General features: G+C 39.2%; 2 long non-coding RNA genes across 2 annotated transcripts; one reads left to right on the top strand and one right to left on the bottom strand.

Moving 5' to 3' along the window:
- Positions 1-89,765: 89,765 nt before the first annotated feature.
- LOC106887056 lies at positions 89,766-257,432 on the top strand. Its single transcript, XR_001411786.1, has 5 exons — positions 89,766-89,898; positions 114,423-114,509; positions 132,385-132,468; positions 253,884-254,106; positions 256,141-257,432. It is a non-coding gene; the product is annotated as an uncharacterized LOC106887056 (long non-coding RNA).
- Positions 244,499-259,717, bottom strand: LOC106887055. Its single transcript, XR_001411785.1, has 5 exons — positions 259,660-259,717; positions 252,397-252,507; positions 251,306-251,362; positions 247,047-247,199; positions 244,499-245,040 (listed from the first exon to the last, which is right to left on the bottom strand). It is a non-coding gene; the product is annotated as an uncharacterized LOC106887055 (long non-coding RNA).
- Positions 259,718-288,358: the final 28,641 nt, after the last annotated feature.

Here is a 288,358-nt window from a genome sequence, read left to right as displayed (position 1 = left end):
GTTGTCAAAATAGCTTGGTATCTACAAAACTTACTGTTGTTCCATGCTGTGATTTCAGTTTTCTGGAGCAGAAGTTCTAGGGAGAAAATGCCAAGATAGTAGAAGTTTCAACATATAAAGGATAGATGAGCAGATCAGGGGAGGAAAGGGGCAGAAATATGGGGTTATTTAACGTAGACTCACAGAACTAATATGGCATGTGAAATCCATATTTCAGTACCTGTCCTGAAGCCTCTAGTTGGCATCAAGAACATACTAAGACCCAACTTTTGTCTAGACAAGCAGTGAAGACCAGCAGCTGTGATTCCTCTAAGAGTTTGTGCTACCATAGTACCCCACCACATTATTCATACTGGGCAGGACTCCAAATCCCTAACCCATGTTTCCTGACACATGAAACATTTGGTGTTGAGTAAAGAACATCTTTCAATTAAAAAAAAATAATAATCTAATATTTAGAATAGGAGGGAGGGAGGATAAAGACAAGTAAAGGGTGCCAGATCTTGTGCAGTGCTTTCATTCATTTTATAGATACAACTAGCAGCATGACTAGGAATTTTTAAGTCCTTACAGAAATAAAACCAAAGCAGATAACTTTTTGTTTCCTTGTTTGCTTCCTCTGCCTTAAAGTTTGGCTTTTGAAGATGTCCTTGAACACCTGAAGATGTCCTTGAACATCTAAGGATGTCCTTGAATATCCATTCTTGACTATTAGGCTAAAACTCTTCCAGATGGGGATATTTTTAGTACTACTGCTAGAGCTAGGGTTAACATTGAAATATCTCTACAGAGCTCAACACATGGGAGATATCATTTGGTTTTGTAGTATCACATTAAAAGCACCCGGGCTCCTTAGAAAGTGACACTGTGTATTTGTCTCCCAGTACCATCCTGACAGCTCTTGTTTGAACCACATTTCAGATGTTCTCTAGCTTATTGCCTTCATGCAACACTCTGGCACATTCTTGATTTTCTTTTCCTCCTGATAAACCTTGACGCTCCCCTTTTTCTGGAGGCTTTCAAAATTTAAGGCTGCACATTGTAGTCTTTATGATACCTCTGCATGCACGCCCCAACAACTGTGCTCTTGAGTTATATTTATCATTAATTTGGCCATTTGGTTCTTCCCTACTGTTCAGCTATCAAATAAAAAATCCATTTTTACTGTGCGTGTCTTTGAGGTGAACACACTGAGCTGATGCAGGTATTTGAGCATTGTCATGAAATGCTTTAGTTGTCTTTTCAGAGAGGATTGATTTTATTGTACACTACTTTTTTTTTTTGCTCTTTCTCTATTTTTTTTTTTTTTTTGTGAAAAATGCCAGGCTTGGAGCAAGAGAGACTGAAATCTTCTAGCTCCCCACAGAACACCACATAAAACATTGTGTAGTGATAGTGAAAGTGTCCTCATATCAGTTCAGTGTTTCTGCTCATCCCGAATCTGAAGAGATCACTTTGAAAGACAGGAGATTAAACCGTTTCCTGTGCTTTCTCCTTCATTGTAAATCGAGGTGAGAATTTCTGTCAACTGTGATTGTGTTTCGGAAACTCAAGACGCTTCTTCTTTAAGAAATTCCATAATTTCTCTACAGTTTTCTTTTAGTAGCAGTGCTCTTTCTCCACTCCATCTTACTGGCTTGTGTGAAAACTAATTAATGGTACATTCTGCTTAATTAAAACCTTTTTCCTGACAAAAAAAAGAGAGACTTTTCAGTAATAGGAAGATCTTCAGAAAGCAAAAAAAATCATCAAATGTAAATTTTAGCTCTCTGAACTCTTCTGCTAAAAAGTCTGAATTGTCACCAGATAAAGTAAGAGGACTTTATCTGTGTTTCAGTAATGAAAATAGTTCTTTTTTTTGTGGTATAAAAACTGGACTGTGATTACTTATTTATTTATTTTTAATACAAACCTCCCCCAGCCCCTTCAGTATTCCCTGTCAATTTACTGTCAAAATACATGATGGTACTCCCGAGTATTTTGTGTGCTTGTTGCTAACAAGAAAAAGAGACAGAACATTCTGGCGACTCTTTCTTCCTCTCCTCCTCTCTCTTTTTCTCTTTTCTATTGTATCTGCTTTGAGTTTTCTTTATTTTCATTTTATTCCAAGGCCTAATTTTGCCCATAGGCCCCAGAAAAAGAAAGGACAAGACTCAGTCTGTGACCAATATTCTGAAGAGGGGTCTATGCTGTAGTAACAGTAAGGACTGTGTTCTTTGGTTATGTTAACTAGTTTGTAGTAGTTAAGTGTTTTTAAAATTGCAGGAAAGACAACGTAGCTTGCAACTTGAGAGTAGTGGTGTAAGAGTTTGGCCATTTTTGAATTCAAGGTATTAAATGAAGTAAATATCACAATTATCTGTTTTATCTACTATTTCATTTGAGTGAGCTAACCCAGGTTGTCACACCTGTTCTGTGCTGTGCAGATATACTTGAGCAGATCCTGTCTGTACAGACAGTGCTGTTATTAGGGTACTGGTTTGAGGAAATGATAACATTTAACACAGCACCACTTGGGAACCAGTGCTGGTACTCTGTCCAACTGGGGAGCATGGGCTGTATCTCACTCATCATTCAAACTTGCATTTAAAGGATTTTATCAAAAAAGATGAACTATTATTGATTATTTTTGCTCCTAGATATTAAGCTTTTTTTCCCCCAATGAAATTTCAATCTCAATTGCCAAGAGAAACCCTGGGTACACCTCAGTGTTGCTCAATTTCACAGGAGCAGAAGATGTAAGCCCTTGTAGTAAGAGACAGCTCCCTCATTTTTCACAGGCTACCAAAAAGCCAGCATGGTGAAAACAATTTGCATTCTCTTCCCATCTGGGCTGGTCCTAAAAGAGATCCCATTACTGTGCTGAGGCATTCTCCTTCAATCTGGTATCTCACACTCATTTTGGGTAACGGACTTTGGAGAAGAAAAAGCAAATGGCCTTGTGCATCCATTGCCAAGGAAAGAGAAGGAAAAAAAAGAAGATGCAAGGGATTTTTGTGTGTCTATTCTGTTGGGTTTATGGTTGGAAGTGTCTCTTAATATTCTTGGAAGAATAGAAAGCTTCCACCTCCAAAATTGAGGTTGCCTGGCACTTTGCACAAGCACTGTACTCTTTTTAAAGAGGAAAAACTCCGTAATCTAGAATTCAGAGTCAACAATATATTAACTAATTTAATGAACATACAATTTTGAAGAAATATAGAATGTGGTAGTGAAGGTACTTCTCTTCAGTTTATCATTTGATACAGGTCTGGGCAGTTGAGGCTTTCCTGGTCTCTTAGCTTTCCTTCTGTCTGCAGCTTCTCTGGTTCTCTTCTGGATGATAATTTTTCTTCTTGAACTAGTCTGTGTAGACTGCTTGTGAATTGAACAGTTTAGCAATCTAAGAACAGGTCCTCCAACATCTGCAATTGTAGCTGAAGGACAAATCAGCTCTTACTGGAGAACGGAGGGAGCAGGGACCACCATGCTGAGCGTTAACATGAAATGCAGGAACATCTTTAAAAAAGCAATTGACTTTGTGAGCAACTTCCTGAATTCCCATTTCTGCCTTTAAAGCTCTCTGTGTCACATTAAGAGCCTTTCTCCTTCATCAGTTCATCGCCATGAGAATAAATGAGCTGTCACACACTGAGTACTCTGGGCTAAATCCTGCCCTCAGATGTCTGAAATTTCATTTGCGTCAGTGGAAATTTCATACACATGCATATCTATGCATTTTTGTGCCTGTGAGGTGGCATTTGCTTAACATTATGCATTCAGTAGAGGGAGGATGGGAGGAGCTTTAGTTTTTAAGGGAAAGTCAATAGTTACCATTCTGCAAACTGGATAAAATTTCTACTTCTTACTTTTTAAGTCACCACATGAATTAATGAAAAAACCATCAAAATTAAATTTATGAAACTCTTTATACAAATGGATGGTCTTTACAGTGGTAAATTAGATCAGATTGATTTTATATTGCTTATGCTTTTTAAAAAATATATGATGGTGCAGCTTTTAAAAACAGAACAGGTAACTTGCAGCGAGACCAATGAAAGGCAGTGGTTAAGCACAGGAGGTGGCTGCGTGGTTAGAGTAGGATCTGAACCTTATTGAAGCCGATGCAAATGCTTTCATTGAGCTCATTAGAGATGAGTTTTCTAAGCGCTATCTGTGACAACCCCCCTCCTGGTTTTTTCAGTTAAAATGATTGACATAGCAATAAACAAGTCTTGCTATTTCACTATCACATTTTATGCTTCGTCGCTAACACTGAAAACAAAAGGATCTATACCCACTTTCTAGAGTTATTCTTTGAGAGAATATGGAATTCTTTACAAGCATTAATGCTATAAAATTTATTGTCTTTACAGCGAAGTAAAATCCTGTTATCTAGACCACAAGTTTAGAGTAAAAATCCACTATTATGGCACTGTAAAAAAAACATATCAACTTTTCTATGGCTAATGGAGTTCCTGATATGAAAGTAGTATAAGAAATGAGAAATAATACAGATCATGAAAAATAATTGCTGATAAAATGTTCTTAATAAGTTTTTTTGAAATGGAAGGATGTTCATAACAATAAAATGTATGTATAAGTGTACATAAAAGATTACTTGACACGTGTAACTATAACTGTAGGAAAAACTTGGTTTTTCTCCTTAATACAAATTAAAGAGAAAATAAATAACATTTGAAGCTAGAAGAGCAAACAAAAGCCTTCCTGCAATAGAATTTCCCATTATTATTTTTATTATTGTTAGTTACTATGGCTTGATGATAAAGTTTGCTTGGGTTTGGTTTTGTTTTGTTTTGTTTTGTTTTGTTTTTCCCTAGTAAATCAATTTTAGGAAAAGTAGCACTCAATGAAAGATAAAAGAGACTGGGGGAGATTTTGGTGACAAAGAGCTGTTGTGACAATGCTGTGATAAGATGTTTTCATTGGTAGTGAGATTCTTTCTCCCCCTTGCAGCCTAGAGCATGACGGTTTAGTCTCTTTGTTTGGAAATGAAAACAAAGCTTAACGTAATAAATGAAAACTTGGAGAGGATATTTCTATTTACTTTTGGGGCTTTTTTAGTTCATTTGGCTGAAAATGTCACCTATTCCACTCTGAGAAAGCTAACTCCTCTGCAACAAACCCTGGCAGCAGACTTATGACAAGGATGTTGAATGAGCTAAACCAACACTCAGATGATCTATAACACAAAGGTCAAAGTAAACCTTACAGGGCGAGTAGGAAAGATGACAAGTACAGCTATTTTAGAAACTTTTAGAGTGACTAGAAGCCTGCTGGCTAAAATCAGTGGGAGCAAAGATTGGGACATCAAAGAAATGAGAAAGAAAATTTTTTTTTTCTAAAGATATTCTCTTGCACATCATGCTATTTCTTTTATTTTTCTCCCTCCTTTGTTCTTTTAATGGTAGGACTTTGTTTTTTTGATAAGTTCTTTTGCCCTTAGTCCTCCTCTTAACAGTCAACAGTTTGAGAACTTAATTGCTTCCTTCCCGTTGGATAGGAAGAAAAAAGTATAGGATCTGATGATCCTATACTTTGAGTGAAAATATGTTAGTATAATACTAACATACTTACCATTTTAAACCTACAGATTTATGATAAGCTGTGTGCAGAAAGTTGTGAAAATATTAGCAAATCCTCCTGAATGACAAGCATATTCTTCAAAATGTGGGTTTTTTTCCTAAGAAATAGACTAAATTAATCCAACAAATTAATTGACAACTTTAGTTGCAGCAATAGATTAGGGATAAACTGCCAAGGAAAAGTTAAGTAAGAAACAAACATCCCAATTTTTCCACAACTATCTTTAGTATTAAAAACAAAAAGACAAAACCACAGAAAATGTGTGACAAATAATGAAGTTATTTCTAAATGGAATTAGTTGTCATTTTAAGTTCTCTATGTCACATTGAGATAGCTTTTTAAGATGTGAAGTGACAGGGAGGACTGGGAGGCCAGTGTTTCCTAGTGAGTGTCTGCCTGCTTCGTATGTGCTTTGTAGAGGTAGCAGTGGTTTCATCTGGGAAGCTCTTGCATAAATAGCCCTGGATTTTTTAGAGCTGGCTTTGCTTGAATCTATGGTTTTGAAATTTTGGAGAAAATAGAGGTTAGAGAGGGCAAGACATCCATCTGGAAGCTCAAAATAAAAAACAATGTGCCTGAAGTTAGTGAAAAGAAGAATTTTCCACCTCTCTTGGCCAATATTCCAAGTATATCTACTTGAAGGGCCTGCGGCAGTATTTTGGCTATACATTAGCACGCTCCCCTTTTAGAATTATCATCACTAAACGGGCTCAAACCAAGTGACCTTTAAAAATCAAGGAACATACTCAGCTTACAACTACAGAAGCTGACAGCAGGATCACAGTGTGAGCTCTTTTATCAGCGGCAGCATAGAGATGTGCCTGTCACTTGTCTCTGACGCTGGCCACCCATCTATAGTCTTCAAAAAGTACATTGTAGCTGAGCTGTGGAAGATGGCACAGGACAGTTAAACATACTTGTTTCTCCATGTAGTGATGCAGGTAGCTCTTTCCCTGTCTCCTTTTTCGCTTTCTACTTTCTTTCACTTAACAAATGAAGAAAGAGGAGAGACAAGAGCTCTGAATTATACATTGCTGGCCTGGAGACTGTCAGGTTTGCACACTGAACCCAATGTATCTAGTATGGAGTCCATACAACATTCTCTATCAGTATGGTTCTTAGCTTCAGGGCACAAACATCATTTATACTATGTAGGACACTGAGTCACAGGAGCCAGGCATATAATATTGCTGGGAATTAATGGTGACATTTTCTAAGGTAGCCATTGATAGTAGCCCTAGAATGGATGCTTATTCAGAGGAGAATCTATGGGATATTTTTTCTACTTCTGGAGAGTGAGATATGCAGTGAGTGCATGGATTTTTTTCCATCATTGTTATTTGTTCCTATCAATCTGTATTTTCTGAACCAACACTTACTTTTCAAGATCTTTTTGTTCCTTTGGCCGTACTTTTTATCAACTCAGTCCTCTGATATTCTAGTAATTGCTAAATACTTTATGATTCACTTGAATGGTGTCCAAAGATCTTTCTATGATCATTTCCAAAGCGCCTGGAAAAGTATCAGGTGATTTCCATTGCATGACCTACCCTGTTTTGCATGAGGAGAACAGGCATTGAATAATAGTTCGTAGAAGCTTAGAGGTCTCAAATTGCAGAAATAAGTTTCAGATTTTGGAGTTCCTGTTTGCTTCCTTTCTTGGAACTTTCTGATATCCACAGGTATTCCTTTGGAGTCTGCAAAATTTCATGAGCTGGAACATCTTTCTCACTTGTTTCCCATCTTTGCCTCTGAAATGAGGATGGGTATCTGGGACCGCACATGCACAGGATGCGTGTCCCACTCAGTATGTAGTCAAGGTTTTAGTTGTAGTTTTTCATCCATAGGTGAAAGTTAATGTAACTTTCCTTAAGAACTTGCAGCACATTTGAATGATGTGTGTAACTGGTATTTTTCTTCCATGTATTCAGGGTCTCTGAATTCCCATAGCTTGTTCTAACATCAACAACCATTCAAACTCCTTTCTCTGTAGCACAAGTTCTAACATCTTAATAACTCTTCTCTTAAAGTTATCCTAGGGAAAAATAACATGTTTTCGTTGTATTTGTTCTTTTTTTGATATACGTCAAAAGAGTACAATGGCTTGGGCTTGTGTTTATTTTTTTCAAGAAAAGAAGCTTTTTAGCTTTCTTTCTTTTCTCTCATAGAGCAATGTCAAGTAAGATCTTCCCTTTTTATGCTGATGTAGGTCCCTCATGATGAAAGCAAAATATGACTCATACGTATGTTACTGCAGAAACCACTCCTCTACACAAATGGGCTGAGGTAAAAGCACTGACTGGAAGCTTCATAGATATTTGTATGATCCAGTGTGTAGCCTCATTGAAAATCTGGCCAGGGGGAGGGGAAAGAGGCAGAGAAATGGAGAATTTTGTCAGACTGCTCTATAATGTCCATCAGACATTTTAGCAGATATAATTTAACAAAGCTAAAGTTGCCTTCTAAAGGTAAATGTTAGGAGACTGACAATAATATTCCTGCTCTATATCTCTTACTACTGCAGTTTTTTAGAACTGTTGCTGTATCACATATAAAAAGAAAGGCATAGGACTAGATGTATGAACTGTCATTACTTCTTAAACGTATTTGGATGAAAGGGCATTACAAAAGAGACTCAGACTTCCTCTGGGAAGCAACATCTTAATAAAAACATTGGAGCATGAGGCTGGGTTTGATTAATGGAGTTCAGTTCTCTTCCTCTTGTTGCAGCTGTGCTCCATGAGTGCCACCAGCATCAAGCCAAGCAGGATGCTAAAGGCTACAAGAGAGACTGAAGGGATTAGGGCCTCCAGCTTGTCCTGATGGCTGTGTGGTATCTGCACTGAAATGGGGCACAAAGGGAAACCCTGCTCACTCCTCTCTCACATCCTGATTGTCTTTACCCAGTGTGAAGGGAGAACAAAATAAGAGAGTGAACAATTTTTGCCTGCATTTCTTAATGCTGGTGCAAGTCCAAACCTGGCCACACAGATAACCACACTGAAAGCCTTACCACTGAGCGCCAGAGAGTAGAGTCAGTGGAGAGGCTGTGTACCTATTCTCACAGTCATTGAAATTGACAGAAACTTAATGTAATTTTCACGTGGACAGATTTATGGTGGCTATGTGTGTAGGAGAGTGTCATTTGGAACAGACTGTTGTATATGACAGAAATGTTGCACCAAGATAAACAGGTGAGATGGAGGCACTGAAGGAAGTGTTTCAGTCAAGTTCCAGTGCCTGGAAATCAGTTTTAAACATAATTTTGGTTGAGAGTGTTTCACAATGAAGTGCAGTGGCAGGGACAACACAAACAAAGAAGAAACTGTCCTACCAAAGCCAAAGGGTTCCAGAAATGCTGAAAACATCTTTTAATAAATAACATTTTTAATAAAATGGAGTGAATCCACACATATGATGTTGCATAGCATGAAAGGTAAGAGAGCCAGCTGTCCTCAGAGACAGCCATTTACGATTTGTTCAGATTTACTGCAGAAGGCTTTTAAATTGCAGTGTATCTGCACACAACAGGTGCCAGGAAGGAGAGCAGCAGTCAGGAGTTAAACTTCTTTCTGACAGAATAGCTAAAGCACATTTTCTGTTTCCAGCTGGAGAATGCTGTATTACAGTAATTTCTGGAGCATTGCTGATTATGTAAAAATGAAACATTTACGTAGTATGGCTTTAAAATAAAGTTTACAAAAGGAAGAACAGGAACATAGTGACTTCTTAAGACTGAAGAGAAAATCTAGGCTGAGGAGTAATTTTGAGGCTCGCCTGCGTCCCTGATAATTGACTGTATCAGAACTGAGGCCTGGAGTAAAAGAGTCCTCTCAGATGGCACTGAAAGGCCCAGGCTTAATATCTGATGACCCAATTTGAGGCCTGCCCACACAGCAAATGCAGTGGATTATAGTGGCCGAGTGCCAGGGTATGGCACAGCCCGAGCTGGTGACTTAGCACCAGATGATGACAGCGGAAACGATATTATCAGGAGGACAAAGACTGGGGGAAGGTTTGCCTTTCAGAGGGAGAGTCAGCTTGAGCCAGCTGTTATAGCACCAGGCAGAAGCTCTGGTTGCTCCATGCGTCTGTGTTAATTCTTGCAGTGAATGAGGCAGCCCTCAGTCAGACTCTTTGGCTTAGAGTTTTTCTGAATAGCAAAGGCTGGGTCCACCATGGAGATCTAAAATGTAACTTATGCTTGCTTTCAGCATTATCAGCATGGTTGTGTTTTTCCCTGCTGCTCTATGCCAAGCGCTAACCACAGTGTGCCATGTTAAACAAATAACTCTAGTCAGTGGCTCCCAACCTTTAGTGCCCTCACGTGATGGGGACAACGTTTGCAGTCAAAAGCTAGGGTTGAAGGTTTGGCACAGTAAGGGCTGTGCGAGGACAGAGGAAATTTGTGGAGTCATGAGAGACACAGTGGTTTGTATGCCAAGGTGTGAGTGGGGCGAGTGCAGGGCTTTAGCTAAGGACTGTTTCTTCTAGTGAAGCTCTTGCACTAATTGCAGCACAGTCCCACTCTGGGATCCACACTGTGTACACAACAATAGATGATCCCACCCTAAGTGGCTGTATCTGGCACATAGGGTCTCAGAGTGAGAGAGGCAGCGAAGATGTGACATAAATGTGCCCAAATGGAGGAGCTGGAGAGAGCTGGAAAGGGAGAGATTCAAGGTTGAGGAGCGCTGCAGTAGCTAGGCAACTCTGTACAGCCGTCTCAGACTGCTGACAAGAGGCAACCACGAGAGCTCAAAAAAAAAGTTGACTAATGCCAATTTGACAAGTAGCACATTCATTTTTGACAGACCATTTTGGTGTTTTTCCTCCTCCCGAGCCTCTTGCTCTTTTACTAGCATAAAATAATAGCTTAGTGCTGGTTTTACTTACCCCTGCAGCAAGCAAGGGACCAGGAAATCAATGCTGACTTCAGAATGGTAATTCAGCATCAGGAGCATCCCTGCCAAACCCTGTCTGTAGGTAGATGCTTAGCCCCAACTCTGGACTTTACCACAATACAGTGATCGGAAACGTATCATAAAATGCAATTCTCCAGGCTACTCATGCTAAAAACAGCTAAGCAGTAATCATATCATTTTCCTCTAAGAGCATACCTAATGTGAATAAAGTACAAGTAATTACTTTACAAGGGGAAAAACATCTGGTTTAAATATGGTATAGGAAAGATAAGTAGTTGTACTGTCTATTTGAGAGTGTTTCTAAGAACGATAAATGTACTATATGTATTCAAGCTTGAAATGTGTTGCTATGGTAGATACACTGATTACTAAAATAGCAGCACTAGTTAAAAAAAACCTTAAATTTTTTTTCTGATTTTGTAGGTGGAAGCAGTGGGGCAGGGGGGGGATCAGTCTTTTTAAAGTAAATATGTACCTGAATGCTTTTTGCTGGCACAAACCCATTTCCAGATTCTCTGGGTTATTTACAACTCTCTCCTCTTTATCTGCCTGATGCAACAGGGAGTAGGAAGCAGGAAAGCAGGGAGAACATCTTCATACATGCCCGTAGCCCAATGAGTCTGTTCCCTTTTGTTTTCCCACCTCCTGGTCAATAGGGTGTCTCACATACAGCAATGAGCAGAATCTAGTGTTTCCAAGAAAGCATCCATTCTCACGTTCAACAGCAAGTGGGGCTGTTCTCTGTCACTGACCTCTGCTAGATATGCATGTTGAAGAGAGTTTTGAGAAAATTTTTGAACCTTATGGTATTCATCTTTGAAAAAGAAATCTACCACCTCTCTGTAGAAGCAGACAGAGACCTTTGCAAACTATTACTCATTGTTTAATACACTGCTTTTAAAATAAATTAGTGGAAAAAAGCGATCTGTCAGCATCTAGTTCCCTGAAAACCTCATGGTCAGTTTGGGTGTTTAGAGAAAACAACTGCAACAGAAAGCTGTTAGACCCTTAAATGATTGTTAGAAATAACTCTGGTGCCCCTGCAGAGCTTGTAAGCCTTTGCACAGATGTTCTGAACTAAGGACTTGGTGCCAGAGGTACAGTTTTTCCCAAATTAAAATCAGTATCAGACCTCATCTTCAATGTCCATATTAGAAGAAAAGGTCGGTGAGGTCAAGCTCATCTGTTCTTTCAGAGTTAAAAGGCAGTTTGAGCTGGGCAGCAGAAACCTCTTTGGGGAAGCAGCAGAGCATTGCCTCAGTTGTTCATGTTTCCATTACATGCAGTTTAAATTTCTTCTTTTAAATCAAGCCAAGATATAAAAAGGCCCAAATGCCACACCAAATACTGTTTATATGTAACTCTGAGATCAGTGAAAGGAAAAAAATTCTCAGGGAAAATCCATGAGTAACGTGCATTTTGAGTCACAGAATTCAAACACTGGTCTTGAATAATATTCCAGAAACTGGAAGTTCATTAAAAATCTTTATATAGGAAGGTGCTTCTTTTATGTAAAAACATACATATATATATATATACACACACACACACAAACAGAGAGTATGTCTGATACTGAGTATGGTAGTGGTGCCCAGTTTTTATGGATGCAGAGATGGTCTCCAAAATGTGAAATGAACATTCAGTGAAATAAATTTTGGAAAGGCAGAAAGAACTGCTGCACTTCATCTCTGGATTTGAAACATAACGACTGTGTAATTGTCAATGAAAAATTTGTATTTTTATGTTTTTTCATCAGTGAATTCATATACAGATACAAGATGGCGTATAATGTGGGTTACTTTTACTGTTTCATTCCTTTCATTCGCCCAAAAGTCCACTTTGTAATAAGACTGTTACCCACAGTGGGAAGGAAAGCCTCAATGTGCTTCCTGCAATCCTGGACACTCACTCTACCTCTTTATCAATCACCATATAATATCAAATCCATCTGTGACTAAAATTCTTTTAATAATGGATGCAAATTTCCATAACATTTGAAAAATGGAAATTTATGTGTAAAATAAATTGAGGGAAAAAATCAACGTTTTTATGGAATCAGGTACCAGAATTAATCAAATATTGAAATAGAGAAGAAAAAAGAGAGAAAAGAGGAAACAGTAAAGCAAATAATTTTCTTCTGTCAATTTTTTTTGCACCATAGCTTTTTCATTTCAGCATATGATCGAATCCAAACCTTCTTAGCCACACGTCTCAGGCATTATGGCATGAAGTAGAGGTCTAGAAAAGATTATATAATGCTCAGTATCTCTTCAATGATTATTCCTTTTCTAAATTCTATTGTGGTTTTTTGCAAAATGGCCTTCTATCCCAGTGGTTTATGAATACAATACAATATTTTTATTAAAGGAAAGAGCTGCTAGCAGAACTCTGAAGAGACCTTATTCATGCACAGTGCAAGAGAGGGAACAGAAAGTCAATTAGTTAGCTGTAAAATTCTCAGGCAAAGCAATTTTAGGGGGATAAATCCAGAATGGAAAGACTGGAGAGGAAGTGCATGGGAATGAGTGATTAAATTTTCTCATGTAGCCCAGAGACTAGCACTAATGTTCCATGAACATACACCATCTTCTCAATAATCCACTCAGCACCAATAACTACATCTATAAAAGGACTGTTAATAAGGGACTGATCAAACTAGATTGGAGGAGCTTGGCCATACCCCAAACAGACTTGGTGCAACACCCTTTTGATCAAAGTTTCTGATAGCTTTCTAGGCAAGCAGATAGCACAGCTGAATGTTTTAGTAATTGTTTTTGGTGACTGTGTTACTATTAATGCTTCATTTGAAATGCAGCTTCATTGCTACAAAACCAGCAGTGATGGATGTTTAACTGGTGAAAGAGCGTTGATACTTCAAACTCTGCAGAAAGAATAAATAGCTGATTCTTTATTTCTTTTTTTTTTCCTTATGAAAGATAGTTCTGTATTGCTCCTCCCAGTAAAGGAGGTGAGGATATTGAACACATGCAGATAAAAAATGGCCTCTCTTAATTTGCTGTAATAGAATAGAGGAATGGGGAAGCTGATGAGGCCTTTTACAGACAGCTGAAAGTAGCCTTGCAATGGGGGACTTCAGTCACTGATATCTGCTGGGAAGGCTACACAGCCAAGCATGCACCTTCCAGAAGGTTCCTCTTGCTGGGAAGGCTACACAGCCAAGCATGTACCTTCCAGAAGGTTCCTCTAGTGTATTGATGATAACTTCTTGACTCAGGTGGTAGAGGAGCCAACAAGAAGAGGTGTACTACTAGACCTAGTTCTGACAAAGAGGGACTGGTGGAGGATATTAAGGTTGGGGGCAGCCTTGATTGCAGTGACCATGAAAAGATAGAGTTCAGGATCATGGGTAGTATGCACAAAACAAGAAGTAGGACTGAAACCTTGGATTTCAGGAGTGCTAACTTTGACCTCTTCAAGAAACTGCTTGGAGATATCCCATGGGTTAGGGCTCTGGAAAGTAGGGAGGCTCAAGGGAGCTGTTGATATTCAAATATTGCTTTCTCCAAGCTCAGGATCGGTGCATCTCTTACTGCTGTTAGGGCTCTGGAAAGTAGGGAGGCTCAAGGGAGCTGTTGATATTCAAATATTGCTTTCTCCAAGCTCAGGATCGGTGCATCTCTTACTGCTAGAAATCAAGCAAGGAAAGCAGGAGACCTGTGTGGTTAAGTAGGGAGTTTCTGAAAAAGCTCAAGTGGAAGAAGGAAGTTTACAGTGTGTGGAAAAGGGACTGACCACTTGGGAAGATTAGAAGAATGTGGTTAGAGTATGCAGGGGTGAAAGGAGGAAAACCAAGACCTCCGTGGAATGTTTTTTCTTTATGGTTTTCTTTGGGGAAAGGCATCTGATGTTTGCATTTTCACTTGTTCTGCTGTTGACCTCAGTCATAGTTACGCATTGGTTGGCTATTTTGTTAGCTTTAAGATACATTTCTTTTTCACTGTCTAGTGTCTCGATATATTTTTCCAAACAAGTGGCCATCTGAATGATCTAATATTGAGAGTCACAGATGGACAGGCTGCACTATAGACTTGGCAGACAGGGACCTGAGACAGGAAGATAAATCACTTTCAGACTGCTGGGCTACTGGGGAGAGTTGATTAGGGGGTCTCTGAAGTAAACACTCAGTGCCACATATCCGAGATACTAAGAGATCAAATGATACTTTTAGCTGAATTGAGAATTGTACTCAGCTGCCTGAGTCACTCCTGCAGACCAGTGGGCTGTGTGTGATGGCACAGTGAGTAGGTTGGCCCAAGGGAACAACGCTGCTAAGGTCACACTGCTGGAAAAGCAAGCCATAGACAGTGTTTGAAAGCAGCAGGGAAGAGAGTTAGGGACTTAAGGACTTAGGCATCCTGTTTTCAAACACACTCTGTCGATTCCTGCCTATCCACATTTATGTTTTCTTCCATCTTGTTTGGAAAGAACAGACAGAATGTCATTTAAATGTCACCACTTGCTGTCCTTTTGACTTCAAAGGAATATGAGAGAAAGGATTAGTTATACCAGTGCTAGAGGTGGAAGTCCTTTGCCTTTCCTTTACTCCCTAGTGTCAATGGCTGCAGCCCAGTAAGAACTGTGGCCTGGGGTGAGATATGTCTTTTCCACAAATACACTGACACATCTGTAGACATGGTCCTCGGTGAAACGAACCTCACAGGAAGGCGTGCAGGGAGGAAGGAGACCAATACACTTTATTACAAGTGAGGACAGCTCCAACGATTGCTTCTGTCGGGCAGAGCAGTCCTGCAAGCAGTGAAGAAACCTTCAGAGTCTGGTTCTTTTAATTCTGCTTCCCACCAAAGCCCAGTGGCAGGGCACAGGAGATGCTGTTTTATCAAAGCTGAGGATTTTGTACATACAACTGAACAGGCAGGAATTGACATAGGAAGAAAAAAAAATTATTTTGAGCACTATACTACCAAGCTTGGCAGAAGTGAGCCAACATGCAAAACATTGTATTTTCAGAGAATATGTCTCTGTTCTGTAATAGCAATTTATGTCTCTTGCAAATGGCCGCTTTCAGGAGTGTCTTGTACATTCCTCGGTACCTGTAGCAATTTTGTAACCTTCTTTTAGACAGAAAAGACAGTTGTACAAGTATTTAGTTTGTTTTTCTTTGAGGTGAATAAGTCATGGCAGTCTGGGTGGATAAGGTGGGAATGCTTTTAACAGAGCTGTGTCTCTCCTACAGCATTGTTACTGAATGAGGGAAGTCAGAAAATACCTATTTAGTATACACATTATTGTGCTAATCCTAGCCTTTTTCCCATAAGACATCCATGATGGTCTCTTGTGACATTTTAATTTGGAAAAATGTGAACCAGGAAGAATTTTTCTGATCTTTTAAAATATAATTTGCATAGTCTCAAGTCTTCCACTGGGATCTTATTTCATGGACTGAACTGGGCAAGTCCGTGTTTCCCTCCCTCCCTGTTTGGCTTTAATTTCCAGTCCTTAATGCTCTCTGCTTCCCCCAATAGCAGCAGGCTCTATGGCCATTCACAAGAACTGGACCTTTCACTTGTTTTCCTGTCTGCTTCAGTACTGGCAGGCAGGTGGCAGTAAAAAAGAGGCATCTTGGATTTCCTAAGCAATGTCAAATCCTGAGACACTAAGGAGGTATAGGAAAAGAAAAAAAGTGTAACTCGGTAAAATGGCCAGTCTTGTTTCTCAGTCTGCACAGTGGGTATCGTTGCTTTGTTTGCTTTCCATGGTAAGAGGCAGAAGTGTCTGGGCTTTTTTGAGATGTGCCCCTCCCATGGAATGAAACCCTTAATTTAATGAAAAGGAAGAATAGATAGAAACGGAACTGATAAACCAGATGGAGACATACATAAGGTTAAAATACAGTCTTCATTTTGTTGCCACTTTGGAGTCTGGTCAGCCCTTGTCTCAGACCTTGGCTTGAGCAGCAGCGCTGCCCAGGGAGTCTGAACAGGGGAGATAGCTATAAAACAGAGACACCTGGGACAGACACCGTGCAGTCTTCTTCCTCTTGTCTCTTGGTGGGTAGCCTTCTGGGCAAGCTGAGATCCAAATAACATATTTACTAAGTAGCACTTGTTGTTTCTAAAACACAAAACATGACAAGTCCTGCCAAGGATGCCTACAATCGAGGAGAAATTTCTTCTTTATTATTAGTCAAGCGTTAATTCAGTATCAGCTGGATGTGTACAGATACTGCAAAATCTTTGATGTCCTAAAAGTTGTTTGATTTTTTTCAGGATAAATGTTATTAAGGACTCTCATGTCTGTCAAACGTTACAAAGAGAGAATAGAACATATTGATTTGTTAACATCTGTTCACTGAAAAACACTGTTTTTGTGAGTAACAGTTGTCTCAGCCTCTTGCTGGTTGTTAGTATGTCACAAGTTCCTGCGAGTCCTGCTGAAAATACCAGTGTTGTCATCGTGCCCAAGGGGCAGGTGTGGAGCCCTGTGACGCCTGGAGAGCTCTGCCAGGTCCACTGCGGGACCAAGCATGTCCTTCATGGCTCAGGCCTCCTCTACCATGTTTGTGGAGGAGGAGAGAAAAAAGAAATAAAGATGGGAGGAAGAACAATATAAGGATCTTTTTTCTTCTCGAATACTCTATCTTTTTAATAGATTCCAAACTTAATTTGGTTTTGGCAAAAAAAAAATTAATATATTTTTATAAAACTTCCAGGAAAATAATGATTCAAAATCTCCTTTCTCCCTATGCGTGGACTTAAATTTGTCATTTTGATATAGGTCAGTTTTCAAGTTGCTGCAATCCTCAAACCTAAAACTTTTTAGGTTTTGTTCTTTATGGTTTCACAGCAGTAAGCTCTGTTATTTATACTTGGAAAATTTTGTTGGCAATAATAGAGGGTAAGCTGAAATTGAAGAAAAATCCAGAAGATCAGTACAGTCTTGAGAGAGAGGTGAAATGTAAAAGTGTGTGTTTGTGTGTGTTTATTCACATATCTTACAGAAGCTCATAAATAAGTATTACCATCATCACCCGCTTAACACAGCTATCTTCCAAAGACAGGGAAAAACTCTAGTAATCTCATAAGGTTTGTTTTCTAAAGCTGACCTCCCACAAGTGCACATCGGTGTATGAGCTTGGCTAGAAAGCAAGGATAGTTATCTAGAAGTGTCAAGTTATTGTGTATTTTCAATGTGTATATACCATACTTCTTAAAAAAGCAAGATCTTTGTGTTTCAATAATAATAGACTTTTCATTCTTGGTGATTAAAACATTTAATGTCCAATCAAGCTTTAACTATAGCTCCCTTTCTAATAGCATAAACTACATAACATGCATAGTATAAGGGGAAAGTATTTTTTTTTCCTGTGACAATTTTCAGAAACACACTTGAAAATGTCTTCAAGTACACTTTTCAGGGAAAAATGAATTTCACAGAGTATAAATTTTCTGATTGCTACTCAGAACTCAGCCAAACAGTTAAAGGGAGGGAAAGGTTTATAGAGAAAAAGCTGCAGTTTGCACTAAACCTTAAATCAGACATAAAGTGTTTGCACAGTAGTGTACTGGCTTTCATGAACCTCAGGCCCTATTTATAATTCCAGCTTTTTAGAATGGTCCTAATGCTAGATTGCACCATACTTAAAAGGAAAATAAATTTGTAACAGGCAGTCTCTGGACAGGCAGTGAGAGCAAAGCAGCTTCCTATTCCCTTAAATGAGGGCTGGGTCCCAGACCAGGGCTGGAAGGCAGGCTACGTGGGGTTTTCTGGCCATGGGAAATACCTTGAGCAGAGATATTTCACTGAATTTCACTGAATTTTTAGAGTTAGAAGGGACCATAGAGATCATCTAGTCCAACTCCCCTGCTGAAGTAGGATTGCCCAGAGCTTGTCAGAGCATGTTACTCAGGAGCATCCAGGCAGGTCTTGAAAATCTCCAAAGAAAGGGATCTTTCTTATCACTCTTACTTGAACTTAAAACAGCAAGGGGTTGTCATTTATTTTCATAAGCTTTGTGAACCGGTGACATGTGCCATGTTCGTCATCAGAAAACAACCATAAGTCACACAAATGGTTTGTTTGTTTGCTTCTGTTGTTATTTCAGACATTATTTATGTGATTTGTTGCATGTTATACAAACATTCTCTATTGCTTGAGCTACCACTGTATTGAGGGTAATATGCTAAGAAAAGTAGAAGACTTAAAAGTGCAGATTTTAGTTCCCAGTATTTTTTCTTAGGGGCAATGTCCATAAAAGGTTGCAAATGCAAAGAGTTGCACAAGGAATGTAACTTAAATTCTTTTCCCTTTTTGTATCTGTTCAGTATTTCCACAGATGCTAAGAAAGATTATACCTGTCCCATATCTAAAATAAAGAAGACTGCAAAGTCTAACAAATAGTCATACTTTTTCTAAAGGACAACAAACTTATGGAAAATCTGCTTTTTTCCCCCTTCCTATTTCCTTCAAAACCTTTTTGTAAAATGCACTTGATTTTTCACAGAAAAAAATTTCCTTTCTTCATTAATGCTCATGCTTGACTAGAAAAGCTGTCTCTGCCAGGTGTGCTGAGCCTGGGCTGATGATTAGCGCGATGGTAATGAATCAGCCTAGGCTACACGTCTGTGGGATAAATGATGGGCTCCAGTTAAATACAAATAGATAGCGTGTCATTCTTGTATTTTATAGTATTCTTCCAAACCCCTATGTTTAAGGCAGGAAGAGGTTACAAAACTAAAATCTCCAAAAAATCAGGGATCAGAAAACTTAATGTTATATTGCTTTCAACAAAATCTGAAAAATATTTTCACCGGATACAGTTTTGTAAAACCCTTTTTTGGTTTATTGTCTTTTTCACTTCTAAATATGAACACTATGTAAAGCTTCCTTAATAGGGTGAAAAAGCATTTACTTATTCTCCTAGGTTTCCTAAGGGAATAGTATAAACACAAACCCAAATCCAACCTTTATCATTTCATAAAAGCTAGATTGAATTAAAGCTTCAAAAGTTTCAAGTTCTGCTCAGAAATTCTGATTTTTATTTACGTTGTCTCTTTATCACCTTGGTAACTCTACTTTAATTATGCAAAATAACACAGGAGGAATGTGGATCCCAATTCCAGTTCTTAAACTCCTCCTTTGAAAAATTGCTCCTGGAACTTGCAAGGTTGGAGGAAAACTTTACCTATGAGCTCTTCAGCCTTCTCCTTCAACTTTAGTGTTTACTGCATTCATTGTTAACAAAAGGGGAAAATGACCTTGAAATGTACAGGTATACCTTATTCTACAGTAACCTCTTAAGTGGTGTGGATTTGTGGCACTGTAATGTAAGAAAAACCTTTCCCTATAATGCAACGAACTGACTATATGCACAATATGGGCAGTTGTTATTGATCCTGGAGTAACTGGAGTATTAGATCTTTCCTGAGACACTGATGTAAGAAAATATGGAGAGACACAAATTTCTGCAAAGCAATAGTTTAGCTCAGAATTTTAGTATAGGGAACACCGAGGCAGAATCCTGTTATCTGAATTTTAATGACTGCATCTTTTTTATCCTGGCAGTTGTAGGGAGGATGTGAGAGGTTTCATTAAACATTAATGGCTCTAACTGCAGTCCTCTCCTTTTCCTTTTTTCTTTCTTTTTTGTTCTCCTGATGTGATGTAAAATATATATTTGTGCGGTGGAACTGCTTTCTGCACAGTTGTGTATTGCTTGCTTGATCTTGCAATAGTGGCTGTGGTGCCTACTTGGGTCGAGATCTTCCACGCAGACTACCCAGGGAGAAGGAAGGGGGTGGAGGAGGGTGGAGAGGAAGCTCTTGCTGATGACAGATCATCAGTAATTTTAAACAAAGTATGTATTTCAGCGAGTTTTAAGTAAAAGGCCAGCTGGATGCTCTCCATTAGCCTCAGTCTCCTCCATAGATTCCCTCTAATTCCTCGCTTGTTAAAGGATAAATTGTTTAAAAGGCAGTACGCAGCAGGGGTGTAAGGTCCTCTCCTCTCCTCAACCCCCAAGAAACAAGCCTGAGAAAGGGATAGAGAGGGACTAAATTGGAGTCATTTTGAAGACTCATTGGGTGTAAGGGCACCCCAAAGGATGCAGAGGTTACCGTACAATAACAGGCACTTCAAGGGCAGTGCTGGGCACAGTCCTGAACGATAATGAATTCCTCCAACAGCCAGTCTCTCAAATCTAAAAGGAATGCAGGGATTTGTTGGCATTTGACTGAATGCTCTCACTTTATAACTTTCTAGAGGAGCTTTGTAGGGAAATGAATAGTTCCCAAGCCAAATGAAGGAATCTTAAGGCAGGTAAGCATAGTTTAACACAGACACAAAGGCCAAGCACATTGGGAATCCAGTATGTGAGGGACTGGAGAAAAAAAACCAACCAAATTCAGGATTCTTTGTTCCAAAAGATAGCTAATATTGGTTGTTTTGTAAAAGTTCCTATTTATTCAAGGGAAGCCTGCTACAAACTTAAACATGCATTGTATGATGCCGTAATATAGTGACTGTAGTGTAACAACACCAGATTCAAACATTGACATGTTTATCTTCATCCAAAAACAGTATGACACCTATATTTTCAACAAGAAGGCAGTAACCACATCACTGTGACACATACATGCCATCCTATCTGTGATTCATTGGAAACCCTTCTCACTAGGACTCAAATATTTCAGTAGCAAAAGTTCTGCCTTCCAAGAATGTCACCCTGTGAAAGAAACAGATGAGGCTTTGGGGAGCAGACTTGCAGACAGTGGCTGTCAGGCTCAGTGTGCTCCTGTCCTCTCGTTACCTCCCCATTCCTTAGAGGATTTTCCTGAAGTTTCCAATTTGTTGTCTTTGGAAAAGATATGTCTTATTCCACTAGAATGGCAAAAATGTGGTTCACTCTTCCAATAGCTGAAGAGCAGTTGTCTTCATTCAGTCTGTTGGAATTTGTGTCCTTCTGGAGGCTGTGGGTGATTTGGGGATAGATATGCTGCCTGAAGCTGAGGCCTGCTACCTAAAGTACATGTTACTTAAAGCAGAGGTTTATATGGAAAGGTAGATAGATAGATTGATGAAACTTCAGCCATTCTGTTTTGCTTTTGAGTAAGTATTCTTTCAGGTTTCTGTGATTTTTTTTTCTCTGGGAGCTGGGATGAAGGCTGGGAAGGTGCACTGGGTGTGTGATGGCTTGTGAGAAGGATCTTGGGATTTTGGGTCTGCATTGGTACAGTAACAATTAGTAACAGCACTGGTATTTCCAGTCTGAGTTCGGTAAGCATGGGTGTGCTGAACAGCTGGAGAAACAAATGGTCTGGCAATGCTTAGGTGAGCTGTTTAGCCATGGACAAATGAAGTCTGCTCCTGTCCATAGGGCCAAACTGATGAATGTATGTGCTAGCAGGTCTGATGCATATGTAGATTTCGTCCATTAGAATGATCTATTTTGGAATAAACTTGTAAATGAATAATCAAGTTGTTATGTTCTCTGTGCAATAGACTTGGCTGCTAGTATAGCTTGGATAAAAGGAACCACAGAATAAATAAGGCCCAAAGAAAATAAATGTGAAATAAAAGTTCTTTCAAGCTAACTGTGCTAATTAAGTGAGCTTACACATTTCACCATGATTAAGATGAGAAGCAGTGGTAGAGCTCGGTATATGTGGGAGTTCATTTAAATGTCTGTAGTTCTACCTTTTTATTTAACAACTGCTTCTTGATTTAAATGGAAATCTCTTAATTGTAAAATGATCTCTGATGCAGTATGTCACAACAAATACACACATTCTGATACAAAAGGAAAACATTGTCTGTTTATACTATTTTCACTATTATTTCAGGTTTTCTCAACTCTTTCCCTGTCCTTCACTCAGGGTAAAGCTTCCCAAATTTCTGCCTGAAACCAGAATAAGGCAAGGATGCCTATTATCGATGAATCAGCGGCATTTGCAACTGGCATTTAAACAAACCTGGTACAGTAATGGTGCATTGTTGGTTTGAAATCTGAGTTTTCTTACTACAGGGCATTTTTTGGTGGTAAACAAATACAAAGAGGGGTGACATCCTGTGATAGGCTACATGAATGTATTTATCTGGACTTTAGAAAGATTCTCCTTATTGCAGAACCAGGGGCAACATCAGTAGATTAAGGCTTTACATGACAGGTAGTTAACAGAAGGATGTTTGTGGGAAGAAAGGTAGGTTGTTCTAGGGTAAAAAATAGAGGGAGAATATAAAGTGAAGGAAAGGAAGGGTCAAACAGGAAAACCCAGAAAAAAGGAAGAGGAAAATACTTAGAAGTGGAGTGGGCAAGTCTGAGGGCTTCCATGCAGGAGACCAGATCTGCATGCAGAACAACGAACAGCAGAGACATCCTGTGCCTGACTTGGTCTGTCCCTTCAGTGCAGCAGGAGAAATGTTTGCTTTCAATATTAATCTGGGTGCACTGAAAGCAATACAGGCAGGGGAAATGCCTCTGTTGCTGTAATATTCTTTGGGAAAACAGGAAGCACTTGTAATGGAAAATGTGCAACACGAGTGATAAAAAGGGTCACCGGGATTCAGTCCTGCAGCAAATACAACCTTCATTTGTTTTCCAAGTATGAAACAGTTATAGAAGGAGATAATGTTTTCACTCTGCCAAAGCTGATTATTCTAGACCTAATGAGAAAACCCAAAGTTTAGAAAACAGATTAAAAGAAAGGGATGTGGAAAGAAAAGAGAATTAAGATGAGAAATTTAAAAAAAAAAAAAAAGAAGAAATTAAAAAGAGAATTAAAAGGATGTAGACTAGGGCAAAACTTCCTGTACCATTTATTTAATGCTATTTATTGTTTCAGCTAAGAATATGCATATAATTTCTGATCATATATAGAAAATCACAGTACAGTAACAAAATGGATTTCTGATTCTATTTAGACCTTTATTAATAACTGGCAGCTTTATCACAATAAACATTAATTCTGTGTAGAGCTACTTTTGCATAACACCACAGCTGCCATACAGCAAATACATACTCAGATGTTCGGAAGAGCTCAGCATTTTGGTTAGATTTCAGAAAATGTGGCTGCTAGAGGAGTTGTTAAGTAGAGCATGAAATAAGATAATCTCTCTGCTGCTTTTGTCTGTGTAATTCATTCAGCATAGGTGATGAGGAAATACCAAATGCTGAAGTAGGTATGTTCTTCTTGCCCGATGGTCACTGGGGAGCCTTTTCTCTGGTTTTGGCAGTAACTTAATTCCAAAAGTACCACTGGATGTGGTGTGTTTGGAATGTACAACACAAGCAGGGAATTTGCTGTGGAGGGTTTTGGTGGGTTTTTTTTTTGTTTTGTTTTTTGTTTTTTTCTTTCCCCAAATATCAAATTCTCAAACAGGAAAATAAGGAGCTAGTAAAATTATTCTTTTCCAGTGATGGTCTTTGTCTTACTACCAAAATCTGTCATTTATTGTCCTTCCTGATACTTAAATAACAACTGTCTATGAAGGCAAAGTTAAGACAACTGGGAAAGCCCTGTTGAAAGCAGTGACATTGGCCTAGCAATGTGATGAAGCATTTTAGCTTAAGAGGTATGATTAACGTGTTAGAAACTGGTCCAGACTTGATGGGAACCTTTTGTAGACTTATGTCTACATGGGGGCAGGACTGTGCTGCTGTACCCAGGGTACCATGGACATTCTCCCTGTGTGGCTGTGTTTGTATCAGGATGGTGTCTGTTCCAGAGAGGTGGTTTTTACTACCTTTATTTCCACCCCTGACATCCACGACTGACAGGTTGTCAGCTGCGAACAAAAGAACTGGATGTTTTGTTTCTACTGGTGTAGGCATGGCTAAGATCTAACTTTATTGCATGTACCTTTCTTTCAGTTGATGTGGAAGGGATAACTTAACTAAATTACACCATTTCAGTGCTGACTTGCTGGTTGCTAAGCATCCCACAAATACTTTTAAGAGGAAAAAAAATCCGAGCAAATGTTCAGTGAATAAATTGGGACTGGGACGTATCAGAGTGTAATGATTTATGGGACAGCTGCCTGATTACTGATGCCATGACCTTCAACTATGTAGTGACACAATCTTTTCTCATTGTATACGTAGTGCTTTTCACCGCAGGGAGAATTTGAATGCCTGGGGTTTTTGAACTGGTACATGGTTAAGAGAGTGGCTGGTCACACAGGACAACTACACATAAAATTTATATTTATGTTCATTTGCCAATACTATGTCAAGTGTGTTTTGCTTTTGCTGAAATATTTGAATTCTTGCTGTAGAAAAAGTATCATTCACTATGTTCTCATGTTAGAACTGCTGGCTTTGATTAATCATTGGATGAATTTGTGCTCTGTAAATAAGTATTGGGGTTGGTTTTTAAAATTTATTTTATTTATTTTTTTGTTTTAAAAAGTCCTGATTTCCCATCTCCATCAAAGCTTGAGTTTTCTGAGAAGCCAGAGTTGCTGTAGGGAGATCACTGAGCATCTGAGGGTTGCTGGGACAGAGGCAGCAGGTGCCATTTGCCTCAGGATGGACAGACGAGGAGAGTGCAGAGCTCCAAGTCTGCCATGCTGGTCAGCTTCATTTACAGCTGGGGCCGTAGCAGGCAGTCCTGAGTGAAACTTTCTAATGGCAGGTGTTTTAGCAATCCAGATGACAAGACACAAGACATGTTGTGTGTTGTGTCTGCAGACTAGTTGTATCTTGGATCAGGATTTAGCAGTAGCCTTTGCTGCTGCAGATCCAGATGAGAGTTCTTGTTAGTAGGGCACTTGTGACTCTTTGATTACCACCATAAAGGGCTCAGGTGTGAATGGAAACCACTATGAACCCTTTCTAAACTAATTTTCGATGCTGTGTGGTGGCACATCCTGCATCGGTTACAGTTCTTTGCAACACTGCCTATGAAGTCTGCACATGAGAAATGTCTTGCTTCCTGGATCATTGCCATTGCTTTATGTCTGTCTGGTGGAGCTCCTACTTCTGTCTGAATGAGAGTGCAGAAATGTTGCCTTTTCAGAAATTTCTGACGTGAGTAACGGCAGAAGTAGCAAAAAAACCAGAAAAGTGTTAAATACATTGATAACTTGCAACTCCATTGCTGAGTATGCAATGCTGTCCTTTCTGACATACTGCTGGCTTGCATAATACTTTTTTTTTTTTTCTCTCTGGGAATGAGTTATTGTGCTTGTGGGTCTGTGTGTAGTTGCAGCCTCATTCACCATTGCACGGAGCATGCTTCCCAGAGACACTGAGCTGTTAGAGTATTAGGTTTCAGACAGGTTTTGAGTATGTCCGGGGATCTATCATCTTCATGGAGCTACTGTTCTCTGTAACAAATTCTTGTTAAGTACTTGCCTTTAGGTGTTTTTGTTGCTGGAGATCCAATTTCCAGCAAGTCAGCTGTCCATTAAATGCTAGTTGCACAGGTTTTGAGCTAAATTTTGGTCGCGTATCCCTAGTTTAATTTCTGTTGACACAACTGACTTCAGCTGAGTTGCTCCAGGTAGAAACCAGTGTGATAAAAGGCAGAATTTGCCCCTTTCCTTTTCAACTGAAATTGTGTGCTTTCAGTGACTGGAAAAATATAATCTTCCCTCTTTCTGACCTGTTCAATGCTTACCAGAATCCCCTGAAATCTCTGACAGATGAAATCATCCACTTGCTGCCTCAGTGATGTAATCCCACATCCTTAAATATTTGCACTGATTTCCAGTCTGCTTTGTATTTCAACATTTTATTCTTTTTATACTCTTTCTGGAAGTGAAATACCTGTATGACTGATACTTAAAAAATGCACATAGGGATTGATGCTCACCTCAAAGACTGCACACAGCTTTGCTCCTGTTTTCTCTTGCCTTTCATTTTTGCTTTCCCAGCAGTGCACTTTTCTCTCCAACCTTTCCACATTACTCATCCACCTCTCTTATCTAATTTCCAAGGCCTTTTCCTGAGCTTGAAATTTTCCCTTGGACCAGAATGGTCTGCCCATGACTTTCCCCTTGAAGACCCTCAGATTCAGTATCTTTGATCATATTTCCACTGCTGACCAGTAATTCAAAGAATTGTAGACTCACAGAATACAAGGTTGGAAGGGATCTCAAGGATCATTTGGTCCAACCTTTCTTGGCAAAAGCACGGTCTAGCCAAGATGGCCCAGTACCCTGTCCAGCTGAATCTTAAAAGTGCCCAACGTTGGTGAATCCACCACTTCCCTGGGGGGATTATTCCAATGCCTAATTCTTCTCATTGTGATTTTTTTTTCTCTTGTATCCAGTTGGAATCTCCCCAGGAGTAACTTGTACCCATTACGCCTCGTCTTTTCCATGTGACTCCTTGTAAAAAGGTGATGTTGATGAAGATGACCCTAAACACTCAGTTTAATTAACATCGTCTTTGTAGTCACCCTTTAAATACTGGAACATGGTGATGTTGATGAACATGACCGTAAACACTCAGTTGCACATTAACGCCAAAAGTAGGTTAACTGGAAAGAGAGATGAGATCAGCCTCAGTTAATCCCTGTTCCTGAAACAGTAGCTTTTACTTTCTTGAAGCAAGAATTATCTGTGTGTAAGACATGATGTCTGTGTTAAGAATAGTACTTATGTTGAAGTAGCTTTTACTTTCTTGAAGCAAGAATTAGCTGTGTGTAAGATGACATGATGTCTGTGTTAAGAATAGTACTTTTATATATATATATATATAAACCATAATAAGCCTTGTGAATGTATGGCAGAGTATCAGGATGGCACAAACTTGTTCTTGCTCTAGGAATCATGAGATCTTGCATAGCTCAATGGGGTACAGATCTTTACTCATCATGTGCACAAGAGCCATCTGATCTTGTTCCAGGTACTCTCATTTGCTAAAGCCTACCCTAGCAATGAATGGAACTGACTTCCCCTTTATCACCAAGCAAAAAAGTATGCAAACGTGTCTCCAAACAAAGCAGGCAAACAAAAACCCTGAAGGAATCCAGATAATGATGCAACATGGTCTGTTTAATGAAACCACATGGATTTCTGTGTTTGCCTAATACTAATCCAATTTTCACAAACATTTAGAGCAGGAATATTTCCCTGATTTGGGTTGAGATCAGGGTTTAGGTTCCCCCACTCCATGAATTTCCTCATTTCATAGAGAACCAGTAACCTTTCCGTAGGAAAAGATCAGATGATTTCCAATTCCTTTATTAGTAAAGCTTTTGGGCTGCAGAAAAATAATCTTTAAGCACTTCTGTGTAGTTTTTTTATTATAACTGTCATTTAAGCTATTTAAGCTATTATTTAATTCAAGCAAACAAAGTTTACTGTTTTCCATAGTCACATAATTAATCTGTAAGAACTTTGACATTTCAAAGACTGTGGTATTCCTTGCCTTTGCTGGCATCTTCATATTTCTCTTTAGATTTCTGGCTTGATATTTACACTTAATGAATGAACATGAACCCAGACTCTTGAAGTTTGATCAGTTTTCTTGCGATTGACTAAGCCACAGAAGATAAACTTTAAAGTGTTTATTAAAATCTAGTCTGCTTCAAGCTGCAGTGGTGAAGAATTTGCTAGATCCGTTAGAAGTTCTGAGCAGTTCAGGATTTGGGTCTCTTGGGTCTAATAGTGAGCAGGAAAATTTGCCATGCTATTATTATCTGCCATTCCTCAAGGTTCTGTAAATCATTCTGGGGTAATTTTTTTACAGCATATAACAGTGTGGCTTTGTGAACAGCACAGGTGGAAGAACAGTGAGCCAAAGCTCAGGATTTCTAGGCCCACAAAATGAATGAAATCACAGTTAGGCCATTGGTTGTACATCTCACAACCTATAGCTTAGTTGATAGATGATTGAGAACTTGAGAGATTTAGTTTTGGTATCTCTTGCTTTATTATGGTAGTATGAAGATGTATCCTTCTATTGCAAGGCATGTAGTACAAAAATAAGTACATTCCCCCAATTTGTTGAAAATGCAAAGAAAAATCAGCTGCTTTTTTTTTTTTTTTTGAAATATCCTGGTATGCTGAAGAGAACAGCCAGTGTGTCCTTGAAAAGCAGTTACTCAAGAACAGTGTTTGGTACCTGGGGACCACTGGAAAATTGCAAGCGACTGCCCTTTGCACAGTGAATTTCAATCTCCAGGTACCTATTGGGAAAAAAGATACTGCATAAATTAGGGCAAGGATCCAATGAGATAGTACCCAGACTACAAAAGTCTGGGCAGCAGTTGTTTAATGTGAGATGTTGTTCAACCACTTCATGGTTAAACTTAGGTTCAACATGTGTAGCTGAAGGTAAATTACCTCAGAACTTATTGATCTATGTTTTTGGCAAGACTATTTCCCCTCTAGATCACTTCCTGTGGATCTCTGATATGGTATTGTTCCACTTGGAGTAAAAATTATAACCTCCTTGCAGTTGTACCCTGAACTATGGGTCTGATGCACGGTACAGAGGCAATTACCATTAACGTCAGTGGTCTTTGGATCTAGCACAGGAAGAGTTGTAGGAAATTGCTTTAAAATGCTGGATAGCATTGGCTGTTGATCAGCTACCATTGAAACAGGGGCTGTACTTGTTATTAGAAACGTTTTCTTCATGGCAAAAAAAGTTGTTTTTGAAGGACTTAGCATATCAGCCCTTAGGAGAGGAGACTTCATTGCAGCTACAAGCACTGTTTGCTTTCATCTCAGCTACCTGTAGGCTCTGCTCTGTCCTGCTGCATTTGAAACAGGTTCCTGTGGCACTGGCACCAGCTCAGCAGTTGGCATGAGCAGAAGGGAGCTGCTCAGCAGCAGCTGGGAAGGGCATTTCAGCAGCCCAGGTATAACCTGTTGTCAGATACAGAGCCCATTGATCCAGAAAGAGTTGTCATTTCAAGGTTAAGTGCACAGTCTGGAGATGTTACATGGGAGGACCATCCCTGTGTTCACATAGTGTGTAGCTAATGTGTATTTAGATTTACAGTTATATTTAAATGCATAGAACTTTTCCTCAGTAAATAATGCCGTATAGAATGGGTATTTAAAATGTTATTTATTGATAAGAAACAGCTGTTAAGTATTTAGTATAAGGCTTTTTGTGTGTGCAGATGCTGGTTTTAAAACAGTGAAAATAGTCCTTTAATAAATATCTCAGGATAGTTTACTGATATCACATATAATTTCATACTCTAGTGACCCCACAAAATGCAATGGAATGGTCTATAACATAGGGTAAAATCACAACATTAATCTTAATCTACCCATAAGATTAGGGAGAAAATGCTAATCTGTTCTCTTTGGTCTCTGTATGAGAAAATCTTCTGTCTATCCTGTAAAGATATACACATGTACTCTTCCATGACAGAGGAACTGGAATCAAAAGTGGGAAGAAACTATTGTTGAACAAAAAACTGCACGTTACATTTCTGAATGTACCGTAGTCTTTGATTATGGGGGAAACTATCAAGAGTGGTTTAATTTTGGACTTGTCAGTCTTCTGGGAAGAAACTATCATTATCTGCAAAAGCAGCAGAAAGTCTGATAGAATATATGAGTAGGTTTTTATTTTACTGCATAATTTTCATCAAATAATTTTCCTAACAGCATGGAGAAGAATTTATAGGCAGGAAGTTACATCACAAAATATTTTAGTGAGAATTTGGTGAAGTTATTTTGTAAAATCAGCAATTTATGCCTCAGTATAATAGAGAGTTGTTCACTTCTTACTGTTCAACCAATGATATGAATTATATTTGGGGGGGAAATGGATCTAATCTCACATCTGGATGTTTTCAAGACATCATTAGATTTCCTATCTTTTGATTTTTTCCTTGTATTGTCTTAGAATATGCTCTAGGACAGGTTTAGCACAGGCTAATAATGAACGTGATGTACATACAGGGATAAATTTCCTCAAAAAGGATTATCGGCTGGCAACTGTTAAATTCTGATTGTACTAAAATGGAAATTCTTCAAGCATATAATAATTTTGTTATTCTTCAAGAAGTGGTGAAGTAGCACAGTGTCCCATGCAAAAGCTTAGCTTTATCCCTCAGCTAAGACTTCTGAATGAAGGAAAACTCCTTTGCTGTGACAGTAACACCTTTTACACACACTGAGAAACAGCTCTGATGCAGTTGTTGTTAAATGTGTCATAATATTTGCCAGACAGAGGTTCATTTTTGTAGTCATTTGAAGAGGCTATAAGATATAAACTTGGAACCCTCATGATGGATATTATTTTCTACTTTCTGTCTTAATCTATTACATGTAATGGGTTTTTTCTCCCATCAATAGACTGTAATTTTGTTATGGATGAAGAAATTTCAGTGTGAATGTCTTAATGGGCATAATTCTCTAATAGCATAATAGATCTATAATAGATTTAGTTTATCTCGTGTTGTTACATTGTCTCTGAGCTGGTGCTCATTAATTATAGTGAAACGGCACAGGATTACATGTCTAGCATTAAACTACTGTTACTGAGGTCTGGCATCATATAGAAGCTGTCCCAGTGTCAGGTGAAGTCAACTCAAAGCTCACATTAACGTCACTGCATAAAATCGGTGCCAAAAAGATGCTGTTAACGTAGGAGCTTTAGAAGGTTTGGAAGGTTTGTGTACAGCCCTATGCAGATAAAGAATAACAATCAGTCTGGTCCCTGCCCCAAAGAATATACAACATAAAGAGTGAGAGAAAATGGGTAGAAGCAGGAGGGGAGGATCAGTGTTGTGAGGGCAATTAGATGCCTGCAAAAAATGCCAATATTTCAGACTGTCTTTCAATGCTTGAAATGAAATTACATTTGACTTAAAAGGAGCTAGTAAAATCATTAAGAGATATGGAAACATTTAATTTCTTAGCATTTCAGGTTTAAACAAATAATGAAAAAATCTCAGTATCATAAATTGGGAGGGGTGGGGATATAGTTTGTGGAAATATTTTTAGTCTGCTTTGTTCTTAATGCCCCGTAGCTTCTGCTCAGTCTCAGTATCAGCATTGCAGTGTTTTAATACCGTTTGCCTTTCTGGACAAGATTCTTCAGAAGAGTTGCACATATAAATTCCACTTGGCATTCTCTACAGGACTTTAAAAAAATACTACTGAGCTCGCTTTAAAATAACATTTTCAATGAAATTTTAGGCTACCTACAATTATTTTCAAAAATTATTTTTCATATACAATGAGGTTAGTAACTTATTACCCATATCATAGAATAGAAAAGAACAAAGTTGATATTATATAAAAAGCCCCACAATTTTGTACTCATTAAAGAGCAGGATTGTAAAAATGGGATCTTGATATGACACATCGCTGTTTTAATTTCTTCAAAAAAGAATCTACTGCACATTTTGGTTATCCCTGCTTTGTGTACTTGCTAAGCTTTGAAATTCTTCAGGCTGGCCTTGTCTTTAGAAATGCAGGAATTATGATCACTGAAATGCAAATGGGGAGAAGTGTGTGGGAAGGAAGTGGATGTAAAGAAAAGATACACTCTCTAACACCCCTCAACATAAATAGACCATTGGAAAGAGCAAGTTAGTTTGCTCTCTCTTAGTAGCTTCCTCTCCTTATTTTTTGCCTCTGCCACTCTCCCTCCATCCCTCCCAGTTGCAAGGCAGTTATATCCTACTCCTGAATAAAAGCTTTTACATTTCTCATACGACCTTCCCAAGCAGGGTCACAACAAACTTTTGGCTTTGATGCAAAGTTTGTGACAAACACTAGAATAATATGCCAGAGTTTAACTCATACTTTGGCTAAGTGGTGCTTCTGTAGTGATATTACCTTGCAGTAGATGAGGCTGGGGGTTTCTGAGAAGCTGATAGGAGCCTCCCAGAGGCAGAATATGATGCTAATGGGATTCTGGGGTCAATTAACCCCGGGTAATGAGGTTAATTAAGTGAGTAGCAGTTAAAAACAGAATATGACAGGTTACTGATGGCTTACCGTGTTCTTGTATTGTGTCAGAGATAACTTCATGTCAGGAGAAGAGATTCCAGATCAGTAACTTATTTGTGCTTCACTCTCATCAGTAGGAAGTAACTGTCTGATTAGTTTCAATGCTGAGAATTCCTTCGGGTAACAGTGATTACAAAATGACTTAGTGAGGAAGGAATGAGAATAGCAAACTAAATGTAAAGGTCCTCATAAATGAAAAAATGGTTAGTAAATTGGGTTTTCCAAGGTCGTTTTTGGGATTGAAGTATATAATAAGCCAAATCAAACCCAGCCAAAAAATCCCAGCAGTTACTGTGAGGGATTAGACTGGAAAAAAAACCAATAACTACTCTAATGCAAGAAAAGGAGAAACAGAACAGTAGTAGGAACTGGTATGGCTCCATTAGGAGTTTTGAAAGGACTGGAAGAACCAAGCAAAAGCATAAACAAGATAAAAAATTAATCAAGTATAAATAAGACTCGGGATAAAGGATGATTGGCACGGACATGCTGAAATGAAGCTGGAAAAGCTGAGGCCCAAAATTAATAGCTAGAATGTAAAAGCTGACAAGTGGGCTGGCATCCTCACAGAGTAGATTTCAGTGCAGAAACAGCAGCCAGCCCAGAGCAGGGAAGGGTTGAGATAGAGAATCGTGGGTTTGATGTGGCGGGGCATGAGGATTTTCACCAGACTGTGAGGAAAGACTTTGTCAAAGGAAATCTAGGTGTAATGATCTGGGAGACCTCTCTGGAAATTCATAGAGGATGTGTGTCTTCTGCTTGACTTCTTTCCCTTACTACGGTACCTCTGCTTCTTTATTGCCCTGTTACGTGCTCAAACATCTCCACTGGAAAGAGAACAAGCACGTGCTCCTGCTAGCCTGGAGATTTAATTTGGCTGACTGGTTACTACTGAGCAGGATGTGTGTAGCAGCTGAGTTCTCCCTGCCTTAGTCCCTCTCCTCCATCCAAACACCATTTTTCACAAAAACAGTGGCATGTTTGAGAGTTCTGCTTTTCTTTCAAACGTGATTTAAATTGTTTTCCAGGCTTGGGGTCTGGGTGTCTGCCAGCTGATTTGCACAAGCATTGTCTCTTTAGGAAGCCAGGATAAAAGAGAATTGGGAAAATTATAGATCTTAGTTGAAAAAAATACAAGAACAAATAATGTAGTGAATGTCTGCACACCAGAGGAATAACATGTTGAGAAGCCTGCACTAGGTTTTTTTTCATCAAAACAATATCTAGATCAGCTAGGCTCCATTTTGCAGATATCCTCAGTTGAACTGTGGGAAAATCTTCAATAACCCCTCTTTGTGATTTAAACTGACAGCCAGGAGACTTGCCCAGCAAAAAATGGGTTAAGAAAAAAGTGCAAATACGCAAACCAATTCTCTGGCTGAAAAGGTTGCAGCACTTCAGTCAGATCACCATGATTTCTAAAACATGCAGGGAAACTACAATTTCCTATTTGTGCCAAAAATGGGGCTTTTGCACAGTGTTAGATAAGTTGTTAGGAAATCTAAAGTAGCATTGTCCTACATGTCTGAGAACGTGAAGCCAGCACGTGTCTTCATGGAGAGGTTTCAGCTTGGGGCTCATGTTCTGGAAGGGGAGAATCGCCGCCTCCCAGCTGCTGCAGATAGCTGTGCCTGATCTGAAAAAGACCCAGAGCTCCTAATGATGACTGGGTCCAATATCAGGCTTTTTTCCTTGCTAGTAAAAACAGTTATTTTCACAATAAGATGCAGTGCTTGCCAAAGGAGAAAAAAATGACAATTTTTACCGTAACAGGAGTAATTTGGGAAACTGGAGTCATTTTAGGAACACACTCCAACTCAGCTGGAAATACATTAAAGGTGTTGGTGTTTGACTTTATTGAAAATGAGGAGACCTAGCAATAGCCAAGTTGAAAGCTAGCACTGCATTAAAGGGGCTCAAGCACACCAGCAAACGTTCAAAGGAGCCTGAGCAGTTGCTGCAGAGGTGGAAAGCTCAGCAGTAGGGTGTGCGGTTTGAGTAAGGAGACTTTAGCATAGCGTTGCATTTGTCTTCCCCAAACATTCATTTTTAATAAACATGACTTCAAAGATTCATTCTTGTCAACTCATATGTGTATTTTTTGCCATTTCCATCCAGCTCGACCATTCGATGTTTAAGCATATAATGATGGTAGTGGTGCTCCTGTGACAACTCTGGCGTTCAGTGGTGGCAAAGTGCTGAGAATGGGTTGATGTTATTCTGTGAAGTATTGGAGTCATATCTGGCAGAAAATCACACTTGAATGGTTGCAGTTTTGTTGCCTTCTTTATCGAAGGCACAGAGCCATTATCTCTCTGTTACGATGTGTTGGTTATAGGGGAATGATTTTAGCCTCATTATCTGTACAGATATGCCCGGCTATACTTTGCTATTACACTGTGATTATGAATAATTTAAATAACATATCATCTTTAAAGTACATAAACAGTACATTTTAGAATCCATTAGTCCTTTAAAAATAATTACGTATCTTTTCCTCTTTGTTAATTTGCAGCATTCAGTAATTCACACTGGGTGATCCAGTCATTAGTGAAAATTATGTTTAGGAACTAAAACTTAAATATATTCCATTCCACAAAACCCTTCCAAGGATGGTAGGAAAATGATTGTGCTGCCAGTTATTTGATTTGTGGGTTAGTATATTAAAGAAACCCTTGTAGACTTAAATTTAGTGCTCTGGGTTTATGATGTTTCCCAGGTTATGTTATGCTCATGGACGTAGAATTTTATAATAACTGAAACAGTAAAATAAGATTTTTAAAAATATTGTCAAATAAGAGGTTTGTTTTTTTTTTTTCCTCCAATAACTTGTTGGGAAGGGAAAATCATTTCTCACTGATTTTGTCAGAGTGGAATAATAAACACACAGATGGACTTACAACACTATTTTCAAAGACTGTAGAATTGTTGTCTTAAAGAACTCTGCAATGGCTACAGTAAAAATATTCTTGCAGGCCTACCACCAGTACCATTTCTTTTAGCATACAAATAAACAGGTTTTCAGCAAAAGGGTACATCTAATAAAGGTATTGTCAGATCAGAAAAGAGAGGTTCACATCTGAAAATACAAATTTGTATTTTTCAAATGGATATGATCAGAAGGAAAAATGCTTCTGTTGCTTTAACAGTAATGAGTGCTACTAGAAAGAAAAGAAACTGAAGGCACAAAATAAGTTGAAGGAAAATAAAATACCAGAATGTTCTTGTAGACATAGGGCTGAGGTAAGGACAAAAATATGTCTATAGCTCTTTACTTTCATGTGTGAACCGTTTAATTCAGGATCTCATACAAGATTAGTGATAGTGATAATAAAGGAAAAATTCATAACATAATTCTTTAAAGTAGCAGTCAGAAAGAGAGAAATAAAAAAAAAAAAGCAGCACTGCTATTTCAAAATTTGTTGTATGTTAGTCATTTGGTAGTTCCAGGTCTGAGTTGCAGTGCAGGAAGGGAAGCTACAAATTAAATCTGCAGGTCTTAGGGTGCAAATCTCTGTTCTTTGCTCTGAAGAGTAAAAGGATAATTTTCCTAAGTAATGGAACTGACACAGTGGGGCCAATTCCTTCTGTCTTCCCGAGTCCATATTTTTTTATCTGAGAAATTAACGGTGTTACAGCCTCTGAAATACTCAGCTAAGAAGGAGTCCTTGGAGAGTGTAGAGAGACTGCTGGAAGATGGTGTCTCACACACCACTCAACATTTAATTTGCAGGAAATAAGACATGAAATACGATAGAAAATGAGAGCGGATTATGGGCACAACATCAACATGGCAGCTTCTGCCGTGGTATCTGCTTCTGTCATTGGCACATTCAAACAGCTCTGGCACAGCAGGTGAATGCACCAATCCTCCCTTGTCACTGCAAGCAGCCTGAATTGTCACACTGCACTGTTCTGTAGGTTTCAGGCTCAAATTTTTTCACAGCCTTCTGCAAATGTAGGTATGTCTAGCTACAAAATGCAGTATGGGGAATCTAAGACGGGCAGTTTTATTGCTTTTATATAATGGGTAAATAATCATTAATATTGTTATGGTTGTGTTTAAGGAGCAACCAAAATGGACAATAAATTGTTCATATTGGAGCAGGGCTGTTATCTGAACGCAGTCTGGCCAGAGGGCTGCTACACAATGCAGTTCACAGCTGAAAGGGAGAAGACAGCCACAATAGAGCTAAGAGTAGATCACAGGGTTGACAAGGGGAGGGACAAAACTGGTGACAGCAAATGTCAGGTTATTTCCACATTATGGAGGTGAAGAGGTAGAAGAAATAAGCTGCCTTACTAGGACACCCATTACAAAAGGAGATATCAGCAGAAAAGCAGAGGAGATACATGCAAGAAATATGGAATGAAGTGAAGCTGTAGTTCGTGATTAACTGGTACTTGATTTGTGCTTTACTGGGTTTCTGGGGAGAACTTGAGCAGACATGGCACGTGATCATATGACCGCCAAAAGTCCTAGAGTACATGATACATGTTCATTTACCGGCCAGTAAAAGTCAACTGCAGGCTATACAGGGTTTTCTGAAGGTCCAGTAGTTCTCCTTTTGCTGCTCTTCCTCCTGCCTTGCATTCCCACCCATCTGGAGTCCCCCACACTTCTCTTCTGAAGCCAGGTGTGAGTGAAACAGTGGATAGACATGGTATCAGCTCCCTCGTTAGTCCCGAGTTGCTGTCTTTCTGGGAGAGCAATCTTTTCTCTCATTACTTCAACTGCTGCAATGTAGAGCCTGAGGCTGCCCTTTGTCAGTGTCCCAGCTAAGAATTCACACCAGCAGGTGCTTGCTTTTCCTTTAAAACTCAGTAAGAGGCAGGTATTGGGGCTTACCAGCTTGAATCTGTAAGACAAAGTGGCTTCCAGAATACTTCAAGGACTTTCACAAAGTCACCTGAATATTTTTTTGTCTTGATCAGAATCATCCATCAAAAGCCAGAGAAAGGATACTTGGGGACATGGCAGGTGCTTTTTGTCATTAGAGTCAATACAAACCTCAGGTTGAAGTGAGAATAGTGAGATTTCTTCTTTGCCATGAATCCTGCAAATAGCTCGGCACTGTATTCTCTCCTGCACTCTTTTGACCATTTTGATTGCTACATTATTGAGTTATCATAAAGATCCATCCATAAAAGAAGAATAAGGCAAACCCGTTTTTCAGTAGCAGGGGTCATTTGGCAGATAAAATCTATAGTAGCTATGGGAAGCTGGGCTTTAGAAGTGTTTATAGTCCCTTTTACCTGTTCCAGAGGAACCTCTATGCTCTCACAAGGGTAGTTGTTTAGAAGGTGTTACAAACAAGTGTCTCTATAAATTGGCCGGGAAGGTCAGTTAACAACTGGGAATTCTCAGAGGGATCATGTAAGTGTTGTACTAGCATCCCCTGAAGAGTGACCTTCAGGAAGAGGTTAAGGTTTGTCATATGTCCCAGTAAAAAAGATGTGCAAGACCAACTATTGCTGCTTTTACAGGAGAAAACCCCTGTTCTACTGGACAAAATAATACAGCTTTATTCATACAGACATGCGAGGTGGGGAGCAAACGCCAGCAGCTTATTTATCATCAACTAGTATTTGACTGTGTCTCTTAGAATAGTTTTATTAGAAGATTGTAGAGTTCAGTAGCTGCTTGTTTGTACTAAATCTGCTTTTGCTAGCTGTGATAGACCTGACATAATTATGTCTGACAGTAAGCTGCCATTTCATGAGCATATGGTTAAGCTGTTGCAATAAATTATGGCACAGCATATTCCCATTATTCCCAGTCTAACTGGTTGATGGAAAACAAAATAATAAAGTGTCTACTAAAAAGGTGATGGGGGTCAGACTCTGACCCATATTTAACATTGTTAAATTACAGAATGATATCAGTAGAGTATGGGTTGTCATCTGCTGACATCTTGTTCAACAGAAAACTGAAAACAGGGTTGTCTGTGCTGCTAGAAGTGGATGTCAGAGTCAGTGGGTACTTGTAGATATGCAGAGTGACAGATAAGACAAAACAAAAATACTCAGTATGATTTAAGGTCCCAGAACCTGCAAGTGCTTGATGAAAATGAAGTTGTGCACATCTGTGATGGGAAGCCATGGCTGCAAGCAGCACAGGTGTCAAAACATGTAGCCTTGTATAACTCTGTGTGTGTCACATCACTCAGGTGTGGAGAACTAAATGATGCTCTTCCAATCCCAGCAAGCAGGAGATACAGTGCAGTGAACTGGTGCCATGGAGGGTAGAAACTCCAAGGGACAGCAAAGAACAGGCTGTGGCACAGAACAGAACCAGAACAATTGAAATTAATAGAAAAAAAATTGAATCATGCTGGTCTGTCAGCACTGGGGCTCAATGCAGCCCCAGTCTGAAAGGGATGACTGTCCAGTTGTGAGTCTGCACTCCTCTGGAAATCACTACGTGTCGTGCCAAGGGAGCCATGCCCAGCTCCTATCAGGAGCATCCTCCCTCTACCATTAGAAATTACCCTGTCATTACTGGGTGATGCAGTTCCTTACCTTCAGGGGAACTCTTAATTGTAACGGCTGTTTCAGCAACTAGGAAATGGCATTTTCTTCTCTTTCTGTGTAGTCTTCCTTCTGCAGTGGGGATTCAAAAATTAATTTAATCATAACATATTTTCTGTTGGACACAGCGGCTAGCCTGGTGTATTTAACTATAGCACTGCTTCCTTCTCTGTTCCTCCATCCTCCCCTTGAAAATGAGAGGAGGTTCTCAGGCCTGTCATGGAGGATGAATTGTCAATTTGTAAAATCCATCAGGTTAGCTTATTCTTTGGACTAAGGTTTTCTCCATAGCCTTGTGCCTTGGAATAATGTGCTTTATAAAATTTAGGGACAGAATTGAATCTTTAGGAAACAGGGATCCTTAAGAAGATTTTTTGCTCCTTTCTCAAAGGCAAAGACTTCAGGGTCTTGCTTGGGGCTTTTTGTTCTTTGTTGGGTTTTTTTTCTGAGCATATGTTTATTCTCAGTCCCTGCAGACACACAGAAAAGAGAAGGGGGGAAGGAAGGGAAATGGATGAGAAAGATCTTGAGCTCTAGAAGGCTGCAGACCATGAGGTTAATGAATGAACCTGCATTCTGGATATCTGTGCTAGATAGCTAACGCTGTCTTGATGGTGCCATTTGAAAGTTGTTCTGGGACATCAGTTTTCTTTAATACCCCACCTCACCACTGACCTTATTTTTTGAGCATAATGTTAGACCTAGAGGATAGAAGGTAATGGATGGGAACTAATCTAATCTGAGAAGTTGTGAGTGTTGGGTGAAGCTGTTCTGACTGCATCTTGACTTTCCAGACAGTGTCAAGGTACAAAGTTTTGTTCAGATTTCAAAACTGCCATCAGTTCAAATTGCTGTGACAACATATCGAGTCAAGTGAGGATGTTCCAAACCTCTTCTTTAGCCATGTTGACAAAGCTGCTATATAGCATCCCCAAATGCTGGTGTTCATTTCCTGGTCAAATTAATCTGAGTTTCAAATGCGACAGAAATGTCATGCAGGAATTGAGATTACTAATATTTTTTTTCTGCTGTTGTTTTTTCTATTTTGCCTTTGAATTAACACTGCAGAAAAGACCTCTTTAAAAATGTAACTGGGTTCTACTCTCATGCCATACTAGTGTAACTTCATTACTTTGATGTGGTTCCTCCTTACATCTGTGTTACAATCAAAAGAATAAGGCTTATTACTTTTGGAACATGGAAACCATTCTGAATAGGCCATACTTTGCCTCTAGCATATGCCCACAACTCAAACAAAAAATGTTTTCATATCTAAAAGAGTAATTAAGAAAAAAATCCTTTTTTTATATGTCTCCATTTTACTGGCTTTTGAAAATGCTACTGCTGAAATATACCGTAGAGAGTCATTTCATTGTGCTTGTAGTCCAACAGAATACAGATAATAAAGGATGCCTCTGCAAAATTAACTAGCTTGTTAAAATATCTGTGAATTAACTGGAGATCACTGAGTAGTTTAGTAGCTATTGTGGGAGAACGCTGGGAGTGTCTTGTTTAAACGATCAACTTACTATTAATGATGATTTCTGCTCTTACAAGTAGCATTAGAGAAAAATATGGGTTTGGTCTTTTATGTATTATTTTCTGAAGTTTATAAATTGCTCTATAGCTAATAGTTATATGTAGTAGTGATAAAAAATATTGGGCTATAAAGTCAGACTCTTAAAAAGTGTAGCACTCTCTGGGGTGGAGGCGTATGTAAGCGTATTACACAATATCTGGGAAAACAGTGAAGATTTATGAAAATATAGATCTTGATTACTTGAATAATGTATTTCCATGTGTCTGTGATCTGAAGTGCAAGCTCCTTGAAAAATCTCATGGAATGTGTATGATCCCGTATGTAATATAATTCGTTCCAACTATGGAATAGCCACACAGGGAATCAATGTGCTTGGTGCTCTTTTGGAAGAGGCGCTGCATTGCAGAGATGATGGTTCCGATCTAACAGTGCAATTGTCTGTGCTCATGCCTTCCTGCCCAACTGTACATGCTTCATACCTTTCCCTTGACCTCAGCACCCCTGATCACAAGTGTAGTACATACCAAATACTTCTCTGATATCTTAGTTTAGGGCCTATTTCAAAAATACCTTCCAGCAACTGCTAATTTGAGTCTCTCTTCAAGCCGGTCCCAAATTAAGTTTCTACAAGTAGTTTTGGCTGTTTGCTTGTTTTATCTTTGAGATGTCTCCCTTGTTTTCCAAGATACTGACAGAGATACGTGCTGGCAAGTTGTGTGGCTTTGTGAGCATCACTTTCTCCTAAGCAGTCCTAAGAGGTCCTTAGTTCTCAAATCCAGTGTGGCATACATTAAGGTCCACAGAAGCATTTTGCAATCTCCTCTCCTCCTCAAAGATGTTAAAGTCTGCCATTCTTCTCCATCCTCCAGACTTTCAGTCTGCATCTCACTTGTTGTCTGTGTTCCTCAGCCCTCTCCTAAGGAGCTGACTTTGCCAGGACCTTTTGTTGTTCAAGTCACCTTTCATTTGTTGCTGGATTGATTCCTATTGCCCACCTTCAGTAGGAAGTGAAAGTACATGTGATTCCTATTACATTGGTGACATGGATGTGCAAAATACCCTCATAGACCATATGGGAGAGAGAAAGACAGAGAGGTGGTTAGTCCTGAAGTGGGAATCTTTAGAGACAACAGAGAGGCAAAAAGAGAGGCAAGAAAGGCTTTAACCTGAAAGAACTTAAGTAGTGTGGCTTGAGGGATGAGAGAAGGCTCCAGGGTACAGAGGAAGAAAGCTGTCAGGTTGGAAATAATGGGGTTACAAGGATAAGAAAAGATGATTTTGATGCTGCAGACAGAGAAGGCTTGGATTACATTTCAGCTTTGGGTGTTTGGGCAAGCAGAAATTTCTAATAGCTAATTCTAATTTTGGCTACTTCCATTAGCAGGTTTTGAATGTAGCACTCTGAAAAGAAGTGGTTAAACCAGCAGCACAACAAATATTTTTCGATCTACATATGAGAATCTTCATCTTTCCAGAACAGGAGTCTCCTGCACTGAGTCAAGCGGGAGTGGAACTGTGGGATCTAAAAATAACAAGTGCTTTGTTCCTTGAAGTTTTTCAGAGAGCCGGCAAGGAAAAGCTCTTTTACTTTGCCTAAAAACAGGTAGCAGGTTTCACAGTAGCCTTCGGAAAGGAGAGAGAGAAAAGAAGATGGCATTTGCATTTTAACTACAGATGGGGAAAAAAATGTTGGCAGAGTTGAGTATTGCTGAGAAATTGCTGTGGTCTTCCTTCTTTTTCAGAGGGGAAAGCAGGGCTTTTTCCTTTGTTTGTGTGTTCACTTGGAAGGGACTGCGTTGCGGGGTGAGGAGGGGAGAGAAGGCCTTGAGATAGTACATGAAAACACACATTAAATGTGCTCTGGGGTCTGTTCAACCTCCACACCAGCAAAAATACATGCTTGGCTCATGTTCTCCAGACTTTGTGTTGGAATACTTTCAGCAAGCCGAAAGCAGCTCTGAGAGGTGTCAAGTAGGGAGGAGAGACTGTCACGAAGAATCTAGCATTTGATTAGTTCGGATACCAAGCACCCTGAAACCTGCTGAGTATGAGCAGAGACATTAAAGCAAATGACGATCTCTTGTCTAACTCTCCTCTTGTCCATTTAACTCTTCAAACCCATAGCTCTTCCTTGCCACCCTTTCATTCAGAATAAATCATCACACTGTTTTTTAACATCACTTTTATCAGGTGGGTTATTTCCTTCTCTGTCCTTTTCCCCTCTTTCTGGCTAAAATACAACCAGTGAAACACCACAGTACAGCAAACCAGCTGCCAGCTACACAGCAAATTTCTCTCAGATGTACTTAGGATAAACAGAATCACATTTTTAAAAAAGTGGAAGAAGGAATAGGCAGACGCAATGTGACACATTGTGTAAATTCCAGAAACTAAAAAAGTTCTCATACAGTTAAGAAGCAGCAAAAATCTATTAGGGATACAATAAGAAGAATATTCATAGTAGTACTACTAATTAATGTGTGAAATATTCTGAAAAAGCTTTTGAATTATGTATGATGGCTTATTGCTTAACTGGAGACAAAAAACTTGGCTTCTAATTCTGGCAAAGTCCTTTATTATGCAGGCTTTTGGTAAATCACTCCCTTTCAGTTTATCCTTTAATGTCATTGGGGAGAACCCGAAACAGAATTCAGGTCAAGACAACTTCCCAACACACGTCTCTCTCCCAGATAGAAAAATCACCTCCAAGTCACACTTGGTTTTAGTGTGAAGAGAAAGTGCAGGCCCCTGCATGCTGCGCACAGGGGCACGGTGTGGATGTGGATGTGCACGGGCAACACCTCCCCTGGGCAATATAAAGCAATCTCAGCGAGGCACTGCATCCTGAACCTTCATGCTTCTGCTTTAAGTCATTGCTTTTGCTTGGAAGGGAGCTCGCAAGTGCTTAGCAGACAGGAGCAGCTGAAAGGACACTTAGGGGATAAGGCTGGGTGGCTTTTTGTCCATTATGCAAATCTTGCGTTTCCTTCCCCAGCAGAACGCGCTTACTGCAGATCAGGACATTGCACATCTGATTTTGGAGCAGATTTATTAACTCCTCTAGGCCTGCATCTGCTTATTATTACATTTGTGCCACGTAGCAGACATGACTGGATCTAGAAGTTCTTATAATACTACTCTGTAAGGGAGGAATCAGCTTCTAGCTATGCCAAACTGTATTTGCATGTGCTTGTGCGTGTGTAGGTTTGGCAGGGGCAGCAATAAATCTGTTATGTTCTTCCCATCTAAATAAAAAAAAAAAACAACTTTGCTGGTTTTGTCTGGCATTTTTAAACAGTGAAGTGTCGCAGGACTGTGAGTGATACGTGTATGCAGGAATTAATGAATAATGTATTCTGGTGTTGTATTTAAAACCCAGAAAAAGTTTTGTCAATGCTTTGCTTTTCTTTTCAACCCTATTTTTATTTACGTTGCTTCTTAACTCCACTGCTTCTGGGCTTCTGTTGGAACAGAAGGTGTGTTCATCGCACTGGTGCTGGTCACCATAGTTACCTGCTGTGGCTGGGGGGGAGGATGCTGCTCTAATCTCTGCAACTTTGGGGAAGTGAAATTAGACATATTATAACCTGAAAGAAATATATTAAAAGGACACAATTGAGGCTATGTTGTGCTGGTTTTCAGTGCTGTGTTTTGAATTGCAACTCTCTTCTGGGCGATTCATGCGGCAGACCATTACTTGAAAACAAGGCATTAGTGATTAACATTCCTGGTGAGTAACGAAGGCAGAAGTGAGTGTGTACGCTCGCTGGAACAAGATGAGCTCAATGTGGAGTCAGACTCCTGAGCACATCCCCATACAGCAGGGAAATGATGTGTACAGTGCAACCCACTGAACTAGCCCATCTTAAATGAAATTTCCTCATTGTGTGCAGGTTAACCCCACGCACTGCTTCAGGGGGTGCTGTACCGGCCACAGGGCCACAGAGCAGGGGGACGGGCAGGCAGAACAGTGCAGGCAGGCTGGGGCCAGAAAAGAGTGTGGTGCTGTGGGCTGTGCAGAGATGCCATCGAATGCAGATCATCTGCTGATCTCCGTGCTGACGCGGGTGATGCTGGCCCTCTTGGCAAAAACGGAAATACTCACAATCCCTGACATTTGGGCTGTGTCTTCCACTTCTTCTGGTGGAGGTGGGTGCCCTCAGCAAGGCTGGTGTCTAGTCTCACGTAGAGAAGCACAGAGCTCTCATGTGCAAGTCAAGCATGGCATCAGCAAAGCCCTTTCCGCTACCTACCGCTCTAATAATCCCTCCTTGCTTCTCCATGCTTTCTGGCCTAAATGTTGCCTGCAGGGCTAATCGTTGCCTGAGTTGTTGTGCAGAAAAGCAAGTATCTGGCCAAAGGGCCCTGCACCTGTCAGCAGCCGGGTGTACCATGAGGGGAATGACTTCACCTCTGGGCAGTTGGTCCATGGTCACCTGGGTCTCGCCCAGGCACACCGCTTCCTATTTGGGGTCTTCAATAGATCTATGGGCAAGTGTCCTTTCGGATGTTAGTGCTGAAGCCGAGGTATATCTGCAGCTTTTCTCTTCCCTAATGACATTTTGATCAACCAATGTTATCTTTGGTTTTGTTTATTTTTGTTTTGGGAAAAATCCTTTAACTTCCACTCCTCATACTCTGTCTGATTTACCAGTCTTGTAGCCAGGTAGAGAGGCATCTGATCAGCCACAGCCTGCTGCAGGGTGGGCAAGAGAAAGCAAAGATCGTTGAGCTGAATTTCTTTTTAATTTGAACTGTATGTTTGAGTAGCAGAAAACAGAAGTCTAAGCAAAAATTAAAACTTAGTTGGGATTACCCATCTTCTATGGATTTTGGGATGCAGTAAACATATTTTGGCCTTGTGGCAAAAGCCGTGACTATTTTGTTTAGTTAACTTGAGCTAAAAGGTATTCTTATGCAGAATTTCTATGTCATTTGGAAATAATCGATACCCTGAAGTTTTATCTGGTAACATCTAGGAAAACTAGTTCATTGCTGTTGCCTACTTAGGGATAAAGGAATTTTTTATATCATACAAATACTGAAACTTTTATGAGACCACCATAACAAACTGTTCCACGCTGCCAGGCTCCCCTCTTGGTATTCCCCAAAGTGTCTCACTGAGTATAGGTCTGCTTCATTCCTATTGACAGACCGCCTCCACTGAGCAACCAATTTCTGTCAGTCCCTTGAGCAGCAATTTAAGAGGTTTCTCTGCACCGTACAAGTAGAATTTTAAGTAGGTATCACCAAAGCTTTTTGGAATTACTTTCAGCTGAAATTACACACAAAATGATGAGCTCTTTTCTTCCTAAATTCAAACATTTTGAAAGCTAAGGTAAATATTTCTCGATAAAGAGAAAAAATGATGAAACCTCCAGGGAGACTGGCACTAAGATTAATGGCAGAAAAAAAGGAACTGCCTCACACCAGATGACGTGGGACACTGACTTTCTCTTTGATTGTCTTCATTACTGTGCTGAGGGGAGTGGAAGTAACTGAAATTTCTCCTTTCTCACTTATTTTATTTTTCCACAAGTAAAATGGCTTCCTGGGAGGTCAAAAATATGTTTATTTCTATGATCAATTTCTACAATTTGTTGATGGGTGTTTTATTAGGAAATTCCCAAACTTGAAATCACATTTTGTCCACTTTTCAACTTGCAGCCTCTCCCTCAGAGGTTTTGACTATAATGAAGGTCAAATACACATAAATGAGAGGGAAAGAATAAGCAAAACTTCAAACTTGAAAAATTGAAAGCACATAAAAAAACTAAGCACAAAAATGAATGTAACTTCATCTCCATTAAGATATTTTTGGAAAGCAGACTACAGTTCTCAGTTAGCTCTCCAGATAGCAGAGCACTAAGACGAAGGTGAGAGTGGCATCGGCCCTGGCAGTGCTGCTGAGAGCGTAGGCAGGTGTGCTGCTCACGGAGGAGCCCGGAGACATCAGGCCTTGGCATTGGCCTAGTGTGACCCAAAGTATTTAAATGCACTCCTTGTTAAAACTTTAGGGCTGTATCTTCAACAGAAACTGCTTGTGTTTTGGTTTTTTGGGATGGTGATGAAGATTGTTTTCTGTACATATATCTTCCTTCTCTTTTTCTTTTTGGCATAAACAAGCAAACAGTACTCGTTTGTTTGCCACTAAGCTATTGTAATTTGTCTCTAAGAATTGGAAAGGTACCAAAAATTTGTGTGCAAAACTGACTGTTGTTTCCCCCAAGACCTAAGCAATTATAAGTGTACCATTTCATTGCCAGTTGTCCCAGAATTATTCCTGTGCACAGTTCAAAGACAGCTCTGAAACCATTTAAACAGTCATAATATAATATCCCCACTACAGTTTGGAGCCTGAGAGAATCACAGCTCTATAGCAGCTCCGTCTTTAGCACACAATGACTGGGAGGCCTTCTGCTCCTCCTACAGTTCTGTCAAACGTATTTGATCAATCTTCGTAACTTACTGATATCAGCTTGACAGTGTTTAATGAGGATATTTAATGTTGTCTAATGGCTTTTCAGTAAACTTTCTACAAAATATCTAGATCATTGATAACAATAGACTCTTAGAAAGCATTTTGTTGGCAAGAGTGATTTTGTAGCTCATCTGTATGTAAGCACTGATGGTTTCATGTTAGAAGTACCGGTCTGGGCTTTATACTACAGCATAGGATGAAACTGCAGGAAAACTCCAAATTGCTCAGCTTCAGGAAAGAAATTGCTAAAGTACAACTACCTCCCCCTTCCTCCCCCCTTGGCCCTCACCTTTGGGGTGTAGTAGTGAACAGGAAAATTATACACATGGCAAAAGAGAGGGCAATTCAGCCCTTTAAATTGTGAATTCAGCCATGCAATTTGTCAGTATCTAGTTTCAGTGTAGAATTGGTGTTCATCATTTTAATCAGCTAATGATATTGCTACAAACAGCTATACCCTGAATATGATATTTTTTCTTCTACTATTTTTGCAAATATTTTGGCAACTGCGTTCATGCCTGCTTCTATCCCCAGCCTGTACCTCAAGTGCTACCTTGCAGGATCTTGTGCAGCTCAGTGTCTTCTCTTCTGCTGCTCCTTCTGCCTTTCTCCTTCTTCTCCTCAGTGTTTTGTCTGTTTGGTTTTCCACTTTGCTAGTCCTTTCTCACCAGAAGTTTGTGCCTTCATAGACCCCAAATCAAACATGAAATTAAGAAAATAATGAAACTATTTCTATGACACTGGGAAGATGTTTATCAGGACTGCTGTGTTCTCAGTCCTTTTGTGTGCTTGCTTTCTGCCGTGGCTTTTGTCTTGTCTATTTGGCTGCAAGCTTTTCAGATCTCACACAATCTCTTACTCTGTTACTCTGTGTTTCACAATGATTTTTGTATAACAGGGCCCTAGACTTGTGTCCCTGGGCATGACTGTAATGAATATAATAAACAAAATAACGTAGCCACTTTCTTCCACTTGACTGAGCTCTCCTTTTCACGGTCACTTCTCCACTCATAATGTGTGAAGATAGGTCTGAATGAAGAATTTGTTTTTTACTGCATTTAAATTCTTCCCTGGGAAAAAAAAAAAAAAAAGCCAGGGGTCTGAATGAAGAATTTGTTTTTTACTGCATTTAAATTCTTCCCAGGAAAAAAACAAACAACAACCCAGGTGGAATATTTCAAATGTACACAATAAATGATATTCAGAGGAGGCTGCACTGGGACTGTTTCAAATCAGTAGTAGTACAGCTCTTAATTCACAGCTGCAAATTAGCTCTCCTTACCTTCTCAGCACAAGTGATTGAAAGGTTAATTCTGTTCACCAGGCGTCCTGGTTTTAAATTTTTTCAAATTCTAACCCTTAATATGACATCATTACAGCTTTTATTGTTAAACACGTATACTTTCACTTCCTTAGTTTGGGAAACACTAGCAATACAACTCTGTTGTAGTATAAATACAAAGGGTTTATCTTAGAAAAAGAGGTATCTATACTACAATACTGTTTTCTTAGCCTAAGGTCTAAGTACATGCCATAAGAAAGCAACAGTCTTTGAAATTTATTATCAGTGGGCCTGAAAATATCCCAGAGGCACTTTTCATTTTTGGTTTGTGTCTCTCCCCTCTCTGTCAGCTGTATTGGCCGCAGTTATTTACACATCTTTAGGGAGAAACAGATGTCAGCAATAAAGGCAATAATAAAGCTGATTCAGTTTTTAGCTATTAGCCAAGATCTGTAAACAGGTATCTTGATGATACTCTGCATTTGCCATGATAAATGGGAAAGCATTTAACCTGGGAAGCCTTCAAGACAATGTAGTTATTTCCAGAGGGATTAACAGTAACTGGACTATAATCATGTTCAAAATCTTCTTGTTTTCCCTTTGGCAGAGGTCCATCTTCACCTTTTGAACAACAAATGCTGTTGCCTGAGGACAGCACAAATTCAGGGACCTTCCCTTCGAAATGGCACCAGTGTGACTTCCGAAATTTTCTTTCTCTTTCTTTTTCTTTTTTTTTAATTTTTATGAGGGATAGAATAGTAGCAAGAAAAATTGGTCATGCATGCTCCGAATAAATAATCCTCATACTAGGTACATACCAGTGTTAGTTGTTTGGGTTAAACATCACGGGAGATGGCGATCAGTACGTGAAAATATGTTACTGGAAAAAAATTCAACTTTACTGGTGTGCTTATTCTCCTCTTCGGGCTCAAGTGCCCTGTGAAATGAGGTCTCTCTAAGCCAGCCACTTCAGGCACTTACTACTTTGGTTAAGCAGTAAGTCAGGACAAGTGTGAGGCAGCTTTCTGGCTGCTGCTGGCCCCCAGATGGAGGCTGAAGAGCCAAGGTGAGCATCAGCTCTGCTGGTGCCTGGGAAGGAGCTGAGGGCAAAGCCCAGAGCAAGCAGGAAGGGTAAGGCAGACTTTTCAGTAGTGGCCATTGTTTTTGATATGAGAGGTGCTGCTACTGATCCCTGCAAGGCAGTAATCACATGCACTCCTAATACGAAGCAAGGTAATCAACTGACAAAGTGATATCATCTGAGAAACCATTAGCTTTCTAATGACTTTTGGAGGTCTCATTAAAATCGGTCACTTACTGATTGTTCACATTACTGGAAATTTGAGTAAAACATTGTAGGCTTTTTCCATGGCTGAAAAGTTAGGACACTTTTTTTCTGTATTCTACAAACAAAATTAATATAAAAATAACAGATTTTTCTCAAGAGGCTTTAAGAGCTCCATTTGCAAGTGCTCCCTTTATTATTCTCATAGTTATCCCAGTACCAACATTAACTTTTCTCTCTCAGTACCCTCCTTTCCAAAAAAGCCCCCACAAACCCAACCATTTATAAGTGCAAGGTTTATTACCTGTGCTTCTCTTGTTCCAAGGAACTTGACAGTTCCCTGAGATTTTTGATCCTGCTTCCTGATCAGACTGTCTTCTGTTTGTTAGTTTTGATACCTCACCATCACTAGCCAGTTTTGCTCCCTGGCATAGACTCCCTTCATGGATGACAAATAATATGAAAACTGAATAAGGGAGGGTTCATTCTCTGAAATGATGCTATATAGACTCCAGCAAGAAGAGGGAAAATGGCTAATGCAATACAGAGTTTGGAAGTTTCATGTTTTCCTCAGAATTTTGGTAGGCTCAACTCATCTCTGGATTAGACTTAGCTTCTTGATGACTAACTTATGATAAACTTCTTTGCAAGCATTATTTCTGTCTCTCTAGTTCTCACAACTGCGCCTTTTAAGTGTTCAAAACCTGAGTTCCCAGAGTGGCACAGGAAGGTCCTCTGCTTTTCAAGATAGGACAGCTTTACCCAGCCACTCACTGGAGCAGGATGGTTCCAGTGATGCGTGAGGGGGGCTGTCGAAGGAGCCTCCTTTGAGATCTGGTGGTTAGATAAGCAAACTGACGTATTTCTGGGTACCTGGAAAGACCTCTCAGTTTAATGCTCCATTGCATTAACTATCGATGCATCAATAATCAACTTAACAGATGTATTTGTAATATTCATACAAATAATACAGACATGTTCCTCAATTTTCACAATCATGTGTTTTGTTTGTTTGATAATGGAGTGGAAAATCTTTGCGAGCCTGGAAAATACACTGTAATTTGCTAGAAATGCAGTCAATTGCTTCTATCCTTTTATACTGTGCAGTACTGCGTGATGACGTCCAGTTGGCTTCTCCAGCTGTTAAATGAAATTTCAGTTTGCACTGGCTTATCTGCGTTATCTGGCCCCAAGCAGTTCTGTGGGTTGTTTTTGATAGTGTCCATAAAACTAAATCCATACTCTCCAACAGCAAATGAAGCTTGATTGGTGCCAAATACATTGTACATTTACAGGTAGTGAGTGGGCTGTCAATGCATGTTAATAATAGGGAATTGGTTGTTCCGGAGTAGGAATGTAATAACGCCTGGAAACTATCTGCTAACAATAATGCTGGAAATAAACAACCACCTGAACTGCCCCTCCAGCCAAGATCTGTCTGGCATGGATAACTAGAACTTTGTTATTGAGACCGTAGAAATTGAAGTGTCTTGCATTTTCTGATCTATACAAGCTGTCCGTGTATCTTATGTCTGGCAGGGGCAGCGAACTATAATTCCTTCAATGAATGTAATACTGAGAATTGGTGCGTAACTCTCTGCCCTCATGAATAAATACCATAGGATGTGACACAAACACCATCAATGTGCCTCATCCATAGCCCGGCTCATGGGCCAGGTTACTGTACCAATTCCACGCTATACTAAGACTAAACTGCGCTTCTTCTATTCACTTCAAATAACACCTTAATTTGCTGAATAATTCTTTGAGAGACTGTGCAGCCTATGCTGGGTGATATCTCTTTGCCCACATGCATTCATTCCAGCAAGCTTATCCAAGGAGCAAAGCACTATAGAACGTATGTTTTGTTAGCACAATCTGGACCTATGGACAGTCTGGAAGCTTTACATTAACGCAGTCTTTTTTACCATAATAACAAGATGTAGTCACTGAATATTTTTATCTCTAAATGTAGTGTCAAATTTAATAAAAATGCAATGATTTCAGACAGGCAGCTTCCCTGGAAATGTGATTCAATATTCATGTAATCATATCCTGTCGTGTTTCATTGTCAAGTCACAACTGAAATCCATGGTCTTCACTCCTAAACCATGAAAAGATATACACTGGATTTGGGGTCCCAGATAGCCAGGGAAGCACAGGTATCGCCCTTGTTATGACAGCCTTCTTGGTGTTATGCCCTTTTCAAAATAATTCCAAATAACTTTTGAGGATGTGTCTTGACAAAAGTAACTGGGGAAAACATTATACACCAGAGAGGGAGTTAGAGGGATTCTGGTTGAGAGTTTTGTTGCATACCTGAAATAAGGATTTCTTTCTATAATTTTATTTTATTTTTGAGGTCCTCTGAGTGTTACATGAAAAAGAAATAAAGGCTTTCAGTGATACACTGCAGCTGAATAATGTATTCTTAATCAGTGTACTGCTTCTGCTATCTGTGTCACTATAAATATGCTATGTCTAAGCATGGGTAGCAAGTGATGGGATACTTACTGCTTTTTGGTGGTGCAGGTTCGGTTACCAGGTTGAGAAAAAACATGCAGAAATTGTGATACAAAAGTGGCCCTTGGATCTGAGCTCCTATATACCTTAAGGAAGTCCAGAGCCTTGATCAGTGGAGGATTTTCATTGCTGATAAGTTTAATGAAAGTACAGGTTAAGCTTCTTATGCCAAAAAGAGTAAAAAGTTGAAATCCTTTTTGGCAAAAAGTTGAAATTCTTCGGTAATTTCAACTACTGGAGTTTGAGTAAGAACTTTCCTTTTAAGTGCATTAGTTTAGTAGCCCACTAACAGTTTCTGAAGTACTTTATCTGAATTCTACTACTTTTTCTTCAAACAAAAGGTCTTGGTTTAGTTTTTCCTTTCTGCTACATTTTGTGAAATTCTGTTTGTCCAGTTTTCATTGATCCAAAGCATAAAATTCCTCTTTTTATTTCTTTTAAGAAGTTTTTTCCATTCTTTTAAAAAATCTTCAGGGGCAATGTATGTACTCATATAACTCAGAAATAGATTCTCTTAGAAAGCCTGTCTTGCCATGAGCTTGCTTCTCAGTAGAGGAACAACGGCTTTGACTCACTTGAAAAAAAATTGTCTCAGATGTTGCAAAGTTAGAGAACCTCACACTGTGCATGTACAACAGATGACTTTCCACAAAATTAGCAACAGGCTCTTGCAGAGTGTCCCTGATGTGAATGGACACCACATCCCACTGGTGTGAGATAAACAGTTCTTGGGGGCTTTTCTCTGATGAACACATAATCAATTCTGAAACATAACGGAAACTTTTGGCCAATATATTCTACAGTTTGGTTATTTTTCCTCTAGAAGTATATAACTCATTGTGAATCTTAGTTTCTTAGCTTCTTCCCTTAGTCCCTCTTATAGCCTGCTACTGAAGACAGGACAACAGACTTGAGGAATCTTTTCTCTTCCCTTCTGCAGCCACTTGTTTCTATGTTGTATGACTGTTCCTTTCTCATGTTAAACAGTTGAAGTAAAGGACAATAAGGAAGTCATTGTGCTGCAGAGTTTGTGGTAGCTAACACATTCAAAATACAGATAGTAAAAGGAGGAGAAAGATGGAATGCAGAAAAGCATCAGTAACTGAATTTTGAACTGCAAATCCAGTTTAATTTAGTTCAAGATCCTAGCTGAAGGCCCTGGCTTTATTTTGCATTATTGTAGTTGATATTTTGTCTCATTCCCACATTCATCACAATGTCATTTTACCCTTTAAAACATTTTAAAGGTATTCAGACATTTTTAGGAAGTAGAACATAGTACAATCGAGGAACAATGCCAGTGTGTGTTACATTTCATAGTTTCGGTTTCCCTGGGAATTTAAGCTACTGCAAGGTCTAATACTTGTTTGTTTATGTGCTGTGCATGCTACGGCCTTGACTTTCAGAAGCAGTTTTGAAGGCTTCTTTTCAGCAGCAGTTTTGAGGGCTGAGAGCATCTGTCAGTCAGGCATACAAAGACTGTGGCTTGTCCTGATTTTTTCCGAGTGCACAAGCCTTGGCTATACGAGTCTGCAACCTGCCCTTCAAACATGACCTTTTTATATAACAATCAAAGAGATACATTTATCTGGAAGCAAACCACAAGCTTTAGTTTAGTTTGTATACAGTGGGGAGCTGAGAAACAGAATTGCAGCTTGTTGATGCTGTCCAAGTTTCAGAACAGAAACTATGTGAAGCGCAATGTGAGAGTGTTACATGAGTCTGCAGGAGGTGACAGGTTCTGTGGCCAGTCTGATGCAAAGTTTTACTTCCATTTGATATGAACTCATGGTATAACAAATGCAGCACACACATTCACTGTGTAGGTTCCATGTGCTACTGCTCATCTACATTGTTTTGAAGAAAGCCAATAATGCAGCACTAGGAATAACGATGCACCGCATGTTCCACACCCACCCACAGAATACCCTGAAAGAAAGCAGCCCAGTTGTTACAGATGTCTCTACCAGTGAAGACCAAGGACTGGTTCAACACACTTCTTTTGGGCTCCTCATCTAGAACTCTTTCTGTCCCTGTAGAGGAAACTTGGGGAGATAAAGCTGTAAACTATCTTATGGTCATAATGCCAAAAGACCTGCCCCATGCACATACGCTGCCTTGTCCTACCTGGAAATTCTTCTGTTCTGAGTCCTGATGCCCCTGTCCAACCCTGACAGTTACTTTGACTTTATTCTGATATGTTTACTTCCCACTCAGGTGCTGCTAGCCACTCAGCAACACTTCAAAGGGAAACTTACCAATGGAAAGTATTATTAATTTATTTCTCGGTGCCAAGGTTGATTGGCATTCCTCCAACATAAATGTGGTAGGACTATGTGTTGTGCTATTGTATTTTTACACAGTTCTTGCAGAACTGTACAATTTGACATTTCCAATCAAGTCCTGACAGTACAGAGAAGAGATGTTTTCAGAAGTGATGCCGAGGTTGTTTAGTGTTAGATACCTTTCTTGTGGCTTGATGATGTTGAACAGGATTCAGAACAATTGGAGATTAATAATGAATACTGTATGTCTGGTCTTGCCTTTTTAATGATGACACTTCCAGATCCAAGTGCATCCTGTCCAGCGGACTCAACACAGCAAACAACTCAGCTCCAGTCTCTAGACAGATTACGATTACATGTTATAAAAAAAAATGCTTTCTTTGATGCTCTTTATGTGTGGTCAACCAATGAAAATAAACAGAATTTCCAAAGAAGACAGTAAGAATGAATGAATTAACACCCAAAAAAAGTATAAGACTTTTTAATAAAAAAATTAAGCTTCTGCAACAAAGAGGTGGTCCGTAAAAACTGAAACTGTCTAATTTTGCTGGGTATGATAAATTCAGGTTGAGGAACACATATAAGTTACATCAGAGTTAGAAACCCTGCTCTGCAACTGGCTCGGAAATATCATGATCAAAGGAATAATAACAACTTGATTAATACTTATCTTTTACATGAGGCTACCAATTAGTGATAAAGGACAACAAATAAAGCAAGTCAAAGCAAATTTTGCAAGTGAAATCCAAACCAGTGTTCTGCATAATAGTGATGAATAAGGGAATTTGATAGGCTGAACCTTGAAGAGGTATTTGGAGCAAGAAGTATCAACACAGTGGTGATTAGATAACAACAAGTAGAGAACATGAAAATGTGGGACATGATGCGAGTATCTGAACAAGGATTCCCTCTCTGTTGACTGGTATCTTCTCTGTTTCTTAGGGAGCCTGTTAACAGAGTCCTGGTCAGAAAGAGAAAGACAGAGCTTGGTTGATGAGAACGGAATTCCTAGTGATGAGTTATATTTATTTTACCAACAGAAATGAGAAGACAAAAATGAATTTTAAAAGCTTTATACCTTTAAAGGAATAGCGAATACAGGTTGTTTCCTTTTTTTGACATATCTTTCTGTATCCGAAAAGTGGTGAGGTTTATGAATGAAATGACAAAAACGTGTTTCCCAGAGCCCAACTTATTTTGTTTCATAGGTATTCTTTAGTTGATCTGAATGGTGACTTGTTGATGAATATATTTAATGGCTAACAAAAGAGCAAGTTTGCAAAAAAGTGAAATAAAATAAATATATATTTGAATTATCTGTGGAGATACTACATGGCATTGAAAACTAAACACCCACTAACATGAAATTGATCTTAATGTCATTTTTTAAAATTCTTTTTATAGACAGATTTGCAAAAGTGTTTTCTTGACATAAGATAAAGAAGTGTTATCAAAGGACCAGGATGCTCAGGAAATTTAAAGCGTGTACAGTTAGTAAACAAAAAGGCAATAAAGGATGGTCAGTGCAAAGGCCTTTGATTCTATTTCCAGCTTGTGTAGGCATAGGAGCAAAGGGCCTTGAAATGCTTATTATTAATGTTATAGGAAAGTTATATGAACCGGTGCCTTGAATTAAAAAAAAAGCAATCTGGATTTATTTCAATCAGGGAGACATACGCTTTTCTTCTTTCTTACCTTCATATTCATTTTCTGTATTTCTAAACTAGAATAAAGATGGGAATGGAGTAATCCTGGTCAAGTTAAGATCACTGAGTTGACATTTGCTTCTGTTCTGGTTCCTTTGAACAACTTCAGGTTATAAAGAAAAATATTTTCAAGTTGTTTTATAAATCAAGCAATGTAGGGAATTAAGTCAAAAGTGTGCCATAAAATTTGTATTAGTCAAAGTCAGGATGCAAGTAAGAACAATGAAGTAGTATTAGCTGTGAGAATCTAGCTATGAATTTTTGGGGGTGAAAGAAATACATATCTAGTTATTACAAGTCTATATATGTATGGGAGTAGTCAAGACTGATCTTTTTGTGAATTTAAAATTCTGCATGCACATTCCTCCCCCTTCCCCTCCCCCCTTTATTAAAATTAGATGTACCAAACATATTTGCAATATCAAGGTTTAAGTAAAATACCAGTAACACTGCAGCTAGGCCAATCTGCTTTCTCTTCTTGATTCAAAAAGAGGGAAAGCTGTCAAGAAGTGGCCACAATCTGCATAAACAGTTTGTTTAATTCTAGTCCTAGAAATGGATTAATTAACTGTACTGTAGATTTCTACTCCTAGAGGTGAGGCATGTATCGATTACCTAGTAAAATGTTATTTATTGTACTACTTGAGATGAAGATGTAGATCCAAAATGTATGAAACTATGGATCTAGGCTATTGAAAAAGAAAGTAAAATATTTTCAGATATTTGATAGCTACATTAAGCATCAGTCATTTGGAAAGCTTTACATGAAGAACTAAACGAAGAGGAACAATACCAGTGAAAAATAATATATTCTAGGCAGACAAACTGGAGAAATAATTGCTTGTACAGAAAAAAGCACAGGGATTAGATACTTTCTGAAGGACTGAATTAGTAATAAAGGGATAAGTAATTAGAGGATTATTTTTTGAAAGTTCCTCTAAAACTGAAAGTGATGGACACTTTGCCAGGGAATTTTTATCATGGGGCCAGAAAAGCAAGAAGAGAGGTTGTAGAGGCAGAAGGAAAGTTGTTTATATGCAAGGGGCTCTTGGGGCTATTCTGAGTCCAAAATTAAGAGGCATGGTAACTTGTGTTCTTTTGTCTTAAAAGCATCAGAAAGAAGATAGTCCATTATGAGAATCATATTATAGTCATTAATAATAAATATGAAAGGCCAGATTTGACTTTTGTTAAAGGTGGTCTGGAAGTTGTTGTGAAACTCAGTGTGAAAAAAAATAATGTACCCTCTCAAACACAGTCCTAGAGAAAGCTCCTCAAGTCTGTTCTTTCACAAAATCTCTCTTAATCTGGTCCTTTCTGTGTAGCAGGAGTTGTAGCACTTATAGCTGTCACTTTGCTGCTACTCCAGGGTGAGGTACGTTATGCTTCCTGTGCAGAAGATGGCACGTGGCTCCTGGCTCCTAAATCTGGCTTTGCTGCTCTGCGGTGCTGTGGTTCTTGGAGCAGCAACGTACTTTGTGCTCCTCCTTTGCTGCCCTGGGCCTGGTGATCTCCAGCCTCTGCCCAGCACCGAGACAAGAGGGGAATGGGCAGGATTTTGTCTTTTTGAGAGACAGCAGCTCTCCCCTCCTGCTGCCTTTCTCTAGCCGTACTTCTAATTTGGAAAAGAAAATTGCAGTCCAGTTCACTTCCCATGAAAGCCTAAGAAATCCTGTGGAAAGAAATAGGCAGGGTTATGGAATTGAGGTATTAGGTCTAAGTAAAAGTGGCAAACCCGTGCTACCCGCTGAGCCAGGGAGAGCGATGCTCTGTCTGTCAGGGCCTCATGGATTTCCTTGGTGTACTGAAGTGCAGCCCATAGCTACAGCATTGATCCTGGTGCTGTAGGCTGTACCATGATGGGTTCTGTGTGATCACATCCACATATTACAAATGAATCATCCCAGGAAACTCGGCTGTGGGCAAAGCAATCCTCCCTGCGCCAAAGCTGGGCATGTGTAGGTGGGGGCACCGAGGACTGCTGAATGTGTTGCTCTCAAGTCCCTAATTTATCGATGCGAGCAACACATTAATACAGTCAGCAGGGGAAAAGCAAATGTTGCAGTGATGATTTACATGCTGTAAGAAGAGGTTTCCATAGGTGCCTTTTGCTTAGTCACCCGCATGATGCTCATTTATAAAGAACGAGTACAGAGTCTGATGCTTACTGCAGGTAGTCTGTTCAGAAGCTATTAGCTACAAAAATCAAGTCTGCTTCCATACCAACCTCTCACAGCACAAGCACCTACCTTTTTTTATGGATATCCAAATCCTCTTTTTTTCCTATGCATATAGGAAAATATTACACAAACAAGCTCCTGAGTGAGGAACCATTTCTCTCCCTGAAGGCATCCATGTCTGTATCTAGTGGTTTTTTTGGAGGAGGGGAGAACTAGGAGGTTTTTTACCTACTGTTCAGCAAATAAAATCAGGAAGAGATCGCCCTGTGAGGGAAGGAGAGTCACATATAATGAACAAAGTAACAATGCCTCCAGTTTTGAATGAAGATCATTTTCTCCTCGCGTTGACCTCTTTTCTGTTGCTGAGGACCAAAGGTTTGGTTTGCACTTATTTGGCAGCACATAGAGCAACATTTACCTTAATACTACCCCACAGTAACACAAAGGATAATAAAGTCAGAGATAAGAAATATGTGAAATGAAGTCTCCAGCTGTACATAGATTGGCCCATAGATTTCCAAGTCTGCCCTGGAGTCTTTATCTGGCAGCGAGGTCTTGTTTATTCTTTCAATTGAGTTCATGAGAAAGTGGACTTAGAAACAGTGGCAATGGCATGGGTATGGAACAGAGACTACATTTCTCAGCTTGACTCTGGGGAGGTAGTTTTGGTTGCATTTTTCTGTCTCTGGAAAACAGGTAGCTGATGTCTGACCAAGTTAACTTGGAATAGCATGCCCAGCTCTCTCAGGCTCGTTTGAAAGTCCCAGCCTGAAATGAGCTCTCTGTCTCAGCTCAGTACGTGTGACATACAGTGACTAAGTCTCCCCTTTCCTTTCTGGACAAAGACATACTCCTTTGGGAAGTGCATAGCTTAGTGTTTAGCAATTACTTAGCAAAGTGGAATACTCTCTTCAGTTGTATTTCCTGAATAAATCGCCTTAAATCCTTAATGATATCAACTATACAAGTTCTTGCCAACCAGTATGATCACAGGCCTACTTGGCAAGAGTATCTCGTCACTGAAGGCTCGGTGAGGGAATAGGGGCTGGCTGTCCTGAGCGGTGGCAGGGAGCAGAAGGCTGTTTCCACACCTGCATAGAATAGCAAGGATGGAGCTGCTCACACTAGCACAACTGCTCTGCTTTCACAGAAGAGATGCAATTAATGCTTTTTAATGGAAATGAAATTCTATAGCAGCTGGTGATCCAAAATGCTGACCAAAAAAATGGACTCTAATGAACTGTGCAATCCTCTTAATTTAGTTAGTTTACATAATTACATTTCTACCTCCTACTCAGCTCAATAATTGCACGGATGCCCTATCTTGAAAACCCATCTTTGCGCCTTAATGGAAAGGTTTAAATTATGCTGACCCACTATGCTAATAATAGTGATCAATAGCACTACTTCATCTCTGTTTATTTTTAAAGAACTATCCATGTTGTTGTGTTATTTTCACTGTAATTGGGATCTACAGTTATAATCAGCTCTTCCAGGTGTTGCAGAGATGGGGAGGATTGTTTCCACTCTGCTTGGGACAGTTAGAATTTTGTTTTCTTCCCTTTTCCTTTTGCTTCATCAGTGTTTGAGAAATCAATGAGCAATTCCCTGTTTCTGTAAACGATTCCTTAGTAGCAGTTTAACTTTACAAAATAGTGGCTTGAGGCGAGCCCACTGGTGAGAGCACCTCTTCTCATGCCACACGTGAAGTCAATGGAAGGTCATTGATCTATACCAGCTGAGTATCTGGCCTTACAAACACTGATGCATCTGTCTTTTGGTGTCAGGCCTATGACCAACATCAGTGTACAAGTATAGAAAATAGTTTTGTCTTTGAGACGGGCAAGATCACAAAATCCCTCCTGTTCAAGAAAAAACCATTCTGCTTTTGACCTTGGACATGTGGGGTTTTTTTTCAGGCTATTTCAAGACCAGTGATTAAAATATGGAATCTAAAAGGCACTCATGAACCTGAAGACCTAATGTACTCTGCAGGAAATTTTTATAATTGCATGTCGTCTTGAACCACTCTGCATATATTATTGATTTTATTGCCTTTAAAAACACCACCACCCACTCTGTTCAAGCAACAGACACTCAGCAATGGTAAATGCACAGACTGAGATTACACAGGCTGCATTAAATTTGTCTATTTATTTAATTTATAAATGAAAGAGATTTTATTATTTTTAGTGTTCCAAGGCTTTGAAAAACTAGACATATAATAATTGAGTTACAAAAAAGAAGCTGTTGAGCTTAAACCCCAGAAGGGTTTTTCCTTAGTGTTGTTTTTATTATCCCTGCTCATCCTGCAATGTTATTGGAGTTATCACTCTAAAGAAAGCCGGAAAAAATCCTGCTAATGTTGAATCAGTATGCTGTAACTCCTGTCAAATCCCCTTCATATTAATGATACCTGTTTCACTGCCACTGAAGTTTTGGTTTGCTGCCCTTGTTTGGTTGTTGTCCCTCTGTCATTCAGGGGTTATTTCAAGTCCCTCCCTTTTGACTTCTTCACCCGGAGCTGAGCTGAGGTGTTCACTAAGCATAGAGAACCATGCAAAAGTGTCTGCCAGAAATTCTGTCAACATTCTTCTCAGATATATCTGTAGTCACTTGGGCAGACTGGACGACAGTTTATGTTCACAATCGCTGACCATGAAAGTAGCTGAATCAGTAACACACAGAAAGCTCATCACCTTAAAACATGGCTTTATGGGATACTGTGAAATACTGTGGGAAATTGTTTGCTGCCATGGCAAAGCTGTTGAGATCTAGGGCTGGAGTCCTTTGACAGCTTTCTTTATCAAAAATTTCCTTGATTTGAACAAATCCATTGATCCACACAGGGTGGTAAAGATGCTACAGTTCCTTGGGTGAATATGAACTTCCATCAGCAAGGCAGCTCAAATATTTTTTGATTTGTCAACACCATGAAGTTGGGATATCAAACCTCATTGCAAATGGAGGTGTTCTGTGAACACTGTGAAACAAAGCAGCTACAAAGGCAGCCCCAGCTATGTCAGATCATCAGAAATATGCAAAACATCTCAAGGGAAAAGAAAGAAAAAAGTAATATATTGTCCTCATTAGTAAGTGCAGCTCTGGTGATATGAAGAGGCTTGTGTTGACTTATTTTTAAGATGGATATGGCCTTGTAGTATGCATGCCTGGATGCTAAAAAAAGCATCAGGTTTCTCCACAGAGTGCATAATTTTTGCAAGTTTTATACTTATTTCAGGCTGATGATCTCCTGATTATACTGTGTCCTTTTGCTGCAGAAGTTGTTGATCTTTGCAGGAAAAAAAAAGAAAAGAAAAAGGCTGAAATGTAGAAACTGTAGTGCTGTTATTTTGTGGTGATGGGAAAGATGCACCAGCATGCAGGTTTATTCTTATGTGACACATAATTGCTCAGAAACTATTTTTAAAACCAGGCTGAAAGAAATCACAAGGACGACAGAGAAGCTGTCTTTGACAAACCTGCTTGGGTTGCGTGCAGGGAAAGTTGAGGGCTGTAGGAACCACTCTGCAGCTACTGAGGCAGGAGGAGAGGGGAGCAGAACATCTCCTGCCCGGTCTGCTCAGCTCACGTGAGTGACAAAACCACCCTGCCTGCAATGTCTGCTGCTTCCCCACTGTAGCTTGTAACTGGCTCACAGAGAAATTCTGGCTAAGGAAAAGCTTCTGGATGCTCTGTAGACCCGTCTCATTGCTTCTTATTGCAGCTTGCTGTCACTATAGGCATTTAAAAGCCTCCATAATGCCAGACATTGCCTCTACTTATAAACCTTCCATCGCTAATGTTCTTAGACCATCATGACTACAGCAACATTATTCCACTGTATCACTTGTGTTTGCAGCACTTTGTGCCAACAGTGGCTTGTGCTGCTGGCAGTCGAAACCAGGAGGTTTAGACTAATGGCCTTTTGAAAACCAGGCACAGAAATGTCCCTGTATCTGCTTTTATTGTGGGCTTTCCAGGCACTCCACAGTGATCCTGTCCCACTGCTGCGCTGAACTGACAGCAACTGCCAGAAGTGAAGACAGCAAGTCTGGGGGACGAGCCTGTCTTGTATACTGACTCCTGATATATTGTCCTCCAGAGGGGAAAGTGCACAAGGCCACTTGCTTGTGCTGGTTCCCTCTGCCAGATGAGCTGGTGTCACCGCTTTATTAGCTGTCTGTGTTTGTGGAGCACAAGGCCACAGGTTCTGCCGAGGGTTCTGCTTGTGTACAGTTGGGAGATGAACACATTACGTTATCCCTCCACTGAAGTCCTTTAGACCCAGATTTCTTTATTTATCCTCTACTATGCCCAGCTCTCAGAGAAGAAAAGCACACTCTTTTATGCTCAAGAAACATTTTTCAGCTTTTCATCTGAATCAAGCATCCGTTACATTGTGTTCTCCGTTTCCTACACAAACAGCTGATGTGCAACTCCAGGTATGCCGGATTCAAAGGCATCTGCTTTATTTCTCACACTCTGGAGATTACAGCTGAGATGAAAGAATGAGAGGTCTGGCAGCTCCTCCTTCAGTGAGAATTGATAATGCCTGAGTGAGATTGTTTGTCCTGTATTTTGTGAGTATCTGATGTGACAGTCAAATGTCCTTCCTGCAGCCCCTTTAGCACCCATCAGAGTAAAACACATTCCCTCACCAAATGACCGTCGCAGCTGTACGTTCAGGCTATGCCTGCTCTGGATGAGAGCGAAGTGCTTCAAATCCAAGAGCCACCCACCACATTAACAAGAAGCCAAACCTCATTTTATTGACTTTTTTACTAGAATGTGCTGGTGAGAAAGGAAGGATTTTGACTAGCTCTGTTGATATGATACTTAAAGAGAAAAGATTTTGTTTTGCATGATCGTTTGCATTGGTTTTACTTTAAGTCCACCCTGTTCTTGAAGTCCCTTTAAGCAATCCTAGATTACTTTAGGGCATGTGCAAAGTAGGCAGAGTGCAGGTCTGCTGCTGTGCCAGTCACACCGTGATCCTTTCCTTTTCACCCAGAGAAGAAAAATGCAGCTTAGACAGAGCTGCAGGTCCTGAACTACAATATGTTACAAAGGACAGCACCTTTGCCAGAGATCTGACACTCACAGCAGAAGCTTATTTCATGGGCCAAATTGGTAACCATGCTGATTTCACAGATGTAGAACAAATAACGTGTCCGGTTTCATAATGCTAGGTTACATTTAAATATGATTAGCCTTTATAAGAAGTAAAGATGCCATCAGAAGTGTTACCTTTTAAACATAAGTGCAGGTCTCCAACCTTCAGTCAACCATGGTGATAGTTATCTTGGAGTTCATCTGGCAGCAAGCAAGCTGAACAAATATGTTTTACCTAAGGCACAACAACTCTGTGATGTCACTAAAAAACTGAATTATTACTTTTACCCCTGAAAGTTGAATGTTGTTTAAAATTTCAAGTTAATGAATTTTAGACACTTCACAATACAATTTATTCACTTATTCACTTCGTAAATTTTCAAATACAAGTATCAGAACATGTTCAAGGATACTATGGAAACAGACTGATTCAATTTAAAGAGCAAGCAACTAATCCTCATAGAGCTGTGCTTCTATAATTATGTGCTTAGAGTTTTGGAAAATCACAGGTAAACCTGGGGAAAAATATTTAGTTAATGTGAATTATTCTAATTTATCATTGGTATTAAGACAGTACCTAGAAACTGAACAATAGGTGATAACTTACTGTGCAATGCCATGTCCTACAGCAAATACCAGGAGAATGCTCATCCAAAATAACTTTTTGTCTATATAGCCAAGACTTAACGAAAGAGAGATGAAAAAATATTATCTTATCCACTTTCAAATATGCTGCTGAGACAGAGAAATTAAGTGACCTGACCAGAGACATTCAGAAAATCTGAGGAAGAAATTGCAACTGAGCTGAAAGAGTGTCCTCAGAAACTTTTTACTGGAACTGCTTTACACTGGAAAATTGTGTTTTCTAGGTGTGTATTTTTTTCCTCATTGCAAGGATCTCCTTTCCACATTTTTTTTATGAATTAAAGATTGAAAAAGCTGACATTCCTTTCTTCAGATAAAATATTGCAGTTTTCAGGCACCCTTCTTGGAAAATGTATTTATTTTATGTCATCAACATTCTTTACTAAAAATTCCTATTCTTCAATTAGGTCTGGTGTTGAGACCCTACCATTTCAGTAATCACCAGGCCATCTGTATGCTCCCTGAAAAGTTGCCACAGTTGCTTCAACAGCATCATCTATCCAAAAGCAAGAATGGCTCAAACTCATTTCGTGCCCCGTGTAATCTATAAAATGACAGTGAATATTTGTGGAGCTGCTTCTGTGCAGTCTAGGAGAAATACCATGCCTGGAAGGTTTTATTTCTACTTATTTTTTAAACTAGGTTGAACATACGATTGTGGAATATGTAATAAACTAAGGGAAAGGAAAAAAAAAAAACACCTTTACCTTATAATTAGCAACAAACGACTACAGTGGCCTAGGGGAAAAACCCACTGCCAGGAGAGTTTTGTGCCAGGAGAGTTTCTGGCACAGGGCCAGTTCCCTGAGAGAAGACAATGTGAATTTTAAAAAAAATACTATTTGTATCTCCCAGGCCAGGCTTTCTCCTCATAAAAGTTAGAATACCTTGAAGACTGCAGTAACCCAGTTTCTTGGCATGCAGATGAGCTGTTCTGGAGAGAGCAGACAAATGATGTTACAGCAGAGCTGTGCACCTCCTAAGGCTCTGGACCACTGAAGCCGGGGCGATGAACAGCTACGCTGGCTTAGCTCTGCTCAGCATTTGACCCGTTGCTGAGGGGGTTTCTGGAGAAGATGGCTTTATAGCCTCTTTGCGCAAGAGAGATGGTACAACAGGGACTGTAATACAACTGAGAACTGGGCCAACAGTGTCCTGGAGCACTTCAAGACAGAAACTGTCTGGGTTTATGCTTATATACAGCTGTTTCTTGTAGCTCTGGGAGTTATAAAATGTGCTCTGCTTTTCCTGTCAAAGACCCTAATTTAAAACCATATTCTTTAGGAACCGTACAGGCTGTGAAAAAAAAAACAAAAACAAAAACAAAAACCACAAACCTAAAACCACCCCAAAAAACAGTCTAGGAGAAAGTAGTTCATGTCCATTTGATTCTCTCATCAAGTTAATAACTCATTCTTGTAGTTTAAAATGACACATCATCTCAGAGATCATAGGAAATAGGGATTTAAATGACTAACTACAAGATAGAGGGCTCTACAGCTTGTCATGCAATCTTTCACCTTTAATAGGGCATAGAAGAAAAGTTCTTTGGATTTGTAGGTTTTCCTGGATTCTTGGAAAGGCATGGGCTACGCCTCTACTTAAAACTAATGTGAAAAAAAGAGGGGGCTTGTGCTTTTTCAAGAAAAGTATTTTGCATGCACAAAACGATCACAAAGTGTTCTCGTTCTTTTAATCAACTTATGCTTTATGTAAAAATACAGTCTGCCTTTGGGCTAGTCATCTAGGAACTTGTAAAAACTGGTGATGTAGTGAAATGCTAACACAAAAAGAGTCAGGAGGGCGAAACCACCAGTTTATAGAAATTTCTGTGCTGCTAACACACTTGAGGGTCAGTTCGTCCCCAGAAAAAGATGAGGGTTTAAGCAAAATGGAAGCTTTTACTTCAATACTGCCTAAACCCCATGTATAACCTGATAGGAATGAGCAGTTCCTTTTTCTTCCAGCTTCCTTGTTGCCATCACCTATGATGATGATATTGGCATCTCTGTAAGCTGAAACAGTGGGGCTCTCTAGGGGAAGCCAATCTCTCACTGTGTCATTTCTCTGCGTCGGCTCTTGGTCTTTTTGGATTGACAGCTCCTCAAAGCTGTGGATGTAGTGTTTTTCGACTGCCTCACTGGTTTGAGGTGAGCTTCTTGGCTTTTATGCATTTCATGGTAGTGTAGTAGAGAATTTGTTTTATTTTATACGTCTCAGCAGAATTAAGTAGCTTTCCTCCAAGTTTTTGGCTCTTTTCTGGCATGGATGGGACAAATCCAGAATATCTTTCAGCAACATGTGAAGTTTCATAAATGAAATTGAATGCTGGAGAGGAAAATGGTCCTTAATAAGACAGCTGAGTTTCTTAATGCTGGGAAGATTGCTGTATTTTTGTTAATGCCTTTGTTTTGTTAATGCCTGTGCTGCTAACACACTTGAGGGTCAGTTCGTCCCCAGAAAAAGATGAGGGTTTAAGCAAAATGGAAGCTTTTACTTCAATACTGCCTAAACCCCATGTATAACCTGATAGGAATGAGCAGTTCCTTTTTCTTCCAGCTTCCTTGTTGCCATCACCTATGATGATGATATTGGCATCTCTGTAAGCTGAAACAGTGGGGCTCTCTAGGGGAAGCCAATCTCTCACTGTGTCATTTCTCTGCGTCGGCTCTTGGTCTTTTTGGATTGACAGCTCCTCAAAGCTGTGGATGTAGTGTTTTTCGACTGCCTCACTGGTTTGAGGTGAGCTTCTTGGCTTTTATGCATTTCATGGTAGTGTAGTAGAGAATTTGTTTTATTTTATACGTCTCAGCAGAATTAAGTAGCTTTCCTCCAAGTTTTTGGCTCTTTTCTGGCATGGATGGGACAAATCCAGAATATCTTTCAGCAACATGTGAAGTTTCATAAATGAAATTGAATGCTGGAGAGGAAAATGGTCCTTAATAAGACAGCTGAGTTTCTTAATGCTGGGAAGATTGCTGTATTTTTGTTAATGCCTATTTGACATAAAATGACTAATGACAAGACCAGTTTGGACCAAAGAAGAAGCTGATAGAGCTTAAAATAGTTCCTACATCATGTTGGGTCTTGCAGGAAACACTGTTAAGGCCATGGGGCTTTGAGCAACCTGGTCCACTGGAAGGTGCCCCTACCCATGGCAGGGGGATTGGGAACAGATGATCTTTAAGATCCCTTCCAACCGCAACCATTCTATGATTCTGAGCTTAGAAATAGAAATCAAAGCTATATTTGGTGTCTCTGTTAGTACTTTGAGCCACAAGTAAACAAAAGGACCAGTAACACTTTTATTACTTTAAATATGAAGGGACAGGAGACACAATTTAGGTAGTTTAATATACCATATCCAAGTCAGCTTTAAATATCTTAGAAGTTGCTGTAACTTAGGTGTTTATGTTTTCATTGCTTACCTCAATTAACACAGGGATTGGCTGTAGAGAGCACTACAGCTGGCACAGCTTTGAGGAACATATGTTAAGAAAACATCAGTTTGCCTGGAAGCTGATTTTAATGGGGTAGTTTTGTGGCTGATAGCAAAATGGGGATAAGATTCAGAGCTTTCTTCTTCAGGCTATTTTTTGAATTGCAAACCAAATTTCCTTTTCTTGCTTTCTGAAAGGTAGATAGAAACCTCTGATACTGAAGAAGAAAATGGAATTTAATAAGATTACTTAATGTTCTCTGTTAAAGTAAGGGAAAGGTTATAGTGTTTTTATTCTTTATCAGGGCTGTAAGGAAAGACTTTGTAAGAGAGGATGAGAGGTGTGAGATGAAAACCAAAAAGACCAGAAAACTGTACGGGTAATATACCTACCTGCAAGTAATGAGAAGAGAACACTTATTTTCAGTAAAAATGAAAGGGTGACAACTGATGCATTAGATGTGATAGGCTGAAGCCACTTCAGTAAAATATTGGGTGAAAACATTGTTGTTTAGATGGAGGTGAAAGAAATGGGAATGTCGTGATTTGTGGAATAGGCGGGTCCTCATTGTCCACTGTAGCCTCACCCACGATCAGCTTTGCAGTCACTTATGCAGTGTAAGAGAGGGAATTCTGTGCTCCTATGCATCATTTATTTTCTAGAAGGATCCGGGGTTTTGGGAAGTATTTGCTGATCCTACTGGCAGCTCAAACAGAAACAGACAGTGACTGATTCAATTAAATGATAAAAATCTATTACCACCATTACCACCAAAAGTTCTACTCGAGGTAAATAGCACACTGAGAAAGTGGCAGATGAATAGCTTTCGTTCCTGTCTTTGACAGGTGCCCCTGGCTCCTCTCTGGGGCTGATGTAAGGCAGTACCAAGGGGTGGCGACATGAAGGGGGAAAGTAATTTATTCTTCTTGAGCACCAGAAGTGCCAAAATTCAAAAGTCAGAAGTGTGATTTCTGCACAATTTCTCAGCTTTTATCAAAAGATCTAAGGTAATTTCCAGTCTGTATAGCTTCCTTTAAAGATTTTCTTTGTGTGAAAACTGACCCTTATAGAGACAATGAATTGCTCACCAACATAGGTCTGGAAAGACACTTTCCTTCTTCCTACATAGTGTGGAGTCCATAGGCTGGTCCATAGGCTGTACTCTAGTATACTTCAGATTTACTAACAGTTTTTTCTCTTCAGACAGGGGAAGGAAAAGTAATCATGACAAGCCTGGGATAAACCTAAAATTGTAGGTAGGCAAAATAAGACACTGAAAACATACGGGTCCAAACTTCAGCCAAGCAAGGAAAAAGGGGGATTCCCAAAGCTGATGAGTTTAAACGAAATAGGCTTTGTGAATCTATAAGATGTTTCTAATCCTGGTAGGATATGAGGTGGTGTGAGGATGCTATTGCTCAGGCAATGGGGTCCATTTACCATGGTAATCACACAGAGAAAAAAAAATAAATAATGGAAAAGCAGCAGAACTTCTCAACATCTCATAAAGATTGTAAATTAGATGAACATACCTAAAGATTTTAATGAAAGCTGACACTTGTCACTTTCTGGCTGTAATCTAATATTATCTTTTTAAAATATTTTTGTGGAAGGTCAATGTTGCAGTTAACTTTAGCTGTTTATTTTAACTTCTCCTTCTGAATAAATTTGACAGTGCACATTTTTTTTCAGTAAGAAATAGAATAACTTGTCCTCTGAAGAAGAGAAAAAAAAATGTTACTGCAGTAAAATTACATTAATGGAAAATGTGTATGTTGACAAAAGACTGTGGAGATTTGGGCATGCTTTTATTGATAGGACTTGATTAGCCTAATTCCCTTCCATCCCACTGCTTTTAGAACTTTCATATTAATGTAACCTCATATTGATTTGATATGCATATAGCATATCTATATGTATGCATACAGCTAGCCCAGAAACCTGGAGTATCTGTTGGAATTAATTTTCCAAAGGTAGCAGTCTAAGGGTGCTTCTGGGTTTTATTTTAGCTGTAAAGTGGTTAAGAAAGGTTGAACTGTGAAGAAATTAATAAGTAGAGTAAATCAGTGGGAGATTTTTACACCAGCTGAAGTGAAATTTGACCCTTTGGGAGAGTTCAGGAGACCCAGAGAGAAATCTTTTCATTCAGGCTGTTTGTGGAGAAACAGCAGTGATCAGCTCCAGCTGTCGCTCTCACTAAAGGCAATTACAGGTGTACTTCCCCACACTTGACATCTCATTTTCTGAGTCTGGAAAGTTCAGATAGCATTTAGCTCATTATCCCCCAGTGGCGTCGTATGTATCATTTTTGGGGTTTTAATGAAAGTTAACCATAAAGCCGTAATATATGCTGAACCTCTCCAGTGCAAGGAAACAGGAATTGGTTTTGACAGTTCTCATAGCCGCTATACTTTAATATACTGGGATAAACAGGACTGTAGCCTATATGAGTGTTAAGGGGAAAAAAAAGTTGGAATCTATGTGAGGAAGTATAAGAGAACATGGCTTTATAAGTTTATTACAGTCATTCCTGAAGAAACCTGTTGGGATTGGTGTCTTGTGCTAGACATAGTATACAAAGAACATCAAGGAGGAGGGATGTCTTGATAAGAAGTGATCCCCCTGTCAAAGTCATATTGGCAAGACAGAGGAGAAGAAAGGAGAATTCCCTTGGTGCATGCTATTCATTTTTTCCTTTTTTCCCCCTTTATTAAGGCTCATCTTCCCTGTCACACTGTTTTTACCCAAAGAATAACACAAATCTGACATAGTCACACACTTACTCATTCTCTTCCTGAAAATGGTGTGATATAATTATTCGCAGTTTCAGGGAAAAACTCTGAAGGCTGTTCTTTTTTCCTCTTTTCTTTTATGTCCACATCCTGGCTATTTGTTTCCTCTGCAACTCAGAAAACTAAAATAAAGTTGTATTTTTAGAATACCTTTGTAGAAAGCTCACCCAGTCCCAGAAAAACACCTGGAAAAAGGGATGGGTAGGAAGAGAAGCCGACTTGTAGGCTAAAAATTAGAATAAAGAAAACAAACTTAAATACATTTGGGACCTTTTTAAAACTTCCCTCAAAAAGAAACTTTTCACTAGCTTACAAAAAACTTCAGGTCAGTTTAAAGCTTCTTTTCTGGTTCTGGTGATACAGAGATACAGCAAAGGTATCTTCCTATTCTGACAGGTGGAGTTTCTACACAAACTTAAGGGGAGAAAGTCACAAAGTATCATAGAAACCCTTCTGTGTACAAGACTCCCAGTATACTTAGGTGGAGCTAAAAGGTTTTCCAGTGGCTTCACTATAAAACGTGACAGTGACATTTGAAACTCTGACATATGGTTTTATGTGGACAGGTGTCGATGGCTGGGAACAAAGCATGGCTGTATGAAAAGCTTGATGTGGTGTTTATGAATGAAGCAGAGTTGAGAACTTCAGTGTCATTTCACTGCTGTTGGAATGAGTAATTTAGGATTAAACCTTTGACCAACAGATTTAATAAGTTTTGTTACCTGCCCTGTGAAGTGCTCAAACCCTAGCACACGTGGAAAATTTTTTTTCATTGGAAACAGTAAAAGCTGAGGTAAAATTGGACACCAAATATTAACTATACCCAAACTGTTCAAGCCTCCTGCTTTCCCTGATAACTTCTGCAACACAAATTTGATTTACAAATACAGGAATACAGTTAAAGGAAAGGAAGAAAGAAATACAACAGAATATCTGAACAATTCCTTTATATGCTGAGGAGCTCCTGCTCTGGCTGCACTGCTTGTGCTCACACAGATATTGGTTAAATACTTCATTTTTAACATTGAAATGCATCTGTCAGCACATTGGTAGTCTCTCATGATAGCCTGCTCTGCCTTATATGCACTGTATTGATAGCATAGGAACCAGGAGATACTGCTGCTTCTCTATATTACTCTGAATTACAGAGGATTTCTGCTCATAGCTTGTTGTGTTTCCACCAGAATCTTTTCTGGGCCTTCTGCTACTGTTCAATGCTTCTTGGAAGCAACCCTTGATTAGGGTTGCAGTCATATAGAGTGTAAGCTCAGATGCTTTTTTTTTTTTTGAAAGAGTTTTAGATCATGTTTGCTATAAATCTGTGTCACCTTTTTTTGAATAATGCACTGTTTTTACTGTTACTTGCATAATGCTTTCTGTGCTTTTGGAATGTGTGTGACGTTTCTGTACAAAATAGTCATAATTCAGCAATGAAGATAAGAGGTTAAGATTGGGATTTTGACAATCAAATATGGCTGAAGGCATCTCTGAAAGAACACCATGAGGGTTTGAGGTCTTGTAACCTGTTCTGGAATGGCAGGCAGTATCTTCTGTGGCAAAAAATGGAAGTGTGATCAGGACAAAGTCATCAAGGCTCTGTGTGTCAACTGATTTGCGGATGTCAAGATTTCTGCTCAGTCTGAGCAATGGCAAACATGTTAATAGCTCTAATTTAATCTCACACAGTTCAAATTGCCTCCATAATTAGCAGTTAATGCTCATATATGTTAAATAAATCCTCTGTATCACAATGAACTTTTTATCCAACAGAAATGTTAAATTGCAAAAACTGGGAAATTAGGATGTGGTAACAGAGCTGAGACTGAGGGAACACATCCTTCAATTAGTTTATTCATGCATGTACTGCTTTTCTACTAATATGCTATTGATTGAAAAATATTTTCCCCTGGAGGTTATTCTACACTTCAGTGAAGTTGTTCATGAGTCATAGATTAAAACCTTAAAGAATGAAGAAGCAGCAAAGTTCATACCGCTGTTGATGTATAGATCAGTCACTAGGAATACAGTTTTGTCTCTGTCAATAACACCACTTTAAGTAATGTGAAAATTGCATGTTATCCCTGTAGGCACAGGTGAAACAAACTGCATCAATAAACATGCAGCTTTTTGTTCTTTTTTTTTTTTTTTTTTTTTTTCTAAAGATCTTAAAAAAAATTACCAAAAACTCCACCATGTAGGATAGTACAATGACATTTCCATTAGAAGGTAAATAAAACTCAAATGAATATAAATGCCGTTGCATGTCACTTGTCGCAGGCACTCGCTTGCTAGCAAGATATATCTCATGTCTTCTTACAAAAAGTAAACAATGCAAAATGTCATACCTTATACACTGTTTGCAAAAATTATGTTCCATTGCTGCTCTCCCTGGTTGGCTGTAAAAAACACGTACAGGATTTAAACAATGTCTGAAAGACCTTGACAACATTACTTCAGATGTCCAGATGGTATATAACAAAATTCTTTATGGCTTTACTTGCAAAACCAGTCTCACAATTCTGATCGCTTTTTTTTTTTTTTTTTTTTTTTTTTTTTTTTTTTCTAAAGAGCTTGAAAGAAATTGCACAGAAATGGAAACATTCTCCTGGAAATTCAGCAATGCTGTCTCCTGGTCAGCTGCCTCTACTCTTGTATCAGAAAATGTTTTTAGTGCAGGCAGTAAAACAACACTGTTGAATACTAGATACTGGGCTTTTCCCAGTTTATGTGTGCTTTCTGTTTGCACAGATGTCAGGTATGAAAATCAGAAAATCACAACAGAAAACCAGCACAGGCTGTTTATGACCATCTTGGTCATGCCACAAAGGGCAGGTAAATCCTGCGTAGGGAGTGGTTTCTGCACAGAACTGTTCTGCACTGAATGGTACACAAAGTCTTGAAATGGCAGGTACTTAGATCTTCATGCCTTTTCAGTGCATCGCATTGAATGTCCCATCTCAGTTTTTTCTCCAGATCATGCTTCTAGTGTGTACATGGGCTGCACCTCAGCTCTCAGCTACCACGTCTGCTAGCATCACTTTCTCAGTCTGTCCTCTGCAGTAACCACTGCTTTCATCCCCTTCCTCCACATTTGCCTTTGTACTGAGCAGAGACTTTGATCTGTGTCGTGGGTGGAACTTATTCTCTGTCTCCCAGAGAAATCTAATTCCCTCACAAGGAAAGATGTAACCCTTTAACAGCATATTTTCTCCACATAACCAAGAAAGGCACGTGTTATTGTTACATGTGTAGAAGTGATTCCAGCCTCCCATGAGCCTGATTTTGTATTAGAACTTCACCAGATGTGAGGAACAGCAGTTTTTCAGACACTTAGATATTTTGTTTTCCTGTATGTAGATCTTACTGTGCTATGTGCCAGAGTTTCTGACAAAGTTCACACAGCAACTGTCTGAACACCCTTAAAATTTTATCTACATCTGAGAACTTGATTGTATCGATTTTTGGTTTTCATCTCTAGAACTCGTCAGACAGTCTGGATATACCTGCTAAATTATGATAGTTCAGACTCTTGTGTTCACAGAGTTCTGCATGAAAGGCAGCGATCAGTGCTCAGTGATATGGTCCTGACTGGCCAGCAGGTGGTAACCAGCATCTGCTATTCTCACGGGGGACATTCCCATCTTGAAGGCATATAATTTGAAGCATTGATATTCAGTGGGAAGGAGGGGCACAGAAATCAGTAATGCTGAAAAGAGGAGCTAGAAATAACCAGCAGTAAATTAGATCTGATTTTGTAGGATGATATATTGGGGAAAAAAGCCCAGTAGGATTTTATGCTTCAAATGTAGGCTTCTCAACACACAGCTGTGACATACTTTTTCCTCTTTCTTTAGCTCTAGGGGTGACAGTACCTAGAATAATTCGCTGTGTTCTGACAATGGAATATACATAGACCCCCAGAAGGAAAAAACAACAACCCTAAAGAGATCAGACAAGAAGTAGTGTAATGCTAAGGCAGTGCAAATAAAAGGCTAATGGAAGTCCATGAATTTGTAGTAGAATTACACGTGGACAGAAAAAGGATAGGGGATGAAAACCTAAATTTATGTCAGAAAGATGTGAACACACTTAAAGAGGGAGATATATGAATGTGGAGGAAAAATGAGTAGAATAAAGTGGTTAATCAAACTGAACATCAGGCAAGACCTTCTGAAATTAAGAAGTCCCCCAGTGGAATTATTAGAAGTCTTCAACACATTTAACGGTTGGAAAAACCTTTAATGTAAAGAAATACAGGACTGGGCAAGCTACCAGAAAGATAGGTAAAGAGGGAGTAAGGGTATGATGTCCATTTCGTCTGTTTGCCTTTGCCTGAAAAACAAATAAACTGTAGTGATTCATTGGTTTTCAAACCTGTTCTGAGAGTGCTATGTTCTGAAGCAGTATGGTAGCTCAGATGTCTCTGCCCAAGTTCACAACAACTGTACTTGACTCCTGAAATTTGCCAAGTAAGCTAATTTTCTTACCATTGAAGTCTTGGTAGCTGAGATTTGCTACTTCAGGAACTACCACTGAAGCAAGAGCTTCGAGAAGACCTTCTTGGAGTATAATCATCCAGCTAACCAGTGCAATGGTGATAGTGCCCTCTCTGTAGACAGACCTAGTTCTCCTGTACTGTGAGGGTTTAAATTCCCAAGTTTAAAAGCATGACTGGTAAATGTTAGCAAATGGAAAAAGTCAATGGATGACAGAATCATAGAATAATTTGGATTAAAAAGCATTTCAGAAGTTTATCTTGTTCAATCTCTTGCTCAAGCCAGTGTCAACACTAAATTCAGACCATACCAGTTTGTTTACAAATGGTTAAGTTTCAAGTCTCCAGCCTATCAAGTACAAGTACTTTTGTAAACAACTGAGCAACAGGCCTTTCTAAAAAAGCCTAAGATCTTAGGAGAAACTTCCTCCTAAACTCTTAATTACATGACCCTAAATAGAAAGAGAAAACCTTTCTTAAATCTGTTAACACTCATCTCCATCTTCTGCTGAAAGTAGATTTTGTCCTAAATCAGCACTGTTAGGTATCACGGTTAGATAAGAAGTTACTTCAGCATCCCTCCTTGTGTTCTGGAATGTCTTTTTTTCTGAGACAGGAGAATTTTGACCCCAGTTAAACATGGCAAGGACTGTCCCTGATCCCATAAGAACAGTACATAAAACCACAGTGCAAGTTGCAATGCAGGAGATTGCTAATCTCAGAGATTGTAGAAACCAGCCAGTCTTACAGAATCCAGTGAATTTGTGGTTTGCTGGTGTCTCTGCAGCAATAACCTACACTTCAATATGTTCCCACTATAAAGCTTTAAGACCTCCTTCTGTGTCCCCAGCTGCACTCTTTGATTGTTGTATTGTTTGTCTTTTCTCCACCATTTTTCTTCTTTCACTTCTCGTCTGCATCCCTGTTTTTGTCCCTAAAGGCGCAGTGTTGCAGCCACTAGCAGTGCCTGATCTAAGGCTCCCATAGTACAGTGAACTGTTTAATTCCCCTAGACATTTCCCTATGGCAACTATCCATAAAAATTTGTTTTGCTGAGGGCAATTCATGTCATCTAATAAAGAATTGCAACAGGAAATCTTATTTAAGGTAAGTAGGCTGTGCACTTCCCATATCATAACCATGATGCTATAATTCATTTTGACTATCACAGATTTTTAGTTCTTCTCTGAGATTATTTCTCCTGCCTGGCGCTTACTTGAGCAGAAATTAGTTCTCTTATTCTCCCACCAATGAAGTGAGGTAGTCTGTTAAAGAAATTTGTATTTCTCCTGATGCTCAACAATGATGTTCTTCTCCTCCTAGAACTAGGCTTATCAAGAAGAAAGTTTGGACAATACTCTATAAGACACTTGTCTTAGCAAGAGAGAGCAGAGGAAGAGTTTCCATTAGTAGCCTGAATAGATCTCAGAAAACTTGCAGACTAAGGAAAATGTCCTGTTAATGAATTTGCAAGGCCAGTGGAATAAGTGTCTGTTTACAGGCTGCAGAAAAACTGATCTCAATTTCTCTGCCTGAACATGAATTTTTACTTTTATTTTTTGTTTGTATTTGTTTCTCCTTGAAATATTCAATAGTTCCCAGGGGTATTGTCTTCAGGAAGCTAGGGTCACTATGTTGTTATTTATTACTGTAACTCCAGACACCTACTGCATATCTCTGCTACCCATCTAGATTTTATATAAATAAAAGCTATTGAATATAAACATTTCAAAGACAGAAAGTAGCCTATCCTAAGCTCATAGGTTTGACATCTGCTCATGTAGGACAACGTTTGCTCAAGTAGCCTATCCTAAGCTCATAGGTTTGACGTCTGCTCATGTAGGACAACGTTTGCTTAGGAGTAGGCATCTTATCTCAGAAGCATGCATCTGCCTTTATGGATGTGTACCTACTTTAAACTGCACTATGTAATTTAGGCTGTTAATTTAATTCAGACTTAGCATAAGAAAAAGCAGGCTATGAATTTATTTTAAAATCTTGTTTCTATTTCACTTCTTGAGCCACATAATGAGTGCTAACATGATGACATATTGAACTTCATGCATGTCAGGGCACATCAGGGGCTTTATGAAGCTTGGTTCGTGCAGTCAAGGAATCGTGGCTTTGGATGGATTGTTCTCCTCGGTTTGTTTTTGGCAAAAATTAACTGTGGGGAAGCTGAAATACTATAGGAATAAATGCTACAGTGTTTATTGCATTATGAATTCATCTTCTACACAAGCCAGTATACTTTTATATGGAAAGAGCATAGGCATTTTTCTTCAGTTGGGTAAGGGGAGCAAAAATATATATATATATTTTTCCTTCTGGTCAGAGAATAATCTTAAACAAATACAAAATATAGTTGTCCCTCCAACGTGTTGTGATAACCCTAGAGTCTCTTCATTTTTTACAGAGACTCAGACTAGGAAGTCAGGAATGAAGAATTCTACCCCTTTAGTCTATAGATAAAATATATCCCAGCTGGCACAGTTTTCCTTACTTAAAACCTAAGCTTTTGAAATGAGGTAATTACTGGGAACTCTTTGGCTCTTTTTGTTTGTTTTTATTTAAACCCACCCACCCCACCACTCCCTATATATATTATTTTAGATTTTTGCAATTTTAAAGAAAGGCTTGAAAATATAAACAGGCACAGTGAAAACCAGCTGCCTGAGCCTGAAGATGACCGAAATGTAACTTTGAGAGGTGCAGCAGGTTTCCCAGGCAAACAGATGGACTTGCAGTGCTGGTGGAGGAATTCCTCTTTCCTCCAGTTGAAATTTCTGTACTTTTGAGCAAACTGAGCTTGAAAAGCTCCATTGAATGGCAGTAGAGAGGTAATGAGAAGACTCTTCCCCACATCTCCCTCCCCGCCCATGCCCCACCTGGGTTGGCTGGGAGTAGAGGCTACTTAGGATGTATTCAGACTTATTTCTTGTTTTGTATGGCCCCACTGTCTTAAAGATTTCCCCCCAAATCAGCCATTTCATTCACCTTAGCATACTCTGCTAGATTGTTACTGAGGCAGCAGCTGCATGACCAGTGTGAAGATGTAAGAATTATTTGAACTGAGTACATTTTTTCAATGGATAATGCATTTGATTAATGTAGCCTCTTCATCTTTGAATTGAATGTAGTGTCCATCTGCAGATCACTGTCTGATTGAGTTAGGTTCTTACATTAGTGCCAATCATACAGCACATACACAGATAATGTTCTCATTATTAAAATTTACTTGGCAATTTTTATTAATTTTTTTTTTTCCATTTCCTTTGGCTTCATTATAAAAAAGTCATTGACTGCACATAGCTTGTACAACCAGAATTTCTATTAGAAGCTACTGAAGCTTTTTCAGAGAAGTGATAAACAAACGAAATAATAGAATCTCATAAAATGTTTTCTTTTTAATCCTGTCCACATGGGTCTTCCAAAATACTGACCTCTAGCAATATTACAGCTGTATGTTAGGTATTTTGTACATGCATCCAGTTGTCCTTGATTCATTAGATTTTGATTCCTTTAATGACCTTTTGCCCAAGAATTTAGCATGAAATTTAGCAAAACATCCTTTTAAGATTAAATCAGCATCAGAGTCAAGTATATCAATGCTTTCACTGCCCTAAAACAGCTGTAATCATAAAACAATCTAAGAATATTGTAAGTCTACCAGTACTCTGATACATCTTCATCAGAGTGTTGCTATGTTTGTCCAAGCTGATGGGTATTTAGAAAAGAATAAAGTAATCAAAATGGTGGTATTAGGTATTATGTAACTGCTCACCCCCACACATCATTCTTCTCTCAAAAGCAAAGCTCTGTGTTTTTTTGTCATGCTTGATAATTCACTTACAACTAACTTTCTGAAAATACTTCCACCAACAATTTTGGAATGTGCTCTCTATTGGTAATCATACAGGTAGCATTAATTTTCTTCCATGTTTCCTGGAGAGCTAGTGTAAATGGAGTGCAAACGTAGCAGAAGTAAAATTATGCTTACACATGAAGAAGTATTACTCAAAAACTGGCCACCTGGCACAGTGAGCCTGGCAGTGACTGTCCAGTTCTATCCACTAGAACAAGGTTTCATTTGTTGTGGGTTGGTTAACAAATATGTATTTCTAGTCTTCTGTATCTTTACAGGTTCTTTTCAATTTATAAAGTTTTCTGGAGATGCCATCTCCTGCTTGTGACCTTACATAAGGATTTCTCTCTTTTAGGCACTGAACAGTGTGATTTCCCCAACTGTTTTATGAGGCAGATGCATATATTCTGATAGATTTCCCATTAATTCCTGTTTCCTACAGTTAGGCACAAAGCTGCAAGTTTGTTCCTGTTTTAGAATGTAAGATATTTTGTGTCTCTTTGTGTCCATCAGTGTTGACCGGAAGCTGAAGGGTGTTACTTGTTTGCCTTTCCTTTAATCTAGAAGGTAACATTAGTAAATGCTTTATGTACTATGTTACGGACTGGTACTTGTCATTCAAGAATGCTTGTTTCATCTGTAACTACATCCACCAAGGTACTATCGGACTCTTAGAAAGAAGGAGATTAAGGTACAATGGTATTTTGCTGCTATGAAATATTGGAGTACGTTTTAAAACACTGCATTTTCTTTCTTTAGCTCTGATAATTTCTTTGTTTTGTAAATCACAAATCTCATCTTCAGTTGGCTTTTTCAATTAAATGTGCACTTGGGCAAAATGGCTTTGGCAAAACATTTGCAAGCAGTATTTTTTAACATCACTTAAACCTTTTCCCATCTTTGCCATACTATACAATCATCCATTTCATGTGCCAGAACCTTAAATAGACTTCAGATATTAATTGCAGTGCAGTCTGTTATAACTGTAAAACTAAGTCCCATTTCTCCTCCAGTTCAGAACTTCTAGATTCTTCCTTGGCAAGAAGTAGGGCCATGATGCAAGATTTTTCTTCAGTGATTCTGATCTAGCTGGTAATATATCGGTCGTGTCTCTCCTCAGTTTCTCAATGTACTTCATGAGCAGAAGTGGCTGCAAATCTGGCAGAGGAAAGCTCAAGAAGCCAAATTCTAAAGAACCCAACAAAACAGCAAAGCACACAGACCTACTATGTTTCTTGTGACCTGGATTTCTTCATTTTTGGTTAACTATGTGGCAACAGTCATTTCACCCCTAGGGTTTACACAAACATTAAGATACTGTTTCCAGATGTGTTAGAGGCTGCTTCTGCTGCCTCCTCATTCCACTAGGAATTTGTATTAGTGTAAAAATACCAACCCTCTCAGATGAATCCTGTTTTCTGCCAAGAAAGACACAAACCCCATACAACTTAGATGTACATAATCAAACTACAATACATGAATACAATGCTGAAGGCATTCAAGATTTTCCATAACAAACACTGCTTTTTGTTTTGTTTTGTTTTGTTTTCTTGCCTGCTACTTAAAATCAACTGGCTTAGCAAGTCATATTACTGTTTCCAAAACAGATACCATCTTAGCACAGGATAGGAAATTTTGAACCACTGTGTTTAATTGTGACCAAAAAATGATTATTGATTTAATGGACATCTCTGAGGTATTGAAATATTTGTCAAACATTTCTGTCTACCAGCTTAAATGACCTTTTCAGAATTCCCTGACCTGTGCATTGGCAAACACAGTGCATCTGCCCCAAGCATATGCTTTCTAGGCAGAGACAAACAGACTCATCATTAGGATGATCTCTTCGCTGCTCAGATATTCCATTTATAACAAATATTTCAATGCACTGAGTTAGAACAACAATCTGTTTCCAGCTTCCAAATCTCAAAATACTATTTTGCTTCTGGTTTATATTACTGAAGAATGTATATTACTGAAGAATGTTCCTAAAAGAGAGCCCACATCATTAAAGTTCTCCATCTGTGCAAGGCTGGGGACATAAATGACTTGGGATAATACTCAACTGGTTTCCTTGATGGGTCATTGTTTTTAATGGTCTGTTTCAGCTTGACTCAGGAATCTTATTACAAGGCAAATGAGAGCAATTTGATGGTCAAAATCAGACTCTCTTTAAATACAAAAACTTGTCAGATTATAATTTCTTTTACAATGATGTATAATATTAATGCCTTACACTTAATGATATATAGGTAGATATAATCCCCCACCATATAAACATCATCAATTTTTGAAAAATACTCAAGTATCTAGCAAGTACCCACTTCCTGAGAAATACAGTTTACATAACCAGTCCTCAAAAAAGCTTTGTTAAAACTCTTCCAGGGGGCAAAAGTACATATTTAATGACACAATAAGGGACCGAGGCAATATTGCATTAAAAAAAATAAATTCCCCTTTTCTCACCTGAAAGTCACCAACCTGCCTTCTCAGGAAATATCTGAAAGCGCTCCATAGCCAAACTGCTGAGCTACAGCATATACAATTCAATAAATAAGTCTTGATAGTCTCCACTCATGCTTTATAGAATATGTAACATGAATTCTTAGATAATCTAGCAGTAATTGAACAGAGGAAAAGTTTAAATGATTTTATGCAATTCTAGAGGACAATTAAAATAATAATATATTAGTACCTATGACACAACAAAACTGTAGGTACCCCTCGTAATTCTTCTCCCTCACTCTGCTTTGGTTTTTATCTAATTTAAATTTAAATTTAAATGTAACAATGTAACATAGATATACTTCTATACTTCAAACATAAGTGTGTATAAGCATTGTCCTTGATCTTTTTTCAGGAAGGATTTCTCAGTCTCTGGAGTATGATCACACTCTGTTTTGTATGTCAGTTAAATTTGTTGTATCTTGAGAACAATGGCAACATCTCTATTCATTTCTCATTGCAAATCCCGGGTGGGAAGAGACAGTTTCCACAGCTTAGCTCCCAGAAATCAGAGATCTACCCTGCCATGTGTTAGTTCATAATACAGCAGTGAAGTCATATTCCATAGTTTCAGAAACAGAGGCTACACACATTGAGGGCACTCTTGCTGTCTATTGTGGGGGACTGTGCCTGACTGTAGGGACCAAGCAGAACAACCATAAAGCACCTGAACCCATGGTTTGTGCACTGACCACTGCAGAATCCTGATGATGAAACCAGAGAAAAGAAACAGCTCCTCCAAAGAGCAGTTCAGAGCCTGTGCTCTGAACTTAGGCTCCGCCGGGGCACATTTCCAAGCAGCTCTGTCTCTCCATTGGCAGCAGAGCAAGCCTACAGTGATTAGCTTCCCAGCACCACCGCTGACCCATGCAGCACTTCCCTCTATAAACAAAACAGACCCCTCTTGCCTATGACTTGCTTCTCTGCTTGCCTTTTGGCCAAGGTCAAATGCAGTAATTTGATGAGCATAGGATATGCTGCTGGCTTTCTTCTGACACAGCTGATGGCAACCATTTAACTACGTGGCCTCTGACTTAGAGCAGTCTGGCAATTGTTATAATCCCATGCTTTTTAAACCCACTGCTAACAGGGGGTTTACAAAGACCTCCATCTTTCCAACAAACTTTCTGCTCCCAGGCTGATAAAAATGCTGACAGTCTGCCAACACATTCAGTTTTCTGCATTCTGTTTTTAAGATTTTCAAAGAGCTCAAATTTTTAGTGGGAGTGCTTCATTTTATTTTTACTTTTTTGTCTTTTGTTTTGGTTGAAAGAATTAATAGCTTTAGGGCAGATGTCTTCAACATTTTGTGATTAAAAATGTGACCTCTAGTAAATAGCCTATGCTATTTTTCTCCTCACTTAGTTACTGCAAAGATCTCATACTGCACCTAAAGAAAAGGTTGTCTTCCCAAGACACATAACTTATTAATGTAAGACTGGTGATAGTCCTGAGACTTTACTATGAAACCATTTATGCTACAGATCCCAAATGCAGCTCAATTTGTTCAGGATCTGCAAGTGTGTCTGGTTCATGGGTATATTATTTTTTAAAAGCAATTAATATTGTCATGTCACGTGTCACCTTCATTTCAAACTGGGGCTGGAAACAAAACTGCTGTGATGCACAGAATGACATTTAAATCTTGCAGTTTCAGGGTGTAACAGTTTTAGTACGCGGAGCATTTGCCATGAGGTATGTATGGTACTTTTGTATTGAGTCTCCTCACCTGCAGAGTTTGTGATCTGCTGGAACAGGCCCGATAGGGTGGGAAGTATCTTTCTGACATATTGTAAAATCAAGTCTGCAAATGGAAGGCAATGCTATTCTTAATCCTCATAACTGGGGATAATCTTCCAAAAGGAGCCAAATCTCTGCAGAAGACCATTTCTTCATTTCATGTGAAATAATTGCTGGAAAAGAAATAGAAGCAGAGGACAACTCCCCTGGATGTTCAGACCACCACTCTCTTCTCTCTGAGATGCTGCTTTTTACAAGTATGTTTGCTCAAAGTATGTTCAGCCACAAAGTAAGTGAAAACTAAATTTCTTCAGGTGCCTGTCTACTTTCTGGGTGTCTGGAAGCTCGATGTGTAGCTCTTCATGCCGAAGCTAAACAGCTCAGAGGAAGCTCAGAAGCCCAACTCTTACTGCCTGGCGAACTCTAAGTTCAGAAGGGAAGTGATTGGTGAGTTCTGTACTTACAGAGTTGGGTGATCCTGGGGTAGGTGTTCTGGGAGCTCTTAGGTTATGCATTGATAGTCCACAGCTGGTTTTTGTTTGTGTGTCAATATTATTTTTTGAATCTGCCCCTGAATCACATTTGGGAACTTTGACAGAAGCAGCACTGCCTGTATTAAATACTTGGCATTGTTAGCACTTTCTATGCGAGAATGTTCTAGTGCTTTGCAAACATTAATTACACTTTGCAGACCCTCTGAGGAAAGGCGGAACACTAACTCTGGTTTTGGAAGACATGCTGATTTTGTTGGTTGGCTGTATGCTGAAAGAAATGTAAAATCAACCTTTACGTTGCCCAAATATATAATAAATATAAAGTTAAAAGAAAAAGCAGCAAGATTCCAAAGCCTGCTGTTTCAATGCCGGAGAGGAGGAAATTAAAATCAGTTTGTGACTAGAAAGGAGTGCTTTGATGACTGCGAATCTCACTTTACATGTGCTACCTGATGGGTCTCTTTTTGTCAGTGTCTATGACACTATTTTGTCTAATTAGCCCTGACGTTTCTTTTGAGCTTTATTTTTGTTTTGTATATACATATTGGAGAAGAGAGCTCTCCCAATCCCTGGGAATCATGTTTAATTCAGAATGACTATTAGGCCTTTGATGAATAGAAATCATATTTAAAACATAGGTACAGAGCAGAAAATAAAATCAGGAGGCAAAGGTAAGGAATACAGGTAGTGTGCTCAGCATATCGGGTAGAGAACTGTGTCCTCATGTTCAACAACAGCCTGAGAGAAGTCATATTGCACTGAGATACTGGCCACCACTAGGAAAAGGGGAAGCTTATAGGAAACCCTCTGAGGGAAGTGTAAGAAATTGTAAGTTTTTATCCAAAACCATCCTCATAGCCATCCTCCATTCACTCCCTGGTGCCGTCCTCCCACACTTCCCTGTAAGCCTGGGCCTGAAGCAGCTCAGTTCTTGCTGGCTGTCATGAACCGCATTACCAACCTGTCCAAGCAAGAGATTCTTTGATCTTTAGTCCCTAAACACAGCAGAAGAATTGACAGATGTTATAAGGCAGAAACATCTTTTAAATTACATGTCTGTTTATTCATTCTTTTATTATAGTCCCTTTTGCAACACATTGTTGTTTTATTATAGTTTATATATTTCTTCTAATGATAATTGTATCCTTCTGGGTTTTCAACATCTATTCAAATGATGTGGTTACTAATTTGGAATAAGAGTCAAGCTGCTGGAAAACATCTCACTTGAGGTTAGATCCGTGTTGTGCTTAAAGAGAAAAAAAAAAGTCGTTTGTAATTTAATTTTATTTTGTACTTATAAAAAAAGAGAAAGAAAGATATTACAAAGCTAATGTACTGTGTTTTTACTCAGCTAATTGGAGACAGAATAATGCACTGGACCAACTAAAATCGGTTAACACTGAATCAGTAAATCAGCTACTTCAGATGGTCCAGGCACCAGTGTCACACAGATCACCAGTGTAACACAAGGGATTGATCTGAATGATGACTCTGATAAACAAAAAATGATATTTGAGTTAGTTGTAGAATAAGGAGGATATAAAGGAAATGGAATTTTTTGCTCAGTTTGTGACCATATTTGTTTAGTCCCAGGAGGGTGATTAAGCTCTGGTCAGGCCAGAAATAGTTGCGTGGCATTGGGCAACAATCTGTGGAAGCACTTGCTTTGTATGGTGAAACTTTACAGGGTTTTAGTTGAATGACATACTCATGTTGGTTTAATCCATCCTAATCTACTGAATGATGCTTGGGTAGACCTTAGTATTAATAGCCTAAGCAAGCACTAGCACTAAAGAAATTGAAGCAATCCATTCTCTGTGAAATACAAAGTATGTCTAATAATTAAAGGTAAATTGTAGCATTGTCTCCTTTAGGAATTTAGCAATTTCTAAATTGTTAAATTGCAATGAGTTCCTGTGTTGCTATGTTTGTAAGCACAGCCTGAAGCCATGATTTCATGATCCTTTAGACTGGACTTGTGAACTGGTCATCACCTACCAGCACAGGCCTGATCCAGGTTGAACCTGCTGCAGAATTTATTGTGCATTTATGCAGGTCCTAGAAGGACAGGGGAAATCTCTTCCCAACTGAAGGCTAAAGCAGTGAGATGTATGGCACTAGAGATGACGTAAAGTGCAGTGGTACACAGTAAGCCCAGTAAAATCTTTCACTGTTTTGGAAGCAGCAGAATGAGTTCATGCAGTATCAGAATGTGACTGTGCAGCTTTGAGGTTTTTGCTGTAGACTTAGATGTCCTATCAACAGCTTTTCTGAATCATCATACCATGGCCTCCATTTATATTGCTGTTCACAGGACTTGATTTCTTGATATTTTATAAAGAAAGAACTCTGCTTGTGTTCAGTGGAGAGTTTTGAGCATTTGTGAGGCAGAGAATGGGGTTATTATAAGGCTGAGTGTGTAAAACAGGGGTTTTTACTTGCTGTGGTCTCTATTATTGGAGCACAAAACTTAGACACAGTATTCTCAAGGAGGGGGAGGATAGCTACATGATCTACAGAACAGCAGTTTCTCCCAACTTATTTGAAAGGCTAGAGATGATAATTAATGAAGAGAGAAACACTGAATTTTAATTGGACTGTAATTATAACACGGCAATTTATATTGTGAGACTTTCAAGATGGTTCAGCCCCTACAGTGTTTTGTTCCTCAAATAAATCTAGCTCTAAAAGTTAGAGGGAGATAAATAATTGGTTCTGAAATGTACTTATCATCAGTGGGTTGTGTGTGTGGTGCTAGTTATCATAATTTACCTAAGGGAAGCACCTCCATGTCAGATCTGATAGACTGGAGACCAGGCAAGTTAGGGTATTTGCTAATAAGCAGTCAGAGCTGATGCCAGAGCAGTACTGGGTTTATCAGAAGGCAGGAGACATACCATCTGGTATTCAGCCATGTTCTGAGACACATGGAGAATGACCCCCAAAATTGCTAAGAATATGAGTGGGACAGACGCAGGGATTTCCTTCCCTGAAATGTTACAAACTCCATCTAAAGACGACTTCAGTCTGTGTAAATTCAGATTAGCCAAGAAAAAAGGAAGGAAGCTGATGTGGTTCTGCAGAAAGTGACCTTCTTAATTAGGCTTTAAATGTCAAGAAATGATGAATCGAATCTCTTCACCTTCTTTGGATCATTGTTTTAGCAGCATGCAAGGTGGTGGATTTTTACTTCTGCAAAAAGGTTTCTGAACTTATGAATGGGAAAATATAAAAAATGTCCACTGCAGGGTTGGCTCAACAGATAATATGCTTATTTCAAATATTGAACCCTTTGAAGATCTTGATCTCAACTTCTCTTATGAGATCTCTGATTTTTCTTGCTTCCAACTGAGCTAGAAATGTCAGAAGGGCAGGTTTTCCTGTGGTGTAGAAGAAAGACAAAAACTGTGCTACTGCTTGCTCCTATCATTATTTATAAAATTCCATCTGCAAATGCTGCTTTACCTCAAATAAAGACAGTCTCCAGAAGAAAAATAAAAAGATGGCCAGCTGGTCACAGTAGGGGTCAGCATTAAGGATTCCTGCAGGAGCAAGGTACAAACAATTACCTGGCCTCAAGTAAAATAAAAGTCCCAAGAAAAATAATAATAACAAAGTCCATAATCCAAGTTGAATTATGAAATGGGTCGGGTCGGGTCCAGAAGGCTACTTGCAGCCAGCTCATTACCAGGCCTCCTATCTCCCACAGGAAATTTCTCTTGTTTGCTGAGGTTTCAACCCTGAGATTACAAATAATGGAGAAAAGTAAATATGTTGAGCAGGGCTTTTTAACCCTAGCTTGTAAAAGCATGTTGAGGAGGTGGAATTCTATCACTAAAAATCTTTTGGAGAAGGTTAGAAAAAAATCTGTTAGGAATGGATCTTCCTTGGGAAAAAAAGAGGCTAAACTAGGTAACTTGTGAAGAATGTTCTAGACCTGCTTAACTATATTTTGCGCTCAATCAAAGCTTTGCCACTTCATAGCCTGTATTTTAGATGTAAGCATTATTTTCCACCAGCAATTGATAGTGAAGGGATTTCTGGCTGCGCTTTTCTGGAAAAATATTGTGATTTAGTCTGGGGAAGTTCTCAAAAGGAGTTGGGAGAAAAAAAGGAAATATCTACAAATGCCTCAAGATCAATTAAAAAAAAAGTCATTTTAAATTCTTGCCCAGTTAGAAATAGAAGAAACATTCAGGAAAGACCTCTTCTCTCTTCACACACACGCACAAACTTCTACCACTAATTCTGCATTAGCCATTTCTGTTTCACACAGAGAAATATCCCATTAGGAATCATTGCACATATCAGGAGGTGAAACTTTGGGTATATGGAGAGCAATATAGGTGGCTATTGCAACTGTTATTTCGAACAGTTGCATTTTCTTATTATTCTTGTGGAAGCTAATCATCTCAGTATAATGTGGAAGTCAGAGGTGTCTTTTCTGTGCAAGAATTGAGAATATCAGAATTGACTGACATTTGGTGGAAGGAATAAAGAACAGAACACGAATCTCTCAGAGCTGGAGCCTTTAACTCAAAAAATCAGAGATTTTAGGAAAGAAAAATATGTTTCTTTCGTTATGCTTGATTAGGATTTCCTTTCTTGTAAGGTGACAGAGGGGGGTTGATGTATATTGTTTTGTCTGGGAAGGGGTTCTGCCTTTTCTGTATCTGCAACAACAAAATTGAAAATTATTTCAATTTACCAGGGAGAACTTAATGAACTAAAACTGCATGAACATGCCGTTTCCAACAAAGACTTCTGTTTGTTTGTTTTGTTCATGGTGTCATGAAGCTATCTCTGTTCTGGAAACTATCAAGGCTATGCAATTTGGCTGCTGGTAGAAGAATTTTCTCTTGTTATGTTTCTTTTCTCTCATGTAGAAGCATTTAAATTATTGAAATTAGTAAGAATGCTTTAGTTTACTTCTTCAGATGTACCAGTTAACAACAACTCAATTTGCAATTGCCAGTCATGTTTAGCAGAGAGATTTGCTTTACCAGACCATGCTACACGACCAGTTCCTCTTCGTATTCTTGTTGCCATTGGTATTCTTAGCACTTCTATAGGATTTAAACAGGCACTGACGCTCTGATATCTAGATGGCTTTTCAATGAAAAGACAAAGCTTAATTAGACTGCAAGTTGCAGCAGCATGTATTCCACAGTGCTCCACAGCAGGTGACACAGTGCCTCAAACAGCTCTGAGGCTCTAGATGAAAATTAGGAAAAATTTGAGCTCACGCTATCTTTTGTAATAACAATAAGCACACAACAACTACATGCTGTACAGCCAAGTTTACCACATTCTCTCTTACTAGGACTTTCAGTAATGATATGCAAGAATTGGACTAGGTTGGATACTCTGAACTCGGCTAGTCCTGGGAAAACCATCAGCTCACTGAAACACAGATTAAAGTGCTCTAAAACAGGCCACATGGCTAAGTGGAGCTAGATTTGGGGATGCGCTGTGAGCCAGTAACCCCTGGAGTCTGTACCTGGGGAGATTAAAGCCTTGATTAGCGTGGTAAAACAAGATAATAGGATTGCCAGAGGATATTACTAATTAATCCAAAAATACGGCTGGCAGGTGGTATAAAATCAAGTCTTTAAAAAATATTTGACTAGTGGGTTGACTTAGACTGATGAGAGTAAATACCCTTAATACAGAGGGAAAGCTAGGACAGGGAAGGCGAGTATGATTTGGAGTTGGATAATAGATGTCTGAAGTCACACCACTGCTAACATGGCCTTAAACTTTAATCTCTCCTTATCTCCCTGCCTTTAATCATCTCCATCATAAAAATGCAGAAGTTTTATACTATTAAGGTCTGCAATGGTTATAAACATGGGAGTAGAGCTACTTGTAAGCTAAAATAATCATTTTGGTTATTACAGAATAATATTGAACACCTGTCAAAATGCATATACACATAAATAATAGTACACATATGCATATATGATGCAGTTACTCATCAGGATTAGTTGTTCAGGTTTTTGGTTTTAGGATGCTTCTTAATGTTGCTTCTTATTCTTTAAAATTCTACAACAACTTGTTGGAAAATTGTCAGCATCTTTGGCTATTTTAATGAGCATAGCACATATGGAGAATCTAATATGCTGCACTTTCATGCAGGAAGAGAAAGCCAGCGGTAAAACCCAATACCATGGCAACTTTCTAGCAACAGAATATCAGCAAGCGTTTTCCAGGATTTTTCTAGAGTTCTGAAATGGTTAGTTAAGGAAAAATCTCCTCATGGCAGTGAGAATTTTTCTGCTTACTTCCTGCAGATACAATTTCTTAGTAAAATATTGGTCTTTTCTGAAAGGATTTTTCTTGACAACATGGCTATGAGAAATTGATAGTCTGCCTATTCCTACTAAAACGTCATGGAATACTGGATTTGTTTTAGTGTTCAAACTTAAATGAAGTGAGGTTATTCTCTGGAATTTTAGTGACAGTATTTCAGACATCTTTCTTTTTACTATTACATTCCCGAGAAAACATCTTAGTGTCAACTTTATTGAGGGCTTTGGCATCTTCAAGAAAATTTCTTGTAGAAATGCAGGTAAGGAAGACTTGGGCATAGGAAGTTGTTTTATAAGAGATTATGTTAATGTACTGAAGCTGCTCTATAACTCAGATGATCATGATGACTCTTAGTTTAGAAATGAAAAAAAAAAATCTATTTTTTGAGTTGTTCAGCTTGCTACCATGAGGTTTTTAGGAGGGGGGGGGTTGTTTGATTATTTTGTTTGTTTGTTTGTTTTAAATATTCTTTTGGTTTTGTAATGAAATGCAAGATTAACTTGCAGTAATAACTTTATAGTAGTAATAAGTGCTGATATTGGTTTGCCGTAGGCAGGAACAGACAGTGTGCGTTGCCAGAATCGGGAACCCTAAATGCGAATCATACAAATTTGGGAGTGCTTGAGAACAGAAATAATAATGTAAAACTGAAGATATAAAAAAGAAGATACAAAGACATGCATGGGGTAAAAAAATTTAAAGCTTTCCTCAAGGCAATGCTTTTTTCAGAACACTTTCTTGCTGTGCCAGGCTGTGCTAAAAGTAAAGAAGAATTTATGTCAAAACCATGATGGAAAACTGCTTTGATTTTAATAATAAAAGAAGTTTTGTCTCATTCTTTGCTGAAGTAGGTCCATAATAACTCGGAATAATTTGAGGGGCAGATCAGAATCAAGGTTAGTAAAAGGATATGAAATATCATCTGAATCACTTCTCATCTCTCAGTCCAAGCTCACAGTTTCTATGGCTGTTACGTATTTCCCAGATCTGACTCTGGGCTTGTGTATTACTGGAATGTAGGGAACTGATGCCTCTTGGATGAAGGAAAAGGGACTTTATTATGTTATACTACTGTTGTTTGGGCTGGACTATACAGACTGCAAATTAATTAAGTAAGAGCATAACCAGTTTGGCACTAAGTTAGGTGTCCTCACAGGAGCACAGTCAGCTTCCAAACAGATTGTTTCTGCCCCCAGAAGCTGTGTTTCCAGGTATAGCACAGAAATCAGCATATTGGTGGGGTTTGTTTTGGGTTTTTTTTTGAGTACTAGTGCATTCAGCTTGTTATAAAGCACTGCTATGAGTTAATATTCTTGGAATTTAGTTTAAGATGCTGGTCTTGGCAGAAACTGTTGCTATGCAAATAATATCCTCCAGATATGAAGTGTATTATAGAAATAATAAAGAATGCATCTATATGAGTGTAGATAGAACATACAAAATAATCTCTGCCATGTCTTTTAATAATAAGAACCATAAAATAGAAATAAAAATTTTGACATAATGCGTACATCATGGAGAGCTCATAAAGTTTTGACCATGCCCAAATTTTGAAAAGGGATGTTTCATGATGCCATTCCTGCAATAAGTTCCCTGTACAACAATGAAAATTATTTAGGGGTGGATTCACCTATAGAGTGCGTGCACTTGTACTATGTGGCACAAGGAGAAGTGAGGAAAGAGAGACTTGTGCACCCACGTGCTGTGAATATCTCAGTGGCATGGTATTTGCCCATACTGAGTCAGAAAGATGTGAAAACCCTAAGTCTAGGAAATATGAGTGAGATTTTCTCTATTTCAAGATCATTTTAATGTAATTTGGAAACTGAAAAATGAAACTTTTCTTATTTGTTTATATTGAAAGAGGGATACGTTCTTCAGTGACAGATTTTGTCTCAAAATAAAGAAAAGCAAGGATTCTGAAAATATATACACAATAGCAAGCAACTTTGAAATCTTCAGAGCTCCTATTGCAACATCTGAAAAATCTGACCTCTTTTTGCAGCATTTTACTGTATTGTACTTTTGTTTGTACTTTTTGTACAAAAAAACCACCCTTACATTGTAAGTCTTGAGCCCCAATCATGGTTCAGCAAATTATGGTGCTGTGCACCCTGTACTATGCAAAGAAGTCTCAGGTCAAATCAGGATGCAGTTTTTAGGCAATAGGGATAAACATGGTAGAGGCTGTCAGGATACAGCAGAAGTGAAACGAAGGGAGTTCAGTGAAAAATGCACAGTCACAGCTCACAACTTGCTTAAATACCAGCCACATCATTACCACTCGCAGGACTGACCCAGCAAAGAATGAGGATCCTTACCACCTTGCAGCCTCTGGTTTGTAAGTGGTGACTGAGAAATCTTTTTAAGAAGGCTGATTAGATGAAGACGCCAAAACAATCCACCCCCAAAACTGCTCAGCAGCATTATTTAGTTATTTTAGAAAGTTTTGCCAGGTCCTTCAATGGATTTTTGAATTTGACCCGCAATTAAAGGTAACAGCTCATGATGCACTTTATACAAAATGCTGGATCCTGACCAAAGGTGCTCGTCAGCCATGACCTGGAACATACTCTTGTCTCCTGCCTTAAGATGGTTTTATTCCTCTTCACATCGTAATTGTAAACTTTTCCATTTGTTTCAGCCTGCTTTTTTTCTTTTTTCTTTTGAGCAAAATGGAAAGTTCAGTAGTTGTAACTCAGTAAACACATTTTTTATGCAAAGCTTTTATATCTACCCTAGAAAGCTCTCATTTGTTTCTTTCTTCTGTAGGCATGAAAGATTGTTTATTAAATATAATAATAATAATAATAAAGTAGAGATAAGCTTTCTTACCTGGCATTACTTCAGATTCCAGCGTGTTTTTCCCCAGCCTCACTTCATTATAGCTCTATTTGGTAGTGCATAACCAGCATGTGTCACACTGAATGAAGGCTGGCTTCAGAATAACATGTCAGTAAGATGATTGCTCTTGGAACACATAGTGCCCTTACTCTATAATTAAATGCAAAACCTCTGTGGAAAAAAATGATGTTAAAAGTCTTAGCTTATGCTCACCAGAGACTAGTAGTGCAGAGACAAATGCCGTCATACTAACCTTAATTGCTTCTTCTGTGTCTAGTTGCGGGAGTTTTGGCACCGTGATACTCCTGCTGGGGATTATTAAGCCATGGACTGAAGTGGATGTGGGGGTGAAGTGGTGCAGCCAGAGCTTGGCCCGCCAGGGAAACAATGCTGGCCTCCTGGCTCTTTGGAGGACGATGGCATGGAGGAAGGGACAACTGTGCCACTTGTGGAGGGGCAAATCTGACTCCTAAGACTCTCTATTGCTCCCCCTTCATCTCTCTGGGTCTTTCTCCTCTGCCTTCCCTAAGCGGGAGCGCACAGCGTCCATCCAGCCTTCTCTCCTTGGAGCAGCCATGCTCACTTGTGCCCCCCTGGCTAAGGGAGGGGGAGAAACCCCAGTGCCATGGGTATGGCACCAGACTAGGGTGTGCTGGCAGGTTTGAATGCTTTGAAGGGCATGAAATTTTAATCTGACCTTTTTTTTTTTTTTTTCTTTTTCATGCAACTTTTATGGTGGTCAAAATTTCAAAATTCAAAAATGAGAAAAATGTAATAAAAATGTCATCTTCCATTTTCTATTTGTCAGTAATGAAATACCTTCCTGTTCAACTGAATTTTAAATGGACAAAGCTTTAAGGGACAAAACTCTAATAATTTCATTATCTTTAAGGATAGCAAAGCCTCAGATTCTTAGAACAGCATTTTTAGAGAAGTGCATTGGGAGAATGTTGTTCTGAGATAGGAAGAAAAAAGGAGGGGGCCGTGCCAGGACTGTTGGTTGTCAGTGCTGTCCATCTCCTACATATTTTATGTAGTTCATTTCAGGTATGCTGAAAAATACCCTAACGGAATCAGTCCACTTTCAAGCTACATGCAGAATATATTGTAGTATTCTCCAAGTTAAGTGTGTTTTAGGAGAGCTTGGAATTTTCTGAGTTTCTTTAGATTTTCTTGAAGAAACCTGAGAAGAGGTAAATAATTTTAAATAGTGGTTTCTTGGTTTTTTGAGTTTTTCAGTCAGTACATCATGAACACTTAGATAAGTGAACTGGCTTTTGACAAAGAGAACAGAACGAAATTTTTTTAAAAAAATTAAAAATGTATCACGTTTTTCTCTTTTCAAGTTTCTCTTGACTGACCCCTGACCTTCTTACCAGAAGTGAACAAATTTTGTGTTCTAGGACAGTTTGTAGACTTTCAGACCAGAAGTTTCTATCTTTCTTTCCCTGTAATGTCCCATTTTTCTCTTGTAAAGTTATGTTCATCTCTACCAGTCCTTCCATTTACTCAGTTCTCATAAGTCGTAGCCACATCATACTTCAAATCAGTCCAGCATTTCAAGAGAGTAAGGTGCAAGCTCCTTAGACAGCCGACAGTATCTGTTTGTCTGATATACTATGTGTCCTCTCTTGAACTGGCTCTACAATTTCCATAGCCATATTTTTTTCTGTCTCCTGAGACAAGACATTCAGTATTGATCTTGTCCCTGTCTTCTTTCTTCATACACAACTTTCAGTTTTCAGAAAGACCATCTCAGTCATCTGTCATTTGGAGGAGACCACTTGATTTCCTTCTTGACTTAGCTTTATAGTTACACAGTAATAAACTGAACAGCAAAAGTAGTCACCTCAGTCACCACCTTAGTCAAGACCAAGACCCTCTGAGATGTTCAGTGGGAAGTTTTTCTCATCTTAACTTTAAAGTCTTGAATTTCTGCTTTTTGATATTTTAAGTTGAGGAAGTCTAGTTTTCTACCAGGTTCAGCTCATAAAAGAATGACGTACACTACTGAAGCATGCAGTCAGTAGGAAATGAGTGGCTTTTATCAACTGATTTTTTTGGTTGATGAAAATATCAATGAAAAAGGAAGTGTGAATTTTGGCTGTCCTTCAATGCTATCAGTATTCATGTCAGTTTTGACATTAAAATACTCTAAATGCCCAAGAAAATGTTCTGGTAGACACCAAGCAAATGCTCTGAAAATTTCTGTGACATTGCCAGCTCCTCACATCTCTGCAGAAACCTGAAGTAAAGTTGTGAGAATGGATGCGCTCTGTCAGTCTTCTTGAGCAGGCTAGGTAAACCTTAAGTGTCAAATTTTGCCTGGTCCTGAAATTGTTTTTCACCTGTAGGAGATATTGCAATTGATGGTCTTTTAAAACTTTAGCAAAGGTATTTTTTTTTTTTTACCACCACTCCAGGCTAGCAGTCAAGGGTCTTCATTGTCCTCCCTGTGGGAGCTTAGCTGCATAGAGGAGGTCAACATGATTTAGGGTAACTGCCCAGGTTATATGTCGTTACCCTACTGATACTGAAAAGCCCAATTGGTGTAGACCATATTCTGAAAGTTTTTCAACCGGGTTTACCACCAAGAACTCGTAAAAGTTCTTGGGGAAACAAAAGTGCCAAAGGAAGGGTACTTTATGAATTAAAAAAGGTGTCTAAAAGCTGGGAAAAAAATGTATGAGTAAAAGGTTGGTGAGGGGAGTTTCATGGTCATGCGCGGAGTCTTGGAGATGTGTGCTGGCATCTATACTACTCAACACACTTATATCATTATATAGAAAATGAGTGACTTGTAAAATGTGCTGATGCTGCTAAGTTGCAGAGGGTGAAAAGACAAGGCCTGGCTGTGAAGAACTGCATAAGACCCTTCCAGAAGTGGTTATTAAATTAGCAAGTAAAATTCAGTGTAAATAATTGCGGAGTGATGCGTCTAGGGAAAAAAAGAAACTTGCATATAAAATAAGGTCTCACCTGACCATTGTTTCTTGGGAACAGGACCGTGGAATAATGATAGTTCTATGAAAAAATCCCTTCAATGCTCCGTAGCAGTCCAAAAAAAAATAAAGGAGAGGGATGAGGGTAGAGGGGTGCGAATTATAAGTTTTCGATTAGGAATCAAGTAGAGAACCTTGTTATACCCCTGAATACTACCTAGACAGGCTTGTATCTTGAATGTATACTGCCTGCACGTGTGCAGGTCTGGTCTCTGTTTCAAAAAGGATAGTGTGAAGGTGGAAAAGATACGGATTTTCTCTGTACAATTTTCCTATGTCTATCAGACTACACTGAGTTTATTCAGAATAGTTAACGATGGTTCAAATTGAGAGCCATCTGTAACTATTTTCCATGCCCCAGAATACAATTTTTTCCTCCTTCCTTTTATAGTCAGGAACAGGTTTGTAAGCTTCTAGGCCTCTCTGTGGGCAATCGCCGTTGTCAGACTTTATCTGGATCTTTGAGAGTGCACATTGCTATTCATTTAGCATTTTGGTTCAGAGGTCAGAATGCAGCTGGGGTTGTGGAAGAAAAAGGGCAAGTACTTGTGTTTTAGACCCTGCACCTTTCGTCTCCCGCACATCTCTAACAAGTTTGTGTGAAAGCCACCTACATACATCAGGGGGGCAAGTCCTTCATTGATTTCCAGAAGCATAATATTTAGGTAACTCTGAGGTTAAGAAATCACTAGGAAGCTCTGTGGGAACTGGAGGAAACTTACAGAGAGCAATATTTAACAGAGTTGGGATCTGCACCACCTCTTCTGTTTTGTTCCTAGTTTTTTTCCACTCAGTAATAATTTTTGGAATATGAAAATAGTGGTGACAGAGGCCTTAGATGGCAGACATAGTTCTCAGGTAAATTATGCATTTATACCTGGGGAGCAGAGATAAGAACTGTACTGTGTTTATTACAGAATTGCAAACCTTTTCCATGTGGGCGAAAAGAGGTTTCCTTTCACTAATATCAATAATACAGTTTATTTCTATTTCACAGTGAGTATTATCCTTATTGCTGTAATGTCATACCACTTCTGCTAGATTTCTAACCACTGGAAAGATTTTCAAAGACTGCATCACCTAAATTTTTCACCCCTAATCTCTATTTAGTCTTTGTAATAAAGGAGCTAGATATTCAGCAACTCTCTTGAAAGTCAGCTGGATGCTGCTGGGTGATCAATCCTCTTAGGAATTGCTTTGTCAACTTACAGATTTAGGATTTGATAGACCACATGAAAGCTTCTTTGGTTAAAATTTGCCTCTTCTTATCCAGTCAGCAGCCAGTAGAGAGCAATATTGCACACACATGAGAAATTAGTTCACTACACTGTATTATTCTAAGGGGAATTAGCCACTATAATGATTGCTTTCCTTCTCCAGTACTGCTGTAATAACTAAGCTATACATAAAGGAGTTTAGGCTTTGCTAATTTTTTCATTCTTCTCAATACTTACTTCTTATCTTGTGTATAGTCAATGGCTTGTCAAACCTGAAGCTAATTTGTTTGGTATTATATATTTAAAATGTTTTATTCTTTAAGAACCCACTAATGGGATGTAGAACATAAAAATTAGATTAAAGAGCTATGGAAAAAAATCTTTTAATCAGCTAGTTGAATAAAGCTTTCTGCTTCTACAGTGAGTTTATATAGGCTCCCTATTTTGTATAAACTAATATTATTTTCAGAATTCAATTTGGACTAGATTACCACACCAGGGTAACAAAGTGGAATTGTGTGCACATATATATATTAGGACTTCAGGATCTCCTTCAACTAGTTTTTTACCATCTCCTTATTCAAATTTAGTCCAGTTTTTTCTGATATAATATTTATGTGATATATAAAAGTGTACAAGATGACTCAATTTATGAAGTAGCTTATCTTAATACCTGTCCATAATCACAGTTTTTAATTTAGAGTCTTCCAAGTAAAGAATAGATGTTCAAACCTTAGCAATTTATTCAATATGTCCAGAAGTCTCTGAACATGTTGATAGAAAAGAACAGCAGATACACACTAAATATACCTATATAGTTTTTATCATAAACCCTCTGTTTGAGTGACTCTCAGTACCTGTTGGCCCATCTTACCCTACACAGCATCTTAAATAAGTCTCTAGCAAATTTCAGACTGACCAAGGCAGAGGAAAGTCCTGTACTTTTCTCTCCAAGGCAAGGCAAGGCAGCAAGGAAAGATGCTCCAAGCACAGAGCGAGACACTTGTACTCCATTGGAAGAATAAAAAAAAAAGCTTCATTCCTACACTGAGTTCTGGATACAGGGTGTCCCTCTGTTTACCATGGACAGGATTAGCTGTTAAAAATGATAAAACTGTAACTCTGCTAGTGTCTCAGAGTCCCTGCAGGCAAGGTCTGAAATGTGCCTTCAGGCAGGATGGAGCTGTGGTCTCTTCCTGAGCTAAAGGTGCTCATCCTGTGAGCATGTCACCTTCATGCCTCATGGGACAATGCAGACTTCGCTGTGAAAGAGAGAAAATATGTCTTTAAAATGATCAGTAAAGCTGTTTCTCTTCTCCATTATGAACTTTTGATTCAATTTACCAGAGACTTTTAGAGGTTTTTAGTAAGTTTGGAAGACAGAATTAGGGAAAGGGTGAGGGGGAAGGGCTCACAGAGTTGACCAGCCTCCTTAGTACATGAGTTGGAAAGAAAGTCACATGGAAAGTGAAGTAAGTCTGTTCAGCATTGGGATGCACTTCACTGGACAACATGCAATTAACTTTTCTACATGCTCTGGAAAGGAAAAATGCATTCCTAATACTAATACCCAATAGAAACAGGGGGACCTTTGGGAGCAAAGTTCTTTGCTCCTCTGTATTAAAAGCCAATCCTCTTCATTCCAATCTATTTGGAATGAAGCTCTTACAGACTTCCCCTATCTGTGTGAGTGAGAGAATTTAGGTTCTTATCAGTAATATGATGGAGTTATATGCCAACAGACAAGCTTTGCGAAACCTTACTTCATTAGTTTAAGAAACAATACTTCTTGTTTCATTGTTTCCCCAGATATTTAACATCAGAGTCAGCAGAAAGGAGTATGTGCTTCTGCCTCAGTCTCTTCATTGTCATGTCTGTCCTTTTAGTGTAAACTCACATTTCTCTGCAGTGGTTTAACTTCCCTCTTCCATGGTGTTGTGGGATTAGCCTGCAGTTGACAGATGCACACAAAAAGGCCTGTCCCTGGGTGCCCTCTCTGCGGGCAGCTGACTGCCAAATCGCTCCCCTTGGTACCACCTGCTCATCTCTGCCAGGTGAGCCCTGCAGGGCACCACACGCCATAGACATGTGTGAGCAGAGCAGGAGGAGATGTCAGTCTGTAAGGAACGGAAATGCGCTGATCATAAACCAGTACTTGTCTTCTTTCATACATCTATTCTGGAACAGAAAAGATTCTGAACCAAAAATGCCAGCATCACTCCTCCTTTGTTCCAGACTGTGCAAATGGCCTCTGTCTTCATGATGAGTATTTCAGGTCTAGCTTTAGGACGTTAGCATCTGCTCCTAGGAGCTGAAAGCCTGTCCCTTGCCTGACAAGAATACACTTAATGAAATTAAAGAGCAATAAAATCAGCTACATTACTCAAGATTATTGCTTTCTGCCACATTGTGTATTCATACTATAATTTACCACCACAGGAGATCATAGGAACAAACTCTGGGTTTTACAAAGGCCTTTGAGATGTTACAGCTATAATCAGTGTCAGCTACACCAACCACCATAATGAGGGCAATCAAATCCTGCACTTCAGTATGCAGCCTCATCCCTGCAGAGTCCACACTGAAATGACTCCCCTCTTTTTCCTGACCCACCCAGTAGACAGTGCACAACTGGTCCTGTGACTTACATGGATTTAGGATTTTATTGAAGTGTCAAGAGCCAGGTGCACCTGAAGGCAAGGGAGAAGATTGATAGGGTAAATGTCCATCAGATACACGGCAAAATTTCCTTTGCTTTGGGAATTCCTGACAAATTATGGAAGAACTACTGACTTAGTTGATCATCTGCCAGAAGGAACGTAGAAGTGGCTTTCGAAGCAGAGAGAGATACAACATCAGGAAAAAAATAAAAACAGGGGAAAGACCAAGTATATATTAACAGATATAGACTTTACCACATTTCTTCTGTTCCTATGGAAATCTTTCACTGACTTCCACGGCATGAAGTTTTTCATCTTCAGATTTCAGGTGAGCCCTTCCAGCTTCCATGTGTTGAGACTTACCTTGCAGGAGAACACAGTCATTAATGTCTGGATACACAGCATAAAGCTCCCATTTCCAAGAACATCTGGCTTGCTGGGAGTGGAGGAAGATGTTTCTTTATAGAAGCAGCCCAGCTCTCCCAAAGATGTACCCGGGTCATAGACATGCACGACCAGCTGAAAAGAACAGTGTCCCTGTTTGAATCCTCAGAACTCAGCAACACAGCTGAGCTCTAATGACTTCCCCTGCTGTCCCCATGCCTGTTTGTCATCCACACTGGGTAGCACACCTGATTGCTGGCCTCTGCTCATTCAGTGTTCTTTATGGTCGACAACCTGTATCATTTCCCTGCATAAAGGTAACTCAGTCTTTTGCTCTAGTTGCTCTATTATTCAGGCTTTTCTTTTTTAGACACTGCTCTTTATTAAATTTTAATCTTCCAAGACATGATTGATACAATGACTGGAGAAAATAAAAGCACGCTGCAGAGCTTCCTTCTTAGGTCAAAAAGCTGTGATAAGTCTAACTTGGTAACATGGAGCAGAAGAGCTGACAAATTTCCCACTCTTATTTCTTGTTCTCTCTGATGACCTATGAAATAATTTCAAAAGCTCATTAGCTAAGCCCAAAATTCTTACTGTCTTCATCAGCCTACCTAAGTAAAGGCCAGAGGTCTGGAAAGCACCCCAGGAGGGCATGTTGGACACCAGAATTTGAGAAACAGGATCAGCTGGAAAAGACTTGCTACCATCTGTCTAATATTTGTGATAGCAGGCTTTCCTGTGAGGGTGTAGGCGCTGTGAGGTGCCTGTGCAATGGCTAGAAGAAAATGGAAGCATGAGGTCTCTGCTGTGTTTTATTCCGAAAGTCCACGCCTTTTGTAATGAGGGGTCCTGGCTTCTACTCTTTCTCAACATTTCCTTCTATCAAAATGAAAGAAAGATAGCAGACCAGTATTCTTAACGTTTAGCAAGAAAAACATGTGAATAAGAAAATAAATAAAGGGGCATCTAGCCAAGTCGTCTCCCACTGCAGGATTCTGGCTTTTTTTTGTCATTTTTAAAATGGCTTTACTATATTGTTGAGGAGAGACATGACAAACCACTGAAAATAATGTAGGATGACTTTCTAATAATTCCAATTTATGAAAAGACCCAAGAGTAAATTAGGATGAATTTTTCAAGGAAAATTATTCTTGAAAAAACTATGAGAAAAATGTATCTTTTGAAACTTTTTGAGAATTTCTTCCAATGACATGCCTTTTGCTTGTCCTGGTTTCCATGTGGACATGGTTTCCACGTTCAGCTGTGTCCCTAAGTCATTTGAAAATAAGCCTCTTAAAGAAGTCCTATAGCCAGCTCTGATTTGAGATAAGTATGGAGACACTTTTATGTGAGGAAAGGTCAGGTCCTGTGGGGTCTGAATATTCCCAATTCACATTTCTTTCAGAGGGAGCGAAGGATTCTCAGAACTAAACAAAAGCCAACAGCACTCTTGGGAACCTTTTGTCCATCTAAAATTATCACTTGACATTAGCACTGCCTCATTTTGCAACCTTGAGACTATACTCATAACTCCAAGCTTTTGAAATGTGCCTGTTTTCAAACAGAAGTTCGCATTCAGTTTGAATTTATTGTGGGTTCCACATAAAGATACCCTAGGGGCCGAGAGTTTGATGCTCACAATGAATTCATTGAAAAGGAGATGAATGTTCACATCACAGTATAGTCATTAGCAGTGTTTTTCTGACCTGCTTGGGATGCCTCCTGTGCAGTGGATGTCTCCCAGCAAGCCTTCCCACCCCCTCTGTGCTGCTCAAGCAGATTGCGATAGCTGTGTGCATTCATAAATGCACAGAACTGGCTCACTATGCCCAATTTAAAATAAATTGCTGTGCAAAAAGCAAGTCAGTCAGGCTCTGACCAGAATTCAGGACCTACTTTCATGAGATTGCAAAGCAAGCAGCAGAAAAACAGTTGTTTCCTTCATGTTCTTGACTTCTTTTTCCCTTGTAGATTTTTTGAATTGTGTTTAACAGTAGAACTGCTTCATGCTACAGCTTCTTCTTGCCTCTGAGGAAAGCTCCAGGGGCTTCATCTAGACAAAAGCAAAAGATTTGTACTGTGAAGGTCTAGGGAGAGATTTAGAGGACTGAAGCTGCCACCAAGCACCTACAGAGGTGAGAGAAGCAAAGCTTGAGAGGCAGAGAACATCTTCAGCATAAAAAGAATGAGAGCAAAAGAGAGATACTGTCCCCAGCAGGGATGATATGGGGATATGCTGAGGCAGGAAGGGAGGCAATCCTGAAAAAAAAGTCTCTGTTTAGCTCATGGTATCATAAAGAGTTGTTTTGAATTCTTATTTCAGATTTAAAGTAGTTAAACTAATCAAACGTGATCAGTGGGTTGAATAAATAGAACCGTGCTGCTGTCGTCTACTGAAATAAAAAACTTCACCAATTTATTCTGATGATCACCTGCGTATTGGTGTGAATCATAGTCACTCACAATTAAAATCATAAGCCCAGTACTTAGTCTGTGTTAACTGCCATTTATTTTTCTCGCTCCCCTTAGACTTGCCAGTCCTCTGAGACAAAACCTGTGTGCATCTGTGACTGTCTCATGCAGCAAACAGGCTGGCAGGGTTCTGCTGATGGCACAGCCCAGCTCTGCCCATACACCCTCACCTGCTCTCAGCTTGGGGCACTGATTTCCCTACCTTGTGCATCATTATTCCCAGGCTGCTGCAGTGGCTACACATCAACTCAGAGCCTTAATACAGAGAGAAGAGAAAGCAAAATACATATTGTTATTGTTAGAAAGCTTAGTACGTCCACAGCATTTTAAATTATTAGCAGTCAGAAGCCACTTTGATTGCAAAAAAATCTATGGGGTAATATGTGTTTCTGACATACTTCCTATACAGCCTGTATGTGTAATATAGATACATTATAAAATGACAATATAGTTCAACACAGTGAATACCCAAAATTCATATAAAATTAGAATTATAAAAGAACAGGGTATTAAGAAGCACAGAAATGATCAGCTATGCAATTTTGCATTGATTCGATTCCATTTAGAGCTCATAAATTCACTTAACATTTCCACACACTTCTGACTTTGTGCATTCCCACAGCACTTACGTTCTGATTCAGAGACACTCGCAGACTCTTACCACAGCCCGTATTTATGACAACAGTGATGTGAATATGTAAATGTTGCCGCCTTCTTTTTAAGCCTGTGTGGTCACCGGAGCACAGGGCTCTGTGGCTGCTGTGTGACAGCTCAGGCAGTGAGCGTCCCAGGGAGCAGAATCAAGAGATCAGCAAAGACAGCATAGTCATCCTTGTGTAAATGTTACCAGAGGGTAGCCAGCTCCAGCCAACCTGCTCCTTTCCCTGCAACGTGCTGTAGTTCCTGCTGACATTTGCACCCACCATATGGCAGAGTGCAGGGTGCCCAGCCAAGGCAGAGCTCCTCACCTTAAAAATAATACGGCCGCCCTCGGATTGGCTCTTGGGCTGTGTTTCTGGCATCCTGCACTGCCAGGTGCCTCTGCTCGCACTCTACGAGGCCATCTCTCTTCTGGGGGGAATGCCTTTGTCACTGTTAATACTCTGGAAACATGTAAGATGCAGACATACAGTCAACTCAAAGACGAATGAAAGAAAGGGTGATTGGGTAAAACAGGTAGCTGTTTGTGGTCGTTGTGGAAGGTGTGAATGGGAGGTTTCAGTGTGTGTACCTGCATCTCTCTTTAGCAGATGCAAAGTCAGGTCCTACCACTTCAGACTAATACCTCATCTTGTCTATTGTAGGAAGTCATAACTTTGTCTCCCATTTAACAGTGGGGTCCACAATGGAAATTGCAATAGTGGTAGAAAAAATAGAATTATTTTGATGTTTCCTTTAGGAGGGAAGTATAATTGTGTGAATGTGCCCATTTATACAGAATTCTGTGTATAAGGAAAGTAACAAAACCAAGATACATTTTCCTAAGACTCCGGGGAGCAACACATTACAGATTTAATACTCACAGAATAATCCATATAATAATTTCTGAAAAATCTTTGTGCTTATTTCTAATATATTTTACTGTTATCATAAAGGCAAAATACATTTTACACAAAACCATGAATTTTATGTATTAATATATTTATAATAAGATAGAAAGGTTTACATTAGAAAAATATTTTTGGCAAAATAAAATAGAAATATGTGGTGATTTTACATTGCAAACATCTTTTCCAATTTCATTTTGCTTGTAAATTCATCTCAGCAGCAGCTAAAACAAACAACAGATAAAAGTTACATATTTATAGTTTCCAGAGCAATTAGATAGGAATAGGGAAGTTTTAAGCTCCTTATGTGCCTGTAGTGAAGGCCATGACATTTAAAGGTAATTTTGAGGGCAAGGTCTCTTATAAAGATTTTGAAATGCATTGATAGCCTTATCCAGCTCACAGGTGGAGAAGTTGTTGCATCTCAAAAACAAACCCCTTTCCTTGGAGTCATCTTCCTCCCACAGTTGCTGCGCCTTCTTGTTAGTTAACTTTTATACGGAACAGATGTGGAGATAAAACTAATCTTTCACCTTCAGAGCCATTTCTTACAGGTCAAACCTAAAGGATTTTAGTGAAACATTATCATGAAAAACATATCACTAGCTATGTAAATTCTTAAGTGTGGATAAACAGAGGTTATCACTTGCTACTGCTGTGAATCTGACATCTTTCGAAAGCCTAATTCTCTTCTAAAAGAAAAAGCAAGAATTACAGTTAATTCTGTTCTGTACATCACACTGGGTGTGATAAATGAGTCTTATTAGTACATAGAGATTTATGAGAGATCACACAGACCTTGAGAAGAAAAATCTCTTAAATTATCACATTTTACCTCTCTAACCTTTGTTCTTACGCAAGGCCAAACCGCATATTTAAAATGTGTACCTGTCACATATTTTCTTTAAAGATTAAGACTGCTGAAGGTTGGGCTATGCTGAATTTGCCACCCTGAGCACCCTGAACACTGAAAGCAGCATGAGGGTATTGTCAGGTCATGAATGCAATTTGCCTGAGAGACAAGAAATGATTGCTTTTTATGGTACTCGGATCCTCATGCCCATTAATGCCAACACAAATTTTATCCACAAGATGTTATTTAAAAGTAAGCAAAACTTTTTAAACTGTTCAGTATTCTCTTGACAAAACCAATTATCTATGCATAGAAGTAGCAAAGAAATAGCCAAATAATGATGTTATTTGTACTTGTGCAAGAAGAAATTAAATGTAAAACAGATATAGAAGTAGAGACAGTGGAGACAAACGGGAAATGGAGAAGGCAAGAAGAATGGAACTTAATTTCTTATTTTCCTCTCACAGTAATTTGTGTGTTTTAGTATAAAACTTCAGTTCAGTATAAAATTTTGCAGTATATTAAAAGTGATTAGCTGTGGGTGCGGGAAGATTCACTAAATCTAATTTCTTATTGACAGATAGAAGAAGCATGTTCTGAATCAGCAGGAAGGTTGTCAGGGAAGTGTGTCAAAAGGCAGGGTTTACCTGAAACCTAACCACAAACAAATTCAGACAACTTCAGGCTTAAGGAATGTGGTTGCTTTTAAAATTTACCCTTCCATAAAGCTTTTAATAAAAAATATTCAAGCATCTTCTGCTGCCCCAGCAGCGAAATGATGCTTTTCCAGCCTGTCAGAGAAATGCCAGCAGTGCTGGTAACTACTGGGGGCCAGACTAGTGCAGGTCTCACTCCCAGCGGCAGATGGTTTGGGGAGAAACTATTTCCTAAGAGCAGAGGAATACTATGGTTTAGTAGAGATGACTCCATGATAATTTCTGGGAAATGGCAACTCATTTAAAAGAGGATTATGGTGGAGTCTAGTACAAATGAAGGAAATTGCTTCTTATAAGATTGTCACTGCTTCACTTTAATGATCTGGATTTCAAATATCAATTCATAATAAGGTTAGAATGATATTAAAACAAGTTCCAAGTTTAATCTGATTTTGACACGCTGTAATTAGGCACTCCCCAAGAAGCAGATGGTTTTGTGTGGTAATTATAGTACCCCTAAATGATCACCAAAACAATACTCACAATTCCTCTGTGACATGTCTTGACAGATTCATAAATTGGAGGAAACAAAACTTTCTTGGGTCCCTTGTTCTTATGTTTCATTTGGAAAACCCACTTGTGCATATACGTTAATGACTTTTCCTGCTTGAATTCAGTTACTGGAAGTGCCCTGAGAGAGTGAAACCTTATATTTTTCTGCTCAGCAGGCACCTGGGACCTGGTTCTGCGAATGTGGTGTGTGTAGGATTTCTATGTACAGGGCACAGTGCGCTGGTTTCCAAGGAGATGGGTGTAACGGAGGGGGGTAACGGAGATCTTGGGAGAGTGAGTTGGGTAGAACAGTCCTTGGTTTATCAGTTTGGTCACTGATTAAGAATATAAAGTAACCAACTTGTAGCTTTCTAATGACTTTGTAATTGGCAGGCATTTGCTGGCAGCTGTGCCAGTGACCAATGCACAGCACCGATGTCAAACTGCTTTACTTCCAAATTAATTTCTTGAAAGAACGACACGTGTGGGGCCTCCTTGCAAGTTAGAAATCGTCATGGTGTTTGTCATCGATAGTAGGAAATGCTTGAGATGCATGTTCCCCCTCTCCTTGCTATTCACCCTACCACGGGCCAGTAGTGGGAGTGCAGTGATTGCAGCTCACAGCCACACTGAGCTGCTCCTTGCTCCTGTGCCACCAGCTCACTTTCTGTCCAGAATAATCTCCAGCAGTGTAGCCAGCAGCACATGGCAGGGCTCAGGTTAGTAAAACAACACTGGTCTCTGTCACCAAGAAGCAGAATAGATTCCTAGCAACTAGGACCACGCAGCCTACCGCTCACACCCCCTTTTGCCTCTAAAACAGTAGGGAGAAGAAGGAGAAAAGGAGGGGAAAGATAAAAATACCCTCATGGGTTGAGATAAATGCAGTTTAATAGAACAATAGCAGAACATGAAAATAACAATAACAACAATAATAATAATAATAATGGCAAAAGACTTTACAAGACAGAAGTCACTCTCACCACTCAGTGGATTGGTCACAGCCTGACGTGAGCAGTGGTTGTGGATTACTACCCCCCCAGCAGACCCCCATTTGTGTACCGAGCATGATGTCTATGGTACAGAATATTTTATTGTCTATTCCATTGTTCCGTCTATGCTCCTTCTTAGCTTCTATGGGAAGCTAGAAAAAGTCCTTGAATGTTTTAAACATCACCTAGCAACAACTTAACCAATATGCATTATAGACTTTTTTTTTCACACCAAATCTGAAAACACAGTGACCACTAGAAAGAAAATTAACTCTGTCTTAGCTGAACACTGTCTGAAGCAGATCAGAAAGTAGCTGTAAAATACACATTCACTATCAGGTGCTGCTTTTAATTCCTTTGATGTATTATGTCTGTCAGCTTGTCCATTCTCCATTCACATGGCCCTCCAGAATCCAGCTGAAGTGTGGATAAAGTAGATAGTGATGGGGTTTTTTTTACCTGTTGATAGATAATAATGTATTTATTAAATGACTTATAAGAAATCAGACCTTTCTAATACACTGCTTTAATAGAGAAGGTTAGCATAATAACTCAGCTTCTTATTTGTGCCAGGATGACAATGCTGGGAATTCTCTTCTCTCTCAACTTAATTCAAGATGAGTTCCACAACTTGATTTACTCTTGCTCCTTCTCCAGCTATGTTGATTGAGGTAAAAGACAGAAAAAGAAAAACAAATCAATGCTCACATCATAGTACGTGCTGCATTTTGCTCAGGCTAAATTATATGTAGTATTCTAAGTACATCTTTCTTGCTTGAAGAAAAATAAATGGAAAAGACAACCCTTTTTGGGTTGAGTCGTTGCCTAGAGCATTTTCTGTAGAAGATTCTGCAGCTTCTTCTAAAATTCTGCAGAAATTACTGTAAAGAAAAGTCTACACGTAGCATGAAAGGGAGAATTAAAACCTCTTCTAACACAGAAACTAACTCATCAGTGCTCAGGGCTGAATATGGGTGGATATGTTAGATGGCGCTCAGTGCTCAATATGCACAATATAATCTTTCTGTGTTAGGAATGTCAGGAGACAGTCATGCTTGCTGATTGTACATGGATTGTGACTTGATGTTGCCTGCAAAGAGTGTTCAATCTAATAGTAAATGCATAGAACGTTTCTAATTTAATAACCACAATAGAGTGTGTACAAATGTCTTTACAGGGGAGAGAGAGCAAATGCCATGAGGGGAGGAGGGTGAGTGATGTATGAGATGGATGTCTGTGTGTGAATGGGCGGATGGAGAAGAGCAAAGTGAACTTTCTGAATCAGAGCACATTCGCAGGAATTTATATTGCAGTGCTCCTGTTCTTTCTGCAAACATGCTGAGGCAGCTAAGTATGTTTTGAAATCCCATACAGGTTGCTATTATGTCTTTGGAAAACCTGCTGATTTGGAATGCATATGGTCATTTCTAAACCATAGCTTTGGCAGAGCACTGTGATCACAGGAGGATGATCATTACTATGTTTACAGTAGTTACCATGCCAATGTGATAAGGTATAAGTTGGAAGTACTGAATACGTCTTTTATAGTCATATTGGAACAGTTAAAGAAAAGGTTGATTTAAACATACTAAACGTTACTGTTCTCAGGTATTTCGATGGAAAGTGCCTTTCCAATTACATGAAATATTTCATGGCTGCAGGTTGACTTCCTCAGAATTTCACTGAGAAAAAAGGCAGCATTCCTGAGAGAGCAAACATTACAGTTTAGCATTGCAAAACACAGAGCTTCAAATATCATTTTAAATGGGATAAAAATGAAATATTTATAACAGGGAAAGGAAGAGGCAACATCAGAAGGAAAATGAAAATGGAATGTTTGGATGAGACACAAATGTTCCCTCACCACTGCCCCTGCTCCCTTCTTTAGGAAACACCTAATATATCTGACCTGATTTAGAAAGAGATGTTAGTTCTTCCATCAGCTCCCTTCTTTAGGAAACACCTAATATATCCGACCTGATTTAGAAAGAGATGCAAAAAAAACCTGTGTATTTTTAACTGCCTTTAACAAGAAGCTGATATTTATTTCATTGTTATTGAAAGTGGTGTCACTAGTCTAATCTATGAAGGTAGTTTATAGTGGTCGTAAATGGGATTACGCACTGCATCTTCTTCCAGTAGATCAGGTCATATTTGTGTTGCTGCAGCTGGATATTTATCCATTCAAGGTAGCTGTTGATCAAGAGTTGGATTCCTTGACAAGCAGGATTTTTAACTAACATTAGAGAGGTATCTTGCAGTGCAGCAGGTGGAAGGGTGTCAGGGTTTCCATGGCTGCTAGAGCACAGGTCCAAAGTCTCCCCTTCTTGCCCTCAACTCTTATGTGAGTTGAAGGTAACCAGTTCCCTGCAGTGAGTCCAGGCTGGGTTAAGCCCTAGGAGGAGAGCAGGGCAGTGGGCAGCCTTCCACCAGATGGTACAAACCAGCAACCTCTGTACTAGATAAGTGAATTCTGGAAGAGATCCCCAATGTGCAAATTTAATCAATTTGTGGCCTAATTAAACAACATTACTGCTGTTTTGTCTTCCTTCCTGTGGTGTCCAAGACAATAAGCTGTAATAAAGGAGGCCTGGTGGTGTAGTTTTATGTATCTCTTAACAGGTCAAATAACTTTAGTGTATGAGCATTGATCATATGGAGAGACAAAACTTTATCCTTCCTGCCAAGTTAATTTTAGTACCTTTTTGACAGTGCTGATTAAACCATATTTAATTCTTTTCTATTCTGTAGTAGGTAGATACTAACAAACACAACTATTGAACAGCTGAAACCTGTTTAAAGTTATTTTTGCTTTGTCATATGCAAACTTTTGTGACGTATAGAACATTTTTAAGTCAAAGGAAAAGTTTCTGTTTTAAAGAAATGTGAAGGTGTTTATGCTGTCAATCTCTACAAGATCTTTAATGATCACCTAAACACTCTTGAGCACCACTAGACCATACTTTATTTGTATTTCTTCTGGTTTTGTGGAGGAATACTGACAATTCCATGGTGTTCAATGGCTGATGCAAAATATATCAGTGAATTTTCCCTTTATTCTTTTCACAGTACGGTAGCAATGACTGTATTGTAGTAAATGCTGTAAAAAATAACTGTAACAACATAAAAATATTTAAGAAAGTTGTGTAATTTTGGACATAAAGCTGACAGACCAATAATTAGTAAATCATAGTTAATTCTTAGTTTATTGCAATTGAAATAAAATTCAAAGCTTAATTCCAATTTTCTTTATATCACCAGACAGTGTAAAAGTGTAATTTTGGCATGTCCTGTAATTTTCTTGTGAGTTTTCCATACCTGGTGTTTCTCTTTTAGTCCAGAATTCACCCAGAACCTCAATTTGGCTTTCTTTGTTTTCTTTTCAAGCAAGTATTTAGCTTGCTACAAGAAAAATCTTGAAAACCAACTAGAAATTCTCAACAGCTAGTAGACTAAATAATTAAAAGAACTCAAAATGCAAGTAGTTTTTAGTGTTGTGATCTCATGCTTTGGAAAGAATTTGTTTGTGAATTTTCACTATTTACATTTACCAGTGAAACATAGGCAATAAAAGACTAGAACCATTTATTATTTTTTTTTGTAACTGACAGAAGAGTCTTTTGCCTGTAATTCTTGTTCAGTTTTACATCCAAAAGCATCTTGGAAAGAAATAAGAAGTGCCTTGGAATACGGACCAGATTATGGTCTTTTATTATAGTAAATCAGGTACAATTTGTCTGAAAACAAGAGAACAAAAATTATATCAACTGTTATGAGAGCATAATGTGATCTTATGTTTTCACTCCGTCTGTCGTGAGCAAAATATGTAATTTCTTATTTCTGTAGTACATTTGTTTCAGTAACCAGTGCTATCTCCTAATTAATACATCAAATACCAGAATATCTAGATATTAAAATTGTTCTGATTTTTCCCTGTAAGCTAAAGTCTCCCCTCTCCTAGGAGAGCATCACCAAAAAAAAAAATAACCCAGAAACGAATGACCTAATATTTTTATCTGAGAGTGATGAGAATTCATACTTGTTCTTCTTAATCACTCAGGAAATAGTGAGCCACTTTCAATTATCTAACTGCTGGAACTAGGAAGCAGAACGAACTGCCACTACAGAGCAGCAGGGGATTTCTGGTTACTTGCCCTTTTGGCTTCTGACACTAGGGACTCCTGAGGGTTTTGACTTCCACAGAGCAGTTGCTCAATATTTTGAGGACCTGAAAAGTATTTAAGAAAAAATCCGAAAGTGTGATACCTGAAAAGAAAGGTATCTTGTGAGAAATTGGAACTCAAAACTGAAGGCCACTTAAATCAGGAGTCACTTTTCAAAAGCTTTGGGTTTATACAGCTACTTTAAACATTTTGCCCTGGCAAGTACATCTTAGAAGTTTATCATATCTGAAAGATACGTAGTGCATATGTGACAGTCTCTTGCAGGGTCACCATAACAGAAAACTATGGTTTCACTGATGAGCTACTGGAGGCTTCCTCTGATTGGCTTCCCCTGAGCAATCTGGGCACCAAGGGACTGTCTAGAACCTCTTTCTTGGTCCTGCAGTATTCCCCTGAATTTGTGCCTCATAAACACTGCTCCCCATTCTCTCCATTAGATCGCTCTGGGATCCAGGACCTGAAGCACCCAGAGTACTCAGATGAGGGAGGGAGGATAGGAGAAGAAATGGAATTTTGTCAACAATCAGACAAATTCCCGTCAAACCCCCTATTTTAGGTTTGCTAAAACTTCTTTGAAGGGTGGAGTTTTCTAATTAAATGCTTTTAGTTGATTCCACACAGATTAATCAGAATATTTTTGACCATCTAATTACCCAGAAGGAGAGGCTATCAAATGCTGAGGAATCAATCTGATAACGAGAAGAATTTGCATTAAAAGGCTCATCAGTCTCATAGTGGCAGAGAGAACTGTATATGAAAGTCATGACAATTTAGCGAGTTAGCTCCAAGTATTCAAGTGACAGATATAATTTAGAGAAATGTTCTTCTATCCTTTATTAACTAGTTTCATGATATTTTACTATTTTACTAAAGAAATCTGCCATCTCTAGTTATGCTAAATGACTGTTCATCTGTCTCTCAACTCCTTCTCTTTGTACCTGACTAGTGTGACAGTAAGACAGACCTCAGACAACTCTGTTACTATCAATGTACAAAAAAGCACATGCCCAGGTAAATTCATGCCTTCTTAGAGGGAAGGCTGTGATGTCAGCTCAACGCTACAGGGAGACTCAAGAGAATCAGCTCTTGAGAAATCTGCAGAAAAGTAACCTATGCCAGTGCTGCTAATCGTGCAACTGCCTTTTTCTTTTCCAGTGTATCATCATTAATTAACAGGAATGTGTTAATTTCAAACTTCTTCTAAGTTTTGCCCAGAAGGAGGAAAGGGTGATATGTGAAAAGAAAACCCAAATCTACTGACCAAATGTTGCAGACCCCGTTTGCTTATGTAGGTTATAATAACAACCCAAGAGGTGGTTTCTAGGACTTGGCACTTCTGCCATGCCAGCTGTAGGCACATTTTGATCACATTGGTGGCTGTCACGAGAACACATGGACATCTTGCAATGACATAAGGGGCTGGATATTTGATGTCAGATGGTGATTTCTATTTCCTCCCCTCTTTCCCTGGTCCCTTCCCTTGTGTTCAAGATTTTACAACATCTGAAACGACAGTGTCCAAAATGACTCAAAACTACATCCTGCAGGATGTTACCACCGCAGGAAAAGATGACTGAAGCAAGCTCAAGCTGTTTGAACTTCTACAAGAGCACTGTCATGGCTCATTCATTACCTCATCACAGCTGTAGGACCAATGATTTCTCCTAGCACTGTGGTTTATTTTTTGAGGGAAGGCTCATTTGAATCATAATAGAAGAAAATGGGTTTGAACATGTGAACTGGGATGGAACCATTTTGGTTTCTGATTTATTGTCTGTTCAGTAATTCAAGAGATAAGTGTATTCTGGCACTGAGCATTTGTTCTTCTGATGTTACTCACAGAAGTGTGCATTTAGACTGAACAGCCCCCTGTAGCCCTGTGTCTCATCTTCTCCACACCAATGTGCTGGTGCACTGAGACCAGACACAGTGATGTTCCTCTGCTTCCTCTTTTCCTCTGCAGAGTCTCAGCTGGTGGGTCAGAAAGCCAGGAATTGCCTTTATGGCTGTGCAGTCTGACCTTGGGCATCACACAAAGCTATTGCCTTCCTGCAATAACACATCCTTTCTCTCACATGAGTTATATTTGTTGCATTGTCACTTTATTCTGTAACACATTTTCTCTCTGTCCCTTATCAGCTGTGGTTGTTGCAGCCTTCCATGGGCTAAAGGAAAGAGAACACAATACGCACTAAGGGGGATGTCATGGCCTTTCCACACATTCATTCTCAGCACGCTTTTGTGCAAGAAGTGAGAAAAGGGCCATGATCACTATAGAAAATACGTATGGTGTGGGAGTAGCATTGAAGCTACAAGATTCAATGGCATTTAGTCAGGGAACACTTTTGAATCGAGAGGATCACAGTCTGTAAGGATACACATCTCAAGAGGGAAAGGAAAAATGCTGCTAAGATTGTACTGTTGGTTTTCTTATCAAGGAAAAAGATAGGAAGTGTGGAGCGTTCAAGGGGATTGAGGAAGTCCAGTAAGTCTGTAATAATAGGTGTCTTGAAGTATTACACAGATCAAGTAAACCAACTGGACAAGTTTGATAGATGTTATTTCTCATTCCTTGAACCTACTGCTTCTGAAAATAGTTTTAGTTCTGCAAAAGACAAAGCAAGAGGCTGCAGTCATCTTAAAAGTGGAGGAAAAGTGAGAATTACAAAAATTAAAATGAGATTAGAAAAAGAAGAAATAAGAGAAGCTTTCATTCATATCGTGGGCCATTGCTTCTCTCTCAGTCTGACTGGGGAAGAGCTCTGGATTTGTCGAAGTGTTGATAAAATTAAGCAGGTTGGGGAGATTAAATCATTTTGTTTCATTGTCTAATGAGAAGTGTCCCTCTTGGGACGTTAAATATGTTACTGATTAAAGGAATAACATTTAAACCAGCCATGAGTTTATCCATAAGTGTGGAAGATGACCCCATAACTGTAGCAAGCCTGACAAGGCTAGCAGAGTGCCATAGGAGCTGGAATACAGGAGAACTCCTCCTGCTCTTCACCGATTCTGAAGATGCAGTCAGTGCCAGATTCTGACTCACTTTTCTTTCTGCCGGTGCTTCTCTTCCTTCCTTCTTCCATCAAATTTCAGCTGTTAAAGTATCCATATCTTCATTAGTGAAGACTTGTTCTGCTGAACGGCTGGACCAAGACACAAGAAAGTGTATTTACAGTGCTGCAGAAGTTTATTTAGTGGGCACTTTTGCAAACAGAAATCCAGAAGCAGGAAAAAAAAATGGTATAACACTTAGAAATGGATTTAAAATAATTGATTGGAAGACTTGTACAAAAACTTAAAGAAATTATTATTTAAAAATAAAATATTCTGTAATCTAGTAGAATATGATTTGCTATAATCTCATACCCAATGCTCTTCTAATCCCTATTTGTCTTCTCCCTTTGCTTCTTGTAGCTGCTGGGTGAATGCTATGAGACCTCCTGGCTGGTTTCTGACTTCTGCAGGATAAATCCGCACTGAGTTCTGACTGTCCTCCAGAAAGTAAGTAATTGTCTCTATTTGACACAGTTGCTAACTAATGTTTTTAGAGACTAGATATATTTGAAAGTCTTACCTCTGTCAAGTTTGAATTTGAAATTGCCCAAATAGTGCAAAAAATTGTTAGCGAATGAACTGGAACAGACACACATAGATAGACATTGCAAGTCTTAGTTTTGCTGGAAACCAGACTAAAAATTATTGTAGCAAGATGTCATTTTAAAAAAGGGCCTTCTTGGGAAGTGCTGATTATCTTCTCCCATGTGTTGTTAAGTCAGGGCTTGCTTGTCCAAAAAGAAGAGACAGGTTGTTAAAGAGTTTGCTTTATCTTGCTCATCACGCACATATTTTAGTTGGAGATTAAAATATTTAAAGTACCAGAAAGACAGGAAGACTTGCAGTGACTGTTCCCCCAACAGACTTATTCCAGACTGCTCACATATGTTGGTGAAACAAAGTGGCACATTTGCTGAAGTAAAAAGCCTCAGTGCCAGGGGGCTGTAGGACACGTTGGTTCCTCCCAGAAGGCTGCAGGTACCTGCTGCAAGTCGTGCTCGTCATTTCACAGTCCCTTTCCTTAGATAATAAATGTAATTACCATTGCTGTTTCCTGGCCTACATGGCTAGGACTGCTGGATTTTCAGGTTATGGTTTTGAGCAGACTGGTGGGTTTAGTGAGAGCTTGCTGGTCACCTGCTATGCTTATTCATGGGGTCAGACATTACCCAAGATCCGGATTTTAAATAAAATCATGGTACACATTTTACCTTGAAAGGAAAAATTATTTTTGTCAGGAATATTTTTTTTGAAACGCAGTTAATAATGTATCTTTTTTTTTGTTGCCAGTCATCTATAATGTCTTAAATTATCTTGAATGTAATATAGTTATTCTAACTATTGGTTGAGTAATTTCTATGAATAATTCTTGGCTTAGGGTTGGTTTCATTTGTGAAATTCAAATAGGTCAGGTAACTGTTTATTCTCTGTCCAGCTGAACTTTTCAGAATGACCTTTCTGCTGAATCCACTTAAAAGTTCAATAATGTCTCTCTTTGAGTGTTCCTGAATACTTGTTCATGATGCATTTTATTCATCTATTTAGAAAAGATACACAAGAAGTGTGAATACAGTAGAAGTAAACTAATGCAAATAAATGTTCACGGTTAAAAAAAACACCCATGCTTTGTTGCATCTTGTGATATGTGTTTATAAAAAATGTGAGTTGATATATGAAGTTCATGTTAAGACAGTCAAGTCAAGAACTGGATGCTTACTGAGCTAAATATGAGGTAATGAGCTCTCTAAAAGAATAACTTGATTAAATCAGCTTAGTGCAGCTGATCCAGTGGTGTCTCCTTGTTTAAAATATTTTGATTTACTATGATATAAGAATGGTATACACCTATATAGCTACATATGAGTTATGTCTTGCACTTAGCTTTCCAATATACTTAGGATCAACAGGAAAAAAACACATTTTTTAAATGGTTTCTAGTGTAAGGTAGTGGCAATATCTGTGCACTCTTGCAGTCTGTCTATAAATAGAGTACCTGTATGTAGTAAGTACAAAAGTTCCATATGTGTTGAAGCTAAGGAAATATTTTTGTGGCATGCTATGATTAGAAAAAAGCCTGTCATTTGAAGATGCTTAGAGGTTTGGATCATTAGCATTAGTCCTGAGAGAGAGGGATTGTGATAAGGCAATTATAGATGCGTGCTAAATTAATTAATCCCACAGCTTTATCACACAGCGGATGTTTTAGAAAAATAATTTGCAGGGAAAAAAGTTTCCTCTTATTCATCCATATGGGATTGTCTGTTCAGTGACATATTTTGCTTGATGTTATGGATACAGAAGATTAAATTCTGCGGTAATGGCATATTTATTTCTCTACTGTAACTTTTATTGTTATTTTATAACTGTAAATTATGAAAGGCAAATATTTGTATTGTTCAATGGACCTAATACTTTATTCTGGTTGCAAATTAACACAGAAAGTAGACTTTAGAATTGACTGCTTTCTCAGTATAAAACCAACATACTTTAGATAGATTTGTGGCTCTTTGATATGGAGCTATACAATGATTCCACTCAAACTATGTTAAACATCCAAATACCAAGCGTTTAATCCTACCAAGTTTAAGATGCTTAAGTCTCATTTAACTGTCTAGGATGCACTGTAGCTAATGGAAAGAGAGGGGAAGTGCTAAAGCTGTGCATCTCCTGCAGGGGAGATGAGCCTTTCTGCGATACCTATGTTCTTCGGAGAGCCTCGAGAATCTACTTAGACAGAAATCTGCCCTAGCTGAGGAAAAAGGGTAGTTCAGATTAAGGCTTTTAACTTCTTTTTACCAGAAAGAATAAGAAAACCAGGATCATTTATGTGTACTGTGTATGCATATTTAGAGATGGCATACGTACGCCTCTGATATGTTTGCCAGGCTCTGAATCAATTTACAATAATTGTACTTTACAAAGTAAAGGGGCTGGGCTGGTACATGGGGTTATGACATACTGGCACTTCTCCCAGGCTGCCAACATGTACAATTGAATCTCGTTTTTCATTTCTGCTCCTGCTGTGAAAAATAAGCCTTAAAAACATCTATTGAAGTTCAGACTGATGCGGCAGTGTCTGCCTACATTTGCAACCTGAACCAGTGCCACCGAGAGAAGTGAACTGGCCCTTTCATTTCAGTGGCTAACTCAGAAGTTATATGATAGCAGTGCAGAAGTCAATATTAAGTGCTACTTTACAAAAGAGTGGGGAGGAATCGCACCAGGAAGATTTAGACATCTGTCTCTGAGCAGCCCTTCATTTCCATGTAGATGGAGATAGATAATAGTGCAGCTTGGTCTTCTTAAAGTCATAAATAGTATCCCTACGTGCTAGTGCATCTCTCATCCATCTAACACTTAATCTTTATACTACAAATACTTGTAAGGTGTAGATTTCTGTTTTGTTACACTGCTAGTACTCTTTCTGTATCTGCTTAGTATAAACAGCATTTTTACCAGCTTTTGAATTAGATTTTGGTATAAGAACAAGTTCTCTTTACCATATTCTAAATTAAACTTTCATGCCTTTTCAGTCTGCATACTGTTTTTGTCAAGGATGATACTGAAAATATTAAGGAGTTCATTAAAAATTATGATTAATTAATTTTATTACAGTAGCACTTAAAAGCCCCTGCTGAGACAGGAGACCTATTGCACCGGGCACTGTAGGGACACATAAAAGAGTGAGTTTCTGCTTCAAAGAGCTGAAAATTGAACCAGAAAAGACATGTTTCTCTTGGCTTCAAGGGAAACCGAATAAGGCTTTTGTGATATTCTTGAGCAAGCTGGAAGCCCCGTGCTTCATTGAAACCTTTTCTTTTTCATTCCACAGTTTCATAAAAAATATATAATGAATGAAGCTGGATTCAATTTTCAATTAAAAGAATCTCAGACTATCTGCTGCTCTGTCTCCGCACAGCCTGCTCCTTTTGCTTTCTTCATTCTTCCTGGGCAGGAACTGTACAACAGCCCTATGTTCCCTGTTCAGCAAACCTTTTCAAACAGCTACATTTGTGTCTTGTCATCACATTTCTAATATTGAATTTCCACATTTCAAAAGGGGCTTTACTTCTAATTTTTGTTAGCTCTGTAGTTATGTGAAAGTACTCAAAACTTTCAGAGTAGCGAAAAAAGAAAAAGAGCAAGGAGAGAATGGCCCCTCTCATTCTTCTTTCTACCTGCTCTATTAGCAAAGGAGTTAGCAAAATGCTGTATGAGAAGTGTGATAGTTAAAGCCTGTGCTCTCTCTTACCACTAGCCTTGAGTCAGTTTTTCTTCATTGTATAATAGGAATAGAAAAAAGGAAGGTAGCAGAGCTAAAGATTATTGCCTTTGTTGATGCAGAGAGAAATCTACCTTGAGAAACAAAGTAAATTGACAAACTACCAAGTTTGCAAAATAAATCTCGCATTGTGCTCAGATCTAGCCTTATATTTCCTAAGTTTATGCTCTGCATCTAGTGAGATGTCCCTCTGAGCTCTCTCCAAACAGCCTAAGAAGTTGGGAAGAAGCAGAAATGAGAGGGGAAGGAGGGGCTATGGGGGGGGGCAGACCCAAGAGGGTGCCAGGCAAGCTGTGAAGTGACTGATTAGTGCAGACAGTGATGGAGCAAGTTCCAGCCAAGCGTGATCACTTCTAAGAGGCAATGGCTTTGTTTCAACTTGACTATTGTTCTCTGGTAATCTGCGAAGCTGGAGTGGAATTCAAAGCAACATCGGTCTGAGTATTAATCTAATGCACAGTGGTTCCTTGCAACTTGCTCTGATCTCCAGTGCCTTTAATCTTGCAGTAAATTTTGATTTGATTTCTCCCTATGATATACCTCCCCAAGGAGACAGCAGACAGGGAGCTGAGGGAAGATGCCCAGGCCAATTGAAGTATTGGGGGGTCCTGCTTGAGGCAGCTGTGAAAAAAACCCACAGCTTCTCAGGCTCTCTAATCTAGTTTCTCTTCTGAAAAACAAGCTGATGGTTTTAGATTGAGGAAAACAAGTGACTAAATCACCTTCTGAAAATGAACTACTGAACAGGAACACAATCTCTCCCATTAATTTCTGTAGATGACAACCAAGTTCCCTGTGGTCTCTTTCTGACACACAAAACTGTTATTTAGTTTTCTGTGGAATCTGGTGAATTATACTAGCTGATTCAGAAACTCCACGAGGACTATTTCTGTCTGCTCCAAAGCACCTGGCTTTCAGGGGTGTAACTGCCATTTCCTGCTCTAAGCATGAGGTGCTGCAGTCTCAAATGAGTTGTGAGGCTCATGATGCTCAGGCAGACTGGGACTGGATGGTCCAAACCCAGGCAGCAGGACTCAGGGCAGGCCTGGGTACAATGTGAGACCCAGCTTCTTCCCCAGATTTCTTCTTGTCAACATCCACCTGCTTCTCCTAGGGGAGGATGCACAACCAGGTGGAGCAACCTTTCATACACAACTGTGACAAGCTCCAGCAGAACTTTGTTCCATGAAGGGCAGCCCCAGCTTTCCCTCAGCGGGGTGATGCTGCCCAGTGGCAGAAACATGGCTGTGTCCCACTTCCATTCAGCACATGCTGGTAGCAGCCTTGTGTTTTATTCAGTCTAGTGAAAACTTGGGATCAGCTGGGGTCTGCCATGGGAGTCAGCACTTTACTGTGTTCTCAGGAAATAGAAACCAGGCAGCCCCTTGCTGGCTGCTTAGCTATGGAGCCAAATGGAGCCTTTGAAAATATTTTAGACTGTGAGCATTTCTTCCCCATCTCTAAATGTTAGGAAGGTTAAAAAAAAAAAAAAAAATCCTTGTAAATTGAATTATGCTGCTGTGATAATTTTGTAGCTTTCTATTCTCATTGTGTACAATTTCAAAACTGTAATGGAAAACGAATTGGAATCTTTCAACTTTTTAAAAATGCTTTCACTGTTTTTCTCCTTCCTGTATTGGGAATTTTATTAGAAGCGATACTTCCCATCTCTATTGGGTGAATATACATCTTTTTTTTTTTACAAAAAAAAAGGAATGGGAAAAATTCTGACTAGCTGACTGATAATCACAGTCGGGGTGAACCTGTTCCTGTTCTGCTTGTGGATTGTCTAGGAAGCAGCACAGGAAGATGGACTGATCATAGCTGCTATTCAAGGAGGTTGGCAGCACACGAGGGGTGCAGACGAGCCCTTCATGGCACGCTGCACAGCGCTGCGCTGTGCCGAAGGTTCACAACCCACTTCAGTGCCCTCGGCACCTGTCTCCCTTCACCCGGGCTGCAGCTCTCTCTTCCTGCCCTGTGGATATACCAGGGGACTCCAGTTAGCTGATCTGTCAGTAATGGTAAATTCACCAACAAGCTTTTAATAAATAGGATAGTCTAAGAGAGATGTCTGGATTAAATTTGAAGCGAAGGTAAAAGCAGGAGGTCTATTTCAGGCACAGGTGTATGGGATTTGCAGAGGAAGAAAGGAAGGTGGCCATAATAGCATGAGTGGATTATTTTCGTCGTTTGTTTGCTTTTCAAATGCCTCAGACGCTTCATGTTCTGCTGTTTCCAGCTTCTTGGTGTGTGCCTCAGTTTAAATTTTCATAGTACTCATTTCACCGCTTAGCTGTGTCATGTTGTGTTACCCCGTAGCACCAGGCATCAAAACTTAATAACGGAACAAACACAACAATCACTTTAAACTAATGCTGCCCCTCTTTCATTATTCAGTGAGTTACATCATGGGCTGCTGACAAAGATGATCTTGGAACTAAATTTAAAGGCATATTTACATAAAAAATCTGTGTGTGTAAGTCATTTCGGTCTTCTTTTTCTGTGCACTCTGTTCTCCTCTTGGGAGAGAAGAGTGCTCATTCAGTACGTGAAGAAAAGGAAGAGGGAACAGGCACAAACATAAATTCTCAAAGAAGTACTTTATACACACAATACACATTTTTAAACTCACTTTTTTCAATTTAGGAAGTTCAATTTAGTTTATCAACATTATGGTTAATATTGCCTTATTTTACACCTGTTATTTGTAACATCATTCTATATTCATAAACAGAGTTAAAAAAGGATGGATTGTCTTGGTGCAGTGGCCTGATGATTAGTTAAAGCAAAATTGTGCTATAATGGTACAGTGAAATATTTACAGTTAGTTGGTGTCTGGATTGAGGAAAATAGCAAGAAAATCTTAGTGGCTTTTTCTTTCTTCACAAAACTGGTGGGAGAACTAGTGTGAATGGCAGAATTTGGCAAAATACTGAGCACACAAATGAGCACAGTAATAAAATAAATAGGCAAGCTGATCACAATATGAAGTCATACTGATCATTCACTTGGTGTGTGTGGGTTTAGCGCTAATTATTTATGATACTTCATACTGTGATAATGAATATTCTTTGGTATGCTTTGGAAGGATAATGAAGTTCTACTGCCAGATTCTGACACCTTTATTTTTATTATCTACCAGTTATCATGTACGTGGTCCCGCTGACTTCAGGAGTTCCATATCTCTGAACATGAGAAAGAGGAACAGACTTTAGCTCTTAGAAAAAAAAGCAAAAAAAATTGGACACATATGTGACGCGGGACAATCTGGATTAATGAAAGGTTTTGCACTGATGTTCTATGGAAGCAAGAAATATATCTATTTTGATTTCAAGAGGTGTGTTGCTGGAAGGGGTTATCAAAAAGAACTCCAGCAGAGGACACAAAAGCATTTAGAAAAGGCACAATGAATTTTGACTGCCTTTGAATCTATTTATCAAAGCCATTGCTGTTCCCATTTCAACGCAGGTGGAACAATAATAAATACTGAACAAAGCAACTCAATCTGTATTCAGAGCATTTCAATACATGGAAAGTTAAATGCAATAAGAAAGAAAGCTTGCAGAGCCAGACCTATTGACTCCTGCTACTTCTATTCCTCATCGAAAATGAATGGTGGATGGTGCACAAAGATCTGTAAGATATTTACATTACTGCGATTAACATATAATAGGAAGCACATTCAGTAATGCAACTTTATTATTTAACGGAATCAATAATCTTTTACATTATAGGAACATAATCCAGCTGTAAACCTCGGCACTTTCTTTCATTTTAAGTGACTAGCTTTACATGTCAATTTTCAGACCGAGTGGAGCCACATTATTTCCTCAGCTGCAATTTATCCCTATAGGAGGGACTTTGTGCCACGAATGGGCCCCTGTATGATAAAAACCTGTGTCTTCTGTGGAGGACAGGCAGTGGGAAGACTCGACGTTCAAGTTGTGAGTCCTGGCTTGCACAGTTGTCATCCCCTGGGAGCGGGCAAGTAGAGCACCAGCAACTCTTTCTCTCTGCCAGTCCTTGTTCATAATCTTTTGAAGATTATGGCATCTGCACAGCCTTCCTCCCTCGGATTTTTCTCCCGCTGTCTCTATATTAGATACTTGAAGAAGATCACTGGAGAGAATTTCACCTTGCTCAGCCAGAGTGGCAGCTGAGGCTGAAGCCTGCCAGGTACTCAGCCCTCCCTCAGAGGCAGACTAGGGTTTGCATAATTCCTACTTCAATCAGAATTCCAAAGTAGGTCCTTGATGATACAAAGGAAAAACAAATAAACAAAACCTGAACATGTTGGGTCATTATAAAATGCAGTTAAGCAGTGAAAGGACATCACAAGATCACAGAAAAAAATAACTAATCTTCAAAAAAAACCAAACAAAAAAACCCAACAAAAACCCACCAAAAAAACAAACCTCCCAAAAAACAACTTAGTCTAAAAATGCAGTGGGTATGTCTTCTGGCCAGATCTAAAGTGCTCTGAGACCAACGGCAGAAACCTCATTGCCTTCATTGCCTCCTCTGGCTTTTGGGTCAAGTCATCCAGTATAAATGAGTCTTTTATCTCCATGATTAGTGCCTTGCAGCAGATGATAAAAATTCAGTATCTCTCTTTTGTCTTGAAATTTCCAAAGCTTACAGGTTTTGCCTGATTTCACCTGAGTATTCAGCAAACAGCCTAGCACATCACTGTTTGCTTTTGGTCATTTGATCTGTCCTTTGGGCAGTGGTGCAGGCGTTTTTCTTTACAGATATCCTCATTCACAATGCGCTTTAGCACTTTCCCAAAGCTGGTTCAGCCCCTTAGAGCAAAGCAAAGAAGTGGATTTTAATTTAGAGTTGCAGCTGCTGTTGTCAAAGTTCAGTGCATTAAGCATGGATTTTGTTTTCATTGCTCTCTTATAACACCAGGAACTACATTAACTACAAAACACATGTGCTTAAAGTAAGCTAATGGAGAAATATATTGTTCTTGTTATTTGAAATGTCACAAAAGATCTTGGGTTCATTTCAGTAGCACACTGAAACCAAGCTGCAGTTTTCACAAAGGCATAGTTTTAGATGCTTAGAGTGAATAGATTAAATGTTCTTTTGTTTTCTTTTGCTGTTGCTTCACAGCAAAACAACTGCCTCCATGTTGTAGCAACAAAGATTGCGTCGTCTTCTAGCTGCCTTCAGTTTCATGGGATTTCAGGGAAGAAGATTTGATGATCCCACCTCATTTACAGCCATATCCCCTCAGTTCAATCTGGCATGCTTTGATCGCCTTCTACCTGCGTATTTTCCTAGCTCAAAAGCCATTACACTGTAAGTAACTACAGTATTAAACTATAACTTGAATAAAATCATGCAGGAAATGGAAAGAGTTGGATAAAAGCCCAGAGTATATGTAAATGATGCCTTGGACATTGAACACACATTAAGGTATAACTTCTTCAGCTGGCTAACACAGAAAGTAAAGGGCAGTCTTGCTAACCCTGCGAGGCTGTCGTGAGTAAAGGTGTGCAGGCTGCAACGTCAGTCTCTCTCTTTGCTCACACCCCCCACACCCCTCCATATTGCTTCTGTTTCTATTGGTAAAGTTGTCATCTTTTCTACTCTGCTTTCTGAGGGTTTTCCTCACCCTCTTCATTCCCTGACCGTGTTACTGAATAGGTGAGACAGTACCCGAGACAACCTCACTGCCTGGCTGGAAGAAAGGAAGAGGGAAGATTGGTGTTGCTATGGAGCAATGTTACTTCAATCCCTTTAGTGTCATTTTGGCTGCAAAAGGGTTGCAGGGGAAAGTGCTTTTCAGAAGTGCTAATAATCCTATTATTGCTTCTTTTTTTCCACCCTTGACTTTAAAATGTAAGTACTCCGAAAAAAAAAAAAAAAAACATTAAAAAGCAATAATATAAACTGTTGTAAAGTTCATCCCATCCACCTGATTGTCCACAAAGACATATGCAGTACAGCTCTTTCTGTGAGCATATACATTGACACATATGCACAAACACCATTGTATTTGTACCTATATATATATCTCTATTACAATCATACTTTTTGTGCATACCCATAAAAATATCAGTGTATTTATGGAGTGCCATGTTCTCAGCAACCCACCCATGGAGCTCTCTCTCACATGTTGCCCGTAGGCCGTTTGTAGCCATGCTGCAAGTGGCTGTAGACTTTTAAGAGTTCAAGTTCAGGCCAAGCAATTCATTTGCATGTAGGAGGACCTCAGGTCGCCTTTCTCTGTCCCATGTTCTGTAAGGGCAGACAGCACCCTGCACAGATTCCATTCAAACTTTTCTAACCTGGTTGGCTTGGAAAGTCATCTACAGGGTGTCAGTGGGGCCCCGGTGCAGGCTCAGGGTGAGATACCCCCTGCTCCCAGCTGAGCCAGCACACTTTGGCGTGTCTCCTTGGCTCACTCCTGCATCATCTGCAGGAAGCAGAGGTTGGCCCTTCACTATCTTATTGCTGATGCTGTAGTGATGGCCACCTGAGCCAGAACCAGGCTGGACAAGCAGAACTGCTGACAGGCCATCAGCCAGCTGACTCTAAGTTTAAAGCAAAGCCATCTCCATGACCAGAATTGTAATACAAATCAAAAGGCAATCGCCTCCACCCATCTTCAGTGGCCGTATTTAAGACATGAATATTATGGAAACCTTTTTAAAGTTTAAATTGCCATCTTGAGTATTCAGCCCTCATACAATTACATATCTAAATCTTGTTAGTGGTGGATTCCTTTGTTGCAAAACAAGAATTTAATCACTTTTTGAACAACTGGCTACAAATGATGAAATGGATGCTATTATATTGCCAAGCAGATATTTGTGATCAAATGATAGTTCTTTTTATGGCTTGTTAAAGAGGATTTCATGGCATCAAACCAGTTCCTAATAGACAGATGTTCGTGATACAGAAGAAGAAACATTTTTTCACTTAGCGTCCTTATTGGAAGTCTCAGTCCAAAAGCCAAGGGATGGATACAGAAGGCAGAAGCATACGAATGGAGCTGTGACACTCACTAGCTCCTCTACTACTTTTGAACTAAATTGTCAATGTAGATTGGCTCTACAACAAGTTTCTTCTGTGGTGGTTAGGGAGCATTCACCACCATGCCCTGTGCAGCTCATGCTTAAAATATCACTTTAAAATCAATTAAACCAATTATTACTTCAATAAGTTATAAAGTTTGACTAAATATGAAAAGTCCCTGTATCCCACATATCTCCACTTATTGGCAAAATTGCATGAAGTGTAGAAAATGTCCCTCAGATTTGAGTGAGCCAGACAGTAACAAGAGAAGAGTTTCTTCCTTATAGAAGGTTTTGAAGACCCTTGCTATGGGATTGAATTCTCGACATTTCCATCTCCATCTCTTCCAAATATGAAGTTACATTCCTTCATTGGCAAAATTGCATGAAGTGTAGAAAATGTCCCTCAGATTTGAGTGAGCCAGACAGTAACAAGAGAAGAGTTTCTTCCTTATAGAAGGTTTTGAAGACCCTTGCTATGGGATTGAATTCTCGACATTTCCATCTCCATCTCTTCCAAATATGAAGTTACATTCCTTCCTTAAGTGCTTGAAAGCCTTTTTTTTTTTTAAGCTTCCGTTCTCATATCTTTGTTTTGCTCTTCTTTTCCTTTTTTTTTTCCCCCCCTGAAACACTTCAGAAGCACTGTATAACCAAAAAGCACTTGAAGGCCATAACTGACTATAAACTCCTCTCAGCAATGTGTGGACTTTCTGTGAGCTGAATGCAAGAGAGTTTTCAATGAATAATGTCATTACTCTTCACTTGCTTTTACGTCCTTTTGCAGAGATGGGAGTCTGATTGCTCTTCTTTTATCTGTTCCCGAGGTTTGGTTTAATTCTGTCTGATACAATATGCATACATCCTGTGAAAGTCTGTCAGACAGAACTTTCTCACTCTCCTACCAGCTATTATAGACAATCCCCATTGTAAATTGATTTGAGTGACTTGAAACTGCAGAGATGTGAGCAGAACCTGAGTGTCCCATTTACTCCCGCATGTATTCTGAGCTGGTCTGGCTGAAATGCAGATGCAAGCAATTAGGAAAAGATGCATAGGCTTAGCACCTCGCTTTAATTCTCATTCAGCTTTGCGTAGCTACAGGGCATGGACAGACACATATGAAATATGAAGGATGTCTCTTTGTCACCTTCTGAATAAATTATTAGTTACTCATCTGAATGATTGCTTCAGTGCAGTTTTGGATTAGTATCTCGTGACATGTAAGGTCAACACTGAGAGTGTGATGCCCCCAAAGTACTGACGTTTAGATTTTCAGTACAGCCCAAACCAGATGTTTATAGACTTTTCAAATCTGAATTTTGGCACCTTGGGATCAGGATGTTCATTTTATACAGGCAGGTTTTGGAAGCCTGATTTCATGAATAGTGAGATACCCAGAAAATGCCAGGGAATTAAACTGTTCCAGACTAGTTTTTCCATAGAATAAATAGCAGAAAATCAAGTTTGTGGTATGATGCAATTGTTTCAGCTACAGTCCCTCAGTGTGAGGCAGATGATGCATGGAGAGAGTTAGGAACTGCATAATGCATGAGTTGAGAAAGAATAGTTTTCACTTAAATGTAAGGTTGAAAAAACCTGCACAAAATTTAAGAGAGAAGGAAACAGGCCAATGCTATTTTTTAAGGCTCTACCTTTTAGACATTTCCTAACCAAATTAATAACCCAGGCGCTAGTTAAAACAGTGTAATGTGAAACCACTATGCATTATTAAGCCTGGCAAAAACAATGGGAATTCATTACTTCATGCTTCATGGAATTTCCCAGTTCAGAGTGACATTTCATATCAATGATAAAAAAGGTTGTGCTTTCTGCCTGAAATATCTAGAACACAGTAGTTATAGCTGAGAAAAGACTTTGCTTAAGCTGCAAACATACAACGATCACGTACAGTCAGCTTGTGCCTACCAAGTAATCTTTGCATGTTATGGAAAGATAATCCAGGCCATACAATGAAGTACGAACATTTTTTTTCTCCCTCCCATTTAGGCTCATCTTTGCATTCTCAAATCTTTCCTGTTCACTATGATAAATAGCATCACTACTAACAGGTTGAATGTGCAGTTGTTGTCATAAATGGGTCACTGTATTGTTGCTAGGAAAATATGACAGACATAAAAACTAAGGGTGGGGAATTGCAAAATAAAACGTCAGATGATTCCAAAGGCTTTTGCAATGTTGGCCACTCTTTAAAATGCCATATGTTCAATATCATCTGCATCTGCAAAAAAAAATCTGATATTTCAAAAGCTGTCTCCGTGCTAGGTTTGCAGCAGTGATGATGGTATTAACATGGAAAAGTATAAGTTTGGAGGCAGAGTAACAGCTCAAAATTTCAGCAAAGCTTACATAGTCCTTTCCCTTCTCTTCTTCTCTTTTTCCTGGTCGAGACCAGGATTTGCTCTCCTACTGCAGAACCTGTGGCAAAGGAAACCTTACACAGAGACCAAAAGGATATATCTACTTGACAAGGACAAAGATAGACCTGATTGTATTTCCCATAAAACCTCAAAAATCTCATAAGTTAATCATAGAACTGTCATGAAATATTTAATTTGTGATCCACTGAGCTTATGCATTCTCCCAGAAACAGACAAACAAAAGGGGTTACTATTCATGTGTTTGACTTTTGGGAGAGTGCTGTGCTGTTATCATTTATTTTGATCTAATAATCTAGTGCTGCACAATGATAGCAAATAGGTAGTAACAACCTTGGTAATACATTTCGTAAAAACTTATCTTCCAATAAAAATGGTGTGCATGCATGTGTGAAGAAAGGACTGTTGGGGTGAAGGGAAGATGTTAGGGATTTTATGAAAGCTTCTCTAACTTGACTAAAAAGACAATAATTCTAGACATGGATGACAAATAGGTTTTAAAAATTCTTAACTATAGGTATTATTTGTAGAGCTGGTTACAGACTGGAAAAGCATTAAAGTATGCCAGGTAGAATAAAAGGTGAAAATGCAAGTGAAAAAGAAAATAAATAAATAAATGATTGAAATAAGGTTGGGTTTTTCTAAAGATGTTTTATTTACATTTGTGACTGTTAACCTGTTATTTAGTGTGTCACAGTTAGTCTTGAGTCCTCAGTGTAAATATACACATACTTACGTGTTGCAGGGCTGAAAGCTGCAATGGATATTACTGTACTGTCTTGTTTTCAGCCAGTAGAAAAAGATAACAATCTCTTTGCTATTATTTATTTAATGGTTGTTCTAAATATTATTATTTATTAATAATTTTGAACTATAATAATAGTAATATAAACCTCTTTACATTATGAAACGTAACTCTGTAACCTTTGGGAGATGAGCAATCACACTTACAGTGTTTAGCATTCATGAGAAATATCTTTCTTTGGAATAAATGTCAGTATGGACAATACAATAATAGTAGCCAAAATGCCTAGTACTCAGAATGACAGTGCTCCCCCCTGTGCAGGATGCTGATTTAAGATTTGCCAATGCTTGGCTTCACATATGAACTTTCTTATCAAAAATGGGCCATCAGAAAGAGGATGTTTAGTCTTGCTTGAGGAATTATCTCTGGGAAAGTAAAAAAGAGAAAGTATGGCATAGCTGAGTGAGGTCTGCTAGTGAAGTAGAAGAAAATGATGGGGGTGTCTTATTCAAGGCTTTCTCACAAATGCATATATTAAAACCCAACAACAATAACATTAAAAAAAAAAAAAAAAAGAGAGGGAGATTGGTCCAAAATGGAGGGAGAAATGGAAGAGGGAATAGTATTTTGCTTTGCATTTGAATCCTGCTATCATCAGCACTCATAAGAAGCATATCCTTGGTCATTAACTTTTATGAAGTGCTGATTTCCCTTTTGGCTTCCACCAGTCTATCAGCCCTCCAGCTCCAGTTGAGCCAAGTAATTGCTCTGTATGATCCTCGAGTACGATATTTTCTCACAACCAACCTCTCACCATCTACCTAATAGCTTTGAGACAGCCTCGGTCTGTTGGACTGAATGACCACTAATGACCCAACTGTTCTTAGGAAGATGTTCTATTATGTTTAGAACTCATTGGACAAAGGCTTAAAATGTTTCTCTTATGTTTATAACTCATTGGGTGTATGATGCAGTGTAAAGCCAGCACAAAGCAGACAGGTGTTCTCGAAGCCATCTTTCTTTCCCCGGCTTTGTGTATGAAGCCTTCCCAAGCATTATAAATTACATGAAACTTGTGTCTACAGAACTCTGAAAAGTGAAATCCAGGGCTGATGGTGCTCTCTGTGGCCATTTTGAATGCTTAGTGTGTTGGTTTTCAGAAAATTAAATGGTTCCGACATGCAAAAAATTCCACTATCCCATATTTATTTTACAGGAGAACTCAGGTAGGTCTGAAGTGCAGTAGTATAAATCACAACTCCTTTCACAACTTTACAATTATTTCACAATTCACAACTTATTGAATATATGGTCTAAAGTATGAAACCAAATAAAGGTTCATGCTATGTGCTATATAAATACCCAGGAAGAGAAAAGGATAACCCTGTAAACTGCATTCTGTACGGAAGGTGTTTCAACACCTCTTCTAAGTGATAAAGGCACAGAGAAAAAAAATACCGTGTTGACAGTGGCCAGAGGACTCAATGAAAAAACCCACCAAAACTCCTTAGAGAATGGCAGTCATCTGATAACTGGTGAAGGGAATGTGGATCCATGTGAGGAACTTCTGTATTATCACAAACTGGTCATTCAAGGGAGTACCCAAGGAAGGCAGATGTTCCTAGATAAGAAATCTGGGATTGTCCAAAGTACCTGTATGTCCTAAAAAGAGAAGAGTCTTAGAAAGTCACCAGACCTTTTCTTTTCTTTCTTTTTGTCACACCAGGAGTTTTAAAATCCCGCTTGGATGGCAACCAATGTGACAATGGGTAGAAACAGAGAGATGTTGAAAATTAGGAAGCCATCCTTATAGTTAGCGTGCAGAGAAATGTTTCTAGTATTCATCAATTAAATGTGGAATTTTAACTGAACAGTATTCTCTTTGCAAAATGGTCAGTAGTTTTTCATCAAGCATTGTAAAGAAACGTGGATTAAAAATAGATTGAGCTTACTTAAGTGTCTGCCCGAGAAAAGACTGGCAGAAACAGGAGAAGGATGTGTTTTAATGATATGGAAAAAAATGGAAACCCATGGAAGAGATTAGGTTTTTAAAGATTTAAATAAATGTTGTCTCTCACACATATTTCTCTTTTTTTTTAAAAAAAGCACTTTAATTAGGTATTCTTTTTCAGTTTTTCCTTGAAGAATAAATAAAAAAAACTATCCCTTTTTAAGATAGCACTATTTTTGCATCTTGAATGCTAAATTCACTCTGTAGCTTGGATGCTAAATCTCTACACTGAAATCAAAATTTGTTTTGGCTTTTATGAATTCAAAAAATAAATAGAAAAAAACATAGTGCAGTAAGACTTAAATGAACTAAAAAGAATCGCAGTGATAGATTACATGAAGCCTTCTGCAATACCTAAGATGTAATATGAACCAATTTATACTCATTCTGTGCCATTTGAGTGTGTCATTTACAAGTCCCCTCATTTCTAGGTGTCACTGTACATGACCAGCACATCATCCTCACCTTCCTCCTTTAATACTGCCATGCCACTGTATCTATGTTTGTATGTAATAGAGTAATGTATGAAATGTACCAGTAAATGTAAAAATGCCTCTCAGACTAAGAAGATATTTCTCCAGGATATATCAGTCTGATTCCTAGAAAGGGAGCAATTAATCTCATACTTCTGCTGAAGACCTCAAACTTAATGGCCCTTTATGGAAAGGAGTGTTCTTCCTTTGCTCTCCTTACCAGGAAACTCAGCACCTTGTTTTTTTCTCTCTGCAACAGTGTCCTCACAAAAAGGATAAACTGCCCAGACACTTGCTGTCAAGGAGCAGCAACCACAAAAGTGCTTCTCTGAAAAATCTGGCAATAGATTTTTTGAACAGAAGAGGAATTCAGTGATGCTAATAATCTCCTGCAGCCGGGAGAAGCTGATATTTTAGTAAACATTCCCTTTTGGTATGAACTTTTCCCCTCTCCTATGTTAGGGGGACTGTTTACATATAATAAGGAAAAAAATTCCATTTCCATGTCAAAAAAAAAAAAAAAAAAAAAAGCCTCTGTGGGCCATCAGAGCTGAAAATAAACCAAGCTGGCTGCCTCTAGGGATTTATTGAATTCAAGTGCCCGTGACTCATTCCATGATTACAAAAAAAAAGAATACCTTTCAAATTTGCCACATGAGAGACTGAAACAGGGTTCTCAGTGCTGCTGAATGGTAGGAGAGAGGAAGAAAGGAAAGGCTATACCAACTCTCATACAAAATATGTCTGTGTTTTGCTTCCCTAGCATCCAGTGGCCACTACAGTCAATGGAAAAAGGGTTTTAAAAAATAATATATGCTTTAAAGAGAAAGAACTTGAAACTCGCTGTGTATGCACTTCACAGGAGTCATCACCAGAAAGAAAATGAATTCTCTATGTGCTGAGTGTAGTGGGTGCAGAAACAAAGATGCTATTAATAGGTGTTATCTGGAATACATATGGAAAGAACAAAATGTATGGTGAGACTCTTTCATCCTGATTCTGATGAAGATGGAAGAGCAAGAGCTTCGTTGCAAGGATAGTGGAGATTTAATATTATGCTGGGAGCAATTCCAAGTGAAATGACAAGAAGTTGTCAGAAACAATGAGTACTCTGAACACAACACCCTGCCCTACCTTCCCTGAACCAGCCACTGAAGAGTTAATGCTGCTTCTCCACTCCCCAGGTGGGAAATTAGGGTAATAGGTGGCAGCTGTGCCAGGTAGTGGCCCTCTGTAAATACAGGCTTCTCCAAGCAGAGTGCCCCTATAAGAAGTGGAAATGGTGCCTGAGTAAGCTGGGGCTATGTTTGATTTTAGGCTTTGCTTCTTGCTGTCCATCTCTTCTTAGTAGTTACACAAATATCTTTTTCATTTGCTGCAGTCAGTAAAACCTGGATCTTCTCTTCTGACTGAGAACTTGTTGCAATGGCGACCTTCATCTGCTTACAAGCCATGGATGAAATCTGTAAGTACCTCAAAATTGTCCAAAGCTTTGTAAATAGTAGCTGGGATGCTGCAACAATTCAGTTAGACTGAAGATACTAGGAACATAGGGAGAATCTACAAGTGTGAGAGGGCTGCAGTTTGAAAAGAGAACAAACAAGGGAATGAGAGTAATTAAATGTGGGTCAGCCCATATTCTGCAACAGGTGGATATGCTTGATGAGCGTGGCCTGATCCTCCTCTCATAACCATATCTGCAGTTGCTTACCTACACATGAGGTGGTCCTAGTAGAACTTTCTAGTAGGCAGGCAGCTAAGTCTAAAAAGTTAATGCAAATTAAGGCTGCTTAGTTACAGTTTTTGTTCAACTGATCTTTGTTCGTTCATTGCAGCAGAAGTCACCTTATTGAGAGGAATGAAGTGAAACAAAAAATATAAATAGAGGGTATCAGACTTTAAGAGAAAAAATGAGTCATGTTTTATGCACTTCTTATGCATTTTTGGCTTTCTGGGAGATTTGTGGGGATTGATTACTGAAAAATCAGTTCTTAAGGGAATGAACAAGCAATTAGTAGCATCATGATCATCTGTTTCTGTATTTTATGCCTGCGTGCCTCATAATGCCAACGTCTGCAATGCAGAGTGCGGTGCCATACGGTTCACCACACTGAGCTCAGGGGACACTGGCCCCAGAGAAGGTGAACTGGGCCAGTGGGGGAACGTGCTGTGTAATGTTCCTGGTCTGGTCACCTATATCGGAGCTTGTGGGTGGCTGAAGTTCAATAAGTTGCTTTGGGAGCACAAGTGATGTGGGTCATTTCCAAAGAGATTAAAGGTACTCCTCTTTTGTATAGTCATGGCTGTAAAGCGGTTTGGCTTTTCTGTGCAGCCTTGGAGCTATTAAGGTAATAGGCAGAAAGGGCAGATGGAACATTCATGGAAGTAAGCAGAGATGTTAGTGGTAATGGTCTGAGCTTCTCTTTTCCCTTTCCCTTTCCTTTTTTTTTTTTTTTTTTTTTTGAAGAAAGTGTTCTTGATCTCTAAACGGCTGTGCTTGATGGAGGAGGGGGGGGAAATTTCTCTCTGCTCCTTCTGCTAGAAAGAATATAGAGGAACAGGAAAGGAGATATGAACAGGGAGCCAGATTGTCTATCTAGTGAAGCCATGATTGTGGATATTATCTCTCAAAGATTGGCCCAAGGGAGATGGGAAGAACTGGAAGTAAAAAGGAAGAGATGCTGGAACTGAAGTATTTTCTTTCTCACTCCAGCCCAGTAATTGTATCAACTAGAAATCTGACTTTTAACTCTACCTCCTCTTCTGTCTTATGATTTTGAAAAATTCACCTCTAATAGTAGATGGGACACAGTTTGCTACTAGCTGATCCAATGGGATAATTCCTTCATGAAATCAGATCCCTCACACATGCCCATCTGCTTTAAGCCCAGCAGCCTTCCCAGAAGGCAGTCTGGCATTCATCTGGAGACATTAGATGTCCACTAATTCTCTACGTATTTTCTTTTCTAACTTATATAACATCTGTAGAATCTGCTACATAAGATACTGTGTATTTGGTGTTTAAAAGAAATCACAATGTCTATAGAATTGCAGAGTAAAATGCCGAGTAGTCAATGTGAGGAGTAGATTGAAAAAATAATTATATTAAATTAAAATTCAGGTCTAGCTTTTTCTCCGCTTGTTTCAAAGTCTGTTGTCATAGCTACTGCAGCATAAGCCCGCTCAGTATGTTCACTTTCTCTTTAAAGACACATAAACCTCTTTAAGAAAATTGAAGTAACTGAGCTAATATCTGGGGGAAAAAAAACCCAACTTTGTGCATCCGTAATTTTATCACGAGCTATTATTTGGATGAGGGATATTCAGTCTTTATCTGCTAGGATCTATTTATTCCTCAAGGCCAGGGAACCAGATAATAATTAGTTGCACTATAGTGCACAACAGTTGCAAACTTCAAAAGGGTCAAAATTCAGCATGGCTATTTTCCCTTGGTCTCAGTTGTTAACATGATTTATCTAAACAAGTGTTTGCCACAAACTTTTGTCTTCCAGGAGCAACAGAACATTTCTATTTCTGGACTAGGAGGCACTCAAAGTTTAGACATCTCTGAAAATATTAATCTTTTAAATTTTGCTTAAAGTTTTGACAAATATCTCGGATTGCTTTGCTCTTTAGTTGTATTGCTTATCTTATAATCTCATTCTTTTACTCAGATTTAACTCTTTTCTCACAAAAGTCCAATAATGTGATATGTCAATTTAGATGAAACATTTTTGCTTAGGTGAAAGTATGTTTTTCAGGTTACACAGGAAGTTAGAAGCTAATTATTATTTTGTTGCAAGTCAAGTGTAATTTATCTCTGTCGCATCTGTCTAAATCAACACGGGTGCCTGGCCTGTGAGCTCTCTTTCCCATCATTCCTCTTGTGGCTTTGTCCCACTGCATGACCTGGGCTGTCTCACTCAAGTTTCTTTGCAGCTTAGCATAGTACCTGTTATGATCTTCGTCCCTTAGCTGAGCTGCATCCTGTTTTACTACATTTGGGGAATTCCGTCTGGTTAAGAATTGCTTTATATCCACAATATGTCAAATACTAGGTACTGGCAAATATTCTCTCTATCATCCCTGTAATGATCTGACAGATGGGTGTCTTATCTCAAGAAAATACCCAAAAAGAAATGTCTTGCTGTGCAGATAGGAAATATCTCTAAAACCCATGTGTCACCCACAAGGTGATAACATATGCTGTTTCTGCTTTGCCTGGTGGTAAGCAGTTTTTTCTTTGCCCAGTGTTTTTGAACTACAGTGTGGACACTTTGGATCATATTTTTGACAGATTTTAAATGTTTCCAAATCCATAATTTCATACTTTTTTTCCCAGCTGTCTGTAGTCCTGATAGCTGTTTCTTTCTTTACAGGGAAACTTTTTTCTATAAAGCTGACTAAGAAATGAGGTGGGGAACAAAATAGGATGTTAATCAGTTTCAAGACAGTTTTCTAGAACTTCCTACTAGGCACTTTTCTGACAAGAGACAAAACAATGATTGTGCAAAATGTTTGAGCATTCAAATAATCCTGAATGTATGAGAGAAATCGTATATTGAGGCTGGAATCTATGCCATATTTAGCTTTTTACTCTCTTTCAACACAGTTGTTTTAAGTCGTTTGCTGTCCATAGGCTCACTCACTGGCTTAAACACACACACACACATATATACATATATATATATATTTCACTGGATGTGGACCTAATTAAGCAAATTCAGTCTGGTTTTGCCTCTGGCTTTGCTGGCTGAAAGTGATGCGGCAATTCACGTGAACTACTTCTTGCCAATTTATTCTTGTTTCTGAAATGTGTAGTCTTTCAAGGCATGTAGAATGGTTCTTCACATGATCTACAAAGACCTAAATTAATGTTTAATGCAATGTTTTACATATGACAATAATTACATGCTGCATATTACCAGTTATGAAATAATGTAATAACTATCTACAGGTGAAAGTTCTTTTAACTTCTCAATATAATGTTTTCCTGTTCTGGCACTTGGCTTTCCTTAAGTACAATCCAAGAAATAATCTGTTGGTTAACTGCCTATTTTACACCGCTGCTAACTCTTTTCTCTCTGGTATGGTCCTTTGTAGAAAGGCTAGATATGCTCTCTTGTTCAATATTTTAATTTTAAAAGAAGGAAGTTTCCTACAAAAATAAGAATAGGCACGGTTTGGTTTGTGTGTTTTGGTGTAAGGGTTGGTTGATAAAATGCTTAATGGACAAGCTTTAAGAGAATTGTGTGCTATAATGGGCCTGGGAGGTGTTAATATGCAAATGTTTATATGTCAGCATGCAAACACCCACTGATGTCAAAAGTGAAATTTTGTGGCAAAATCACTGTGTGTGGTTTTTTTTCAAAACAACCAACTTTTTAAGGTCACTGAGCCATATTTTTATGTAAAAGCTAAAAATGCTTCATGTACACCTGAAGATAACAGGTGTTATCTTCCTCCTAGACGTATTTTGTGCCTAACATAGCTCGAGAGGGATGTTTTCTCATACATCTGGCTGCCTGAGGTGTGGGCAGAGAGATAAGTTTAGCAGCTCACGTGCCTTCCCCTCTTCTCTGGTCCTCATTAGACAACATCTACTTAGTATTTAAAGAGCTGTATCAGCTTTTTCTGAGCTCCCTTTGGCTGGGTGGAAGCTTTCATGACAGACTCAGCTGTAATGTGACTGAGCGGCCATGCTGTGCTCTCAGGAGGATGGGGCTAATGGAAATCCAGCCAACCCAGAGAGCAGCTTGATGTAAAACACTTGTACAGCACAAAATGCTTTCACATCACCTGCAAAGAAGGCTGTACCAGCTGCTTGGCTGGTGCAGGATGACACTGGAAAAGAGACAACTGTGCACCAGGGGCCCTCAAGGCCTGATGTAACCAGACTCCTTTGTTTCTGCAAACAAGCAGGTCCAGGCTGCAGTCAGTAATACTGGTGCATTATAAGTAAGTGTCTTGATTTAGTGTGTCATACTAACTCACACTTCACAAAAACTGTAATTTCACTGAAAAACGTTGAAGTCAACCGTAATGAGGAATTTTGCTTGTCAGCTGTCTTTGTGTAGCTATGAAGTTACTATTACCAGATCATAAAACACTATTAGCTTGCTGTTCAGATCTGAAAATGTGAAACTTGAATCTATCTCCTTTTTTCTAAGGAGTACTGCCCAGCACCCCCAGTTGCCTCTCTGAAATGGCTCTTAGGAACATCTATACCAACTACCTCCCAGCACTCCTGGACAGGTTGGTCCATGAGGTGAAGAAACCTCTCTTGGGAGAAAAGATTTTACTGGTGATACCAAGGTAGATGTCTGTTAGCTTTGCCTTCTCCTACAACATGACACTGCCAGTGAAATCTTGAGCTCTCACACTATGGTCAATATGTTGCTCAAACCGTCCGTCACAGTTGCTACAATAACTTCCATTTTCTGTTTGATTTAGTAGCAGTAAGACTCCTTGACTTTATGAGAACAGATGAGAAGGCTGGAGTAGATTTGGAAGGTACAAGACAAAGCTGTCTTTGCTGGTAATGGTATCAGACAGAATGTGATACATTCAATGTCTTAGATGCTTCCTAGAGTCCTGGCAAAGATACTTCTTCAGGCAGTTGTACTATATTTGTCTAGTCAGACCTGTAGATATTGACGGTTTTGGGTTATATTTGATCTTTTAGTTGCTTTAAAAAATAATCTGCCTCCCTGTGAACATGACTTTTTTTTTTTTGGTAACAAACAACAAGCTGGCTCCTTTCTCCTTTGAAAGCTCATCCATAGTATACCATTCATAAAGGAAAGTTCCCAGTTAGTTGATCCAGGCAGGAGTTGGGGACTGGTTCTGAAAAAATATAAAGTAGCAAGAAGGAGGAACAAAGATTTGAAACTCTTTTGTAACTATCCAGTTAAAGATGGAAAAATCCTGGATTTAGCCAAGTTGCAAGCAGGGAGTTCTAGCAACATTACGACACAGACATATTGTCCAGGAGTGAGTCAACTGGACTCATCAGTGAGTCAACAGGAAATATCACTGACAGTACTAGGTAAAATTTATCCTGGTTATTACTTGTGTTTGAAGAATATAACAAGTTTCTTCTATCTTTTGTTTCAGGCATTGTTTACAATTTAGTTACATATAATGCACTTTGGTTTTTTTTTTCCTAAATCTCTTCTGGAGATAAAATCCAATATTTTGGTTTTTGAACATGGCAGCTTCTGCTGTTGTTCCTGTTTCTCAGGCATATTATCTGCATAACTTCTTCTCATTGTTCTTCTAAAAATCAATTACATATATACCTTTACCACTCCACCTGTCTCAACTTTTGAATCTTTGTAGTGTCTGTGGATAATGAGTATGTGTCTGGAGTCCTAGTTGTGGTCCTATGGCCTATAAAGTATGCCACATCTCAATTTTCTGTTCAGAACTGGGTTTTGACCCATTTTTAGCACTTTCCATCACAAGCACACACTGCTTCTCCTTCTGCCATCTTTTTCTCCAAAGTTTTACTGCAGAACATTTCTTCTTTTCTGCCTGTCACTTTGAGGGCTATGTTAGCCACTCTGAAGGCTAGAAAAGGTCATCCCTGCAGCTGCCTTCAGTCAGGAAGATCTGATGCTTCTTGCATCCTCCTTGCAAATTGCAGTTTTCCTCTGTGTTAGGTACTTGTCCATCAGATTTACAGTAAAAGCCTAAAAAATGCTGAAAAGGTGGAAACATGTTACTTGATGTGATGGATGTTTGTGCCTCAGCCAGCTCCCTGCTTCCTGCATGCATAAGCCACACCAGCTCAAATGTTACCAAAATCACTACTTCTGAAAAAGTGAAGCTTTCTCAAATCAACCTGTTTACATTACAGCTCAGAGCCTTAGTGTAAGATCATATTTCTATTTTGGAACTTTCATGATTACGAGATTCAAAGCAAAGTATTGTCATGCAATTACCTGTAACTGGGTTTTTATAGGCAATTGTGCTCTCCTGGGAAGGAAAGAGATGAGAAATTAGGTTTGTGAGACATCTTAGTGATAAGTCCACTGGTAGTTTAATAGCATCAGTCATCATGAAGATGGTTAAAGATGGATATTTGCAGAGTGTAACTCACGGACTTGCTGGTTAGTCAGTGAAAAAAGACTCAGCTTTTATCTGAGGTGTTCTGATTCACCACTTGGCAAACATCCCTGATAACACAGGGAGTCTAGACTGGTAGTTTAGGTACCTAAGGTAAACAGCAACAGCTCAGCAAGTGCTCCTTCATGTTTTCAGCAATAAAATATGTTTGGATGATTTTACGTGGGATATTTTTTAGATAAAGTGTTTTATTATGTCATAGCAATATCCCAGCAGGTGCTCATCAATTTTAAGAGATATTGCTCAGTTATTAATATTTTGCATTGTTGTTTCTTGTAATTTCAAATTCTCTTTCTAAATTACATATCCCAACCTTTTCTTTTAAGTCCTTTAATATTTTATCTTTGACCTTGTGCATCCATTAAACACTAAAAGTGATCAGTATATATGGGAACATTCACCTACTGTGATCCCTGCAGAAGTGTAAAACAGTCATTCTGTATCAACTGTGGAATCATCGTTCATGTCTCCATTTCATTTGCATCTGTAAGCGCACTTCCTATTTTTTTTTTAAATGCAGCAGAAGTGCTTTACCTGTATTTTAGCAAAAGACATATGTGAAATACAAAAATCATCTCTCTGCATCCCCAAGCTAGTTTCTCTTCAGAAGATCACATTAGAAGATGCCCAAGGGTAGTGACTGCAGATGATCTAATAAACCATCACAACGACATAAAGTCAATAGCACATTACTCAGGTGTGTCTTAGTCACTGTAAAGGTATATTGCTTCTTTAAGACATATAAAGTTTTAACAGCTTGGTCACTCTCCAAATATGCAGTGAGAAGCACAGATGAGACAGAAGCATTTAGGAAGGTTGTAATAAAATCCAGTTTAGTTCATCCTATCTTCTGTTAATCTCTATTGCTGGCAGCTAACTAAGTCAAAATAGTGTTGTATGAGAAGGAAAAATAGACTGTGGCATTCATGTAAGTAAGGCAAAGAAGCATAGCCAGTGGATTTTTAACTGAAAGCTCTGCAGAGACCAGAGCTATGCAGAAGGGCACTAACTGGCTCCATCCTGAGGCAGGTGGGTAGGCTCTCACAGAAATCCACCTAGTCTTTGAAACTTGTTGGAAGGGATGAAAAGGGTAGATACAGAACATGGGTGCTTTGTGGAAGTCTCCTGTGAACAGACAGGAGAAATCCAGATAGGTTGTTGATTAATTGAGCTTATTTTTTTCCAAAGAATAGCAGCATCATAGAAAAAAAGATAAACTTTCCTGAGGAAGCAGTCAGGGAGTATCAGAGACAGCCAGGGAGTGTATAGCCATAAACAATGTCTTTCGGGTAGAACTGGTACACTGAGAAATGGGATCTTAATGGGTAATTTAACATGAGGAAGAAGTCATCAGAATAACTGAAGAATGGGAGGAGAGGGGAACAGACATAGAATAAATATAAATAAGTTCTCATTAGAACCAGTTCAGCTATATCTGATAAAGATGAAATACAAGCAAGAATCACATGTATACATCAACAGTTGACCATGACCGGTACAAAACTCCCAGAAAGAACCTGGTCATCCCACTTCCACAGCAGGCAGCAGGAGAAGTAATCTGCAAATGGGAAAGCAGTCAAACTTCAGTGCAAACCACTGTTTCTAGGGGAGCAGGAAAAACATGGCGTGTTGTTCAGGAAAACTCAAGCAGCTATGTGGGAAGAGTTAATTTTGACTATGGAGCAAAACGAAGAATGAAAGGAATGATATTTTTCTAATTGATCTATGAAGTTCTCAGCTGATGCCAAGACAAAAGTAAACTGCATCCCAGAGAGGAAAGATAGGGAAAGTTCAGCTTGCAGCACAAATATCTGTTTCAGAGATGTGGTAGAAAAACTGTTTCCTCAGCATAGCAGGGAATCGTACTGATAAGCATGAGAGAAAATGTCACCATCTAGGTGCTATGTGGCACATACATCATGAAAAAGGCAGTGGGGGATAAAAAGGAGTTATGATTTTTCTGGATGCATATGTTTGGGGTAGTCTACTAGGCCATTGCAAAAGCTCCAAGCACAAAACTGACTCTTAACAATAAGGCCTAAACTGAAGGAGTATAATGAAGGAATTTTTGTGAGGTGATGTATATGTATGGCTATTTTAAGAAATAAAAGATAGATGTGACCCAGACCTGTGAAAATTTTCAAAAGTGGATAAATTCTGTCACTTCACTATTTGCAAAGAAATGGAAGGTCTTTGCAATAGATATGTGTATTTTAATACTTTTGTAGGCTTAGTTGGATAACTGGGAGTCTACTATTTCATTTAGTTCAGTTGGACAAAAAGGGAAGTTATTGCTTTCAAAACGCCATTTGGAAGATGACATTTCAAGAGAACATACTCTGCTGTCTCTTCAGAATAAGAGATATTCCAGAAATCATACCCCATCATTTTTGCATATGACAGGATCTGAAAGAAGCACAAGACAAAACTAATTGCATGGCTGCAGATGAAGGGAAGTTGAATGTTAAAATGAAATGCAGACAAACAAAATTGGTGCTGAAAAAATGAATTACTTGTGTCTCATCCTAGAAAGAGGAATAATTGAACTAGATTGGAACAAACTGAGAATAAAGCAATTCAACTCAACAGTTCTTTCTACCTGTTCTTTCTAACCTTTGTAAATTAGGTTAGAAATTATTAGACACCATTGATATTATTCTAGATAAGTAAAAATCATTTCTATAATACATAGGAGAGAAGAAGGGGGGAGTATCTTTAAGGAGTAACTGGGACATAGCGAAGACAAGACTTTCCACAGAAAACTAAAGTAGGAAAACAAAATGCTAAAATTCAGTGTTTCAGAAGCAGTAGCTGGAGAAGCATTCTTGTAAGAAAACTCTCTGGTGGCATTCGGCTCAAGAGTGCAGATGTCAGCTCTGCTGTCTTTGGCTCTTGTCACTGGATGTCAAAAAGGTGTCAGGATGTTGCAGGGGGAGTGTGTATTGTGTGGCTGTATAGTTAAAACAGATCATGAAACTCACAAAAATGGTGCTGCGCTCAGAACAGCTTATACATTGCTTAGATTCATGTGTTTGATCTTGATTCTGCAAAGAGGAAACCTGAGATGCAATATTGTCCTGAAAAGAATTTTCAGTAGCAGATCTGTTTCTGCAGTGTTTCAGAGAGATGGAAATAAAACAAACAAGAGTAAAAGACAAAATGTGGAAGACTCAAAGGAACAAGTAAACAACATATGATAACTGTTCTGTATAAAGATGCTATCAGAAATAGCAAAATAAATGGATATTTATATAATTGCTCTGAAAGCAGCACCGCAGGCAAGGTTTCCTGTAATGAGTTCAGGCCAAGGTAATATTCACCAGATGCATTATGGCTTGCATTATGGCTAGTGGATCTGCATGTGCCCCTGAAAACTTCAGTAGTTTTCAGTTCATCCTTCCATGGGCTAGCAGAAAAATCATCCACTGGCCCAGTAAAGCAGGTCTTGAGCAAGGCTAGAGGAGATGTTCAAAACCTTCCTTTGGTTTTGCAAAGTATTCAAACCTCACCTGCGCGGTCAGAATTTCACCTATACATCTTAGGCATGATGCTGAAATCAATAACATCTATAAGCATCTCTCTGGATTTCCAGCATTATCAATCATAGTAAAGTGAAAGCCTCTTGGACAGAGGAAGGTAGTAAAGTTTCTGTAACAATAAAATGCTGTAACTCTGAAATCTTTTCAAAGAAACTTCATAAAAGGGGTGGGAAGCTGATGTAGCTGGAGTTCAGTAACTAAGGAACTGAGTCCATGTGAAGTTAGGGAATAGGCATCCATCTAAGTGACATGTCAGACACCTGAGGATTGCTCCTATTAGCGCAGCCACACCTGATGATGAAAATACTAGCCCGAGGTGCTGAAACAGCCAGTGAAGGGAGCACTTGCTGTGATCCCAAGAAACCATTAACAGCCACCTACTGTGCAGAGAGAAGACACTATGCAATTACAACTGCCACTGCACGATCCTCAGATGCCACTAATGGCCATGTGCCCAGGCACAAGCAGCAATGCTTCCTGCACAGTCTTGCCCAAAGAGTGAAAGCCTTGTGATGCTTCTACATAAGACTAATATGCAGCTTCATTAGTAATGACATCTCCTACCTGCCTGTGTGCCAAGAGTGGATATACTTTACTTATGCCCACTGTGATAACTTCAAATTAATGTAATCAGGTCCTTGTTTTTCTGTCTCGGCTTTAGATCAACCTTGTTATGTTCGGTTGTCTGGCATCAGCTCACTAACTGTGCTTAAGAATCCTGTGAGTCCCCACACAGCTATTTTTTTAAAAGCTAATCCTCCCCTACAGACAACAATGGTGACTTCATGGCCCAGGGAATGACTAAAACATCTGCACTTCATTTGCTAGCACGCTTTGTGCATTGAGTGTCCTTCCCAGTCACTTGTAACCTCCTGCAAAGCATTTCTGCAATGATTTAAAATCAGTATAAGTTTGCAGGGCAAATTTGGTAAAATGGAAAATAAATGAAATAACAATAATGAAGAGACCATAGCAATCAGAATAATGAAGAGGCTACTACTGGAAAGAGTAAGAAAAAATTTTTTTTTTAAAGAAGGATAAGAAATTCTGTTCAAAGGCAATTGCATGTGTCAATGTTTGTCTGATACATTGGGGGACATGTAATACAGTTTTTTAGTGATGTCTAGGAAAGCAAGTACTGTCATTAGGGATAGTTTTAACAGTTGGAGGATGAAGGGTAGATATTTCTATCTATTTAGACATTTCTAAATAGATAGACAACTTAGATATTTCTAAGATCTTAGGGCTTCATTTAATAGGCTTATGAATATTTATTGATAGCCAGATAGATAAAATTAAAATTTAGTATCTGCACCATGGGCAAATTTAATTTGAAAGATCTACTTCCTCCTCTTTTCCTGCAGGCTTTCATTTACGCATACTGAAATCAACCCTCCCACCCCATAAATAAACAAGTAAATAAAATGGCTTTCTGTATAAGCAGAGGCAGTAAGGGGGGATGTTGGCAGAAGTAGCTGTGTGTAAAGGGGGACAGAGGCAACTTTTACAAGCAAGAGCCCTCTTCTCTGGGGCTGGCTGCAGGGGGAGAAGGGCTTCTAAGTGCTTCTTCCCTTGTGCTTGGCCAGCCCATGCTGAGATGTTCAAAAACAAGGTTTAAAGGAGAAGGGAACTGTTGAGAAGTTAGTGGGGAAGTGGCTAATGGTGGCTGGCTGTGCTGCAAGTGCCATAGTCGAAAAAGGAGAGGGGCTGAGAGGTGGCAGCTAGACCCAGTGGGGAGAGATAAGACCCAGGCTGTTGAAGCCTCTTTAACCTGTAGACTTAAGATCTCTCTACACTGTGATCAGTTGCTTCCATTTTTGTTCATAATGAGCTAACCTGCTGTGACATGTCAGACTCTTACTGTCTTTTTCCTTGCCTGGTCTTTGAAGAGAGGGACAATCACCTACTAAAACACCTCTGCACCACTGAACACAGAGGTCCTTGTTTTCAAGTTAGTGTCTACAAAATTTTCCAGACTGTGTACTCTGTAAACAGCTAGGTGGTTAGGGCATGGAAATGAAGGAACCTGTAGCACGCGTAGGAGTGGACTGCAATTTTGACTATGAGTGAAAGTGTTACAGGTTGATTTTGTCATTTTCTTCTACCTGACATAATTATTTCATACTCATATTTATTTCAGCTTCTCCATTCTCCTGTTAGAAAATAATTTGTTGTCTCAGTTGTAGCTTTGTAATTACCCAAAGCCACAGAAGTTTACTTCCTTCAGGGTTTGCTTCTAACCAGTCCGTGTTGTCTATCCGAGCAGTTGTATGGCATAGCAACTGAGTTAACTGCTTTGTGTTGTGGGTTTTTTTTAAGCTGTAATATTTTCTCTCCAAGCTATGTATTAGTGACAACTAACCAGAAGATAGTATCTAGAGTTTCAAACATCAATAAGCACCCTATAGGAACAGTTACTAGTAATGTCTAGGTATGTGCATTCTGAGATCCACAACAAGTGAGCTTTTAGGCAATGATATTATTGTCAATAAATGATTCTGTTGGTTTCATTTCTGTCATTTCTCAGGGCTCACTTGTCTTAGACTTGTGTGATTATTTTTTTTTTTTAATAGCTTCCCCTAGCTAGGATTTTCTCTGACTCTCAGCTCATCACCTGCATGTGCCTCTCTTCCAAGACATCTTTTGTTGTGTGGGGTGGTGATGGCAGAACTCTCTCATGAGATGTCACAAGTACTTTCAACTGTTGTTTCCCCGTAACATCTCCCACGGCATTGTTTTCATTAAGTCTCTTGGTTAGTGATATTATTTACAACATAGGCTACTCCCATTTCTGCAGATTCTCACTTTAAGCTTTGCAGGTGACATCTTGGCAAACTGTAGTCTCTTCATAAAGATGTAGTTCTGAGTCCTGTGCTCATGGCTGAAAATAGTGTTCTGTCTCAGTCCAAAAGTGCAGACAGGTTTCTTATTAGGGAATTGCGCGGGCTCTCAATTTCATAAGATGGGTTTCTGAACTTCAAAAATCCTTCCCTGCTTTTTTTTTTAACCTTTACTAAATCAACTTAAATAAGAAAAAACAAAACTCCTTGTCTCCTTTCTTCAGAGTCAGTAGTCTGCCAGTACCATGCTATTTTAGCCTCCAAAACACGGTAACAAGTCCAATCGTTTAATATACACGTTCCTTTTCACTGCCATTAAGTCTGCTCTTCCCTGTTAGAGGTCTTTAACCTCTAGTCACTTTTCTCATTATTGAAGGATTTGTCTTTTTTTTCCCCAACTTTGGCAGAGCTGTCAACTGTTCTGAGGGTTTGTTGGGGTTTTTTGTTTGTTTGTTTCCATTTGGAGTGCTTTCCTCTGTTACACTCCTAATAGTAGAGCCAAAGTGCCTAACAGAGCCCTGCTTCATTCAGTGTCTGATCAGCAATGCACAACGTGAACCTCTCTACAGTAAAATCAGCGTTTCCAGCTGCCTTTTGCCAGAGTCATTTAAAGTACAGACTTTGGAGAAGTGACAAAGCCAAACCTTAAGGGAATTACGAAGACTGGGATCCTTTACAGAGGAAAGCAGTGGTTTTGCTTGGACAACTAAGAGCTAATAGACTCCATGGGAAGCTTGTGGACCCTCTGGCAGTCAGTGACCATCCAGACTTATGACTTTATTGGTGACCTAAAGTCAATTATCAGCTTAGCATTTTTTTGCAGCCTCTTCACACTGGCATTGATCTATCTCAGTAACTGAAATGAGCTGATGCCGCTGTCACAAATATCTTTGTACTTGCAGCTTAAAGTCAGCCAGTAGAACTTAAAAAGACATTTTTCCTTCCCTGTGAGGAAGGCCTTATTCTCCAAACTGGCTTCTGAGAACCAAGATTCCCAAACCTGGTATGAAGCCAAAGCAGTCAATTTTATTTTAGGTCACCAGAACTTCTAAGGTGCCTCTTTTAGATGTGTTATTGACTTGTGATCTTGTGAATGGGTCCCAAACCTTGTAGATCCAAAGTATTGAGAAGAACTCACTTCCTGATAGGGGAAAAAAATAATTTATAAAAACTGTAGTTTTAGCTGAACAGCCAAGGACTGCATTAACATCAATATGATTTGCCTTCCAGAAGGACTGAGACACATTGGCAAGACAACGTGCAGAGACCTGGCTTGCAATCTTACAGCTTGGCTTGTACAATGCTTGTAGTGCATGGCCACTTTATATTTAGCGCACTCCCATGCTGCCAAGTGATGCTAGTTAAATTTTTCTTTCCTTTTTTTTTTCTTTTTTTTATAAAAAAAGGACGTTAATTTGTATATTTGAATTTGTAGTCTGAACATATTTAATTACAGTACAGGTTACTTCTTGCATCTTCCCCAATTCATAATCTAGAAAGGATTGTAACCAGTGACTTCAGGCTGAGCCTTAGAAGACAACCGTTTTGAAACAGGGTTTTAACTGGAATCTTCTGACAAAAAATGTTTTTATTGCCATAAAAGCTCTTTAGTTAGTGCTCTAGGTTTTATTCTGTCACTTGTCACTGTATTGTTTCACTCTGGTGGAAAAAAGGAAATGCACTTTTTCTTTGTAATGAAATGAGAAGTGACAAACATTACAAATTATTCAATTACTTTATTGTATAACAACTTAAAATTCTTTAACATTTAACAATGTTTACAAAGAATAATATTAACAAGTAAATATTTTTGAACAGAATAAATCATTCCACAAAACTGAAATTTGATGAAAAATCAATAAACAGTAATGTATTGCTGTTTAACAAAATAACTACTCAACCATAACTAGATTTGCATAAGATTTATAATTACTTAGAAAAATATTTCTTTTAGGAAAAGTATGGAAAGCCATGGCATTGTTCCCTGTTCTTATGTCCACTTCCTAAAATATTAATTTCTTGCATTTCAAGAAGATATATTAAGCTTGGAATCTGCATGCAGTCAAAGGGAAAACCCTGATGGGAGACAAGTACTTGCCATAAATTAGTAGCTTTATGAATATTTGAGTTGCTTGCACTCATGGAGCATCCTAGTGGGTCAGGTCTGCTGTCACTGTCGCTGTGGCTGTACAATTATGCTTCCCCATGACACGAGAGTACTGTGAGAAATGGATCTGAGTTGGCTGCAGGCAGACTTTCTGTACACTGATTATCATTCTGTGCATGGAACTAGGGGAAGATTAAAATGTGGATAAAGAATGTTTTCTGGTAAATTATAAAAGAGAAGCATGCTGTATGAATTGCCCTTCCGTAATTTTCACTGTGCACGTATATAACAAAATAATGCATGTTAATCCTCCTGAATCAATGAGGAATATGTTAAAAATGTTTAACTCATTTCTTCCTGCTGTGGGTGGCATTTTTAAAGATTCCAAATATCCCAGACATATTCCTTCAAAGGGGTAAGACTTGAAAGGATAATAGCTGTGAACACAACAAACTATCTAAAAGACTACTTGACAGGTTAAGATCCTCCTTTGACCTAAGAAGCTCTGAGTAATTTACAAGCAGGACTATTTCTAAGGTATTAAAGTACTACTACATCACCTAAAGCAATATGAGGAGCCAGCAAGACACACTGGTCACCATCTAGAAAGACACTTTTCTATTTTCTATTGTGTAGACAGAACTCTCTGGTTTTAGAACGAGAGACAGATGACCAAGAAAGCCAGCATAAGAAATCAGTGTCCAGTTCTTGGGGATACGCATGGGTTACTGTCTTGGAGCTCCTATACAATTTTACACAACACCAGGACAGCGAGGGTCACTCCAAAGCTACTCTTGAGTAGCTGGAAACACAGGTTCACATCCCAAGAGGATTCAAGAGGGCACAACTCATCTCATGTTCCATTCTGTGTCACCAAGTGGTCCCCAGGTACCGTCAGAAAGCTGAGATCCCAACATCTGTTAACTAGTCCTTCTGTAAGCACGTTTGGAGAACTGGGGTATATAATTTAAAGAGTAAGACACAAGTGTTAGTAGTTTTCATACATGTGCAATGAATAGAAAGCAGATTGAGTAATGAAGGGCTAACATTCTGTGGAAAGAGTTTGGGTGACATCATGAACAGCAGAGTTTTTTTCATTGTTACTAGGTGCAAGAGCCCTGAGACACCATTTGCCTTTTTCTGAATATTGGATTTTTTACTAATGAAGTATTAGAGTGTGTAGGCAGTCTATTCCTGCCTCCATTGCTGTGCCATACTGATTATACAGCAAGTCTAAGGATTGATATTGTCAGTAAAAGGAACTTTTGCAAGAGAATTGCATATCTTTTGGGCTCACTTTTAACAAAGTAGCTGCTACATTTATAGGTCTCTAAGTCTGGCAGATATTTTTACCTTTCTTCCCCAAAGCTACTTACATTGCATCTTCTATATTAAGTAGAGACATGCATAATTCAAAAGACATCATTAGAAAATTGAATATAAACACTTTGGGATAACTATATTATGAACACTGGAACTGTTATTGTAACAACATGAAGCTGTGTTTGGTCTGCACATAATGTTACTGGGTTAAATAAGAGAAACAGGCTACCTAACTTTGAGAACTAGTCAGGTCTCGGACTTCCTGTGGAACCAGTCAGCCTGAGAGCAGTATTTTAGCCTGCTTCTGAAAAACATTTCCACATAACTTTCTAGAGAGGGGGAAGAAATAGTCATCAATACACACGATTTCTAGTGTGACTTGTCTTAAAAGGAAAAACATGTGCATCCAAGTATATGGAGCACACAAATACTCTTTTGGGAAGAGGTTTTCTTTTTTAGACATTCCTCCCACCCTTGAAAGTTCTCAGAGTAATCCTCATGCAGAATGAGAAAACCTGTAAGTTGCCAAAAAATTTCACAGGATGGGAAACCCATTTCCCATAAATCTTTATTAGCCAAATCTTATCATAGCAGAACATTACTTTTCATGCCTCTTGACAGGTCCCAGTTTGACAAAGGAAGCTTAGCTTTAAAAAGCATCGCTACAAAAAGCAAAACCATTATTGGGATTCTAATTAACACTTTGACATTATATTATAGATCTGGAGGTGTATGAAATTATTCCCTAGGAGTTCACCACCACTGGGAAAGGTGATTGATTCTGCTACCTGTAGAAAGTAATAGATAATGTATTAAGTAACACAGGGATGGTTTGTTTTGTTCACACTAAGTAAAAGACAAATTTCATCTTCATTTTAATTTTTAGATGAGAGGCAGCACCACACAGAGACACAGCTGCAAAGCTCAAACTTCTGCTGCTCCATATTGGGACCCCAATGAAGCAGAACATTAATCTGTATAGCAAACAAATGACTATCATTTACATAATTACATTTAGTCACAACTTATAATATATTCATAAGCGCATGAGTGAGAATGATGCATTTGCTATGTAAGGGATAGAAATAGTGGATCAGCTTGGGTTTTACCAGAACAGGAGGAGTAACAGAAAGAAGTGGCTTGCCAACATGTTAGAAAACTTGGATTTGTGATTTGAGTCCAGCCATTGGTTCCTTGTCCTTTCTGGTCTTTTTATACAGCTGGGTTTTACTTCTGTGAGTGATTGTGGGTTGAGGCTTCTTTTGTGTAAACTTGTGGTAAGTCTTACAGTGATCATTTTGGGGAAAAAGGGCAAAAATTTGTCTTTCTCCAGAAATGCTTCCATTAACAACTCATATTTACTTGGAAATGAAAGAAAATGTATAGAAATTAGAGGAACTTCCAATAAATCTGTCTTGTATCTCTAACTAGCACTTCTAAAACTATCGTTCTACTATGCCAGTGAGTAAATAGCAGAGAGTAAAGCTTCCATAAAGCTTAAGTCTATGTCAATTTCTTTCCCCCAAGAAGAGTATTAACCAATAATCTTAGGCATCATTTTTATCCCTCCTTGATTATCAATGCTTGCTTCCTCCTCTCTTACCTTTCTTCTTATTTTTCTTGTTTCCATCTCTCCTTTTCTCTTTTACTCTCCTTTTTCTCTTGATTTTTACAAGTCAAACAGGGAAGCGATCATCCCACCAACTGTTATAAAATTGTTATGACATTTCTGCTAGTTCCATCTTACTCTCCCTATTTCACATCAATTCCGTTAATTTTGCCATTTTTTTTAAGCTACTGGACATCTATTTCTGAGATTTCTCGTTATTAATTTCAACTGTTTCTCTGAGGTTTAGTCTTCTCTCATAAACATGTCACAGTACTAGCTTTGTCATTCTGAATAACGTGCAAGTACAACTCAGATTTTGGAGAAAAGAAAAAATAAAACCATGATGTAAAAAACACCTTATCTGATACAATAAATTAAAACAAACAAACTAACAGAAATACATGATTCAACTAAAACCAGTCTTGTTTTCTCCTGGAAATAACCACTCTGACAGATAACTCTCTGTACAGAAAAGGATCAGCCTCCCTCTCAGATTATTTTTTCCTCTTTTTTTTTTTAACCAGGCATCTTTCTGAGGGATTGCCACCCTCTCTGAGAGCAGCAGATCGATAGCACAGTCAGGAGTGGTAGGATAGAAATGGTGCTCCTCATTCCCAGCTTTGCCAGGGTGTTTAGCTGACAGGGTGATCTGACCTTGGCTTTGGATGTTTGAGGGGTTCAGTGGCAAAGAAAGGGGAAGGACTTGTAAATAAGTAACGCTGTAGTGAATGAGAACTATTTAAAAGGCTCTGTGAAGTATTATTGTATTGTGGTTTAGACTGTCCATGATTTCACATATCCAACTTGCAAATCAGCAAAGAGCCCTAGATGTTAATTTATCCTCCCCGAATAGCATTGCATTTAAACAGGAGGCGAGCAAGAGGGATGAGAGTCTGTCTTCTAAATCGAAACCTTGGTCTAAATTCATCTTTGGGAAGGTTGCCTGCCATGAGTACTAGTATGCCTACAAGCAGCTAGTTACTTTTATCTTTTTACTGACTGAGCTATGTGACTGTGTTGCATTCAAAAGCAATGCAGTCAGAAATCTCAAAGAAAGCTTTCAATGCAATAGCAATGTTGATATTGAACTCCCACCCCTTTTATAAAAAAAATTAAATGTGGTAGGTTTTAGAGTAATTTTCATGAAACTACTGCATTCTTCATAAAACCCAATTTCATGCATCACAATTGCACTTCCCATGACTTCTCTGTTTTCAGAGATTTAAAAATCCCAGAGCTCTCTTTTCATGCATTCTTAAACACTGCTTAAAAAAAAAGTATATTTAAAAAAAATAGTATGTTACAGGAAGGAAAACTCGTCCTCAATCAAGGCTTTATTTTTATCCTGGAAACTAAATTTACTAAATTAGAAAGACACATCTTGGAAATGAATTTGCAAACAGTGTACATTTCAGGCTATCAGTACTGTCTTTTTCTTTTTTTTTTTTAAATCTAAACATTTAATTTATTAGGGAATATAGGAAAAGTTCCATGACCAGTGGACTACTTCAGGCTTCAGCCCTTTTTGCTTAAATAAATCTTTTGCCTTTCTGCAATTCTTACTACCTCTCTGGTAGTTCTCATGATATAATGTAGTTTTATGCAAAACAGGACATTATTTTTCCTTTATATGGGTATCTTGTATTAGCTTATCTTGTGGTTAATCTCTGGCCATGGGCAACACACGAAGCAAGTAGTTACACGCTGAGTTACTGTAGTCTTCTGTAAATGAGGTTCTGCTGAAGGATTCGGTACTCACCTGTGAGGTTTCTGTCAGGGGTTCCTACTTTATTTTATGGTTTCATTTTGATCGTGGGAACTGCAGGTAGTCAGTTCTGCTGGCGAAATGACTGTGTGACTGACCCAGCCAGCCCTCTGAAGTTTGAATCTTTGGAGGCATGTTTTCCTTAATTTAGTTCTCAATGAGAGATCAGATGGCTACTGGCTTTCCTTTTTGAACATTGTCTCAAAGACCCTAAGTCCAATATTTCTAGAGGTCCAAACTTTGGTAAAACTTACGAATAAATTCCTTGTAAAACATCTGTTCTCTCTCTCATACGTGACTGATATGAGGCTTGATGTAGAGAAAGTAACCAATGCAGAGAATTCAGGGATACTGATAGAAAAGGCTGGGATTTACAAAACATGAGATAAAAGAAAAACTGAGAAGAGTGAATATAAAATAGTGAAGGACAACAGAAGACTGTAAAGAAGACTGAAGGAATGGAGGAGGAGAGACATAACATTACAAATACGTAAAAGGCTTCTCTATAAAGGAAAGAAATGTATGGAGATAACAGCTATATTCTGGAAATTATTGTCCAGAGGAAGTGGTAGAAATTTTATCACTGAAAGCTCTCTTAGGAAGGGTTAGATGAAATTATGCAACTTCAATTCAGTCTGTTATGGACCCCTCTATCCCATGAGAGCAACCTCCTTTCTCTTGTGAGAGCATGAGGTGCTGCATGCCTTAGGCTGAGCTGTGGTCAGAAGTATGGTGTAAATATGAAACCTTCATTTGAAAGGGCGAGGGACTGCTGTGGACTTCTATAAGTGATGCAAAGGGATGTAATGAGAATTAACGAAATACGTTTGCCTAGAAGACTATGAAAGCTCTCAGGAGCACCCTACTGTGGAATGTTCAATTCAGAGAACATTAGAACCATAGATGAAATAAGTAATTTTTCTTATTAGGAAGTTTAAAAAGTTTTTAAGAAAAAAATTAAAAATAAAGGGTTAATGCATTTCTGATGTGACTGGTAGAAGGAATCGGAATAGAGGCATATTCCAAGGGATAAGTAACATGATAGCTTAATACTGTGTAGTGAGCTGTTTTATTGTGTATAGAAATCTGTTATTGGAAAATAGAGGCAACTTCCAACATATGCTTTTGTCAATGAAATTATATAAAGAGGATCCCTTATGTCAATCAACCTGATCATTTAGTGCTAATAAAAAGCTACCTTCTCATTTATATTCACTATGCAATTACTGAACTGTGTTTCAGTAGAAAGCTGACAAGCCCCTTGGAAGCAATAAAACTGATAAGTTCTTGAAGATCACATTCCAACCCAACCTTCTGTGACTCTATAATCTTTAACAGGTTTCAAAACTTATGGGATTTCTAACTGACCCTCATATAAATGATCTATATTTTGGAGGATTAAATAACACTAGGAAAGAAGCCAGTTTTCAATCCCAAAGTGACCAGATCTAGAATGGTGGTGGTATCTGGCAAAAATAATCTGAGAAGAAAAATATAATAAAAAATTGTTTTCTAGCAATTATGAAAGGGATCTCCACACTGAAGAGACAGCACCCGCGCTGCACATGAGAAAGCCAGAAACACAACTTTCTTCTGTATATCAGTATACTCCAGACCTGCCAAGAGTCAGTTTGTGGTACCTGGGAAAGATAAGAGTGAGAGCATGAAGGACAGCACACTTTAAAAGAAGTGTCCATTTTCTCAACAGCTTAAGAGGATTTAGCATTCATTTCCTGATGACATGATAAATATTGTCTTGGGCAATTCTTAAAACCTTAAGTTGCCTAAAGTATCCTAGCACCCTGATAACAAGCTCAGAGCTGTAACAAATACTGCAGGGTGGGTTTTGTTTTTGTTTATAGGATTAGGTACTTTTCAAAAAAAAAACAAAAACAAAACAACAAAAAACAATGAAACAATCCTTTAAAAAAAAAAGAAAGGTTTTCAGTTTTCTATAAAGCTACCATTGCTATCTATTCACCCTTTTACCCTTTTGTGGGAGAGCAGAGGAAAAGAATGAATTTCCACACAGTGGAGTGAGTAATAGCATTGGGATGAGTCAGTCATAATTTATGCAAGTGCTGTGGAAACTTTTTGCCTCTGAGATTTGTTGAACACAGTTCAAGTTCAGCAAATTAAGTGAGCTGCTCATCAGTCAATGTAGAGTGATAGTGTTAAGTTTATCAAATCTCTAGGAGCTAAGTGGCAATTTTATGGTCCAATTCAATGTGTTGCACAATGGTATCAAAGAGGTATTTTAGGATGTTACCTAGGCCTCCCTTCCTTGTAATTTCAAGGAAGAGTAATCTGTTTTGGATATTTTCCTTCACATTCAGTTGCACTTTCTGGCAACCACGGTTATGCTGTCCATCTCAAAATCCAGGGTCCTTTTCCTCCAAGTTGCACAAGTGGTTCAGATCATGGTTACTTGCAACTTCCTACTCTGCTTCCTACTCCCTCTTCCACAGTTATGTTTCAGGATCTACTGGGCTTTGGAAACACATAGAACTTGAAAATTCAGCCCGATATTCAAGTCTGTCTTTCCCACAATGAGCCATGTAGGACTCGATGATCCCAAGGGTCTCTTCCAACCTAGACAATTCTATGATTCTATGTAGAGAATAAAGCCTGATGGTTGCTCCATTTAAAGTAACACACTCAGAGCAGATTATCTGCTCCTCCTCAGGACACAGTTATGAAGTGGTTATTGTGGTTAATGCCATGGTCTAAAATACATCATAAGAAATCCTCACCTGACATGCTGTGCCGCTTCATTTGAGCCCTGGCCTGGCAGAGCTCAGGCCCCTGACCTATCTCTGGTTATCCAGTCTGTGTCACAGATGTCACAAAATGACAATACGTTTATCCCAAAATCATTTTCTCTGTGTCTGTTGGCTTTAGGCTTTGCCCATATCCTGCTCTCTTTATTGCAGTATTTCCCTTTCAGACCTTAGTGCTGGAAAGATACATGAATTATTTGAGGGACAGGTTTATGTATGCAGTTGCAGTGATCACAAGACTCTCTTCAGAAGTAGAATACCTTTTTGATTTTCTTGAGCTTCAGCAAACTCTGAAAAACATCTTTTCTAACAAGGTGGCACAGGCAGCAACATATGCAACGGAAAGAAGTAACTCAGCAACAGTATAATGATAACACAAATTAGAAGTTATCTTTTATAGTACATTTATATAAATCAGTTATGAACTTTAAAGGTCACACGACAGCAGCAGATAGAAGATGACATAGTATATTGAGTAAATGTATACTGGTCTGGGGGCCTGCATGTCCAAGGCTTTCTTCAGCCCCAACACGTGGTAATTACTATTTTCACAAAGTTCAGCTTATTAAAGTACCTGAATGTCTCAGGGCGATGGAGGGCATGCTGAAGCTGAAAGATCAGTGAGAAAGGAGCTTCCTGGGAAAAGTACCCTGTAATTGAAAAGAATGACTAGTTACAAATGAATAATTTGCCTACCTTGGGAATTACTAGGTGTGATTGCACTTCAGGCTTGTGGTCATTCCACTCGCAGTTGGCCAACATGTAATGTTTGCTCACTGTGATCCCATTAAACCAGCAAAAAAAGGAGACAGCAATAATTAGGACTCTTGTGGATTCTGGGTTATGCTTCGGTTTGGTGTCCTTTCCAGAAAGCGCACAGCTGGGCCTATATGGAAATCACTTCTGAACATTAGTTTTAGGAGGAAAGGTTGTTGACTTTTACATGGTTCACCATCTGAATTTTGCATCTGGGCAATAAATATTTCAGTAACGAACAATGGTCTGGAGGAGGGGATCAAGTGCAGTCTCAGTAAGTTTGCAGAGGACACCAGGTTAGGCAGGAGTGTTGTTCTGCCTGGTGGTATCTGAACAGGCTGGATCAATGGGCTGAGGCCAATGGTATGAGGTTCAGCAAGGCCATGTGCCAGGTTCTGCAGTTGGGTCTCAACAACTCCATGCAGTGCTACAGGCTTGGGGAAGAGTGGCTGGAGAGCTGCCTGGTGGAAAAGGACCTGGGGTTGTTGGCAGACAGCCGGCTGGTTATGAGACGGCAGCGTGCCCAGATGGCCAAGAAGGCCAGTAGCATCCCAGGTTGTGTTAGAAATAGTGTGAGCAGCATGACTAGGGAAGTGATTGTCTCCCCATACTTGGCACTGGTGAAGAACCACCTTGAATACTGTGTTCAGTTTTGGGCCACTCACTGCAAGAAAGACATTGAGGCACTGGAGAATGTCCAGAGAAGGGCAACAAAGGTGGTGAAGGGTCTAGAGCACAAGTCTTATGAGGAGTGGCTGACAGAATCGGGATTGTTTAGCCTGGAGAAAAGAAGGCTGAGGGGAGACCTTATCGCTCTCTACAATGACCTGAAAGGAAGCTGTAGTGAGATGGGGGGGTCCCTCTCTTCTCCCAAGTAACAAGCCATAGGACAAGAGAAAATGCCTTCAAGTTGTGTCAAGGGAGGTTTAGATTGGATATTAGGAAAAAATTCTTCACTGTAAGGGTTGTCAAACATTGGAACAGGCTGTTCAGGGAAGTGGATGAGTCATCATCCCTGGAGGTATTTTAAAGCCATGTAGCTATGGTGCTTAGGGACGTGGTTTAGTGGTGGACTCGGCAGTGCTAGGTTACTGGTTGGACCTGATAATCATAAAGGTCTTTTCCAACCAAAATGATTCTATGATTCTACGTCAGAGGCAGTGTGCCTGTCCAAGTGCCAGACTAAGCCAAGCAAACTGCAGTTTCATTAAGTTCCACAGAAGTGGTAAAGTGGGCAAACTTCCTTGAGGTATTGCCTAGAGGTGATCAAGCTCCATGAAAGGTTTGCCAGCTCCCCACAGTCCCCACAACTCCACTGGACAGTTTGAGATGTTGCCTTCAAATCATCTTTTATAATCTGAGGCTCACTACCATCTATTTCTCTTGCCAGAGATCTGGAGACACACGTTGCTATTCACAGAATAACCTTTTGCCATTAATGCTGTTAATCTAAGTCCTCCTCCTCATTCCCAATCTTTTAGTGCCTTTTGGAAGTCACAACATTGGGCAAGATACAGTAAAAATACATTGTTATTTAGCAGAGTGCTCAGCAGTGGCAGTGTATTGTATCCAGCCTTGAAGCAGATGCTACCCTTTAGCATGGAAAGGGATGTGAAAGCTTCAATTTGACTGTGGCATTTGGAAGGAGGAATGCCATAGGAAAATCTGCCATAGAGAGACTTGGGTACTCTGCAGTTACTTGCCTTTTTTGAGAAATTTCTTGTGACAGACACTGTAAGGAGCTTCATTTTTAGATAGTGATTGCTGCAGAGAAAAATCACAAAAACTGTAGACACAGAAAAACACTCTCAGGGAAGAAAGTCTTAAATAGAGTAAGTCAAAGGGGAGAAAAGCTAGGTGGTTTGGTTAAAAGGAGCACCACCACAGGAGGAATGGTACTGCAGAAAGAACTGAAAGATAGAGATTGCAGATCCTCTTAGAGAGTTTGCCTAGATCAGTATGTTTTGCATCTGAGCTATGTTTTTTCTCTGATTACAGGATCTTGTAAGGAGAGTGAGATATTTGTTTCCTTGCATTTCCCATAGGGCACTGAGCACTCTGCCAACAGGAGAGTGAGAAATAAAGAAGGTGGATTAAAGGCTCATTTATACCTATTGCAGAAACTTCTTCAGGACTTAGTTTGCTATGATGGAAATCCCAGAAGATCAATGACAAATCAGTATGATCAGCATTCTTTATTGACATTTTGAACCTCAATAGGGGTCTACCTTTATGACCAAGAACAGTAATCGCATTTTAAATTGAGTAATGCACACTAGGTGGTAAAACCAGTATTTCAAACTTCAAGGGCTGTAAGCTGAAACAAAATTGAAGTTAGAAGTAATTTGAAGTGAAGGGGAATTTGCTATGGGAGTAAAGGCACAAAGGAGGAGGTAGCATACCTCTCACCTAAAAATTTCTGAAGAAGACAGGAAGATATGCTTTAGCTGACTGGAAACTACTCTGTTCACTGTAGGAGGAAATTCTGCTACCTCTTAGATTGATGGTTGGTTTCAAGAACAGTGTGATACAGTCTAGCCTCAAGTCTATAACCTCTTCATCTGTAAAAGGATGCTTGCTGCTGAAGCTTCACTGGAGACATATGAAAGGAATGCACAAAGTTTTGCCCAACCAGTGCTTAAGGTTGTAAAGCCAAGGAGATAATAAGGAGAGAAGACGATGAGTCTTCACTGACTGACTGAAGCCCAAACACCCCCAGGAGAATTTATCTGACAATGCTTGAAAATGTAGCTCCAAATACTGCAATGTGTTTCCCCAGGAGTTGTGTGCAGTGCCTTTGCCATCTTGCCTTTGCTGTGGTGCGTTAGGGGTGTGGCCAACAAGACAGGGAGACAGTGTAGATATTTCTCTGCTAACTAGATTAATTAAAAGTACTTACTTGTCAAAGCACCTTCCTCTCATTCCCTTGCAGCAGCTGGAACTATCAAACTGCTGCATCAAGGTCATGGTGCAGCCAAAACCCTCATTCAAAGCTCTGTTGGCCTGGCACAGAGCATGGCTTCCTATCGCTACCTACCCGGTGGTGCTGCCTTACATCCAGCCTGCTTCCCGGCAGGAGTTCCGGTGAACTCTTCACCACCCTCATTCAGGCAGCAGCACATGAATAGCCTCTGACCTTCCTCAGAGATTTATATTTTTGAGCAGTAGTAATTCAAATATAGCGAAATAAATTCTTTCACTTCTATTTGCCCTGGTTTCAACTGGGACAGAGTTAATTTTCAAAGTCATTGCTGTGTTTTCAGATTTGGTATGAGAGGAATGTCAGTAATGCATATTGATTTAGCTGGTGCCATGTGATGTTTCCACTAGTCAAGGACTCTTTTCAGCTTCCCATAGAAGCTGAGAAGAAGCATAGACAGAATTTATGCTATCACTCTTTAGCAATACTGAAAATGCTGTCTAGCTTCACTCAGCATTAAACCAGGATCTGAATTGTTTCAGATTAATCTAAACTTGTGACATAGAAAATAACCATGTTGTCCTTCCTGACTTCAATGTTTCTCCCAATGTGCTGGGAGGTATGGTTTAGTTATGGTGATGCTTCTTGTTTGTTGTGCGGCTGTCTATTTTTGGGTTGACAGTTGGACAAGATGATCTTTGAGGTCCCTTCCAACCTAGAAGATTCTGTGATTCTCTTTTTTTTTTCTGAATCAGAGGTTTTACAACAGTTTCACTTTTGTACTGTTCCCATTGCTGGAAATGACAGCTATATTTAGCACAGTTTACTAGTTTGCAAAATTAGAGGGAGACTTTTTGCACTACAAAGGACTACATGGCAATAAGGGACACCATGCAGCCCCCAGAGCCCTCCCAGCACCTCCACTGGGAAATTGCCAAACCTACCACCCTCCACCATCAGCTCTCTCAGAACTGCAGCTTGATCAAATATTCAAATAATTCCTTTAATTATTATTCACTGAAGATCAATACATGCACAACAATCATAAAGTTTATCTCCCTCTGACATCTATACCTTATTACATCTGTAACTGAAATAATACAATGTTATGTTTTGATAGAGCAGAGAAGAAAACAATTTAAAGGGGGCACCCCTGTAACAAGTGATTTGGTTCACCTTCACGAAGAAACACATGGAAGCTTTTAAAATAAAATTAATTCATATGTTTATTTGTTTTTCTTCTTTAAGAAAATTGCAAGATTTGAGGGTTTAAAAAGGGACTGTGCTTGTATCCTGATGGGTTTCACTTCTTTTTGTGGCATCTATTTGTGGTAGTTTACTGTCCCAGTCTTACTCTGAAGTAACAGGTATACACCCTTTTCATTATTATTTAAAAACAAGGCTAAATGAAACATGGATAATAATAAAATAATTTTTCATATTTTAAAAAATGGATTAAAAGTCACCAAGGAAGTTGTTATAATCTTGCCTCAGTGTTTGGTGGTCTTTTTTAGCTACAAAGTATAAGTACCTATGTTTTTTTCATTGGTTCTAGAGGGCCATGAACTGGTACCCCTCTGGGCTATGTTCTTCACAAACACAAACCAGAAATGCTGCCTCATTTCTATTTTACAGAATAATTGTAGGAGTACCCTGGCTTAGGAGCATAATTCACTTATCCATGCATTGCCTGAAAGGTGACAACACTCCGTGGTTGCCTGTCATTGTGTGCTATCTGCTCTGAGAAGATAGGTCTTCAAGATAGTGATGCATATGCTCCTTCCTTCCATGTTTGTCAGTCATATCCATAGCAGTAGCAAAGCTGATGGTCAGCTGGCAATCTGCTCAAAATGCTGATGAGGAATAGGAGGTGAATATTACAACGTGGCTTGGGTACCTGAGCAGCAAGCAGTGCTTCTCACTCCTATGTAGACAAAGCCTCTGAAGGAAGATGTATACCCATGTGAATGCTGCCTGTCTGCTCAGTTTCTGTTGGAAAATCAGATAAAAATTGTTGGCTGTAACTCAGGTCACATCAGTAAGTCAGAATGAGTTCTCCCTCAACAGCCTTAACCTTATGTGCACTCGGCTTCACTGTACATGAAATGCATAGATATTTTATCAGTGTAACCAACTTCTTTCCCTTCCCCACCATAAAACTTCTGTCTAAGCAACTTGTTGTTTCTTCTTCTTGTGCTAAAAGTAAAGCTCAGTGATATGCAAACAGGGAAAAGCTATCTGAAGTAATAGCAGGAGGTTCTACTGAAGCTGGTCCCTACTTTCTCTATCTTCTGCTGGAGATGTGATGAGTGTGATTCATTTTAACTCATGCTTTATTGGAGTTCTGCATTTTCTTCTTTTTTTTTTTTCCTTAGGTTATCTATCACACAGTGAGCTGACATTTTGCTGAAAGCTTTTTGAGAAAAAAGTGCTTAATTTTTTTCTATAGTTTCCACAAGATGTGAAGTGATTCACAAGGTTAACAAAATAGTTTCTTTATTACTTTAGATCATTTCAGCTCCTAGTGGTTTCCTTTTGGTCCTTTGCATTTCAAATTCCATTGTTTTTTTAAGTCTTTAACTAGATAACCTATTTTATTACATTTTATAGTACATTAATTTCTCATTTGTAGCCAGTAACATGTACTAATTAAATAAATACTTCTAAAAGACATAGAAATGAATCTGGTATAAAACTAATGAACAGGCATTATGTTCCACAGGGCATATTCTATTGAGCAGCACTGAATTCCCATATTAAAAAGTCCTTCTTTTCAGACCAATGAAACTTTAAGAATTTGGACCTGTATTTGGACTTGTATTCTGATGCAGGCTTCTAGCTTCTGGTGTCTTTCTTCTTGAAAACCTTTCCCTGCTTATCTGTTTTCTTTTTACAGTGTATTTATTTAATTACCAAGGCATAATTAATGCTTCGCTTTTGTTTTCATTATTTACTACATTAGCATCTGCTTGGTTAAAATCTTCCCACACACCAAAATGCAAGTCAAAATATTCAAGTAGAGTGCAGCTCAGCTTTTTTCTATTTATGTTATTAAGAGTTGAGCCTTGCAGGCAGGAGGTAAATCTATTTGAGTAGGTTACTGAATCATTGCTTCCTAAATATAATTAACATGTGATAGTGAACTTACGTGGTCAAAATAAATTTTTAGTGCCAGAAACATCCAGCGTTAGCAAAATTTGAGCAGAAGGTTTGAGCCTTTCTCTTGCAAAATCTCTTCCCCATTACTCTGTCAAGGGCAACTTTTAACTTGTCTCTAACTGGGAAGTAATCTTTCCTTAAATCCAGTGATCTTTGCAGGTCAGATGTACATGAATGATTTTGTGTGTCTCTGGGTATGTATACATTGGCAAGCCATGTGGACCAGTATGAGTGGTTTCATAATGTAAATCAATTGGTGTTGAAGACCTGATCTCCATGTGACAGGCATCTCAGGGAGATGCAATTCAGATTAGGTTTGGTCCGATCCTGTGGACTGGTCTCATCCTGTGGACTGTCTGAGGGTAAAGAAAATAAAATAAATTCTTTTCCTTTGACATGTTAACAGGAATTCTTGATGAGAGCACTAAGGCCAAGTTCTTGCTTTTCCCTTGTAGTCAGGTTTAGATAATAAAAGATTAAACACTGAAAATCCATTTCCCTGAATTACTTCAGTCTCTATTTATTCTCTCCTGAGAAGAGATTTCAGTGGAAAAGAGTTTAGGAACCTTCCTAGTGCTCTGGGGCCAGCCTGAGCAGTTTGAGAGCAGTTTGTGAGTCAGAGTACCAAACAAGCTGCTCTTCTCTGCATGTGCCTATTGCATGATCCCAAGGACTCTTTCAAAGTTGCCAGTGACACCATGTACTGCACACGTGGCTTCCTCTCCCTTCTTGTTTTGGTGTAGTGTGGTGCCAGCTTTGGATAGGATGTGTATGGGCAGTAGTGAGGATGCTCACATAGGAGACTTCAGAGCTTTTTGGTTTCTGGAAGCCCGTGCAGATCTAAGGCAGGAAGGCAACTCATTCTGTGTGGTTTTGCTTCTTAATAGAGATTGTGGGTGTGGTGTCAACATTTAGAGGCACGCTGATTTACTTTTTTAACAAGTATTTTGGATACACACTTCATACCCTTATAAGTCTTTCATTCTTTTATGTCTCATGTGTTGATGGATAGGAAGGCATTTTTTTCTGTGAATGAAGGCAAAAAATATGTTCTTTTCACTTTTTAAAACCAACAGAAGGCAATTGGTGCCAAAACGATTGAGCAAGTTTTGTATTTATTTTTTAGGAATAAACAAACAAACAAACAAAACCCCCAAACCTCTATGCTGTGCAGTTTTCAGTATCAATAAATTATAAATATTTTGCTAGAAAACTATGATTTTTTCATAATCCTGTCCCTTCAGTTGTCACCTCTGAGTTTGCTTTATGATTGCACAATGTGATAGTCCTCTTTCCCCTGTTTGTATCGATTTACTTTCACGTGTTCTGAGATAATGTGTGAAACTTCCCCTACTTTGTCACTTAGTTAGAATATACAGTGCTCTAGAATTCAAGTAAGTAGCATTTCTCCTGCTCCAACAGCTTTCCAGTTCACTGCAAATACCCACCACTGCAAAATAAAAAGAGCAGAGGGGGGTTGGTTTGTTTGCTTTTATATAAAGCAAAGTGTTCTAAGTATATATCCTATCAGTTAGAAAAAAGGGGCTTGGGAGGGTGTGTAGGGGGGTGGTATGTTTGTTTCTAGGTGGTGATTTTTTTATTATTTAAATGATACAGAGTTCAATTTTCAGTGTTTGAAACTGAGAGATTAAACTCCGTGTATGTTTTCCTTTAAAGATCTATTTGCAGCTACAAAACTAATTTTGCAATGAAAGGTGGGGTTTTGTACCATCTCTTCTGCTAATCTTACCTAAAATTTCTCAGTTTATGGAACCTGAATGGAGATGGAGGGGTACAGTGCAGTGTGAGAGGGCAGCTAGTCAGGGTGGGATTCATCCTAGGTTTATACCTGTTCTCCATCTGTATAACTCCTTTGATTACAACAGCCACAGCAGCATGTGACTAGAGTAACATGTTTGTATAAATTGGATTATGTAAAGTAAAAATTTTGGGGCATGAATTTGTATGGATTATTTACAGAGCGAGATCAAGAGCTCCCACTTCTATAGCTCCTTCTGTTCCTTCAGAAAAATATCATTTTGGCAGTACTGGAGATATAAGATAATGGAAAATGTGCATTTTTATAAAAACATTATACGTTCTTGAGTGCTCAGCTTGTTGCGTGTCCTCTGGTAAACAAGCTTCAGATTTGTTCTAGAAAATCTGATGTGGTTTTGGCCCACATGTCATGGTTCCTTAGAACCAGAGGCTGTCATAGCCTCACATGGACATCTGACTGGTGGTTTCTCACCAAGGTCATTTCATGTGTCCATCTGTGTGTCATTGCGTATGAGCCTTTTCCAAGATACTGGGATACATGAGAGGGTGAATGACATCTATGACAGGAACTTGCAACTGGGATAGGGCCTGAAACTTTTGATTGTTAGCACATTGACATGATATTGGATGTCTCTGAACTATGCTAAATTTCTGTTCTGTTTTGTTAACTATACACATTCTACCTAGGCCTATGGAAAAAATAATTTTTATTTAACGAAGTGGGAGGTTTGCTTTTTTCGTTCCACAAAGAAGTATGCATTATACATGGGCAGATTTCAAGAGTAATAGAGACACAAGTATTGAACAAGGGGAAAACGAGGGCACAACCAGTTCATATGCAGCCAAGCAATTTTGACCAAGTCACGGTGGCCACAGTACTTATAATTGGAGCTGAGAGCAGTGACCTATTTGCTTCACCACGTTGCTAATCACACCTTGCATTTACTTTGTCAGTTTCAGTAACTGATGGATGTCAAACTTTTTACTTACAACTATTTTAGATTATCCTGAATCACATTCCATCCCAGCCCTGGGGAATACTAATCACCATTTTATTACATTCAGATGGAGAATCTGAAATTCATTGTTGTAATTCTTAACTACACATTATGGAGTAACAATGAGATTGAATTAACATACACTTAATAATGAGCATTAATGATAATTTGAAGGAGAGAAAAACAATATGCCAGCAATATATTTTCCCATAGCATAGAGTCATCTGAATTACCTTACTGTGAATACTTTATACAAAATTATTTCCAGCATTTCAAAGTAAAAGTCCTTTTACCATGAAATACAGGTCAGGTTGTATTAGACTGGAATCTAATTTAATGTAGCTCCTACTACTCTCTTAATTTCCCAAAGCACTTTACAAAGCAATAACAGGAACTAGTAGTGTGATACACAAGCAGGTAAATCTATAACTTATTTGCAGTGAGCCAGTTCCAGGCTTGCTGTCAGCTTGTGTAGCTCCACTGCGTGTGCTGGGTGGTGTGAGGCTGTTTTACACTAGCTAGGATTTGGTCCAAAGCCAGAGGTGTGTACATAAAACGGCAAAGCCTATGAAATATTATTTTAGAAGGAATATTAATGGCTACTCAGGAGATCCCATTTATCCCTATTACTTTCTAGAGCCTCTTGATCCAGTACCTACAGAATTTAATAAAAAAATTTGGCTCAGATCCCACATGAGCAATAAGATCCTAAATTTTGTTCTAAAGGACGCTAGCCAATGGACAAATGAGATATTATTAAATGTCCCATCTACTAAAAGCTGCTTTTATAAGTGAAGCTGTATTGCAAGTACAGAAAAGTGTGTGACAGAGCATGTATCATTATCTGCTCAGAGAAGAAAGATGAGAATGTGGTATTGCTCTTAAAACTGTTTATTGTTTGCCCACTTAATAAATCACTGGTATTTTGCACTCTAAGTGAGAAGCAGGTTTGAGACAAGAAGTTGATCTTCTGTCCAAGTACTTGTCTGAAGAATATGTGGAAGTATCTGAGTCTCACTGTCTTTGCACACCTTCACTGACAGAGATCAGGAGTTGTTCCTTGACACAATATTTTTTTTTTTGCCCTTCTGCTTTCTAACAAGCTTTTCCAACTGAGAGCAGCAGCTGCATGTCTCTATGCCATGTGCCATTGGTATCCCAGGGGTCCAACTTTAAAGAACCTCTTACCTTTTGTCACTGAATGAAAGGCTCATGGATCACAGCACTGTGTTCCAATATTAATACAGATTCAGTGGCCACTGCAGATAAATTGGAGCTTCCAAATTGCTTGTAATTTCATTTTCACATTAAAAATATCAGTTCGGTTTACTTAGCAACTTCTGAATATCCTGCCCTTAACCCCTGTTGCTGTTAGTATTTGAATCAAATGCCTTCCATTTATTGTTTGGACATTTTATTTCTGGACTGGACAGTATGACCATAAGTATACTATAGAAAGAAAAAGTGAGTCATATTTAGGCATTTTGCATAAAATTTGCTTTGTTATAGACTTCTTTCATATTATGTGTACTTAACAATTTCTCCTTAGCTGTACTTCAATTTGAATTTTCTGGTTGGAAAAATAGGAATAATATTATTCCATTGTACACTATGTACTTTGCTTATTTATGTTGAAATATCTTGGAAAAGGTAATTGCTTTTTCTGGTGCTTTTTTCCTAATAGTGTCATGGTAATTCATTTTCTACATTAAAGCATTGATTTAATAACTTTATTTTTTAGCAAAACTGATCTTTTTGTCAGACTTTTTCTCCCTTTCATACATGCAAAATCTGTATTTGAAAATACTAACTTCTGAGTGAGGTTAGGGTTTGTTCTTTTTTTTTTTTTTCCAAGCAGCTTCCAGGTTGTTAATTTTTTAATATTAAAAATCAAAAAAGACACTTAATGTGTTTGAGCTCTGTTGGCCATTGTTTTGGTGCTGATGGCTGCTACTGTCATGCAAGGAGCAATTCAAAACTGGTTGGGAGAGGAACAAAAGGTTCTTTTTGCTCTCCAGAATTCAGAGAATGATGAAAAATAAAAGAAATTAAATTTATTGGCTTTGGCAAATTTTATTAGGATTTGAACAGTGTGACTTTGACAGATGTCTGGGACAAACATGGTCAGTCCTGTGGACCACATAAAATGAGACTGGCTCAAGCCAAGTCAATGTCAAGACACTACAGACAATCCTCACCGTGAGGGCTGAGTGTAGATGTGGCATAGGAATAAGCTGCTCACTGGCAAGCCTTTCCTCCACTGCATGGGTTCGTGCCCTGTTATGGAGTCAGCTGAGTTTCCGTATTTTATTTCACGTGGTGGAGATGGGAGACATAACATATAGATGGCGTGGATGTGCCTTCAGGACCTTCCTGCAGCACTGACAGCTTTGCTCTCGAGCAATGAAAGTGAAGTTGATTCGTGTTTGCATTCAGGAACAACCCTGAATTCCAGTACAATTGCCATAAGAGGGCTTAGTTTCACACACGTATAATAGAGATATTGCATGTGCTGTCGTTTTGTCTTCTATTGCAGTCAACCTCTTAATGATACTGTCTCCAGCTTTCCAAGTGAGTTCTATTAGCACCTATCTTCAGCAAATTGGAAAAGTTGACTGACTCCTCCAGCATTTCAGCTGGAGGTTTTGGAAGTACTGATTATTTCAGCCTCTCCTTTATCAAAATGTCTACACATTCAAACAAATATATGCAACACTAGATCTACAGCACTGTTAGCTCTCCAGAGAAATGGGAAGGGAAGGAATCTCCTATGGGAATTCTTCATGAACAGGCAACACATCAGCTATTTCAGCTACTCCTTTGCAGATGGTTTGACAAGTTATACCCCAACATGCAATCTTCCCTCTCTGCTTTTATTTAAGTGATGACGTCTCTGGGTATCTAGCTCCAAAAAATATTCTCCTCAAGCCTAATGACAGTCTTTGTATGATGAGCTTTCTACAGATATCCACTGATCAGCAGGATGACTCCAGGTCCTATTATAATCTGCCAGGTAGAAATAGATAAATCCATTAGCTGAGGCTGGGCTTGTTTCATCATTGTGACAGCTTCCCATGAGCCTGCATTCATCAGATTCCCTCCAAACAGCCAGCCTCACATCATCTGACAGCTAAATTTCCATGACCAGACTCCAGGTTAATACACCTTTAATCTTTATTTAGTTACTCATTAATAATCCAGGTCCTGATCCATTTGCCACCTATCTGCCCTCCCCCTCCCTCCCCCCCACAGCTTTTTTTTTTTTATTTGGAAATGATTGCTGGATGTTTACTGGGAGACCTGACTGATGGCTAAAATTGCTGCTGTGAATGTTTTGGCATGAACTTCCCGGCAATTTTGTTAATCAAAATAAAAGAAGCACCTAAATGTATTTTGCTTATTAAAAAACACTGGGCACGTGCAGCTAAATATAGCAAAAGGTTTCTGTCTAACAGAGGTGGCAGAAAGATTACTGTGCTATTGTACATGCTGCCACAGCCACTCTGGAAATCACATCAAACACACATATAAGTGTTCTCCCTGTAGACCCTGCCTTGTAAATTATCAATCCTAAAAACGTACATTATCTTCTCAGGTGTACCAGTGTAAATCAGGAGTAAAAATAGACAGAGGATAGAATAAGTAGAAGGAAGACTCAGACAGTTTTGATATACCATAACTGTCATATTTCTGAGTTATCCCCACTTTTTCTACAAAGAGAGTATTACTGGAAGCTGAGAATTTCTCTTGTATTAGATTTAAACTGATTCTCGTTCTAATTTTCTAATTTTCAATGTTCCTTGTCAAAATGTATGTCAAAGGGAGAAAACCTGAGAATGTTGGAAGCTGAGGCTTTACCTGAAGCTGTGCTAAAGCAGGCTGAAAAGGGCATAACCTTTTCCATGTCAGTGTAATTTGTTGAACAATCGAATCACATTAAGCCTGTATTTGCCATTCTAAATACTGGATCTTTTCAAGTTGACTGCATAATACTATAACTGTCTATCAGGTTTCTGCATGGGTACAACAGAGGGCTACAAAGATGATGAGGGGCCTGGAGGATCTCTCTTATGAGGAAAGGCTGAGGGACTTGGGTCTTTTTAGTCTGGAGAAGAGAAGACTGAGGGGGGATCTGATCAATGCCTATAAACACTTAAAGGGTAGGCATCAAGATAGTGTCAGGTTTTTTCACTGGTGCCCAGTGACAGGACATGAGGTAGTGGGCACAAACTTGAACACAGGAGAATTCACTTAAACATGAGGAGGAACTTCTTTACTTTGAGGGTGGCAGAGCCCTGGAATAGGCTGCCTGGAGAGGTGGTGGATTCTCCGTCTCTGGAGACATTCAAAACCCACCTGGACACGTTCCTGTGCAAACTGCTCTAGGTGGACCTGCTTTAGCAGGGGGCTTGGACTAGATGATCTCCAGAGGTCCCTTCCAACCCCATATTATTCTGTGATTTTATGATCCATGTGAGCTTTCCTGTCACCCAGACACTTCTGTGAACTTGAACCTAGTGGCTTTAACCCTGGTAGGGTAAATTCTTTGGTAAGTATTGTAGTTCTTCAGCACGTTCTCTGTCTCACTCAAGTCAAAGTTATGTGCCATTTTTTATCCCTTTTTCTACTGTTCAAGTCACTGAAGTTAATTTTCCATCTTCAGATCACTTTGTTGAAGAATAGAAAAGCTAAAATGAAAACAGTTCCAACTTTACAGGTGGAAAAAGGGAGATGTCCAAGCTGGTAACCACCGCATTGCTGTGGCTCTTCCCTAAAAGCGTGTATTTACTAGAGATAGGTGTTCCTGTGCAAGCTTTAATCCCACAGGCAACAATAGTCACAGTGGCTTTGGTTTCAGCTAAGTATCTGTGGTCTTGTCCCAGCTTTTCAGCTTTCTGTGGCTGCAAATCTATTAATAATGATATAAGATCATTGCACCAGCCCAGCTTGAAAATATGTCAAGGCAAGATATCGTACCTACTACAGTAGAAAGCAATGGATGTCTAAGGCACAGTGATATTTCCAAGGTATGGCCTCCAAACCTCCTGTGAACTGCAGCTTAAATCTTGAGACACAGCTTAAATCTGAAGAGTCTCGCAGCTTAAATCTAAGAGTGCCTGCATGGAGAGAAATCTCAGTGGATTTTTTTTTCTTCCAGTGTGTTTTGCAGTTACTTTTTGAACTCACATAAACTTTTAACATCTCCAGCATCCTGTGGTAATGAGCTCCACAGTTCTAATTGTGTTTTGTGTGAAGATTTTTTTGTTCTTATGCTTTCTAAAATCTGTCATCTGTTCATTTCATTTAATTCCCCTTAATCCTTGCATTAGAAGAAAAATGAATAATTGTCCTCTCTGCACTTTTTCATTGCTCCATTGATTTTATAGACCTCTATCATGTCTTCCTCACTTATCTCTACTCCAAATTGAAAAGTCTTAATCTTCTTAGCCCTTCCTCATATAGGAGAAATTTTCCTTACCCTGCTAAGATTACTATTTTAGCTAGCTACGTAAATAGAGATTGCAGCATGTCTAAGCCATTGACAGATTTCTTTATGCTGGCTGTAATGTTAGAAAAGAGATAACAGCGATGGTAAATATTTGTCTTCAAAGATTTTTTAGTAGTCAACATCTCTTAAATTTTCTGCACAGTGAGGGGAAGAAGTAGTGCTCCCAGTCTCCAACTGCTGCATAAATATTTTTCAGCCCCAGGATGCTGAATTCATTGAAGACAGTTTAGTGCCTGTTGCTCTCTATGTTAATCCATAGATCTCATCAGATATCACAGATCTCATGAAGGAGACTTCCATGGAAAACAAAGGATGTGGAAGAAGCATTACAGCTAATTAGCTCAATGACAAGAATATCAGTTTCTTCATTATTAAAGCCATTGTTTCTTCGTAACAGTAGAGGGAACTGCCTCATGAGCAGCAACACCTCATTTATGGTTTCTGGCAGTCAACCTATAGGCCCTGCCTGTTTCTGTTCAACATACTAATTCTGCATCTGCATCTCCCTTCTCACAGCTTTCATCTCTGACAGCAATGACCCATCCTGCCACACTCCCAGGGTAGCAGATTCTTCGGCTGTGCTCAGTCTTCATAGAGGAGCTTATCAGATCATTTATTCTCCGCGTAGGTCTCCAGAAATTAATCCAGACCATTTTAAACCACAGTGTCTTTAAATGAGATCCAGACATAGCTTACATTTTAGAGGGTATGCTTTTTAGAGTTTTTTGCTCTGCCCAAAGGGAGGTGTGATACTAACACATGACAGTATTTCTCGCAGCTATAGTCTACCATAAGCACAGGAAAATCCTAGAATCATACAATGGTTGAGGTTGGAAGGGACATTAAAGATCATCTAGTTCCAAATTCCCTGCCATGGGCAGGGACACCTTCTATTAGACCAGGTTGCTTAAATCTCCGTCCTACTGGGCCTTGCACATCCCCCTCCAGGGATGGGGCATTCACAGCTTCTCTGGGCAACATATTCCAGTGTCTCACCACCCCCACAGTAAAGAATTTCTTCCTAAGACCTAATCTAAATCTTCCCTCTTTCAGTTCAAAACCGTTACCCCTTGTCCTATCACTACACTTCCTAATAAAGTGTCCCTCCCCATCTTTCTTGTAGGCCCCCTTTAGGTACTGAAAAGCTGCTGTAAGTTCTCCCTGGAACCTTCTCTTCTCCAGGCTGAACAACCCCAACTCTCTCAGCCTGTCTTTGTAGGAGAGGTGTTCCATTCCTCTTATCTTCATACACCTCCTGTGGACTCAATCCAACAGGTTCACATCCTTCAGCGCCCTGTCACCCTCACCGTGAGGATTGTAGAATGTCACCAAATTTGTCAGACACGATTTGCCCTTAGTGAAGCCAAATAAATAATTGCAGTTTTGAATCCAAACTTACAGGCCTATGTAAAAATCCTATGTCAAGGAGAAACAGGATTGTATCAGCTTTCTAGGCCAGCCACTACACAGCAAAACTGTTAGAAACTTTCATTCAAATTCCACCTTGGGAAGACACTGTGACGAAGTAAACATGACACCAAAGCCATGTCTTTACACAGAAATGCAGAACAATCCCTTTCTGTACTGAGCTTCTGGGTTTGGCATCCCCTCAGCAGCATTACTCCAATGGGCAGGAGTTTGTCCCCAGCTGTCACGTATTTCCAAACGTTGGACACAAAAAGGCATTCAGCTGTTAAAGCACAGGGGCGCTCTCTGATTTGTGTTTGTCTAGGAAATTGCCAGTGATCTGCACTTCATGTGTTTGGCATCTAATGACTCCCTGGAGCAGAAAGGGGCAGGGACAGGTTTTGAGCAATGTCGCGGGGAAAGGGCATGTGCAGCAAATCACACAGACCGTAACATGTGACGTCTTTCGAGTAATGAAATAGAGACTGATAAAAAAGCAAAAGTTAGGTTTTTTTATTGATCTGAGAGGGAGAAGGAGAGTCTCCAGTATCTTCACAGGGAACATTTTTTTCTTCTAGTTTGAAGGATTGAGAGAGATTAAAAACTAAGGACAGCTAAAAAGGAAAAAAAAAACCACCAAACCAAAAAACAACACACAGATTAAAAAAAAAAAAAAGACAAAAGAAAAAGGAAAAATTTATATCAGCCTAGCATTGGAGATAGTACTGTGGTTGTGCCTTCAAGATATGCTGTCTGTATTCAGTCGGCCTGGTTTGAAATCCTAATTCTTTGCTCCCGGGGGGTTCACCAGGACAATTTAGTGCTGAAATGAAGCACCAAAGAGGAGTGCAGTCCTGGGCCTCACTTCTGTGTATCACACTTCTAGTGAGGAGAACACTTAGTGATTAAAGCCCCTGCACTCATTTTCACCTGTGACTTGAGTTGGAATATTCAATTTAAATCTCATAAACTGGCAGTTAAAAGCTGCCAGTCTAATTGATTCACTACTCAGAATGGTTTCCCTTTCATTTCCAAGCAAGAGTTCAGATTGATTTTTATTTTTAAATCCAGATCACTGTGTCTATGCTGTTATGAATTACAAAGAACTTTCCTGGCTGGTTCCAATCCATTCTAATCTGTCAGTCTTCGGCAGAGACTACAACTATAGGCACTTGAAATTAGATTAATTTCTGCTAAGGCAAAAAGAAATTGCTGTTTTATTGTCAGCATCTATTTCAGAACTTGGCTTTCTGAGCACCACTGGGATGTGGAATTATCGCTTTAAACCCTCTGGGCCAGCCCTTAACATCAGTGCCACAAATTTGCTCCACCTCAAGTCACATCTGATTAACAACAGGATTAGATCGATCCGTTTGGCACTGTGGTTAATTCATGTCACTGTTTCACCAGTATTGTCGTGTACTAACCATGGCAAGGGAAGCGGCGTAGCCACCCGGTATCTCTGCGGCTGTCAGGATGCTGTTGGCATGGGTAAGGTTTTATTGTGATACCCAGACCCTTTGCCTGAGAGCATTTATTGCCAGTCACTGCTGCCTTCTCCCACACTCTCATAGCTTACATCAGATGTGATCCTCAAAGTCTTTGCCTTTCGACTTCCACGGTTTGCAATGGGATGTATAGTTCTGCTCTGGATAACTAAATCATATGTTTTGTGTTCCTTCTTATGCTGTGTGGTTAAATCTCTCAGTTTTAAATCTATGACTGCTCAATCAAGGGAACAAAGGAGAAAATGCTGACTGCATTGTAAAACTCTCTGAGCTGGGAGGCTCATAGATCAGCTTTATTTGAGCAGTAACACTTTTTGGAAAAGCTACTAGCAATATGTCCCTGGGTTAGATGTGTGCCGAATATATAATTTCCTTTCTACCTGTTTCAAAATAGTGCAGATAGAGTAACAACCCAATGCTGTTAATAAGCCCTTCCTCCTGTAAGGACAGGTTGTTTTCTTTTTCCTCATGCTGGAGAGTAGCTCACTCATACTAGTGGTCCTTTCAGTTTCAAGATTTCTGAGAGTGGAAGGCACAGGTAAGTAGTGTAACACAAACTAGCATAGGAACAGCAAAGGTTATGTGCCTGGTCAGAGGCCAAATTAATTACTTTCAGATTTTACATTTCACTAGCTTTTCTGCTCACCTTCAGGTTAAGCTGGCATGGCTTGTGAGAAAATAAAATAAAAATAAAAGTAGAAAATAAAACCACAGCATGAAGTTGTCAGCAAACTCAATCATTTGCCTCTGTAGGAGATTCCCACACCTCTGTGATGACAGACAGCCATCAGAAGGAAAATCAATATATCTGAATCTATTTTTTTTTCATACGTCTGGATCTGTGGCATACAGGGAGGAAAGCTGAGCAGAAAGGTGGTAAGCCAAACTAAATTATTTCTGGATGAAAGCTAGTCTTCTGTGAACAAATGAAAACATACCTTTTTAGCACTCTCTCTCTGGAACTGCTGCTCATTCAGGTTAAGATCCTGTTGTAAATTGGGGCTTCATTGATACCTTTTTAGCACTCTCTCTCTGGAACTGCTGCTCATTCAGGTTAAGATCCTGTTGTAAATTGGGGCTTAAGTTTAAGATAGTAGCAGGTAAAAAACTACTGGACTAGTATACATAACCTAGAAATCATAGAATCATATGGGGTTGGAAGGGACCTCTGGAGATCATCTAGTCCAGCCCCCCCCCCCCCGGCCTAGCTATAGCAGGTTGCACAGGAACTTTTCCAGGCGGGTTTTGAATGTTTCCAAAGAAGGAGACTCCACCACCTCTCTGGGCAACTTGTTCCAGTTCTCTACCACTCTCACAGTAAATAAGTTCATCCTCACATTTAGGTGGAGCTTATTATACTCAAGTTTGTGCCCATTTCCTCTTGTCCTGTCACTGGGCACCACTGAAAAAAGACTAGCCCCGTCCTCCTGGTGCCCTCCCTTTAAGTATTTGTAAGCATTGATTAGCTCCCCCTAAGTCTTCTCTTCTCAAGACTAAAAAGACCCAAGTCTCTCAGCCTCTCCTCATAGGAGAGATGCTCCAGGCCCTTAAACATCTTTGTGGCCATTTTCTGTACCCTCTCCAGCAGTTCCCTGTCCTCCTTGAACTGGGGGGGCCCAGAACTGGACACAGTATTCCAGATGGGGTCTCACCAGGGCAGAGTAGAGGGGCAGAATAAGCTCCCTCAGCCTGCTAGCCACACTCTTCTTGATGTACCCTGGGATGCCATTTGCCGCCTTGGGCACAAAGGCACACTGCTGGCTCATGGTCATCCTGTTGTCCACCAGGACTCCCAGGTCTTTCTCCTCAGAGGTGCTCTCCAGCAGGTCAGCCCCCAACCTGTACTGGTGTTTGGGGTTATTTCTCCCCAGGTACAGCACCCTACACTTGCCCTTGTTGAATTTCATTAGGTTTCTCTCTGCCCAACTATCCAGCCTGCCCAAGTTAAATAAACAGCTCTGCATGAGATTTTGCCTGTATTAAAATTAAATATCACATTAGGAAGTAGACTTCACATATTGGAAGAAAATCTTAGAATGTTTTGAGTTTAGTCTGTATATGTTTAACTCTGAGTAGACAATTCATATCCATAAACACTGACGTGCAGGGTTGCATTCACGTTCCTTCCATGTTGTAGGATGTGGAATAGCATCTGTGGCTCACAGAGAACAGAAGAAGCCTCTGGTGCCTCTCACATGGTTCTTATTCTGTGTGGGACATTTGTTATATGTGAGCTAACTGGTTAGCAGCAAAAAGTTTTTACAAACATGTTATTACTTGCTGAATTTCACTGCGGCATCCAAATAGTTTAATAAATATTTAAAGAACAGTGAACTAAATTCAGAGTGGGTTCAAAATAATTTAACTGCGTTGAAATCTGAATGAGATGAACATGCTGAGGTTTGGTCTAGTCTTGGATTCATTAAAGAGCTCTTTTGTTAAGCACAGCAGAAGACAATTTGCATTAGTAAAATGCAAAATAGGGAAATTAATCAAGGAGCATATTTTCTGAATAATATTCTACCAGTTCAGCTTATGATGGATTTGTTGTTGACAATAATGCAAAATTAGCATGCACAACAATTCCATCTCCCTGTAACAGATCCATGAAGGGTTTGAGCAGGAGCAGCTGGTATGGAAGAGTTTGTAGCAAAACAGAAGGATACAGTTACTGTGAAGCTATTTGAGAAAAGATGGACTTCAAAGATGCACATCAATCAGGGAACATTGGAGATTAATACAATGTTTTGGGAAAAGCCTAAGTGAATCTTAGACAACATAAGATGTCATAAAGATGGATTTATAATTTTGGGGCTTTATATCTCCATGAGTGCTATTTCTGTAATATTGATAAAATACAATGAAAAGTTGAAATTAAAATGGTTCCTTTAGATACACTCTTATCAGAAGGTCCCTGCTTCTCTTTTTTTTTTCTTCACTTTGACAACCCCACTTTTCTCTCCAGTAATCAGGCCTTGTAAACCTCTCTTCTTGTTAGACAAAAGTGCCATGCTGAAAATAAATAAGTAAACACCTATCATTGCCACCTGGATGTTCAAACACTTTCTAATTATCATTCCTTTTAAGCTGCTGACACCAATCCATATTTTACCTGCATACACTTATGGATCAAATTCTGATCTAAGTTATTTTGGCTTTCTTTGATCAGTGACGCAGCAGCTCATGTTCTGTGCTCTGCTCTTGGTGACTGGAATGTTTAGGAGAGAGAAAAAAGGAAAAAAAATATTTGATAATACATTTCCAAAGGCAGCCCAGAAGAGAGTGCATGTCCAGTGAAAGGAGAGTAGAAGAATCAGAGTGTAATCCCATTCTCTGGTTGCAGCAGAGGGATCAAAATTTTCCAAAGACTTCTTGAAGGTTCATGCTCAGTTTTCCATGGTGGCACTGTGCACTGGCTTTAAGCAGGATCACTGCCGCTACCGTGATTGTTGATTTCAAATGTTAGTTATTTATATTGCAGATAAGCACCAAAAATACTGATCCTGGGTACAACTGCCAGGTTGTACACTTACTGGTGGTCGTCAGCAGCAGGGAAATGCATGTCCTTTAGCTGTATGAAAGTCTAGCACCTAAGTGACCTTGCCCAAAACAAGTGCAAGTGTCACCTGTTGCCGTAACTATTCATTTGGTCACTGGTACAGGGGAGGTGGCTACAGTGACAGCTTAGTACCTAAGACAAGTGAATCGCATGCCCTCAGGAAGCATGATAGCAGGCAATTAGTTAGACCAGGCATTTAACTTCTCAACAGGTGAGATTAGCCCTGCTTTAGGTATGCAAGGGCTGGAACATAGCCCAAGAAAAACCATTCCTGAGCATTTTCATCCAAGGGGAGAAATAACACCCTCAAATCTTACAGCAAAAAGGACTGTTGTTAGAAAGAAATGCTAACAGCTGGTGTAATCTTTTTCTTGTGAAATTAATCCCTATAAGGCACTCCAGTAAAGCTCTATTCACAACCTGTATTTTTCTCGCATCCTCTAAACAGGGTTGAGCAGACGTTGCCTTCTCCAGCAGTTTGGCTGGCATCCGTGGCATGTAAATAATTTATCAGTAAATTGTGGGATCTTGTGATTTCTTTAAAATCCATAGCACTAGAAGCCTATGAAACATGGAGAGTTAAGGAGACTGTTAATAAGAAAGAATCTGTAATGAGATAAGGAAAAAGTACACAGTGGTCTGCAAGATGGTAAGAAGGTCAAATAGTCAAAGCTGAGGTGTATCTCCTCAGCTTAGTATCTCATCATCTTAACATGGATTAGGTCCGTTAGAGCCACAGGAACCTAAGAGGAAAGCAGCAGCAGTTCCTGACAATCCAAAGATAAGCAACAAAATATAACACTCACAGAACAAGGAAGGTTGCCAGTTATACTTTGAAATATCTGGTTTTTATCTTACAGTGAAAACTCTAGGTTAAACTACAGTGAAACCAGATTTTTTTCTTTCTTTCTTTTGGCTTTTCTGCTATATTTTTCAGTTACCACAATCTCTTAATGTCAGACCTCATAACAGGAGAGGTAGTGGACACGATAGGGATAAATGAAGCCAATAATTCTAAGGAAAGGAAAAAACCTCACACAGATCAGTCATATATTCCAAAACACCAAAGAATTGACTGCAATAAGATAAAGAGACAATAGAAGATTAATAACTTGAAAGCTATAAATAGAATGCAAGTATCTAGTTTAGATAAAGATAAAAAGATCTGGATCTGGAGTCAAATTATGTGCGTTGGTGAAAACATGTACACTTTAAGGCCTTTTGGTCCAAACTATTGAAAAATAAATATAATTCAGAATTCTAGAAAATATAAAATAGCCTTCCTACTTAGTCAATTTAATAAGTTTGGTATGACAGTCTCAACACATCTGGTTCATAGATTTATAAGCACTAATGTTAAAGCAAGACAAAGAAGCCTATGGACTATGATGTGCTGTTTAACGGGTGACACATATGTGTCCAATTAAACATCTCATTAGATCTTTTGATGAACCTCAATTTGCTCCAGCTTTTGTATGCATGTAATGTGTATTTCAGATGATGTATTTTTTACACGATGTAAGTTGAAGACTTGTAGTAAGATGACTTTCTTAGTCTGATCTAACCAAAATCATCTGACTGCAGAAGATCAAAGCATAGGCTGCAAAACATTACTTGCTCAGCTCGTTACCTAAAAGCCTAAAAAAAGGTCAGGCAATTCAGCTATGTATAGAGAAGGGGTATTTCCCAGGCAGCAACAACAAGACTTTTCTTGTTCCTGCTAATTACATCAGATACACAGAGTCAGCAGGTGCGGGGAGACTCTGTCCTCTCATCTCTCTTGGTAAAATGGCTCTGCTTAAAGTCTGTAGTTTTGTGGTACAGATGTTTCACATCTTTCTAATGCTGCAATAGTCCCTCTGCTCCCTGCTGCTCTTCCTCCTGCGTTCCTCCATGCACGGGCTGCTTGGTGATTTGATACAGCAGCACGAGTTGCTTCAATGGAGGCTCATAAGTAGCTGCTCATGCTTGGTCAGAGCTTTGAGGACCAGTTCAGCAGCACATTAAATCCATTTTAATACAGAAAAGTGTCTACCAAACAGGTATTTAATGCTAAATGCAGTAAGATTTTACCCAGGGTAAAAGGTAAGCAACGGCTGAATTGTTGTTCTGAAAAAAGAGGCTTCATCCAGGGATCTGGCATAAAGTTAATTTTCTTTGTGGATTTTTGTTTTGAATTTCCTATTTTTATGCTAGGGAAAAAATTAATTGCATGACATATATAATTTTTTCCATGTTACCAGGTGGTGTTTTTATTTTTTTTTCTTTTCTATATTTTTGGAAAGTCAATTAAATAATAAAATACATTTAAAAGTAAAAGTGACCCTCTGCTAGCCAGGCATTCTTCTAATAAAAAGCAAATTATCTCTTACTGAGTATCACACCAGTACACCTGCTTTCTCTAGGAAATTTACATTAATGTAGATAATTCAATCTTGAGTTGATGTAAAAAATGAAATAATATTTTTATCTACTGATAAATATCTCTTTCAAATTATATTAGGTAGGGAAGACAAAGATGTAGTTATAAACTGTTTTATCCCAAATGAAAAATAGATGAGGCTGCACTGAAGTTTGCAACAGTGAAATCTACATTAAGAAAGTTATTATAGAATATTGAAATCATAATAAAACATGGATTTCAAGTGCAAATACCAGCCATTTCAATGCAGATATATTAATATTTAATGCCCAACTGATGTTAATCTTGTCTAAAATGGAATATTCTGAGATTACACAAGCATTCTGAGGATTTTCTTTCTCTCTAAGGACATTGAAGATTCAGCTGTAACAAAGACATCTGTCTTGCAACAAAATACTTAGGAGTGCCCTACTCTTCATTATATAGCCCCTTCTCTAAAACAGCTATTGTTTCTCTTCTTTCTGTTACAAAGCCTCCCAAAACATAATTCCAAATTACTGAAACAACATTCAGAGAAGAGTTAGTGTTATATATCACCACTGTCACCACTTATGTTCAGATACAGTGCTAATATATCTAGTTTTAAGAAGAATAAGCATAAGAAAATTAAAATGTTGAGTTTTAAAACAGATGGGGTGTGGCTCTTGAAAGTAAGGATACAAACAGTACATGTGTGTAGAGCTTTCCAGATGCAAAACATCTGAATCTCACCTTTTGTGGGATTCTTGGGACTTCACTGAGGTCTGTCCTCCTCTTTTACTGTACAGAAAAAGTGTGCAGTAACAGTTACACAAAAATAATATGTACCTGACAAGGCAGAATTAAAAATTTTGGGACTGTCCCTCTGCAGCTCAGGGAAATCCTGGTTCTGTGTTTACTGGTATTAGCCTTTTGTCAGAAAACTTCACTTCTGACTTCCACTTCAGAAATTCAGCTAGATACAGCATTGTAAAAAAGGTGAAAAATCCCAGTTTTGAAAACAAGTGCCCATGGAGGTTTTTTGAAGACTGTTCGATAGATGGTATGGCTCTAAAACATACAAATAGCATTCTTTTATGTAAAGAATTTACTAGCAATATGGCAACAGAAGTCCTTACAGGGACTGGGGAGGGAGGAGAGAAGAAATGTGTACTGAATGATGGGTTGCTGCCTACTTTAATGCTAACAGCCAGCTTCTGTGGCTGTGCAGCTCTCAAGATATAAGTTCAAAGATTGATTAATCATCCACTCAAATGCACCATAAAGTTTTAGAGTTTTTCCCTTGGTAGATGTCTGGAACATTTGGGGAAAAAAGTAGGCAATTTACAAACAAGGACAAGGAAACCTGAATAGCTGTTATGATTTAAAACCAAGCATTTACTGATAAAAGCTGCCTACTCGCTTTCAAGTACTTTGATCACAGAGGATTGAGGGGGTTGACTGCAGCATGCCCTACCTTATTGAAGACTTCCCTAAACTGGGGCATGCCAGTCCTGTGAGCCTTTAAGTGTTTCTTGGCATGACATGTAATTTCAGAATGTGTTAGTTTAGTAAATGATGCACTTTCATATTCAAAAGTTCTTCTGAGAAAAACACCAAACCAAAAAACACAACGCAGAAGAGGGACAAATCCTCAGCTGGAGTAAAAGGGTGTAGTTCTACTGACTCCATTAGAGCTACGCCAATTAAGGCCAAACAAAATATCTGAAAAGCTGAAAGACAGAATTTCGAAGGAGTTATATCCTATCCAGGTTTAACCCTGATAAAGAAGCTGAGTTCTTTGTGGAAATAGCTAGGAAAAGGCACAGAATTGAAATATTTTCTAGGTGTCAATGAAGAAGTGAAACAGATCTGTGCTCTTGAGTCTGAGACATCACTCTGTCCTGACGGCCAGCATCTGGACATTGGTCATAATCTTTGTTCTGCATCATCTTGTTCACTGGGACTCTTACATTAGAAGTCTAATTTTAAGTGCATCCTTGACATTTTCTCCCTCAGCAATAATTTGACATTTTCCACATCTTATTACTTATGAAACCTGACATCACGTCAGTCTTCTAGCGTGAACTTTCAGCCACTTCAGTTTTCTTCCTACTTAATTGCAGGCAAGATTGAAGGAAAATTGTTAGCTGCTTTTGTCCAGCTGGTCCACTTATGGGTAAATTATGACATATGCAGATCCAAATTGTGTTTCTAAATTTATTGGCATATTAATATGAGACTAAAGGTGTATGTATATATATATTTTATGCATATTTTAATGTGCATGCAGGTATACACATGTATGTAAACGTTTTGCAGCATATACATCTTTGACAGTAAAAAAGTGTTGTGATCATATTTTGTGAGGGACGATCAGTGTTAAATCAATATTAATTAAATTGCTTTAATTGTAGAGTGCATGTACTGTTCTGAATATTTTCTTTTCACTTTTGTTAAGGTAAACACTTTCAAAGCTGTACAAATCAGCATTTTATGAAACATAACTGGTCTTCAGCTCAAACATCTTACTTGTGGCTTCATTAACCACTTGCAGATGAGAATTTACACAGTAAAAACTATGCCCTAAATAGAAGTGAAAGCAGTGGGAGTAATTTATAACATATTTAACTATTGTTCTTTGATACAGTGTTATCAGAAAAAAACAAAGCCTGCTGGAGTTGTGTGATCTCCAGAATTTCAGTCTTTCCACCTGCAGCTATTGGTATTCCTTTTGGCTATTTGGAAAGAATTAAATAATAACGAATTTAAAGATAACTTCTGTATCTTGTTTTTACATGAAGTAGAACTTGTGTAAACTCTCTGTTTCATAGTGAGGCAGTGCTGAGAAAAATGTACATAGTGAAAAGTCATACTGCTTCTCTGGAGAAAAAGCCAAGGAAATCTTCAGGAGGTTGTTGAGTCCTGGGTGAGATCCCAGAGGCTTGGGACACCTCGGTCCAGGCCCGAGAGGGGCTGGAGAAGCAGCAGTTGTGTCAGTTCTGCACTGTACCCCTTCCTCTAACTCCAAAATTCCTGCTTCTTCCTAACGAAGGCGTGATCCCCCCTGGCAGATCGAGGGTAGCACATAACACTGCATTTAGCTTATTCTCTTGTTTTACTCTCGCAGAAAATCCAAACCCTGGTGGATTTACTTCCCAGAATAGATATTTTATTCTGCTGATTGGGAATTTTTAAAAGTTAATCCATGCTCCAAATTCAGGCAGTGACACATCCCCGCTAGCCACAGAAGCAAAACAACGAATGCTGCTCAAGCATTTTGGGATGAGGAGCTGGCGAGGGAGACTCAAACTTCAGGGACAGGCTGGTTCTCTGGCATGGCTGCACTCTTACCCATCTGCTGAAGTGGCAGTGTGCCTGATTAAAAATTGCTCAGTGCTACAAAAGTGGGTTGTACGCTGTAGGTGAAAATGGCAACTTAAACATTCATATTTGTCTTGTAAAAATGTGAGTGCTTTTCGGGATTTTTTAGTTAAGTTCCTTTACATGTATGTATGTGTGGGTGTTTGTGTATATATATAAACACATATGTATGTGTGTGCATGTGTGCACACATGTAAATATGCCTCGTTTCCTCCAAATATAGACTATTTCTAAAATTTATTTTCCATTCTTACTTCAGTCCTTAAAATTGTAGGTCCTTGTTTCTCTGTCCTTCATTTCTAACCATCAGAGCAGTGAGCAAGGACCTGTTACCTGTTCTTTGAGTCCCATTCATTGCATGGAGCCCAGCAGCTCCTTTCCACAGATAGCTGGGTTCCTGCCTTAGCCTGGAAAGACACTCCCATCCCATCCCATCCCATCCTGTCGTGTTGCTCCCAACCGACTTCTGAAGCTACACCAGGATGGGGAATGTAACATGAAAAATCAACTTCCGTGAGGTCCCAAGATAACGTGCATGGCAGAAATATATAAATTACTTTTGCTACAGTGTGAAAAAACTTTGAAGCTGTTAAGCTCCAGAATCCAACTTCCATATGGAAGTAATAATTGAGAAGTTTGGGGTTTTAATGTTGACTCTTCTGTATGATAGAAAATTTTCTGATTCCCCTGGTGACTGAACAGAAGCTTAGACTGATTTTTCCCTTACTACCATCACTCAGTTTTCATCTAAAAATGTCAACCAAGTTTCAGAGTGAAGTCTGAATTCATCTAGTCAAATTAACCTTCTCAATAGTCTTAAAGCGAAAGCTGACCTTTTCTGAGCTATAACTTATATCAAATGCTTTAAGGAAATCTTCAGATTGCAAGTGAGTTGCTGTCTTCAAATTAGGAACACTATTTAATATATACAGAACTTTAATTTTGCCAAGACACATCAGAAAAAAAGATTTCCCAATATTTTTCCTTGAATCCTGAAGTAGAACCTTTACATGGAGCGTCAGTTTTCGCTATAACAAAAGATTTCAAACTGTGAACCTGTTTGTCCATATTATATGATTGATATACTACGTGCTAGGTTTCAATTTGAAGCACAGTTTTGACTTCTGTCTATAAAAAAATATTCTTGAGTATGTTTTTATTTCTTGGCTCAGCATTTTAGGAGGAAAGGGAATGCTGAGAGGAATCCTTGACTGTCCCAGAACAGGGAAAGAAGAAAAACCATAAATGACAACAGTGTTTTTTGATGACTGAACCCAGTCTATCGTGAGCTCACTGCTTGATTGTATTTTATATAGCAAATGAAAATGAAGAAACATATTTGTTGAATTGGTAATGAAGTTAAACTTGTTGCAAAAGTTTCTGGTTTTAGGTTTGGTGTTTGGCTTTTTTTAAAGTCATTATAGTGCTCTGGGCAGCACTGCTATGTGCCCCAAGTCCTATCCGTACAAGGGCAATTTGATGCTTTCTCCTTTTTGATTTGAAATCTGAGTAAGTGTTGACTCTTGATTTCATTGATAAGTGTCTCTTCTTATGGAGGTGTTTGTAAGGAAGAAGTGCCCAAGGTCAGCTGCAAGAATTCAGACTAAATCTTGCACATATGACACACTTGTTCTAAAGGCATAAATTGTAGGATTTGCAGATTCTCTGCTACTCTTAAACATCTGTCCCACTTTTCTTCCCAGGACTATAAGAGGCTGTTAGAAAAAATCCAGGAGCACAGAAATACATCTATAAGTCAGTGCCCTGCACTGCTAACATCTCCAAAGTACTTGTGACATTTTCCTTATACTGCAGATCTTAAATAGATGGTTATTTCAGCAACTTAGAAGAGAGGGGATGATACTGAAGTTTAATTGTCCCTGTGAAAATCTCAGTTGGAAGCATATGCCACAAAGCAGCAATTACTAATGATCTAAGAAAACTGGAAGAATATATTTTCACATATTAATCAAAGAAACTTTACTGCAACTACAAAGCTGCCTTGGGAAGTGGATAATATAATTGAAGAAAGGGTTCTCCCTAGGGAAATAATGTAGGTATGGCTAGAACTTGTTACGTCTTTCCATCTTGCTGCTTAGATGGATTACACGATTAACAAATCCGCATGTCACACATGCAATGGAAACCTACCTGTTTATTCTCTGAGTTTCTGTGCCTTATAGTGAAGACTTAGGATACCAGAAAAATCTATGAGGGCTGGCATATGAGTGACTGTTTCTATGTATCTATATAGGTACAGACAAAAGGAGGCTCCTTCTTTTTAGAGCCCCACTTGTTCTCTTTCACTGTAGAAAAACAGATATACTTTGTTTTGTTTATTTTTACTAGTAGTATATGGGGATCATGAAGGTTAAAGCAGATTTTGTCCGGGGTGCTATTCAAAGTGACAAGGAGGAGCTATAAGTACCAGTTTTTAGTATCAATTTGGAATCTAGGTACCACAGAGATGGGCTGAGAATCATAAAGAAATGAGCATCTGTTCAGCTTCCAGTAATGCTAAGCTATCTTATTCCTCTGGCACAGATTTATTTATATGAAGTGAAGCACTGAAACAAAATGTTGGCTTAGCCTCAATCACTTTTATTTATTTATTTATTTTAATCTATTGTCATGAAAACTATTTTCTTTTGTTTCAGTTGTAAGGTACATTTCCATTTTCACTTTTGGCATTGTGGAAAATTGTTTGCTTCAGGTAAATATTGGCATTTTACAAAGGTTTATATGAAAACTGAATGGAAATTGAGTGAAAATTCAGGGGGTTTCCTGGATTTTGTAACCTTTTCCCGCCACCATCCTGTAGGAGAAGAACATGGAACTCTACTTGCATTTCTAAGTGCTTCTGTACATGAACTCGAAAGCCCAAGGTGGATTTCAAATGCATAGGTTTTGATCAACTTAAAAAATTAAAAGCAGCTGTGTTTCATGTGAAATAAGTCCCCCGAGCTTAGATACCTTGGTTTGAAAGTAGGTTGTTTTGGATCTGCCCATAGCCTAAGGATTTCAACAGAAAGATTCAAAGGTCTTAATAAAAATTTGATCATCTCCTGAGAGGGCAGGGTTCTGTGCGAGAAGTCAGCTATACCTGCCTGCTTGGGTTGGAACAGCCCTTACAGCTACATTTCAGCTTCTAGTCAGAAAAAAAATGAAAACATAACTTATTCTGCAGCCTCATTAAAATTGAACTAATTTTTAAGAACATTATACTGTGGTTCCATGCTTCATCATAAAGTGTTTATTTTTTCCCATATAAACGAGTGTGAACCATTAAGCTTTCAACAACAGCACCTAAAATAATGAGAAGGAACACATTTTTATAATGAGGATAATTGTAATTGCAGAACTTTCCAAGTGATGCAGTAAATTTTCTCTCAGCTCTAAGATTGGACTTTCTCTAAAGTAGATGCTTTAGTTTAAGTTATTAGGCTCATTACAGAAGTCACTGTGTGAAGTTTGGTGACCTAAATTTTCCAGAACTGACTGAGGCTTATCCTATGCTTAAAATCTTTGAGTCTTTGAAAGAATCATTTACATCATCATTGAAATCCATTGTATTTTGGCTATTTTTGTTACACAAATGTTCCTTTGCTACCTGCCATGGTATCGAAGTATAGTATACACTAAAAATTATTTAAAATGGTAGAACATGAATCAAAATTTTCTGCACAGGAGAAAAGTCACTGCTGTCCAGGAAAGGGTAATCCAGACCCATGAGCTGTTATCCTAGTCAGGAAAAAAACCCACTCTGTTCTCTGTGGCCAGCTGCATAAAGTGTTAACACTGGTGTTTCTCTGGGATGTAGCATAAAAGTGACATAACTGCAGTTGTGTCATTACTTGGAATAACATTTCCTTTCCTGCTTTTTTCATGTAGTAGCCAAGGGTTGCTGGTAGTCAATTAGGCAGGGGGTGTTCTGGTCCTTCATGGAGACAAACACAGGGGAAGACAATTACAAAGAACATCTTCCTGCTTGTTCCTGCCACAAGGCTGTCACATTTACTCTCTTCTTTAGGGTTCAGGTCACAAAGGGGTGAGAAAGGCTCCAGGTCACCTTCAGCCTCCTGCTGTCCTTTAATTACCCAGCAGACTTCCATAGAATATGTGGGTGGTTATCCTCAGAGGTGCAATGAGTTTGTCTTCTTATATTTATTTCTAAGATTATGCTTGATTTCCCTTTTGAGGTCAGGGCAAGTAGGTTCATAAGCATTTGGTGCTTCCAATTAGTTTTCTGTTCCAAAATCCAACATCAAAACCTAATGAATGGTCCTTCAGGGATTAACTAAATATCCAGAAAAAAGGAACAAATCTTCTCCGCGCACTCCAGAATGAACTTCTTCTCTCTCTTTCTTTTTCTTTTTTCCTCAGTAGCAGACAGATTGATTTGTTCATATGTCAATTTAACAAAGCAAACAGAATGGACTTCTAGAGAAGGAATATCAGTGTGATGCAAGGAGGTGATGAAAAACACTAAGTGATGATTCATAAAATGATGTGATTATTTATGTAAGGGCTTCCACCCCCCACACCCATCTACACGCCTAAGTTCAAACAGGTTTTTTCTTTGAACCAGTTCATCACATAAAATATGCATCAGGATCCAGGGAAATGTTTATTTAATTAACTGTCATCAGGCTGAGACAAAAAGAAAAAACCTCTTCTATCAAAATATGCTAAAAATAAAAATGATACCACAACAAAGCGGTGGTGTCAAGGATCTGAGCTTTTGCGCAGAGCTCTCCTGAATATTGGTTTACTTTTTCTGTTTGACTGCTTTTACTGTAGTGTTGAACAGTCAAACTACAGCACCAAGGCCTCAGGCAAATGATGTTCATTTTCACCAGACACCCAGCCCAGCACACTGTGATTAGTTAGCACCTCTAGATTCAGGGCTTAGCAATTTGGTCCGCTAATGTGCTTTTGGGCTGCCAGTTCTGGTATGCACATTATTCTGAGTATCATCCCTTTTAATGTCACTTTTAAATGTTTAATAATCTGATTGTGATAAATGGTCTGGATATTCAGTTCCTTCCTCACAGCAAAGGATCCCATTAGTGAATTCAATAATTTCAGGAGGGCTGGACTGGCTTGCCAGAGGTTCAAGTCCAATTTAGCACAGGGTCCATTTCTTTCTATACTTTATGCTCCTATCAGAGGAATCATAAGGGTCTGTTTTTCCACCACCAAATTTTTCCAGAAGCTGTCAAATGGTGGTGTAAAAAACAGTTCTGATGAAAGGATCCACAGCAGCCCTGAGGACCTTCAGTACAGCTAACCCTTTGCTTCTTCTGACTCTGTACGTGCAAGCAGTCACGTTACTTATTCCTGGCTAGGAGACAAATCTATCTGTTCCTTCAGAAGGACACCCATTTCTGCTTGTCTCATGGAAGAAAAATTCCATTTAGATCAATAGAGAGATTTCAAGTAAATTAGAATACAGCTAGTAGATGTCTCTTGCAAGATGTCACTGTAAAACCTCAGGAAAAGTTTTGCCAGTTATGTAAATGATACTGTAAATAGCTGTGGTACTCTGTGACTTTCCTCTTGCCACTCCCCCATTTGTCCTACAAGTAAAATCTGGCACATGTTTAGATTACAGTGACAATCGCTATCATGTCATAAGAATCTTCTTGCTATGTCCAAGCTATTGCAAAATAGTAGCTTCAGGTTTGAAAAGATCTGTGGTTGTGAAGGACCTACCCAAGACTCCTAGCACACGTTTCACTGAAACACATTTATTTAGCTTAAAGAGATTCACATCTGAAGATGGGTTTGGATACACTAGCCTTCTCCAAGTGATGTTATAATGAGGTACTTGGATTTGATTATAGTGACTCAGAGATCATTAAGAGGATGAGGAACTGTCTGGGCATATCCTGGACCGAAACAGGAAAGTATCATGAGGACTTAGTGTCCCAGGCTTGCTGCAATGTCTGTCTGCTGCTGTCGGTTTTCTTGGACTATCAAGTTGGTCTTGCAGATGTTGGTGTCAGCTGACTTTTGTTTATAATATCAGTTACTTTTGAGTAGGTGGGTTTTCTTCTTTTCCACACATGTTAATTCATAAAAGCAAATCCTTCTGGAGCATGGGCTTGTGTCCTAGATTTCCCCTTCTGCTGATGGAAAGAAAGTACTTGAATGGTGCCCATAATTTTTCTTTTCATAGACGGGAATGATATTAAAATGTAATGAAGAAAATTATAGATAAAATAGGAGTAATGAATGGCAGCTTTTGTCTGCTCTGAGATTTACTGTGCAGTTATAAACTCATCAACGTATTGCAGACTGGAATATTTTGCCCTGCACACACACACACACGCGCGCTTTATGCCTGGTGTCTGTCATGAGGAGCAGCTGTAAATTCCCAGGGAGAGAGCACCACTGTGAAGTGTGAAATCAAGTGTTTCATGCAGTACCCTGGATTTTCTCTCCTTAATAGGAAAAGCCTTACAGAGGACACTGAGCATGCTAGCTAGTAAAGCCAAAAAACACTCTCAGCGGAGGAAATACCAATTTAAGAAGAAAGCTTTTTTTGTGCCAATGGCCCTCATGTTTTTGTGAGGCAGATGCCTCATTCGCATTCATGTCAACACAAGAAGCAGCCAAACCTTTCTAGGCTGTGAGGGTAAAAAACATAAACTTGGACAAAAAGAGCATGGGAGGGATCTTTCCCAGCTGCATCTCCAAACTACCTCTTCCCTCTGGCAACGTGCTGGGTGTCTGCTAACTGGGACTGTTAATGCCCTCACTCTCCAAAAACCACATCGCTGCTGCTCTGATTGCCTGAAGGAGGAAACACTAAAGAAAGTGGAGTTTTGCTGTCTCCTTCCTTGGGCAGAGCAGGTGCCCCCTTTCCCTCCCTGCCGTGATCTCCTCCCATGTGCTGGGCACATGCCACAGGGCACAACTCTTTGCTGAAAACAGAGTGGAGCCACTTGCTCAGGTTCCTGGGAGCCTTGGCAGTGCCTGCCAGTGGGGCTAACATTTTAGAAATCACTATTTGAGAGTCACAGACAGGCAGTCAGGGAATCAAGATTGACAACACTGGACACAACTTGATTCCCTTGGGATATTCAGGGTACAAGTTGGATTCAGAGAGGTTTTATTTAGCTATGACCATCTTTCTATGCTGAAAGTTGCCTTGTTTGTTTGTTTTAGTGTTTGAGGTTTTTTTGCTACCCTGCAGGTAGACAAAAAGGTTAAAAGACTTTTACAAAATATATCTGAACTAATGTAATCCTTATTATTATGGGCAAGTACGATCTTACATCTGGGGAGTGGCTGGCCTGAAGACTTGCATTTTCCCTGTTTTTCCTAAAAATGAAACACATACAGCAATGCAAATTATCTTCCATCAGTATGAAAATTATGACCAGATTTCAGCTTAAAGTCTGAGGGCTGATGAGAGCACTCAGTGACCATTATTCCTTGAACTTATCATGCCTATCTTGATGCATCTTGTTGAGTTGTGTTAACACCTTGGACACCTTGGATTCCTTCCCTGGGTGGTAGGTGTTTGTTAGAGGAGTCACCCTGGGTTTTATTTGTATCTTTTCCTTGATCATTGACACAAAACTCAATGCTTAATTGGCTCTTGTTAGAGGAATCTAGACCTTTGTAGGTGTTTACTTTTAAAGGGTGGATAGAGAGTTTTATTCAGTTTTGGAGCGCTTTGTTGTTTTCTTGATTTGCATACTGCCAATATCTCTGCTTCTATCTGATTTGGATTTTTTATGTGGCTGTGACCACCCCTGTTGTCTGCTTCCTATCAGAAAATGACTGAGCCTTTAAGCCAATGCTGAACAGTCACCCCAACTGCTTTGACTATGATGAGTTATTTCCTGCTAGAAATTGTTAGCAACTCTTCCAGAGAAGACTCCATTTTCCTTTCTCTCTTTTTTCCTGTAAAACATTTGCTGTTTTACTCATGTATGTAATAAAGATGTTCAGCTCTCAGTCATCATCATTTAAGAACACTGCATGTCTCACACATACCAAAAAAGTGATGCAGATGGCTTAGACAAAGAAGAAATTTCCTAGGTGAATGAATGATTTCTTGACATCAGTAAGGCATCCTCCAAGGCTGGTGAGACTTACTATATAAGATCTACAGGAAGAGTGAGATGGCTCCCAGAAGGAAGATGGTTAGCCCCCAAACAAGGAAGTCACATGCATGACTTTCTTCAATTTTCCATTCTGTTTTGTTAAAATAGTTAAAATTTACTAAAAATAAAAGAAGCAACCTAATACAACCTATTAGTAGCTAGAGCAGCTTCAGAAATCTTCATTAGTTAAACCATCCTATATTTGTTTCATAAAATTTAGGCTTGAAAGGTAATGTGGGGTGCAGTAGGAATCCAAGTGCCTTATCTCTAATATCATGGATGCTAGTATCCACTTGCACTCAGATTGTCTGGGGCTCCCACTGCTAGGGAAACTCATGGGACTACAAAAAGAAGGCAGCATAAGAAAATCCAAGCTATTTATGACAGTGTTATGTGTTGAGTATGATGAAAAATGCTGGGGGAGGGAGAGATGACTGTCAGGGTTCTTAGTGCATCCTGTGCCCCAGAGCTCAAAGGTGGGAACAGCAGGTGACAGGTCCTGCAGTAGCCCCTGAAGCTGTGCTGGGGAATGTCCCTTTGGGGAAGAAAAAGTGGCAGGGGATGGGTGTAAATATTTTGTGTGGTAAAGCACTAACTGGTGATGGTTTTAGACAAGAGTACATTTCCTTTATTAACCCACATTTTTTTTTTTTTTTTTTAAACAAATACAAGTGTCACTGCCATTCACCTTCAAAATGGAAACATAATTAGGTAAATCCTGGGAAATGGAAACATTTGTGTTAGATATGTATATTCATGAACATATCGGGAGTTACTGTAAGCCTAGGGAAGCCATTGCCATTTAATGTCAATTTTATGTAGGTTTTATAAGTCTATTTTACTCTCCTGTTTCCCCCAAATGATTGTTACCTTAGCAACTGCCAAGTTGCATACAGACGCTTGCTCCGAGAAGCAGAGCTTAACAAAGTAAAGCACCAATGTTTAAGGAGTCACCAGGAACAGAGTTTATATAGTGGATTTTTTAACTCTTACATATACTTACCTACAAAAATGGTACATTTTTTTCTTTCAAGTTTTTTAGCAGCTAGTCAGCGATAGCATCGACTTTGCTTCTTTCTCTTCTTCCATCTTCCTAACTCTTTTCAAAAAGTAATATTTCATTCATAATAAGGATGATTAATTACTGTGATGTCAATGATGAGTGTGCATTGGGTTGGGATTATGTTGAGTTGGGTAAAACAGTGGGTAAGTTTTCATGTGCCAGAGGATTCATATTCACTAGTTGTGTCTATCTGAGTTATGTTCTGATCCACATACAGACTAAGACATTTAGCATGGAGGTTAGGATAGGTTAGGATAAAATTCAAATAAATTTTGAACTATTTACTACCACTTAAAGGTGATTATATTTTTTTTGTGAGATTTGAAGAAAGTAAATTGGAAAACCATCTAATTTTCAACCAATGCTTTGCTGTCTTATCTTGTGTACTGCTATTAACCTTAAATGAATAGGTACTGTAACCTTTTATGCAGTAAATGAATATAGGTACATTTTGCATCTATCATGTTTGGTTATCCTTCCCCTTCCTCCCACAATGTACCCATTAGGCAATCCTCTATCTAAAGAAATGCATGTCAATAAGGGATGTCACAGGAGCACATTTCAGATTGTTCAAAGCAGCTTGTCAGAGAGGCCAGCCTTTATACTTGTTTTCCAGCCGATTTCCTGAGATCTAATCAGACAAGTGATTTATCCAAGGTCACATGCCAAGTTATTGGCTAAGCCGAGACTGTAAGATCCCGGGATGCTCATCTTTCACAAGCTTTTGCTTTGTTTACTTCTGGCACTCCATTCCTGTGCTGATGTCTCAGTACAGCAATCTTAAAATTGAACACTATTAATATCAATGAAGTATTTTCTGCCCAGAGCCTTCAAGGTTGGTTTTCATTGGTTTGTTTGGTTGTTCTTTTTACACCAGCTGTCTTCCTACATCTGGTCTTAGTGTGACACTTTAGCTGGAAAATATAATTTCCTTCATTTTAAATAACCTGTTGAATACACAATGTATGAGATATTTCTTAATTCATTTTGTTCTACATCCAGTAGATAACATTTCTGCAGGACATTATAGCTGTAATACAAAACATGAGTCACTAAGAAGAAATAGGCATCAGGAAATTACACCAAGTGGTATGAGTTTAATTTGAAACCAATTTCAAATTTGATTTCCTATACAATGACCTAAGAGCATCAACTTAAGTCAATTTTCTAGAAAAGAATCACGTAGCCACACCATCGGTACTCTCAGATAACCTCTTATTGGGACTATTGAAGATTTTTATGTATATAGTTACATGGGTAAATAAGGAAGCAGGCAAGGGTAAGCCTTGTAATTTTGTACAAGCCTTTTAATTTTGTATGTGCTTGAGTCATAGTCACCCAATCCTACGCTAGTCAAGGAAGGGGAGAAAAACACGAAGGGAAGGAAGAGCAGGAAGAGAGGTATTAAAATTCAAAGCTTCACTGCCTTATTACTTTCTCTTACAGATTGCTCTGTCATAGGTAAAAAGTCAAAATCAGCATTTTAATAAAGTGCATCGTGAAGAATTTGTTTCCCTTTCCTGCAAGTGAAACAGAATTGAGTCCTCCATTTATCACAGCACCTTGGCATTCCAACATGAAGTTCAACCATAGTTTTATTTTATTGAGAAATAGTTTCAAAGTTATGGCATTTCTGTTATATTCTTTTCTCTTTCAATCTTCTAGCTCTGCTTTTTTGCAAATATTTATATCAAAATCTTTGATATGGTTGAACATTTTAATGACATTTCTTGGGCCTGTGTGCTTTTTTCTCAGCAGACTGTAAAGGAGTCTAGGACCTCAGAGATCAACATTGAAATAGGATAGGTGAGAATCTATCCATTCTCTTGAAAAAGATTTAAAAACAAAAAACAAATCAGATTTACAGTCTGATACAGTCTGGGCTTCATTGTAGGGTACTGCAATTCATTCAGCCTGATGTACATCCGCTTGGGGTGTCAGGGGGTAAAGTATCTGTGCAAAGATGGATGAGAAATAAAGCCAGGGGAGAGTAAAACTGAAAAGAATTGTCTATTTCCATTAAATGGGAGGAAGGAAGCAGAAAAGGCCTACTTTGAAAACTTGCAACCAAAAATATAATCAGAAAGTGAACAGAGAACAATAAAGTGCAGCTGGAGTTAGTTCAAAAGGAGATGTCCAGCCAAATTTTTTCAAGGAAAAATTTGAAAGAAAAATGGTGGGGGTTTTTCAGTTATCAAAACCATGGCAGCATAAAGCATTTTTTTAAACTTTCTTTCAGTTCTGATATATCTTCCTGATTCCAGAGAAGACCATTAATAGCAAATAAATACATAAATCAACACGGTATATTCTTTTCCATTCTTTACCAATGGTGTCTAAAATAAGTATTCTCAAGTATAAGGTAAAAGGCAGAAACTGTATCCCAATATAAAAAAAAATAATCCACATCTAACTGAATTAGCCAGTTTTCTTGGGTAGATAACAGCAGGAGGCTAGGGTACCATACTGGTGCAATGATTAACCTTGCTAACGAACTAATTAGCCTGCCTACACACACTGTGTTGTTTCTCAGAGCTGTAACTGATAAAGACTTTTGAAAATAAAAGTATTGCCATGGGACAGAAGAGGACAGAAAAATCCTCTTTTAGTTGCCAAGCTCCAGTTTGGCTGTAGTCCATCTCACTTGGACTTTTCTTTTTATTCTGCCACATATAAAACGTCTTGGGTTTTAGTTTCTACCTTCACTTTTTAAGTGCTTCTAGATAATCAATAAAATGTAATGCGTAAGACAAAGGACAGTAAGCTAGAAAGTATCAGATCTCTCAATGAGGAACTTTGGAAGAAATTACTTACTTTATTTGTCATTCATACTCTTCATAGGGCAGATGACAACACCTTGCAGACTTACACAGAGATGTGTAAGGGTTAATATATGCCAAACTTTTCAAAATATTTAAATATGGGCTATGCTGAAGCTGAAGAATAATATTTGTTATTGTTATTAGTGTAAATAACAGATGAACTAATCACTGTGACAGTAGCTCTGTTTTAGTAAAATCTGAATATGTCCAAGCGTAATATATATTTACTTAAGTGCTTTTAACCAGTAGCTGCTAGCTTCTGAAATGAAAGGTGCTAGTCATAAGTCATTATTCTCATCATTAAAGAACTTCTTTTAGCATACTTTGCTTCTGAAGGGGTTACACAGAGGCTAAATGTCTATATTAGATTGAACTCAGAAAAGCTCAGGTGCTGTCTCTTCATATGTGCTTCACTGCTAAACATGTTAATCATTTTGGTACAAATACAGCAGCTGTCGTTTGAGGAGGGCTCTTCCTGGAAATGGACTTAAAGCAAGTTTCTATGGATTCAGTGATCTCAGTCATCCATCTCAGTAGTTTTTCCAGAAGAAAGGAAGTAGATCTTCCCGGTGCCATAGGTTATCTTCCTATCTCATGTCTTTGGGGTCATTACAGCTTATGCCAATAGCAATGTGGAAGAAAAGAGATGAAAGCAGACCAAGGCTTTATCCCAAGCCCCCAGAAAAGATCAATGCAGATCCAATTTTTATAAATGAAGCCCTTCTTTCAGTTGGGATAAACTCATGCCTTCCTTTTGTTCCACTGCCGAGGCCTCATTGAGGATTTGAGATGTAAAAAATTTATCTTCAGCCCAACTTCACCCTCATTCCCATGCCAGTCTTCACCACTTTGTGAACTTTTGTGCTGTTACACCAGTGCCAAAGGACGTAGATCAACAACTATCTTTCATTTTACAGAGTTGGTACTACTTTTGAACTACAATCCTTTGTGCAGCCAAAATGCAACAAAACAATCCTTTCAAATAGGGAACGGCAGATGGGAAACTTGACTTTGTACTTCTGAAGTGTCAGAAGAGCTGGAGAATAAAGAGGCTTTATGGAAAGCAAAGTAACTCTAAATTCATTGGTCCTTTTTCAGTTGAAGGAGCACCGGCTCAGCAGCAGCCGAACTATCTCGGAATGGAGACGTCTGCCAATCAATCACTCAATAATAGTGAGTTCAGCACTAGCAGAGCAGTTTGTCAGATCAGTGCTAAAGCAAGTGGGGATTAAAAAAGTAAAAAGTAACACGGGGCTTGAAGGCTTTCTCCAGAGCCTACTGTTTCAGGAGAAAGATTTAAGCTGACTTCAGGATAGTGATGACATCATAAGCCAGACATGGCTTTTGTATCTGATCTTTTTTATACTGTGTTCTCAAATGTGGGGTTTTTTTCACTTTCTGTTAACATACTGAAAGAGAAAAACCCAAGCACTAAATAAATAAGGAAGAAAAAATAATAAGGCATAGGACCGTGTTTCAAGGCAAAGAGGGGTATAATATCACAATGTGATTGATTAATTGAGCCTGCTGATGCAAACAAAATTGGTGGTTTTCTCTTCATCCCTAAATCCTTGACTAAAGAAATGAAGACAGCTCAGATGGTCTTCCCAGCCTTCACCTGAGAAAGGTGTAAAGTTTGAGGTATAAAGTTACAGGAGGGCATGAAGCCTGAGCCACTGGAAGCAGTGAGACTTGTCCACAAAATGAGGTCAAAGGAGCTAAGGAAGTTCCTCCTCCCCAGGGCTATTTTCTGTGGTTCCTGCATCCCTCCCTCTGCTCCTGGCCATCTTCCCTGGGCAGCAGAGAGACGGAATAAGCAGCTCATGGAAACAGAGTCAGAGCAGTGCAACAACAAAATGGAGGCGATGCTGGCACCCTCAACGTTTCCTCCATTGCCAGAAGTTGGAACAATGGGCTTAGAAAGAAAAGGGAGAGAGAGAAAGGAATACAGTAATTATCCACACCAACGACTGCAGCAGGGATGGAAACAAGCAAAACCTAACACCTTATTATATTCTAAGCCGCTACTGTGTGCCAGTACTGTCAAGAACAGCGCATATAAGGCTAAAACAAAGCTATGTAAAATTACCGAAATCCATATGATGAGCTCTGTGGGGAGGTCAGCAAATCCAGAATTGCACAGTAAATTCCTGCTATACAAATGGCTCTAAAACCTTGTGCCAGTTGTGGGGACAGAGATTATTGCTGCTGCTCTATATAGAAATCCCCTTGCCTGCACTACATTTTAGCAAAGAAAAGTGAGAAATATCATTTCTTAGGCAAGAATTTCTTTTGTACATGCACGTCCATGCATTGCAATCTTCTAAACATTTCAGTTTTTCGCTCTGCTTTCTAAATCTTTCAGGTTACAATATAGTTATGATATGACAGGCAAGATGTGATTATTGTATTTTTCCTCTATTGCCTTCGCTCAAAAAACCTGTGAAATGAAACATTACATGGGTAAGCTATCTGCATGCTTGATATTTTTGTGCTATAAATGGAAAATGGAAAAGATGAAAACAGAGAAAATTGTGATTCATGGAATCTCTTTGTTCTGCTGATCTTCTTATACCTTGAGTGGTACTTCTTTCAGTTTAAGAAAAATCACTTCTCATTCCAGGTTCCTTCCAATATGTAGCACTTTTACTGCAGAACTGAGACATCACTTAGAAGCTGACTGTTTATCCAGCTCTCCAATCTAGTTTTGTGTACTGCTGTTATTGTCTGAGCAGTTCCCAAGAATTATACGACCTCTTTCCACGATTCTTTGAGAATTTATTCCATTTCTGCTTCTATTTAGTCATCAGGGTTGTAACAGAGGAGAGGAGCAGATCCTATGCTGGAGGGAGTGAGCTGGATTCAGTTGTCCAAAGTAGAATTGTGGAACTGTAGTAGCCAAAGACCTGACCCCTAATTTTTCTCTTTGTAAATGGTTTCCAGGATCAATTTTCAGCTAAGTGTATCTAAGAATTACTACTAAGCTAAGAAACACTGCAGTAAACACATTTTTACAAAAACTACATTGAAATCCATATTTCCATATTCTACCTTGTAATGAAAACTTCATCAAAATTCATACTCTTTCCCTGCAATTTTTTTCTTCTGGTAATTCTTCATTTATGTAACCATACATTTCTTTTTAAGCAATACTCTTTCCCTCGCCACTTCTGTCTCTCCAAATTATGCCTCATTTCTGTGTTTTTGATACTACAAGCTTTGTTAAATTAAGACATCTGAGTCTAGAAATCATCTAAACCAGGCTGCAGTGACAGGTGAGAGCATGACAGGCCTTTACTCACTTGCCGCTTCATATTCGTTGGCAAGAGAAAGATCTCACCGAGGTCAGTACGCAGGCCGAAATCCATATGATGAGCTCTGTGGGGAGGTCAGCAAATCCAGAATTGCATAGTAAATTCCTGCTATACAAATGGCTCTAAAACCTTGTGCCAGTTGTGGGGACAGAGATTATTGCTGCTGCTCTATATAGAAATCCCCTTGCCTGCACTACATTTTAGCAAAGAAAAGTGAGAAATATCATTTCTTAGGCAAGAATTTCTTTTGTACATGCACGTCCATGCATTGCAATCTTCTAAACATTTCAGTTTTTCGCTCTGCTTTCTAAATCTTTCAGGTTACAATATGGTTATGATATGACAGGCAAGATGTGATTATTGTATTTTTCCTCTATTGCCTTCGCTCAAAAAACCTGTGAAATGAAACATTACATGGGTAAGCTATCTGCATGCTTGATATTTTTGTGCTATAAATGGAAAATGGAAAAGATGAAAACAGAGAAAATTGTGATTCATGGAATCTCTTTGTTCTGCTGATCTTCTTATACCTTGAGTGGTACTTCTTTCAGTTTAAGAAAAATCACTTCTCATTCCAGGTTCCTTCCAATATGTAGCACTTTTACTGCAGAACTGAGACATCACTTAGAAGCTGACTGTTTATCCAGCTCTCCAATCTAGTTTTGTGTACTGCTGTTATTGTCTGAGCAGTTCCCAAGAATTATACGACCTCTTTCCACGATTCTTTGAGAATTTATTCCATTTCTGCTTCTATTTAGTCATCAGGGTTGTAACAGAGGAGAGGAGCAGATCCTATGCTGGAGGGAGTGAGCTGGATTCAGTTGTCCAAAGTAGAATTGTGGAACTGTAGTAGCCAAAGACCTGACCCCTAATTTTTCTCTTTGTAAATGGTTTCCAGGATCAATTTTCAGCTAAGTGTATCTAAGAATTACTACTAAGCTAAGAAACACTGCAGTAAACACATTTTTACAAAAACTACATTGAAATCCATATTTCCATATTTTACCTTGTAATGAAAACTTCATCAAAATTCATACTCTTTCCCTGCAATTTTTTTCTTCTGGTAATTCTTCATTTATGTAACCATACATTTCTTTTTAAGCAATACTCTTTCCCTCGCCACTTCTGTCTCTCCAAATTATGCCTCATTTCTGTGTTTTTGATACTACAAGCTTTGTTAAATTAAGACATCTGAGTCTAGAAATCATCTAAACCAGGCTGCAGTGACAGGTGAGAGCATGACAGGCCTTTACTCACTTGCCACTTCATATTCGTTGGCAAGAGAAAGATCTCACCGAGGTCAGTACGCAGTAGGCAGGCACTGAAAGGCTCACAATTTTTTACATAAGAGCTTCCTTAGAGAAAGATCTCACCGAGGTCAGTACGCAGGCACTGAAAGGGTCACAGTTTTTTACATAAGAGCTTCCTCTAAATACCACCCAAACACAAACTACATTTAGCAATAAAGCAAAGTTATGAGAGCCCTTGGGGAATCTTATTATCCTATGAGCCTGAAAACTATCATTTCTGCTTCATTCTTAAGTAGAATAGGAGACCTTATTTCCTAGCAGCTGCTGGAAGTGTAGAGTGATACTGTGGTTTCTGGTCTAGGGTTATTCTTACATCAATCATAGTTTCTCTGACAAAGACAGGGCAAGGCTGGTTCTATCAAGTAGTTCTGTTTTGGAAAAGGCGCTGTCCCCTCCTTATCTTTGTCCAGCCTTTTGTAGTTTTGAGCAACCACTTTATTGCTCATAAAACTGAACAAAATTACTTTATCATTTGCAATACAATAAGGATTAATCTGCAGGTGATAGAAAGTCACCTATATCTTTTCTTGCACTGTAATATAAAATCTGACTTACATTTATTTAATGCCTTTTCAACCTGTGCAAATCTGCATATCTCGAAACATTGCTTATTCATGTATTTCATAAAGCTACATTTATTAAATTTGGGGGAAAAAATTTACCTGCAAACATTTCCATAATAAGATAGGATGCTGATAGGTACCTGGAGTGCCAGACAATTTATGGATGTTTAAGGGGACTCAATTATGTCATACACTGCAAAATTAACAATACTCACAAGCAAAATATTTATCATGAGAGCACTGAAATACTTTCCTGGTCAAGCAAATAATGGTAGGTCTTGTAATGACAAAGCATAAATGGTTCTGAACATTTCAAAGTGGCAGACAGAGCAGCTGCAATATTTCTTATTTTGTAGGGTGATAAACAGAGCTGCATTTTGAACACTTCTCCTTCTGATGGAAAAGGATTTGTTTCTACTAAGGCTGCTGCTTCCATCACCTTAGTATGAAAAGAAAAAAAAAATATTCTCAGTTAATCCTGAAAGCTTTCAAGATGAAAGTCAGCAAGATGAATGAGCACAGAAAAACCACCATAATATGTGGACTTACTTTTTCCATACTTCAAAATGGAAACGAATCCTTGCCCTGAATATCTGGAGATGACCACAAAAAGAATAAAAGGGAGATTAGAAACATTGGATTTTATTTTTTTTTTTAATTTATTTGTAGATGAATGATTCAGATGTCCTCTTTCCTGATGAGAGATTCATGGGAGAGGAACCACTGGTCTTTACGTATAACATCTTTTTTTCAGATACAGGTAGTTCTCTGCAGAACCAACAAATTCTGAAAAGCATGCAGGCCCACCCTGGGGTGTCTCATGTTTGCTTTTACGTTTAGGCTTTGTAGTTCTCTTATAAGCGTTGCTCCTGGGAGTAAGTTATGCAGTTAAAAAAAATACTGAAAAAACATGACTGTGAGGAAAGATTGCATGAATAAGAGGAGCAGAGGACCCCAGTGATATACAGCCCAGAGCCCAGGGTGGAGGGCACTTTATCATTGAACTATATGTGAGGTCATAAAAGGAAAGGAAAAAAAGAAAGCAGAGAACTGGAAAACCCCACAGGACATTTAAGAAATTGTGCTAATGTATAAAAAAGAAGCGTGTGTAGAAAAAGCTGGCTGTGGGATTGTGGTCCAGCATGTACCTGAGTGAGGTTTCAAAGGAAGAAAGGGCATGGAAATTTGAGATGAGAAGACATCAGCACCGGAGTACCGGGCTGTTCTTGTGGAAGTGGAAAGCAAACAAGGGGAATACCATGAGCTGGAAGGAAATCTTACCTACATTGGAAATATCTGAAGATAGTCTGGAAGTATTTTAGAAGCCTGACCTTCAGAAACTTGGTTTGGGACACTGAACTTGGTCTCCTTAGCACAAATCACTGGTACAATTCTGCTAGGATATGTTACGTGGGTTACCAGGAAAATGACAAGATATAAATCTCTTGAAGACAACCATTAGAGATAATTGAGAAATGGATGATACAAGGAATGATGAACTCACTAGCTGATACTGAATTCACATTCATCTGTCTCATCAAGATCTATAATTATACAAAATTACAAATTAAGTGTACTTTCATTAGGCTCACACGTAAAAGGAAATGGCTTTTCTAATGATACACGTAAATTTGCACTGGAGGCCCCTCAGTACCTGAGCCAAATCTTTTCTGGCAGCTTAAAAAGGGCCCCATTACCTTTTTAAGGCGAACTGGAAGAGCTGAACCCCACACTAAATTTGAAAGTACATTAAGCAGAACTAATTACACTGAAACCTCCCCTCAGCCTATCTTGTGTTTTCTCTCTGCCTCTGGGGCTCCTGTGTCTCATTTGTGAAGTAAATTAAGGCCATTGTTCTAGGATGAGCCACTTGTTAAGCCTCTTGAGCTCAGTCTTGTGTAAAAAAGTGGAACACTGTAAAATTTAAATAAATAAATAGACTTATTTTGTCTCTGCTTTTGCATAATAATCTCATCATTCTCTGTGAAACACTTCTATCCCCACAACTCTCATATTGTTTAGCCAAACAGTATAAAAATATATTGAGAGAAGAGTAAAAGAGAGAAACAAAAATATTCCTCTGAGTTGCGTGGATTCTTTTCTTTGTGTGAAATGGCTGCAAGGCCCCTACCTGGTCGGAAATCCTGGGACCAAATCCACCAAAACTTTGAGTGAACACTTAACACAGAAATAATTGCATTCCATTTGTGTTTCTGCTGGGCGGCCCCAGCCCAGTGAGACTGGAAATGCTTAATGCCAAGCGCTTCGTGAAATGCTTACCCAAACTGGACTGCTGTGTAAAATGGCCCCAAGGCTGAGCTCTGTTTGATTGGCATGGATTTGTTATCTTCCTTTAGTAATAGGTGGAATTAGGTAAACTTCTACAAATCCTCTTAAAACAGTTTTCCTTGTTTTTTAAGTATAAATCAATGGCAACTTAAGGAAAATTTGTTATGTTGCAGAAAAAAACATCTGAATCTAAAGTAATGTTAAAATTAATGAAGGCAGTATCAACTTCGGGGCCTCACCAGCTGCAATGTCAGAAGCATTGCCTTGTGTACCTCAGCAAACTGTATTCACGGAGAATCATCCAGCAGCACAGAGATCTTCATCTCATAGCTGTATGCAAAGCATGAGAGAAGTTGAGAAGACAATGGATGAGTAAAATCAGCAGTGAGATTATTAAAGTAGTACTTAGAAAGATGGAACCTTAAGGGATCATATTTTTGCCGCTGTCTTCACCAGAGTCAAGATGTCATCCAAGAAATCTAAGGCAATTAAAATATACTGAGCAATTATGTCAATGAGATTACTGAAGATTTAAAAGAAACACATAAAATCTGATAAAATGTCAATCTCATATATAAGAGAAAGTGTTTCACCTCCTTAGATACTGTAACTGTAGGCTGCAATGATGAATAAAAAGAAAGAAAAAAAAAAGGAAGAGGATATTTATAAAGCAATAATGTCAGAGTTTTCTGATTTCTTGGCATCTTTTGCACAGTTTTAAAATACCCTACTTTCCTATGGAATTTACCCTGAAATAAAACAAATATCATAGCTGCAGCATCCTTTCCAACACAGAGATATCATAGGGAAGCAAGGGTCTCTAAAAGGTTGGTAAATCAAATATGTAGCAGACATCTGTCTAATTCCATTAAAATCGAGTTTTAGAAAAGATGACTTTAAAATAATCCCTTTGGATCAATTTGCCAGTAAGTCCTCTTTTGCCACACCCTCTTCAGGTTGCATTATGCAGCTCATTTTCTTCCAGTAATCCTACCCGTCTCCTGTGTGCTACAGATTAAACAAAACAGAGAGTTATGAAAGCAAGGAGATAAAACTGAATAGACAATTTGCAAATGTGAACCAAATCAGTGAAGGTACTGGATATAAATATTGCTTCAACTGAGGAAGTATTAATTTTGCCTGCTTTTTAATGGAGAGAAACATTGTGAAGAAAAACAGAAGTCAAGGTAGGAGAGGATCAAGGGAGAGAAAGGAGTGTGTCCAGTTATTCCTCATGCAGACCATAAGAAATATTGTCAATATTTAAAAGCTCTTTTTCTTACTGCTAGGAACAGCATGCTATCATCAGCTGATCTGGAAACAAAACATTTCATTTTTCAGCACAAACCCAGATTTTCCCCTTCCTAAGTGCCAAAAATGGTCTGTGCAAATATGCTTTGCTCTCAGCAGTGTGCAGATGAGCAGCAGGCAGCTTCTTGTTTCTGTGTACCGTATCTGAGAAACCCATCATTTATTAATAGCTCTTTTGACAGAGTCACCTGGAGCCCCTTCATTCCCCTGATTGCTTTAAATTCAGATTTGTCCAATGGTCCCTACAATTAAAGATCCAAATTTGGATTCTATCTTTTTTCCTAAAAACTCGTGTTTAGGGCTTACATTTTTGCAGCTTTCCCCTCGCAGAATGAGTTTTCTTTTTCCTCACCAGAAAGATCTCATATCCTTTTTCCTCTTTGAGGAGAAGTAGTAACAGGTCATTGTATGAGTAGAGAGCACCTTCCTTTTCTTGGGGCTGGAGCGGCAAGGGGTGGAGAAATGTGCAGTGGTCCCCTTTTTCTATAAGGGCTTGCAACTCTGCCTCTGCTCACGGAGATCAGAGATGCTGGGTGGCAGGAAGGTGACAGAAAGTCCCATCTTACTACTTCTTTTGGAAAATAAGAAAGAAAAAAAATGTAGAAGGGATTATCAAGAACTTTTAAGGATTTAGGGTGGTTTTTTTATCAGATAATGTGTATTCAAAGCCAAAATATTCTTTAAAAAAGAGCTTAAACACACATAATTTTGTAACGTAAAGGAAGCTGAGGAATAACAGCTTTTACATAGTTAGAAAACCTGACTATAGCCTTCAATAGACACATATGCTTTAATTTCTTGAACTATTGTGGGAAAATAATGTTTCATAAACTCTTTTTTTCACTTAGTCTTCCAGTGAGTTTGCCCCACATGGATATCAAGGACAGAGCAGCTGAAAAAGGATTTTTCAACTGAAAAGGATTTACATTTTCAATTGAAGAAGGATTTTTCAACTCTTTCCTTTGCCTTTTTTCTATAAATGAACCATCAACAATCTAATCAGTGGTTTTAGAGATCTTTTTATCATGCAAGAAAAGACAGCAGTACAGTTTTATGACTGCACATGTTTATTTAAGTGTTGGCAAACTGTCCAGATTAAGTGCTCTTTTCATACCTGTATGATGTCTGGAATCACCACTTGGGTGACTGACTCTTCATTACACAGTCTGCTTTTTATTGTCTTATTTAATAGGAATAGCACCCCAGACAGTAAAATGTTATAGACAAAGAGGCATTACAAAATGAATATTACCTTTCCATATTCTCTGTGAAAACTGAGACACAAAGCCCCGTTCTTCTAGAGATCTGGTCTTCTTCCTGACAGAGGGAGAAAAATGTAAACCACAGCTTGGTGTTGACAGCCTTTATGTTTACTATTCCCCTGATCTGTTCTTACTGACTGCATTTTCTGTATGTACAAAGTTGGTTATGGCCAAAGCTCTGTGTTGTAAGTTAGTTTATATGAACAAAGCTAACACAGTCATTGTGTTTGGTAAAGACTAGGCAAAATGGGTTTCTTCGTCGCTCAGCAGCTGACTAGTTTGTTTGCCGGAGCAAGTTATTTAATCTCTCTGAACTCTGGGTTTTTTCAGTTTTAAAATAGGCATAAGTATAATCTGGGGGCTTTATGTAAGTGCTTTGGTCTGAGATCCAGCCAGTTTAATGCTGACAAGAACTGGCTTAAATAATTTGGTGGATTGGAGAATTTGCATTATTATTCAAATATAGATGACTTGAAATGGACGTTCCTAGAAATGAAATGCAGTTTCTGTTGAGTTTGGAGATGAGCTTAAGAGCTGTAATATTAATGGTGATGATGGAAATTTTCTCTCTTCAAGGACTTGTTTCTCCATATTATTGTAATTGTCATCGTGTTTTTAGGCAGTTGCAACACCGATCTTGGTGGTCTCCATGAGATATGTGAGGCTACACAGGATTATAGATACTGTTGCTCTCTTTTACCTTTCCTCTTCCAGAATGATTCTTCTACACAGGTTCCTTTTTCATCTATGCTGCAGCAGAGCAATATATCAGGTTGGTGGAAGAACATGGGGTGGGCACCCGCAGATTCAGGAGACACATGGAAAATGCATGTAGCATTTCTGACCAGAAAATTTCTGAAGATGAAATGTATTCATCAGGTGAAACAACTAAGCTCGTGCTGAAAAATTCCTAGCTTTTTCAGACATTCCTTATGCAGTGATTAACAACATGCCTAATTCTCCAGGTTTGCCTGTCCTTATCACCCTGCCAGAAATCATATTCTTTTACTCTACTCTCTGTCTTCTTTAAATCCTTTTGTCTTCGGTGAGGAATGTTCTCCTATGTTTACACCCAATGAAGTTTCAGCTCAGTTTGTGGGTGTTGGGTTTACGCGTTTGGATTCAACTGAAAAGTGAACGTGCAAATGTTTGTTTTCAATGAGCATTTTTGCTGAAATCATGCCTTGACTTCCAAAAGGATTGAATTTTATTGACGATTAATTTCCAAATAGGCTACATTGAATACCATTAAAGGTAAAAAGAAGAACCAAAGTCCTGCAGATCCTAGGACATTGAGAAACTGATTTTTTCAGGTTTTCCCTTCTGCTGATTCATCCAACTGCTATGGAGATTTACATGGTATCGGAGAGGACAAGAAAGCACATTGATCCATTTGTACACACATCAGATATCACTGCCAACTGCAGTTAACTCCTTCATTTTACCATTTAAAGTCTTAACCTCATACATAAGAGTTCTTACCTGGCTAAATGCACCCAGCTCTATAGATTTCAACCAAACCAAGCACTAGGCAAAGTACCAGTGATATTGCTCTGGTCAATTCCTACCACATTTCATCATCTCGTTTGAAGCTGATGCTTTTCACTGACGAGATTCTGCTCCTTTAGTCCATTCTCATTACTGGCAGGAACTAGCAGTTCCTCTGTTATTCTTTTCTGAAACCCCCTTCATTGAGCTCTAGAGTTCTATAATCCAGGATCACCAGAACCTGGACATTGTACTTAGCATTATACACCTGCAAAGCATGGTTGGGTTATCTTGCATAATTAATTTCTTTTCTTTGTCCACATCTCCTCCACTTGCCCTTTTTCAGTTGTGCGTTAAAATAAATCAATATCCTGTTTTGTGTGAAATATCACAGAATACAAATAAACTGCAGTATAATGATTCAGAAAGACGATTAAGATTTCATCATAAGATAAACCTTCCCATTTTAATAACCTTTTATTTTTATGACATCCCTTTTTTATTTTTAGAAAAAAGGAAAAACATGAACATTTCTTTGGCTGTTGGGCAACTCCCACTTCACTCATCTGTGAGAACTGGCCTGATATTGTTCTTATCAGGCACATAAATTGCAAATGAGAAAGATGTATGACTTCTCTCCTTTGCCACCAGTTTCTCAACTGTCTCTCTAATTTTCGTGTAATATCATAGTTGTTTCTAAGACTAACATCCTTGATACTGAAAATACTGGATACACTGGCTGCTTTGCCCTGCCTGAAATAGCAGAATAAGTAATAATTCACATATGTGAATTATCCTTTGTGTTCCTTTGTGTCCACTGCTGAATACAACATTGACTGTGCACATAACAGTCTTGGGTAATGTTCTTGATTTCTACTTTCTTCTGGCCTTCTACAGTAAATTGTCATACTCACGCAGAAGACTATGATGCAAATAGATACTGTTAAATCTTGCAGTATTTTAATTTCTGCATACAATCAGAGGCAATGGGCCTTGCTGGTTTAGTGATTTTCATGTCTTCCTCTAGATGAGTGGCATATGTACCAGGCCCACCTGCTTATAGCCAAAATCATATAAGAATTCCATAAATGTGGATACCTAGGTAACTGCCTTGAATCTTCTCTATCGTACTGATAATAATAATGTGAGTACAAGATGGTATGAAATAGTTAGGATGTGCTTTCAGTGACACTGTGAAGTTTGGTTACCAATGCCTTCAGGTTCCCTAGGTTTTACTTCAGAAAAAAGCTGCCCCTTTGAATGAAGACATGAGATACTTACCAGTATTTTTTCAGGTGAAACCAAACACTTCCTTGTTGTGTTTATAGTAACTGTATTTGTCTCTAGCAATGCAAAAGGAAGAATTATTTAAATTTATTTAATATTTATGGACAATTCTGAATTAAGTTTTTATTTACTGTCTCAATGATTTGTTACTGCATATAGATAAGGCATATTATGTAAAGATAGATTTAGAACAATTTAAAAAATGTAGATTCTTAAGAATCATTTATCAAATTCCTACAGAAAATGCCAGGATACAGAAACTGAAAGGCTGAGGTAGCTGGAAAACTAAAGAAGTTTTAGATTATGGTTAAAAGGAAATCCAAGAAGTCAATCACAATTGTAAAAGTTGCTGCAAGAAAGCACTGCATATCACAAAGGAAAGGGCATGCTCAGAGTATATCAAAGAAACAATATGAGCAGGACATTTTAGAGATGATGTAATGTTCTCCTATTCTTATTCTGCTACAGAGTGGAAATAAAGAAATGACAAATGGGAAGCATTTAGGACACCTCAAGTTTGTGCAAGAAAATTTAACAAGAGAGAATTAAAAAAAAAAAAATGAGATGCATATCACAATTAGATATGAACAAATGACAAAATAAAGTTACATGTCATGATAACGAAATGCTTTTTGAGATGGCATGACCCTTAGGGATAAAATTGGAAGGCTCTAGATTTTTTACTGCTTTCAGACCAGCCAGTAATGATGAAGAAAATCACCCCCATGAGAAAAAGGAGGGGAAAAAAATGGGAAAGAGAAGTGAGAAATTAAATTTCATCTTTCTCATGAAAGGCTTTTCATATTTAGATGTATGTCTCAGCCTTTCCCAAGTGATCACAGTCAAAATTCCTCCTCTATGTCTGACTACTTTTCTGCCAGATGGAGCACCACACTCCCTCAGCTGGATTTCTGTACAGAAGTGGTGAAATCCAATGACATTTCCCCCCTGTTTTCAGTGAATTTGATCTGTGTAGGCAGCCCACCTGTTGTGGCTTTTCAGGAGCAGTCCTTTTTTTCACAGCTGACATTCCTTATCCCAGATAAATGCTGATAAATACATTGATGTATTGGTCCCTTCCTTTGATACATCTGTTTCCTCTTTTGTGAACTGACTCCCTTCAGCAATAGCATTGTTCATAAAATCATAGAATCACTTATCTTGGAAAAGACCTTTAAGATCATCAAGTCCAACCATTAACCTAATATTGCCAAGTCCAGCACTAAACCACGTCCCTCAGCACCACATCTACACATCTTGTAAATACCTCCACTTCCCTGGGCAGCCAGTTCCAATGCTTGTCAGCCCTTTTTGGTGAAGGAATTCTTCCTTAGATCCAACCTAAACCTCTACTGGTGCATTTTCAGGTTGTTTCCTCTTGTCCTATCACTTGGTACTTGGGAGAAGAAACCCATACTCACCTTGCTACAGCTTCCTTTCAGGTCATTGTAGTGAGTGATAAGGTCTCCCCTCAGCCTCCTTTTCTCCAGGCTAAACAATGCCAGTTCCGTCAGCCCCTCCTCATAAGACTTGTGCTCTAGACCCTTCACCACCTTCGTTTCCCTTCTCTGGACATGCTCCAGCACCTCAATGTCCTTCTTGTAGTGAGAGGCCCAAAATTGAACACAGTATTTGAGGGGGGGGGACCTCACCAGTGCCAAGTACATGGGGACAATCACTTCCCTAGTCCTGCTGGCCACACTATTTCTGATACAAGCCAGGATGCTATTGGATTTCTTGGCCACCCGGGCACACTGCTGTCTCATATTCAGCTGGCTGTCAACCAATACCCCCAGGTCCTTCTCCACCAGGCAGCTCTCCAAAAGTTCCTTTTAATTCCCTCTGTTCAAATGCAACCCATTGTCCACATGCCTTTTCAGGACTTTTTCATGAACTACTCAAGATTAGACAGGTTGTTTAGAATGACAATCATAATTTCTGCCGTGCACTGCGAGGATAGAGAAGTAGGGTCATTTCCCAGCCATACACATTGATTTTCTTTATGAATTCTAAGAAGAATTTTAAGGAATTCAAGAAGGGTCTAACAGGGCTAAAATGATTAGAGGAGGTGACGGTGCAGAAGTCATTTGAAAAGAATAAAAATACAACATAAACTGTAAAGAAATGAGTTATAGCTAAACTGCTTTTTTTAACGAAGGAAACCCTGTCATGGTGAGTGACTTGGCAAAGATGTCAACTCTGTGCAGTAAGGGAAACATAGTGCTATCATGACTATTGACTATATATGCTTACTTGTTTCAGTGAAAGATTCTCCTGTGAACGAATCAAATACCGTCTACCAAATTCAACTAGTGTTCTTCCCTGCAGATAACCATATGGAAGCAGAGCTAGAAAGCCTTGAGGTACAATTACTAGATTACTAGGAACTTGTACAGAGAAATTCATTTGACAGTCTCTTAAGTGATGTGCAACAATATGTTCTGTTTGCTTTATGGACAACTATGCATGGAAGGAAGCAGTATTAGGCATGTTGTGAGAGAGCCATAGGGAGGCAGTGGGCCCTCTTGGACTGTGTGGCTCCTGGCATGGAGCTGTCACTTGGGTTCCTTCCAAAAGGGAATCTGCTCTGGGAGCACCAAATCACTCTGAGAACAACCACAGGGCAGTCTGGGGATCCACTTCACAGATGCCCCATTGGTGTGCACCAAACCACTGATTTGGACACAGCTCAAGCATCCGCCCATTCTATCTTCAGACAGTGTAGTAATTTGTTACTGCATAAATAGTGGGATAGGGCATTTTCATGTAAATGAGTTTTGAGCATCTCTGTGGAACAACAACAAAAGGAAAAAAGTTAAAGCAACTCAGTAGGAAATGTCAGGGAATCTTCCTAGAAGCGACACTAGGAGGTTTCACGTTATCAAGTAGAACTGAAGTTACCAGAGTAACCCAAAAGAGCCAGCCCTAAAATTCCCAGCATGTCACACCTCAAAGCAACACAAACAGTAACGCTCACAGTAGCTGAAATCTTCTCTGCGTTCCAGTCTTGAATTTATCTCATTAATCCCAAAGGAGCAGCATGGGGCTGAGTTGTAGGAATCCTTATTTCCACCAGCATTAGTAGGATCAAGATCTTGTTTTGCAAATGTGGGAAATCTGACATTTGGGGTTTTACAAAGAGCAGTCAGTTAGCTACTGCTTTATGACAGCCTTTATACATGCATCTAATGAATAGTGAAGAATGATTACGTTGGGGGCATAGAAGTAAGCATGGGTGCTATAGCAATAAATAAGAGCTGATATAAATCAGTGGCATTTTATTGACTTCATTTCTGCTGGCCTGATTTAAATCAAGTATGAATTTGGCCCCAGGGCCTTGCAGAAAAATCCCTGGGTCTGAATCCTGCCGTCCTGACTCAGACAAATTTTTCCTAAATTTCAGTGAGAATCATGGTTGAATAAGGATTTCAGGATTCTGCTACCACATAACACAAAAAATAGCTCTCTCATCAGCAATTCATTTAGATTTGAAATGTATCTAAATGTTTTATGGAAATTATCAGCTTTAAAATTGTTCCCATTGTGTTTTTAATACTGAGGCATTTTCCACTCTTCATATGTTCAAAAATGTAAGTCACATTGCCCAGTATAAAAAAATTAGGAGCTTATGTAAAAAAAACCCAAACAAAACAAATAACCACTTTTTCATGTTATCTAAAATGTAGAAGTTGCATATTAAACACAAACAAACAAATTATCAATGGATTCATAGGTACACAGCACTGTAGGTGGGAAAGTCAAGTAGTATGAGGTTTCTTCATTTTTCTTTCTTGTTGTTTTTATTTTGTTGTTTTCAACACACACTCATCAACTTTACAGTAGTGTCAGACTCTGAACAGAACCACATGTTAAAATAATTACTAATTATGGGAAAAGAAAAAAAAGTACACAACAAAGACATGAATTTTTTCAGAGACCCAATGGTCTCAGGGTTTTGTAGTTCCCAAGGAAAAGTAACTCCGTTTCTTTTGAAATCACAAACCAGGGCATGAGTAAAATTTCACATTGCAGTAAGAGTGCTAAAGCAGATCTACAAGTGATGTATTTTTATGATCTTCTGTCTCATTTTCAGGAGGCCTTCCATATCTGTGTAAGAGAAGGATGGCAGGTTAGACTCAAAAGGAGCATAAAGCATAGCACTGCTTGCCTTGCTCTGAAATAGCAATGTTGATGAGCTGGTATTAAACATGGAAGTGCATTGAATCTCCCATTACACCATTCACCAGCACAACACCACCTGCAAGGAAACGGGAGACAGGGAGCACAGAAACTGCCCCCAAGCCAGGTCTGCACCACGCCTTAATTAGGTTCAGCTGCAAAAGCACCAATCAACCCTAATAAGGAAAAAAGCTGGCAGGGCAGGATGTATATAACCACCTCAGCTGTTGATCTCTTTGGTTTGCTGGTTTGGGACTCACACCTGTGCTTTGTTGTAAGGAAGCTTATTTCTCCAAGACTGAAGCAGAAAAGGTATTTTTTCTCTTTTGACTTTACATAGATGTAAATAAGCATTTGAAGGTGGCAGGCTCAGGTTGTTCATGTCATTTTTTCATAGAGGTGGTGACTCAGACAAGAAAAATAATCAGGTCAAATGGGAATGAGATTTGTTTTTGCTGGGGGGGGGGGAGAGAAAGAAAAAAGAAAAACCACTATGAATGAAATCACTAGCAAACTTATTTTAATCCCGAAGTAAGTATTTCACTTTCTCGGGGGTGCAGGAGATTGCATTCAGAAGTAAACTTGTATAAATTTCAAAATGAAACTCTTACTTCACACCTGTGCTTTGTTGTAAGGAAGCTTATTTCTCCAAGACTGAAGCAGAAAAGGTATTTTTTCTCTTTTGACTTTACATAGATGTAAATAAGCATTTGAAGGTGGCAGGCTCAGGTTGTTCATGTCATTTTTTCATAGAGGTGGTGACTCAGACAAGAAAAATAATCAGGTCAAATGGGAATGAGATTTGTTTTTGCTGGGGGGGGGTGGGGGGAGAGAAAGAAAAAAGAAAAACCACTATGAATGAAATCACTAACAAACTTATTTTAATCCTTAAGTAAGTATTTTACTTTCTCGGGGGTCCAGGAGATTGCATTAAGAAGTAAACTTGTATAAATTTCAAAACGAAACTCTTATTTCCATATGAGAAAAGGAAAGACTTGGTTTCCAAGCTGCTGGCTTATTTTTTTTTCTGTTTCCTTGCTGCTTTGTTCTGTAAAAATTGCTTGTCCAGTTGTTGTAGGCTCACAAATTGATTCAGGCAAATGCATGTGAGGGTTTTTTCTATGAACAAACTCATCTTCTGAAAGAGTTTCATATTTCTTCTTCAAAGCGCATAAAAAAAAAAAAAAACTGAATTTGATCTTTGACTGGATAAGTGGCTCTGAGGAAGACTGAGTGTCCTCTGTTTCCACTGAAGCCATGAGATAATGTTCTGATTGTGCATAGCATTTCCCAGGGTTAGGTTGCCCGCTCATGCTAAAACCCTTATAAACATTTTAGCCTGCTCCTGGAGCTGGGGCAGCAGCACGGCTCTGAAATGCCTGTTCTGTGCCTGTTCTGTGCAGGACTTCTGGCCACTGCAGTATCTGTACCCAGTGCCTTTTTGTAGCAGAGAGCTTTGCAGTTTGGATTAGGGTTGAGCAGCTGAAAGAAAATCGTGACAATTTTTAAGCTTTGTTTCTTTAAGACACTATGAGACAGAAAAAGTTGTAACTCAAAGCAAGCATAAGTTTTTATACAAAACTTACCTAGAAATTTACATTTGCATACAGGCACATGGGATCCCGCCTGTATATTCACAAAAATCATATTTCTGAAAAGAAAACTGAGTTTAATAGGGCATATAATTTGTATTCTTCAGCAGAAAAATTCAGCAAATGTCTATGGCCTACACAGAGAAAAGCCATGGCCACAAAATGGCTTTTCAGGTGGGCCAGCTGGGAAGGTGCATCCCCTCAGTCAGAAACCCGGCCTTATAAGAGTTGCTCCTTGCTCTCCCCACCCAAGTCCTTCCTGGCAACATTTGTCTGTCATTTGAGACACGGCCCTGCAGATCTTGCTACAGTGAGAAAACTCCAGTTTAATTTATTTTGCTTTGACTGTGTTAGACAGCCATGGAGAGTATCGTGCAATTCCCTGCAGGCCTGAGCCCCGGCGCAGCCATTGCCGTGTCACTCGGCCGTCACAGTTTCAGATCAGCCCCTCTCTGCCTCTCTCTTCCAATGCAAGTTATTGTTGTCATTGATATTCCCTGCTGTCGCTTGGCACTAGGGCTGGAGCCAGCAGAGTCAGGTTTATTTTGCTGCCTTGGTTTTTCAGAAAAGTGCCTATGAGCCAAAGACCAGCATTAAGCTGACTTTAAAGCAGTGGTTGACATACCCTGATCAGAAGCCCTGCCTCTACCGCTTGTTACCGTGCTTCCACTTCACAAACATCAGAGGTGTGCAAAATGCAAACTGCAGAGGAGGTCAGGGCGCTGCAGATGAGTGTCAAAGTTGCCTGTGAGTACGAGAAGAGAAGGCAGCGATGCCGATGATGGAGGCAGCAGTTGGCTGTCAAGCCTCGGTCTCTGGCACATTACACAAACTGCACTTTGTGTCACATTCCTTGCGTGCACCTGCCAATTCTGTAAACTTTGCTGATGGAGAGTTTCAGATGGTTTCTTGCTGTTTTGTGAGGATTTGGGTTTTTTAGAAAAGCATGTTCAGTTCTTTTTCTTTGCCAGGCTGTAAAAATAAGAAATTGATAATGGAGAATGGAAAGTAACTATTGAAGTCAGAAATTAAATGTTAATTGGTATGTTTGCTTCAATTAAGTTGGAATACTTTGGTATGAGATTTTCCCCTGGGTTCAAAAAGAAAGGTGCCCTTTATGTATAGGATAAAGCTATCTTTGGCAATTACTATTTATTTAGCCCTTAAGTAAAAAAAATGTTGAAGAAATGAGCAGAAGTTAATGACATTTAGCAGAGTGGAATGATTAATCCTGAATTATGTAGTTTAGGCATGGATATACATGCTCAGTGTTTCAACTGAGTGAGGGGAAAAAAGCTAACCTAGTCTAAAATGCAAATGACAATCAGTAGGATATATAGTGAAGGAATATTTCAGCCAATTGGGGTAAAACAGCATTGTTGACAAAGGTGAAAGCAGAACAGGATTCTGCAAAAATAACTGGTCAAAAAAGGGCTTACTTAGGAGCAATATTTGGAAAGAAATACCACGTGATGGCGGTCTTCCCTGTTTCTTGCAACTTTTAATGAAATACGTTTAATTCCTGCACTGTCTGATATGTTCTGCATGTGACCTCAGCCCAGTTTTTGCAGATGAGGTAAATACACGTTTCCAGGTATATGGATGATTGTGTGAGCTGTAGCAAACTTCAGACTCTTCCAGGGCTGGTAGGTGTGCTAAGTCTGGGATGACCCAAGGTGTTCATCTCTTTCACATGTCACTTCAGTAACAGAGATCTTTGGATTGCCTGTTGTGCCTCCTTGACAGTCACATATATCCATTACTAGGATATATAATATCTGTCACTACTAAATATTCAGAAAACCTATCTAAAGACCAGACTGTGAGCTGGGTAGAAACTTCTAATGTTAGTGTGGGTAATTGGCTAAGATGCTGTTGGGATTTGAGTATTTTAAACCTTAGTATACAATGGTACTTTATTGTTTTTTGGACCCGTCTTTCCACATACTTCTAGGAAAAACATGCAATTATTTGTGGACAACATACCACACCCTTAAAGAATAATCAAACATTTTTAGCCATAGGAATAATGCATGGTTGCCTCCAGCTAAGGTGTGCCATTACTGTACATGGGATGAAATAAAGCAAAAACCCAAACCCCTATGACTTACAACATTTACGTATGCAGCGATTTCCCTTTCTTTTCAGCATAGCTGGTTTGTTAATTTGCCAGTTGGTGATGGGAGAAGTTGTGTTATTTTTTTTTGGTCTTGTTGGATTAATGCTCCTGGTTTTCTCTGAATTTCCAGTGAAGTGAGAAATTCAAAGCAAGCAAAGACTTAGAGGAAGCACCACATCTAAACTGTATTTAGCTATAGTATTAAGAGAGATAATTGTGGAAATAACAAGGAAATATTGATGCTAATGTTTGAGCCTTTGTCCGACATGCCTGAAGAGATTAGATTTTCTGCTTAAGTTGATATCAGAAGAGATACAGTAATTATTTAATAGTATTTAGAAATTAAGCTGAAGATATTTCATGGATTTGGTTGGTTTAAAGTTAATACTATTTCAAGAAGATCATTGTTTTCTTAATTAAATGTCATTTTAACAGCTGAGTAAGCTATGACAAATAAATACATCTTTTTACATTGCAACTTCTTTATTTTTAAACCTCCTCCCCTATTCTTTAGAAGATATAAACAGTAGGAGCTTAATCTCCTGTGTTTCTGTTTTTGCACCAGCTGAAAGGCACAGATCAGTGTTATAAAGCATTATGGAAAAATCCCATCAGTCTTCTCTATAGACCTTGAATTCTCTGCACAGCCTGATGATGTGAGGAGAGGCAAGGAATAATCATAGGTAGCAGCTAGTGGGAGTTTTCTCTGAGCTGGGCCAGGGCAGGTTCTGGAAAGGCAGGTGTTTCCAGATTTACTAGGTTAAGTATGTGTCTGGTATGGGTGTTAGCCTCTGTATTATCCCCCGTGTCTGACTGACCCTCCTGCACTGCTCCTTAGCATTCCTGGAGCCAAATAGGAGGCTGGGATGTCCTTCACCTGTTCCACACCATGCATCTTGCCGCACTTTCCCCTGCCAAGACCATGCAGTTTCCTACAACTCGGCATGAGGGGCCTTCAGCCGCTGCCTGTTGCTCATAACAACCCACCATCCACCTCCCATTTGGCTCTGTGAATAAGTACCCTGACTTGTTATTCTTGGAGATTTGTCTCACAGATGTGAACATCCCAAATGCAAGATTTGACCCCTAATACTGTATCTTCACTGTTTTCTCTTTGGCTGCGTTATAAATGACTAGCCTCTTCTGGGGACTTGTGAGAAATATATAAAGGTGCTTTTGGTAATTTAATTTTTAGCTTTGCTGCCTGGTGAGCTGGTTGTATTGAGAATGGAAGCAGAGAAGATTGTTGCAGAGAGTGCCTTTCTGCTATTCCAGAGCAAAGTCAGAAGCTCTTCCACGTAGCCAGTGGGAGGGTTACATTTAAAACTCATGAAGACAACCCTGAAAAGACTAGATTAGTTCTGATGTGTTATTTCAGCCTTTACCCATTATACAAGCAGCAGATGGTTCATCATGTTATATTTTATTGACCTACAGGAAGTGGTAGAAGAGGTGTTTTTGTCACTCCTACTTGCTACAAAACCTATAAAAGTTGCTTTTAGCTGTTAACTAGTGACTTTAAATTAGATATCTGTCTTGTTTAATGAGGAGAGGAAAAGATATTTTTTTTTTTTTTAAATCAATGAAAGTAGGGTTTGTAAATACATAATGTGAATCCTCTGGGCTTATTAGGTAGGATAGTCTTGTAGACAGCAAAAGCTATATGGAAATCCTTGAGGTAATTTCATGCAGTGTTGTTCTGTACTTGTAATTCTTTGGCTGCAAAGAATCTGACCAGACTAAGACAGGTGAGTCACCCATTAAGAGGATTAAATGCTTCTGGCTGGAAGAAAGCAGAGACCAAGCTTTCATGTGTGTCATGGAGTCAAGCTAGTATGATAAAAGAAATGCAAAAAACAATCTAATTTTCATTTCTGACATGCTTAGATAACAGAAGAATTTGGAGCTGCTCTATTTTATATGAGAAACCTAAATGGCTTACAAAAGACCATTCAGGGGTAAATCAAGTTTTGAATATAAACTAGATGCCTAAAAGCAACCTTTGTAACTTTTCTGTGAGTTGTTCTCCTAAAATAAATGTAGTCTGGAGTTGTCACTCTCTTGAATGCTTTGTAGCCTTAGAAAGTTATGTCAAGAATGTGAACTTTGACAAAATTGTAACCTTAGGGCATAGGAACTTCACCTTTTTAAGCTTGTACAGAGAGGTGGTTCTGTCTGAGCCAAATTTGGACAAATACAGACTAGGAAATGTGGCTGCAATTCATGTAAGGGTAGACCCATGAGGTGTGCAAGTGGCTTAGTTGAGTAAAATCTACAGATCAGTTATAAACCTGGAAGGAGTTTATGGACATAAAGTATTAATTTGATCAGCAGGGCACAGGTGGCTTTTACATGTGAAAGACTGAGGCAGTGGGAGTGAACAGATAGAAAAGCAGAGTCTAACAACTGGTAACAATCCTGTTTCATATCCAGCCTTGGTCTGTTTGGCCACCCTGAACCTTCAGGGAGAGGTTGCATATACTTAATTTAAATAGTTTCTGAGTGATGAGGGTGTATAGGGGAGGCTCTACAGGTTACATCCCCTAGGAAGATTTTCAAAAACAAAGACATCCAAGGTATTTAATTTTCCTGGGGTGGGTTTTGAAAGCCTTACTTGTATCAAATGCCTATCTGCATTTATTCCTTCATCTCTACCTTGAATGCACTCTGTGTTTCATGCTTCAAATCTTAGAGATCATAGGAGAGTGGATTGCTGTTAACAACTTGTGTTTTCTTACTCTATTAATCAAGCAGGATGCTACCATTCCATGCAAAAAAAAAAAAATAAAATAAATGGAAACACACTTCTACAACCCAGAAAAGACAGATAATATCAAAAGGCTCCTTCAATAACAGCTTGTACTTAGGACAAGGTGCTTTAAAAGCCGGCAAAGAAAGTTCAAGGCCAAGGCAACTATGGGCCTCTCTGAGGCCTTATGCCTCAGTCTATCATTTATACTGTAAAGAGGCACAGTGGCTGCTTGATGGAATAACACTCAGCAAGTTTCAGGTGGCACTCAGCATATTTTTCAACTGGGAAATTTCCTGTCAGCTGTATAACAGCTCTAGTTGACTGAGAAGGCCAGCACTGCCAAAGATAGGAGAAAGAAGTAAAAATTGACTTAAGGTAATGCCTGTGTCTTATGGAAGCCTGCTGTAGTAAAGAGTAGGGAAAAGACCTCTTAAACATTATTTCTACTTAAGTGTATTTTGGGTTGCTGAAGAAATGAAGACTAACAGCAATAAATCAGGGTCTGAATGAAACATGTATTTGAGACAATTGTCCCATTCATCCCAGCAGCTTTACTAAAACAGTTTGGTGTTGATACCTAAGTCTATTTTCATCCAACAACACTTGTCTTCTAAATGCAAAATCCTTTGCCAAAAAAAAAAGTTGGAAAACTTGATCCAGTCACCTAACTTGATGATTTTTCTCTAGCAAATAAAGCACAAAAGCAGTTTATTATACATTCTCAAAGCATGGTGCAGTCTTGGATTGGAAACAGAATGAACCCTTTCTCTGCTGTTGTAATACCTTTGTGATACCTTTTGACTTCTCTCTTGATGGGTTCAGCAATAGGAATAAGGATTTGCATTCCTAAATGTTAGCAATAAAAAGGGGGAATACTATAGCTTTATTAGGTGTTCTTGACCTTCCCCACCACTGGGGCTCTGACAACATGATGCCGCTATTCACCATGGTAGATTTATCTTAGAAGCCTGTGGTGTCTCTTAAAAGAGCTACATCCAGGAGATTTGTCTCTTCTCCTCTAAGTGGAGAAACAGTAGTTTTTTTCTAACAGGATCAGAGTTTATGGTGCTCTCGTCTATTCCAGCAAGTGCTAAATCTGTTGATGGAGGGAGGTGCCAGGTCTGTTTTCCCTCTAACCATTCTCCATAACAAATGCAAAAGAAAATAATTGATGTGTTGCTTTTATAGGCTCTGTTGTCACTTCAGACTTAACAGTAGACACTGAAAAAATCGGAAAATGGGGATTTATTTCCATATTTTTATTGTCCATTTTTGTTCATCTCTCCTACACGACGGCACAAATGGAGACCTAAGTAATGTTTCAGAGGTGAAACAGAGCAATGGTGAACTGTAGATTTGGTCCAAATGACTGAGCAAACTGATAGGAATTTGGTGATTGGAGATCAGCTCACAGTTTCTTGGAGAAAGTGGCAGAATTGTGTAGGAAATCCAGCCTTCTTGGGCCGTTTCTCTTCTCACTGCACAGCCACATCCCTGTGTCCTCAAAACAGATACCCTTGCACCTAACCCCTGTGTCCCATCTTCCTTGGCTGTAGGAATGGGGATGATTGCCCAGTGCATTAGAGTCTGAGCACTAATGTGCTGTGGGCTGAGAGTTACTCTGAGACTAACTGGGGTCAATATAAGAATGAAGAGGTTCCAGTTCAGGAAATGTCTGTAAACGTGTTAGCTCTGTAACATGCTTGGACTCGAAATGCAATAGTGGGGAGAGAAATAGCTCTAATTTACTCACTGAAGGTCAGAAAGGGGGAGCAAAGCATGAAAAATAGCAGAGTGGTGGCTATAGGAGGTACTTTATCTTGTACTCTTAGAGAAAAGCCCTGCAGAGCTGTGGGTACGTTGAGTTCAAGTCAGTAATTTATTTACTTTTTTAAACTGAGCTTAACTGCAAAGCTGTAAGAAGTCTTTCTGCATTTGAGAGAAGTGACTTGGGGCCTGAGAGCTCAGGGCCTGGCTGGCTGGTCCTAGGTCCCTCCAAGCTGTACTTTGTTTCACCTCCTCTGCAGGCAGGTCTCAGCCAACTTATTCACTGAATGACAGCTTGGGACGATGGTAATTTACTATGTGGCTTTGAGCCACTTGTGCACACCTTGAAACTTACCTGCACTGCCCAAGTATTTTTCCTCAATTGTAAGTATGTAGTCATATTGAGAGCACATTTCATATTTGAAAACTGATTATGCACACAATTTGTTTGGCAAATGTTTTCTGAATAATGAACAAACAGTTTAGAAACCCAGTGTTCACTGACAACTCAGAGAAAAGGTAGAATTTGTCAACTACATTATTCATTACAAATTATTCAACCAATTCTAATATACTTTCTTTCCTTCTCTTGAGGAAAAAATCAGGGGATATGTTCTTCAGTATATTTCTGTTTGATTTCTTCTCTCACTGAATGGCTTTTATAGATGAAAATTATAATCTGCTGCAGATAAACTTTGTGAAAATGGTCTATTCCCTTATGTCAACCTACTATTACTTTTCTCTGTCTTTATGATATCCTTTTCTTTTTTTTTTGTGCCCCTCCAAACAGTAGAATAGTACTTCCAAATTGCCAAGCTATAACTCATTACCCTAGGAGCATCTTCTAGCCGGAGCTTGCAAGGGGAGGCATCAAGGGAGATTCACGCTGCTGTTGGAGCAGAACAGACAGAAAAGCTGTTGTGCTGTTATTTTAAACAGCTGGGTCTTCTTTTCGATAAAGTTAATAGACCTGTGCAGGATCAACTGCAGTGAAAAGATGGTTTCATCACCCTTCTGCTATGGCTAGAAAATGTTCTTTGTTTCTCTTCTGAATTCATGGGTTTAAATTGTTCGTCCTGGAGCAGTGAGGGCCAGGGAAATAGAGAACAGGGCCCCCCAAAGGGTGTTAAAAATAGGATTTGCTCACCTCTCAGTGCTGCAGGCTCAGCAGGCTCAATGGCAATGAGCTGTGTCTCCAGCCAGCCGTTGGCAGAGCCCTCGGAGGCCATGCATGACACAGGCAAGAGCTCAAATAATTCAGTATCATCTGCTCTCTTATACCCACTTTGCTAGCTCTCAGCACAACAAGAGAAGCTAAACCTCAAAATAAGCTGCTTTCATAAACTTAGCTGTACAAACAGTTTGTTGTTCTGTGCCTTTTTCCTCTGGGCATCCTCAGGGATTTTCTTTTTCCTCTGCTGCTTCTCAAACCGCTATCCGTGGGCTGTGTAGTGTTGCTCGTGGCGTAGTGGCTTCTCCACCTTTGTGGCTGGCTCTGCCTCACCTTCTCCCTGCCTGGGGGCTGCCAGGTCCTCTCTGCCAAACTCGTGTTCTCACAGCCAAAGGGCCTGTGGGACTAATACTTAAATTATTTGCCAAGTGCCGCTTGGAGCTGGGTACATGGTAGTGTTGCATATGAATTTAACAGACCGGCCGAGCTGTGCTCTTTGCCTGCACTTCCTTTGGAAAAGGCAACAAGCCAACCTTCACCTCAGCTGGAAGTAACAGACCCACCCCGAGCTTGTTCAAGAAGTGATAACACCTTTCTTCCCTGCTTACCTTCCTGCTCAGATGCTTGAGGCTGTTACCATTTCGAGGTATTTAAATTAAACCGTTCTTATTTTATTCTTTGGGTGTTTTCTCCCAGCTGTTTTTTTTCCCGCTTCCCCAACATATTTAAAATAAATTACATTTTGAACTGCTTCAATATTTAATGTTTTTCTCCCAGAAAACCCTGGGAAGTCATAGGCATAAACACATACTATTTTGACATCGTATGCAGTAAGTGATATCTACTCTTCCTCATTGGTTATTTTTATCCTCTTACCTTTTCTCCTCTTCTGTTGCTACCCTCCAGCTTTTCTAACCCTTCTGTAGCAAAAATGAAACTCAGACAAAAAAAAGTTTTTCAGCTTCTGGAAAGTTTCTGTGTTTCAGTTGTCCTTTGCAAAAGTGAGATTTGCAAAAGGTAAAAAACCAAACCAAAACAAAAAAAAAAAACCCACCAAACAAAAACAAACCTCAAGAACAAAAAAACCCAAAACAAACAAAAAAAACCCAACCAAACAAACAAAAAAAATCAATGATTTTGTTACATTCAGTGAAAACTTTAAGGTTTAGGTTTTTAAAGTCTTTCATGTGGAATTTTCCCGGGAGGGGTAGGGGTGCAAGGGGAAAGATGTTGATAAAAAACTATTGGAAAAATAAGCATTTGCTGCTGGGAAAGACATAACTTGGAGAAATCAGTCTTCCTCAGCACCAGCATTTGGATGATTAACAAGGAAGCAGTTTCAGTCATTCTGTGGACAACACAAAGAAGATTGGGCAGAATTTGGCTTATCACTGCAGCTGCTTCTGGAAATTTACACTCTATTAATATTCAATACATGGCATGAATGTAGTTAGAGTTCAAAGGTTACCAAAAATCAGAAGCAACCAGGAGATTGGGAATCTCATTTTCCAGAGCTGGCTTTTTAGCCAGTAATTTCTCTTGGCTTGCTGGATAAGAGGCTTTGCGGAGTCATTCAGTAGCTGAAGATCTGAGCCAAACGCTGTCTGCAGCTCTCCTTCATGGATGGAGTATTTTAGCTCTTCCAAGAACTATGTGACTGTAACAAGGAAGGGTTATGTTCGTTTGGCTTTGTAGGAAATGGTAAGGCTGCTCAAGAATGGTTGGCTTCTCCAAAGGCAGGGCAGTACCATGAGAGGAAGCGAAGCTCATAACACCCTAGTTTTTTTCAAACCTACTACCCCAGCGTACAGGTTCAGACACGTGGCTCAGCCTACTTCACACTATAGACCAAAGTAGGTGACACAATACAGCATTTTATTTTCTTGTTGTTGGTCTTGGAAAATTCATAACCAGTTATTGATGCCCATTTATATTTACTGCTATTTCTTACAATAGAACGGTAAAAATGTGTAATTTAAATGTAGATTTGTCCATGAGTAATGAATGAAAAGGGACCACAAAGAATAGCTAGTAAGTTAGCAGTCTTACTCAGTGTTAAATATTATGAAAAAAAATGCAATAAATGCATACAGAAGAAGAAATAGAAGCAAATCCATTGATTTTGAAAAAAAATAATAATAGGAGGAGATAACTGTAGTCTAGACTTCTGCCAGAATATTATATAACAAGCACTCTTGATTCTTAAGGAAAGTCTTTTGGTGTAATTTTCTGCGGCTTTTAAAACAATTAAAAACTAGGAATGAAACACGGATTACTCCTGTAAGGAGTGTCTGCCACTTTACGCTTTCTCAAAACCCTTGTCAATAGAACTTCTTGGCCATTGTGTTAGGAAAAAGGAAAATGCATTTGTCATTAAGAAGATCTTCACAAGAACAAAGCGAGGCAATAATAAGGTACTTGGGAGAACAGATAGCTTTTCAGCGACATAAACTATTATAGCATGCTGCTTCTGAAAGTCTGCATGACTTTCATATGCAGCCCCGTGAAGCTGGGCTTCATCTTTCCCAGAGAGCTAGTCATGAACTTGTTAACTTCATAGTGCAGCACTATTTGTAGCAATCCCAGTATTATCAGTATCAATCTCTTCCACTTGGGGATTTTGCTACCATATCTTTCAGATCGCATAAGGATGACACGGTAGGATTACGCAAAAAGCTGGTGGGAGCTTTCTGTGAAAATATATTTGGCCGATTTTGAAGAAATCATTTATGGTTACGCTTCCAGACAGACTTTATGGCTGCTGGAAAGGGGAATAGGGCACAGGATCAAGGGAGGAGAGATGTTCATTGCTCAAACTCAGCAAATGCAAAAGGAACGTTTATCTAAATGTAACTTCCTGCAAAACTTTAAAAGCAAACCTACAAAGGCTTTCTACCTTAAAGCTGTATCCTTCAATGTGCTTATACAGGCTTAATGGTGCTGCAGGCTAATGCTCTATCCATTCACCTTCATGCTAGTTGAGACTATGTGTAAATTGCAGAGGAACAGGTCTTCCTTGGTCCCAAAGGGAACTACAGAATAAGCACAACTAACAAAACTGCTTTTTTATGGACTTGTGTCCCTTGGGTCAGTTCATTTTTAAACTGAATTATAGATGGAGTTTTTTGCTGACTCCACACATACAAAAAGATTTCTCTGCCTTCTTTCCCTAAAGTCTTTTCCCTTTCCCCACACTGAATGTTTGGCAGCATTCAGCTGCAGAAAATAGATAGCTGCATTGAATATTAGGGGTTTGTAAACTGCCGCCTTCTTTCTCTAATGTCCTATTTCTAAAACACTTCCAGGAAATTCCTTGTCTTTGAGAGCTGGGAAATATGGGCACGTACAGTCACTAAAGTCAGTCTAAGACAAAAGTATTGATGTAACATCATTGTGTGATTCCTGTACCATCAAAACCCCTTGCTTTTTTTTCCTACTCCTGCATGTATAGCAAGGGAGTGGACCCAGTAGTTGTGTGAGGCTTTACAATTGGGTGTATCCTTGAGTCTCCTGTGTAGCAGGTGAGCTGTGTCTCAGAAATAAACTCAGGGAACCTGTGCAAAGCCCCTATATGCACCTCTATGGCCAGGCCAGTACTTTGCAAAAGGTGTATGGCTTTGTCTCTTACAGACCTTAAACTGACTATTTCTCAACTTTGAAATCTAGCTTGAAATCATTAATAACTTGAAATAATACTAGAAACCTTTATGATGCTTGGAAATATATCTCTATATATTTAACTCCCATATGAGGACATAAAGCATTCTTGATTTAGAGGTTTATCCATGTAACAGTATTAATTTTAGAGGGTGAAAGTTATTTTGACAGATATTGCACCTAAGCTGTGGATAAAGAATTATTTATCCCATTTGATCGCATTTCAGGGTGGGTTTTGGTCCTTTTTTTAGAACAAGGTCATAGTTGTGCTGCTCCAACATCAGCTGGGAGACAGTGCTGAGATTAAGATCTGAGCTGTTTGACCATGTGGATTATAATAAAGACCTCAAAAATTATTTTTTTTTTCTACATTAGAACAGTAGATTATAATATTTCTAAATAGCAGTTTATTATAAAAGTCTCAGGTTTTACAACTGGTAGAATTATTCAGAGGATGCACCAAAGATTTTAAAGCAGAACAAATATCAAAGCAAAAGGGATTTTCAGCTACCAGAGTTCCTGAGTAATACATTTGAGGAAGATTCTTTTGTTTTACACCCTTTGTTTACCTTAGTTTTATGTTGCAAGTCTTGCATGTTTTAGTTAGTAGTGCATTGAAAGATGAACATATGTAGGGTTTCATGCCATAAGCTATTAGATACACTCGAGCAAATAATCTAATTTTAGGTTGACTTTTCCTTTCCTTGTCTGTCTTAAAGTATTTTTCAAAAATCTTCTGAAGGCCACCACTGGAAATATCACCTCAGAAAAACTTTTAGATTTTGCTGGATAACTGCAGTGCATGAAAATGCATTTTAGCCAAGGCATTTATTCCCAAGCTCTTATTTAAAACAGTCCTTGCTTAATTTTCTTTTTCTTATTTTTTAATGTGCATCAGCTTTCCTTTTAAAATTCTAATGAAGAGCTATGAATCTGGTATCCATAAGAGGAGCTTTTATCACTACATTTTTACTACAAAATTCTCCTGGCACTTAACCATGATTTTTTCATTTCTTTTCAATATTTTCTTTTTTTTTTTTTTACTATTTTTCATTATTTGCTGTTAAACTAAGCCATCTTCTTCCCATGATAGTATTTGTGCACCTATATATTTCCATTATTTCCAGCAGCACTAGTCATGATTAATTCATTTCTGCAAGACAGCAAGTCTTTCAGCCACAATAAGCTCAAGTACTGTATGTTGGCAAAATGTTCAGTTCTTTTGTTTCTACAAAAGCTGATGAGCAGAACAAGCATGTTTGTCCCAAGTGCTGATGACATTAATATCCTGGAAACTGCTCTCCTCTCCTTTTAAGATAGAGGAGGACTTGGAAATTTTTATCTCTCTGGGTAGAAAAGTGTCAGCCACGCTTCCTATAACTTCAACAAATATATGCAACACAGGGAAAGTACATCAAGTGCATTTCCATAAAACTATGTGTTTTCTCCTTCATCCAGCTGCAGGGCAATGTGACTGAGGTTATGCCATGTCAGAGGCAAAGGTTTCAGTCACTGTTGACTGCATCTGGCAGGACACAGTTATAATTTCCTTCCCCTTATAACTATCTGCTCCCTTTATAGAATCATAGCATGGTTTGGGTTGGAAGGGACCTTAAAGATCATTGAGTTCCAACCCCCCTGCCATGGGCAGGGACAACTCCCACTAGACCAGGTTGCCCCATCCAGCCTGGTCTTGAACAATTCCAGGGATCCACAACTTCTCTGGGCAACCTGATATTTCTTCCTAATATCTCATCTAAATCTCCCCTCTTTCAGTTTAAAACCATTACTCCTTGTCCTGTTGCTCCACCCCCAGATAAAGAGTCCCTCTCCAGCTTTCCTGTAGGCCCCCTTTAGGTACTGGAAGGGGCTATAAGGTCTCCCTGGAGCCTTCTCTTCTCCAGGCTGAACAACCCCAACTCTCCCAACCTGTTCTCATATCATCTGCCCTGGGGGTGCCACACTGGGAGCATCCTATTCCCTGGCCCTGTAACTATTGTTTCCATACATCACATTTTGGTATATCATCACTTTACTGTCCATCCATGATATACTCTTTGAATGGTATACCTTGTGTTACATCCATTGGGAAATATGATCCTCTTTGTTAACAACAGAGAAACAAGTGAGCAGAAAACATAATTTCAAAAGCTGTTTTTCCAGATCAGGTTGGAATAGGTGAGAAGAGCTCGTTCACAATATTTCTAGTGATGTGTTAATGAACTATTATGAGCAGGAAACTGCTGCAATCAAAACTCAAGTGTGCCAAAGTTATGTACCCTATAAATCATGCTTTTCAGCTGCTTTGATGTTTAAGAGCTGGATGTACACATTACCCATATATAGTGTTTGGTTTTGGCTTTGTCCCTGCATGGTCTGACCTTTGGGAAAGATTTCTGAGGTCATTATAGAAGTTAACCAAATTCAAGTCTGCTGTTCTGATCAGTCCATGATCTTTCCCCAATACTTCCCATCCCCGTTGCACTCGGAGGCCCCCCCAGCCTGGCTCCTGCAGGGACAAGCCCTCACAATAATTATGAGGGCAGCATTGCACCAGCAATGCAGAGTCAGATCAAGAGTGCTGAATGTTTTCATCCCTGTCAGGTTGGCTGTTGTCCCTTCTTTTTCTGGGAAGCTACTTATCGTGTCTTGCCTTCAAGGACAGTATTTCATTTTGATTTGTGTGGAACAGCAAGGAAATGGAGATCGAAGTGATCAGCTGCTGAATTGCGTGTCCTTTACCTTTTATTAGAGGTGTTAGTTCACATCTTCATGAAGGATGTATTACGTGATCACAGAAATAGAATAGATTTACCTCCTTTTAAATGCCTTTTATCAATTTCCTCTTGCCATAAAGTATGAATTATTGACAAACCCCAGGCCTTCTGTCACACCTACCTCTCTGGTTTAATAGCCCTCTCCTACATGCCCTTGTTGCTATGGTGCTCCATTTCACAGCTACAATGCATTATATATTGTAATAAGTGACATATGCCCAAAAAGTCAGCACACTGGCAATTAATAACTTTGAATTCTTGACTTAAGCAAAGTTTTTTGAGGGCATAAGGCAACCATAGCATTGACAGAAATAGCAAAGGTGCTCATGAGATAATTCCCATGATACCTACTGTTTGAAAATACATCATGGGACAAGAGATTTGCCTAGAAGTGACTAAAATATTGAATGTGTGCAGGGGAGAGACAGATCTCTCTCTCGTATATCGTTATCGTATTTTATTGACATTTTTAGTTTAGAATAAACAAACATACCAACGTCTTATGCTGGTTTCCTTCTGGCTTATAAGTATAAAATTGGCAGAAAACGCAATGCTGTCTTAAATGTGTGAGAGCTCAGACGTTTTTGTGCATCAACTTGAAATGAAACGTCTGGAATTTCTTAGGGAGGAAAAAAAGGCGGGAATTTTTGCATTACCTCTTTACTTATGATAACTTCTATTCTGTCTCTCGATTGCCAGTATTATTAAGTAAAAAAAAAAACAAGTTACCACAAACAAATAAAACAAAATCAAAATTTCTGTCTTGGGAATTGAATCTTCCTCTGTGTGTTCCTGCATAAGTTAATGAGTTGGTGATTCTACTTGTTTAAGAAGCTAATGGACAACTGTCCACCTAAAAAGCATTTGCAATCACGGAGTATTAACATGTCCATAGTACAAATCAAAAATTTAGTAAAGTTATATTTATTCACTATTAATGTTGATGTAACAACACATGCATTATTAACGTGCAGTAAAGTTAACTAATATAAAAATACAAAGTAGCATTTGACAGGAGCTGCTAGAAAGTATCAAGGGAAGTGGGTCCAGGTGTAATTCAATTCTTGCTAGGTTAAAACATAGTTATCAGGGATCCTTTTAGAAAAGTCTTAACCGCTGATGCCATGAAGCAAAAAATGTGAAAAATGTTTAAGTTGGCCCAACCCTTTTTTTTTTTTTTTTTAAACTCAAAATGTGGAGTATAAAAGCATGGTCTTAATGTAAAGATACTGTTGTCACAAATTAATGGAACTGAAGCGCAGGCCCCCCAGCTTCCCTGATGCGTGGTTGGGCATGCCCTGCAATGAACCACCCGCCTGTTTTCAGCGTGTACAGAAACACTGCTAACAGAACGTGAGAGCTGCTGTGTCTGTTATGCACATTTTAGAAAAAATGTTGAGTGTCCAAGGAAGTCCTGGTGGACCTTGAATTTTCTGGCAGTGGCAATTCCCTGCAAGGCATAACCCACTTAGGAAACCCTCCAAAAGGAGGGGTTTATGCCTGGTGGGGTTTTTTTGGCATTTGCTAACTCCTGTCACCACTGTTTTGGGGGGTTTATATCTCCAGCCCTTTTCTGGCTGCCTGGTGCTTGTGCTGATTGCCAGCCCTGCTGCCAGACAGGGCACTGGCACCTCTCCCTGGTGGGGAGGCCGGGCAGGTGGTGGGCACTGCTATACCTGCCAGAGGGTAAAACACTGCTGCTTCCTGCTGTCCTGGCCACAAACTGTCTCCTGCCGCCAGCACGGGAATGAAGCAGACATCGGTGTCTCCCTTACTTTTCCCCCTCGTGTCAGCTTGTGATGTTTATCTAGCGTGCAGGAGTAACCTTAAAAATAACTCTTGGGAGGGAGTCTAACACCGACTTCGTGCTGTCTTTAACCTCAGGCAGACTGTTGTCAGCAAGAGATTTTTAATGATTTTTCTCCCCCTCCATAGCAGCTTTTTTCTAACAGATAGCGCTGTACTGAGACCCAGAGACAGACTCTATTCCCAACTCTGATGTTTTTGGTACCTCTCCTGATCCCTTTCCAACCCTTCCACCACGTACCTGGCATGTCATACACCACCTCTCTTGGGCAGTGATTGCTCTTTGCTGCACGTTTTTACACCACCTACCAAGTCTCCACTGGGATCTCTGGTTACATGCAAAAGGTAAATAACAAAACTAAAGGGAAATTGCTAATGAGACCAATCTTGGTATTTCTTTTTCAAAACATTCCGTTAAAAAGTCTTAATAAGAGGCAAGAGGGGAATATAGCCAAAAGCACAGGCTTCATTTTAACAAGAGTTAAAGTGATGTGTGTCTGTGTGCACTCTGACTGCCAGGCAGAATTTAAATCTGTGGAAACTTCTAATACTTTAAAATATGTTTTCAATCCTAATTGGACAAAAGGCTACATTTTGGGAACCTTACACTAAAATGCTCCCCTAATGTATTTACTACTGCTGCTGTTTTGGTCATGTCAGGTCATTTTCCAGACTGTAAAAGATATTTCCTTGCAGGGAAAGAAAACAGATATCTTTTTTTTGGAATAGGGTCAAGACTTTATGATATAAACATCAAATGACATCCATTATTAAGTAGGCTATATAAATAGCAATTACCACTAAGTTCTTCAAATCATGAAATTATTGAATTATTTAGGCCAGAAGGGACCACTGGGAGGGTTAAATAGTCCAACCTACTGCTCAGCACGGGACTAGCTTCAAAGAGCAACCAACTTGCTTAGGGGCTTGTCCAGCCAAGCACTTGAATACCTCCAATGATGGGGAGTCCACAGCCTCTTTGGACAACTGTTGCAATGCTTAAGCTTTTCATGATGTTTTGTTTGGGTTTTTTCACCCTCATCTTATATGGAGCTCTAACTTCTCTTGTTGTGACTTATGGACATTTCCTCATTCTTTCACTGCACGCCTCTGAGAAGGGTCTGGCTACATCTTCTTCAGACCCCCATCTAGATGGTTGAAGGCTGGAGCAGGCTGCCCTTTTCCCTTCTTGTCCTGAGACTGAGCAAGTCCAGCTCCTTCAGCCCCTTCTGTAAGTTCTGTGCTTCAGCCTCCTCCATGGGGGTATCGATACCCCTCCTCTGGTGGGGGACATTGTTTGGGACACTATGTGTGCATTGTGGCTGTGCAGGTGCCCAGTGGAAGGAATTAAGTGATTCCAAGCCTGCTAAATGTTCTCTTGCTAAAGCTGCCCAGGATGAGGGTGCAGGGCTTGCATTTGTCTTTGCTGAGCTCCTTGAGACTCCCCTGGGTCCATCCTTGCAGCCTGCCAGGTTCCCTGAACAGTAGCCCTGCCCTCCAGTAGATCCTCAGTACACTGCAATGTTGTATCAGCATAAATTTCCTGAGAGTGCATTTTTTTCCATTTATTTTGTTCCCTGGTAAAGACATCAGCCCCAGTATTGACTCCTAAGGAATCAGCCACTTGTAACTGGCCACTGGTTTGAACCACTGCCTGCTTTAACCCCGCAGTACAGGCCAGATTTTTACCCATGCCTAAAGAGAATTAATCATTATAGTGATTATAATATAATCATTACACAATAAATTTAGCATAATTAAAAATGAAGAAAAACAGAGTCAAAATGGGAACATTGGCATGTTTTCCAGGATTGAAATGGTGTTTTGTCATACTTTAAAATTGATGTGAGTTATTTTGATATATTTATCTTTCCTTTCTCTTAGTTTCATTTAAAATAAGAGATTGCAAGAATCAGCTTATAATTGTTGCATTTTAAAATAAAATTAAGTAGACACCATTTTGGCCTGTTCCGAAAGTAATATTAAGACATAAGAATGATCCTTTGAATTTTTAAAGGACAGTTTCAGGACTTTTTTTTGTTGTTGTTGTTAAAGCGAAAAGCCAGATATGATTGCCAGCTTGGATCTGAAATTATGAACACCAAGGAATAATAATATACTGTTGCTCAGTTTCCTGCTTTTATTGGCTTGCTTGAGTGTTATGGCTGCTATAGAGTATCAGTTCTGCTGAGAATGTGTTTGACAGCAGCCAGACAGGTTCGCTCTGCAGAACCGGCACGAGGCCGGCATCTGAGCTGCTACTGCTTGAAGTTCGACAAGGCATTTCTCCAAAGCCAGTCTAAAGGTTGTAATGGCCAAGATTTATCTTGGTAATTTTGGTCTTGGCCCATTGGAAATGTTTTTTAGCCTTCAGACATGCTGCTGGTCAAAGCTTTCCAATGGGATGTGAGCCATAGACTTTCTCAGTCGTCGTAGCTGAGTTATTTTGCTACTCAGCTATGCAGAAGCAGCAGGCCTTTAGGCTAATTAATAAATCATCAACGCATTTGTGGTGTGAAAAATGAAATATTTATGCTTGCCAGAGTAATATTTCTGTCTTGCAGCCCCATGCTCTGTTGATGCCTGATGGAGGATGAAGTAAATACCAGCTGGTGTAGAATGAGCAGAATATAATTACTTTCTACAAAGTTAACTGAATATTAAAAATAGAAGTCAGAGAAGCTGGCAAAAAGGGAAAAAAATATATATACATGCCTGAAAGGCAGGGCATAGCCAATACATGAAGGGAACACTTGCCTAACTAGTGCCGGGGGGATAGAGAACCTGCAGGATCCATATTGTGTACAAATGTGTCACACAGAGGTCTTTTTACAGAGCAGTTAGTGACCAGCTGGAGTAGTTAAAAGGCCTGAAGGGAAGCCAAGGATGCTCTAATGTTCCAGTCGGTCATCATTAGGGGACCAGTGAAGGACTTAAAGCATCAGATGTTGTTGCTTTTCAAAAATGTGTCCACTATTAAAAGAAAGAAAATATTACCTCTAGGTTTTAAGGCAACCAGGAGCTAGTTTTGTTCTTTGTGTTCTGACACAATAGTAGATTTAATGGAGAAGTACTGCGTGTGATTTCTGCAATCACTGCCCCAGTCCTTCTCCAGGAGTGAATGTGTGAGCACCAGACCAATCAAACCCCTTGAAGAAAAACATTCTCATGCCACATAAAGAGGATTTAACCCCTTATTTGAAGTGGAGGCTCTTTACAATAATCAGCTAAAAGCGATCTACACAAAGGGCTGATTTTACATGCTGGCAGTTACAATCAGAGGGATTGAAAGGGCAAGCCATCAAAAAAGCTATCCAGACAGGTGGAGGGGTGGCATTGTGTGGGTCAGACATCAGCCTCCCTCGCGTCTCCCAGTTCTAATTTTGGATTATTTTTTTCCTGGACGATTTCATGTCACTCTTTCCCATTGTTTTGTGTGCACAATCTGAGGTTCCAATAAAAGCCAAATGTCCAAATCCAGGAAGAACATTCAGTTCCTGTGATTTTTTTTTTTATTTATTAGCTTTCACAGCCACAAGAGAGTATGTTGTTCAGGTGTTCAAGTTCCATTGAACAAATGAGTGTGTCTCAGCCAAACCTAAATGCCAAACCTTTCAGTATTGCATATTATACATGTTTGGTGATGTAGAGTAGAGTCAATATGGAAGGACAGACTTCTAACATGGAGTACTGGTCTGTTTTGCAGTGAAACATTTATTTTTAAAATATCAAAACAGCATACTGTTCCTTTCTAGTCTTGACATTTCTGAAGTCAGTCAAGGACCTGAGGTTTGCACACAAGACGATGGCCAGCTCATCAAGCTGTTCCTCTTATGGGGAGCATTTGGCACCAAGAAGTAGTAAAACAGTTTGCAATTGGTGGGGTTTTGTCCTGTGAAAGGTTTGCTCTATGATATGCTTATAGCACTGCTGTCACTGTTTAATAATACAGTTGTCTTTGATGTATCATCAGGGCTGTGTGATGATGGACTCTGTACCATGGCACAGAGCTGTCTCAAGTGATGTGCTCTCTGCCCTTGAGTGCCCACCTCAGAGTGGAGGAAGCTGGAGTTTTTGCCCCTTTCCTCCCCATCACTGTGAACGTATGAACATCAGGGCAGTCATGCAGCCAGGGAAAGTGGCACAAAAGAAACTGAAAGTCCCATTCCTATGTGGCAGCAGCAAACATGATGCAGCCAGGTCACCTACGTCCCCTCAATGTCAAACTGCCTGCTCGTTATGATTTGAACGAGCCAGTAGTGTAGGTACCCTTTTGCACTTGTCTATCAGAATAAAATCAACTGCATTCAAGGAATTTGAGAAATAGGTATAAATATTTCAGGAAGAGGTAAATTTAATACCTTCCAATGCTACTTTAAAAGGATGCTGGACCATTTGAGAATATCCCTTTTAAACAGAAGAATTACAGAAGTAGCAAATGATATCTCTTCTCTTCCCTATTTGCAACAGGGATTAGAACTAAATGTCATATTTTAGGTCCATGCTTCATGTTTGCTTCTACAAGAACAGACAATTTAAATGTCAGTTATTATAGCTTGTCAATAAATTTCAAAATCTAAGCAAATCTGGCAAACATGACTGACAGCTACAAATTAATTTAGCTTTGTTAAATAACCAGCCAGCACTGCACTGCCATGGCTGACGCGCATCAGAGTATAACACTAGTAATTCAGAGTGTGAGCTGTTGTGTTGTCATGAAATACAAATTATGCAGATTCTACTCATCTCCTAGGAAGAGAGAAATCTTTGAGGCTGTGATGCCCTTTAGGAGAAGTAATTAGTAATCCAAAAAGCTCTATGGTTTTATACTTAACAGAGCAGCAGTATGGTTTAAAACAAAGCAGGCTATCATCAGTGCATAAAATCATAACCACTAGTGTGGATGGTAAAAATTAGTATTTGTCACTTAGAAAGAAAAGAAATATTGTGGAAATGAAGGCCCTCACAAAGTTGAAAGACTCAGTCAAAAGCCAGCATGAGCTACTGCTAGGTAATCAGAACTTTTGAATATGAAGCCTTTTTTTTTAAGCACTTTAAAGTCACAATAGACTAAGTACAGGTGTGTGTGAAACACTAGGCTATATCCACACTGGGGTGTTGTACCTGAAAGTAATTATAATATTAATGCTAATCTTCCAGGTTAGGATTGCCAGATGCTTTTGTTATATATGATAAACAGTTCTCTTGACAGGAGTATTATCAAAAAAAAAAGAGAGAGAGAGAAGCTGTGTAGGGAGGTGGCCAAATAGGGATGATCTAAAAATTCCAAAATTTCTTTGACTACTCACAGTGGCAGCAGCAAACATGATGCAGCCAGGTCGCCTACGTCCCCTCAATGTCAAACAAGCCAGTAGTGTAGGTACCCTTTTGCACTTGTCTATCAGAATAAAATCAACTGCATTCAAGGAATTTGAGAAATAGGTATAAATATTTCAGGAAGAGGTAAATTTAATACCTTCCAATGCTACTTTAAAAGGATGCTGGACCATTTGAGAATATCCCTTTTAAACAGAAGAATTACAGAAGTAGCAAATGATATCTCTTCTCTTCCCTATTTGCAACAGGGATTAGAACTAAATGTCATATTTTAGGTCCATGCTTCATGTTTGCTTCTACAAGAACAGACAATTTAAATGTCAGTTATTATAGCTTGTCAATAAATTTCAAAATCTAAGCAAATCTGGCAAACATGACTGACAGCTACAAATTAATTTAGCTTTGTTAAATAACCAGCCAGCACTGCACTGCCATGGCTGACGCGCATCAGAGTATAACACTAGTAATTCAGAGTGTGAGCTGTTGTGTTGTCATGAAATACAAATTATGCAGATTCTACTCATCTCCTAGGAAGAGAGAAATCTTTGAGGCTGTGATGCCCTTTAGGAGAAGTAATTAGTAATCCAAAAAGCTCTATGGTTTTATACTTAACAGAGCAGCAGTATGGTTTAAAACAAAGCAGGCTATCATCAGTGCATAAAATCATAACCACTAGTGTGGATGGTAAAAATTAGTATTTGTCACTTAGAAAGAAAAGAAATATTGTGGAAATGAAGGCCCTCACAAAGTTGAAAGACTCAGTCAAAAGCCAGCATGAGCTACTGCTAGGTAATCAGAACTTTTGAATATGAAGCCTTTTTTTTTAAGCACTTTAAAGTCACAATAGACTAAGTACAGGTGTGTGTGAAACACTAGGCTATATCCACACTGGGGTGTTGTACCTGAAAGTAATTATAATATTAATGCTAATCTTCCAGGTTAGGATTGCCAGATGCTTTTGTTATATATGATAAACAGTTCTCTTGACAGGAGTATTATCAAAAAAAAAAGAGAGAGAGAGAAGCTGTGTAGGGAGGTGGCCAAATAGGGATGATCTAAAAATTCCAAAATTTCTTTGACTACTCACAGCATCATTTCAGTTGGAAAAGACCTTTAAGATCATCATGTCCAAGCATTAACCTAGCACTGCCAGCTGTTGCTGTTAGTTGGCTGCTGCATTGGATCACAACCTATACCAAGTACCCAAGGAAAAATGTGTTCTCCTCTCACTGACATAAATCAATGATCTTGTCTTCAAATCTTTCATGCTCTTCCAAGGGCAGTAGGCTGTGGCCCTAATGTTGTAGATATCACCCACTATCTTCAACAGGGTTTGCCATGAAACCCATCTAATGGGCAATTCAGAATGTCTCCCACTGTGTGAAACACTGTGTGGGAGTTGTTTTACACCTGCTGAAGATTTATTGGAGATGTGTGCTTAGGCATGTGTGTATGATTAACTTTCGTGCCCTGCTTTATATTGCTGCAATTCTAATGTTTGGTTCCTTTTTTTTTCTTTTCTTTTAAGTCTATTTGGTTTTAATAACCACATGTTCTTCCCACACAGTTATTAGTGATTAACATGGGTAACATCTTTCACTGTTCCGTTCCGTCTTCAGTCATTCCTGTTATGGATTTGTAGCTTGAACATTTCTTTAATAGAGATAGGATGACCTTAAGAATTTATTATGTCAAAGATATGATGCTGCTATGAAATAGGATTGCTTTTGATCGCAACTGACATAAGATATCTGGAGCCTCCCTCTGCCAGTGCTGGCACGATGTCCATTTCAACACTGATTTATAGGGAAACAGGTGCCACTGTATGTATTCTCCTCAAATTCTCTAGAAATATTTGACGTTTTTATTTTTCTTGAGGTATTTTTGTTTGGTTTTTTTTGTTTTGCTGGGTGTTTCTTTTCTCCTTAATTTTTCTCTATTTAACAGAGTGTTATGAGGAAGGCAAGGAAATTCTGGCTGTACTTATCATAAGACTACCCCTTCTTCTGAAGAAGGATTCAGGCCTTATCTTCTCCCACAGAAAGCATAGTCTTTAATTTACAAAAAATATAAAAGGCCACAGTTATATCAGCTGACTGTTAGACCCAAGGTTTAATGATGATGGTGCAAATTTCAGTAATATTTATTTCATGGAGACGTCTAGCACTGTTTCTGTTATTTGAAACATTTTAAGTGGCCAGTCAGCAAAAGTTAACTTTGGGGCTATAAAGGATCAGATAATACTCCAATTAAAGATTTTGCACTTCAGTAGAGAACCTGAGAGAATAAAGCAGGGGGAGGCGAAATGTGTGGATCTCAGAGGGGAAATAAAAATATTCTAGGAGAAATAGAGGGACTGGATCATTTTAATAGTCAATTTTATTTAAAACCATCCAACCACAGTATGACTGATGTACTCTATAATTCATTTGGACTTTCAGAGCTGGTTTGAAAGCGCTTGAGCAATATTCTGAGGGGAGAACACAGCAAAGTGGTTACAGTTTCTCTGTATGTTCTAGCAGCCACCTAGTCGAGTATTTTAAAGTAACTCTTTCGCATTATTTGCCATTCATCTGGCTCAGCATCCCTCAGTTGATTGCCATACAGTTCTAGTACCAATTGGATCTGCCTGGTGGTGAGCGTCTTGAAACTCCAGCTGTTTCTTTAATGTCCAAAATAAGAGATGGTCTCTGTTTTGAAGAAGACTGCTATGTGGCAGCCTAGGCAATGATATCTACACAGAGAGGAAGAGTCCTTGAAAGTCAGGAAGTGTTTTGAAAGTTTTCAGTGCTTCCTTAGGCCATTTTCCCAGGCTGTAATCTTAATAAACTAAAGTTGTGCTATGCTTTCCAGTCTTTCCAAAGTTGCAAACAACCCTGTGACATCTTTAGTTTCGATGACAGGAGCCTTATTTCATCATGTGTTAAATGAATGAGTTATGACAAATAATGCAATAGTTACCACTGTTAATCTTTTACGTTGCTAGGTTCAGTGCTCCATCTCCCTTGTCCAAGGGCTCAGAGTCCCTGTGCGTTTCATAACCACTGTAGTTAGCTGATCATCTTTGCATGCCATAAACATGTCAGATATGGGTTTTGTGGGTTTTTTTCTCTTCCTAAGAAAACAATCATCCAGGAAAAAGGTGTGGTATAAATAGAACATGTAATGAAATTGGCCTGAGTCTGAAACTCATCAATCTGGAACTCATAGATGCTGTAAACCCAACAGGTAATAGATAAAAGGTCATCCTATTTCATGGACATTGCTTTAGATAAAATAGCTGTTAGAGTCAATAATTTTCACTATAAATCTTACTAACATAAAGAGCTCAGTTATACAACTGTAGTTATTTTTATATCAGTGACCTCAATTATTAATATGAACCCTTCACTGTAAGAGATTTTGCTCTGTCAACTGTACGCCCAGAGTATGGAACTCCCCAGAATGACCACTAGGGAAGGAATCAATATTATTACAGTATTAAATTTGCATCGGGTACCTTAAATCTACAGTAGACCAGATCTATCGTAATTAGGCTCACCAGGAAATCACAACATTGGCATGGAAGTATGTAAAGCAACAACCACTTGGAGTCAGAGCCTGGCTTCAGCCTCGACTTACCTTTAAAAGACCTTTGAGATCTGAAGAAGGACCTGTGTAATTTTCCTTTACTTTCATACAATATGAGTTGGCTAATGAGAGCTACCACTTCTCCATACGTATCTGGCTTTCATATAAGACCATGTTGACACAAAGTCCATTGGTTAAACAAAAGATTAGGCTTGAGCAGCAATCTGGTTGATACTTCATACGGGTCATGTTTAGTCTGCCTGCGCTACCAGAGTTTTCAGGTTTAGCATGACCTCTCACCCTTCTGAAGCCATAGAGCCAGCCTATCAGAAAAGAGGGTAGCAAAGAACTGAGTTGGTCAGTGTTTACTTTGAATTTAAGTCTAAGTGTCTGGTCCCGTAACATATGTCTCCCATAATGATTACTCTCCTCTTCTTTGCCTGGAAAGAAAAAGCAGGGAGTTACAGGGAAGACTTCAGGTAATTTCTAGGTTACTGCTTCACTAGCTGTGACTTCATTCTGGTATTACCTTGTGTTTTACTACTTGAAGATAGACCTTCCTTCCCTCTTAGATCATAATTTCCTTTCATAGCACCAGACAGGGGCTGCTCTGAGTATCACACCAGTCATTTGTTTCAGGACTAGCAAACTCCTCCCTTCCGCTGTTTTCATGAGAGAAAGGCAGACTTGGGGTTATTTTTTGAGGCTCCAGGACTTAGATTAATTGGTCAAGAGGTCTGATTCAAATTTCTGCAATTGTGCAGCCACTGCATGTGTGTCCACTACATGTGTTTATTCTTCCACTTTCAGCCAGGGGCCTGAGAAGAAGTTTCTTAATTTCTGAAAATAGGAAGAAACTGTTGTTGCTTCACTTCCTATGCAAATGAGGCATATTGCCTATGAAATAGGTCAATAGGCTCAAAAGTTACTTGAAGATGGGGAAGCGGACAAAGTATATGATCCCCATGTATCAGTTGATAGGTGTCTTGTCAGCAATAGCTTATAGGTGTGAAGAGGTAAATTAAGTTCTATTTTTTGGACATTTAAAATTTAAGATTATAATTTCTATGCTTATATTTTTCAAGATAACACTTGCTTTGAGTAAGAAATAACAAGGAAAAAAAAATAATATTTGCATTACAGTAGGATACTTATGTGCAAAGCACCCGAGAAGACTTTGTGATGAAAAGCAAATAAAAAATAACTTATAAAACATTCTTCACTAGCATACTGGATTTCTTAGTGCTTTGTTGAAGACAGAACCATGTGAACTGTTATGCTTTATTAAGTGACATTAGTAGAGAAGGAGCTATGGGAAGTAAAAGCAGAAGAGTTGTAAGAAACTAATGGAGTTAAACTTGCAAATTTAACATGGAACATTTCAAGTTTTCTCAAGTAGAGATAATCAAACCTTGCTAATCTATTTTACAAATTCTCATCACATAGGGGTGATTATATAAAAATTAGATCTCAGTATAAAGTAGGATTCACTACCCATACTAATATGACAGATCTCTTAAACTATTTGCTTCAATGAATGTTCCTTCAGTATGGTTCAAGGCACCCCAAAAGCTTGCAGTGAACTGGGAAAGGTGCCTTTGAATACTTTAATTATGCATGGCCATCTTTATCCTATTTAAACTGAGACTTATCTAGATTACATGATTGGTTAGCCTTTCAGAACAAGTTGACCCTTAAATTAAAATGTTGCCTCTTTCAAGACTACCAATCAAATTAAAACAGGCAATCACACTTTAACCTCTAAAATAAATTGTTTTTTAAGTGTTCTTTTTTAATGATCAGTTTCTACAAAATAATTTATAATTGTCAGCGGTCTACGCTAAAGAAATTCAAACTCAATTGAAGACTAGGACTGTGATGGGCCCTTTTTCCAGTGCTTTCTGATTTTTAGAGCCATGGTTTTTGGTAAGATCACAGAACAAAGCCACTCTCAAATTGAATTGATGGCTGAGATGAACTAAATAAAAAGCCTGGAAACCAGTCCTCTTCTGACCACCACATGAAGACTTTTAACTGCAGAGTCAAGAGCTATTCTTCCACTGTTCATTAAACTCTGGCATATTTGGGGGAATTTCCAGCATACACCTAGTCCAAAGCCTTTAGAAAAGTTTCTGCATTTCCACCATGTCTGTGCAGCTGGCTCTAAGTACAAGCTCCAGAGTGGCAAGCTCCTTTTCTTCTTTTTGGTGCAGGAAATTACCACAGTTCAGGATGCTCCCTGGGCCCTAGCATGTTCTGTGGCTTCGGAGAGACCAGTTTTCTCTCCTCCTTGTAAAGCTTAAGTTGATCTGGAGACAACAGATAAAACTGCTGTATGTTCAGAGCATACTGTCTTTTTAAAAAGAAAAAAAAGAATTGGCTTTGTGTTTAAAAAAAAAGTATTCTGTAGCATACTCACAATACAGCTAGCTGGCAGCAAATACTTTGTGTATTTTTTTAGTATTTCACATGCCACTTCTCTAAAACACTAACTGTAAGAGAATTTAATGTCTGTATTGACAAAACTGGTAATTAACGGCTGATGTAAAATTCTTGCGTAAAACTTCCACATCACTCTTTTAGTGTATGATAATAATGCCTTTCTATTACTAGTATTGATTTAAGCCTCAACATTGACAATGTGAGTTTGTTTCAAAAAAATGTGGTGATTGATTTAAAGCAGACTGTTTTCTGAGTATGGTTGCAAAAGTTGTAAACTTGGGGGATATCCTGCTGTTCATTAGAAAATACCCAATTCTGCATTTATTTTTACCCAAATGTGATCAGTACATTTAAAATAGCTATGAGATGAAAATATTTTTAACACTAAATGGCCTGTGTATGTCGTGATGCCATACGGGAGATAAGGGGGATCTGCTGGATCTTCATTCTGGTCCTGGTTTTCTTGCTAGGAAAAAAGTTCGGGGTCTCAGGGAAGTGTTTCTCCCATCATCCAGATTTTTCTCACTTTTCAAACTATTTTATTACACGTGTAGTGTATTTGAGATGATGCCCATTATAGCCAATATGTATCATCTGCAGTATTGCAAACTGGTATTGCATCAATGGCTGAATTTATCTATATGTATTTCAGTATTTCCACCATACGTATGCATAGGCTGATACATGATTATGTTCCTGGGCATGGTTATTTTTCTAACTGAGCAGTTAAATTAGGTCTCGGGCTTGAGTGTTATATGCATAGACCTCACAGACAAGTGTTTATGCAAAAATTGAAAGCACAAGCAAACGCTGGTTGATGTGGCTGTACTTTAAATTAACTCAGCTGAAGTTCTGTTTTAGATGCTAGCAAAACCTAATCAGGGTGTGTTTACCTGGACATAATTCTTCAGTTGCTAGTGAAACCAGGAGAAAATCAGGGCATGAGAGAGGAGAGCATCAACATCAGTAAATACAACAACAACAAAAAAAATCAATACTTATAAATAATAAAAGGTACTGTAACAGTTCTCTATCCACTTCCATAAATTTCTGAGGTGATACTTTTATCTGCCACTTCTTTCTTTCCCATCTCCCACACTGTATATAGGGTTATATATAAGTTTTTATTAGTGGACCCAAAAACGCGGTAATACAGTGGCCTAAATACAGAAATGCAGTGAGAAAGGCTTTTCTTCCCCACTTAATGAAAGAGTTATCCTGAGGCTCTACTATCTAACCTAGCTATATTGATTTCTGCTTCTTATATGTTAAGTAGGAAATTCTCTCTAGAGTTTACTTGCCCTGGCTCTTTGTTACCTTGAGGTTTCAGTAAATAGCTGAATATCACCAAGAAGTTTCTTCTTGTAAAAATCTTCTTTTGAAGAAAACAAATAAATCGCAAACAGGTGGAAAGGTGTCTACTGTTTTAGAATTTCATTTTTTTCAGGGATCTCCCCCCTTTTATGTTTGATATTACTTTACAGTTGATCAGGAATTTCTGTACAAGTTTGGAGGCACTTCAGAGCATCATTTGAAAGATTGATGAGTAGGAAGTTTATGCAAATAAATTTTGTCTATATTTGTACTTTCATCTGTTTCCTAGTACACCTTGGCAGAATACTCCTCCTTTTTTCTCCCTGGTCATCAAAACCGATAATGGTGACTCACTCTAAAGCTTCCCTTGCTGGCTCTGATCCTGTGGACTCTTCAAGTGTTATTGGTGTAAAATGAAATTGCTTTCAAAAGCCCTTAATTGGTTTATCCCGGCTTAGCATATGACTTGTAGTACTTTTGGAGGTTTTGTTTGGTTGTTTGCTTAATCCTCCCATAACTGTTGTGTTGATCTAGGCCACTTTAGATGAAGTGTTGCAAAAATGACATCATGACATTCTGTGCTTGTCTGTTTGAGCAAAAAACCATCTGTCTCGAGTCTCCAGGGGATTACAACTTAGACACTTCAAAGAAAGGGTCTTTTAGTGATTTAACCTCTTGATTCTAATTAGGGTCTATAGATAGATTTGTATCTTCTCTAGTTCATGGTAAATGAAGGAGATGCTTTGAAGAGAAAAATCTATGATCACACACACAAGAAGCCCAGCAATTTTAAATACGCTTTGATTTTCTACCATTTTTACTTGACTGTTGGAGTATGCAAGCATAATAAAAATTAAAATGCTATTAGATGACATTAATGTTGACCACAAAGCAACTGCTTTCAGAACACCGTTCTCGTGAGGATTATGGTTGCATAATTATTTGCAAAATTATTTTATTTTATTGTTTGAGGTTTACCCAAATTTATATAATTGATTTTTTCTCCTCTGTGTAATAACGTGTTGAGGGAACTTCTTCAGTGATCTGTAACTCTGCCTACGTGATGCTTCTTTTTACTTATGGCCAATGCAGTTTTGATCCACCAGACAGAGAGTATGTTTCAAATGTAAATCTCAAAGGATTTGACCTGTTCAGAAGAAAGTTTTGATTTACTGAACAACAAACTCCTCATTTAGCTTCCTGTACACAAGAATGATTATTGCTGTTGGTTTCTCAGCCTTGCACATGTGTTGCTTGGAAATCTCACCTTCTTAAAAAACAGAAGTTTTAGTGGCACACTTGAAGTATTCTTTACCCAGCTTACTATTGCAGAAAATTCATTAGTCCAGCCATACATTTGGGGAAAATGAGAATGCACTCTGAAAGGATTAATCCTTGGCACACAATCTTGAAAGCAGTCAAATCTGGGAGAAAAGGTTATGACTGAAGTTTATCTTGATTTGAGTTTCTCTGAAGGGCAGAACTGACTTCATTAATACAGTCCATGGAGAACATGGAGGAGCTCTACAACTCACTGGGTAATGCCCCTACTAAGAAGAGATTATCAGTTCCTGTGTTAACGCAGTTTTATTTCGATGTGTTTTTTAAAAAAAAAAAAATTATTTTAACATCTTCCCCTCCCAACCAATCTCAGAACACAGTAAATTAGCAAACAGATTTCAAATGTATTTCTGTGTTCTTCCATAAATAAATAAATAAATAAATAAAAGGTCTTCTAGGAAAACAGTTTCAGAAATAAGTTGCAAAGGGTTGAACATCTTTTCTTCTTTCTTAGTCCCACCCTAGCTCTTGCAGCATTCCCTTGGGGAGTGGTAGGCTCTGCGGGGAATATCAGAAATTATGTTTTGAGGGATTCTATTTCTTCCTGTTGGAGAAGCCAAAGTCAGGATATGGTTAAATTTGTAGGTGCTTTGGAAAAAATCTTCTAACGATGTGCAAAGACACAGTAAGGTTAAGGGCATTTGCCATTATCCTTTAAGGAGAAATTGTTAGTGCTGAGGTTATAGTCTCTTGCCTCGTTTCTCTCTATATCAGGGTTAATGTTAAGGTTGTATTCACAACAGAAGCTGAAAAAATGGCAAAGTTTAATTTCTCCATCTACTGCAGAAAATTGCTCATAATTTTTTGATAGCCATTTAGTCTTGCTAAGGTCACACCCTCTAGCAAAACTAGGCTTAAACATATTTAGTCATCCATATTTAAGGCTGATAGCAAATAATATTTTAACTTTAACAAGTATTTCTAGTTCAGGATCCGCATCAGGGTTTAAGCTAGGGTTGTGGCTGGTTTCTGGAAGATGTGAGCTGACCTACATTAAGAACTGTCCTGCAGGATGAGTGCCCATGCCTGAAGAATCCCAGAAAAGGAATCCATTTGCTCAGCTAAGTTTAAAGAGACAACTGTTCACTATTAGTTTTTTAGATGTGGACTGCAGAGTTTGGTGAGCTGTGTTTAAAACTGAGGCCACCAGGCTGTATTTAGTGTATTTAATGGTACTTGGACTGTACTCACTCTTGTGGCTGATGGGGACTGCTTGAGTAGGATTTGTCACAGTGATGGTCCATCATTACTGAAATGGGGGTTTGAGATCCCATGAAAAACAGGATTGAGAACATAAACACCCACTGACAAATACAAGCTCCAGTCAGTAGCAGGTATTGTTCTATTATATGTGCCATCCTTGGAGAAAAAAGTACAGTACATTACAGCATTATTTTATTGAAAGGCTTAATAGACTTTACGTTTCAAAAGCTTCCAAGTAGTTTACCAGGTTGCAATTCATCAAGAAATACATTTGATGTTAGTCCAAAAGGCACTTTCATAACTTGTTCTTTCTCTGGGAACGTAATTGAACATAAAGTGAAATATCCAATTGCTAATAGGTTGATAGGATAAAGATTTTTTTTTTTTTTTTTTTTTTTGATGGGAAGAGAACAGAAATAATCCTAAAGGCAGCTTTGCCAAGTGTCTGGGGACAGGGCTGCCACTCAGGGTGCGGTGTTTACAAGCTGTCAATAGCAGCAGGGAAATAGGCATCTCCTTCACTTTCCCATTGAGTTGTGGGCTGCATCCGTCCAGGAGCAGAAAATCAGATCGTACTGGATGGAAAAGGGAACACAAGGGCTTTGAAAGACGTCATGATACCAGGAGGTGCACTGAGTCGGGAAGTTTCCCCAGCAGCCTCCACGAGGCATTAGAACTGCCATGCCTTGATAGACATCTGAGAGGAATGTGGAGTCCTGGAGGGGCCACCTGTGAATTCAGACAACATTATATGAAGAGAGGAGACATAAAAAACAGCAGAGATGCTGGAGGTCTATTTCACTAATCAAACTGATGCAAATGAGGTAAGCACGAGTGGGACTGTCAACAACACTGTTTTGACTATTGAAAATTAATATATTTCGCATATTGAATTTAGTTTATATAAGTATGTTATATTTAATGTAGGATTTTATTAAAAAAACAGTATATCTATGCTTGAAGTAACTTGACTGTGGGGGTTAGGGCTTTGCCTCACTCTTGGACTTTGTTGTGGCAGCTAACAAGAGTATAATCTGCCCGTACTGAAATTTGCTGTCTCTGCAACATGAACAGCCAAACAGGTCTCATGTTTTGTCCTTACCCACTGTACCTCTGAGTGGAATTTCCTGCTGACTCATCGCTCATTTATAGCAATTAAAGGGCCACCCTGATGAATGCATCGAGGCAGTGGGAAACATTGCAGGAGGGTGAAGGTGGCCACTGCGACACCAACCTCTTGAGGTGGTGGGAAACTGTAACAGAGCAGGGTCCCCCGTTGTCACCCACATGTAGCGAGGGTGACTCAGTAAACCAGGGATTGCCCAGGCTGGGGCCTTTCCAGTGGTGTCTGGGCAAGTCAGCAGGACATGACAGCAGTGGCTGAGCTGGTCCTTGTGCCTGAATGGGCGAGCACTCCTAGGTGATGTGAACAGACTGACATCTCACTGTGCTTCGCTACTGGCATCGCAGGGCTCCTTTTCAGTGTTTCGTTAGCTTCTAGCTTAGCTTGCCATTAGTTGCTGGTAGGAGACTTCCAGTCTGCAGCTGTTTCATGCTGCCATTTGATTTAAAAGCTAATAATTCAAATGAGTGCACAAAAGTTTGCCTTCTGACCTGTGAGTAACTAACGTTTCAGCTCCACGTCCAAGCCTCATGCCAGCCATACAAAATTCTGTACACCCAATATAGTCTGGGGGGGGTGTGTGTGTTTTACTTCATAGCTAAGGGAACATGTTCCTAAACATTATTTACATATGACAAAGTAGTTATTTAAGAAATAGTAAATAGGCTCATTGAAATAGTTAATGTTTATATGATACTTTTTAGCTGACATCAACAGTGGTCAAATCAAATCCATTTGAGTCTAAAACTCAGTAAAGATTCTGGTTTCCAATTATTTTAGTTTGGCTTTTAAAAGTAAAAAAAAAAAAGGTCTTTTGACAGTTGGCACGCACATAGGACCTGGCAACCTTTTGCTCCTCATCATGTTTTCTTGGAGGCCGTTTGCCAAGACGCTGTTGGCAGAGCAGCCCTCCTCCCCTTTGGCACTGCAGCGTGAGGAGCCACACGGGCAGCAGTGTCAAGGGCTGTTTTGCCCACTTCAGCAGGCAGAGCCTGAGGCTGTACTGCCTTTGCCTTTATGTCCAGTCTGATGGTCACTTCTAGCAAAAGATGTCGCATTCACTGCTCCAGCCAGCTGAGGTACCCCAGGGCCGAGACAAGGGATGGTCCTCCAAGAGCAGGCAGACAGCAACAGCCCCCTTTTCTTCCATTTTTCTCTTTTCTCTTGAACTCTGGCCAAGGTAATGGATACAGCACCACACAGTTCTTTGGTCTGGGTGTATCTGTGTGTGCATAGGTGTGGGGAGAAGAAGGCACCTACATAGTTTACCTCTGCCTAGGACTGGCTGCAGGAGGGCATCTGGCCAATGTACTGATGGCATTTCCACTCGCTCACTTCCCCTGCTTTTAGAATTAGTTTTGTAGTTAATGTACACGTAGATGTCAAACAAAATGAAACCGTTATGGTGTTGTGAGTCGTTTGAGTGTTCCTTTGAATTTAATTATTTAAATGACCTGCTATTGTTCCTAAATTAAATATTTAAGCTTGCTAAATGACTGCCATCCTGGCTTAGTTGTTAATGTATCATGATTGGTAGTGACAAAACTGGAGTTGGATGCTAGTATTGGGGAGAATCTGAATTCTTCACTGTTTTCCTTAGCATTATCAGTACCACTGCAAGGGCCAGTTCAGCACTCCGGTACTGCATGGGCAAGGCACTTCAACGGAGACTTCTTTGCGGTGTTGTGACTTCGCAGCTGAGTTTCTGGAGCCAGGTAAAGCCTCTGAGAGCCCAGGTAGTCCTCCTCCAGGCACACATGAGCACCTAATGCACACAAACATGCACAAAATGGGGTATTAACCCTCTTTTAAGGGCCATAGCTCTTCCCACCATATGGGTGAGTCCATGAGGAATGGCCTAGCTGCTAGCAACACGGGCACAGGGAGAAATGCCCCAGAACTGCTTTTATGAAACTACAACAGACTCACTAGGTGCAGGAGATGGGGCTCTTCAGCACCTGCTGCAGACTTTCCCCAAGCCCTTGAGATGAAGCATCAGTCCTGCTCGTAGGACCATCACCCTTCTTGGTGAAAAAGGAGTCGAACTTCAGTCAGGGAGAAAAATAGCCAGCCATTTGAGTTACCACAAAAAAATCAATAATTTTTCTAGGTTGCTTGAGGTTTCTCAGTCTGTATCTTTCACTTTTCTTCTGTTTAATAAGATAATGAAGGAAAGTCACTAGGGGAAGAGAGTTAAATTAGTCTTGTGATCTTTATTTGATTTTTATGGATCTAGGCAAGGATTTTATGCATCTATCTGTTATTCTAATTGTAGGTTTCTTTGCGTAGTTCATTTCAAAGTCCTAAGACATTAAGACTACCTTGTACTCAAAAGCCTTAATTTGAAATGAAGAGGTAATAAATTAAAATATTAGTTTGTTCCCATCAGTGTGCTGAACAGAAAGGCCTGGGAATGTCTGATTCAGCATTGTTGCAAGCCTTTTGTTTAGGTGTTAATTAGCACAAAAAATGTTTGAGTCTTCTTAAAAGGCAGATGTTAAAATTGCAGCTGTATGTTTTTTTCTTTTGTTTTTGTGGGGACTGAAACTTTTGAGAGCATGTAGAGTAAGTGTAAATATTTTTTTAAATTATTTTTTAAATATGAAGTGTAGGAGACAGTCTCATTTTCTTTAATGTAACTGCAGAGATTCTAATAGTTATTTAAATTATTCATAAAAGCCTAAATAATTAGTCACTAGTTAATTTGAAAGTGGACTGACAAAGAATATATACTAAATAGCTAAGGTCAGAATTCAGTTTTTGGTGTTAAATAGCATGAATACATTATAAAATGTCTCTTTTAGAGGTCCACCTTATGCTTTTAACCGCAGAATCTTCTCGAATCTTCTATCATCAAGCACTGATTCTATCCAAGCAGAATTTAATAGTTTTAGAAACTTTAATATTTTTAAGCTGTTTCATTTGCTGGTTATGCCATGGCAAGGGCCTGAAGGAGAACATGGGACTGGCCAGGCTCAACATGCCCTGTATCATATTTCCAGTAGACACCTGGGTATGAACTCAGGAACAAGGCAAGTGCTGACTGATAGCCTCAGAGTACGGGGCCACCCATCAAGAAGTTCTGTAGCAGCTAGTTTCTGAGTGACATGTACCATCTTTTAATTTCTTTGTCTTCACTGGATTTTTTTCCTCCATGGCTGTATCTTGTTTGCTTTTCATTCTCTGCAGCCTAAAGCAAAGCTTTTTCTAAGGTAAATTCATCCTAAGAGAAGCAATACTTCCTTATGTTTGTTTTAAAACTAACAGCCATCTGCTTATTTCCTTAGATTGTTCCTAATCATTGTATTGGAGATTACTATCACTATTCTTCATACACACCCTCACTGTTGCCCAGATTTTATCATCCTCTACAAAACTTTACTTAGCCATATTACACGTTGGAGTGGTCTTGTTTACTTAGTCCTTAAGGGAGAAGCTGATTGATACCCGATCATCCTTAGCACCACCTTTAGTTTCTCTACACCCTGTGTGAGATGGAAAGGAGGGAGGAAGGCAGCACCACAAGCAGTAATTATTATGTGGGCAAAACAGAAATCTGTATGATGTCTAATGGTGGCCTTTCTTTGTGCTCTGTACCTGGTTTAAGATTCCTAATATCAGATTTCCTTTCTCCTTGTTGTTGTTTGACTGTTAGCACTTTGCTGATGCTGCCTTAATACTAGCTTGTAGGTATGGCGTTTCTGGGTGGTTAGAGACAGTATAGAAACAATAATTGTATATTGAAGGGAGGTGGGACAGGTCTCCTATGTTCATTTGTGTCACTGAATTTCCTCTACTATTTTTTTATCTCTTAAAAATAATTTTCTTTTAATCACTTAAGAGTCATTAAGTCTAAGTGCTTCTTTCTGTGGTCCTGAAGATGTGCCCCTCTCCTTTAAGAACATTTACTATCATGAGCAGATGTCATCCCCTCCCTATTAGCCACTTTTCCAGTCATTTTTGACAGTGTTTGCCTGAAGTGGTCCCTGAAACCACTCCTATATCCCTCACCTCTGCTGTAAAAACTGACACTCACATGTCATACTGGACCCTATTCTTCAGGCTCTTGCCTGGAAATGGTAAAAATTCAGATTGACATGAAGCCTGCCATTTCCAATTTCTGTTTCCAGGACCATGTTAAGCTGTGTATTGCACATGGCAGTCAGGTGTGCAGACACCCTGTCCTTGGGTTCCTGCAATGGGTGACAAAATGCTGAACAACCTGGTCTCTCATCCTTACTGCCTGGCATAGAGCAGGGTTTGGAACAGGGGGGGCCTCTTGGGGTCCCTTCCAACTGAGGTGTCTGTGACTGCCACCTGTCCTGGCAATTAGCTTTCATCTGTTTGTCTCATAATGGCTTCTACCCCTTATGTGTCCGACAGTGTCTGTACCCCAAACCTTACGACCCAAATCATAGAATCAGAGAAATGAGTCATTCCAGTGCAGGACTCTCATTTGCATCTTCTCACATCAACAGAGATACCAAATAATACTTTTTATTGTGAGAAGACAAATATGCACCAAAAAAAAAAAGTAAGTACCCATTGCAACTATTCTAAATTTAATTCCTCTAAGAAATGGCATGCCAGTATTCTGTTACCCACTTTTATGTGAATAAAATATGACTCCTGACTTGCAAATACCTTTTGAATATCTGCCCGTGTAATACACTACGTAATGCAAGAAGGGCTGGAGCTCAAATACATTTTCACATTTAAAGACTGTAAGGGACTTTTGTCTGGGGTGAAAAAAGAACTAGACACTAGAGAGCAGAGCAGACTGTCACCCATGCAGAGACATAGCTCAAAAGTGACCAGTTTTCAAATGAGGAACTTTCTTATTTTCATGAAGCTGAACTGTATTTATTTCAACTCTAAGAAATACAGACATATGAGACAAATGTCTTTGTACTTTTGGGCAGGGAAATGGGTAAGGTCTTCTGTTGTTTGTATCGAAGTCCTCAAATCCACAGGACTTAGTCAAAGCAGAAGTGTTCACAGAATTTCATAATTATGACAAAATAATGCCTTTTTTTTTTTTTTTTTTAAATAGACCTGAGATCTATTGGCATTGTTAGCACTGGGCCTTTGATTTATTTAAAATTATTTTAAATGTCACATACTATCAGTATAGAAGGGATGATTCCTAGCAGGAATTGAACCACTCTATAATTATAATAATTGTATTTACAATTATTATACAATTGTATTACAAGAGGGGAAAAAAGTTTCTCTCACAGGGTGGATATTTAATCATTTCTGCTGCCTGTGACGTCTCAATTTTTTTTTTTTGTTCACCTACTGAATAGGTTAAAAAGTGAAAAGACAGAATTCTCCCCAGGAGATAGATTCTCCCCGGGCACAATATATATTGTAAAATGACTGCCGTCAATGTGATGTGGTAATAGACCTTCATCCCTAATGCAAGTGCTGGCAGCAACTGAGGCATCCGAGGCATCATTTACTAGAATATATCTGAGGATGACTTTTTGTAGCTTTTTGTAGCAATCTGAGTTCAATTCAAACCACAATCAGCTAATCACTGGCAATTTTCAGATATGAGTCAAGCTAATTTCAAGACAATCAGCCTTAGATAGTTTCATTGAACAGCCCTGGAGATGATGTTTATGTTGATGTCCATTAGTATTCCAACTGACAGTAATGTGCACTCTGCAAAAAGAAAAACAAAAAAAACCACCCCACATGCCACACACAAAAAAACCTCTCTCTAAAATGAGTAACAACAAAAAGTCTGCAAGCCTGAAGCGCAGAAAATGGAAGTTTATTTTTACCCGCCGGTGTTTCCTCGTAGGTGAGCTAAACCTAGGGTTGCACTGTGTAAGGAGGTGGTGGGTCATTTAGGATACTTACCCTGATTTGAAAGTGTAGCTTGGCTTCTGTTCAGCACGGAATGTCAAAACATTTGCTCTGAGTAAAAACCATGGAAGGTAGGAGAGATGTCAGAATCAAGTGCGTTTGTTACTTCTTGCAAGATTCAAACCACACGCAACTTTCCTGTGGTATGCAAATGAGTCTATAAAATACAGGCTTGATTTATTTTTTTTCCCTTTTCTTGTCTTTTTTTTTTTCATTTTTAACCATTACTTGAATTTCTGTTCCCTTCACAGACTATAGGCTTAGATACACATAACACCCTGTTTGCAGAGAAATATCCCTCACAACACAGAGGGATACCTCTTTGAATCATCCAGCCAAAGTGAGATGTTGTGAGACTAAAGTGGACACATTAACCATATGAGCAGCTTTCCTTTATGAAAATCTGGTGTCAGTTAATGAGCAGGTATTGGGTGGGTGAACGCTGTCCCTGGCAGCGCTGACACAGAGAGCTCTTTTCTGGCATCCATTGCAGGGTTGGGCTGGGGGGGAGCCCTGAGGTCCATTTTTTGAAGCAATATGTGACAAAGTTATTGCAGTACTAACTTCACTAAGAAGTATTTGTTTAATTTTGCTGTTCTGGTTAGCAAACACAGCCTTGGAGATATTGCCACTGCTGCCTTGGCCTCCTGGGTGCCATTAACACGAAATCCAAACACTGTGGGCTCTCTCAGCCTCTGCTGGGGAGCTGCTAAGAGAAACCTCTCAGCACCTCAGTGCCAGAGACACAAGGGGGCTTGTCCCTCCTGCATCAGAAGCAGCCTCAGCATCTCTTTGTAGCAGAGGAACAAGCTGGCGTTGCAGCGTGGAAAAGCTTTTCTTACTTATAGACCCTGATGGGGAACCCACAGAGAGCAAGGCACAAGAGCCCTTTATTAAAGCTACTGTTTACTCCATTTAGTTAGAAAACAGTAAACCCTACAAAAAATCATGAAGTATGCAGTTTAAAAAAAAAAACATTTAACATTAAACATTAAACACCTTTATTTCAAATCAGTCGCCACTTAAGCAGACTGAATTGAACACTTAAAAAAAAAAAAAAAAAAGAAAATTCAACCCTAGCTTACCGGGCAGCCTGATATTCGGTGCTTCGTGCTCAGCAACACCAGTCAGGGAACACTTAAGCAGCTGTCTCCTGTTTGGAGCCTGAATTAACTGTTATCAACGAGGAATGGGACCTGTAGTCATAAACAAACTTTGTTCAATGTACAGCAGCAGTCAGCTGGCAACCAGAACATTATGCATGTGTGTGTATATATATATATAAAATTAAAGAAAATAGTCAAACACAAACTTAATGCATTAACCACTAATAGTTTTCGCCACATAGAGTTGCAGGTAACAAGACTTATGAGGAAATGAAAGAAAAGAAGCTTAGGTGGATAAGAAGAACATCCTTAGGTATTTTAGATATAATCTCTCTATATTTTTAAAATGAGTAAGTATAATTTTATAGACTACAGATGTTGAACTATATGTCTAAAATACATATCTTAAAATGTTAACACAAATAAAGCATGTTATTAGTTATTCTTAGGTATTTAAAAAATATACAAATATACATAAAAATAAAAAGATGCAGGCAGAATAAGAGATATAGCATCATGTTCTATGGGTATACTGGTTGATAATCATGGATAAAAAGTAATTTCTTCCACAAGCAGGTCATTCCATAATTGCCTACTAGGAATTACATTGCCAGAATAACAAAGACTGAGTAGCAGCAGGAAAAAAATTACCATGAATTACTGGACACAGATTGATCCCTGTGTCAATATCTGACATATAATTCAAATGATCTCACATTGCAAATGTCTTAAAGCAGGTACAAAAGAAAGCTTCACATAAGAGCCTTTTTTTTTAGGCAGCAGGTAACACACCCAACCACAAAATCCAAGATATGTCTAATTGCAATCGTTTTGAATGCTATTTCTTCTTGTATCAGCTGATGCACTGGCCAGAAAGGTAAACTCAGATGCTATCTGCCTGGGGATGTGGAGGTATTGAGAACATTAATGTACATTTGAGAAGAAACTGCTGCTACCTGATGAGCCCCCCCCCCAAGCTTGACGGGGGCAGCAGCTGATCCCAAAAGGCACCTCGAGCCATTTCTGCCACTGATGGACTGGGTGTGAAGGTAGTGAGTGCCAGTGTGAGAAGCCCAGAGAGTGATTTAAAATACCTTCCCGTGCAGATTTTGCACAGCAAAAGCCAGTTGCATAAATATTCATGGAAAGCAAATACAAAAGGTATTTGTGCAAAATGAATACATTTTAAAAGGGTTGTAAAATATTCATAGGAAATATTTCTAGCATGAACTTAGACTAGGGGCCTGAGTCTGGAAATTACTGACAAATTTCGGCAGCTTTAAGCACTTAATTGCAGTCAGATTGTAGATCCTTGAATTCCTGAGACAGGTCTAGGTCTTCAGCAGCTCAGATTCATGAATAAGGCTGAGGACTTGGGTCATCAGGGTTGATCTGAAATATGAATGTGGGCTTGTTATTTCAATGTCTGTGTGGGTGATCTATTGACATGTACCGGTGCTTTGCAGGGTCACACAACACCAACCCTGCAGAAACACTGGTCTCAGTGCCCTCCATAAGGCTGTAGCCACCGCATCCGAGCAGATCCTGATGCCTCCTCTCTCAGCACATCGGCACAGAGGTTCTCTGGGCTACCAGGTCCCTGTTGGCTGTCACTGGATGAAGCCATGGATGTGCAGTGTTATCTGACAGAAGTCCACTTCTTTCCCCAGCTGAGATAGAAGAGGTTAGGTAAGCATTTCATCTGTTTGTTTGTTGGTTTTTTTTTTTTCTCTGAGTTAATGACAGCCACCTAACGTAAAAAATATACTTTCCATTGTCCTTGTTTTTTTGTGTTGGTTTGCATTTACTACCAAGTTACATTCTTAACTGGTTGCACCTGCTTTCAGCAGTCTCAGGAAGTTTGCAGGGGTCAGAGGACTGACAGAAGGGAGATCCTTTGAGGGTTTCTTCATGCACAAACTGACTCCAGCAGCCCCCTGAGCTGAAAATGGTCAGAGAAGGGGAGACTATTGAGAACAAGTACCCATATGTTTGTTCTGTACTTTGCAGTATGCAACTGTACCAGGCTATATGGACCTCTGGTCCAGCCTCATGGAAATATTCTGCTGGAAGCTCCTTAGACTCAAGGTCAGCCTTGACAAACATGATGTGAGTTAGGTGCTGCGACAGGTGGAAGTCAGATGTTTAATGAAAGAAATGTGGAATTGCCCTGAATAAGTAGAACAAAAGGAAGAGTATAAAAAAAGTTTTGCTATCAAAATGAGAATTTAGTCCCACATTTAAACAATTTTACGTTAAAAATACAGCCCAGGGAGTAGACCTAACAGTAGAAGAAAAAGGCGTTGTCAGGGTTGATTGCAGGGATGCTGAACTGTAGTATCTCTGGGCTTCTCTCAGAATTATCTTTTAGCAGGATTAAGATTAATTGAGCCTTGTTTGAGATGAACAATGGTTTTGCCTCTGTAGCGGGTTACTGAGGAGAAGGTATTAATTCCAAAGGTGAGAAAAGGAATCAATATCCATTCCATTGGATATTGATTTATCCCCATTTTAGACTCTCACTTCCTTGAAAATGATGAAATTGTGTGTGTGTGTGGTGAACTTCCAAATGGATCAACATTATTAAATGATGCTTTTGAGCAATGGCCACAGCAGAGTGATCTTCTATCTCAGACACAGACATGGGCAATACCTGGGCAATGCACCTGGAAGGCTCTGAGGAAAAAAAAAAAAAAAAAAAGGCTGTGCACTTAGCACAGTCCCCGACCAAGGCATAGGGCACAGCTGACAAGCAAGAGATCTGAGACTGGGAAATGAAATGAAGCAAAATTAAATAACTATTAGACCTGCACCATCACCTTCAGGAGCAATCCGAGATCCAAAACCTCTAAGTCCTCTGTAGTAATTAACAGTATCACAAAGCATCCTGGTGATACATCCTCCTGAAAGACACAGGCTTGGAATTGTCTTAATGTTCATTAATCTATTCATGTGCCAGATGGCCACCCAAACACCTGGGTTGATACCAGGAAAAGTCTACAGCAAACTTCACTTGTCTCCAGGGTAAAGCCTCAACTTCGAGTGCTCCTGCGGTGACTGAGAAAGGGGTACCCAGAGACACAGTTGTCTCATATGTCTCTTATTAGCACCCACTCATCTACTGCCATATGGTACCTTATGTTGAGATGTGCTGTAAACAAAATTGCAGGAGTTGAATAATATTTAAGAAAAAAAAAAATAAGAACAGCATAGTCCCAGGTGTTTCTCAGTACAACTTAGGCTTGTAATTATTCCTTTTTCTCATTGTTACTGCTCAGCTCAGCTGCCCTTACAGTGAGTTTAATCTCTCCCTATTTTTTTTCAAAGTTTGTTTGTTTTGGGTCAGTTTAATGCTGCCACGGATGGCAACTCAGCTGGGCTTCTACTGTAGTAAAGAGATTGAATTTTCAGTAAAACCAGCATTCTTGCAGAATCCATGGTGAAGTATGGTGTCTGTGGGAAGTCAGCCTTCCTTGGCAAGAAATAATTACTGAAAAGCAATTTCTAATTCAGAATTTCCTCTCTCCAAATCCTTCTGATGAATTCCAGAGTAAGGCTTCAAGTTTCTTTGTCCCTGACACCCACAAACATATGGCTGCACAACCGCGACGCTTACTGGAGTAGCAGTTCCATAGATAGAGAGATAAGATGATGAGAGTAGTAGTGGTTACAAAACCTATTCAAATCACATTTCAACGAGGGTTTGTTTTTTTTTTTTTTTAGGAGAAGACTTCTCTCGTGCAGAAGGCATGCAGCTACACGTAGTTCTAAACAAAAATTAGTCGGCTTCAGTATTGGCTTAGCACTGGTGAATCACCAACTGCAGCATGTACCATCAGATGCATGATTCCTGGCACGCACACATTAAAACTACCATTCTGCCTTCCTCTTTTCAGTAACTCTTTCCATTCAAAGCATTAGCTGATCACACTAAAGGACATAACCATCACCACTGTAACTATGCATTTCACCCGACAGAAGAGACAGTCCAGAAGAAAAGAAAAGAAAATCTTGCTCTAGGATTGGAAATACCTTTAAAAAACAAAAACAACCCCCTTAAGCTCTTCCTGAAGTTAATTGGCAGCAATATTTTTTCCTCTTTTTTTCCTTTTTCTTCATTCCTGTTCTTTACTTTTCCCTGCAAGTCACCTAAATCCTGGCCCTTGCTCGTGATGGCTATATAGTATATGTGTCAATCAGCTACACTGAGATACATTTAGTTGCAAGTAATTATGTTTGGCCAGATGAAATTGTACCGTTAATCTTAATTATGACCAGATCTGTTTCAATATAGCCTTTCAACCTTTGAATTGCCCAATATGCTCTCACTCACATTTTGACTTTGTCTCATTAATTGACTCGGTAAGTAATCACAGACAACTATCTGTAATGTAACTCTAATAAGGGAGATACTAACTAAGCTCTAAGACTACAGGCTGTGGCTTTGCCTAACAGTTTCAGTAGCCTGAAAGCCCAGCTTTCAAAAGGGCTGACTTATGGTCCCGAGTTACTCCAGTGGTTTAGATGTTACCTGTTACCTCCAGCACAACAGTCACAGCTTCATTGAAATGAGCAGATGTTTTTTGTTTGTGTTTACATTTATGAGTCAGATGAAGCTGGGGACAAGAAATGAAGCTGAATACACCACTTGAGTTCCCATTGTTCACCCATTCACTGGGTGAAGACAAAGTAGACGAAGAGCTTTGCCTCACAGGTTGATTTTTGGTTCTCAGTACAGTCCCAAGAACATGAGTCTATGGTGCAGTCCTTGTATCCCTGCTGGTCTTAGGGCTTTTGTTTTCCTTTTTCAGAAGAGCCCCTAGAACACTAGGAGCAGAATGACCCTTTGAAGAAGAGAGGAGCCAGGCTACTGAGACCTCTTCTCTGTCAGCAGAAATAAGTTCTTGCCCTTTTCTTTTATATGGTTCCCAACCACCCCTTTTCTAAGCTTGCATTTCCTCTAATAATGATATAAATAACCAGAGGGAAAAAAAAGACAAAACTTTTACTGCTTACCCTGGAATCTTTGCTGAGTGCATTATAGATATGACAAAAGAGCTTATTCTCATTATTTATTTAATATAGCTATGTGAAAAAAAAAAAGATATTCTGACACCAAACTTTATGCAGAAGAGATAGCTTATAAGACATGTTGTGTTTATTAAAAAAATAATAAAATGAAGGCAAAACATCTTTGTAATTCAAAATATACTGATAGCCAGTCTGCTCTCTGCCACTGATACTGTGGCATCTCTTCATTTCGCATGGCAAAGAGTTTATCACTGGTTAAGATTATTACAGTAAAACCACATTGGACGTATTTTTCATCTCCATATCAACCAGGATGTAAAAATGAAAAGGAGTCACGAAGCTTACCTTTCTTAGAGAAGACTTTAAATGATGAAAGTAACACATTTTTGAAGTGTGTTGACCCAAAAGGTCTGGGAGAACAAGATTTAAACTGAAGAGGTGGAAGAAGGGTGGGAGGAGGGGTGTGGAATGATGGTGTCAATTAAACCCTGGGTTAGGGAGTGACAAATGACATCACCTGTGTATTTCTGACACCCACACCACCACAGAGGACTGAGAAATACAGCAAATGCAAACTTGGTGAAGTGAGAAACTTATGAGTAGATTTAAAGGGACAGCTTTGTCAAACATGCTATTTTAGAGAGGAAAAAAAAAAGATAAAAATAAAACATTTTGGCTGTGTAGTATGTTTGATGCTCATCCAAAATGATTTTGCCTGGCTTCTGAATTAGGAAGCTGCTTTCCTTAGAGTTGATCATTCTTCCCACCCTTTTCTTATTACTTTCTTTCCCTCCCACAAGCCCAAGCTCTTAAGGAGAAAAAAAAAAAAAAAAAAGCTTTGAATGAGTGAGTAGCTCATCTTCAAGAGACTTTTATAAATGGAAGGATTAGAGGTACAGAGAGAAATTAAGGACTTGGACAGGAAGGACAGGAAGACAGAGTGGCATTTATTTTATTTCATATGTGCCCTGTCACATAAACTGTCAAATGATGTCAGACTTGTGTTGTGGTCATATTTCTCACTAAAAGCCAATGATCTTTCTTGATGGGGTGAGGATAAATCTTCTTTGGAAGCACCCAATTATCCTTCACATGAAGCTGACCAATGGATTTTAGAGAACCAGGAGTTTGTTGGATCCTCTGGACACTCAAGCCATTCTCAAAACAGAATGGACAACTATCTTTTTTTTTTTCTTCTTTTTTTTCTTGGGTCCTAACTTCAGCATTTAGGATCCTGTGTGAGCAAATGTGTCTATGCCTTTAATACAGGTTTTATTGACAATTGGCTTTAGTGTGCACAGACAGCCTATCAGGGACAGGAGATGGGTACAGTGTCGCCCCTACATTTAGCTGTATGCTAAAACTTTACAAGTAAGGTAACTCTAACCTTAGAAGCTCATGAACTGTGCTGGCAATGAGGAACAGCAAGATGCCTGGATAGATACAAGCCAAACCTTCCTGCAGCTGTGAGGGAGAACCTAACACAGCCACATGAATATTTGAATATCCCAGTCCTCAATTTTAAAGAGAGAAGGAAGAAAGCTAATAATAATTATTACAGATAAAATGTAGTTTGTTCCAGTAGCATTGGTTTCCAAAATTAGAATAGGCTCCTTCTACTGCAGTAAAATCCCATTATAATCATAACAATAATAAAAAAAGAAATCCCTAAGCTGCTGCTCTTCCCTTTCCTAAAGTGAATTTAATGATTCAGAAAGTGAGAGGCTCAGAGTAGGGCTGTGAGTCAAGCGGGGTGTGGGGAGCTGCCCTGCCAACCTCCTCATGCTCCATCACTCGGGCATCCTGCATGTGCCCCTGTCGCGGACGGAGTGATTAACTTCACTAGTTAGTAGAGAAATATTTATTAAGGTGAAACAGTGATTTAACAAAACCAGTAGAAAGTGCAATAAAACCAGTGGTAAATGCGATAGTGTTTTACGAGATTCGATGTCAGGGTACACTCTATTATTTACTGCACAGAGGACAGGGTCAGAGACACTGTGAGGGAGACCCTCCCGTTGAGTCACGAGGTTCAGAAAGGACCCCCTTGCTTTCTAAACTCCTTCTCAGAGAGGAGTCTAGGTGCGGCTGGATCCAATCCTAGTCCCAGACTTGGTCAACGGTTTATGTCTAAAGGATTATATATGCACAATCAATCCTTTACATTACTTAGATAAAATTTCAAAGTTTAGCATGCTATTAGTCACTTACCGAGAATCTGTTGCGGCAAGGATTCCCTCAACCTCGAGGAGTAGAACCTTCAGCGAGCGTCCTCACCAAAGGGGAGATCCTGGCGTGCAGCCCGCTGCCATCCAGGAGAGCTCAAAGGGGCTCTTGGGCTGTCCACTATTTATACAGTAAGATAATTGACCTATAGTCACATTTTCATGGCAACAAAATTTCTAGGTCCCCACTCCAGACAGTATTTTGACTCTGCTGCCATCCATCCCCCAGAGACCGGGTGCAAGTTATCACAGCTGCTGTTGTGATGGCCGTGGTGGCCAAGGCCGGGCAGGAGCTGAGAGGGAGAGGGGGGGGCAAACCAGGGAGAGCACAGGGCCACAGCCCCGTCTGTCCGGCAGCACCCCAGCTCTGCTGAGCGCCTGCCTGCCCCACGCCGCCCAGAGCCCTGCCTGATACCCACTATACCTGGCTGGGCTTCCCCCGGAGCAGACAGGGCTGGCTGCTCCCACTGTCCCCAGCCCACTTACTAATCATGATCAAGCACCTTATCAATGATTACAGCTGAAGGAAAGCAATCTGCCCCTCGGGAGGTGAGTCCTCTGAGCAACTTTGCACAGTCACCTTATCGAGCGGCTCCGGAAGCACAAGGTTACTGCACTAGCTTAATATGCAACCCAGCACTGTGTATTTTCATACTTAATATGCAGATCTAATTGCTTGCCTGCATTTTGATTACCTTCTCTTCCTGGAATTTGCTCTTGTGTGGCTAATCCTAGTGAACTTCAAAGCATGAATTGGGTGGCTTTTATTTTTTTATTTCTGCAGTTTATGTCTGAGACCAATGTCAAAACTCTTCATAAGAAGCAGGACTAATTATATAGAGATAGCTTAGAAAAAAAATAAAAGCCTTAGCATTCAGTTGTTCTCTTTTTTTTTTAACCTCAGGACCTTTACTTTAGCTGAACTGGAAGGTTGCACATTTGGTCTGGCCGTAGCTAAGACTTCCCCAGCCAGAAGCATTTATCCTCCTGCCAGCAGCAGCCTCAGTCCTGCCTACCTAATGCTAGCTTCAAGGATGGCTCATAGGTAATTCCTTTTAACAGAAAGGCTATTCTTCATTTCTGGGTGGAAGAGAAGAGAAGGGAAGAGAAAAGAGAAGAATAGAGGAGAGGATAGAGGAGAGGAGAGAAGATTTAACTACATCCCTGTCTCAAACTGCTAAACCCAACCCACACAAATGCATTTTCCTGTACGTGCCCCCACTTTCCTCCCTCTCCCACACTTTTCCCATTATCCACCTCCCCAGCAATAACAAGCAATAAACAAGCTTTTTTTGGGCATGGGGACTGTCTACTTTAAATGCCACCCTGTTTAAAGATTTAAAAAAAATGAAAAGAAAAATAGCCATAGAACAAACTAATCTCCCTTTCCAAATATAAAATAAAAGCTCTCTTATTTTTAGGCTTTGCAGCAGCTCATGTGTCATTTTCATCATTTCTCTCTCTCGATGACTGAGAGGCAGTGAGAGGAGGCGAGAAAAAACTTTTTTTTTTTGTTCCCTCTGGAAAATACATATTCAGAGCTTTCCTTAACCTCATTTCTTTCTACATTAAATTATCCATAAACAAAGCTAAAATGGAACCTCAATAACCTGATACTTTTTTCAACTTTCAGTAAAATGTAGCTTGGTGATCAAACCAATATAACAGCATCAACAACATGATACACGGAGGCTGGAATTTTTAATGTGAATCGTTAGATTTGCAGCACACAGCAGCAAATTAAGAGAAGTGATTGAGAGCCGGCCATGTGAAGTAGGGCAATTAGGTCAGAAATGAACCATTCCTTTACCCTGACAGCGAAGGGGAAGAAGTAGTGCAAGAATCAATTTTGGGCCCATTGGGTATCTTGGGTAAGTCACACAGGTCCTGACTCCAGCTCGCTCAGATCAACAGAAAATGACCCATTGACTCCAAGGACAGTAAACCTAGTCATTAACTCTTTCAGTTTCTTGGACCCTTCATGAGTAAAAGGATTTCTTATTTTCTTCCCATTTTTTTTTCTCAAAACCCTCCAGTGGGCAGATACCAACACAACATGAGCTTTGAGCTTCTACTCTGGAGACTTAATTTCCCCAAAATGAGAAATAATACCTTTACAGCACTGCAGCATTTATGGTAGGTGTTGCCTCAATAAACACAGATGGCAATTCACTTTTACATCTGTACATTTTTTCATATTAGGTTTTGGTAGCCAATGTTTTATGATAGTGAAAACATTTAATTGGATTACACAATTAAAAACAAAGCATTGTGTGTCTTAAAAACTTTCAGCTTGAACTGCCACCCCAAAGAAAATTTGAATGCTTACTACCATGACTGCTTTATATCAAAAAAAAACCTTTCAGTGTGTAAATATAATCTATCTGCTGAATTTCTCTAAGTATATCACTACCCCAGGAGAAGACGTCTGAAGTTGTCCAATAAATGCTCTTGAAATCCATTCTATTCTCTCAGCTGCAGCAAAGAGATATTCAGGGAATCTGCTAGCTGATGTACATTATAGCAATATTATTTGTCCTTTGAGACCTGTGGTTGTTGATTAGAAGTTCCAAGTGTAACGAGCAAGTGCAGATGTAAAGAGCACAGCAGTGCCGTGCCGACAGGGTCATTGTTACAGTCCTGGATCACCAGCTGGAGATCTGTCACCAGGTGCTGTAGTAAAGTAGTGATGCTGCTTTAGCCTGGGTGCTGTGTATAACTCTTTCCTCTTAGACCTAGCATCAAGCCTATTTGCTCGCCCTGATTGTTAATTTAGCTATTTGCTGTATAAACCCTAACCCCATTTTCCACTTCTGCCTTAGTCTTAATCTCTGAAAATCCAGCCCAATCTGTCCCTGAGCTTCTTGCTTGAATCTTTTGTCCCATTTTACCATCAGCTCCACCCAGGACCGGGCCCTCTGTGCTAAATCTACACCAACTTCCTTCACAATCCTGCCCTTAAAACCAAAATTTTTCCTCTTTCTGTCAGACTGCTAATGTCTCTAGTTGAAGAGCTGCAATAAATTCTTACTCTTTCAGCACACAGCTATCAATTAGCACTAGTGCTTAATCTGATTGTTTTAAAGTCTGATAGATCTATTCATAGTAAAAAAATCTGGCATCTAATTCCTGGATACTCTAAAATTCAATTGCAATTCTATTTGACTGTCCTGGTGCAAATTTTATTCAATGGATGGTCTGGATAAAATAGGGAATGCAGTCATACTTCCAGCCCTCCTGCAGCCCATGCTCACGACTAATGCAAGATCCAGAAAGACTGAGAAAAATGTCACTTCATTAAAAAAAAAAAAACCAAAAACTCCTGAGGAAAACAAGACAGAAAAGAGATTCAAAAGCAAGAAGTCTTAACATACCTTTTATAGCAGTCCAATACTGGACACTTAGAAGACACAATTTTTATTCTAGAACTGCAGATTAACCTCCTAACTTGTCAGCTCTTCTAAGGGTTTTACTCCACCCTGATCATCAGCCGGAGCTGGCTGGGGCCCAGCCTTCAGTACAAGGCAGCACAGAAGCTACATGTAGCTCCTTTTAAATCACATAAATGGCATTAAGATAGAAGCAGTAAGGACATGCACAAAAGCAGAATTGTGTAAATCCCTTGCTTTTGTCCTCCTGGTGCTGCTTTCCTACAGCAGCTTGGTAGTTTCCTACATGTTTTATGAGTAATGAATTTAAAGTCTCCCGGTCATAATGAGTTGGTAATAAGTAGCACCACGGCTTTGTTGCATTCCTCCAAATTCTATTGCCTTTCTTAAGCCCTGTACATTGAAAGTAAGCCTGTGCTGCCCTGCATATGCTAACTGTAATGAACTCTAACTCAGGTAGTCTGCACAAAGATTATTTCTTGCATAGTTACATAGTGTGAATCTGAATTTAGGCCCTAATGAAAACACTTAGAGGGATCAGTGAAGACCGTCCTCAAATGAATTAATCTGATCATATTATTTCTTTTATTCAAGAAAATGTATCTGTGAATAGTTATCCATGCTATACAAAATGCTCAGTCTTTTATCTCTTTTGCATTGACACATTCATGGTCCCCTAGAAATCTTTTCTTCATCTTTTCAAGGAGGTAGGTGTGGGTAGGTAGGGGTTTTTTTCATTTGAGAAAAAGAAAATAGGTGGCTGGATAGATGATGAGAACTAAATAATGTGCTCAATAATAACAGTAACCTGTCTTTTAGGAGACGAGGATGTAACATTGTCTCCCGGTTGTTTTTTCCTTATTTAATAGTCACTATTTACCTATTGTTTTATGAAAGTCTTATAACAATTAGAAATTCCAGTTCTCATTCATTAGCACTTAAAACACACTATAATGTTAGCGGCAACAGGCAAGAGCAAACAACCAACCTGTTTGTAGAAGTATAACGCCTTCTATGATGTGCAGTATCACTCTTCTCATTGTGGTGAATATTTCAATATCCAAGATAGTTTGCATTAAAAAAAAAAACCAAACCCATATGAACCAAAAAAGCACTGCACAGACAAATGTATATATACTATAAATCTTGTACATTGTATAATGTAAAAAAAGAAGTTACATTCACCTAATTAGAGAAAACACAGTTTCTGAAGTCTAGAATATAGATTATTATTATTAAGATATTACATTAAAAGTGAGAAATGCTGAAAGCAAATTAATTATTTTGTAAATGCCTGTATTTATGCATCCTTGTATCATTGTATTGATACCTTCATCACAGACTGTATGTCTGTGTTCCTCTGTTGTGCACTGTTCTGCACCTAATACCATAGAAAGTGACAAAGATAAATGGTGATAAAGAAGCAAAGATGGAAAAGGTATGAAGGATGAGGTTTTTATATCCAAAACAGGGACCTGACTTTTAAGATAACTATGCCCAATAAAGATCAATAAAAGAGTAAATTAGATTTGATTTGGGTCCTGAAATGGATTTATGGGACTTTGGTCTTGGCTAACTCCTATCTCAGTCTGAGGAAGCTGGAACAGGCTGTTTGCATGAATTAGAAGCTCTGAGTCAGACTGAGGGCATCAACTGCAGGTACTGCCCTGTTTCTACAGCCAACACTAGTACAAGGGGAGAAAGTACACACATCCCGCAGAAAAGAAGAAACCCAGAAGAACCACAGGGTGTGGGGGACCAGGAACATCAACAAAAAATGTTGAAGTGTGGAATGAACTCCAAGAGGACAAGATCTTTGCAAGCCAGCAGTCGGGGCTGTGCCAGGACTAAACCCAACTGCTTGTGAAAATAATTGTGAAAAATCTAAAAAACTCTCTCTTACTGTATAAACTCATTTTTTCCCTCAGACGATATTCAGGAACCATGGACCCATGAAACAGATGAGTGTATTTCATTAATCCTTAAACTTCTCTACACTTAGCTCTCCCCTAGAAGTAATAGGTCATTCCTCTGATCAAACACATTAACATTGGAGGCATATCCAGAACTGCAAGATCAAAATCCACACTTGGGCAACAACTCACACCTAGGTAAATGCCCTCCCCATACCAAGAGACCATCCAGAATCATAACTGTCTAAACAAACAGGCTAAATAAAATGTATTCTTTTAGACCATAGTTTAACATTCTGTTATCTAGACATTTTTCAAGTAAAACATCTCTCTCTACAGTAATTAAATAACAATAATTTAAAACTCAGGTCTATATTGAGGAAGAGGGCAAATGTCAGTCTCCATAATAATTTTGCAGTAAGATATATGCATGTCATGATTTAGGCTGAATTAGCCTATGACAGCGACAGATGCTCTCCCTCCATTTTCTTGCTCCAGGAGAAAACATGGAAGAGATAAAGAGATTTACAAGTTTAGAATGAACGAAACTAATGAAATAGTAATATTAAAATTAAAAAGTAAATAATGGAATAGATGCAATATATACAAAACCTTACCAAGCTCCCAGGATGATGTCACCAGCAAGCACTGGGGAAGTCCCAGACTGGACTCAGGGATGGATGGGAACTGGATTCCAGCTCTGGAGTCAGGAACACACAGATCGGGATCAAAGGCAGATGAACAGAGTCCTCTTTGGATGTCAGCCACTGAAGAAGAAGGGCTGACCCTTTGATCCCTCAGTTTTTACACTGAATGTGTGGCAGATGGGATGGAATACCCTGTTGGTCAGGTTTGGGTCACCTGTCCTGTCTGCTCCTTCCCCCAGGTGGGACCCCTCTACGCTTTTCTGTTTCTGACCCTCCAATGGGGCAAATAATGAAATTAGCTGACCTTGGTTGTTATAGCAATAAGTATAAGCAAGAGCCTCCCTGCATACCATTCCTTGGCATGAAGTACAAACATCGGTCTTATCACTCTGAGAACAAACAGTTTTCTGCACAATATGCTGTTAGTTGCAGAGAGTTAAAAGGAGCTTAGCCAAGATGTAAAATTACTGAACTGAAAGTTGGTTCTATTTTGCTTCAAACCGGGACAATGCAAAATATATCATATATTTATTTTAGAGAGACTAAAAGAATAGTATATATATTTGTGTCACATATACTAAAAAATTTAAAGAGAAGACTGACATTATTTATTAAAAGATTCAAAGATAAGTAGAATTCTAAACTCATTCAAAGAAAGAATTTTAGAACTGGATGATTTTAAGGCTTTTCTCTTTTAAAGTTAGAAGCTCATGGGGTCCCATGCTAGTACTCATTAGCAAGGGAGTGTCTGAAACATTTTGTGTATATCACAATTCTCACAAAGCAAAAAAAGAGTAACACAAAAGGCAATATTCTCCAGAAAAGACATCTCTATAAATTTTATATATTTCTCCACCCTGGACTTGCATTTCTGTCATGCAGTTGACATTCTCTTGATATGAAAAGATGAAAAGTAAAAACAACATATCTTAAAAATAGAATTTTTTAGAGTTTCAAATAACATTTAATTTGAAGTTACACAAGACATTTCAATAAGAAGGTTCAAAAGCAGATATTTGTCACAAAATACCCCAGAGGACTGCTATATTTTTAGTACTTACAGAGGTATCTTCAGGGCAGGAGCCTTTCATTCTTGCTCTCTCAGTTTTCTGACCTCTTGACTGGGAGAGTAATTTTTAGCCATCAGGATGTTTTTAATGAGAAACATGAAAAACAGCATTACCGTGATAAAAATTAGTTTTTGGAAAAACAAGCAATGATACCATATTTAAAACTAATTCTAGATAAAGACTCTGTTCTTCTGACTCATTAGGCATCTATATTCACAAGTCCTAAAGAATGATATTTATCCTGACATACAATTTGAGTTGAAAATTGAAAAGATACACTTTTATTCAAGAGATAGAACAAGAAAGATTTAGTAACAAACAGAAAGAGAAAAAAATATAGAAGAAAAAAATATTTCAGCAGAATTTTCAATAGTATTTTTTTCCTAAAGTTTTCTGTAAAGAAGTTGTATCTAATTTTATCTCCAAATACCAGTAATGTTTACCACTGATTGATTCCTGATATTAATTATAGCTAAATCTCCCAGATTGCCTAAAAATATCAGTTGCATAACTTATGTCAGCTAATTTAATTACATCCTTAGAAACAGTGTTTTTGTATTAATTTCTATGGCATTTTTCTTCTCCATTTTTACCCTTCTCAATGTTTAGGTCCAGAAGGCGTAAGGACTCTCTTTAAAAAGTGTACATGTAATTTCTCAGCTATACTATATTGTATACTATATTATATACTATACTCACAGTACACACACAACTCTGCAACTTTTTCCCTTTATGGAGAGACTGGCCCCACTTGCAATGCCTCCTGCTACTTTTGCCTCCTGGTGGGCACTGTCAAATAGACTTTAAGACCCTTGGTCCCCAGTGACCGAAGCATGCAGTTCACTGACCTCACTAGATGAATTGTATAATTAATTGTCAACACAGTATTACTTTTCTAGGACCAAGATCACTTTTTTCCATGTGGTTAAACAGAAGAAAGTTTTGCTAGGGGTAAGTTAAAGATGAGCTAGCAATACAGGTAAGGATTATTAACTGGCAAGTTACTTGACCTTTTTAGTTATCCTGTCTCTCTTCAAGCTAACAGACACCCAATTCTGTGAGATATTTAGACATTAGGTAGAAGTTTGGGGGGCAATTGCACACCTAGGTTCCTGGCTTTCCATGAGGGTGAGACAACTTATCGTTTTTTAACTTGCCAAAAATACTTACCTTTTAGAATGGCATTAAAACATGTCCAGCATACTATTTCACACATTAAAGAGCAACAGCAAAATTATGCTGTTGAGCACAGCATGTCTGATGACAGGGGAGTTAGACTGACATTTTCTGAGAGTATTAAATACACCTATACGCATACATAGAATCATAGATACAAGTTATTAACATAAATAAGAAAAAAGGTTCTGTAACAGTTGATCTGACCTGTGTTCAAATTATCTGTTGGCTTGCCTCACCGCATAGCAAACAGCTCACTTTCACTCTTTAGCAAAGGAATTGCTTGATAGTAGAACAGTGATAGAATATTTGAAGAGAAGTAACCAAAAATTCTCTGGCTTTGCAAGCAGTTAAAATTTTGCTATTGTACAAAATTAAGACTAAAAAAATTATATAGCCTGGAAGAAAAGACCAAACCACTATGATCTTGATATATGCCATTTAAAATTCATCTGATTTCCCCCACTTTCCCTCATAAATCAAAACTGAATACACAGATAACAGGCATGAGGAGCAGGTGGTAGAATACCCTAAAAATCTCTTTTCTATACTTCAGCAGAGAACAAATTTAATGTTGAAAAGGATGGGTCATTTCTACTGCCAGTTTAGCCACATGGCTCCCAGGTACCAATTTTGTAAAGCATTGCCCGTTTTCTCTCTGGGTCATTTGTTTTCTCTGCAAATTTCCTTAAGACTTACAGAACTGATACACATGGATTTTTCGATCTGTGCTTTTGAGCATATAATGGTGATTGGACAGGTTATCCTTCTTTTAATCTGTAGAAGATGTGACAGAGAATGCAGAAATTTTATCCTCTGTAATATAAAACAACTTTCCGATCACAGCACCTGAAAGAGACATAGGCATTGATACACTCTAAATTGTCCATTTCCCACGTTCCTCTAGGCCAGCTGTAACTGCTAAAACCAACACTACCAGGCACAGGTATTGTCTTAGAAACAGCTTTACACAGTTGAAGATTTTCTGCAGAAAAGCTGATAGCTTGGATTCATTTGAGAAATAAGAGCTTTGTGATTGAACAGAAAACACTATTCCCTTAACGTTTTTACCAATTTCTATGCCAATTACATAAAATAATTTGCTTTTTCTAATTCTTGAATACCTGTTCTAAGTATCTAGGCACAGGTGTCCCAAATCTCTTAGCCCTATGTCCTTCATATCAAAAACTTAATGATATCAAGAGTAGCAAGTCATATGCTTCTGAGAGCCAACAGACAAGACTTGGCTGTCACCAAGTCACAAGTGTCACTGAGACCCCGGACTAAGCAGTGACACAAGAGCCCTCATGCTATGGTCACAGAAGTCCCTTGGAGACATCCCAAACTAGAAATCTTAGATGGGTTAAAACCATTAATTTTTCTACCTTTCTATCTATGCATATATATGTGTGTAAGCATGTATGTACAGAGAGAGAGGGGTGGCTGCTGCATGGGGAGAGAGAGCTGCTGAGCTCTTGCCAAGGCAGAGCTGTGTAATCCTGGCACCAAATACAGAGCCTGACAATTAAATTCTTCTTGGTCATAGGAAGGGAGAGAGCCATGCTCAATCCTCAGATGTGGGAAGGAAAAAACCCACCCCAAGCCCAAGGGAGAGCAAAGGAAAGCAGTGCAAGGCTGTGCAAGGCTGAGCAACTATTCTGTTTCCATGATCAGTCTGTTCAATCCCACAGCACTGGAAAATTAAATAATATTCAGTATGCTAAGTGCCCTGAATAGAAATTCGTATCAAGTTCATTCTATGATATCAGACATGGTATGTCACTGTGTAAGGAAATGTATTTGAGCTACATGAAGGCCAATGTCTTATGTTTTTTAATAAAGTTGAGGACAGATTACAAACCTTTGCTTTCAGCCCAAAGTTGCAGTGGATAAAAGCTATTTCCTTTGACATACTGAATAATTTGCTTTTTTTGAAGTTACAATAAGATAATGTAAAAAGCTTTGAATACCACATAATGTGAAGTAGTAAGGTGTTAAAGTATAGCATCTGAAAGAAAAAATACCAGTGAACATACAAGAAATTAGTCATTAAAACTAAACACAATTAAACCCAAAATGCCCATGTGGTACCAATCTCAAGTGAAGCATAGACTGGATGTTTGCTCCTTTAATTACAGCTTCTTAGAAAGTTTTAACAATTTTACCCAGCATTCCTGGTTCTTATCTGTGCTCTTGGGGGGAGGGGGTGTGGAAAGGAGAAAAAAAAAATGGATTTCCATCCTTATTTTTAACTCTGCAAAAGTATTAGCATTGCATACATCGCATCACAACACTCCCAGTCATAAGGACAACAATCACTGGTGACCCTTTAGGGGTAACTTTCTATATCTGTGGGTTAAAGCAAATCTTTACAGGGCTGCTAGCTCAAGATCAGAGATCTGACTCATTTATTTACAGCTTCTTTCTTCTGACAGTGCTCCTCAGTCATCAGGTCTCTCCGTCTCCCCCACACCCCGGCCCCTGAGGCCAGCTGGTTCAGGATGGGTGACGCGGCTCCCTCCTCATTTCACAGCAAGCAGAGTCAGCAGCAAGGAGGGATGCTGCATGGGCTCAATTGCACAGGATGGGCAGGATCCTGGAAGGAGCCCACTGTGGAGCACCCTCCATCTAAATAGTGGACATGTAAGACAAGTGAGGATACGCACCAGGAACTCGGCTATTGGCCCACTGAAGTAAGTGAAAATTTTTTAATTGACTGCAGGAAGCTCAGTATGTCAAATGAGTACTGGGTTAACAACAAGAAGGATGTAGGTTACAGGAATAATATAACATCGTTACTCACTAAAGTCTAGTGAACCCTTGAGGGTCCAACCCTTTTGAGATATTTGGTTTGAGTTATGTCCAGTGTATCTGAAAGACACAAAGCTTAGAGGCACAACTCTTTAGGTGACTGGTTTGGTTTGGGGTTTTGCTTTTTTAATATTGCATATGCTTTAATTTAATTTCTTAATTTCAGCCAGTGTTGATTGTATAAATTCTTAAGAAAGCTTTTGAATAGTGCAAAGAAAGATTTCCCCGAAACAGCTTTCAGAAAGTGGTCTTAAAATCTTTATCTGTCTCACTGGGCCTGGCATCCTCCCACCACTAAGTTTTCTAAACACAAATATGTGCGTTTTTATGCTGTCTCAGAAGAGGTATATCAGCCTTGAGGGCTGGTTCCTCATGGTGTTGAGGAGGCTGTACAGCAGAAGTAGGGGACTAAATCAAGCCAGTTGATCCCTGTACAGTGTCATGACTATAAAATCCTCCATGAGGAGCAATGTGGAAAGTGGTTGTATTTGTGCATTCATCATGCATGCTATGACAAATGACAGTTTTATGGTTAGATGCACTTCAATAGAAGGTTAAGGTTCATCTCCCTTCTCTGCCCCGTACTTCATATATCACCTCAGGTAAAACTAAGAGCCAAATAATACCTTAAACAACAGATTTACTTTCCCTTGCCTTGTATTTTCAATTCGGGTGTTGAAGCGGTTCTTCCCAACCTTGTCTCTTCAGATTAGGCACACATGCCTGGAGGTTTGCTTAGGGCTTGGGAGCCATGGGAAGCCTGAAGTCAGACAGAGACCCTGAAAATACATACAGCAAAATAAAAAACAACAGTACATATAGCAGGCATAAATGAGCTCAGTCTTAGCTGCAGTGAGAGGTGGTGTTATACCATCCCTTTCTGATGCTGTGCACACCCCCTGAGTCAGCTCTCGTTTGCTGAGAGCTCCTACAAGAAGCTGGGCCCTTATGCTTTTCCATCATTGTTATCAGGAGTCCTAAGATTTAATTAAGTCACTGACAGTTCCTATGGCATTAGGCAGATAACAGACAGGTTTTACTCTCTTGTTTAAATATGTGAGCTTCAAAATACTCAGATCTGGAAGGAGTAAAGTACACCTATTCTATGCATAAAACTAGGAACTTGCAATAGCCAAAACATTTATTAAGGTTAAATTAACTGAAGCAGAAAAATTTGTAAACCAAAATGCTTACATCATTCTTGGAATAAACTCAAAGGTCAGATTCTAACTTACATGAAAATCAGAAGGCAGTGAAACAATGGGCGATTTTGCCAGTTGGAAGCTTAGCACTTTAAGAACCTGTTTGTGTCTCCTCCCCATTACCTTTGCATGGTATGAACAAATCTATTTCTCACTTTTAGAGGTCCATCGGTTCCTTATTCAGCCATGTTTATAGATCTTGCGATTTTTGGCAAGGGTTCAACAGAATATGAATCTCTGGAGTCCAGACAAGACAGTAACAGATTTAACATACACTTTCATTTGCCATACACATACGCATACATATCAAGAAACAGCAAAATATAGGTAACCCCAAGTGTAAATATATACCAAAACCATAGAGGTTTTGGAAAGATGGAATGCTCTCTGAGAAAAAGACAAAAGAAAACTGGAAACTCAGTTTAGGGCCACGATGCAGAATTAGAGAGTGAAAGCAACTGTTTGGAAATTGGGGCAACAAGCAGGCAATTGCAGTTAAAGACAGAGAATGTGGAACCCCACTGTCAGATGGGGAAGTGGATTCCCATACAGCCATCTACCAGGGGTGACACAGGCTGAGAACAAATCTTTGGGAAAGTGCACTGAAGGGGTGCTCTCAGCAGGTCTTGCCACTGCTGGACCACCAGGAGAGCTGTCTGCATCAGCAGTCAGGCACTCCAGCCCAGCCAGCAAAGGTGTGGGCTCAGCCTTGGCGCTGAGCCATGGTGACATCTCCAAAATGAATCATCAGAGGACAGAGACAAAAGGTGACCTCAGTGAGTACATGTAGCCTACCCTGAGTGCCAGGGTTTTCCCGGCTGAACCGACAAACCACATTTAGATTTATTTTTGACTCATATCTGCTGCAAGGAAAACAACTATTTTATACCCCCCAGAAAAGGAAGAACTGTGTAGGTTAAATGCAAGAAGAATGGCCAGGAACAGTGACATTTCTTGGAGCTACTCATTTCTCTGTGGATAAAATAATTTTTGAATTTAAGTGTGTGTTTTTTTTCCAGCACAGTGAAAGATAAGACGGATGCTGGATAATGATTACACTGAGCCTAGGCTCAAATAACATGATTGTGGGTATGATGGAAGCTATATAATGCAGAGATATTGCACGTGATTTATAGGTTGTGAAAAGAGAAGGGGGTTTGTGGAGTTTTGTACGTTTAGCTCTGTGTACTAAAAGAAAGGATTTATTTAACAGGCCGGTTGTTACGCTTTAAATGGATAGCATTGTACCTTGAAAGTACTGTGCTATCCTTCTATGCTTAAATGTATTGAAACTATGCTTTATTCCTTGTAACTCCCATTCTAGACAGAACTTTTAGAGGCCTTGTGTGTTCATTCTGCATGCACAACTCTCAAGCAGATTTTGCTGCTTTACTGCTGTTAACCAAGTGCCACATTTCTCCCCTTTGGCATATTTAATAGGAATTAGAAGGAGATAAAAATCACATTCATAAGGAAACACAGCAGTGTCTTCAACCAACAATACTTACCACAAAAATAATAATAAAAGACATATAAGATAGAGGTATAATACAGACAAAAGAAAAATATACTCTTGCTAGAAAAGATTGTAAGAAACAATCTGGTCATTGATAATCTGTGTCATAAACTGCTTAGGGGAGGAGAGAATCCTGAGTCAGTATTTCCCATGGGTTTTTTCTGTGCTGCAGTCCCTTAGTAGTGTAATAAAAAAAATTCCTGGGTGGCTCACACCCCACCCCAACACAGACTTTTATTTCTCTTCCTGCCTAGCTTTTCCCCCCTTCCTCTTTTCTTTTTCCTAAGTTTGTTTTTATCCTCTCATGCTTCCTTTCCTCTTCCTCTATCTCCTCCCTTGTTCCATCTATTTTCTTGTTGGCAATTCTCTTGTTCCCTTCCCCATTATATTTATTTTGAAAGGTATTTTTCCTCCCCTCTCGTGTTTCTTCAGAGATGCTGGAAATGTAGACAGTCCTGATAAAACTCAGGGCTGAACTGCTTATTGCTAGAAACAGAATGAAAAAAAAAAGGTGAAGAGAGTAGGGACAGCTGCCTGAAATCTCAGCCTCTCACCCCTTCTATATCAACTGCTTCTGTGGGATTGTGTCATGGGGTGAGGAGGAGAAGAGAGTTCACTGTGAGAGGGGAGGGAAAGATTTGAGAAGCCCACACTGAGGTCCACACCTAGATCTGAGAGCTTTTCACAGACATAAATTGTGAACCACCCAGAAGTGGGGTCTTGATGGAGAGAAGCACTAGTTGCCCAGGCTGGGATTTTGGAGCATTTGGAACATTTTTCAGACATACCTCTCTTCAGGCTAATTATTTCACATTTTTCATCCAGAGATGAAGGTCACTTGATGCATTGAGCTATCACCCAGGGATTTGGAGTCTTGGAGTGACAATTGCTCTGCTATGAATATCAGCTGTGATTCTTCCCAATTATGCTAAGAAATGTTAAGCCCCAAGAGAGCCTTAAAGAAACAAAACTTGCCAAATTTGTAGGGAACTCTATCATTCAGAGGCCTTGACAGGCGCCAGTTGGATCCAGACTTACAGCTCCCATGATTCATCAGTCAGAACTCACCCAGAGAATGAGGCAAGCCCCTAGAAAACACTTACAAAGCTGAAATTGCCAATGAACCAACTTCTTTTTCAGCTCTTCAATATTTCTGAGGCTTTAAGAGTTATCCCACTTTAATAAAAATGTAAAGCTATTAATAGAAATCTCCATATGGAAATTCTTTTTACTGATTCAATCTGCTAATCCAGTAGCTTTACTAGAGTCTTGAGAAGAGCAGGTATAGCTTGATCAATCTAAGTCTTGTATTTTTTCAGAACAGAAATGATGCAAAGTGCAGAAAAACATTTGTCCATTGAGGCAAATAAAACAGCAGAAAAAAAAAAATAAATTCAGATTTCATTGGCCTTTGAGGTCTTTGGAGACACCATTCCTATGGCCACAGCCAAGCCAGGCTACTTCACGGTGCAAATGTAACTGGGTATTTTTGCAGGTAGTTGCTGGTGTCTAAAACCACCAGTGTCCCCGTGGTGGACCTCAGACCAGAACATGCTTGTGTCACTATCCACTGTCTGTTGACAGCTCTGTGGTGACATGCTCTTATACCGATGGATGAACAAAAATATTCAGTGCGTGATTTACTGCAGTGAAACGGTTAATTTTTGCACATTCGTCATGTAACAATTTGGCTGGAAATTAATAGGATTATTTTTGACTGGCTGAGGTTAATGGTATTACCTGTTTGGCTCTTATAAAATCTCCATAATTTAGTAATATTTATCTAAGTCACCATAAAAGTGTAGAAATTGATAGCAAAATTACAGACAGCTGGGTACAGGCTGAAATGAAACAAATTAAACCAAACCCATGCTCTTAGGAAAACACAAATGCCAAATTAAGTATGTTAGGTTAACAGTTTAAATGATCCAATTTAACTCAAATAAAGGTACTTTAGACCCAGGTCCTGCTTGATTTTATAGCGTATGAGTGTGCAGAAGAAAACATCTGCTGAGAAGCAGACAGCCTGGGCCCAACAGGGATGCCAAGAGAACAAGCAGCTTGGACCACTACATTTTTTCATACCCATGTCACATATTCCTAAGATTTTTGATGAAAACTTCACTAGAGTAATTTACTTAGGTACAACTGATTTTTTTTTCCTGGAGAATTACTAAAGGACAACATTTGTAATGGACAAGCATATAGACCTTTTTTTTTTTTTTTTTAAGGCTTTGTTGAACAAGGAAGCAACGCCAAGGCATTAGGTAACTCTGAAATGTTTTGGTTTCAGATGACTCCAGCAACGGCAAACATCGCCCCTACCACCAGACAAGATAAAATAAAATGTCCCCGCAAGCCAGTACCCAAGCAGCAATGGACCAGACTTGGCACTTTCTTTCCACAGGCCATTTGATACCTGAGATGCTCAAACTGTCAACGTGAGAGCAGGGCGGGGACACACTGGAAAAGGTAACTCAGCCTGGATAGCATTAAAATGGGGTAAAAGTGGCAGTCCATCTGCAATAGGAGAGATGGCATGAGGCACACCATCCTTTCTCTGGGTGGTGGCCATGGGCAGGGGAGCAGCTGCACTGCCAGGCTGTGTGTGCCCCCTGCTAGGTGCATCCAGTGCATCCTTCCTGTCCCAGAGAATTCACCCAGGGAGGAATAACTCATTTACACAGCAAGCAATTCAACCTGATATCTTAGTTCTGTGTGTAAACCACTGTAAGAAATAGCATCCACAACTGGAGACTCCCTGAGACAAGGATCAAGTCTGTCTCTCTATTTTACATTGCCTGTTTGGCCATGGAGAAAATAACGTAACTAGAGAAAATCAATATAGTTTTAAAGAAAATCTTATTAATAAGAAGATAGTGTTTGATTTTTCTTGGCTATGACTATCATCTTGACAAGTTAAAAGTTTCAGGAAGCTGCATGGAGATAAACTGAGACTGAAGAGTAGATTCTTCCACCTTTAGCATCCGGTAAAGTTTCCCAGATGCTGGAGAGCTGCCTCGGCCATCACCTTCATTGATGATGCTAGGAGAGCCCTAATTCAGGCCGTGACCACCTGCAAAAAGGCAGAGCTCAGCCTGTCTGGCACGAGTAGACTGTGACTGTCTCCTGAACTGCAGAGCTACGCTGCTAACTGGTTTATGGAAGGGCAGAGCAGAGGGATTTGGCATACATTGGGACCACAAGGAGTAACACCCCCATGGTTTACTGTTTTATGACAGCCCATCCGTCACATCCCATAAATCTGTTATTGCCTAGAGGTGCCAATGTAACTAAGGGAGTAAAAAAAGGATACCATATTATCTTAGCCTCTGCATTACTGCTGGAGGTAGTATGGAGGCTCTTTCCTCACAGTGAGAAGAGAGTTCTACCTAATCAAGGTATTTTCTGAAAAGTTTCTAAAAATCAAGAGTTCTGCTTACAAGAACAACCAGATTCACATACTGTTCCCATGACCAATCCTTACAGACTCCCAAATAAGCAGATTTATAGCAAGGACTAGAGAACAATTTACATATCCAAAATTCTTTTCAAAACTTTTTTCATGTACTTCTGTATCAGCGATCAGGGACCCATTTTCACTCCCCTTCTCTCATATAAACTGGATTCTGCACCTCACAGTCCCTGCTATTGTTGCTTGAGAGACTTTGCACGCTGCTCAACTGCATACCTAGAGCAAGTTTAGGAATAAGAGCCACTGTTTTTCTGAACAGCAGTCAGCAAGGCTTTCCTCCTCTGAGGGGGAATTTGTGATGGCAGACCCACACCGTAGGACATCTGGAGATATCTCTATTGAAATCAAAGTATGGCTTAATTACAATTGTGTTGTAATATTGTAACATAAAAAAAAGTAACAGATAAAGCATTATAACAAGCGAAAGAAGAATAGGTGGAAACTTAATAAAAATACAAAAATATTTATGTGACTCATCATCAAAAAACTGTAAGAATACTGTGCCTGCAGAATGGTAGCAAAATTAAGAAAAACATAACATTTGCATTTGTTTATCAAACAGTTTAGAATTATCCAGTTATTGGGATTTTTTCCCTTTTCATAAAGAGCACATTAAAAGGGAAGCTTATTGTCATTGCGCTGTTGCAACATTCGCACTAATACATTCACTGTCCAGCTTTTGAAAAAGCTGCTGCTTTGAAGGAAGCTACAGTAAATTGTTTAGGGAATTCACCATTCAGTGGTTCCCTCAAGTGCTGCATCCATCTTCCACTGATTAATAATGAAGCATTAATGAAAATGTTTCTGTGCTCCTACCAATTAAATGCAGTGCAGAAAAAAATACAGCCTTTGGAAATTGTTATTTGTCTCACTTGCCAGACAAGCAGTCGAGAGAGTAATTCTTTACTGGGAATATTGGTAAAACAAGACCTGCATTTAGGGGATTCAGACTGGTAAAGATGGATTTTTAAGCTGACATTTAAGAATCACTGACTCTCAAATACCACATTAGCAATCAAGAAATCAACAGTGTTTAGAAGAAATATAATTAGCTCAGCATGCTCTGCTTGAAACCACTACTGTAGCTATCAGTTGCACTAAACTCCAGAAGAGGAGAAATGGAGAATTTTTTTTCTGTTGAAATACATTCTATTTTACTTTATTAAAGGCATGAGAGCTTGAGACATTAATATTTCTGAGAACCTGCTGGAGCTAGTTTAGATCAGGGTGGATTTTTCTCCATTAACTGAGCAAATTCTGGGAAAGCAATCTGTCTTTCTTCTGCTTGGTCTGTTCTAAACGCATTGCCATGACATTGTACAAGACAACCGGGCAGGATGTGTGGTAGGTTATTAATATGTTTTCATTTCATTTATGTACAGAAGTTACTGAGATTGTGTTTTAAATGTAATTGCATTTTACATTATCTGAAGAGACCTTCTTATTGTAGAATTAAGCGCACAGGATGTCAAACAAACAGACCACGAAAGACAGTAACTCTGGACACAGATGGTAAAGCGTGTAGAGAGAGAGGAGTAATTGGATGCAAAGCAGTAAATATTTACTCAAATCCAGTCAACATTGGTAGTGCTTTAATTTGACAGCTGCTTTAAAACTTACTTGAGTATATGGTGGTCTCAGATAACTGCAGAGCTGAAAGCTGCCACCCTTCCTGGATTTCTTAGCAAAGAAGATACGGATTAAATCCTAAATGTGTCTGGGAATTGAACTGTACTGTATACTCAAAGCTGATTGCTCCAGTATATAATGTAGAACAACAATTAACTTCTGCTGTACCTCTTCTCCAAGTGAAAAGAGGCCTTGAATTCTTCACTGTCTATCACTTTAGCACTTTTCACAAGTATCTTTAGTGCATTTGAATTTTGTAGAGGGATCTGGAGCATGAAATCACACTTCCTTAATTTGCTCAGTGCCAACACCATGCTTTTCTCAGTATGGGGTAAAAGGAAGTGACACCCTTCATGCTCTTGGACCTCACCGTCACTAAAGACTCTGTCCCTGCAAAATCAAAAGTTGCAGTTACCCAGGGGAAGCAAGTCACCAGTTGGCTGCTGATAAAGCCCCCACTTTGGCCAACAGGTGCTTAACCCCACTGATAGCGTTGTGAAGTCTGTTGATAACAAATTCATATGGTCACAGACTGACAAAGAGTTTTCTATAATAGGAAAGAAAATATTGGAAAAGCCCTGGGTTGGAGAAGAGTGACAGAAAAGGGAAATGTGCATTTGAGGAGGAGAAGGGCAGGGACAGAAGTTACAGGGTCATGATGCTCTTAGACTGCAAGCCAGTGTTCCTAGGTGCTGTGGTCAGATAAATAGCAATGCATTAATTTTAAAACGCTGCTCTGAAATGTCACCTTCATCTCCATTGATCTCTATTACCAAACAGGTCCTTCACTGTCACTTGTGACAAAAGGCATTAGTCAATGAAAAGCTCTAAATAAACTTGAGGAAGACAAGCAAGCTTTTCTCTCTTAGCCACGTACAATAATATTATAAAAAAGCCTGAGAAAGTAGGGCACTGTAAAAAAGCATCTAGTACCAAAACTAAAAATTGAAATACTCTATTCTAAACCTGTCAGGCTTATAAAAAATATTTGGGGGGGCGGGAGGGGAGTGTCCACTCCAGAAAGGATGTTTTTGTCCAGATAAGGAAAATGCCTAGTGAAACAGTTTTCATAGATATACTTTTAACCCCACACTACACCAGAGTAACTGGTACCCACACATCTACTACCAAGATGTGCCAAGACTGAAGTTACATTTGAACCACTGAACCATCTTCAGTGAAACATTGAGAAAGAATTGGTAGCTGGAAGACAGCAACCCTACAGGCTATTCCAGCAGCTTTTTCAGACCACATGGCTTCTATCACCAGTTATGGAAACATTGAAGCTCCACACGCCCTGGCATCTCTCCTGCTGCATGACAAGATATTCACCTAGTACGTAACCAGAATGATGTGTTCCTCTGTATACTTATGGTGACACCCTGGATGACATTTCAGGATAGGCAGCTCTCTGGCATATGCCTCAAATTGTATCTGCTCTCCCATTTCAAACCCAGGCATGCATCCATTGTTTGTACATAAGACAAAACTTGTATTTTGGTTGAGATCAGGTTAAAGGCTGGCTCACAAATCACACCCTGAAGCTCCTAGCTTGGGAAATGTGTCATTAGTGTTTAAGCGTAACAGCAGATGGGGAGGAGAGGGTATTGTTTAAATTTACCCCATGGATGTTTGCAAGGATAATGCTCCATTTTCCTGTCCCAATATTTGTTCTCTAAGCAATGGGCTTTGTCTTCATGCTCGAGATACACAGTGTTGCTACATATACTTGGTGTTCTATCCCCAAAACATGTTAGTAAAAACAAGATGAGTCAGTCGTGGTGTACAAGCACTTTCCACCTTCTGCCTGCAGCCATCCCCTCCCAGGCTGCATTGCTCCTGCCACGCTAGCTGTGGAGGATTACCTGCCTGCCATTGTGCAGACCATGCCACTATTTTGGAGGCACATAAAGTGAAAACTTGGTTTTAACAGAACAGTTGCCTATTAAAGAGTAAACTGGGGTGGAGGAAGCCGGGAGGAGGCGGTTAGTAATGATTTGGAAAGCTGGTTGCAGGAATTCCTATGATCAGTTTGGACAGGCACAGCCACATAGGAAAAAAAAAAAAACCAAACCAGTTTTGGAGACATTCTTGTCATCGCTTCATGTCTGTGTGATGAGCTGCTAGCAGTGGCACTGCTGTAACTACTAACATAGCCATGAACTGCCACCGCATCCGTTTGTCAGAAGCGGGGTATTTCAGAAGCTGTCAGCAAAGAGGAGTCTCCAGGGAAATGTTGTTTCTCTGTTCTTCCCTTAAATCTTAAACTGAAGGCAGACAAAGGAGGCTGTAAATCCCCCTGATGGTTGCCCAGTCAGAGGGGCATCACCACAACAGTGAAGGCTGAAGCACAGTTTGAAGCAATCCTTTCTATAACACAGCCCCAAGACTGCTTTTCTCTGCTGACACATCCTTCATAACAGAAAAAAAGAAACGGAGGCAAGAAGAAGACATTATGAAGGAGAATGTACACGTACTGGCTTCTCATCACCCAGTACAATGCAAAGGGAAAGCTCTGGGCTCCCTGTGGGCCACCCTAAGCCCCTGCCCTAAAGCTCTTCATAGTTATTTCCTGTGCTCTTGTACTCTCCAGCGCAAATGTTGAACTACAGCTTCTAGTCCTTGTTTTCCATAAATATTGCAGTAGAGAATTAGCTGAATTTAATTACAGTTATCATGAAATAGCAAGCATTAATCAGATGCCAGTAGCAGCTGTATTTTGCTCTTTTGAAAGCAAGAAACTATTTAAAAACTATTTCATTAAAAGCAGAAAACTATTTTAAAAACAAAGCAAAAAGCATTCTATTTATAGAGTGGCATTATCCCAGCGCACACAAACACTCTCAAAATAATAATAAAAAGGCCCTCTTAATAGGATGCTGTCATAGGGAACAAAATCTAGAGAAACATTTAGCTAGACTGTGGGCTGGATCTAAAAGAGACCGAGAGAAAACAACATAAAATATATCAGTTTTCTCATCTCTCTACTTAGGCTGCTGACACATACTTTCTGTAGAGATGCCCATCTAATTACAGAATCAAAAAGTTCTTTAAATGTGCATAAATTGCTCTAATTCACACATCAGTTCCTCCTTTGCACTGCAAGAAACATGTCAGTGCAATAAGGATCAAGCCCTTTATACATAAAAAGCTGTTTGCTTTTGAAATCCTCTACTTATTAGTTTTCTGTTTTCCCTCCTCCTCGTGCAACATGGGATCCATCAGGGATCAGATGTAAAAGTGCATAAATGCTGTGGGAGGTTCCCACCCACAGACCCCTGAGGACAGTGGCCAGGACAACGTGTCTCAAGGATGTTTTAGGGGAATGGCTGCAGACTATCGGATTCAGCACAGTGTGCTGCCTGTCTCCTGCCAGAGCTTCAGGGTTCTGCACCAGTTGGATTCTCCTGTAAGGTTTTTGTATGCATAAAACTTCAAATGTATATAACCGTCAAAGGAGTTCTGATTTAGGCACTCAAAATTAAGACAACACAAACTACACAGCATGTGGAAGATCAGATATTCATTGTTATTCACATGAATTACGATTTAGATCCTGTTTTACCTTTCTAGAAGCTGACAAACTCATCTTTTACAAGCACCCCTCCTAAGCTTAAGATGCATTTTTATGGTACAGCTATTGCTACTTATGATTAGACTATGCATCAGACAGTGCAGCAATTTCGTAAGGTTGTGCAACATCAGTTACATGCAATCAACTAGATAACTACATCACAGGCAGTGAGGAACAAGTTTACTGTACAGCTATCCATAATCATAGCTGGGAATAGAAAGTGTACCTCACTTAGTTCAGACACCATCATAGAATCATAGAACCATCCAGGTTGGAAAAGACCCTCGGGATCATCGAGTCCAACCATCTACCCTACTGTACAAAGTTCTCCCTAAGCACATAAGCCCCCAAGACTTCTCATCCTACATACACATGAGACAGTTTCATAGGTCCCCTTGTTGATAGGCTGATGGGTCAGACCCTGGGACTAGCCAGAAGCATTATAGCAACTAATTTATTTTCCTCAAAGCTGAAGTATACTATAAAATATGTCAAGGCAGGGCTGCAGTGCTTTACAGACATGCAATTTGGGGCATGAGGCCAAGGTAAGATATGGCTTTGCATAACTCTTAAGTTGTAAAACAGTTTACACAGATTGCTTTTTTAACACTGGTACCTTTAACTCTCATTCTGCCTTTGCAACCACTTCTGCTTTCTAGGGCTTCTCAGGAGAAGCACCCAAGTTGTAACATATTTCATAAGTGCAGAGATATTAAAAAGTGAAGCATCAAGTCTCTTCCTATCCCCGATGAAGAAACTTTCTGTGACTCTTCACTACAGCGACACAGCAAAACTTACCATCTATGTCAGGCAAATAACTCAAAGCGATGTAAGGTAAGCAATATAAACGACCTTCTCCTGCACCCCCCACCCCACCTCAAAAGTTAAAAGTGAAAAACACCCATTAGGGTATCATCTAATATATTTATTCCTCCAGGCGACATACTTGCATTAATAGTTTTCAGTTTCTAGCTCCTGACACACTGCAGTGAGCACTTTGCACTGGTCACTTCTTCCCTTTTTTGACAAATGAACCCACCTCTTAAAGGTAAGTCTGAGACACAGTCCTGTCCTCCCAAAAACCAATTATTAGTTTCCATACATGCTTCCTAAAGAATCCTAAACATCACAAACACTTGCCCAGGACACGTGCATTTGGCACATAAAAGAAAACACATACAGGAAAATATACACAAATTTACAGACAACACATCCCTTGGCACCACAGGGAACCTGCCTGCAACAAGTCTCTTTTACATAGGGAAAGGAACAGGACCGTTAAATATCTCTGACTTTGAAGGAAAGGGTATATATATTTACACGCTGACTGCCTCCTCCACACCGCTTCCCCTTTCTCTTTGCTGCAAACAGCCCCAAGGCTGCCTTCATCCCCGTCACAGCAGAGTCTTGATCCAGAGCCCAGGTCCAAAGTCTTCAGAGCCTGAAAAGTTTAGGCAAGTGTGCTGGTGAGGGGGAGATGCTAAACAAAAACTACCCAAAAATATACCTGCCTTCTGATAAAAGTCCCACTGCCTCCTGTTTTTCTTGGATGGTTCCCCATGCAAATTCTCACAAGTAAAGTCTTATTTAGCAATAAGATAAATCACAATTGTCACTGCAGAAAAACAAAACAGCTGATGACCTTTAAAGTAACCCCTCAGAATTCTAAAAATGGTGCCTAGGTCTTTGAGACTTTAATTTTAAAATGCCCTGTTTTGTAAACAGAGAGATAGAATAGGTCCATGAATGAATGAGTGCTGACAGCCTTAAAAAAAAAAAAAGTAAAAATTAAACTTTGGGTTTGGAGCCTGCTGCGCATCGGAAGCATTAACCTACTTTGAGTAAAGTTTGCTAACTGAGCAGCAGAGAAAGCAAGCAGGGCGTGCTAAAGGGACTTGCGTGTAACTCCTTTCTCGTGCCTTCAGAGCTGCAGGGACTAAACACATGGAGAAAAACCCAACTGAAAATCTGGCTGCCATCCAGAAGTTTAAAGGCTTTGAAAGAGCCCTGTGGTGAAAATGAAGCTACTTAACATTTTGATTTTTCCCATCTGCTTGGAAAAAAAGGGAAAGACTGGATTTAATCATAATTAGTGGTCAAAAATTGAGTAAGTTTTTTGTTGTTGTTGTTTGAATTTTGGCATTGGTGACTGTAAAAACCTGCCTCAGGTTGTTTGCTGGGTTTCAGATACCAGTTTGTCTCTATGATGAGATACCAAAAATTGTTACTTAATGAAACGTGTAATCCCTGCTAAGAACAACACTGCCGACGTTACCATCTCATTCTGAGGATTATTGACATTTCTTGTGTAGAAGAAGGGATAAATAAGTATGGACCCTGAAACACGCTGAACATTTTTATCACGACAAAAGAGAAGCAATGCACTGTAAAGTGGAAAACAGCTTTTAAGACATCATTTTCCTGGCAAAATTGCTTTCCTTTATGGATTATTTTTTAAAACTTTGCAATAAACGCTTCAAAAAAGGACTTTCCAACTGAGTATAAAGAAAACTTATATCCCTCTTTAACACAACTCTGTTGACTTTTACTTGTATTTGCCTCTTTATGCTAATTATCATATCCCCTCTATTATAGGAAGAGATCCTTGCAGGGGATGCAATTAAAGATGTAACAGATACTTCCACCCAGGTTTCCTTTTTTCCTCCCGGAGTTTCTAAGTTTCTGGCATTTGATTTTTAGGAAAGCTTTTAAGTCTGAATGTGTGGCATCATATTTTGCAGAGCAGGAGGTTCTATCATATCCCAAATAGCAGCTGATGAATTTCAAAGGCTTCTTTTCAGATAAACATCTGAAACTCCGGATAGTTATCAAGGTCACTCAGCCTCCTTTTCTCTGGAAAGCAGAGGGCTGCGTGTATGGATACAGATCATATCACAAGCTGTCCAGTAGTTGAATCTCAGGCTGCTGCTTTTAGACAGGTCAAAATTTGTGTAAGGAGAGACATGCTCTTTTGATATTTCCATTTCAGCAAATTGAGATGTTCGCAGAATCAGAGAACACAGAATGCCTCTTGGCTTTCCCCAAACAACTTTGAAGCCCCTGAAAGGCTTGTTTTGGGTTTGGAGCAATAGTCAGACATAAATGATGATTACTTTTTATTTAACCCACTCAACTGAAAGCAAACCTAAGCATACTGCACTAAAGCTTTGTCTCTGCTCAAAGCCTACTAGAAGATGGCATTTCTATTTAGAGCATATACAATTTAAAGAAGTGTAGTGATGAAAAGAAACAAAACAAACTCCAAACTGCAGTGGTCTTCATAAAAAACTCTGTCCTCAGCATTTCAGACTAAGCCTAAAGAAGGAATACATTAAGGGGTGAGAAGGAATGCTAGACTAGAAATGATGCAAAGACTTTGAAAATTATTCTGAAGTCTAGGGAAAAAAAAAAATCAGTGATACAAGCTAAACCACTGCCGTGAAGTCTAGGGAAAGACTGGACTTCCCTGAAGTCTAGGGGAAAAAAAAAAATCAGTGATACAAGCTAAACCATAGCAGCTGAAATGAATGAAATGGGACCTGTCTGAATCCATGCACAAAGCACCATAGCAGTGCAGACACTGACATCTGCATCCCATTCCCAAAACCCCCAACTTGCCTATGCATGAGCACGTGTCCTTATTTGGTGCTTTCACACAAAGTCCTTGGTAGGTTTTTACCACCTACATGAGGGGCTTTTTCTGTTTCTTTCTTATTTTATTTTTTTTATTCCTCACCTCTCACCCTCCCAACATCCTCCCCCCCATCGCTGGCCTTTAAATCTCAAATATTTTGGAGCTTCTTTGGGAACTGAACAAAATGCACATGGGTACAGGCTGCCTCTCCTTTGCAGTATACAGTGCACAACACATGAGAACTCCAGCTGGGCTAATCTGAGCAGAATCTACCAGATTTTTTAGTACTCCTTAACAAGAACAGTACTGACAGGATCACTGAGAGGTAAATGACCTAAGCACAACAGATACAGAATATAGTTTATGCTTTGTTTTGTTTGTGTCCCTCAAATTATCATCTGTCCCTCAGTTAGTGCTATCTCCTCCAGAACTTGTGCCAATGTCATTTTTTGTACACAGCCTGCCATGAGCCTCAACAGCATCCCGGGTTTCTTCTAAGTGAATAATTGGCTCTTATTTTCCTGTTTATAAAGTGACTGAGATATCAGAAGCGTTTTCAGATCATATGCTGGAAAGAGGCTTTTTTTGGAGAGCGGTTTGCATATTGCTGTGCACAGAACTCAGTAAAAGATTCCCCTACTCACGCGCTGCAATGACTAGATGTTTGACAGTGAGAGAGGAATGTTCCTTTTCTTAGAGAGAAAAAAAATCTGACTGAATGTTGAATGAGCAATATTGTGATGAATTTGGCAAAAAGCCATACAACCAGTGTAGAAAAACAATACTGAATAGTGGGGTTTGTGAAATTATTTGTCGAACAATATGGGGAATTATAGTCAAAGAAGAGAGTCAGACTTTCCCTGGGTACCAAGTTAAATTCCACTTCAAGTTTCCATCTTTAATTGGTACCTCAGGGGTAAATGTTACCCTGACTCTTGGAAGAGCACTGCAGGCACCAAAAGCAGATCAGAACAGAAATTTCAAACACCTGAGGGTTTCTTTTTCCTTTCTTCAAAATTGACCTCTCTTTCAAATCTGAAGATCTTTCTAGGGGGAAAAAAAAAATCAATTTGTGGGGAATTCTTTTTAAATAATGATGAAGAAAAAAAAATTAAAATGAGGGGAGGAGATGGGGAAGTTTTTGAAATGTTTAAGGGAAAACTCCGTTTCAAACATGACTGAATAGGAAGAGAACAACAGGGAGGCAGGAAGAGATAAGGACAAAAGCTCTGGTTCTGTTCGGGTTTTGTGCTAGGATGTAATTACTCTGCTGTACGTGGGAAGAACAATGGGACACGGAGAAACTACACAGATAAATCCTGCAACTTACTTCTACGCATAGAGAGGATGCTGCAGCGAGACTCACTTGGCAGCAAATAACGCCAGGCTCGGCTGCTGGGGGAGGCATTGGCACAGCCAGGGTGGGATGGCGTGTGGAGGTGAGGGATGGAAGGCACACACAGAGCAGGCACTGGCCACAGAGCAGGGAGAGGACATGTCACCAAAGCAGCAGTGGGAGGGAATTGGACTCCCCAGTACTTAACCTCTGTGCAGCAGATGAGGCTTTTTTTCCCTAAACGTAATTATTGTTAAACTCTCCGGGTCTGCTTGAAGAGTTGGGAGGGCTCTATTCAGACAAATGTGTGTAGAAACAGCTCCACTGTCAAACACCTATTAATGAGCTATCCTTAAAAAAAAATTTTTTAAAAATTAAAAAATCATCATCAGAAGTTAACTTCAAAAAATGTTTCTGCCAGCAACAGCAAAACAACCCCCTCTCCAGATAGCTCAATATTTTAGAAAAATATTTTCCTCTAGTCCAGTGTGAATTACATAGCTTCAGGATAAATTGAGATTAGAACCACAAAAGTGTATAACCACCCAAATCCCTTAGTTTACAGAGACCAGAAGACAGGAATAAAGGGGAGTGATCAGGCCTCTGAGTTCTTCTCTGGTATTCCCCAAAGTGGGTTCAGCTTTCATACAAGTTTATCACCCTAGGGACAAACCAGAAGCCGTCCCCAGCTGGAATTTCTCTAAAAGGTGCTCAGTGCTTGCAATCAAGATCAGGTGGAGGACACAGCTACACTCCTCAGAGTTCAGGGGCCAAAGATGGGGGTGGGTTCTGAGACCCATCTTTCCCCTGAGAGTTTCCATGTGATCTCTAACTAATGCTTTTAAAAGAGCACCACTTCTAGCCTTGCCGAGAAAGAACTCAAATTCAAATCACACAAAGTTGGGTTCACCAAGAGCATACAGATCTGTTGTTTTTTTCCTCCTTGGCTTGAAAATTAGTCTGACTCTGCTCAGCCTCCTGAAAATATCTTGCTCATACCAAGCTACGTGCACAGGCTTCATGCAAGACCAGCATTGGAGCCAACAGTTTTTGTCTTAGTGCTCTACCAGGGTTTGCAAATCACTTCAAGATGATATTTTCCTGGCTGGCTTCCAGGGCCCAGAGCAGGAGCAACAAGTAAGAAGTTGCTGCTGTGCTTGCCAAGGATGCACTGTGCAGGGGACAGTGATCATCACTCTTGGGTTGCTTCTACCCACGTGTCATGGGTTTTTATGTGCCTGTCTGTCCTTCCTGCAGAGCTATGAGGTGAAGGTCGGAAAAAAAAAGGGCTTGTATGGAGATGCAAGACATTA

Source organism: Calidris pugnax, unplaced genomic scaffold (genome assembly GCF_001431845.1).
Source record: "Calidris pugnax isolate Ruff unplaced genomic scaffold, ASM143184v1 scaffold39, whole genome shotgun sequence".
Classification (NCBI taxonomy): domain Eukaryota; kingdom Metazoa; phylum Chordata; class Aves; order Charadriiformes; family Scolopacidae; genus Calidris; species Calidris pugnax.
The sequence above is the reverse complement of the archived record's forward strand: the minus strand, read 5'-3'. Positions and strand labels throughout refer to the sequence as shown.